The 273,029-nt window shown below is 47.5% G+C and overlaps 11 protein-coding genes, 3 long non-coding RNA genes and 4 pseudogenes across 32 annotated transcripts in view, besides 44 other annotated features; 11 read left to right on the top strand and 7 right to left on the bottom strand.

Annotated features, from left to right (window-relative positions):
- The window catches only part of MLEC (malectin), a 14,711-nt gene extending 1,581 nt beyond the window's left edge, over positions 1 to 13,130 (bottom strand). The window contains exons 1-6 of one of the 4 annotated variants that reach the window (XM_011539032.2): positions 7,943 to 12,786; positions 7,151 to 7,630; positions 6,010 to 6,188; positions 5,279 to 5,455; positions 5,127 to 5,184; positions 1 to 3,963 (exon numbers count right to left, since the gene is read on the bottom strand). The exon at positions 1 to 3,963 is cut by the window's left edge and continues 1,581 nt beyond it. In XM_011539032.2, coding sequence (XP_011537334.1) covers positions 3,734 to 3,963; positions 5,127 to 5,184; positions 5,279 to 5,455; positions 6,010 to 6,174 — 630 coding nt within the window. In that variant the 5' untranslated portion in view covers positions 6,175 to 6,188; positions 7,151 to 7,630; positions 7,943 to 12,786 and the 3' untranslated portion in view covers positions 1 to 3,733. Of the gene's footprint in view, positions 3,964 to 5,126; positions 5,185 to 5,278; positions 5,456 to 6,009; positions 6,189 to 7,150; positions 7,631 to 7,942 lie in introns of all 4 variants that reach the window. The other 3 variants (NM_014730.4, NM_001303627.2, NM_001303628.2) reach the window with 3 other exon arrangements.
- Positions 12,772 to 13,071: a silencer, noted in NCBI's record as "silent region_4963". NCBI's record gives its function as "represses an Ori minimal core promoter by ATAC-STARR-seq in GM12878 lymphoblastoid cells {active_cell/tissue: GM12878}" and the evidence as "EXISTENCE:reporter gene assay evidence [ECO:0000049][PMID:35858748]".
- Positions 12,772 to 13,327: a biological region, named in NCBI's record as "H3K27ac hESC enhancer GRCh37_chr12:121124755-121125256".
- Positions 12,826 to 13,327: an enhancer, noted in NCBI's record as "H3K27ac hESC enhancer chr12:121124755-121125256 (GRCh37/hg19 assembly coordinates)". NCBI's record gives its function as "activates a minimal SCP1, AML or CMV promoter by ChIP-STARR-seq in naive H9 embryonic stem cells {active_cell/tissue: H9 hESC(naive)}" and the evidence as "EXISTENCE:reporter gene assay evidence [ECO:0000049][PMID:30033119]".
- LOC105370029 (uncharacterized) lies at positions 13,130 to 24,103 on the top strand. 2 transcript variants are annotated; one of them, XR_945449.3, is made up of 3 exons: positions 13,130 to 13,425; positions 17,274 to 17,383; positions 23,885 to 24,103. It is a non-coding gene; the product is annotated as an uncharacterized LOC105370029 (long non-coding RNA). The 2 variants fall into 2 exon arrangements; XR_007063490.1 differs by having other exon boundaries at positions 13,253 to 13,338.
- Positions 13,422 to 13,551: an enhancer, noted in NCBI's record as "active region_7149". NCBI's record gives its function as "activates an Ori minimal core promoter by ATAC-STARR-seq in GM12878 lymphoblastoid cells {active_cell/tissue: GM12878}" and the evidence as "EXISTENCE:reporter gene assay evidence [ECO:0000049][PMID:35858748]".
- Positions 13,642 to 13,751: an enhancer, noted in NCBI's record as "active region_7148". NCBI's record gives its function as "activates an Ori minimal core promoter by ATAC-STARR-seq in GM12878 lymphoblastoid cells {active_cell/tissue: GM12878}" and the evidence as "EXISTENCE:reporter gene assay evidence [ECO:0000049][PMID:35858748]".
- Positions 13,912 to 14,011: a silencer, noted in NCBI's record as "silent region_4962". NCBI's record gives its function as "represses an Ori minimal core promoter by ATAC-STARR-seq in GM12878 lymphoblastoid cells {active_cell/tissue: GM12878}" and the evidence as "EXISTENCE:reporter gene assay evidence [ECO:0000049][PMID:35858748]".
- Positions 15,126 to 15,215: a silencer, noted in NCBI's record as "silent region_4961". NCBI's record gives its function as "represses an Ori minimal core promoter by ATAC-STARR-seq in GM12878 lymphoblastoid cells {active_cell/tissue: GM12878}" and the evidence as "EXISTENCE:reporter gene assay evidence [ECO:0000049][PMID:35858748]".
- On the bottom strand, positions 19,413 to 59,653 carry CABP1 (calcium binding protein 1). 8 transcript variants are annotated; one of them, XM_017020238.3, is made up of 7 exons: positions 49,597 to 50,002; positions 44,007 to 44,186; positions 40,371 to 40,401; positions 39,940 to 40,083; positions 39,439 to 39,548; positions 39,061 to 39,208; positions 19,421 to 19,971 (listed from the first exon to the last, which is right to left on the bottom strand). In XM_017020238.3, exons 1-7 carry the CDS (start codon positions 49,639 to 49,641, stop codon positions 19,841 to 19,843), a joined length of 789 nt encoding a protein of 262 aa, XP_016875727.1. In that variant the 5' UTR covers positions 49,642 to 50,002; the 3' UTR covers positions 19,421 to 19,840. The 8 variants fall into 8 exon arrangements, with proteins under 8 accessions (XP_016875724.1, XP_016875727.1, XP_024305048.1 ...); NM_031205.4 differs by lacking the exon at positions 19,421 to 19,971 and adding an exon at positions 32,955 to 33,404; XM_017020235.2 differs by lacking the exons at positions 44,007 to 44,186; positions 49,597 to 50,002 and adding an exon at positions 58,940 to 59,653 and having other exon boundaries at positions 19,413 to 19,971.
- Positions 19,935 to 20,044: an enhancer, noted in NCBI's record as "active region_7147". NCBI's record gives its function as "activates an Ori minimal core promoter by ATAC-STARR-seq in GM12878 lymphoblastoid cells {active_cell/tissue: GM12878}" and the evidence as "EXISTENCE:reporter gene assay evidence [ECO:0000049][PMID:35858748]".
- Positions 25,966 to 26,065: an enhancer, noted in NCBI's record as "active region_7146". NCBI's record gives its function as "activates an Ori minimal core promoter by ATAC-STARR-seq in GM12878 lymphoblastoid cells {active_cell/tissue: GM12878}" and the evidence as "EXISTENCE:reporter gene assay evidence [ECO:0000049][PMID:35858748]".
- Positions 32,528 to 33,048: an enhancer, noted in NCBI's record as "H3K4me1 hESC enhancer chr12:121105034-121105554 (GRCh37/hg19 assembly coordinates)". NCBI's record gives its function as "activates a minimal SCP1, AML or CMV promoter by ChIP-STARR-seq in primed H9 embryonic stem cells {active_cell/tissue: H9 hESC(primed)}" and the evidence as "EXISTENCE:reporter gene assay evidence [ECO:0000049][PMID:30033119]".
- Positions 33,049 to 33,570: an enhancer, noted in NCBI's record as "H3K4me1 hESC enhancer chr12:121104512-121105033 (GRCh37/hg19 assembly coordinates)". NCBI's record gives its function as "activates a minimal SCP1, AML or CMV promoter by ChIP-STARR-seq in primed H9 embryonic stem cells {active_cell/tissue: H9 hESC(primed)}" and the evidence as "EXISTENCE:reporter gene assay evidence [ECO:0000049][PMID:30033119]".
- Positions 40,926 to 41,425: an enhancer, noted in NCBI's record as "H3K4me1 hESC enhancer chr12:121096657-121097156 (GRCh37/hg19 assembly coordinates)". NCBI's record gives its function as "activates a minimal SCP1, AML or CMV promoter by ChIP-STARR-seq in primed H9 embryonic stem cells {active_cell/tissue: H9 hESC(primed)}" and the evidence as "EXISTENCE:reporter gene assay evidence [ECO:0000049][PMID:30033119]".
- Positions 41,426 to 41,927: an enhancer, noted in NCBI's record as "H3K4me1 hESC enhancer chr12:121096155-121096656 (GRCh37/hg19 assembly coordinates)". NCBI's record gives its function as "activates a minimal SCP1, AML or CMV promoter by ChIP-STARR-seq in primed H9 embryonic stem cells {active_cell/tissue: H9 hESC(primed)}" and the evidence as "EXISTENCE:reporter gene assay evidence [ECO:0000049][PMID:30033119]".
- Positions 58,674 to 58,773: a silencer, noted in NCBI's record as "silent region_4960". NCBI's record gives its function as "represses an Ori minimal core promoter by ATAC-STARR-seq in GM12878 lymphoblastoid cells {active_cell/tissue: GM12878}" and the evidence as "EXISTENCE:reporter gene assay evidence [ECO:0000049][PMID:35858748]".
- Positions 58,994 to 59,163: a silencer, noted in NCBI's record as "silent region_4959". NCBI's record gives its function as "represses an Ori minimal core promoter by ATAC-STARR-seq in GM12878 lymphoblastoid cells {active_cell/tissue: GM12878}" and the evidence as "EXISTENCE:reporter gene assay evidence [ECO:0000049][PMID:35858748]".
- Positions 59,174 to 59,273: a silencer, noted in NCBI's record as "silent region_4958". NCBI's record gives its function as "represses an Ori minimal core promoter by ATAC-STARR-seq in GM12878 lymphoblastoid cells {active_cell/tissue: GM12878}" and the evidence as "EXISTENCE:reporter gene assay evidence [ECO:0000049][PMID:35858748]".
- Positions 59,494 to 59,793: a silencer, noted in NCBI's record as "silent region_4957". NCBI's record gives its function as "represses an Ori minimal core promoter by ATAC-STARR-seq in GM12878 lymphoblastoid cells {active_cell/tissue: GM12878}" and the evidence as "EXISTENCE:reporter gene assay evidence [ECO:0000049][PMID:35858748]".
- CABP1-DT (CABP1 divergent transcript) lies at positions 59,757 to 70,668 on the top strand. Its single transcript, NR_183426.1, has 2 exons — positions 59,757 to 60,229; positions 69,783 to 70,668. It is a non-coding gene; the product is annotated as a CABP1 divergent transcript (long non-coding RNA).
- Positions 61,265 to 61,766: an enhancer, noted in NCBI's record as "NANOG hESC enhancer chr12:121076316-121076817 (GRCh37/hg19 assembly coordinates)". NCBI's record gives its function as "activates a minimal SCP1, AML or CMV promoter by ChIP-STARR-seq in naive H9 embryonic stem cells {active_cell/tissue: H9 hESC(naive)}" and the evidence as "EXISTENCE:reporter gene assay evidence [ECO:0000049][PMID:30033119]".
- Positions 102,724 to 103,224: an enhancer, noted in NCBI's record as "H3K4me1 hESC enhancer chr12:121034858-121035358 (GRCh37/hg19 assembly coordinates)". NCBI's record gives its function as "activates a minimal SCP1, AML or CMV promoter by ChIP-STARR-seq in primed H9 embryonic stem cells {active_cell/tissue: H9 hESC(primed)}" and the evidence as "EXISTENCE:reporter gene assay evidence [ECO:0000049][PMID:30033119]".
- Positions 105,713 to 106,315, top strand: RPL11P5 (ribosomal protein L11 pseudogene 5; annotated as a pseudogene).
- Positions 107,809 to 108,707: an enhancer, noted in NCBI's record as "H3K27ac hESC enhancer chr12:121029375-121030273 (GRCh37/hg19 assembly coordinates)". NCBI's record gives its function as "activates a minimal SCP1, AML or CMV promoter by ChIP-STARR-seq in naive H9 embryonic stem cells {active_cell/tissue: H9 hESC(naive)}" and the evidence as "EXISTENCE:reporter gene assay evidence [ECO:0000049][PMID:30033119]".
- Positions 108,708 to 109,607: an enhancer, noted in NCBI's record as "H3K27ac hESC enhancer chr12:121028475-121029374 (GRCh37/hg19 assembly coordinates)". NCBI's record gives its function as "activates a minimal SCP1, AML or CMV promoter by ChIP-STARR-seq in primed H9 embryonic stem cells {active_cell/tissue: H9 hESC(primed)}" and the evidence as "EXISTENCE:reporter gene assay evidence [ECO:0000049][PMID:30033119]".
- Positions 115,345 to 115,414: a silencer, noted in NCBI's record as "silent region_4956". NCBI's record gives its function as "represses an Ori minimal core promoter by ATAC-STARR-seq in GM12878 lymphoblastoid cells {active_cell/tissue: GM12878}" and the evidence as "EXISTENCE:reporter gene assay evidence [ECO:0000049][PMID:35858748]".
- Positions 115,445 to 115,814: a silencer, noted in NCBI's record as "silent region_4955". NCBI's record gives its function as "represses an Ori minimal core promoter by ATAC-STARR-seq in GM12878 lymphoblastoid cells {active_cell/tissue: GM12878}" and the evidence as "EXISTENCE:reporter gene assay evidence [ECO:0000049][PMID:35858748]".
- POP5 (POP5 ribonuclease P/MRP subunit) lies at positions 118,877 to 121,515 on the top strand. 3 transcript variants are annotated; one of them, NM_015918.4, is made up of 5 exons: positions 118,877 to 118,936; positions 119,022 to 119,164; positions 120,356 to 120,505; positions 120,682 to 120,765; positions 120,867 to 121,515. In NM_015918.4, exons 1-5 carry the CDS (start codon positions 118,917 to 118,919, stop codon positions 120,959 to 120,961), a joined length of 492 nt encoding a protein of 163 aa, NP_057002.2. In that variant the 5' UTR covers positions 118,877 to 118,916; the 3' UTR covers positions 120,962 to 121,515. The 3 variants fall into 3 exon arrangements, with proteins under 3 accessions (NP_057002.2, XP_011536743.1, NP_937845.1); XM_011538441.2 differs by having other exon boundaries at positions 120,628 to 120,765; NM_198202.2 differs by lacking the exon at positions 120,356 to 120,505.
- Positions 121,516 to 122,690: 1,175 nt separating this feature from the next.
- Positions 122,691 to 165,923, bottom strand: RNF10 (ring finger protein 10). 2 transcript variants are annotated; one of them, NM_001330474.2, is made up of 17 exons: positions 165,311 to 165,923; positions 153,678 to 153,874; positions 147,581 to 147,780; positions 145,471 to 145,561; positions 142,813 to 142,997; positions 142,597 to 142,733; positions 139,393 to 139,553; positions 137,209 to 137,334; positions 136,656 to 136,947; positions 136,336 to 136,469; positions 135,090 to 135,207; positions 134,750 to 134,851; positions 133,299 to 133,454; positions 128,988 to 129,088; positions 124,591 to 124,648; positions 124,329 to 124,487; positions 122,691 to 123,689 (listed from the first exon to the last, which is right to left on the bottom strand). In NM_001330474.2, the coding sequence occupies exons 1-17, from the start codon at positions 165,465 to 165,467 to the stop codon at positions 123,613 to 123,615; spliced, it is 2,451 nt and encodes an 816-aa protein (NP_001317403.1). In that variant the 5' UTR covers positions 165,468 to 165,923; the 3' UTR covers positions 122,691 to 123,612. The 2 variants fall into 2 exon arrangements, with proteins under 2 accessions (NP_001317403.1, NP_055683.3); NM_014868.5 differs by having other exon boundaries at positions 136,656 to 136,932.
- LOC128071547 (uncharacterized) lies at positions 165,322 to 165,582 on the bottom strand. Its single transcript, NM_001414895.1, has one exon. It carries the CDS (start codon positions 165,580 to 165,582, stop codon positions 165,322 to 165,324), a length of 261 nt encoding a protein of 86 aa, NP_001401824.1.
- Positions 165,704 to 165,773: a silencer, noted in NCBI's record as "silent region_4954". NCBI's record gives its function as "represses an Ori minimal core promoter by ATAC-STARR-seq in GM12878 lymphoblastoid cells {active_cell/tissue: GM12878}" and the evidence as "EXISTENCE:reporter gene assay evidence [ECO:0000049][PMID:35858748]".
- Positions 165,872 to 166,025: a silencer, noted in NCBI's record as "fragment chr12:120972057-120972210 (GRCh37/hg19 assembly coordinates)". NCBI's record gives its function as "represses an EF-1alpha promoter that drives an FKBP-Casp9 reporter gene in an ReSE screen in K562 erythroleukemia cells {active_cell/tissue: K562}" and the evidence as "EXISTENCE:reporter gene assay evidence [ECO:0000049][PMID:32094911]".
- Positions 170,591 to 171,360: an enhancer, noted in NCBI's record as "H3K27ac hESC enhancer chr12:120966722-120967491 (GRCh37/hg19 assembly coordinates)". NCBI's record gives its function as "activates a minimal SCP1, AML or CMV promoter by ChIP-STARR-seq in primed H9 embryonic stem cells {active_cell/tissue: H9 hESC(primed)}" and the evidence as "EXISTENCE:reporter gene assay evidence [ECO:0000049][PMID:30033119]".
- Positions 170,785 to 171,244: an enhancer, noted in NCBI's record as "active region_7145". NCBI's record gives its function as "activates an Ori minimal core promoter by ATAC-STARR-seq in GM12878 lymphoblastoid cells {active_cell/tissue: GM12878}" and the evidence as "EXISTENCE:reporter gene assay evidence [ECO:0000049][PMID:35858748]".
- Positions 171,121 to 197,000, top strand: COQ5 (coenzyme Q5, methyltransferase). Of its 2 annotated transcripts, XM_006719639.3 has the most exons (8): positions 171,121 to 171,339; positions 173,733 to 173,822; positions 177,916 to 178,065; positions 183,491 to 183,712; positions 190,156 to 190,262; positions 195,296 to 195,384; positions 196,198 to 196,309; positions 196,394 to 197,000. In XM_006719639.3, exons 3-8 carry the CDS (start codon positions 177,957 to 177,959, stop codon positions 196,493 to 196,495), a joined length of 741 nt encoding a protein of 246 aa, XP_006719702.1. In that variant the 5' UTR covers positions 171,121 to 171,339; positions 173,733 to 173,822; positions 177,916 to 177,956; the 3' UTR covers positions 196,496 to 197,000. The 2 variants fall into 2 exon arrangements, with proteins under 2 accessions (XP_006719702.1, NP_115690.3); NM_032314.4 differs by lacking the exon at positions 173,733 to 173,822.
- Positions 171,361 to 172,131: an enhancer, noted in NCBI's record as "H3K27ac hESC enhancer chr12:120965951-120966721 (GRCh37/hg19 assembly coordinates)". NCBI's record gives its function as "activates a minimal SCP1, AML or CMV promoter by ChIP-STARR-seq in naive H9 embryonic stem cells {active_cell/tissue: H9 hESC(naive)}" and the evidence as "EXISTENCE:reporter gene assay evidence [ECO:0000049][PMID:30033119]".
- RPL29P24 (ribosomal protein L29 pseudogene 24) lies at positions 176,828 to 177,732 on the top strand (annotated as a pseudogene).
- A 4,785-nt stretch (positions 197,001 to 201,785) lies between the features above and the next one.
- Positions 201,786 to 230,437, bottom strand: DYNLL1 (dynein light chain LC8-type 1). Of its 3 annotated transcripts, none has more exons than NM_001037494.2 (3): positions 230,175 to 230,437; positions 203,726 to 203,863; positions 201,786 to 202,206 (listed from the first exon to the last, which is right to left on the bottom strand). In NM_001037494.2, the coding sequence occupies exons 2-3, from the start codon at positions 203,855 to 203,857 to the stop codon at positions 202,069 to 202,071; spliced, it is 270 nt and encodes an 89-aa protein (NP_001032583.1). In that variant the 5' UTR covers positions 203,858 to 203,863; positions 230,175 to 230,437; the 3' UTR covers positions 201,786 to 202,068. The 3 variants fall into 3 exon arrangements, with proteins under 3 accessions (NP_001032583.1, NP_001032584.1, NP_003737.1); NM_001037495.2 differs by lacking the exon at positions 230,175 to 230,437 and adding an exon at positions 204,063 to 204,166 and having other exon boundaries at positions 203,726 to 203,877; NM_003746.3 differs by lacking the exon at positions 230,175 to 230,437 and adding an exon at positions 204,063 to 204,166.
- Positions 203,763 to 204,282: a silencer, noted in NCBI's record as "silent region_4953". NCBI's record gives its function as "represses an Ori minimal core promoter by ATAC-STARR-seq in GM12878 lymphoblastoid cells {active_cell/tissue: GM12878}" and the evidence as "EXISTENCE:reporter gene assay evidence [ECO:0000049][PMID:35858748]".
- Positions 203,763 to 204,508: a biological region, named in NCBI's record as "H3K27ac hESC enhancer GRCh37_chr12:120933574-120934240".
- Positions 203,842 to 204,508: an enhancer, noted in NCBI's record as "H3K27ac hESC enhancer chr12:120933574-120934240 (GRCh37/hg19 assembly coordinates)". NCBI's record gives its function as "activates a minimal SCP1, AML or CMV promoter by ChIP-STARR-seq in primed H9 embryonic stem cells {active_cell/tissue: H9 hESC(primed)}" and the evidence as "EXISTENCE:reporter gene assay evidence [ECO:0000049][PMID:30033119]".
- Positions 204,333 to 209,941, top strand: NRAV (negative regulator of antiviral response). Its single transcript, NR_038854.1, has 2 exons — positions 204,333 to 204,456; positions 208,169 to 209,941. It is a non-coding gene; the product is annotated as a negative regulator of antiviral response (long non-coding RNA).
- Positions 204,573 to 204,622: a silencer, noted in NCBI's record as "silent region_4952". NCBI's record gives its function as "represses an Ori minimal core promoter by ATAC-STARR-seq in GM12878 lymphoblastoid cells {active_cell/tissue: GM12878}" and the evidence as "EXISTENCE:reporter gene assay evidence [ECO:0000049][PMID:35858748]".
- On the top strand, positions 230,531 to 238,607 carry SRSF9 (serine and arginine rich splicing factor 9). The gene is made up of 4 exons (NM_003769.3): positions 230,531 to 230,857; positions 234,492 to 234,652; positions 236,157 to 236,329; positions 238,117 to 238,607. The coding sequence occupies exons 1-4, from the start codon at positions 230,670 to 230,672 to the stop codon at positions 238,258 to 238,260; spliced, it is 666 nt and encodes a 221-aa protein (NP_003760.1). The 5' UTR covers positions 230,531 to 230,669; the 3' UTR covers positions 238,261 to 238,607.
- Positions 230,573 to 230,872: a silencer, noted in NCBI's record as "silent region_4951". NCBI's record gives its function as "represses an Ori minimal core promoter by ATAC-STARR-seq in GM12878 lymphoblastoid cells {active_cell/tissue: GM12878}" and the evidence as "EXISTENCE:reporter gene assay evidence [ECO:0000049][PMID:35858748]".
- Positions 231,123 to 231,292: a silencer, noted in NCBI's record as "silent region_4950". NCBI's record gives its function as "represses an Ori minimal core promoter by ATAC-STARR-seq in GM12878 lymphoblastoid cells {active_cell/tissue: GM12878}" and the evidence as "EXISTENCE:reporter gene assay evidence [ECO:0000049][PMID:35858748]".
- GATC (glutamyl-tRNA amidotransferase subunit C) lies at positions 236,530 to 253,835 on the bottom strand. 2 transcript variants are annotated; one of them, NR_033684.2, is made up of 5 exons: positions 253,718 to 253,835; positions 253,450 to 253,622; positions 245,249 to 245,346; positions 243,100 to 243,203; positions 236,530 to 240,372 (listed from the first exon to the last, which is right to left on the bottom strand). NR_033684.2 is itself a non-coding variant. In NM_176818.3 (4 exons), the coding sequence occupies exons 1-4, from the start codon at positions 253,796 to 253,798 to the stop codon at positions 240,320 to 240,322; spliced, it is 411 nt and encodes a 136-aa protein (NP_789788.1). In that variant the 5' UTR covers positions 253,799 to 253,835; the 3' UTR covers positions 236,530 to 240,319. The 2 variants fall into 2 exon arrangements, 1 of the variants encoding a protein (NP_789788.1); NM_176818.3 differs by lacking the exon at positions 245,249 to 245,346.
- RPL31P52 (ribosomal protein L31 pseudogene 52) lies at positions 249,477 to 249,814 on the top strand (annotated as a pseudogene).
- Positions 253,020 to 253,865: an enhancer, noted in NCBI's record as "H3K27ac hESC enhancer chr12:120884217-120885062 (GRCh37/hg19 assembly coordinates)". NCBI's record gives its function as "activates a minimal SCP1, AML or CMV promoter by ChIP-STARR-seq in naive H9 embryonic stem cells {active_cell/tissue: H9 hESC(naive)}" and the evidence as "EXISTENCE:reporter gene assay evidence [ECO:0000049][PMID:30033119]".
- Positions 253,020 to 254,713: a biological region, named in NCBI's record as "BRD4-independent group 4 enhancer GRCh37_chr12:120883528-120884727".
- Positions 253,355 to 254,554: an enhancer, noted in NCBI's record as "BRD4-independent group 4 enhancer chr12:120883528-120884727 (GRCh37/hg19 assembly coordinates)". NCBI's record gives its function as "activates an origin of replication core promoter dependent on BRD2, P300/CBP, MED14 and CDK7 cofactors, and independent of BRD4, by STARR-seq in HCT116 cells {active_cell/tissue: HCT116}" and the evidence as "EXISTENCE:reporter gene assay evidence [ECO:0000049][PMID:35650434]".
- Positions 253,591 to 254,140: an enhancer, noted in NCBI's record as "active region_7144". NCBI's record gives its function as "activates an Ori minimal core promoter by ATAC-STARR-seq in GM12878 lymphoblastoid cells {active_cell/tissue: GM12878}" and the evidence as "EXISTENCE:reporter gene assay evidence [ECO:0000049][PMID:35858748]".
- Positions 253,699 to 253,993: an enhancer, noted in NCBI's record as "tiled region #3971; HepG2 Activating DNase unmatched - State 1:Tss, and K562 Activating DNase matched - State 1:Tss". NCBI's record gives its function as "activates a minimal TATA promoter and a strong SV40 promoter by Sharpr-MPRA in HepG2 and K562 cells {active_cell/tissue: HepG2 | K562}" and the evidence as "EXISTENCE:reporter gene assay evidence [ECO:0000049][PMID:27701403]".
- Positions 253,866 to 254,713: an enhancer, noted in NCBI's record as "H3K27ac hESC enhancer chr12:120883369-120884216 (GRCh37/hg19 assembly coordinates)". NCBI's record gives its function as "activates a minimal SCP1, AML or CMV promoter by ChIP-STARR-seq in naive and primed H9 embryonic stem cells {active_cell/tissue: H9 hESC(naive and primed)}" and the evidence as "EXISTENCE:reporter gene assay evidence [ECO:0000049][PMID:30033119]".
- TRIAP1 (TP53 regulated inhibitor of apoptosis 1) lies at positions 253,895 to 256,315 on the top strand. Its single transcript, NM_016399.3, has 2 exons — positions 253,895 to 254,053; positions 255,324 to 256,315. Exons 1-2 carry the CDS (start codon positions 253,907 to 253,909, stop codon positions 255,405 to 255,407), a joined length of 231 nt encoding a protein of 76 aa, NP_057483.1. The 5' UTR covers positions 253,895 to 253,906; the 3' UTR covers positions 255,408 to 256,315.
- Positions 259,549 to 262,166, bottom strand: COX6A1 (cytochrome c oxidase subunit 6A1). The gene is made up of 3 exons (NM_004373.4): positions 262,050 to 262,166; positions 261,758 to 261,900; positions 259,549 to 259,825 (listed from the first exon to the last, which is right to left on the bottom strand). The coding sequence occupies exons 1-3, from the start codon at positions 262,150 to 262,152 to the stop codon at positions 259,742 to 259,744; spliced, it is 330 nt and encodes a 109-aa protein (NP_004364.2). The 5' UTR covers positions 262,153 to 262,166; the 3' UTR covers positions 259,549 to 259,741.
- On the top strand, positions 260,694 to 260,836 carry LOC124903126 (uncharacterized; annotated as a pseudogene).
- Positions 261,472 to 261,993: an enhancer, noted in NCBI's record as "H3K27ac-H3K4me1 hESC enhancer chr12:120876089-120876610 (GRCh37/hg19 assembly coordinates)". NCBI's record gives its function as "activates a minimal SCP1, AML or CMV promoter by ChIP-STARR-seq in naive H9 embryonic stem cells {active_cell/tissue: H9 hESC(naive)}" and the evidence as "EXISTENCE:reporter gene assay evidence [ECO:0000049][PMID:30033119]".
- Positions 261,472 to 262,129: a biological region, named in NCBI's record as "H3K27ac-H3K4me1 hESC enhancer GRCh37_chr12:120876089-120876610".
- Positions 261,920 to 262,129: an enhancer, noted in NCBI's record as "active region_7143". NCBI's record gives its function as "activates an Ori minimal core promoter by ATAC-STARR-seq in GM12878 lymphoblastoid cells {active_cell/tissue: GM12878}" and the evidence as "EXISTENCE:reporter gene assay evidence [ECO:0000049][PMID:35858748]".
- Positions 266,587 to 266,787: a silencer, noted in NCBI's record as "peak2007 fragment used in MPRA reporter construct". NCBI's record gives its function as "represses an SCP1 promoter by STARR-seq MPRAs in K562 erythroleukemia cells {active_cell/tissue: K562}" and the evidence as "EXISTENCE:reporter gene assay evidence [ECO:0000049][PMID:32103011]".

Below are 273,029 nucleotides of genomic sequence, written 5' to 3'. Positions count from 1 at the left end.
AGGGAAGCAGCCCCATGGCAGGGACTATAGGACCCCTGCCCAAACCTGAATCTAGAGGGAATGCCCCACCCTGGCTCAGAGCAGGAGAGGAAAAGGCACTGTGCTGACCGGGGTGGGTCCTTCCCCAACCCCTAGGGAGGGCAGAGAACCTGCTGATTCTTTCCCTGGGTTTCCCAAGGTGAGCCAATTTCTAGGGAAAGGGATTTTAGCACTAGGAAAAGGAAAATACTGCTGCTGTTTTCTGAAGTTCTCAGCTGAGATTTTAGAAACCATATCCAGGCCTTTCCAGGAGAGGCTAGAGGCAGGAGAAGAAGGAAGAGAAATTCCTTAAAACAGAAGCTTCTCCCAAGAGATAAGGAAGTCAAAACCACAGTTCTAAAGCTGGACCAAACAGTTCCCAGGCACAGAAAGGGGGAGGTAAACCTAACTCAAACTGTGCCCTCTCATCAAAGCCTAAATGCCCGCTAACGTGATCCCAGTAGCTCTTAGGCAGGGAGGGCAAGAGAACACGAACACGCTCTCAAACCAACAGGTGGCCCTGTGGGCAGGGCTAGTCTTCCTGGGAGTCTAACGCCATTGACACCTGAAGAAAACTATCTTCCCAGTCATGAGAACTCGGGGTGTCGATTGAGCAGCCTCTCCTCAACAATGGAGATTTTTCAGAAAAGTGAGTCTGGTTTAAGGGACACAAATCCCACAGAGTTTCTTGGCACAATGTTTCAGTAAGCATGAGTGAGACCCAAAAACGTCCAATGAGAGACCAACAGGCCCCTGACCTAAGTCAGAGCTAGACTGCAGAACTCTCAGCCCAGCTCTGCAGCAGACATCTGCGTCATCCTCCCAGAAATTCAACTCAGGCCACACTTCTGGCAAAAGAAGTTTCACCCTGACTGTCCTTGTTTTCAGTCAGCTGGGCTCAGTGGGATCTAAAAACCTGGGACAGAGTGTAGATCCAGTAGAGGAGCCCAGGCCTCTCCTCCACGCACCCCTCACTGGCACCCCTCACCATCTCCCATACATTCCCTATGGTGCAGCCTCTCAGTCCTAGCACTAAGCTCAAAATACAGATAAGAGAACAAACAGTGCAAAAAGCAAAAGGTGAACAACAGAGTAATTCTTGACACATACAATACAAAAATAAAAATAAAGAATCCCACCCCTTTAACCTAAACTTCATGTACCTATATCTTGGAGGAGCCACAAAACAAAAACAAAAACAAAAAAACTTTCAAGTTCAGCATCATGAGCCAGCTGTGACCAGCCCCAGGGAGCTCTTGTTAGCTGGATAGGCTTGGCTCCAGGGGAGTCTACCCCAGCCCCCACCATACTTCTTCCTGTTTCCTCACTTCCCCTTTAGTTTTTGTTAGCCATAGAAAGATGTTCCTTCCTTTCGTTCACAACCAGAGAGGAAAGCGCCCATCCCTAACCCTGAGCTCAGGGGAAAAGGGTGGGCTTGGAAACAGAGGCAGAAGCAAAGCTGCTTGGCTTACAGTACCATTAGGAAATGGCCCCAGGAGTCAGGGTTTCCTTCTGAGACTCTGAGTCACTGAAGGGATGTGTTGAGGTGGAAGGCGGGACCCCCTCCTTCCTCAGACAGACCCAGGCAAACTAACAAACAAGGCAAAATGGAGGCAGCCAGTCCTCCTCCTTCATCTTGACTAACCCAATGGCAGTGGCCCAGGGCTTTGGGGAATTTCGATGGGATAGGAACCAAAGCTACTGCCAGAAGCCTGTTTAGTTAGGATGTCCACTGCCCCAGGCAGGTGGTCCCCAGGACCAAGGCTACAGTACCTTATCCTTTAGAAGCAGGGGAGCTGTGTGAAGCACTATGGGAAGTATACCTCTGACTGCAGCCTCGGGCCACAACCCTCCAGCTGCCTGACTCAATACCCTAGCACTGAGACCCAAGTCACAGCGAAAACAACAGGCTACAATTCTCAAACGACTAAATGCTGGCCTGGAGTAATCATTAAAGAGCCAAAACCCAGGACATGAGCCCAAGAGCTACCTATTTTGTCACATAAGGAGCAGTTCAAATATACAGAGCTCTTAAAAAACATATCTAATAAAGCAAACTCAAAATTAAACACATTCTAGAAAAGCGGGCCTGGCCTGAGATCCTATATTGACTGCTCCAGCCCAAGCTGAAGCTAATCCTGCTGTCTCCCATCCACAAAATTCCTTCTAGCTTGGCTGGGTCCTCCTTCATTGTTGCCCTAACTGGGAAATGGATGACAATGGCCAGAAAGGAGGGGACCAGGGAAGCTTCATTTCCTATAGAAATTTTTTCAGGGAATTCAAGATCGACACTTAGATGCTAAGGTTAGCTTCAGAGCTGCCAAGGCTCTGGCTGACTGGAATTCTTTCAGTCCCATCACACCAAGAACCTGACTGCTACTTGGATAGAGAAATGAAAGGACAGGGGAAGGAGGGGCATACTATTAAGATCAATAAGAAGCATCGCTGGGCCTATATAGCTAATTAGTCTAGTTCCTTGAAGTAGCTCTAGGCATAAACCAAAACTGGCTGAACTGTGACACACAAGAACATGGGAATAAATGAACATCAGATACCAGACACTCTAAACAGTGGTCAGTCACTTAGTAGGGCTCAAATCTCTGAGGTTGCTCTTAAGCTATGCTAACATAAGCCTTTTCTAATCCAAAGACCAGAAGAGACTTTTAAGGTCAAGTGTTCTGTTGCTGCAGGCTGGAAAGCATCCCTGCCCCCTGGCAGCAAGGCCCTACAAAGGGGCCAGTAAAGAACTGCTGGGTCAGGTCCTCCTGGCTGCTGGCTCAGAGATCCAGGGAGGGAGGTACCAACAAGGTGAGGTGGTAAAGGAGAAGACATTCAAGCAGAGAACCCCAAATCCCCGTGTCTCCTTCCCTTCTTGGCTATAACTTAGTGGGATGGTTGAGAGGGAGAAGAAATTTCAAATGAGCCAGATTAAGGAAACAAACAAACAAACAAAACTGAGAAGAAATCAAGTCCCCAACAGGCACTGAAATCAAAATGATTTGTTGTGGTAACAAGTCAGAGGCGATCTGAGGACCCGACATAACCGAAACGTCTTGGATGCTGGACAGTCTATAACTGGCACATGCCAGGGAGACAAGCAATGACAAAGCTCAAACACTAAAGGTGGGACCATCACTGGATTAATCCAGAAAGGCTTCCAGATAAGGAAGCATTTTCTTTCTTTTTTTTTAATCTCCCTACTTTTTTTTTTAAGTCTTTACCGCACAAATTCTACCCCTTCACACACATTCTTTCAATCCCAGGACGTCTGAAGTCTTATCTAGACATAACTTCAGACCGTACCTAACTCCCAGTGCTGGTCGTCTCAGGTAATAAGATGGCATTTCCCTGCTGTTAATTTCTAACCTAAAAAAAGGAACAGTGACTCCTCTGAGTTCAGAGTCCTTTCCACTAGGTATACAAATGAGGATCCTTGAGCAGGAAGGATCCAGTTTACCCTAAGTATCCTCAAGAGGAAAGAGAAGGCTGGGAGCCAGCCACAAAGAGAGGACGAGGACTGAAGCACGTCTGGGACCAGGTGGTGAATGAGGGCTGCTCTCTACTCGCTCTGCCTCTTTTTGTCTCCTTTAATTGATGTGTGTTTTTTTCTCTTTGTTTTTGTTCATTAATCATTGTGAAAAATACAGAAACCAAAACCAATATGGCTGGTTTCTTTCCCACACCCCTCCACCCTGTTCAGGATAGTCATTTGTTCTCACAACCGGCAGAGGCAGAAGAGGGTTGGAATGAAGACTCCGAAGGCCACCAGGATGGGAAACATGAGGCTGCTGTTGTCCGAGGCATAGGGGTTGGGTGTGCGGGGGCCTGACTGCACCCGGTTCTTATTGGTCTGTTTTTTGAGATTAGACCCTTCATCATATTCTTCTTCTTCTTCTTCCTCTTCTTTCTTCTCCAATCCCGGATGAGGCTGAAGCTTTGGTACATCTAACACAAGGAAGAAAACACTGTTAAGACCCACAGCATTTAAGTAAGAGAGACCCTTAAAAGCAGCAAATAAGCCACAATAAAGAGATTGCTGTGATTGAACCCGGGTCCAGAGAAAAGACCAGAAGTAGCAGAAATAGCCTCTGGTCTACAGAACAGCAGAGTGCTGCAAAAGCTTTAGATTTAACTAGAAAGTAGAAAAAGCCGTGCTCATAGGGAGGTTCACTATCTTACCTTCCTGTTCTACTTTTACAGAGCCCCAAGATAACCAGACTGGACAGGGACAATGATCCAATGCCTAAACTTTAGCCTTTTCAAATCCCTCCTCCTCCCACAAGCCCACATTCCCTTTTGATTCACACAACAACTGAAGAAACGTTGACCCAGAGAGTTCTGGGTTCCCAGCACACACTATCCCTCTGTCCTGCCTCCTCCTCAGGGACTTGAACACAGGTCTGTTTGGTGGTAAGACATTCATCCTCCTAGATGTCATAATATCAGCATTTGGGGGACATCAAGACAACAGGATGAAATCCTCAGTGCATTCAAGATTGAGTTGGGGAAAGGTACAGAGGTGGAATGGGGGAGAAATGTCACAAAGACGCAGCTTTCTCTGCAAAAATCAGCCTGAGATGCTGGCAGCCAGGAGAATCTAAACCCTGAGAAAGAAATATACTCTAAGACTTGATCCCAAGGATAAGGAGACATAAATAAGTGAAGTTTTGTCCCAGTGCAGTCCAGCAATGCTGGAATCTTTCAGAGCATACCAAAAGCCTACAGGACTCCTCCTTTTACCTTTTTTTCCCCTAGGAAAGAGATGTCAAACAAACAGAATAAGGACAAGTTTTAGGTGATCCCAAATGACTACAAAGGTCAGGGTACACCAATAGGTACCATTATTAATCCCAATTTATAGGGAAATTAAAAGCATCCATCCAAGACAAACATCTGATTAAATGGCAGCAACAAGATATACATAGACCTGACTCCAAAGCTTGTGGCTAGTACCATGTTATGCTTCATCCTTATCCAACTGATTCTGAATCCCCTACAATTTAGCTTTAAGTGTTTCCAAAATAGTCATCAGCTCAATTACCTCCCAAGGGCTTCCTCAACCATATCCCTCCACTCAAGTCAAAAAAGCAGGTCAGAACACAACCTACCATCCACTGTCCCAGCCATGATGTAGAGTGCACAGACCTTGGGATTGTCATAGTACCCCTAGGAAAAGGGAAACAGTGGTCAACCCCACACAGCAGCAAACAACTTCCCCTGTACCCACTCTCTTCAGCAATGGGCAGAATAGGGGAATTACCTTGACAAACTCAATGTAGAGTTTCCCTGTGAAGGTGGACACCTCCCCCTGGACACTCAGCTTCCCCTTTCTGATGCTCATAGGTATAATTTCATCGTGAGCTGTGCTATGCCCAACACGATCAAAGATATCCAAGTCCTTCACCACGACGTGGCCATTCAATCGTACATCAAATACCTTCCAGGATAAGAAAAGAAAACAATGTCAAAACCATCAGCTTTACATCCTTTCAAGCAGTTGGACATCATGCACGTGTTTGGGCTTGAAGTTCAAAAATAATTTAAGAAATGATGGGTCTGGATATCCAGGGTGGTTAGCATCCTTAACCCGGGTCAAATCAAAGCCGTGTTCCTTCACTGCCCAGGAGTTCTTATATTGGCTTTAAGGAACAAAGAATACAAACAAAAAGCTTAGCATAGGAAGAAGGAAATTCACAGGAAGGGACAGAGGAAAAATAAGGCTAAAAACAAGAAGGTGCGGCAAACCATGGAGGGAAGTAGCCAGGAGGGCCTTAACAGGATCAGTTAGTTGGCAAAACAAGGATTCTGGCATTGCTTTCTGTCACTCACCCCCAAGGCAAGTGCAGCCTTGTGCACTATGGAACATGCTTCTCTAGAGCTCATCTGTTCTGCCTTTCTGGAGAGACTCTCACACTCTCTAGCCCCATAATCGTGGATTGTCCAAGAGCAGCAATGTCCTACTGGTCAAGCAGCAGCCTGACTAGGCCTCACCTTTTGCTGGGACTGTGCAAAGTAGACCTCTGCAAATTTCAAGACCAGCACGTAGTCCCCCTCCTCTTTGATGGGCACTTCGTAGCCAAAGGTCTCCTCATTGTACCGCTCAGTTTGATACAGGATCTGGTCCTCAGGGTTGGAACGCAGGATTGGCAGTTTCATGCCATAGTCTGAGGCTGAGGACAAAAGACAAAGAGAAAGCACATCAGAGGCAAGACACAAAAGAAAAGCAAAGACCCCAGAACAGCCAGAGGCATTTCCAGGGCAATGCTAATAACCCTCTCCATAAAAGGGGCCACCCACTCTGCACCTGGCTCCAAACAGAGCTCCAACAAAGGCAGGAATCATACAGCCATTACTATGGAAGAGTAAAATGAAAGAAACTAAACACTAATCAGGCCAACAGCCCCTGTAAACCTCAGAGCGGAACTTTCTAAAAGCACATTAAAATGACTTTTTCCCCCTGACTGTACGGAGAACAAGTCTAACTCATTACCAGAAGAAAGTGCTGTGTTGCAGCTGCCTGGTTCCCCAAGAGGGAGGGCTTCAGAGAAACCTCCTAAAACAAGGGGGATGGCCAGGAACTCCATACAAGATGAAGTTCAAAGAATGTTTTCTCTCATTCAGAAAAGCCCAGAGTCTAAAACAAACAGGATATCTGCTTTGGAAAGTCATTCTTCATTGTCCTTACGAATAAAATTCCAGCTTTAGTTGTTGTGTGTTTTTTTTATAATTTTCATTCAAAAAGTTCCAAAGCTGTAAACAAAAACAGGCTCATAAAAGAAAGGTGTGATGCTAATTTCCTTCCTTCCCACAGACTCACAAAACTCCACCTCACCTACTTACTTGAACATTCACTCAGATAAACCAACAGCAGAAAAAAAAAGTCACCACTGCACCTCCAGTGCCTAGCACGGGACCTGGCACATAGTCGCCACTCATACAGTTTGCTGAATGAATAAATGACAATGAAGGAGGTGCCTGCAAAGCAGTGAAGCCATGCCACTCTGTCCACAAGGCTGGAGCATCCTGCAGGGCAAGGCAATCTGCCTAAGATGTCCAAGTCCTAGGGGAATCACCTTTCACATTTCACAAACTGACAAGGAATGAGAGAGGATAAAAGTAAAAAGTTACTTACCTCGGGTCAGTATCAGAAGAGCAGAAAACCTCTCTTGGCCCTGGCCCTCTCCCAACCTTGGTGTAAGACAGTTGTATATATGTTTTTTTCTTCCTCTCGCACAACACACTAAACTCCTGACCGCAGGTGATCCACCCGCATCGGCCTCCCAAAGTGCTAGGATTACAGGCGTGAGCCACCGCGCCAGGCCGAATCTTTTTTGTGCAAATATAAGATATCACATTTCAGTCTCAGAGGTAAATAGTTCTGCTTCCTCCAGAGAGTAGCCTGACTCCTTTATCCTATAAACACAGTAAGGCTTTCCAGTGCTCCATAAATATACTGTTCCAACTACAGATGTAGCCGTCATGTAGTCTCTCCTCCCGCATGAAATTAAGATTTCAAGACTGCCTTCCAATCTCACGTGGTGACCCTGAAGACATCTGGCAACTAGATCCTTTGGGAGAAGGCCAGGGGCTGTCATCCCCAGAGCTTTATCTTCTGAATCATCAACAAGGGAGAAGACATGGCAAAAGGTAAAAGATTAACAAAAAGACCCAGTGGTTGAGGTCAAGACCTCAAAAAAATAAACATAACTGTTAACAGTTCCTGTAAGTGACATTAGCCACGAGATCAGAGGGACTGATGAGACAATGGAAGAGGAAACTCATTGCACTTTTGTCTTCAGACTTTTTTCTTTCTATTTCTCCTCAAGAAATCAAAGAGTAGCTGAGCAATGCATACAAAGGATGTACTGCTAACATGCTCCCCCTCCTTTCCAGCCTCAAAAAACCATTGCCCCGGGATACAAACCTATGAAGACTGAAAGACTGCTGTTTCTCTTCCAACTGAGCTCTAAGAATTTCCTTCTTCCATGAGGACTGTGATCATTACAAATCTGGAACATCGACTACATTTGATTTACGGATACACAGAAAATTTTGTGCATGGGTGGGGAATTGTTTTTTTGTTTTTGTTTTTGTTTTTTGGAGACGGAGTTTCGCTCTTGTTGCCCAAGCTGGAGTGCAATGGCGCAATCTCAGCTCACTGCAACCTCCACCTCCCAGGGTCAAGCGATTCTCCTGCCTCAGCCTCCCAAGTAGCTGGGATTACAGGCACGCATCACCACGCCCGGCTAATTTTTTGTATTTTTAGTAGAAACGGGCTTTCACTATGTTAGCCAAGCTGGTCTCCAACTCCAACCTCAGGTGATCTGCCCGCATCGGCCTCCCAAAGTGCTAGGATTATAGGCGTGAGCCACCACACCAGGCCGAATCTTTTTTTTTTTCTTGCCAAGTGGAAAAAGTGAGGAACTGACAGTAACGTAATCTGCGGCAGTCTCAGTCCCACAGTGAAGAAAACTCAACCATGTGAACAAAAATTACTTAACAACCTTGGAATTACCTTTAAAATATTTCCCTTTAAAACCCAAGTGGCTTTCCCAAGAGATCTGCCACGTGCAAAGTTGAATTTGCCCAAGTCCCAAGAGATGCAGCAGCAAACAAGGGTTGTTCCTCCCTCCTTAGCCTTTATGCATTCACAGCGAAACAGATTTCTCTAAAATACAATGAAGTGTACAGTCAGCATACTGCTGAAATTGGCATAACTCAGTTAACCAAAAAGGAAGGGGGCCGAAGGGCCTACATTATGTCTGCTCTTTCTTAGTTTTAGACAATGTAGTAACTAGGCTCCTTGGAAAATTCAGCACAGGGTTCAGGAAAAGACATACACGAAGTGTCACTGAACAAGTTGTTTTCTCTAGGTCTGTTTTCTCACCTATAAAATGGGGACACCACCTATCCCACAGCATTGTGGTAAGGATAAAACAATCTGTATAAATAGCTCAATACAATGCCTCACACGGAGAGAGACACAGAAACATGGGTATGCTAGCCAGGCAAGGATATGCACACGATAAGCACTAAACAAATGCCTCCACTCAAGGCAGTTTAGGGAATGGATCAAAAGAAAAGGAAGTAATAAAACTAACTGGAAAACTGCAACTGGGAACCACAAGAGTGGGAAAGCCAGAATGAGCAGAAGCCTGTCCTCCATGAGAACACAGCTGTAAAGCCCCCCTTGGTGCTCTAGCGTCACTCCCACCCTACCCTCAGATCTCCTGGTCACTAGACTGTTCTTCTGGATCACTTCTTTCTCCAGTGAGGCCAGTACCTAAAGAATTGTTCTGAATGGGCTGAGACAGCGAACCCACGGATTCAGGGACCTAAATTTTCTACCTGTGAACTTCCACTATTTGGAAGGCCTGCAGATGAAGCCTGCCTGTTAGGTGACAGTAGAGGTAGAGAATTCTAAACAACTGCCATGGCTTTGAGCAAATCAGAGGTAGCAGTGACTCCTCTCTCATCCCATGTTTCAAGCTCTTACCTCCCCAAAGCCAAATCCTTCCCCAGGTGAAAGGAAGGCAGCCCAGGAAAGGGTATTCCTTAAGGTTACAGCATTAGCAACCTGATAGGCTCTGGTCCCCAACCAACTTTTTTCCCCTCTGGAGCTATGTTCTGCCCTATTTTTAATTCCATGTAAAAGGTCATCAAGGAAAAAAAAAGTGACAGAGACACTTCAAGCTACTCTGGACAGGAGAGTTTACAGTCTTATCAGAAATTTCTAAAGCATGAGAGATTTTTTGAAAAGGAAAACAAGGCTCAGAGACGTAAAGCAAGTTTCTCGAGGACCTGCGACTTTAGCAGGTATCTTTCTCTGAAGAGGAAATAGCCTTCCCTAAACTCAAGCAAAATTCTGTGCCCTCAGGTCAAATAACCAGGTCTTTTCCTAGTCAGAGTGAAGAGGAACTCAAAATGACCAAGTTACAAATCTGGAACATGGTCAGGCGTGATGGTTCATGCCTGTAATCCCAGCAGTTTGGGAGGCCAAGGTGGGAAGATCACTTGAGGACAGAAGTTCAAGACCAGCCTGGGCAACATAGTGAGACCCCTGTGTCTACAATAAAAAAAAAATTAAAAATTTTCAATAAATAAATAAAAACCCTGGAATGTGCCTCATACCAAAACCCCAAGGTGAACGCTTCTAAACCACTTTCTGTAGTGGTGCTCCCATCTGTGGAAGCACACAGGCTGAAAAAGCCTTTCCCAGGCTGTAAGCACTAGCTATCCTCAAGGCAGAAATGAAATTCAATAAATATTCTGAACTGCTTTTGAAAGCATAAACCACTAGGTGCCCTGGGCCACTCACAATTACAAGAATGTTGAACTACAAAGAAACTACACAGAAACAGCAAGTTCAAAAGAAGGCCAAACCCTTATCTGGACTAACTTGGTAACAAATACCTGAATTCATTCAACATAAAATCAACTTTTCTCAGCATGCTGGAAACAATATCACAGGCAGGCGGGAAAAGAAATAAGGCATACAGTTCCTACTGCAATCAGTGTAAATAGCTGCACGAGGCAAGGGTCTTCAAATACCTGGCACACCCTTATCCAAACAGGCCCAGAAGAAAGGCAGTGTGAACAGCTGGACTTCCCTTGGTAGGACTGACTCCTTAGTAGAGAGCTGCCTCCTGAGAGTGCAAGCTTATGCGCATCTCAGCCCGACCTAAAGCCAGCAAAATGCCTTTCTCAGGAACCTGGTAAGCGCAATGTTGCAACAAGCTGGTCCAAACTGCAGCTGACAAGCGCCACCTCCCACTCCCCATCCATGCCTTAATACTGCTCCAATTCTTACCCAGATTGGTAGAATGGAGAGGGGAACCTTAGCAGGGAACCTTCATTTATACAATGCCCCAAGGGCCAGTGTCCGAAATAGGACTCCAGTACACACAAGCTTTGGTAGGTCTCATGTAATTTTACCTGCTACAATAAACTCCTTCCAAGGAACTGCAACCATGAGCCAATAACCCAAGGACACAGATCTTGGCTGACTGCTGACCAAGCCAAAGAAACACACACACACACACACACACACACACACCACCTGCATCAGCAAATTAAAACCAGAATTTCTGAATAAGGGCAGTATCTGGGAACTAAACCTGTGTGGTCTTACTCGGCTTTATTCTCTGCACAACAGACTGAATAGGACGATGTAACCAATGTAAGGCCTGGTATCTGCTAAGTGAAAGAAACCATCCGCTCAGCACCCTCACCACCGCTATCTCAAGAGGCAAAGTCCACAAACTGTCTAGTTTCCTCAAGGGCTCTTTCCTCCCTGCCCACACTCGTGAAGAAAGAGGAAGGGTCCAGGATAGAGATAGTAATGACCTCCTGCTATAAAGTCTGGCTTTGGCTGCTGTTACCGCTGCTAAAGACTGGAGCCCTGAGTCAGCTGAACCCAGGCTACTGTGATCTACATGCCAGGGCTCAACAAACTCCAAGACAAACATAGAACTTCACAAAACAGCCCTGTGTCCCAAGACCCTCACATGTGTGAAAGGCAATAAACTCCTTAATATAACAAACTCCAGGACACTGCAATCGACTTGGGAAGAACTAACTATTTTAGTAAAAGCAAGAGCCAAATCTGGGCATCGCAGAAAAAGAATGAGAGAAAGTGAAGAGTGAGTCTGTCTCCTGGTTGTCTGGAGGTGGCATACTGCCAATTTGGTAGCCTCTGAACCCAGCATACAGTATCAATCTCCTAGCAAAGAACTTCCTTCTGAAACCTGTTTTCCAATCCCTCCAACAGAAGAAACAAAGATTATAAAGCTGATCTTCCAAAACGGTGGTCTCGGGGCAACCTACATCACAAGCCCCTGGTGCAGAAACCTGGATCCCAGCAAAAAAGCTCAATCTACTATAATCAATTTCGAGTGGGGACTAGGAATCTGCATTTTTAACCAGCTGCCCTGGCAATTCTGACACACACTAACTTTGGGAAGGGAGCAGCTCCGTTAAAAACCACTGTTGCCCAGCAAGTTAAGTCACAATCATTTTCCCCCTAAGCTGGAATTAGAACTCTCAGGATCACCTAGGGGAGGTTGTAAGCATTCTCTGATAGACCATTCGGATTCTTACACTGGTTGACCCAGTTCACACACAGCCACCAGCCTCACGTGCAGGATGGCTTCGATAGAACCACCCTCTGGGGGCGGCCTGCCGATTCTACTTTTAAGCACACATATTCTTCGCTCGAAAAGAGGGCGGGGGAGGAGGCTACAATCAAACTTTCCTGGCCCATTCTCTTCGAAGATTCCTTCCTATTCTGGCTAAGAATCAAGCCCCGCTCCTGCAGAAGGGGCAAGGAAAGCGGCCGATTCCTGGGTCGACGAGAATCTCCCAAGAACTGTCTCGACAGGAGAAGCAGGGGCACCCATGACCTACAACCCGCGAGGCCTGGAGGTAGCAAAAGGCCGCCTTCGTCATTTCTCTCCCAGCTTGGATGGGAGTGAGGGGTTGAGAAAATGCAGGATGAGAAATCCAAATATAACTAACTTCTGGCCAACTCTCTGCCTGTATGACTCTAGGTACCTTGGAGCCAGTGCCAGGCCCTGAGCTCAGAGCGGGCCCCCGAAGAAGCTGCAGAGAGAAACTTCGCTCCAGAGACGCGGCCCCAGGGTCGAAAGGGGCTCGGGGCCCGCAGCCCCCGGCCGGCTGCGCCCAGCACAGCAGGCCCTGGATCCCGCGGCTCGGCAGGGGGACTCTCACCTCGGCCCACCCGGCCTTCCAAAGGGTCCTTGCGGAAGTGGATCCCGTGCACGTCCACATGCGCCTCTCCACCCGCGTTGACCGCCCAAATGACGCTCTCGGGCAGCCCGGCCCCCGCCGCGCCGGCCACGCCGGCCACGCCGAGCCCGGGTCCCCGGATCGCCGGCGGCAGCAGCAGCAGCAGCAGTCGCAGGAGCGCCACAGCGGTTCCCTCAACCGCCCAGGCTCCCAGCATGGCGGCCACCACCACGGGGGCAGCCCCCGCCGACCCTCGTCCTCGGCCGGCTGCCAGGCCACCCCGGACTCAGAAAAACAGCGCCACGGGCCGCTCCGCCTGAGCCGCCGGGGACATGTCGCTCTCAGGCCTCCTTCTTCTCAGCCACGGGTACCGCCTCCCACCTCAGGAACAACCTACCCCGCCGCCCTGCCCCCGGCCACGACGCTGCAGCCAATCAGCGCCCGGCCCTCATTAATTACCCACCACCCCGCCGGGAGGCGCCCGCTCATTGGCTGTCAGGCGCGGGAAAGGGCGTGGCTTCTCCCAGGCGCCGGCCCAGCAGTCGGGCACCAGATGGAGCGCGCGCAGAGGGAGTGAGTTCGGTTGAAGCGGCGGTTCGATGCGGAAGTGGCGGGTGCAGCGCCCAGGCGGCCCCGGAATCCCACAGCTGAATGGGAAAGGTGGCCTGGGGGGGGAAGGTTTAGGGTAGGGCGCACTGACATGTCGCCAGCACTTCCGGTGCTCTAGCTCCTGAGACCAAATAGGCTCTGGAGGGGGCGTGGCCGACTTTCCCGCCCCCTCTTCTTTTCTCAGGGAGCAGCATGAGCATAAATTCTAGTAGGAGAAGCAATGGACACTCTCCAGACCTAAGAGACGCAGTCCTTTTCCCCGCGTGAGGGAGAGGACCCATGCTTTCCCAGAGAGGCCGCGGACACAGGTCTCCAGGGAACGAATCCCATGAGAATAAGGCCCCGCCCCCTCCCCTTAGCGGGCTCGGGGCGGGTGGTAGCGTCCAGACGGCCGTCCAATGAGAAGGCTCCAACGCAGCGGAAACGCGTGGCTTTGAGAGCGAGTGGGTGCCAGGCTGCTCGCGTCTCCATGGCGACGGCCTCTGGCCGGCCTCCGCTGCGTAGGGGCGGGACCGAGGCACCCTAGGCGCTGGCGGGAGTCGCCGCCGGCGGTGCCCAGAGTGGATACCGGGGTTGTCCCGCACGGGCACGGCCCGAACTCCCTCCCTGCTCCTTCACAGTTCACCTGGCGCTCTCCCACACTGGCGATCCCTGCGCTTCGGTCGCTGTTCAAACTCCCATTTTTCCGATGGGGAAACTGAGGCATAGAAAGGGACTGAATTTTGCCAAAGGGTCGCACCGCAAGTGTAGGGCAGAGTCAAGGCAAAAACAAAAAAAACAAAAAAACGCTTATGCATTTTCCATAAATACTGGTCGATTTAGAAATTCTCCCTAAAAGGAAAAAAATGTATCAAGTCCCTGCTACCAGGGTTGTCAGATTTGGCAGATAAAATAGGAGAAGCCCAGTTATATTTGAATTTCAGATAAGCAAATGGGACCCACTTATACTAAAAAAAAAAATGCATTGTTTATTAAAATTTAAACAACTGGACTTCTTGTATTTTATCTACCAATCCTACCTACTACTTAGGCAATGAGCTTTGTGCTACATGAACAAAAAACACACCTGGGGTCCCGCATGAGAATCATAGACTTTGCACAACCCATAATGAAATTAATTGTTTAGTTAGAACAGTGGTAAGTGCTATACGGGAACAAAACAGGGTGCCAAAATAGAGACTATCAGTGGTGGATCTAAATGCACCCAAATTCCTTCCCAGGCCCCAAATTCAGACCCCATGGGGGTAACTTTTGGAAGTGTTCCCTCCCGGTCTCACTTTCCCCCCTATTTTGCAAGCATCTGGCCTTACTTCCTCCCATAGACATGTTTCCTGTCCAAGGTGTTTCTTTTTTTTTTTTTTTCTGTCTTTTTTGGAGACAGAGTCTTGCTCTGTCGCCAGGCTGGAGTGCAGTGGTGCAATCTCGGCTCATGGCAACCTCCACCTCCCGGGTTTAGGCGATTCTGCTGCCTCAGCCTCCTGAGTAGCTGGGACTACAGGCGCGCGCCACCACACCCAACTAGTTTTTTTTATTTTTATTAGAGACCGAGTTTCACCATGTTGGCCAGGATGATCTCGATCTCCTGACCTCGGGGTCCGCGGCCTCCCAAAGTGCTGGGATTACAGGTGTGAGCCACCACACCTGGCCTCTTGGGGTTTCTAATTCTACTATTCTCTCTCTCAAACTGTCATCTTTTAAGGATCTTGACAACTCAGAGGCTTCAGTTACCCTCAAAGGAGGGGTGTGGTGCAAATGGGGAACAGAAACACAAGTAGTGGTGATGGGGCTTCCTCCCTCCAGGCAGTTGGCCTGCAGAGCCCACGTACCACTCAGGTATTGCACTGCCACCAGGCGCTCATGTTTATTTTATCCTCAAGGCAGTCTAGTCCAGGAGAAACAATCACAAAAACGGATTAAATTTTGGGGGAGGCCTCTAAAGGCTTTCTCTCAGTCCTTCGTGTCTTTGGTCACCCCAGAGGGTGAAGAAGATACCCGGCTGGCTCCTGTTATTGAGCCCTTCAGATACCATTCGTGGTTGGGCCATCTGTGTACCAAGGAGCTTGGCTCCCTTTCTGAGATCCAGCTGCTCATGAATTAGGCTGTCTTTTCAGTAAAACGTAAAGTCTGAGACCCTGGAGGCAGGGTATGGGATCCGAGCGTGGGATCTAAGACAGGCTGCCTGCATCCCATGCCTAGTCCCATTTACCCACTGTGTGGCCTTGGGCAAGTGATGTACTTCGCTGAGTTTCAGTTTCCTCAGTTGTGAAATAGAGATACAGTCATGAGTCACTTAATGACAGGGATGCGTTCTGAAAAATGCATCATTAAGCGATTTTGTCATTGTGCAGAGATCACAGAGTGTACTTACACAAACCTAGATGGGGATAGCCTGCTATACACCTAGGCTATATGGTATAGCTGATAGCTCCTACACTACAAACCTCTACAGCATGTTACCTTACTGAATACTGTAGACAGTTGAACACAATGGTAAGTATTTGCGTATCTAAACACAGATACAGTATAAACACAGTATTGGCCAGCCTAGTGGCCCATGCCTGTAATTCCAGCACTTTGGGAGGCTGAGGTGGGTGGATCACTTGAGGCCAGGAGTTCGAGACCAGCCTGACCAACATGGAAAAACCCTGTCTCTACTAAAAATACAAAAATTAGCTGGGCATGGTGGGGCGCACCTGTAATCCCAGCTATTCGGAAGGCCGAGGCAGGAGACTCGCTTGAACCCGGGAGGCAGAGGTTACAGTGAGCCGAGATCGCACCACTGCACTCTAGCCTGGGTGACAGAGTGAGATCCAGTCTCAAAAAAAAAATATATATATATATACACACACACACACACACACACACACACACAAAATTTTATTTATTTATTTATTTATTTATTTATTGTGGAGACAGATTCTCACTATGTTGTCCAGGCTGGCCTCTAACTTGTGGCCTCAAGCGGTCCTCCCGCCTTGACCTTCCAAAGTCCTGGGATTACAGGCCTAAGCCCCTGCACCCAGCCAATATTATAATCTCACGGGACCATCATCGTGTATGTGGTTCGTCATTGGCTGAAATGTTATGTAGCACATGACTGGAATACTTTATTTTACTTATTTATTTTTTGAGACAGAGTCTCACTCTTGCCCAGGCTGGAGTGCAGTGGCATGATCTCGGCTCACTTCAGCCTCTGCCTCCTGGGTTCAAGCAATTCTCGTGTCTCAGCCTCCCAGATAGCTGGGATTATAGGCATGCACCACCATGCCTGGCTAATTTTTGTATTTTTAGTAGAGACAGGGTTTCTCCATGTTGGCCAGCCTGGTCTTGAACTTCTGGCCTCAAGTGATCCACCTGCCTTGGCCTCCCAAAGTGCTGGGATTACAGGTGTGAACAACCGCACCTGGCCTGGAATAGTTTCTATTTCAGAGGGCAGACGTGAGGATTAAAGAAGGTAATAAAACCGCATGAAGAAGAGGAGGAGAAGGTGGTAATGCATATAATAAAGTCATTAGAATTGATAAAGAGCTGAAACAATTGTTTAGATACTCCGAGACCAACCACCATAGCCACATAACCAAAATTTTAGCACCTGATTTTCCAAAATGCTAACTCTAAACATAAACAAAGCACAAGAATAAGTTTTCTTCCCTTATTAGCATGATTCCACAGAATTAAACCAATCAGCCATAGACAAACCAGCTTAAGCAGCTCTATTTGCCTTTGAAAAAATATATATCAGCCAATCATGTAAAGGGTCAAAATACTTCCTCTTGTGCTACAACTGCTGTCAATTCAGACTTCTTGCCAATCTTGTAATCTCCCGATTCACAGACTCTTCCTTTGTATGCACAATCAACTCCTGAAATTTTAACTTGATCTGATTTTATTTTTGACAGATTCATGCCTGGCACAAGCCAAGGCACTCAACCGATTGCTACTCTGAAATGAAAGTCTCGGCCGGGCACGGTGGCTCACGCCTGTAATCCTAGCACTTTGGAAGGCCGAGGTGAGTGGATCACCTGAGGTTGGGAGTTCAAGACCAGCCTGACCAACATGGAGAAACCGCATCTCTACTAAAAATACAAAATTAGCCGGGCATGGTGGTGCATGCCTGTAATCCCAGCTATTCAGGAAGGTGAGGCAGGAGAATCGCTTGAACCCGGGAGGCGTAAGTTGTGGTGAGCCGATATTGTGCCATTGCACTCCAGCCTGGGCAACAAAAGCGAAACTCCGTCTCAAAAAAAAAAAAAAAAAAGAAAGAAAGAAAGTCTCTTGAGTTCTTGCCTTCTGAACTTGTACCCCCCACCTTGTACTGTAAGAAGCTGCTAGATCTATGTTTTTTTTTTGGTTTTTTTTTTTTTTTATGAGACAGGGTCTCGTTCCATTGCCCAGTCTGGAGTACAGTGGCACAATCATGGGTCACTGCAGCCTCGATCTCCCAGGCTCAAGGGATACTCCTACCTCAGCCACCCAAGTAACTGGAACTAGAGGCATGTGCCACCATGCCCCACTAATTTTTTTATTTTTTTGTAGAGATGGGGTCTTTTGCGATGTTGCCCAAGCTGGTTCGAACTCCTGGGCTCAAGCAGTCCTCACACCTCGGCCTCCCAGAGTGCTGGTATTACAGGCATAAGCCACTGCACCTGGTCCCAGATATACGCTTTTAGGAACTCTTGATAAAATTGTTTGTAGCCACAAATCTGTACGAGTCTACAGCACCTCAATTCTTGGCTGGGCGTGGTGGCTCACGCCTGTAATCCCAGCACTTTGGGGGGCCAAGGCAGGTGAATCACCTGAGGTCAGGAGTTCAAGACTAGCCTGGCCAACATGTCGAGACCCCACCTCTACAAAAATATAAAAATTAGCCAGGCGTGGTAGCATGCGTTTGTAGTCCCAGCTACTTGGGAGGCTGAGGCAGGAGAATCGCTTGAACCCAGGAGGTGGAGGTTGCAGTGAGCCAAGATCATGCCACTGCACTCCAGCCTGGGTGACAGAGTGAGACTCTGTCTCAAAAATATATATATATATATATTGACTCCTCAGAAGAATTCAACTAAGGGGCAAAAGGCAGAGAGAGAGAGACAGAGACAAGTTTTAGAGCAGGAATAAAAGGAAGTAAAAGGCCAGGCACAGTGGCTCATGCCTGTAATCCCAGCACTTTGGGAGGCCAAAGCAGACGGATCACCCTGAGGTCAGGAGTTTGAGACCAGCCTGGCCAACATGGAGAAACCCCGTCTCTACTAAAAATACAAAAATTAGCCAGGCGTGGTGGTGTGCGCCTGTAGTCTCAGCTACTAGGGAGGCTGAGGCAGGAGAAGCGCTTGAACTCGGGAGGCAGAGGTTGCAGTGAGCTGAGATTGCACCACTGTACTCCAGCCTGGGTGACAGAGCAAGAACCCGTCTCAAAAAAAAAAAAAATTGCGCACCTGAGGTGGTATCAGGAGTAGGACCCCCATCTTGTACTATAGAAGGCTACTAGATCTATGCCTTTTTTTTTTTTTTGAGGCAAAGTCTGTCTCTGTTGCCCAGGCTGGAGTGCAGTGGCGCAAACTCGGCTCACTGCAACCTCTCCCTCCTGGGTTCAAGCAATTCTCCAGCCTCAGCATCCCGAGTAGCTGGGACTACAGGCATGCTACCACATCCAGCTAATTTTGGAATTTTTAGTAGAGACAGGGTTTCACCATGTTGGCCAGGCTGGTCTCAAACTCTTGCCCTCAGGTGATCCACCCACTTTGGCCTCCCAAAGTGCTGGGATTACAGGCGTGAGCCACTGCGCCCGGTCCTTTTTTTTTTTTTTTTTTTTTTTTTTTTGAGACAGGGTTTCCTTCTGTTGCCCAGGCTGGAGTACAGTGACATAATCCTGGGTCACTGCAGCCTCTACCTCCCGGGCTCAAGGGATCCTCCCACCTTAGTCTCCCTAGTAACTGGGACTAGATGCATGTGCCACCATGCCCCACTGAATTTTTTTTTCTTTTTTTTTGTAGAGATGAGGTCTTTTGCTATATTGCCCAGGCTGGTCTCAAACTCCTGGGTTCTCCTCCTGCCTCGGCCTCCCAAAGTGCTGGGATTACAGGCATGAGCCTTGATAGGGTTGGGGGCAGAAGACAAAAAGGCCAGAGTCAGGCTAGAGGGCCTGAACCCAGGGCAGGATTATATCCAAAAGCACTGACCCAGAGGGGTCCCCAGATAACCCCAGGTTTGCTCTCAGGATAGACCATGCAGAAGGCATGGAGTCTGAGCCCTGGGAAAGCTGAGAAGAGTGTCAGTCCCCAGGTGGCCCTGGACCCAGGCCATTTCTCTGTAGACAATGAGGAATTTGGGCTCCAGTCTCCCATTTCCCCTCCCTGCTGTGGAAGGTCATCCCCATCTGAGAGCCCAGAAACACTTGGGGCGGCTGCATTCCCACCTCTTTCAGCTGGGGCTGGTTTGCTGCAAACATTTCTGCAAATCCTCCAGCACTCTCTCAGGATGGAGGACTTGCCCTCGTTAGAGTAACAGGAACCAAGATTTGGGGGTCAGACAGAGCTGGGTTCAGTTCCTTCCTCAGCGGCTTCCCAGTCACATCACTTCCTTTCTTGCTGAGTCTCCTTTCTCCTGAAACGCACACCACATTGATGTAAGGACTAAATAGGTAGTTCTTAAATGGGCAGCAGTTATTTTTCTCTGTGGAAGAAAGATACACTTTTTGTAGAAAATGCAGACGACATGGAAGAGAATTTTTCTTTTTCCCATACAGAGTCTTACTCTGTTGCCCAGGTTGGAGTGCAGTGGTGTGATTTCTGCTCACTGCAGCCTCTGCCTCCCGGATTCAAGCAATTCTCCTGCCCCAGCCTCCTTGAGTAGCTGGGATTACAGGTATGTGCCACCACATCTGGCTAATTTTTGTACTTCTAGTAGAGATGGGGTTTCACCATGTTGGCCAGGCTGGTCTCAAACTCCAGACCTCAAGTGATCCGCCCACCTCAGTCTCCCCAAGTATTGGGATTTCAGGCATGAGCTACCATGCTGGCCAGAAGAGACTTTTTTAAAGATAAAATTTGCCATAATTTCTTTTTTCTTTTTTTTTCTTGCTTTGAGACAGAGTTTCGCTCTTGTTGCCCAGGCTGGAGTGCAATGGCGCGATCTCAACTCACCGCAACCTCCACCTCCCGGGTTCAAGTGATTCTCCTGCCTCAGCGTCCCTAGTAGCTGGGATTACAGGCATGCGCCACCATGCCCAGGTAATTTTGTATTTTTAGTAGAGACGGGGTTTCTCCATGTTGGTCTTACTGGTCTTGAACTCCCGACCTCAGGTGATCCGCCCACCTCGGCTTCTCAAAGTGCTGAGATTACAGGCATGAGCCACTGCGCCCAGCCCAAAATTCACCAAAATTTCATCCAAAACTGATATAAGGCATATAAACCCAGGTCCTGACAGAGCAGCTTCTCAATAATCATTGGTTCCTACTTATCCGATGCTCTTAATGACCTCAAAACGTTGGAAAACTAGGTCATGTTCCCTTTTTTGCAGATGAGAAGCTAAAGCTCAGAGAGTTGAGGGATTTGTCCAAAGTCACACAATGAACAGCCAGAATCCAATGTTTTGGCATCTAATATACTTCTTTTCCTTTGAGCCTGGCTATGTAGCAAACATAGTTTGGTGCAAATCACAGCTCTGCCATTAGTCACTGTGTGACTTTGGGTAAATGAATTCACCTCTTTGATCCTTAGTTTCTTCATTTGTGGGATGGAGAGAATAATTGTGCCCACCTTGTAGGACTGTTAAAAATAAGAAAACATATTTTAAATAAACAAAAAATTAAAGTTGGTTTTTTTTTTTTTTTTTTTTGGAGATGGTGTCTCACTCTGTCACCCAGGCTGGAGTGCAGTGGCGTGATCTCATCTCACTGCAACCTTGGCCTCCTCAGTTCAAGTGATTCTCCTGTCTCAGCCTCCCAAGTAGCTGCGACTACAGGCATACACCACCACGCCTGGCTACTTTTTGTATTTTAGTAGAGACAAGGTTTCACCATGTTGGCCAGGCTGGTCTCGAACCCCTGACCTCAAGTGATCTGCCCCCCCCTCAGCATCCCAAAGTACTGGGATTACAGGCATGTGTCACCACGCCCGTCCAGGATGTGGTTTTTAAAATTAGCATTGTGGGACCATTGAGCACGTAGCTAAGTGATCAGTAAATCATAGTCGTGGGTGTTTGGGGCATAGAGACCTGGATTTAAAGCCTAGCTCCACTTCTTAGAGCTGTGTGGCCCTTGGAAAGTCGTTTCTCCTCTCTGGGCCTCAGTTGTCTCACTTGTACAATGGATATAATTAGAAGACCTACCATGTGGGGCTGTTAGGAGCCATTCACAGCGTGCCTGGCCCATAGAAGTCCTCAGTGCACAGAAGCTATTAATTATGTATGAAGAAATAATTATAACAGGTACCGCTGGCAATCTGATAAATAGAAAAGACCTTGATGAAGTGCTGAGGCTAAGGAGTGGGAAATACCCTTCTCCCCAAGGGAGAAAAAACCAAAGGGAACCAGAGTTCAAAAGGGGAAGGTGCAGCAGCTGTGTTTGAGCCCCGAGAGGCAATTTCACCTTGACCCATAAAACTGAAAAGGGTTGTGTCTTCCTGTCCAGATAAGGATCAGAAGAACAAAGCGTACTATTAATTAAGTCCTGCCTATTTTTAAGTTTATGGGATATTTTTCCCCCTTAAAGATAAACTCACAACAAAAGTTCAAAAGGCAAACACAAGGCAGGGGTGGGAGCCAGTCCTGCCAGCCCTGAAACTCTGAGGTGGGTGGTTTGGTCCCAAGACCAAGTTTGCTCACCTTGGGCCTCTGGGAGTTAGACCACAGAGGGACCAGAGCCATCCAGAGAGGTGGGGAGCCAGCCCACCGTGTCTGCTGGTCCTGGCCCCCAGGGTGCAACTCGAACTGAGAAACCTGGCCGGGTCCCCAACTTCGCAGGAGGGAGAATGGACTTGGTGTGTCTTCATGTCCCCCAAGAGGATATGAGTCACAGCGAAGAAGCCAGCCAGGCCCAGTGTGCTCATTGTCTAGGCAGAGAACAGAAAAAACAAGTGCCTTCCCTTCTGGGTGGCCTTGGACAAATCATTTCCCTTCTGCACCTTGGTTTCCTCATCTGTGAATGAGATGGTGATAACTTTCAGCCTCCTAGAGTTGCAATGAGTACGATAGAAAGCAACTTCAGCTGGGCGCTGTGGCTCACGCCTATAATTCCAACACTTCAGGAGGCTGAGGCAGGTGGATCGCTTGAGCCCAGGAGTTCAATACTAGCCTGGGCAACATCGTGAGACACCCCCCACTCCCATCTCTACAAAAAATAAAAACAATAGCTGAGCATTGTGGCGCATGCCAGTAGTCCCAACTACTTGGGAGGCTGAGGTGGGAGGATCACTTGAGCCCAGGAGGCAGAGGCTTCAGTGAGCCAAGATCGTACCACTGTACTCCAGCCTGGGCAACAGAGTGAGACTCTGTCTCAAAAAAAAAAAAAAAAAAAAAAAAGAAGGCTGGGCATAGTGGCTCATGCCTGTAATCCCAGCACTTTAGGAGGCCAAGGCAGGCAGATCACTTGAGGTCAGGAGTTCAAGACCAGCCTGGTCAACATGGTGAAACTTTGTCTCTACCAAAAATACGAAAATTAGCCAGGCATGGTGGCAGGCGCCTGTGGTCCCAGCTACTTGGGAGGCTGAGGCAGGAGAGTCGCTTGAGCCCGGGAGGCGGAGGTTGCAGTGAGCTGAGATCATGCCACTGCACTCCAGCCTGGGCAACAGAGTGAGACTCTATCTCAGGAAAAAAAAAAAAAAAAAACCACAAACTTCAAGAGAATGCCTTACAGACTTACAGAGTCTCACTATGTTGCCCAGGCTGCACTCAAACTCCTGGCCTTAACTGATCCCAAGTAGCTAGGATTACAGACGTGTACCACTGCACTCGGCTTGTTAGCTGCCTATATCATCATCTCCCAGACTTTTTACATTGTGTTAAGGACACAATTGTTGAGTCAGGAATGCCAGGAGGGTCTTTACTATCCACTGTCAGTGTAAGCTTGGCAAGTCACATTCCTTCTCTGAACCTAAGTTTCCTCACCTGGAAATGAGGTGTAAAGACAGAGTGAGATGGTGAATAAAAAGGACTAAAGTACACATACTCAGAAATAAATAAAGCTGACCGGGTGCGGTGGCTGATGCCTGTAATCCCAACACTTTGGGAGGCTGAGGCAGGCGGATCACCTGAAGTCGGGAGTTCAAGGCCAGCCTGACCAACATGGAGAGACCCCATCTTTACTAAAAATACAAAATTAGCCGGGTGTGGTGGCGCATGCCTGTAATCCCAGCTACTCAGGAGGCTGAGGCAAGAGAATCGCTTCAACCCGGGAGGCGGAGGTTGTGATGAGCCGAGATCACATCATCATGCTCCAGCCTGGGCAACAAGAGCAAAACTCTGTCTCAAAAAAAAAAAGAAGAAGAAGAAAGAAAGCAGCTGTTTTATTCTTTTCAGTTTCTTTCCTAGATCCAGACACATTGGGGAGGTAACGAGTCCTATAGCCACACCTGCACGTTGGATTATAAATGGCCAGGTTACTTGTCAGCTGCCCCTCCAGACAAGAGCATTCTGCCATGATGGGAAGGTAGTCTATCCACACCACATGTGCCTATTGAACAGGTGATATGTGACTGGTATGTCTGGGGAACTAATTCTTTGTTTAATTTTAATTCATTTAAATAGTCACATATGGCTAGTGGCTACCATATTGGACAGCAGAGTCTAGACTATTATCTCCATGAGACTAGGAATCAAGGCTGTTTTTTATTTTTTGAGATGGAGTCTCCCTCTCATCATGCAGGCTGGAGTGCAGTGGTTCGATCTCAGTTCACTGCAACCTCCACCTCCCAGGTTCAAGCGATTCCCCTGCCTCAGCCTCCCAAGTAGCTGGAATTACAGGTGCCCACCACCACGCCCAGCTAAATTTTGTATTTTTAGTAGAGATGGGGTTTCGTCATTTTGGCCAGGCTGGTCTCGAACTCCTGACCTCAGGTGATCAGCCTGCCTTGGTCTCCCAAAGTGCCGGGATTACAGGTGTGAGCCACTGTGCCTGCCTGATACAATAAATCATTGCTAAGTGCCTACTAGACACTGAAGACACTATGCTGGACAAGGTAGAAATGGTCTCTACCAACATGGAGCTTACATTCTAGTGAGGGGGAGGGAGCCTCAAACAATAAGCAGATACAAACATATTGTCGTACAATAAATATGTCAGGCCAGAGATTTCATGTGTGCTCTGAAGAATACAAATGAGCTGTGGTGGTGACTTCTGTCCTTCCTTCAAAAGATAAGTCAAGAAAAAGACATTTAAGTTCAACTCCAGAAATGAGAAGGATCTAGCTATTCAAAGAGTACAAGGAAAAGCACTCCAGGCAGAGGGAACAGCATGTGTGAGGGCCCTGAGCCAGGCCCTCCACTAAGCATTATGCAAGGGTTAATTTCTTCACATCCACCCCACAGGGTAGATAATTTATTATCATTAATAACAGATAATGGCCGGGGGCAGTGGCATACGCCTGTAATCCCACCACTTTGGGAGGTCGAGGCGGGTGGATCAATTGAGGTCAGGAGTTTGAGTCCAGCCTGGCTAATAGGGTAAAACCTCATCTCTACTAAAAATACAGAATTTAGCTGGGCGTGGCGGTGCACACCTGTAATCCCAGCTACTTGGGAGGCTGAGGTGGGAGAATCACTTGAACCCAGGAAGCAGAGGCTGCAGTGAGCCGAGATCACACCACTGCACTCCAGCAGGAGTGACAGAGTGAGATTTTGCCTCAAAAAACAAAAAACTAATGTTTAAAAAAACTAAAAATAAAAATAAACAGTGAGGGACTCCCTTCACACATACATCCTATACATGTACATCCCTTAACTCCCTTAAGTGGCAGAGCTGGGGTCAGAAACCAGATGCTTGGTATTTTTGGTGTTTTTTTTTTTTGGCGGAGGTGGGTGTTGGCAGAGAGAGTCTCTCTCTGTTGTCCAGGCTGGAGCACAGTGGCGGGATCTTGGCTCACTGCAACCTCTGCCTCCCGGGTTCAAGCGATTCTCCTGCCTCAGCCTCCCCAGTAGCTGGGACTGCAGGTGCGCACCACCATGCCCAGCTAATTTTTGTTGTATTTTTAGTAGAGACGGGGTTTCACCATGTTGGCCAGGCTGGTCTGAACTCCTGACCTCAGGTGATCCACCCGCCTTGGCCTCCCAAAGTGCTGAGATTACAGGCATGGCTACCCCGCCCTGCCAAAAAACATGTGCTTGTTAACACCAGAGCTCATCCCTCAATCATGATACTCAGACCCCTGTCCCCTCTGTAGGAAAGACAACCATTAGCTGGAGTGCAGAAGCAAGCAGCAGGCACCTCCAGGGAGATGAAAGGATACTCCAGCCCTGCAGTTCCTGCTACAGGCACAGCAGGATCAGGGCTGCCTTGCAGACAGCCCCTCCCTGGTCTAGGGCCAGATCCCAGATTTAAGCTGTGATTATCTTGTCACTGTCAATAAGAGGTTCTGCCATAGCCATTCAAGAATGCCATGCCCAACTTTCTCTTCTCCTTTTCTTGAGAAGGAATCGCTGAGGCGTGATGACACATGGGAGAGAGTGGTAGGCAACTGGAGAATAACAACCGACAAGAATGATAGTGAATACTTCTATTTAATTTTTTGTTTTGAGATATGGCCTCGTTCCATCATCCAGGTTGGAGTGCAGTGGCACGAACATGGTTCACTGCAGCCTCAACTTCTTGGGCTCAAGTGATCCCTGTGCCTCAGCCTCCTGAGTAGCTGGGACCACAGATTCCCACCACCATCCCTGGCTAATTTTTAATTTTTTAAAATAGAGATGGGGTCTTGCTGTGTTGCCCAGGCTGGTCTCAAACTCCTGGGCTCAAACGATCCTCTCACTTTGGCCTTCCAAAGTGCTGGAATTACAGGCATGAGCCACCACACCAGGCAGCAAAAACATTTACGATGCTTACTGCGTGCCAGGCACTATTCCAAAGGCTTCACATAGAATAATTTGTTTCATCTTCAGAACAACCCTATCACATCATCCCCCTGGTCAGGAAGCACTGGTGGTTTAGTAGTAGAATTCCTGCCTCCCTATAACATCATCTCCATTTTACAGATGAGGAAGCTGAGACCTCAAGAGTCTTATAACCTACCCAAGATGACGCGGCTGATAAGTAGTAGAGCTCAGATTGGAAACCAGATAGCTGGCTCCTGAACCTGCACTTGGTTTTTTTTAGACTTTTTTTTCTTTTTTTTGAGATGGAGTCTCGCCCTGTCACCCAGGCTGGAGTGCAGTGAGTGGCACGATCTCGGCTCACTGTAAACTCCGCCTCCCGGGTTCAAGCGATTCTCCTGCCTCAGCCTCCCACGTAGCTAGGACTGCAGGTGCCTGCCACCATGCCCGGCTAATTTTTTGTATTTTTAGTAGAGACGGGGTTTCACCATGTTAGCCAGGATGGTCTCGATCTCCTGACCTCGTGATCTTCCCACCTCAGCCTCCCAAAGCGCTGGGATTACAGGTGTGAGCCACCACGCCAGGCCTTTTTAGATATTTTTTTTATTGTAAAATAAGACACAGAAAACCACACAGAACAATTGTACAACTTGGTGAATTATCATGAAGCAAGCACTCTTGTAATCACCTTACTTGTTAAGAAATAGAACTTTGTCAGACACCCCAGAAGCTCCTCTCTGTGCCCCTTTGCAATCATAGCTTTTTCCCTCCTTCTCTCTAAAAGCAACCACTTTCCTGACTTTTATAGTAATAATTCCCTTGGGTTTCTTTTTAAAAATCTTTTTCTTTTTTTCTTTTTTGCAATGGAATCTTGCTGTATCGCCCAGGCTGGAGTGCAGTGGCACGATCTCGGATCACTGTAACTTCTGCCTCCGAGGTTCAAGCTATTCTCGTTCCTCAGCCTCCTGAGTAGCTGAGATTGCAGGCGCACACCACCATGCCTGGCTAGTTTTTGTGTTTTTAGTAGAGACGGGTTTTCGCCATGTTGGCCAGGCTGGTCTTGAACTCATGACCTCAAGTGATCCACCCACCTCAGCCTCCCAAAGTACTGGGATGACAGACGTGAGCCACTGCGCCCAGCCTCCCTTGGGTTTCTTTGTGGTTTTTTTTTTTTTTTTCACCCAAGTGCACATCCCTACATACTATCATTTAGTCAGGCCCACTTTTTAAAACACGATACTTTTTAGTCTCTTTTGATCTATAAGTTCACTTTTTTTTTTTTTTTTTTGGAGTGCAATGGCGCTATCTTGACTCACTGCAGCCTCCGCCTCCTGGGTTCAAGCAATTCTCCTGCCTCAGCCTTCCAAGTAGCTGGGATTACAGGCCTGTGCTACCACGCCTGGCTAATTTTGTATTTTTAGTAGAGACAGGGTTTCTCCATGTTGGTCAGGCTGGTCCCGAACTCCCGACCTCAGGTGATCCGCCCACTTCGGCCTCCCAAAGTGCTAGGATTACAGGCGTGAGCCACCATGCCCGGCCCATCTCTTTCTTTTTCTTGTAATTTGCTTTGAAGAATATGAGCCATTTGACCTGTATTGTTTTTCCCAGTTTGGAGTTTGTGGATGTCAAAAACTGATGTCCTCCTCATGGTACAGCTCAACATGTTTCTCTGCCCCTGGATTTTTTGCAAATTGCTGGCTGGATCTCAAGGCATGATCAGATTCAGATTTGATCCCTTCAGCAACCCCAGGGGCTGGTGTTGTGTTCTCTCATCAGTGGTATCTAATGTCTGGCTTTCTGGTATTTTTGTTTGTCTGTCTTTGAGATGGGGTCTCGCTCGGTTGTCCAGGCTGGAATACAATGGCGTGATCATAGCTCACTGCAGACTCGAACTCCTGGGCTCAAGCAATTCTCCCACCTCAGCATCCCAAGTAGCTGGGACTACAGGTACATGCAACCACATCTGGCTAATTTTTAAAATTTTTTGTGGAGATGAGGTCTCACTATGTTGCCCAACCTGGTCTTGAACCCCTGGCTTCAAGTGATCCTCCCACCTCAGCCTCCCAAAGCACTGGGATTACAGGTGCAATCCACTGCACCCAGCCTAGCTCTCTGCTTTTTGATCAGAACTCATGCTTTTAACCACACTGCTATGGGGACGCCTCCTGGCTACCCTCAGCTGCCTGGGTTTTCTTCTATCTTCTGGACAGATTTGTCCCCAAAGGTGAGCCCTTCATAGCACCAGCGTTTCTGTGGCCGTGGGCCTGGCTAATGCCAGAAGGCAGCCCCTCAGAGTTCCCATCTGAGCCTCTCCACACTCCAAGGTCTGCGGAGGGATGGGGTCCTGCCTCCCTGTTGAGCGTCACCTCTCTCTGCTCCTCTCTCCAGCCCAGTACATCAGTTAGACAAAATTCCACTTAGTTTCCCAAAAGGGCCACACTCTCCCTTACCTCGGGGCCTTTGCATATGCTATTCCCAGACCAGAAATAGTGGTTGCTATTTCTTGCTCTGTTGCCCAGGCTGGAGTGCAGTGGCGCAATCTCGGCTCACTGCAGCCTCTGCCTCCCAAGTGATTCTCCTGCTCAGCCTCCCGAGTAGCTGGGATTGCAGGCGCGCACCACCATGCCTGGCTAATTTTTGTATTTTTAGTAGAGACGGTGTTTCACCATTTGGCCAGGCTGGTCTCGAACTCCTGACCTCAAGTGATCCGCCAGCCTTGGCCTCCCGAAGTGCTGGGATTGCAGGCATGAGCCACCATGCCCACCTCTCCTAACTAAGCACTGCTGATCCTTGAGGTCCTAGTAGATCTGTCCATTCCTCCCCACACCCACCCACCAGATTGAATCGGGTGCCTTTTATGTACCTCCAGGGCTCTAGGCTAACCTAGTGGGTACTACTAATATGTAGCACTTAGGCCACTAGATTACATTTCTCTGGTTTCTGATCTGTTTGCCCTGCTAGAGTCTGAACTCCTTGAGGACAGGAAGTCTTGCATGGGGCCTGGCACATAGTAGGAGCTCAATAAACATCAAGTGCATGTGTGCATGAATGAGCAGACAAATTGGCCTTTATGAGTCAGCAGGAGGCAAATCCAGGTGCAATAAAAGAGCTTTCAGACAAAGAGCTTTTCTTTTTGGTTTTCGAGACAAAAGTCTCACTCTGTCACCCAGGCTGAGTGCAGCGGTGCAATCTCCGCTCACTGCAACCTCTGCCTCCCGGGTTCAAGTGATTCTCGTCCTTCAGCCTCCCGTATAGCTGGGATTACAGGCATGAACTGCCACATCTGGCTAATTTTTGTATTTTTAGTAGAGACGGAGTTTCACCATGTTGGTCAGGCTGGTCTCAGACTCCTGACCTCAAGCGATCCACCCATCTCGGCCTCCCAAAGTGCTGGGATTACAGGTATGAGCCACCTCGCTCGGCCTTAGACAAAGAGCTTTTCTAAGATGACACACCCAGAGCTCCCCAGCAGGGAAGGTAGTGGTGCAGGTTGCAGAAAGAACTCTTGGCTAGGAAAGTGCATCTCAGTCCTTGAAAAGTCTCAGACCCCTTTCTTCAAACAGTCATACTAGGAACCCCAAAATATAAGACAAGTTGCTGGGCACTGTGGCTCACGCCTGTAATCCCAGCACTTTGGGAAGCTGAGGTGGAAGGATCCCTTGAGGCCAGGAGTTCAAGACAGCCTGGACAACAGATTGAGACCCTGTCTCTACAAAAAAAATTTAAAAATCAGCTGGTGTGCATCTGTAGTCCTAGTTATGCAGGAGGCTGAGGCAGGAGGATCGCTTGAGCCCAAGAGTTCAAGACTGCAGTGAGCTATGATCCCACCACTGCACTCCAGCCTGGGTGCCAGAGTGAGACCCTGTCTCTAAAACAAAGAAAGAAAGAAAAAAAAACGTTTCCTGGCGGGAGCCAAAACAAAAAACAAAAGCAAATAAAAATAATTTTAAAATGAACAAACCAACAAAAAGACAAATTACTGGGGAGGAGTCCTAGCTTCAGCAGGGGAGGAGGCAGGAGGACTGCCCTGGGCCTCCCCTTACCCTGAGCATTAAGGGGCCTCTGAACAGTAGCCTGACTACATTCTCCATTTCCTTTATCACAACTGGCATATCTATGATTCTTTTTTTTTTTTTCAGACAGAGTCTCACTGTGTCACCCAGGCTGGGGTGAAGTGGCGTGATCTCGGCTCACTGCAACCTCCGCCTCTCGTGTTCAAGCAATTCTCTTGCCTCAGACTCCCTAATAGCTGAGATTACAGTCATGCCCCACTACGCCTGGCTAATTTTTGTATTTTTAGTACAGACGGGGTTTCACCATGTTGGCCAGGCTTGCCACTTCTTTGATTTTAGGCAGCCACACACTGGGGACAAAGAAGTCCTAGTTTATCCCTAAGTCTATCCTGAGTGGTGTTCCTGGGGGCTCACCCTGCCAGCCGATAGAGATGTCTACAGAAGCCCTCTTCCCGCAGGTTGCCCTCCAAGGCCACTGTGTTTCTGAAACAGTGAAACTCTGGAGTCTCTGGGCGGAGCCAAGCTAGTACAGAGGCAGGCAGGGCTGCAGGCTTGCCTAGCAGGGCACAGAGCCAAGGGCTTAGTCTCAGAATTGGATTATTAGAGTGAATTTGGAGCTCCCAGCCCCACTGACCTCGGGAACGTGAGGATTACCCGGGCCTCTGGCTGGGGCCCACGATCCTGCACATTCCCTGCCAGGTCTGAGAATAAGGATCCTCCCTCTGCGGCAGCACAGCGGGCAGCGGATGCTCTGCCCACCTCCCACCCCCAGCCATCAACCCCGCAGCCTCCCCTGGCTGCCTGGAGGCACACCAGCCTCCCTTGTGTCTGGGGTTTACAGCAGTGCTATTCAGGTTGTTGTCCATGGACTGGCAGCATCAGCATCCTCTGGGAACTTGTAAGAGATGCAAATTCATGGACTGCGCCCCAGACATGGGATCAGAATCACTGCGGGGGTGGCCCAGATCTGGGCTTCACAAATGCTCCAGGCAATTCTGCTGTATGCTAAGATTTGGGAACCAATGGCTTGAGGTACACCGGCCACCCCACACACCTGCCCAAGTACGCTCCAAGCCTGTCTAAGACTCGACAACTTCTACCCACAGATTTCTCCTTTGGGCTGCTTTAAGACTTCACTTATAGAAACGAATTACAATGGGTCTTTTCAATTGCATGATTCCACTGCAGTCTGAATAGCAGTCCCTGGGGTGTGCCGTGTGGTGCAATGCCCTGAGGGCACTTGCTATGCACTGACCCCATCCTTTATCATCCCCACATTACACAGGAAGAAACTGAGCTTCAGAAAGGGGACGCGACTGGCCCTAAGTCACACAGCAAGCAAACCCTGGGCCTATTGGCTACACATCTTCCTCCCACTCAGCAGAGAGGATGGCAGCTATTTCTTTCTTTTTTTAGACGGAGTCTCGCTCCGTCACCCAGTGGCATGATCTCGGCCCACTGCAGCCTCCACCTCCTGGGTTCAAGCGATTCTCCTGAAGCTGGGACTCTAGGTGCATGCCACCACGCCCGGCTAATTTTTCTATTTTTGTAGAGACAGGCCACGTTGGTCAGGTTAGTCTTGAACTCCTGAACTCAGGTGATCCTCCCGCCTCAGCCTCCCCAGAGTGCTGGGATTACAGGCATGAGCCACGGCGCGCAGCCAGTGGCAGCTGTGTCTATATCTGTCTGTCCGCACACACTGGGACTTCCTCCAGAGCAAAACCCTTGACATCACTTCACTGGGCAAGCCTTTTCTGACCTCCCTACAGGAGGCCAGGCCTCCTTAGTATATCCTGCCGAAGGTCCCTATATTTTTCCTCAATAGCAGTATCACAATTTGTAATCCTATATGATGTGTTTCTCTCATGCCTGTCTCTCCAACCAGTATAAAAGTTCCAGAAAGTCAGAAGTGATACAGACTCTGCTGGATGCTTCTCTTCTTATAGAACCTGATTTTGTTTGGGGAAGCTGAGTACCCAGCTAAATAACTAACTACATTCTTCAGTCTCCCTTAGCAGTCCCAGGTTCTGGCCCACGGATGAGAATGGAAGTCACTGAGTACATAATAGGTACTCAATAAATGCATGTTGGCCAGGCATGGAGACTCACGCCTGGAATCCCAGCCCTTTGGGAGGCCAAGGCAGGCAGATCCCTTGAGATCAGGAGTTTGAGACCAGCCTGCCCAACATGTGAAACCCCATCTCTACTAAAAATACAAAAATTAGCCAGGCGTGGTGGCGGGCGCCTGTAATCCCAGCTACTCGGGAGGCTGAGGCAGGAGAATCGCTTGAACCTGGGAAGCAGAGGTTACAGTGAGCTGAGATCACGCCACTGCACTCCAGCCTGGGTGACGGAGCTAGACCCTGTCTCAAAACAGAAAACACAGGAAGGTCAAAAGAACCCTCATTTGACTTCTTCTCGAAATAAATAAATAAACAAACAAAAAATGCTGAATGCAAAAATGATCAGCAGGTTCTGGGCATGCAGTTGGTACTCAGGAAATGTGAGGGTCATCTAACCAGGCCCAAGGAGGAAAGACCATCACGGCTGTCTTGCTCTTGGAAATATTTTTATTGGTTCTGAGATAACAGGGCTGAGGCGAGCTGGGACGGGCGCAGAGCGAAGGTGGGAGGCTTTGCCCTGGGGCGGACATGCTGTGTGGGGTCTGCTGGCGGGCTCCCTGGCCCACCCAGCCAGCAGCAGCTGGGCACATGGCCCTTGGCGCCTGGCATGACCTCTGCCGGCTTGGCACGGTGGCCTCCTCGTCGGCGGGCGCCCCCGCTTTCCAGTTGCAGGAGTTAGTCTTTCACAGTGCGGAGGGGTGGGGGTCCGGGGTGGGCGCCTCCCCGGGGTGCAGGCAGGCCCCATCCGCCAGTACATCCTGGGCTCTCGGCGGCTACAGCGGGTGAGGCAAGCTCTAGCTCCTCTTAGCCCCGCCTTTGGGAGCTTGGCAGTCCTGGAGGGGCCCTCGCGGCCTCAGCGGGACATCATCCGGACAAACTCTAGAAGGGTAGAGGAGCAGCTGGGGAGCAAGCAGCAGCCAGAGGCCTCCCCAGGTTGCTGCCTTCAGACCCCACCCTGTTGCCACTGCCCCAACTCTGTGCTGGTCCCCCATCCATTCCGCCCTCTCCAATCCATGGACACAGCAGCCAGCGAGAGTGTTCTAATCTGCGGATCTGACCGCTGCGTAAACCTCCCACAGCTCTCCACTGGAAAAATCTCCAATATCCTGACACAGCCTCATGGCCCTCCCTGATCTGGCGCCAGCTGACATCTCCAGCCATATCTCTCAGGCTAACTCCCAACCTCTGTGCTCCAACTACACAGATCTTTTCAGCCCCTCAAGTGCAGCTGGCGCACTCTCTCTCTCACCTCTCAGCATTTTTTTTTTTTTTTTTTTTTTGAGATGGAGTCTTGCTCTGTCACCCAGGCTGGAGTGCGGTGATGCGATCTCAGCTCACTGAAGCCTCCACCTCCTGGGTTCAAGCGATTCTCCTGCCTCAGCCTCCCTAGTAGCTGGGATTACAGGTGTGCACTACCACGCTTGGCTAATTTTTGTACTTTTAGTAGAGATGGGGTTTCACCATGTTGGCCAGGCTGGTCTCCTCTCAGCTTTTCTGAAAGCAACCTGTACCCCCTCCCTTCTTCTTCTTCCTTTTTTTTTTTTTTTTTTAATGTAGAGACAGAGTCTCCCTCTGTCGCCCACGCTGAAGTGCAGTGGCATGATTATAGCTCACTGTAAGGTCAAACTCCTGGGCTCTAGCAATCCTCCTGCCTTGGCCTCCCAAAGTGCTGGGATTACAGGTGTGGCCACCGTGCCCAGCCCCTTCTCTCTCTCTCTTTTCTTTTTTTTTTTTTTGAGACAGAGTCTCGCTCTGTCACCTAGGCTGGAGTGCAGTGGCGTGATCTTGGCTCACTGCAAGCTCTGCCTCCCGGGTTCACGCCATTCTCCTGCCTCAGCCTCCCAAGTAGCTGGGACCAGGAGCCCGCCACGACGTCCAGCTAATTTTTTGTATTTTTATAGAGATGGGGTTTCACCATGTTAGCCAGGATGGTCTCGATCTCCTGACCTCGTGATCCGCCCACCTCGGCTTCCCAAAGTGCTGGGATTACAGGCGTGAGCCACCGCGCCGGGCCTCTCTCTCTCTTTTTTTAAGGGCAATTTTAGGTTTATGGCAAAACGGATTAGAAAGTACGGAGATTTTTTTCTGCAACCCCTGTCCCCGCATACGCATAGCCTCCCACACCAACCACATCCCACACAGAGTGGTGCATTTGTTGTAAGTGAGAAACCGACACCGACACATCGTTATCACCTGGAGACCACAGTTTACATCAGGGTTCATTGTTGGCGATGTACATTCTATGGGTTCAGACAAATGTATAATGACATGCATCCTCTGCTGTTGTATCATACAGAATCGTTTATTTTTATTTATTTATTTATTTTTGAGACAGGGTCTCACTTTGTCACCCAGGCTGGAGTACAGTGGCACAATCTCGGCTCACTGCAGCCTTGACCTCCCGGGCTCAAGCGATCCTCCCACCTCAGCTCTCCAGGTAGCTGGGACTACAGGCATGCGCCACCAAGCCTGGCTAATTTTTTTTGTATTTTTAGTAGAGACGGGGTTTCACCATGTTGCCCAGGCTGGTCTCGAACTCCTGACCTCAAGTGATCCTCCTGCCTCAGCCTCCCAAAATACTAGGATTACAGGCATGTGCCACTGTACCTGGCCTCATACAGAATAGTTTCACTGCCCTAAAAATCTTCTCTTCTCTGCCTATTCATCCCTCCCTCCCCCCAACCCCTTGCACCCACTGATCTTTTTACTGTCTCCATAGTTTTGCCTTTTCCAGAATGTCATATAGATGAAATCATAGGGTATGCAGTGTTTTCAGATTGGCTTTTCACTTAGTAATATGCATGTGTGTCCCCTCTTCACCATGTCTTTTCATGACTAGATAGCTCATCTCTCTCTCTCTCTTTTTTTTTTTTCTTTTTGAGACAGAGTCTTGCTCTGTTGCCCAGGCTGGAGTGCAGCAGTACCATCTCAGCTCACTACAACCTCCGCCTCCCGGGTTCAAGCGATTCTGTGTCTCAGCCTCCCAAGTGCTGGGATTACAGGTGTGCGCCACCACACCCAGCTAATTTTTTTTGTATTTTTAATAGAGACAGGGTTTCACCATGTTGATCAGGCTGGTCTCAAACTCCTGACATCAAGTGATCTGCCCACCTCGGCCTACCATAGTGCTGGGATTACAGGCATGAGCCACAGCGCCTGGCCTAGCTCATCTCTTTTTAGCACTGAGCAATATCCCATTGTCTGGATGTGCCCCCGTTTATTTATCCATCACTTACTGAAAGGACACCTTGGTTGTTTCCAAGTTTGGACAATTATGAATAAAGCTGCTATAAGCATCTATGTACAGATTTGTGTGGACATAGGTTTTCAACTCATTTGGGTAAATACCTGCCCTTCCCTCTCACCTGGTGGCTCTTCCCATTTTGGGGGGCTCTAATTATTTATAACCTCCTCCAGGAAGTCTTCCCTAATCCCTCCCTGCAACTTGGCACAGGCGCCCCCTCTATAGCAGCCCCCTGTGCTTCCCCCAGCACACATGGATTATGCTATTGTTTTCTCTGGTTTTCTTGCTGGTTTTGAGCTCTTCGAGGCAGAGACCAGATCTTAGCACACAGCAGATGTACAATGCATCCTCGTAGGATGAATGGGGGATGCCAGGCTTTCAAGAGCAAGGCTGTCATCTGTGGTGGGCGCTACCTGGATACAGGGAGACCTGAGATTTCCAGATCTGGTGATAACAAAGCCTTCTCTCCAACTATCCACGCTCCCTGGCCTTGAAGGCCAACTGCTCCTGAGAGAAAACCTCCCAGCCTTTGTGTTCTGGACACTCACGGTCTCTGGCACATGCTTATCTTGTCTTTCTGCTCAGAATGCAAGTTCCTGGTGTGCAGAGTCAACATTTTACCCTTTCCCTGTATCCCGTAGTGCCTCACATGGCGTCATGCACAAGACTGCATTCTGCTGTGATTTCAGGCCTGGGGCTGTGCCCCAGCTCTGCCTCTTAGTAGGCAGGCAATCTTGAGCTAGTTATATTACTTCTCTGAGCCTCAGTTTCCTCATCTGTAACATGAGGTTATAATAATGCAATCCATAGAGTCATTCTGAGAATTAAATGTAAGAATATGTGTAAAGCTACTTAGTACAATGACTGCACATAAGTGTACAGTAAATTATAACTATTATGATTACTATTGATTCTTTAAAAAGAAAGTCTTTGAGGCTGGGCGCGGTGGCTCACGACTGTAATCCCAGCACTTTGGGAGGCTAAGGCGGGTGGATCACTTGAGGCCAGGAGTTCGAGACCAGCCTGGCCAACATGGTGAAACCCTGTCTCTACTAAAAATACAAAAAATTAGCCAGGCATGGTGGTGCACCCCTATAGTCCCAGCTACTCGGGAGGCTGAGCCACAAGAATCACTTGAACCCGGGAGGCGGAGGTTGCAGTGAGCCGAGATTACGCCACTGCACTCCAGCCTGGGCGACAGAGCAAGACCCTGTCTTAAAATAAATAAATAAATAAATAAATAAATAACCTTTCACTGAGCACTAGCTGTGTTATGCAAGAAATGCAGTGATTAAGAAAATAGGGTTCTTCTTTCAAAGTTCAGAGTCAACTGGGAAGACAACTCTAACCAGCAGTTAGGGGACAGTGTGAAGAACAGGTGAGCCTGACGTGCTGTGAAAACCCAGAAAAGAGGAAGTTCAGTTTGAGGAACCAGGGAAGGGTGCTAGAAGAAGGAGTCCCACTGTCGAGTCATGAAGAATGTCCCTTGGGCTAACAGAACTTAGCCCAAGTAAAAAACAGGATAGGCCAGATGCAGTGGCTCACACCTATAATCCCAGCACTTTGGGAGGCCAAGGCGGGTGGATCACCTGAGTTCAGGAGTTCCAGACCAGCCTGGCCAACATAGTGAAACCCCATCTCTACTGAAAATACAAAAACTAGCTGGACGTGGTGGTAGGCGCCTGTAATCCCAGCTATTCGGGAGGCTGAGGCAGGAGAATCGCTTGAATCCAGGAGGCAGAGGTTGCAGTGAGCTGAGATCGTGCCATTGCACTCCAGCCTGGAGTACAAGAGCGAGACTTTGTCTCAAAAAAAAAAAAAAAAAGAACAGGATAAAAGCCCTCCTGGTGGCCAGGCACAGTGGCTCACGCCTGTAATCCCAGCACTTTGGGAGGCCGAGGCGGGTGGATCACTTGAGGTCAGGAGTTCAAGACTAGCCTGGTCAACATGGTGAAACCCCGTCTCAACTGAAAATACAAAAATTAGCCGGGCATGGTGGTGGGCGCCTGTAATCCCAGCTACTTGGGAAGCTGAGGCAGGAGAATCACTTGAATCTGGGAGGCGCAGTTTGCAGTGAGCCAAGATCCTGCCACCACACTCCAGCCTGGGCAACAGAGTGAGACTCTGTCTCAAACAAACAAACAAACAAACAACAACAAAAAAGCCCTCCTGGCAAAAAGATCAGTGTATTCAAGAGGGACCCTAGCAGCTTCACTGATCACAAGTATTTTGGTGGAGTGTGAATGAAGGACTGTTGAGTTGTGGCTGGGGAGGTGAGCTGTGGTCAGATCTTAGGGAGCCTGAGTGTCCAGTTGAGGAATGTAATGTTCAGAAAACACCTACCGTGGATGGATGCATGCGTGGGTAGACAGATAAATGGATAGAGAAGGATGGGTGCAGATGGACACAGGGATGGGTGAATGGATGAGTAGATGGATATAGATGAGGAAATGACTGAACAGATAGATGGATAGATCAATGCAAGTATGGGTAGAAGTATATGCAGACGAAGAGACATGAATGTGTGAATGGAAGTATAGAAGTGTGAACACATAGAGAGATCTATATGAGTAGATGAATACATAGATAGATTCATGGGTGAATGTAGAGAAGAATGAATAGATGCACGAATGGACAGATAAATGCATGGATAAATTGCTATAGGAATGATTGCTTAGAGATGGAGGAATGGATAAATAGGCATCTGGACAGATAAGGAGATAAACAGATGAAAAATGGAGAGATAGATATGGAAAGATGGACAGATAGATGAATAGGTAGATGAATGGATGGACAGATGGATGGATAGGTGGATGGATGGATGGATGGATGGATAGATATGTAGACGAATGGATGGACGGATGGATGGATGGATAAATGGATGGATGGATGATGGACAGATAGATAGATAGGTAGATGAATGGATGAATGGATAAATGGACAGATGGATGGATAGGTAGAGGATGGATGGATGGATAGATGGGTAGATAAATGGATGGATGGATGGATGGTGGACAGATGGATAGATAGGTAGATGAATGGATGGATAAATGGACAGATGAATGGAAAGGTAGAGGATGGATAGATGGATGGACAGATGCATGAATAGATGCATGGGGAAGGGATGGGAGATGGATTAGACGGGGGCATGGACGGAGGGATAAGAGGATGAAAGGGCTGGGGGTTGGAAAATTAGGGCGGATTGATGGTTGCATGATGGATACACAATTGGAGGGCTCCATGGATGGCCACTGCTGGCTTGCTTCTCTCCCACTTTCAAGCCCCACCTACCTTCAAAGTCCACTCGTCCATCCCCATTGAGGTCCACATCTCGGATAATTTCCTCTATGTCTCGGTGTCCCACCTGATGACCCAGGAGCTTCCTCATAGCCTCTCGCAGCTCACTGGTGCTTATTTCCCCATCACCATTGGTGTCAAACTAGAGAAGGCAGGAAGGAAGGAGAGGTCGCCCCAGCATGGCGATTGGCAGCAGCAGATCCCAAAGTTGAGCTCCTTCTCCAGTGTCATTGCCCCCCTTTACCAGAGACCTTTCTCTGTCCAAGCTCCCTCCCCTGATCTGGGACTTGAGGCTCAGGCTTCTTTTGAAGTATTTATACTGCAGATAGGATTCCAATAGCCGCCCCATGCCTGCCTGCCTCTGTCCGTTACCTCTCGGAAAGCATCTCGCAGTTCCTTTACACCAATCATATCTGCTGTCTCTGCCAGGAGTTTAGGCCCCATTAGCTCCACGAAGTCATCAAAATCTACATGGCCACCCACTGGAAAAGGAGGAAAGGGCTAGGTCATCCCCGACATACCCATTCCCTGTCTCCAACTAGACAACTGACAGAATGGACAACCCCTCCTTGACCTGCTCATCAGATAGAGACAAACTTAATAATAACAAGAGCCCTCTGTTCAGTTCTTCCTGTGAGCCAGTTATTGGGCTGTTTTACAGATATTCCCTAATCTACTTTCTGGGCTCCACTCCTCCAATTCGGCCCTCATTTTACAGGTGAGGAAACTGAGGCTCAGAGAGGGTAAGTGGTTGGCCCCAGATCACAGAGCTGGTAAGAGGTGGATGCAGAATTTGAAGCCAGTCCTGTCTGACTGCAGAGGACGGCAAGGGTGAGGACCGAAGGGACGCAGATGCCTGGTAGAGGGACTCACGGTTCATGTTGATCTGCTGGGACAGTTCGATGAGCTCCATCTCGGTGGGCATGTAGCCCATGGTGCGCATGCAGTTGCCCAGATCCCGGCAGTTGATGTAGCCATCCTTGTCCTTGTCGAATTCTCTGAAGGCCTCTCGGAGCTCTGGGGAAGTGAGCAAAGGTGGATGTGGTCAGGGGTAGGACCCGCAGAGCCTCTGTGGGCAAAGGCAGCCCAAAGGCCCACCGGCATGGAAAGAGAGGCCCAGGAGCTTCCCAGGATGCTGGGGCATTTCTCTTGCCTCCTGTGCACACCTTCAGCAGCTGGTTTCACAGAAGATACCCCGCGTTGCACCAGGCCCCATTTCCAGGGGCCTCTCTTCCCATCAACCTCCCTTCCCACACCTTCCTAGAGGGCTAGGCAGTCCTTTCCCCCAAGGGGCCAAGTTTTACCTTCAATTTCCTCTGGTCGCAGTGATCTATCCTGAAACAAAAGAACATGTCCTATTAGCCGCGACAAGGGACCTGGAAGTCACAAAATACCTAACCTGGGGGCCATCCACGTGGCAGCAGGCACTGGGTAGGAGGTGACGAGGATGCAGCACAGGTGTGCCTGGATCAGGTCCTTGAGGGGAGAAGAAAGCCCCACATCTCCCTTAGACATAGAAGCTCCTGGGCCCCTAACAGGAGATGCCCAAGAAGCCACCAGCCCCACCAGCCTGGGCACAGAACCTCTGTGCCTCCAGCCCCTTGTTCCAGATACAAGAATGGGTCAGCAGGAGTTTGAGGCTGTAGTGAGCTATGATGGTGCCATTGCACTCTGTCACCCTGGACAACAGAGTGAGACCCTGTCTCAAAAAAAAAAAACAAAAAAAGAATGAGTCAGAGAACAGAGCTTGCCTGGTGGCAAAAACCTGCAAATAAAACAGAGTCCAGGGAGGTCACAACAGGGAAAAGAGAGCACCACCCAATGAAACAGGAAGAGCAGGGCGACAGAGGCTGCAAGACAACAGAAGAGGCGCAGGAGGGGAGGGAAGGCAGGGCCATCCTGAAGCGAGGGTAGGAGGACAGGGAGGAGTCAGGAGGAGACGTGGCAACAGAATGGGGCTGTGACTGCTTCGCGGGCACTGCCCCACCTTCTCCAATTTGACCCCCATCCCTGTACGTTCCCCTGTCATGGGATCACAGGACACCACATAGGACCCCGGGGGCCACCAGTGCTTCTGGCTGGAGCCAGGGTCCAAAAAGCACATGTCTCCAGCCTCAAGCAGTGCCCAGGTCTCCTGGGCAATCAAGGCAACCCTGAATCTAGGCGTCAGAACAGATGGCAGAGACATCTCCAAGGAGCAGGCCTGGAGGAAGCTCAGGTTGGTGAGCTGCCAGTTGCCCTGGGCCTGCCCAGGAGGGAGATAGACTGGCATGAAATGGATACAGGTGCCCAGCTGGACCTGGTTAGTAGACTCCAAAAGTGGCCTTCAGCGTCCAGCCTCCCGCATGTTGCAGCTCTTTGCCTTTGGGCAGGGAGGACACCAGGCAGGTGTGCCCGTCCTGAAGAGGCTCACACAGGTATGGCCATACCTCCCACGAACACAGACACGCAGGCATGCCACAGTGAGCGTGTGGCACCTCCACTGTGCATGCAGGCCGTTCCAGCCAACGGGGCCAGGATGAGTAGAGACAGCCACTCCAAACTGGCCCCAGGACAAAAGACGACAACACCAGAAAATCTGCAGATCATCTAGAAAGGGAAGGGCTGCTGAGTCACATCTCATGGGACAACCAGGTGCATAGGACCAAGAGCTCAGAGGTAGCTCTGTGTGGCAGGACAGCGTTGAGAGTGTGTGTGAGCTTGGAGGGAGCAGGCTGCAAGCTCCCAGCTCCGCCAGGCTGGGGGTAGGAGTCACCCATAGGGAGGCGTGTCTCTGAGATGACTGCATGGACGTTCACCTAAAAAGCTCGCTATGGGCCAGGCACGGTGGTCCACGCCTGTAATCCTAGCACTTTACGAGGCCAAGGCGAGGGGATCACTTGAAGCCAGGAGTTCGAGACCAGCCTGGGCGATATAGTGAGACCTCGTCTCTACCAAAAAACCTTGTTTTAGTTAGCCAAGCATGGTGGTTCACGCCTGTAGTCCCAGCTACTCGGGAGGCTGAGGCAGGAGAATCACTTGAGCCTGGGAGGCAGAGATTGCAGTGATCCAAGATTGCACCACTGCACTTCCACCTGGACAAGAGAGTGAGACTCTGTCTCAAAAAAAAAAAAAAAAAAAAAAAGCTGGTGATGGTGCCTGGCTTAAGGGTAGGTCACAGCCATTCCAACACAAACCCATATGTTCGTAGATGTTTTTGGGTGACCAAAAAGGATGTTTTGTGCAATGGGTCATACCAGCAGTCTGTGAAAGCGAGTGAGTAAGCACACGTGTGTACACATACATGCAGAGCACACGCCCTAGGACCAGCTACTGAGACCCAATAAATCCTTTCCCACGCATCAGGCCTTAAGCAGCCTCCCACTTCTCCAAGGCCCAGTTCTGCAGGACTCGGGAGGAACAGGCATTGCTGACCCCATGGCAGCCCCTTCCGTTCCTCCTGTACACCCAAAGCCCCGGGGGCAGCAAAGCCAGGTGCCCCTTCACGGAGTGTGCCCGCCACCAGAGCTGGTCTGCTGAGCACTGATGGCTGGTCCTTGGATCACACACCCCATGCACAGCAGTAGCTATGTGTGTTCTCTGCCCTGGAGTAGAGCCAGGGATGCCCACTAATGTGCCAGGAAGATCACGTGCAGCAACTCAGGGTCAGGTGGAATGGGGTGCAGGAACACGCCTTTCTCCCCAGTACATGTGGCTGGGGAGACGCACTTGGACTCTAGAGGCAGACAGACCTGAGTATGAAGCTCAGATCTACTTCCTCAGGCAGGTCACTCTGCTGTTTGAGCCACAGTCTCCTCATCTGTAAAATGGGTTAATACCAGTACCCACCTCACAGGGCCTTAGTGTGCATTCAGTGAGACAAGATATTAAAGTGTTTAGCATGTGGCATTCAATAAATGCAACCTACAAATGTTTACCTCTATAACATCCTCATTAGTCCTCTCCTCTCTTTGAACTATTTAGCTACTTGTAGAAAGCTGGCCAATTCACTAGCCGCTAGCCACATGTGGCTATGTAAATTTGAGTAAGAATAACATAAAATCCATAATTCAGTTCCTTAGTTGCACTAGCCACATTTCAAGTGGTCAATAGCCACATGTGGCTAGTGGCTACTGTATCGGACAGCACGGAATTTAGAATATTTCCATCACTGTAGAAAGTTCTACCGGACAGTGCCACGTATACAGAGTTGTCATTAGGAGCACAAGAGGCTCTTGAGTCAGGCTATCCAAGTGTGAATCCTACCTCTACCACCAACAAGCTGTTACCTCGAGCATGTGACCTCTGCACTCCAGTTTTCTTTCTTTCTTTCTTTTTTGAGTTGGAGTCTTACTCTGTCACCCAGGCTGGAGTGCCATGGCGCGACCTTGGCTCACTGCAACCTCTGCCTCCTGGGTTCAAGCGATTCTCCTGCCTCAGCCTCTTGAGTAGCTGGGATTACAGGCACCCGCCACCATGCCTAGCTAATTTTTGTATTTTAGTAGAGATGGGGTTTCACCATGTTGGCCAGGGTGGTCTCAAACTCCTGACCTCAAGTGATCCACCTACCTCGGCCTCCCAAAGTGCTGGGATTACAGGCGTGAGCCGCTGCGCCCAGCCCAAGTCAGTTTTCTCATCTGTAAAATGGGGATGATAAAAGCACCTACCTCTTAGAGCTGCTCTGAGGCTTAAATGAGGCAATCCGCCAACACACTAGGCACAGTGCTCACCTAGTAAGTGCTCAAAACAATGTATCTGATATTATTATTATTATTATCATCATCATTATTTTGCTCGTGGATATGGACTCACCAGCACTTTGTAGCCATGAGTGGAAAACTTTGGGGATCAGATTCATAAGTTGGGGGTGTGAGCTCTGTATAGACCCCTTCTTCATCCCAGCACCTCCTCACGCCCTGTGAAGCCAAGTTCAGCGGGCTCCACTGGGCCAACTTACGTACAGGCTGCCTGTTCTCAGCGAAGCCCTTGCGCAGGAAAATGCAGGCAGGGCCCAGCAGGTTGTGCATGACTGCGCAGTTCTGGGCCAGCATCAGGAGCGGTCCCGGGAGCTCGGCGTCAGCCGCCAGCCCCTCCTCGCTCGTCTGCACCACCATGTAGCTGGTCTGTTCCTCCTGGCACATCTTCAGCCAGCACCAAGCAAATGCAAAAGAGAGGCAGGGTGTCACCTCCCTGCCCAGCCTGGCTCCTGGTCCCGGGAGGGGCTTTCCGCAAGAGGGGACCCTGAGAGTCAAGGAGCGGGGTTCAGAGAGCCCTGAGCGTGCACAGGCATCAAATTGGTCCAACAGACAGAGTCTCCAATCCTTGACGGAAATGGTGGTTCCGGGGAGAGCTGAATGTGATGCCCTCTGTGTGGCACATGCGCACACACACACACACACACACGCACGCACGCACTGGCACATACATATGCACAGAATCACACACCCAAGTGCATGAAGAGACAGGGGCAGCGGGGGGCTTCTATTCTCACCAATGGGAAGTGTTCACTCAGAGCCTAATGAGACAACATCCTTTCCCAAAATGCTCCCAACCTCCCAATTCAGTCAATCTCCAGGGCTAAGTCATTCCTCCCAGCTCCCAAACAGACTTGTCCTACTCCAGCCAGATCCCCGCTGGAAGGCAGTGAGGGCAATCGGAGCTGGCAGCATGGAGACCAGGCTTGGCTGGTCTGCCAGACCAGAGGTTGCACATGCAGGTGCCATTGCTGACATAAATGAAGCAGGCAGGGTGTGAGAGGTGGGGACTGGGGCAAAGTGGAAACATGCCCCCTCCTTTTTCGTGTGTGGCTAGTGCACTCTGTCGCCCAGGCTGGAGTGCAGTGGCGTGATCTTGGCTCACTGCAACCTCTGACTCCCGGATTCAAGTGATTCTCCTGCCTCAGCCTCCTGAGTAGCTTGGTTTACAGGCACCCACCACCACACTGGCTAATTTTTTTTTCCGTATTTTCAGCAGAGATGGGGTTTCACCATGTTGGCCAGGGTGGTCTCGAACTCCTGATCTCAGGTGATCCTCCTGCCTCAGCCTCCCAAAGTGCTGGGATTACAGGCGTGAGCCACCGCACCTAGCCTGAGATGGTGACCCCTCTGAAGAGGTAGCACTACTTAACTCCAGCCCAGTGTAACCAGATCTGATTTAAAGCACCGGGTGGGCCACACAAGGCACATCTGTAGGTAGGATTCCACCCAGTTTGTGATTTCAAGACTAGACACTCTCTGCCATCCACCAGTTCTCCTTTTCCTCCCTCCCGCCTTCCCTGGCTCCCTGCCTGGCCCAGAGTGCCGGACCTCTAGAGGCTAAGGCAGGGCCCTTCTCTGCTTACCTAATATAGCTGTGCTCCCAGGCCCTGACCAGCCGATCCTCCGCCCTGAAGGTTCCCATGCGGCTATAAAAAGTCCGCACTGCCCACAGACCTTCCCCTTAGGACAACAGCAGCTTCCAGACACAACATTCAGTTCTCCCCAGCCTCCCGGGATGCCCAGTGCCTCTACAGAATCCAGCTCCTGCACTCTGCCTTCGGCCTGCACTCTGCCTTCGGCCTGCACTCTGCCTTCGGCCTGCACTCTGCCTTCGGCCTGGAGCTTACATACCTTCCTTCAATGTGGGGGGATTTAGCTAGAGTAGGACCTTCCCAAGGAGCGACAGGAGCTGAAACCCTGAGGGCTCTTTGTCTGAGAAGTGCAGGTCTGCGCACCCTATCCTTCCATCCTACTGCATTCTACTTGCAGTCAGATTCCTCCAGGGCAAAGAAGGCCCTGCTTAGGAGAACATCCCAAGACCCAGGGGCAGCCTGTCCTTCCAGGTTGAGACTCAGAACAACCCCCTGCCCACCGTGTCCTCTCCTGCTTCCTCTCCCCAAAGCCCTGTGGGACTACAGACCGAGACTCCCTTCCAACTTCCTAAGCCCCTTCCAGGCCTAGAGAGGGTGGTGCAGTATTCCGGTTCCTCAAAGAGGAAGCAGCTACTCAGGCTGGAGGTGAAGGAACTCAGTCCCAGGGTCAAGTTTGATGAGTGCAATAAATGTCTGTTTTAGGTGATCCCAAAACTTGAGGGATGTCAGACAGGCCAAGAGCCCCTCCTGGTTTGATATCCCAAAGAGTTGTGATTCAGAGCCTCGGCTTCACTCACTCAGACTTCTGGGACCTAGACTAGAGCGAGGCAAGACTAGAGCGAGGCAGAACAAGAGAGACCTTCCCATCTGGGAGAGTGGATCAAAGCATGCCTGAGATAACAGTGACTGGCCGAACCCCAGGAACCAGTCTCAGGAGATGTCTGCAGAGAGTCAGCATTTTTGTTTCTGGCTGAATCTTCTGCACTTGGCTCAGAGATAGCATAACCCAGGAAGGCAGGGAGGTAGCAGGTGGCACAGAACTCCAAGAGGCGGGCCGGGCGTGGTGGCTCATGCCTGTCATCCCAGCACTTTGGGAGGCCGAGGCGGGTGGATGACCTGAAGTTGGGAGTTCAAGACCAGCCTGCCAACATGGCGAAACCCCGTCTGTACTAAAAATACAAAAATTAGCCGCGTGTGGTGGCGGGCACCCATAATCCCAGCTACTTGGGAAGCTGAGGCAGGAAAATCACTGAACCCAGGAGGCAGAGGCTTCAGTGAGCCGAGATGCGCCACTGCACTCCAGCTTGGGTAACAGAGCGAGACTCCATCTCAAAACCACAAAAAAACAAAAAACAAAACAAAACAAAACAAAACTTTAAAAGGCAGTTTAGCCTGCTGGCTTTGGGCTCAAACAGTCTTAGGGACAAATTCTGGCTCTGCCACTTGCTTGCTGTGTGACCTTGGGCAGGTCATTTCACCTCTCTGTGCTCCAGCTTCCTTCTCCATACTGTGGGAGATGCTCATGACTAGTCACAGGATTCCTGCGACAAGTAATGAGTTATACACATAAAGTGCTCTGCATGGTGGCTAGGGCATGGCAAGAGGAGGTGAATAAATAGAGTTGCCATAGTGATGGCAATGATGGCGATGATGATGGTGGTGGCAGTGATGTAATTTAAGAGATGCTGGGTGCCAGAAGGCATTTACTTCTGGCTGCAGAGGAAGTGGGGGAGCATCTGCCAATCAGGAAAGAAATGAGAAGGATGGAGAGGAATTTGCTCCCATGAAGAATGGAGAGTGGTAGCTGGGGAATTTCCACTGCATCTCTTGATCATAATACTGCCTAACACCAAGTTGCCCCAGAGGCTGCAATTCTTTTCTGGCCAATGATGGCACCTGACAGCCTGGTCCTGCCCAGCTCTGAGCCTGGTGCAGGCTGCCTCTCACCATTTCCAGTTCCCCAGATACCGCTCAGGAAGCCAAGTGGGCAGCAACCCATGGACCGACAATTTCTCCTGGCACCAAGGCAACGTCTCCTAAGTGTGGCATGGCAACAGGAGGGGCAAGTGTGCCTCATGACCTAACAGCTTTCTAATAATACAAGCTGGCCAAGAGTATGCACATCAAAGCTCCCTCTTGCCGAATGAATGTCTTCAAGGAGAAGCCGAATGAGGGAGTGCCTGGTGAGCGGGGAGGGGACTGATGCGCTGAGCGGGAATTTGGACTAGACGACTTCTAAGGTCAGATCCAGAAATCTATGAATAACATTTCTGACAGCAGGGGAAAGAGAGAGGCAGCCTCTCGTAGAGGAAAAAATAAAAATAAAATGCCAGCTCTGATTTTACACAGACCAGGGTTTAAATCCCAGCTCTGCTTCCTATCGACTGTGTAACCTTAGGAAGGCTCTATCTCTGAGTCCAGCTTCTTTCTCTATAAAACAGCCAAAAGAACTATGTAGCGGAAAAGAGAAAATGAGATAACAGACATTAGGTATGTTGCAGATATTTAGAAAAAAAAAAAAGCAATTATTAATACTATGATAGAAACACGAAATTGACTGCAGTAAGTTTTTTTATCTTTTACTCTGTGGACTGAAAATCTCTCCTATTTCCTGTTTCTCCTCCATCCCGCTTCTCTAAAACCCAGAGTGGAACAATTATGGTTATGATGACAAGAATACTAACATTTATTGACTACTATAGGCCAGGCACTGTGCACAGCACTTTATTTCATTCCCAGAATCACCTTAAGAGGTGGATATTAGTATGCCCAATTGATGGATGGACAAGGGAATCGAGGAACAGAGAGGTTAAGTAATCTGTCTAAGGTCACATGGCCAGAAAGAGGAGGCCTGTGTAATCTGACTCTTAAGCATGCTGTTGTGTAAGGGAAGATGGGTGGGACAGAAGGATAATCCTTGTTCTTAAGTTCACTTCCTCAAGCTCTGGATGGAACCTATTACAAGGGCTAATTCAGATCACTTTCTGCTTCTCTGGGACAGCGCGGAGGGCACTTCCGATGCAGAAGACTCCCCTAAGAAGATACCAGATTATGGGGGAGGCGTGCATGGAAGAAACAACAAGCCCTTGGAAGGATCTAAGGAACAGCAAAGATTAGAAGGAATTTGATGTGAGCAGCTTAGCCAAATGAGGAAGACGACAGGCAGAAAAGCCCAAAGTGTCCTAAATTGAGAGGCTGGTAAACTGACCAAGATAGGATGGGGTTGGGGATACAGACGCCAATAGCTCACCCGAGGCCATAGGTAAGTCACTTAACCCCTCCCTCTGAATGTCAATCAAGTTCCTTGTCTGGAAAATGGAAGAATTGGAGGAAAACAACGCCATCATTCCCTCTTCCTTTAAATAATACCTGAGTCTCTTCTATGGCCTGGCAACAGAGGGCTAGAAAAATACGCAGAGCCCACCTAACCCAAAACCCTATAGGTGCAAACCCAGCCTTGCATGAAAGATGCTTTAGAGATGATCATGTTCTTTCTAAAAGGAATTTTTGCAAAAACAAAAACAAATCCAAGTGTATGGCGATAAAGCCACCACAGAAAGTGACTTACATGCAACCCCTGCTCAACACATCACCCGGGCAGCCTACTTCTTAATGGAAAAACTCCTGGGCCCTAAAACCACTCGGGTCCTATTTGAGATACTCTGACTTAACTCAAGAATTATTGGGGAAGAATTATTGTTGTTTGGTTCCTTTCAGTAGCAATGGGATCTACTTCAAAATCCACAATTCTGAAGGCTTAGAGGCCATCAGAGAGGCTCACAGACCCTCAAAGGATATGAACGAGTCCCTGCCCTTGCTGCTGGGAAGGGTCTTCAGATTCTGCCGGTTTTAAGGGACTTGGCCAGTCCCTTGAATGACTGAGGTGCCAGTCAAGTTCACTGACATCTTAAGGATCCACCCTTTTCATTTTACATCCTAGAAACCCCAAAGCTACACAGTTTCTTTCCTAAGCCTTGTGCAAATTCCCAAACACAGTTTCACCCCGACCGCCATGCCCAAAGCCTGGGACACAGAAAACGGCAATAGGAGGGTGTTTGGGGTAGAAGCAGGGAGGCAGCCCTGGACAGAACCCCTGGGAAGGATAGCAAGCTCCAGCCACCCTTTCTGTGCCCAACCTCTGAGACAGATGGTGAGATACCCCCAATCCCCAGCCCCAGATCTTGGAAACTCCAAAAACATACCTTCCTTGAGAGATTTCTCAGTGGATACTTGACACAGTTGCCCATCCTAAGTTGAGGCAGCCCCTCTTGGGATCCCCGGGTCCATGAAGGAGGCTCCTGGGGGACTGAGGGACTTCCGTCCCAGTCTCTGCCAACCCCAGCCTCCCTCCGTCTGTGCCGTTCTTCCTCCAGGACGGATGTGAGCCCTCTCTTGCGCGCGTGCTCTCTTACTCGTCTGCCTGCTCCTGCTCTCCGATTTTTTTTTTTTTTGGGTGGATTGTGTGTGTGTTTGTGTGTGGGTTTAACTTTCTGGGCACTTTCTTAAGGAGATGAAAGCAGAAGGGGAGAGTGCAGGGCACAGGGAAAGTCACCTGGAGAGCTGATGGCAGAGGGGAACCAAGCTGGAGAAGGCTGCCGGATCATCTACATCAGATTAGCGCTCAGTCCTGTCTCTGGTTCTCTCCCCTTCTCTCGGCCCCTCCTTTCCCCGCTGCCAAATCTGCAGGGAGATGGCCTCAGGGAGGGGGGCCCAGAATGGCAGCTGCGGCTGGGAATTAGGCCAGCAGGCCCAGAAAGGGAAGCTGGCTAGTTTGGGTTCCCGAAGCCAGGGTGCCTGCCGCACAGCTCCCAGCCTTGTGTGTGTGCGCGCGCGCACACACACACACACAAACGTGCATGCACACACACACGCGCGCACAAACACACACACACATGCATGCACACACAAGCGCTCAGGGAGATGAATGCCCCTTCCAAAGAGCAGTGAGCTGGACAAGCACTCACTGCCCCTGGCAATTCCAGCTGCATTGAGAGCTGCGGCTCCAGTCGAGAGCCTGGGAGGTCTGGTGACGCCTCCATCATGCTCCATTTTTCACACTTGCCTTGTCACTGAAATGGGACGAGGCTCGGGGGCCGGCAGTGCAGATGAGCCAACAGTCAGATCAGATCCTTCTGCTCTGTGTGCAATTTCTCTGACCCGAAGGAAACCAGGAGATGGCCCCGAGGGGAGCATGACGGAGGCAGCGCAGGCAGAGAGGGCATGAGCAAAAGGTCTCTGAACCTCCTCCTCCTCGCCCCCTGCCTCATCCACAGCAAAGACCTCTCCCCAGCTTCCTTGGGGTGCCGGGCAGAGAAGAAGCCCTTTACGAAGCGCTCTTCGAGGTCCCACAGCTGGAGCTTTTTAGATGACTGGCTCTTCCTCGTCCCTCCAGGGTCGGCTTTGATATGAATTCATCTCACGCCTCAGATGTCCGGTTTGAGACCTACAGCCCCAGCCAGATTCCCCGCGTGCAAGTGTCCCTGTTTCCTGCACCCAGCTTTTTCCAGCAGGGGGCACCAGAGATAGACTGGAAGCAGAACTCCTCCCAAGCCCATTCTTGCACGCTAGCTCAGTTTTCAGCCCGGAGAGCCTCCTTTCCCAGGAACTTTTCTCCCGTGTGGGGGGGCTGCTCAGAACTCCTGTTAGGAAGATGGGTGGGGGCGCTGCCCAGAGGGTGCTCACTCCTAGGGAGCTGGGAAGGAGGTCCCTGGATAACTCCTGGACCTCCCCGGTGCTGCTGCTGACAACCACGCAATGGTTTAATCAGGGGAGTTACTCAGCAGCCTTGTTTGGGCCAAACCTCTGGAGGGGGAGATGGAGGAGGAGGAGCCTGGGGGGCGGGTATTGATGACTAAAGAACAGAAAAGAGGGTGATGATGCGTGTCTCCTGGAAACAGCATGAAGGAAGCAGGCCCAGGCAGGGGTCAGTGGACTCCAATGAATGGGAAGGACGGGGAGGTCTGGGGTTGAGTCTAGCTCTGCCAGCTTCTTTTTTTTTTTTTTTTAGACAGTGTCTTGCTCTGTTGCCCAGGCTGGAGTGCAGTGCCGCAATCTCAGCTCACTGCAACCTCTGCCTCCTGGGTTGAAGCGATTCTCCTGGCTCAGCCTCCCGAGTAGCTAGGATTACAGACGCACAACTTCATGCCTGGCTAATTTTTGTATTTTTAGTAGAGATGGGGTTTCACCATGTTGAACAGGCTACTCTTGAACTCCTGACCTCAGGTGATCCACCTGCCTTGGCCTCCCGAAGTGCTGGGATTACAGACATGAGACACCATGCCCAGCGCTGCCAGCTTCTGACTGGGTGGCTGCCTCCCATTCCTGAACTTCAGTTTCCGCCACTGGAAAAATGGGGCTTTTCCTAGCTTGCTTATATAGCATACATGAGAAAGTGTAAGACACCGAATAGCTACTGGATCAGTAATTATTTAAATGGAAGAAAGAAGTATCACTTGTCCAGTGGAGAAATGTCAGGCACCGTGCTTGGCTCTGGGAACGTTGTTGGGGGATAAGAGAAACACAGTTCCTGATTTCAGGACGCTTACATTCTAGCAGGTGGGCAGGAGATATTAGAGCTGGGACACAGTTATCTGATTACATTTCAGATAAATGCTATGAAGGGAAAACACAAAAACTCTGGGAATGTGAGTGAGGGGAATCTGTCTGAGTCTAGGGGATCAGGAAAGACTTGCAGGCAAAATCTAGAAAATAGACCATATGTAGGTTCCTTTGAAACAATAGTGCTCACTAGGGACCCCAGAGGGAAGCTCAGGTTAAGGTCCAGGTATGAATGGGTGGATATATGTAAAGGCCAAAACAGCACAGCATAAAGCAGAGATTCTCAATGCTGGCTGTAGACTGGCATAACTGGGGAGCTTCCCCAGAAATTCTAACTTAATTCTGTCTCCAATGGGCACTGGGCATTGGTGTTGCTTAGTACTCCCAGGTAATTCTAACCTGCAGCCAGTGTTGGGAAGCACTGATGTAGAGGCTAAGAGCTTGGGGCGGGGCGTGGTGGCTCACACCTGTAATCCCAGCACTTTGGGAGGCATAGGCAGGTGGATCACCTGAGGTCAGGAGTTCGAGGCCAGCCTGGCCAACGTGGTGAAACGCTGTCTCTACTAAAAAAAAAAAAAAAAAAATACAAAAGTTAGCTGGGCGTGGTGGCAGGTGCCTGCAGTCGCCGCTACTCGAGAGGCTGAGGCAAGAGAATCCCTTGAACCCGGGAGGCGGAGATTGCAGTGAGTCGAGATCGCGTCATTGCACTCCAGGCTGAGCGACAGAGTGAGACTTCATCTCAAAAAAAAAAAAAAAAAAAAAAAAAGGCTTGGACTGAGGAGTCACGCTGACTTGGATTCAAATCATATCCTGGGCCGGGCATGGTGGCTCACACCTGTAATCCTTGGAGGCCAAGGCAGGAGGATCATTGAGCCCAGGAGTTCGAGACCAGCCTGGACAACATAGTGAGACCTCATCTCTATTTAAAAAAAAAAAAAAAATCTTGTCTGCTGCTCAGTAACCATGTGGCCTAGAGGACATGTTGATCTTTCTCGGCTTCAGTTTCTTCATTTATAAAATAGGGATTCTAATAGCACCTCCCACAGGGCTCTTGTGAGGAGCTAATGAGATAATACATGCAAAGGGCTTGGCACTGTGCCAAGCATCTAGAAAGCGCCGTCTTCCCCTGCCCAGCATTGGTATTAAAGGGCCAAGCGTGGCATCCATTTATTCAGCAGGGCATCAACTCAGTCAAATCTGGTGGTTCCTGCCCCCTGCAGGCCAGTCCGGGCATAGCACCCACTTGTCGACCTTGGGATATGCCTCTGTCGTTGGAAACAGGAGACAGGAGCCGGCAAAACCTGGTCCCTATGGAAAAATCACACACTTTGAAGAAATCCCATCCTGCTTTGGGGGCAGGTGCAGGAGCTGATACTACCTTGAGGTTTGAGGATAGCAAGGGATCCAGGGATTTCGACGTGCTTTAAAGCTTACTTAAGCTAACTTGAGCCGGGCAGATAGGCAGGAGGGACAGAGGGCTCAGCCTTCAGTAGGAAATTTTAAAAGGGCTGAACAGCTGGGTATGGCGGCTTATGCCTGTAATCCCAGCACTTCAAGAGGCTGAGGTGGGAGGATCAGTTGAGGCCAGGAGTTCAAGACCAGCCTGGGCAACATAGCAAGACCCCATCTCTATTAAAAATTTTAAAATTAGCCAGGCATGGCAGCTGTGCCCCTGGTCATAGATACTCAGGAGGCTAGGGCAGGAGGATCACTTGAGCCCAGGAGTTTGAGGCTGCAGTGAGCTATGATTGTACCCTGCACTCCAGCCTGGGTGACAGAGCAAGACCTTGTCTCTTCAAAACAAAACAAAAAACAAAAAAGGCTGAACGGTGGGGGCTTCCTGTAAGGAGTGAAGCATGTTGTATGCCCTCACCTCCCATCTCTATCCACTGTGGCAGCAGCCCTTGGGCCTCCGGAAGCCCTACTTTGAGTGCTGGAATGGAATGATAGGATCAGAGGGATGAGAAGGATAAACTCATTGCTGATTATTCCTGATTAGAAGGGAGGCTGGCCTTTGGCGCTGGTCAGTTCTATCACCAGCATTTGAACTATCACCAGCCTTTGAACTTGGATGACAGCCCGGTACTAAGACACTCAGGGAAAGCTGGACTGTAACGTGAGAGGTGCTTTGCAGATGCTTCTGACGAACAGGGAACACACTTATGTGACCTCCCACCAAAGCAGCATGGCACACACAGAACAGGCAGGTATTTTCGGAGGCAGGCAGACCACAATTCTCAGCACAGTCCTGCCACCTACTTATTTACTTATTTTTAGAGACAGGGTCTCACTCTGTCACTGTGGCTAGAGTACAGTGGTGCAATCATAGTTCACTGCAGCCTCAAACTCTTGGGCTCAAGCAATCCTCCTGACTTGGCCTCCCAAAGTGCTGCAATTACAGATGTGAACCACTACACCTGGCCCTGCCATGTACTTACTATATGACCTTTGGACAAGTCATTTCCTCTCTCTTGAGCCTTCCTCATTTCTTTTTTTTCCAGACAGAGTCTTCCTCCGTCACCCAGGCTGGAGTGCAGAGGCACAATCTCAGCTCACTGCAACCTCCACCTCCTGGGTTCAAGCAATTCTCATGCCTCAGCCTCCCGAGTAGCTGGGGTTACAGGCGCCCACCACCACACCCAGCTAATTTTTGTATTTTTAGTAGAGATGGGTCTCACTGTGTTGGCCTGGCTGGTCTCAAACTCCTGACCTCAAGTGATCCACCCACCTTGGCTTCCCAAAGTGCTGGGATTACATGTGTGAGCCACTGTGCCTGGCCAAGCCTTCCTCATTTCTAAAATTGTTGTGGTGGGGTTGGGGGGAGTTGATGATGCTAACCTTCACAGGTAGCTGTGAAGATAAGAAGACACTTTGTCCACTGTGCAGTGGGCTCTAGACTGAGGCCTCAAGTGCTATTGTTGCCTCTCAAAAACAGCTGGAGGTAAAGGCTGACCTCCTGGAGGCTCTCACTGAACTGACTCCAAGCCACTCCTATCACCTGTGGCTGATGTTAACCACAAGCTGACCCTCACTTTCCCTCTCCCCAGGCCCCAGAGAAAGCCTATAGGGGCTCCAAGCCCTCTCAGAGAGAAGGAGGGAGACACATGACTGGAGTAGGAGTGAGGAATAGACACAGCCCTATCTTAGGAACCTAGGCTTAGTGCAATTAAATCCATGACCCAAACCACCATGGCCTCTCTCCCCATCTCAACCACAGGAACTGGCCGGGCGTGGTAGCTCACTCCTGTAATCCCAGCACTTTGGGAGGTTGAGGCGGATGGATCACTTGAGGTCAGGAGTTCGAGACCAGCCTGGCCAACGTGGTGAAACTCCATCTCTACTAACAATACAAAAATTAGCCAGGTGCGGTGGCAGGCACCTGTAATTCCAGCTATTCAGGAGGCTGAAGCACGTGAATGGCTTGAATCTTGGAGGCAGAGGTTGCAGTGAGCCAAGATCATACCACTGCACTCTAGTCTGGGTGACAGAGTGACACTGTGTCTCAAAATAAACAAACAAACCACAGGAGCTAAGGAAGCCTCTGAAGTCCGGAGGCTGGTGATACCATTCATTCACTCATTCATTCATTCATTAAATACTGTGATCCTGCTATGTGCAAAGCAGTATGGGAACAGGGATAGCCTATCTGTATTAGGAGACGTGTTTCTACAGCTGGAAAAATGGGAAGGATGGGACAGAGCTGTGGGTTTTATCCACATTTGCCTCCTCCACAAGGCATGTTTCTTCTCAAGCTCAGGGTAAGGAGCAGAAAGCCTGTTTCTTAAAATAGTCTTCCAAGACCTAAAGCCCCATGTCATCATGCCTCTGCCGAGTTAATTTCTGACATCACATCTTCTCTAGACAGCTGGGTGGCATGTCCTTAGCTGGCCACAAAGAGGGAGTACGGAAGATCCTTTGACATTCAGCTCCTTCCCTTAATAGCCATCCTCACCTGGCTCAGAATCAGCTTTCAAAGTACCTTACCCAGGCCCTCATTCAATTACCCTATTAATAATAGCAATAACATTAATGAAGGCTGCCCTTTATCCAGCACTCACTATGAGCCAGGCATTTGATATCCTTAATCTTGTGTAAGCCTCCTAATAACTGCAAAGCAGTTTTTGTCAATCTCATTCCTGGATGAAGAAACCAAGACCAGAGAGAGAAAATAACATGCCCAAGGACACAGAGATCGAAAGTGACAGAGCCAGGATTAGAACTTGCATCTCTGCTGTCTCCCAAGCCACCATTCCACACCTTAGCCTCAAAACCACGCTGTCTCCATGCATATGCAATAAGGATGCTCTATGAGGTCACTGGGAGAGTTTTCATCCCTGTTTCCTTTAAGGTAGGAATTCATCTTTGTGCCTTCAGTGTGATTCTGAACACTGGCTCTCTGAGACTATTACAAATGAAAAGGAAGAAGGCCTTGGTAGTTAATCAACAATAACAACAAAGAAGAAGAATAACTAACACTGATAGAGTTAGCAAGGGCTCCGTGCCAGGCCTGGGCCAAGCTCTCTCTATCTCTCCGTATCTCATTTAATCTCCCAAGCACCCTGATGATCCCTACATTGCAGGTAAAGAAATAGACTTGGCCAAGCACGGTGGCTCATGCCTGTCATCCCAGCACTTTGGGAGGCTGAAACAGGTGGATCACTTGAGCCCAGGATTTCCAGACTGCCCGGGCAACATAGTGAGACCCTGTCTCTATTATAAAATATATTTTTTAAAAAAGAAATAGACTTAATGAGGTTAAGCAATTCACTTAAGTTAAAAACAAATGAAACTTGGGGAGTCATGAAAAATATACTTCCCCAGGGCTGTATTTTTCTCTAAGCAGATCTTAACTAAAAGTTTCTGTATTCAGAACCCCATCTGCCTTCTCTTGGTTCTGACCCTGCCTCTAAGGACAGAAATCTCAATACGGAGAAAAGGGAAGAAAAGATTAATTCCTCTCTGTCACAGGAGACTGGAGGCTCTGACACGAAAGTCCCAGCCTGGGTTTGCTGTTGTTGCTCACGTAGATGACTTCGAGGTGTCAGATGGAAGCCCAAACTGAATGTGCTGGGCTTTAAAGTAAAAGCCCGCAGCTGAGAGGCAAGAGCTTCCACAGGGAGGTAGTAAATATTTGATGGGAACTTCCAGCTCCTCCTGACTCAGGTGACCCTGGTGACATTTCAGAACATTGGGCCGGAGAATTCACTTAATGACTGAGAAATTAGAAGGAGAAACAAAAGCACGTCGCTACAATGCTCGGAGCTCAGAAAGGGCTCATGTAGGCAAATTCTGCAAGACAGGAAAGAAAGGACTCTTTTTTTTTTTTTTTTTCAGGAGCTGAGTCAGATCAGCTGCAAACTGAGTAACCAGAAAGTGTATGATTCTAGGCCAATGACCTACCCTTCCAAACTGCTAGGTACAGCCAGGGCCCTGGCTATCTGGTTCACTGTTGTCTTCCTGGTGTCTAGCAAATGTCTGAACAAACAAACCACAGGAACTAAGGAAACCCCTGAAGGTTTCCTTAATAAATGCTCAAGAAATAATTGATAAATGAATGAATTGGTATCACCCATTCAACAACCCAGCATTCCTGCTGCAACCCAGCCCCAATCCAAAGACCACTCGTGCCCTGGCAGCCTACACCTCCTCATTAACACAAAGCACTGCAGTGAACTCCCCTGACACATCGCCTCACTAACTCTCACGGCTCTGCATCCACATCTCTACTCCAGAGAACTGTTTCCAGCTAACTCGGCTAACGAGGGCTCCCTGCAGGAACAAAGCCACACACCACTGCCCTATGGCCCCACCACAGCAGCACCACGCAACCCAAATCCATGTGCGGCTGCCTTCATGTCAGACCTCCACCAGCATCAGCCACTGCCGAGTAGTATTTTGAAAAGAAATGTGCAGATCTGAAGCAAAACACACAGGGCCTCCTTGGAATTCTGATCCGGCGTGGCAAGCCAGGAGCTTGAAACAGCTTCTTTATGCTAGATCTCAGCACAGAAAGGCACAGCCCCCCCTGTTTCCCTACAAACCACGCAAACGCTCTAATCAGACCTCTGCATGACACCTCTCGGAGGCTGCCACAGAACTGTCTCAAAGCTGTGCCAATGAGTTTGACTTGATTACAGACTCCGAACTAGGGGAAACCCTGGCTTTTTTGCTCAGGAGTTCAGAGGTTTCCTTCTACTGAGCCTGTTTCCCCAGCAGCACAGCCTCAAACTGTAGACCTATATTGTGACTACGGAGCTGCTTTTAAAGGGCAGGCTCCCAGGTGCCTGGGACTCTTGAGGGAAAGGCCTGAGGGAACCACTGATGACCTCTTTGTGGCCTTTCTCACCCTTCCAATGGCATCCCTAGAGTGACAGCCTCCTTAAACCACCCCAAAGTTCCAGTTTGAGCCACAGCTCTGCATGCCCCTCCATGCCTACCCAGACACCTCTTCTCTTTCCTCATATTTTTGGATCTCCTAACTTTTCTCAGGCCTTCAGGGACATGATAGGCAGTGGCCAGTGTCCCTCGCCCTCAAGTAATTCTGTGTTCTCTGAGGTCCCCTCTCTTGACCCCCAGACTCCAAACCGCTTGCTCTCCTGAGTCCCTCCCTGGCGGTACTGGCCAGAGGCCAGAGGAGTGGGTTTGGCGCCACCTGCTCGGAGCGCCCCTCCTTGACCCCCGCAAATCTCCAGGACGGTCGTAGAGGTCGCTCTCTTCCAGGACTGGCGGGTTCTGGCGGGTATGAGGGAGGCTAGCGGGGAGGGCCTTGCCCCAAGAGGCCCGGAGCGTGGACAGCGCACGGGGTGCTGAATCAGGCACGGGGAGGAGGAGTGCCGGCAAGGGCGCCGGCCCGGGGAGGACGAGGTGAGCCGAGGCGTGATCCGTGGGGGACCACGGGCCGCGGGAGGAGGCTGTGGACGCGCAACCGCGGCCGGCAGGGTCCCGAGCGCCTTTCCCGGGAGCGCTGACGGGAGGCGCGGCCCTTACCTGGCCAAAGGCGGAGCTGAGCATGGGGCGCAGCCGGTGGAGGAACGGGTCCGCCTCGGACGCGGCGGCTGGAACGGAGTCCCCGCGGCCCCGGGCTCGCAGAGAGCCCCGGAGGCCGAGCGCCGGGGACAGTCCCCGTTCCTCCCCATCCCGCCCGCGGGCCGGCGGCAGCGGCGACGACGGCGAAGGTCGGGACGCCGCGGCCGGCAGCGCCTCCCGGGGCCTGCAGTGCGCCTGGGGGAGCACACGCTGGCTCCCCCGCGCGCCCTCCTCTCGCGGCGCCGGCCGGCACAGGGGCCTCCGCGAACTGGGGTCCCCGGACGACTGCGGCGTCGCCGGGCAGGAGCCGGGTAGCCGGCGGCTAGGCAGCCCCGGGTCCCGGGCAGGGCCGTGGCGGGGAGCCCGGCTGCCCCCGCTCGCCGCCGCCGCCGCCGCCTTCAGCAGCGACGTCTTGGACTCGCTTTTGGCGATGTGCGAGCTCATCGCGGCGGGGCCCGCGCTCGCATGGCCCGGCGGGGGCGGCGCGGTGCGGCGCGGCGCGGGGCCCCCGGCGGGCAGAGAACGGGGCTCCCGGCGGGAGCCAAGCCCGAGGACGCGCTGGAGGCGGGCGCCGTCCCCCGGCCGCTTAAATGCGGCCCCGTCGCCGCCGCCCATGTGACAGCGCAGCCTCTACGCCCGGAGCCCGGAGCTCCCGGCGGCTGGCGGTGCAGATCTGGGGGCGCTGCCGGCTGTCCCCGGAGAGCCCACCCCCGGCTCCCTGGCGGCCCAGGTACCGCCGCGCCCCGCCCCTTGCCCCGCCCCGCCCTGGGGGAGCCCCGCTTCCGGGCGGCCCCTGGCGGCGAAGGGGACGCTGCAACGCGGAGCGGGAGCACGAGGAGGGAAGGGGCTTGGCAATGGGCCCCAAAGAGGCCGAGACCCCGGGAGTGCCGGCAGCGCTCTTTATCACGCCTGGAGGCTCCTGCAGAGCCCCGGAACCGCCCGAACCTCCAGAAATGCAGGCAGGGTGCACTCCCCAGGGGGTACAACTTTGGCAATGAGGACTACAGAGGTCCGGGGAGAACCGGAGACCCGAGGAGCATGAAGGCACTCTGTGACATCACTGCCTACAAACGCAGGGGCCGGAATGCAGTGACAGGACACTGCTGGGAGGAAAGTCTCCCAGCGCCTCCGTGTGGGGCTGCCTCCACTCCCAATACCGTGCGGGGGGACTAGGACGACCCTGGTAAGTCAGCCACAGGATATCAGTTCTCAGAATAGAAGAGAAGCCAGGTCTGGCAGCACCTGATGATGGTAAGTCTCAGGTAGGACCCATTTGCTCCCCCTCCAGCTCTTGTCCCCTCTTTCACCTTCCTGCCTTTCTAGATGCTACAGAAATTCCTGCTCTCGGTGGGCAGCCAGGGAGCGTCCCAGGCCTTATCTGAATCTCAAATCCCAGCTCTGCCACCTACCATCTGGGTAACTTGGGCAGGTGTCATCAACCTCTCTGAGCCTTGTTCTCCTCTTCTGTAAAATGCAGATGATAAGCATAACTAATTTCTTGGTAACAGCAGACGATACTATGCACACAAAAGGCCTAGCCCAGTGCTCGGACAGGGGACCATCCAGTTAAGCCAGTTCCCTTCCCCCTGCACATCGTGAGGCCCCATCTACCATTCTTCTTTAGTATCCGGTGCTTGAGCTTTGCGGGGGGCTGGAGGGGTTCCTCCCAGGCTCTCCCTGTTCTGGTCCCTGGCCCCAATGCCATCCACAGTCTTGTCACCGCTCGGCCTCATTAAAAGGATACACGAGGCCGGGCACAGTGGCTCGCACCTGTAATCCCAGCACTTTGGGAGGCCAAGACCGGCGGATCACTTGAGGTCAGGAGTTCGAGACCAGCCTGGCCAACATGGTGAAACCCTGTCTCTACTAAAAATACAAAAATTAGCCAGGCGTGGTGGTGGGCGCCTGTAATCCCAGCCACTTGTAGGCATGAGAATAACTTGAACCCGGGAAGTGAAAGTTGCAGTGAGCCGAGATTGGGTCACTACACTCCAGCCTGGGCAACAGAGTGAGACCCTGTCTCAAAAAAAAAAAAAAAAAAAAAAAAAAAGAAGGGTACACAAACAGATTGCCGATATTACACTTCACTCATGCCAAGAGTTCATCCTTCTCTGCACTGTCTGCTTCTTTACAGAGTGTTGCTCTGTCACCAGGCTGGAGTGCAGTGGCACGATCTCGGCTCACTGCAACCTCTGCCCCCCAGGTTCAAGCGATTCTCCTGCCTCAGCCTCCCGAGTAGCTGGGATTACAGGCACCCGCCACCACACCCAGCTAATTTTTTGTATTTTTAGTAGAGATGGGGTCTCACCATGTTAGCCAGGATGGTCTCGATCTCCTGACCTCATGATCTGCCCGCCTTGGCCTCCCAAAATGCTGGGATTACAGGCGTGAGCCACCGCGCTGGGCCCTGTGTGCCTCTTTTACTTATCCATAGGCAAGGAATTAAGGAAAATGGATGGGCTGGGAAAGCAACTGCCCAGAGGCTAAAGTAAACTAGGAAAGTGTGGCAAATTGTTCCCCAGATCAGCTACCCTTAAGGGACTGAATTGCCATATCAAAGCCACTCAGGTTCCTAAAGCCCAAATCCTGAAGCAGCCTGGGGCGTTGCAGCCCTGAAGGCTCATTGCAGGGTCCTCTGGGATATGCAGGGTGTAATGAGTCCACCCTTTGAGTTCGAGGTCAGTCAATGTCTTACCTGCTCCAGCCCTCAGAATAATCAGTGTTTGGCAGGATTAAAAACAAAGGCACATTCAATATAAATCACAGGAGATAAAGAACCTTATCAGAAACCCTCAGGAGCCAATGAGAGGCAGAGGACTGCTGGGTATTCTAAATCCCTGCTGTGCCACTGTTGGTAACCTTTCTGAAATGCCCTAAATATTTTTGGGCAAGACCTCGGTCACCAACTAGTTTTTGAAAAACTGAAGAATCTGATTATGTTACCTATGATTACTAGAGTAAATAAATAAAAATTATGTCCATGAAGCAAATGGATGAAACACCTTCACTCATATCCCAGATAATCCTGGATGTATGCCAGGATTCCATTTCATTTGTAAAGTGTATTAATTTGGTCACTTATTTGACAAATATGTATCCAACCAGGCACTGCAGTAGTCATCTTGGATACAAAGATTGATCCATTCATTCAACAAATAATTGAGTGCCTGTTATCTGCCAGGCAGTGTTCTAGGTACCAGGGATATGATAGCAAACAAAATGGTCTCTATCCTCAGCAACAAATAAACAAATACATAAACGCATGGAAAAGTAATGGTGACAAACTGGTGGTGTTTCTGCCATGGGGAGAAATAAAGCAGGTAAGAGACTAGGGTTTAACGGGCGGTGCTATTTTATTTATTTATTTAATATTTTTACATAGAGACAGGGTCTTGCTATGTTGGCCAGGTTGGTCTTAAACTCCTGACATCAAGCAATCTTCCCACCTCGGCCTCCTAAAATGCTGGGATTACAGGCATGAACCACTGTGCCCAACTTAGGGTGCTCTTTTAGAGAGCGATTAGGGAAGGCCTCTCTGCAGAGGGAATATCTGAGTAGAAACTCAAATGAAGTAAAGGAGGAAGTCATGTATATATCTGGGAGAAGAGCTTCCCTGGCAGAGGGAGGCTGTTCAAAAGCCCTGAGGAGGGAATAGCTTGGCATGTTCCAGGAGAAGCGGAGATAAAGGAGGCTGGAGTGAGCGAGGGGGAAAGTAGGAGAGATGAAACTGGAGAGGAGGCCGGGCATGGTGGCTCAAGCCTGTAATCCCAGCACTTTGGGAGGCCTAGGCGGGTGGATCACGAGGTCAGGAGATCGAGACCATCCCGGCTAACACGGTGAAACCCCGTCTCCACTAAATATACAAAAAAAAAAAAAAATTAGCCGGGCGTTGTGGCGGGCACCTGTAGTCCCAGATACTCGGGAGGCTGAGGCAGGAGAATGGCGTGAACCCAGGGGGCAGAGCTTGCAGTGAGCCGAGATCGCGCCACTGCACTCCAGCAGCCTGGGTGACAGAGCGAAACTCCGTCTCAAAAAAAAAAAAAAAAAAAAAAACAGAAACTGGAGAGGAAAGCAGGAAAGCAGGGGCCAAAAATGTCAAGGCTTTGGGTTTCCTCTAAGTGTGAAGGGAAGCCACTGGTGGGTTTGCAGCAGTGGGTGGCATATGATAGTTGACATTATTAAAGCACCACTGGGGCCAGGTACAATGGCTCATGCCTGTAACCCCAGCACTTTGGGAGGCCAAGGCAGGAGGAATCGCCTGATGTTAAGAGTTCAAGACTAGCCTAGGCAACATGGTGCAACCTCATCTCTACCAAAGAAATATATACAAAAATTAGCCGGGCTTGCTGGCATGAACCTGTAGTCCCAGCTACTTGGGAGTCTCAGGTGGGAAGATGGCTTGGGCCCTGGAGCCAGAGACTGCAGTGAGCTAAGATCCCACCACTGCACTCCAGCCTGGGCAAAAGAGCCAAACCCTGTCTCAAAAAAAAAAAAAGGCAGAGGGTCAGGGGAGAAAACCAACTAAACTATAATGGGAAACGTGTAATAAGGGGATTATGAGCTAAGTTATATGGGAGAACCCTAAGGGGAGCTAGAGAAAGCATTAGAGGATGTCACATTTGAGCTGCTTTTTGAAGAATAAGTGAAATTCCATCAGATGAATAAGGAGGGCCAAAGGAAGGTCATGCCAGGCAGGGGACATAGATTAAGTCAGGGTTGGGAGTGTGAACCTGCATGGCGTGCTTGGGAATCATTTGGCGATTGAAGGGGGAGGGAAAATGAGGGCTGGGAAATGGGCCTAGAAGGGTGGTTTGGAACTAGACCATGAAAGATCTTGAGTGTGACATTCAGCAGTTTGTACTTTATTTTATTGGCAATGGAGAATGCTTGAAGGTTTTGTGAGCTTGTGTAGGATGCAAGCAGAACTGTGTTTTTGAAATGATGCTTCAAAATGCAATGCAAAATGCAAGCAGAACTGTGGTTTTTTTTGGTTTTTGCTTTTTGTTTTTGAGATGGAGTCTCACTCTGTCACCTAGGCTGGAGTGAAGTGGTCCAACCTCCGCCTCCCAGGTTCAAGCAATTCTCCTGCCTCAGCCTCCCGAGTAGCTGGGATTATAGGTGCCCGCCACCATGCCCAGCTAATTTTTCTTTTGTATTTTTAGTAGAGACAGTTTTTCACCAGGTTGGCCAGGCTGGTCTCAAAACTCCTGACCTCAAGTGATCCACCCACCTTGGCCTCCCAAAGTGCTGGGATGACAGGCGTGAGCCACCGCGCCCGGCCCAGAACTGTGTTTTTGAAATGATGCTTCAAAAATGCAATGCAAAAAATACATTGTCAGGTGGGCTGGAAGGAGACTGAAGGCAAGACCAATGAGGTTCATTCGCTTAACAGACATTACTGAATGCCCACCAAGGACTAGGCCTCAGGAATAGAATAGTTAACAAGTGAATATTATACCTTTCTTCATGGACTTTAAGTCTGGTGGGGAGAACATGAGGACTAATTTCAGAGGCTGGGTCAGATCCAGGAATATTCCAGAAATGCCATCACTAAGACATGGAAAATCCTGAATGTGGAAAATGAGAATGGCTTGCCTCACTGATTGTGAGATACAGCGGAAATCCAGTTGCTTCAAAGTATCCTGCCATGTAAAAACGATTTTAAAAGAATCTTTTTGGATTGTATATACCTTTACAGCTTTAAAAGCACTTTCACGGCCAGGCACGGTGGCTCGAGCCTGTAATCCCAGCACTTTAGGATGCCAAGGCGGGAGGATCACCTGAGGTCAGGAGTTCGGGACCAGCCTGGCAAACATGGTGAAATCCTGTCTCTACTAAAACTACAAAAATTAGCCGGGTGTGGTGGCGGGTGCCTGTAATCCCAGCTACTCCGGAGGCTGAGGCAGGAAAATCGCTTGAACCTGGGAGGCGGAGGTTGCAGTGAGCCAAAATCGTGCCATTGCACTCCAGCCAGGGCGACAGTGTGAAACTCCAGCTCAAAAAAAAAAAAAAAAAAGCTCTTTCACATAAAGCCTCTCATTTGCCTTTAGGTGTTACACAAATTGTAATTATTAAATAATTACCTGTTGTTATATTATTTGACTGTATAATCATTGGTGAAAACTAGGCAGAAAAAGAGCTGTTTTGCAGCACTGGAAAGGCATCTCAGCATACAAGGGCAGTGAAACAGAAAAGGTGGGTTTGGGAGGACTGCATCAGTGCAGAGAGAACAGTGTGTTTAGCTGTCTTTATGCCTCATTTCTAAGAGAATCCATCCAGAAAGAGTAAGAGCAAAACTCCTAAAGTGTACCTGGATCTCTCATTTAACAGATCGCAGTTTGATGATGCCATGTCCCTGTAGCAAACTCCTTTAAACATTGTTGTTTCCTCACCAAGACTGTATGTCATGTTTAGAGTCTTGAAAAAGGTTGTGGAGCATTTACACGGTGGTGCTTGAATTCATTCTCTGTGACGTTCTTTGTCTAACTTGTTCCTTTCTGCTATTGTCAGAATCAAATTTTGCACTTAATCTCCCCTTGTTTTCAGATGACAATATCTCTGTTATGTTTCAGAAAGCTGGGATTACAAAATGTTCTTAGAGTTTTAAGTCCTCTGTGTGATTGGGAAACTCAGGAAAGGATTGGATGAGATTTTAGAGGGTGGGGGTAATGGGTCAGTGGACTACATAGAGGATTCTTTTCCAGTAATCTGCCCTTGGACCCAAATGTTCATCACTTGAGAGGATGTCAAGATTTTTATTTTTCAAGACAAAGTCTCACTCAGTTGCCCAGGCTGGAGTTCAGTGGTGCCATCATAGCTCACTGGAGACTTGACCTCCCAGGCTCAAGCATTCCTCCCACCTCAGCCTCCCAAGCAGCTGGGACTATAGGTACATGCCAGCATGCCCACCTAATTTTTTTATTTGTAGTAGAGATGAAGTCTCACTCAGTTGCCCAGGTTGGTCTCAAACTCCTCAGCTCAAGCAGTCCTCCCACCTCAGCCTCCCAAAGTGCTGGGATAACAGGTGTGAGCCACCACGTCCAGCCTCCAAGATTTTTAAAATAAAAATGAAAAGGGTTTTTATGGGTTACAAGAATTTATGCCTGGGACTAGGCGCAGCAGCCCATGCCTGTAATCCCAGCACTTTGGGAGGCCAAGGCGGGTGGATCACTTGAGTCAGGAGTTCGAGACCAGCCTGGCCAACATGGTGAAATCCTGGCTCTACTAAAAATACAAAAATTAGCTGGGTGTGGTGGCACATGCCTATAGTCCCAGCTACTTGGGAGGCTGAGTCAGGAGAATCACTTGAACCCAGGAGGCAGAGGTTGCAGTGAGTGGAGATTGTGTCATTGCACTCCAGTCTGGGTGACACAGCAAGACTCAGTCTCAAAAAAAAAAAAAAAAAGCCTGGATCAAAACTGAACTGTACACTTAAGACTGTACATCTTACTGTGTATAAATAATAATTCAATAAAAAGAAAAATCAAACCATCAGGACAGATAGAGCAAAAATAATTAATACTGACAAGTACAACGGTTGACTGGACCTAATTTTTTTTTTTTTTTTTTTTTTTGAGACAGAGTCTCACTCTGTTGCCAGGCTGGAATGTGGTGGCTCGATCTCGGCTCACTGCAACCTCTGCCTCCTGGGTTCAAGCGATTCTCCTGCCTCAGCCTCCCAAGTAGCTGGGACTACAGGCACATGCCACCATGCCCAACTAATTTTTGTATTTTTAGTAGAGACAGGGTTTCACCATGTTGGCCAGGATGGTCTGGATCTCTTGACCTCATTATCTGCCTGTCTTGGCCTCCCAAAGTGCTGGGATTACAGGCATGAGCCACCGCGCCTGGCCTAATTTTTTTTTTTATTTGTGGTAGAGATGAGGTCTCGCTCAGTTGCCCAGGCTGGTCTCAAATTCCTTAGCTTAAAAGATCCTCCTACCTCGGCCTCCCAAAGTGCAGGGATTACAGTCATGAGCTACTGTACCCGGCCTCCATTTTTAACATAAAAATGAAAAGGTGTATGGGTTGCAAGAATACATGTATGGGTCAAAACTGAACTATACACTCAAGACTGTACATCTCACTGCATATAAATAATAACTCAATAAAAAGAAAAATCAAACCATCGGGACAGATAGAGCAAAAATAATTAATACTGACAAGTACAATGGTCGACTGGACCTTCTTAGGGGCATGAATTATGATTTTGGTGACTGAACTCACTTGGTTACTGAGGCAAAGGAGGGAATAAGCATTGATGAAGGAAATCCTGTCCCTTACAGATGACTGATGGGTCAGAAGTTACCGTCTTTTAAAAACAGTACACTTGGGGCCGGGCATGGAGGCTCACGCCTGTAATCCCAGCACTTTGGGATGCTGAGGCGGGCGGATCACCTGAGATCGGGAGTTCGGGACCAGCCTGACCAACATGGAGAAACCCCATCTCTGCTAAAAATACAAAATTAGCCGGGCATGGTGGCGCATGCCTGTAATCCCAGCTACTCAGGAAGCTGAGGGAGGAGAATTGTTTGAACCCAGGAGGTGGAGGTTGCTAAGAGCCAAGATCACGCCATTGCACTCCAGCAGCACACTTGGCCAGGCACAGTGGCTCATGCCTGTAATCCCAGCACTTTGGGAGGCCAAGGTGGGTGGATCACTTGAGGTCAGGAGTTTGAGACCAGCCTGACCAACATGGTGAAACCTATGTCTACTAAAAATACAAAAATTTGCCACACGTGGTGGCAGGAGCCTCTAATCCCAGCTACTCGGGAGGCTGAGGCACAAGAACCGCTTGAACCCGGGAGGCAGAGGTTGCAGTGAGCTGATATCCTGTCACGGCATTCCAGCCTCGGCGATAGAGCGTGACTCTGTCATAAATAAATAAATAAATACATAAATACATAAATAAATAGCACGCCTGACCTCCAAATGTTAGAACCTATCATCTCCATCATTCCTCATTCAGAATATTCCCCCCTATCTTTGCCTAATCCAGAGCAGTTCCCAACCTCTCGGAGATCCTCAATGGATGCAGGAAGTGGTCACCCCCTATGCTTTGCACCTTTAATACTGGTGCCATGCACCCCAGTGCTCTAACAGGGTAGATACATTCGATAAGTTGACCACACACCAGAAGCCACCCATGACATCTATGCAGTTTCCATGAGGCGAAATGCAACCCATGTTCAGGTGACCCCACCACATTCCAGCCACCGTGGCCTCCTTTATGGTCTGTCTTCCCACATCCCATTAAACTATATGTTCCATGAACGCAGAGACAAGCTCGATTTATACACATCCTGCACTTAGCACAGTGACCAAAACATAATAGCATGATAGGTGCTCACATGATATTATTTAGTGAATGAATAACAAATTTTTAAAAAGAAAACCATTATTGCTTTTTGTTTGTTTGTTTGTTTTGTGATGGAGTCTTGCTCTGTCACCCAGGCTGGAGTGCAGTGGTACAATCTCGGCTGACTGCAACCTCTGCCTCCCAGGTTCAAGCAATTCTCCTGCCTCAGCCTCCCAAGTAGCTGGGATCACAGGCGTGCACCACCACAGCTGGCTAATTTTTATATTTATAGTAGAGACGGGGTTTTGCCATGTTGACCAGGCTGGTCTCGAACTCCTGACCTCAGGTGATCCACCCACCTAGGCCTCCCAAAGTGCTGGGATTACAGGTGTGAGCCACCACACCTGCCCATTATTGCTTTTATAGAAATGAGTCCTCTATGCCTGGACCTAGTGCATGGGGGAGGGTGGCCATAAAAGAAGATGCTGCAGGGGCTCTGGTTCTCCTTCAGACAGCTCATTTCTGCTGCGTGCAAATACAACCTGGATCCTGAGTGACAGCAAGCATAAAGGTGTATGTGACCTTTAAGGACCAGGCATGTTTTTGCCACATGCAGGAGGGTTCTATGTTTTAATTGCCTGGAGGTTCCATCCAAAAGCAGTCAGCCAACAGTGCAGTCCGTGAGCAGTGCGGTTACATCTGTGGCACTGGGAGTGGTGCCTGGCCCTGCACCAAGAAGACCTACTGGTACTGCACGGTGAAAGCAAACTGGGTTCAGCAAAGGAAGCTCCCATTGCTGCATGGACAGGTAGAGCTCCTCATGAAATTGAATAAAATAAGACCCTCTCAACAGACTTTAAGTATTAGCAGAGGGACGGGAGCATGGGGAATTCAAAGATCCAACTCTTTACCCAGTAGTATGGAAGTATTTCAATATTTTAACAATTGAAAAGCAATACCAGAGCACATCAGCCACTTTCCAGTCCTAAATATTAGAACTCTGCCCACCACTCCTTTCCTTTGGATGCTGCCACTTCCAGATTTTTAAACAAGATGTATAGGCAGTACCTTTACTAGGACATCTCAGCATTGTGGTTCTGGCTGACAGGGCCTCCTTGCCAGGAGGCTCCTCACCTTACAGAGTTCTGAGATAATTTTCCCTTCGTAAGTGACATCACCGACCTGAAGGTGGACTCCAGGTAACTGCCCTATCTGGGGAACAATCATTTCTGAAGATATGTGACTCGCTGTTGGAGAAATTCAGAGACCTTATCAAGCAGATCTCTACTCTCCCAGCTCTGACACAGCCAGCCCTGTCCCTATGCTGTGTGTAACCCAGCAACAAAGATGTACACAGGGACCAGGCTGAAGGAGGGAGTCACCATTCTGAAGCTAAAAATCTCCAAAGATGCTCGGCCTTTAACGGAGGAGGGCTTTTAGAAAAAAATCCAGAAAATTCTCTGCCCTTTCAACTTCACTTTCTGTTCTCTTTTTATCTGCTTTCAGCATTTCCAATTAATCTTGGAATGAGAGCCGAGGGCAAGAAGCCAGCGGTGCCTGAGGGATGCTAAAGAGCCAACCGATCCAGGGAAACAAATGCCAGCGAGGGACCCCACAGCAAAGAGACAGACACTGTGAGCAACTCTCCTGTTACCATGAGGCTTGCGAGGCGTGTGTGCGGGTCTCCGCATTGGCACCATCTGCCAATTCCTCAGGAGGACAGAACAAACCAGTGAGGCATGAAGATTAGATTATGTAACGCTCGAGGATTGCTGTTTTCAAAGAGGAAACAAATGGAATGAATTGATTTGCTTGTCAAAGTCATGTCACTAAAGGAGATCTATTCCCTCCCCTTCTAAGAGGACCTCATTAAAGAGTGGAATGATTTCACAGATTCAGAAAATGTGAGACCACAATCCACTCCATTCATAAGAGCAAGTCCACTTTCCAGAGTCACACTCACACATTCTATTCTGGTCCCCGGGCCTGAAAAAATGTCCATCCAGCTACAACCTAAAGGGTACTGACCTGGTGAGGAACATAATTGTCAGCTGCTAGCCATAAGATTCAGAGCCGGAGGCCAGGCGTCATGGCTTATGCTGGTAATCCCAGCACTTTGGGAGGCCGAGGTGGGTGGATCATGTGAGGTCGGAAGTTCAAGACAGCCTGGCCAACACGGTGAAACCTCGTCTCTACTAAAAATACAAAAATTACCTGGGCGTGGTGGCACACACCTGTAACCCCAGCTACTTGGGAGGCCAACGCCTGAGAATCACTTGAGCCCAAGAGGCAGAGGTTGCAGTGAGCCAAGATCACACCACCGCACTCCAGCCTGGGGGACAGAGTGAGACGCTGTCTCAAAAAAATAAAAATAAAAAATCAGAACCTGTGAGTTTTGCCTGAACTTTCTTGCTTCTGGGGAAGCAGTGTCTCGTTCTGAGACCAGTGGGATTGTATTCACTATTCAGAGCTCTAAACAAGTGCTCTTGATAGAGGAGGGGTGTGTTCTTAAAAATATAGCATCAGAAAAAAAAAATATATATATATATGCATCAGGAAGGAAAATGCATTGATTTCTCAGAGTGCTTTGCCATTGCTGGGCTTCTCTCAAATGCCCAGCACAATACTTTTTCTAGTATCCTCAGGAGATCTGAGGAATGAACAAATGAGAACCCTGAACCTGCTGCCATAGTTCCATCCCTTAAGGTTTCACAGCCTCCCTAAGATACCAGGATTTAAATATCAAGTCTTTATCCAGGATGCAAATGAAGTCTCCTGTACCAGATAGTTTCCATTTGCCCTCCAGATCCACTCTTCCACCCTTCTCCGTGCTGCCCTTGGCCCTGGCGGGCTGACCTACATGGACTGCAGCAGCTCACTCTCCTGCCCTCTAGCTTCCAGGCGGGTACAGCCAATGGGAGCGGCAGCAGGAGATGGGAGGGCAGGAGGACAGCATGGGTGAAGTGTTTCTTTCCCCACTTCCCTCCTGCCAGATGGCCTTAGGTTGGTTGTGCCTTTTGATAAAAGGTCACCCCTCTTTCTCAAGGCAGCCTGCTCTACACAACTCTCTCTGGGTTCTGTCATTTCTCCCTCCCCTCAACCTTCAGATCTAAGAGTGGTAAAGGCCCCATGGCTACTGCACTATCCCTTATAGCTTCCCCACTTTCTGCTTCAACCTTGTAAATAGCCCATTTATTAAATATTCTTCTAATGATCTAATTTGAATGCGCCATCTGTTTCTTATACAGACCCTGCCTGACATACCTTTCACACGTGACAGTCTATTCTAGGCCCTACACCACGTTAAAAAGAAAAAGTAGGGCTGGGTGCAGTGGCTCATGTCTGTAATCCCAGCACTTTGGGAAGCCGAGGCAGGCGGATCACGAGGTCAGGAACTCGAGACCAGCCTGGCCAACATGGCGAAACCCCGTCTCTACTAAAAATACAAACATTAGCTGGGCATGGTAGCGGGTGTCTGTAATCCCAGCTACTCGGGAGGCTGAGGCAAGAGAACTGTTTGAACCCAGGAGGCGGAGGTTGCAGTGAGCCAAGATTGCGCCATTGTACTCCAGCTTGGGCAACAGGGGAGTCTCTGTCTCAAAAAAAAAAAAAGAAAAAGAAAAGTAGCAAAATTAACAATACAATATGCTACCACTTCATGTAGTTATTCTCAATGTTCACCTTTTCCCAAGGCTATAATAACAACTTAAAGATAAAACTTAATTCCCCTTTACAACATAATTGTGCAGTAGAGTTTGTATGAGCTACATATAATTCAGAGAACAAGCATTCTCATGCCATCAAAATTCATGTTAACAACTATAAAGAGAAAACCCTAGAATTGAGGCCCCTGACTTTCAATGTAGCAGAAAATATATTTCAGTATTTAAATCTATCTAACAGATATTTGAAAGTCTACTATATGTCCAGCAAGGTGGTGATCTTACAGTGGGGGAAAAACATGGACGTGGCCCCTGCCTTTTTGAAACTTAGTCTTGTTTTCTAAAATAAATATGCTTCTAGGCCGAGCTCAGTGGCTCACACCTATAATCCTAGCACTTTGGGGGTGCTGAGGTGGGAGGATTGCTCAGGCCCGGAGTTTGAGATCAGCTCAGGCAACATAATGAGACCTCATCTCTACTAAAAATAAAAAATCATCCAGGCACGGTAGCGCATGCCTATGGTCCCAGCTACTAGGGAGGCCGAGGTGGGAGGATTGCTTGAGCCTGGGAGATCAAAGCTGCGTGAGCTATGATCATGTCACTACACTCCAGCCTGAATGAAAGAGCAAGACTCTGTCGCAAAACGATTTTTTTTAAGTAAATAAATAAATGTGCTCCTAAAAAGTTGAATGTAAATTGCAATTCCATAAATCAAATAATATGTTGTATGCTCATGGGGAGCATACTATTTGAATAATAATTTGTAAAATAATTACCCTTTAATCTTTTGAACTAATCAAATTTTTCATCCACCCAGGTACTTCAAATGAAATTTATCTTTAGTCTGTAGGGAGGATTGATCTCCTCCAATGCTCCTGGAATGGTGCAAATTGTGGAATGGAATTTAGAGGAGAGATAGGGAATTACCATTTATAGACCACATATAGAATGCTAGGCAATTTGCGTCTTTTAGCATATTTAACCCTGAGAAGAAACACATAGTCCATTGTTCTCTTCTTTTCTATTTCTGAAAATAAAGTTTTAAAAATTAGTATGGCAGGTGTGGAATTCAAAATCCATTTTTCTGAATGAGAAAGAAAAGCAAAATGATTCAGTGCAGGACTCTAAAAATTACATTATCCCCCAATTTCAGTGGCTTCCTGCTGCTCTTAGGATCAAGTCCAAAATTCTTCCCAAGGCCACTGTTCCCACGCCCATCAGTTCTCGAGACCATCCAGGCTCATTCCCCCTTGAAAGCTTTTACCCTCCTCAATGTCCCTGGTCCGTCTGCAACCTCTTTCTCTCCCAGCTCCCCCAGATTAACTCGGATGCATCCCTTCAGTTTCCACTCAGTTTCCACTTCCCAGGGAAAGTCTATCTCCCCAGCTGGGTCCTTGTCACTGTATCTTTAGTGCTGAACACCAGGGAAGGGCTCATTTGTTACCTGGGTGAACGGATGAGGAAGGGCTGCCCAGAAGGGCTGACCTGCCTCAGGCCAGCCATTTCCCTGGTTGGTTTCCTTTGGTCCCAGGGGCCTGGGAAAGCCTCCCTCAAACATGGAAAGGGTGACTGGGAGCACCTCCTGTAATCCCAACACTTTGGGTGACCAAAGCGGGCAGGTCGCTTGAAGCCAGGATTCCAGACCAGCTTGGGCAACAAAGTGAGACCCCCTCTCTACAAAAAAATTTTAAAAATAACTTGGGTGGGCCGGGCGCGTTGGCTCATGCCTGTAATCCCAGCACTTTGGGAGGCCGAGGCAGGCGCATTGCCCGAGCTCAGGAGTTCCCGAGACCAGCCTGGGCAACACGGTGAAACCCCGTCTCTACCAAAATACAAAAATTAGCCAGGCGTGGTGGCAGCCGCCTGTAATCCCAGCTACTAGGGAGGCTGAGGCAAGAGAATCGCTTGAACCCGGAGGGTGGAGGTTGCAGTGAGACAGGATCGCGTCACTGCACTCCAGTCTGGGAGACAAAATGAGACTAGGTCTCAAAAAAAAAAAAAAAAAAAAAAAAAATAGCTTGGGTGATTGTGCGAACCTGTGGTCCCAGCTACTCAGGAGGCTGAAGCAAGAGGATCCCTTGACCTGGGAGGCAGAGGTTGCAGTGAGCTGTGATTGCACCACTGCACTCCAGCCTGGGCAACAGAGCTAGACCCTGACTCAAAACAGAAAACATACGAAGGTCAAAAGAACCCTCATTTGAGGTTCTGGAAGGTCTTTGCCTTCTCTCTCAGCCCTTCAAGTGCACACTCGGGTGTTCCAAGGACCCCAAGCTCCAGCCGAGGTGAGAAGAAAGCTGTCCCAAGGGTCCCCACTGACGACAGAAAGTTCCTGAGGCCTCGCCCTTGAGGACTTGGGTGGCGTCAGGCCACGTGACTCATGGCGGCTGCGCATGCGCAGGGCGATTATTCAGCAGGCTCTCTCCAGTCCCGCCCCAAAATTGCGAGGGCAGGCAACGGTGCAGCAGTGGGGCTGGTCGGCGGTGAGAGGGGGTGGGGGGTTCCAGATATCACCTGAAAGGTCAATGTGGGGTGGGAGTGTATTGAGCACCACCCGGTGGCAGGCATTGAACTGCATTTTCTCACTGTAACTCCCACAGGCTCTGTGTAAGAGGGACGCACACATTGGTGTGTCCATTTTACAGATAGAAAAACTGAGGCCCCATTTTTTTTTGTTTGTTTGTTTGAGACAGAGTTGTGCTCTTATCGCCCAGGCTGGAGTGCAATGGCGCGATGTCGGGTCACTGCAACCTCCGCCTCCCAGTTTCAAGCTATTCTCCTGCCTCAGCCTCCCAAGTAGATGGAATTACAGGCACGTGCCACCACGCCCAGCTAATTTTTGTGTATTTTTAGTACAGATGATGTTTCACCATTTTGGCCAGGCTGGTCTCGAACTCCTGACCTCAGGTGATCCACCCGCCTTGGCCTCCCAAAGTGTTGGGATTGCAGGCATGAGCCACCGCGCCTGGCCCCTGTTGTCTTTAGAACTTGTCCAAGTGCACAAGTGCAGTACTGGGATTCCAAAGGCGCAAGCTCTCTTAAGTCCTCCCATATTCATAAGTAAAGTTTGTTTTCCCAAATTGTAGCCACCACTGGGACGGAGTTCCTTCTCTTCTTTTCTGGTAACCCCAAGCCAGCTGCCTGCATAGATTTATGTCCTGGCTGTGTGACCTTGGGCCAAGTCATATCATTACTGAGCCTGAGTTTCATCATCTGTAAAATGATCATGTAAGCCCGACCCGGTGGCTCACGCCTGTAAACCCAGCACTCTGGGAGGCCGAGGCGGGCGGATCACGAGGTTAGGAGATCGAGACCATCCTGGCTAACACGGTGAAACCCTGTCTCTACTAAAAAATACAAAAATTTAGCGAGGCGTGGTGGCCTGGGCCTGTAGTCCCAGCTACTCAGGAGGCTGAGGCAGGAGAATCGCTTGAACCAGGGAGGCGGAGGTTGCAGTGAGCCAAGATCACGCCACTGCACTCCAGCCTGGGCAACAGAGCGAGACTCCGTCCCAAAAAAAAAATTGATGACATAGTCAAACACTGTGGCACACGCCTGTAGTCCCAGCTACTTGGAAGGCTGAGGTGGGAGATCTCTTGACCCCAGGAATTCAAGGCTGCAGTGAGCTATGATCACACCACAGCACTCCAGCCTGGGCGACAGAGTGAGGCCCCACCTCTTAAAAAAAAAATGGGCTGGGCACGGTGGCTCATGCCTGTAATCCCAGCACTTTGGGAGGCCAAGGCGGGTGGATCACAAGGTCAGGAGATCAAAACCATCCTGGCTAACATGGTGAAACCCCGTCTCTACTAAAAATACAAAAATTAGCTGGGCGTGGTTGCGTGCACCTGTGGCTCCAGCTACTCGGGAGGCTGAGGCAGGAGAATTGCTTGAACCCAGGAGGCGGAGCTTGCAGTGAGCTAAGATCGCGCTACTGCACTGCAGCCTGGCGACAGAGCGAGACTCTGTCTCAAAAGAAAAAAAAATGATGACAATATTGCCTGTCTTTCATGACTTATGAAAACTAACTCTTCCAACAAAAATCTAGTGATCCCTACCAGATGCTAGGTATTATGCTAGTCCCAGGGAGTGCACCATAAAAAGAAGAGAAAACAAGAGATCATCTGGCAATTAAGCCAGATAGCGTGTGAACATGCTAATAAACTCCAAAGCCCTGTCAGGGATTGTTCTAGAAACCTGGGCAAGGTTGGACCCATTTCTCATTAAGAACAGATGAGATCTAAAAATGGGCTTGGCATCCCCATTGAAGCCTGCAGTTCTCCTGCAGGCTTCCCTTGTTGGAAGGTGGGCAGTTCTGCTGTGGGTTTCTCACAGCTGGCTCCTGAGGAAGTGGAAACAGCCTGTTACAGGTGTGGGGAATCACAGCCAGCAGGCTCGTCCCTTACATCTCCAGATCAGTGGGCGTTTCCATTGATTCATTAGAGAAGGGTCCGCGGTGCCCTTGGAGATTTCTACTTTTTGCTCCACTGCAAACAAAAAGAAACAGAAAGACAGAATTTGGGCCTATGCTGACATTTTGCTGGAATGTCCCGTCTCACCCAGGTTCTCAAACACATTTAGAAGCTCGGTCACACAAATGCATCTTGTCAAAGCCCCTTATTCAGATACAAGAGTGCTGGCATGTGCCTGGCTCAAAGTCTAGCCTAGGAGAAAAATATCAAGCCAGGCCTTGGCCAGTTCTCCTTTTAGCAGATATTGTGGGGAGAAACAAAACAAAACAAAACAAAACAAAAGAAATAAACAAAAACCCTTAAGTGCCAGGATGAAGGGACAGAGCCCCAGGATGTCTAAACTGGAAGGCCAGTGAGTTCAACAGACTGAGGCCCAGAGAGGTGAGATTCACTACCCAGGGCCACACAGCAAGGCCGTGAAAATCCCAGCGAATTCATGGAGCCAACACCTATTTTTTTGAGTGCCAGCTATGCACCAGGCACTATTCTAGACCTTATGGAGAGAGCAGAGTCAAAACAGACAAAAACTCCTATCGTCTTGGAGCTCACGTTCTGGTAGAAGGAACCAGACAATAAAAAGATGAGTTAGTAAGATACATAGTATGCTGGATGACAATAAATGCGACGGAGAAAAATGAAGCTGGGAAAGGGAATAAGGAGTGTATATTGCATGGATGTGATTTTAAGTAGGGTGGTCAGGGAAGGCCTCCCTGAGAAGTTAGCATTTGAGCAAAGACCTGAAGGGGGTGAGGGACGAAAACATGCCAGTATTTGGGGGAAGAGTGTCCCAGGAGAAGAAAGCAGAGCAGAGCCACAAGGCAGGAATGGACCCAGTGCGTTCCCAGGGGCAGCAAGGAGACTGCGGGAGTGAAGTGGGTGAGCAGGAAGATAGGACGAAGAAAGGGGCAGGGACCAGGCACAGTGGCTCACGCCTGTTATCCCAAGCACTTTAGGAGGCCGAGGTGGGCGGATCACCTGAGGTCAGGAGTTCAAGACCAGCCTGGCCAACATGGTGAAACCCTGTCTCTACTAAAAATACAAAAAGTAGCCGGTGTGGTGGCGCACACATATAATGCCAACTTCTTGGGATTCTGAGGCAGGAGAATCGCTTGAACCTGGGAAGTGAGGATTGCAGTGAGCCGAGATCGTGCCACTGCACTCCAGCCTGGGTGATAGAGTGAGACTGTCTCACACACACAAAAAAGGATCAACAGGAACCAGGTCATATAGGAGCCTCGTAGGTCACTGTAAGAGCTTTGACTTTTACTCCAAATGAGATGGGGAGATGGGGAAGCATTGAAGAGCTTGGGGCAGAGACATGACGTGATCTGACCAGATAAAGCTACTTCTATTCATTCATTCATTCATTCATTCCTCTTAGGTGCCAGACACTCTGCTGATGACAAGCTAGACAGCCCCAGAATGACCCACAGGGCCCTTGATGTGCATTTTGTGCTCACTGGAGAGTCCACAGCAAAGAGAAAGGAGGGTCAGCCACGGCCTTCTCCTTGGCCGCCAGACACCCTCCACCCCGACATCCTGCTCCTTACTCCCCTCGCCCTACAGTCCAGGAAGAAGGGCCCCAGGTAGCTGCAGGGCTGTGTGCTCAACAGGATGCTAGAACCTGCAGGTTATAAATAGCCTCTCCTGCCGCAGGGAATCAAGCTGCTCTGTCCGAATGAGTCAGAGGCGCAGAGCCACAGCCCCCCGAATTGCAGCATCCGTCCCCCACCCCACCTGGGGCTCCCTCTTTGTCCTCTTCACCAAGGCCAGGCCTCCACTTCTCTTCTCACCATGACCCTTTCTGACCTCTTTACTCCCCGCTTATGCCAGGCTCTAACTCCTGAAGCACCAGACAGCTCCACTACTTCCTTAGTTCTGAGACACAGGATTGGATTATATATATATATTCTGAGATGGAGTCTCACTCTGTCGCCTAGGCTGGAGTGCAGTGGCGTGATCTCAGCTCACTGCAGCCTCTGTCTCCTGAGTTCAAGCGATTCTCCTGCCTCAGTCTCCCAAGTAGCTGGAACTACAGGCGTGTGCCACCATGCCTGGCTTTTTTGTATTTTTGGTAGAGACGGGGTTTCACCATGTTGGCCAGGCTGGTCTGGAACTCCTGACCTCAAGTGATCCGTCCACCTAGGCCTCCCAAAGTGCTGGGATTACAGGCATGAGCCACTGCACCCAGCCAGGATTGGATAATATTTGAAAGCCCAGGATCTGCAGTTGGGTTTGCATGGATTTCAGGCCCAGTTCTGTTGCATCTTGGCTGTGTGACCTTGGGCCAGACACTTCACCCCTGAGAGCTCAATTTTCCTCATTCATAAAATGGGGATAACAATAATAATAGTACCTACTTCATGGAATTAGTATGAGGATTCAATGAGATAACTCACATAAAATGCATAGCCTAGAGCTTGGCGTACAGTAGCTGCTCAGTTAATGGAGTGATGGTCCCTGTGCTCAATTAATTATAATCCAAAGAGAGGTGATAATAAGTAAGAGAAGAACAGTTTCCATCTGTTCTGCTGAGCATCTACCATGTCATGTGCTTGGAAGTTTTTTTGAGTTCCCAATTTTTTTTTTTTTTTGAGACTAAGTCTCACTCCATCACCCAGGCTGGAATGCAATAGTGTAATCGTAACTCACTGCCGCCTCAAACCCCTGGGCTCAAGCGATCCTCCTGCCTCAGCCTCCCAAGTAGATGGAACTACAGGCACGCACTACCATGCATGGCTAATTTTTAAAAAATTTTTGTAGAGACAGGGTCTCACTGTGATACCCAGACTGGGTCTCAAACCCCTGGCCTTGAGCAGTCCTCCCAAAGTGCTGGGATTACAGGTGTGAGCCACTGTGCCTGGCCTAATACAGCATTTCTAATCTTCATAGCCAAGCAAGCTTCAACAGCCCTGTCTTACACAGGAAGACAATGAGACACCGAGGGAGCCACATGACTTGTCCAAGGTTATGCCTTGGATATCCCTGGTGAGGCAGCACCTGGTGTCAGCAGGAAGACATACTCACATCACTGGGTGCCCCAGAGACCTGTGCAGCCACTTAGCCCAACACACTCCTGACTCACCACTATGTGCAGAGGTAAAAGAGTAAAGATTCAAGGAGTGGCAAGGCGGGGCAGGTAGAGGTGTACAATATGTGCTTCCTCCAGCCATCTCTTCCAGTTCCTAAGGTGAGAAGCCCTCTGCCACCTCCCCAAAACCTAGACTAGCTCTCCCTTGGGTAGCACTGGGTAAAACTCTCACTATGGAATAGCCCCCACAAAGGAGATCTGTCTGTGGAACCATTTTTATATGATACACACATTGCTTAAGGATGAGGGTGATGGTAACATTTGGCTTCACTGACCCACTACCGGGGTTGTGCCTGATCATCCCCCAAAATTCCAAGATTCAATAGTGATCCCCTTCAATCCTCTCCTCCATCATGCTGGAAGCCTTACAAAACAGAAAAAAAAAAAAAAGCATGCATTTGGAGATCAGACAAATTTGGGCTTCCTCCTGAATTCTGTCATTTCCTAGTTATGTGACCTTAGGCAAGTCCCTTCACCTCTCTGAGCTTCATTCACTTATCCATTCGTCTAGCAAATACATACTAAGCAGTATCTACCATGTGCCAGGTACTGGTCTAGGTCCTGGCCTTACCGCAGTGAAGGAGAGAGACAAAGTCTCTGGGTTTGTTTGTTTGTTTTTTGAGACAACGTCTTGCTCTGTCACCCAGGCTGGAGTACAGTGGTGTGATCACAGCTCACTGCAGCCTCAACCTCCTGGGCTCAAGCGATCCTAAGGAGCTGGGACCACAGGCATGAGCCGCCACATCCAGCCGAAGTCTCTGCTTTCATAGGGCTTTCATTTTGGCAGGGGAAGCGGGGAGACATAACAAAGCAAGCGAATAGTTTTGGAAATGATATCTTAATGAAGAAAATGAAACAAGGGAATGTAATCCTGACTGGCCTGGGTGTGGGCTCTCTTTTCCATAAGGTGGTCAGGAAGGAAGTGACATTTATTCTGAGACCTGAATGATGACAAAGAGCTGACTGTGAGACCTAGGAGGTACACAGACCTTGAGGAAGGGATGAGTTTGGTGTGTGGAGCCTCAGTAGTGGGAGTAGAGTGAGCTAGGGAGAGAGAGGGAGGAGATGAGGTCAGAGAGGTAGGCAGGTGCTAGATCACAGAGCTCCAAGTGACGAGAATCCTGACCGCATTTGGTGAGATGATGCAGTAATCTGGCATAAAACTTGGCATACAGTAAGTGCTCAATATGCAGGAACTATTCTATAATGCGCAGTAACTATTATGATGACAAGCCTTCCCTGTCCTCCTCCTCTTCCTCCCAGGGACACTCATGCCCCTCCCCGTTCTCCTCCAACCCTCTCTGCACCACCTTCTCTCCCTGGTCCAAGGAAAAGAATCCCTGCAGAAAGAAGGAAGCATCCCCCACTCTCCCTCCTCCCCCTCCCCTTCCTCCTGCAAACCCTCCCACCGCAGCCCAGTGATTTTCCTGCCTCTCCCAAGGCGATTTTATTAAACATCTAGAAAAAATATTCTCTCACTCCCTCTCTCTTTATTTATAAAAATCAACTTAACACCCTGCTCCTTTGTTCTATTTGGAAACTGGAACAGCCTGGTTTATATTTAGCTGAAATCCTGCTCCTTTCCCCACAGATTCCGGCACAGCCCGATGAACTAGAGGGGCTAAGGAAGGAGGAGGGGGAAGAGAGGGCTGAAGGAGGAAAGGAGGATTCGAAGCACAGGGAGAAAGGCACTGTCCCCCAGAGTCTGAAGCACCTGGCAGGGGAGGCAGTGAAAAGTCTTTCCCAAGACATCAAGGTGTCCCAAGTCCGGGCTTTGCTACATTGACCATCATTTTGTCACTCTCTAGTCCCATCCAAATGTCCCTAGCAAAAGAGAAACAGGGGATTAAGAATACAGAGTAGCAAGACCCAACCCCTAATTTGGAACCAGGCTTGGAGGGGTAGTATAAGGTAGTCATTAGGGCTGTGGATCTGGGTTCAAATTCAGGTTGTCCTCTGCCCCTCACTGGCTGGACGCCCCTGGGAGGTTAACATGCTCATCGTACCGTGTGGCACAGGAAGGTGCTTGATATACGGTGGCTGTTGTTAGTAATCACTGTGGGCTGAAGGAAACTGCTCAACTCCTCTAGCTCTGAGCAAAGCTGCTTCCTCCATGAAGCCTTCTCAGATTAAACTCATCTATTCAGCTAACAGCACTGGGCTAGACACTGGAGCTATGGAGATGAATGAGCAGGACCTCACAAGACCCCGTGTGATCTGAGGTGGACATACGTAATCACCACAGAGAGTACTAAGTTCCAGAAGAGACTTGGGTTCAGTTTGAGCAAAACCAGTTCTCTGTTCTTCTCCACTGTATGTGCAGAACTAAACACAGCACCTGGCATATAGGGAGACAGCACAGAATAGTGGTTAAGAATATACCTAGGGCCGAGCGAGGGGGCTCACGCCTGTAATCCCAATACTTTGAGAGGCTGAGGCAAGAGGATCATTTGAGCCCAGAAGTTCAAGACCAACCTAGGCAACATAGTGAAACACCATCTGTACAAAAAAATTAAAACAAATTAGCTGGGCATGGTGGCATTTGCTTGTAGTCCCAGCTACTCAGGAGGCTGAGGCAGGAGGATCGCTTGAGCCCAGGAGGTCAAGGCTGCAGTGAACTGTGTCTATGCCACTGCACTCTAGCCTGGTGTATTAATCTGTTCTTGCACTGCTATAAAGATACTACCTGGGACTGGGTAATTTATAAAGAAAAGAGGTTTCATTGACTCACAGTTCCACTATGGCTGGGGAGGCCTCAGGAAACTTGCAATCATGGCGGGAGGTGAAGTGGAAGCAAGGCATGTCTTACATGGCGGCAGGCTAGAGACGGCAAGAAGAGGGAAGCACCAGACACTTATCAAACAACCAGATCTCCGCCAGGCATGGTGGCTTGTGCCTGTAATCCCAGCACTTTGGGAGGCTGAGGGCAGGGTGAGAGGATTGCTTGAGCCCATGAGTTTGAGACCAGCCTGGGCAACATGGCAAGACCCTGTCTCTTCAAAAAATACAAAAAAATTACCGGGCGTGGTGGTGTGTGCCTGTAGTCCCAGCTACTTGTGAGGCTGAAGCAGGAGGATTGCTTGAGCCCAGCAGGTTGAGGCTGCAGTGAGCTGAGATCACACCACTGTCCTCCAACCTGGATGACAAAGCGAGACCTTGCCTCAAAAATTAAAAAAAATAAAATAAAATAAAACAGATCGCATGAGAATTCACCCACTATCACAAGAACAGCATGAGGGGAACCATCCCCGTGATCCAATCACCTCCTGCCAGGACCCTCCCTCTACATGTGGGGATTACACTTCGAGATGAGATTTGGGTGGGGACACAGCCAAACCATATCACCTGGTATACCCCTACAGTGATGGAATAGTATTCAGCCATGAAAATGAACTAAGTAGCCCAGGCACAGTGGCTCACACCCATAATCCCAGCACTTTGGGAGGCCAAGGTGGGTAGATCACTTGAGGTCAGGAGTTCAAGACCAGCCTAGCCAACATGGTGAAACCCTGTCTTTACTAAAAACACAAAAATTAGCCAGACATGGTGACACACACCTGTAATCCCAGCTACTCAGGAGGCTGAGGCAGGAGAATCTCTTGAACCCAGGAGGCAGAGGTTGCAGTGAGCTGAGATCGCACCACTGCACTCCAGCATGGGTGCCAGAGTAAGACTCCATCTCAAAAAAAAAAAAAGAAGAAAGAAAGAAAATGAACTAAGTGTTGACACATGCTACAACACAGATGAACCTCAAAAACATGATGCTAAATGAAAGAAGCCAGACATGAAAGGCCACATATGAAATTATCCCATTTATATGAGGAGTCCAGAATAGGCAAATCCATAGAGACAGAATGCAGATTAGAGGTTGCCAGAGGCTGGGAGGAGAGAGAAATTGGGATTGACTGTTTAATGTGTGTGCGGTTTCCTTTGGGGTGATAAAGGTGTTTTCGAACTAGGTAGAGGTGGTGTTTGCTGAATCATTCACTTTTATTTTATTTATATACTTATTTATTTAGAGACGGAGTCTTGCCCCATTGCCCAGACTGGAGTGCAGTGGTACAATCTCAGCTCACTGCAACCCCCACCTCCCAGGTTCAAACGATCTTCCTGCCTCAGCCTCCCGAGTAGCTGAGACTACAGGTGAACACCACCACTCTTGGCTAATTTTTGTATTTTTAGTGGAGATGGGGTTTCACCATGTTGGTCAGGCTGGTCTCGAACTCCTGACCTCAAGTGATCCCCCTGCCTCAGCCTCCCAAAGTGCTGGGATTAGATTACAGGCGTGAGCCACCACGCCTGGCTGTTCATTTTTAAATAATTGTATGTTATGTGAATCTTGTCTCAGGTTTCTTTTTTTAAAAAAGAATACATCTGGGTTAACTGAGTAAACATAGGCACAGAAAAAAAAAAAGAATATATATCTGGGTTCACTCCATGGTCATGTCAATCAATGAGAAAAAACACTTGTAAAATTAACACCTTCTCTCGAGGCGCGGTGGCTCACACCTGTAATCCCAGCACTTTGGGAGGCCAAGGCGGGTGGATCACGAGGTCAGGAGTTCGAGACCAGCCTGGCCGATATGGTGAAACCCTATCCCACTAAAAATACAAAATTAGATATGGTGGTGTGCATCTGTAATCTCAGCTACTCAGGAGGCTGAGGCAGGAGAATCGCTTGAACCCGAGAGGCGGAGGTTGCAGTAAGCTGAGATTGCGCCATTGCACTCCAGCCTGGGCGACAGAGCGAGAGTCCATCTCAAAACAAAAAATTAAAATTAACACCTATTCGTGGGTTAAAAACAAAAACAAACTCTAACAAGAGTTTAGAATAGAAGGAAACTTCCTCAACTTGTTAAAGGCTGCTTCAAAATATTAATAGTTTGTTTGCATTTTCATATACAATTTAGAATCTATTTGATAATTTCTACAAAAAAAAAGCCTATTGGTATTTTTTTTTATTTTAGAGATGGGGTCTCACTATGCTGCCCAAGCTGGTCTTGAACCCCTGGGCTCAAGCGATCCTCCCACCTCAACCTCCCAAAGTGTTGGGATTACAGGCGTGAGCCACTGTACCTGGTCATATCCCTAAGAATTTCACATTTTTTGAGGCTATCATAAACGTTTCTATACATTTAATTTCCCAATTGTTCATTGCTAGTGTAGAGAAATACATTTTTATATATTGACCTTGTATCCTTTGACCTTGCTAAATAAAATTATTGGTTTTAATAGTTTTGCTGTATTGTAAATGCCTTAGGATTTTCTACATGTATAATCATGTCATTTGCAAATAAAGACAATTTAACTTTGCCTTTTCCCACTCTTTTTCTTGCCTTATTGTCCTGGCTAGGACCTCCAGTACAATGTTATTAATGTATAGAAGTAGTGAGAGCATATATTCTTGCCTTGTTCCCAACCTTAGGGAGAAAAGTGTTTAAGTGTTTAGACTTTCAGCATTAAATATATTAGCTGTAGGTATTATAGAGTAGCCAAAACAATTTTGAAAAACAGAACAAAGTTGGAGCAACTTGATTTCAAGAAGAATTGTAAATCTGCATTCATCAGGACAGTGTGGGAAGTAGCATAATGATGCTGTATATCATTAAACAGAATAGAGAGCTCAAAAATAGATCCACATACATACCATCAATTAATTTTTGACAAAGGTGCCAGGGTGATTCAATGAGGAAAGGAAGCTGGGACTGAAACATATCTGTATGGAAGGAACAAATGAATCATGACCCCTACCTCACATCATAAGCAAAAATTTAACTTAAAATGAATCAGAGACCTAAATGGAAAAACTAAACCTACAAAACTTCTAGAAGACCAGGCTCAGTGGCTCATGCCTGTAATTCCATTGCTTTGGGAGGCTGAGGCAGGAGGATCACTTGAACCCAGGAGTTCAAGACCAGCCTGAGCAACATAGTGAAACCTTGTCTCTACCAAAAAAAAAAAAAAAAAGAATTTAATTAGCCAGATATGGTGGTGTGCACCTATAGTCCCAGTTACTTAGGAGACTAAAGCAGGAAGATTGCTTGAGCCCAGGAGTTCAAGACTGCAGTGAGTTATGGTTGCACCACTGTACTCCAGCCTAGGTGACAAAGTGAGACTCTATCTCTAAAACAAACAAACTTCTAGAAGAAAGCGAGAAAAAACCTTGGTAGTCTAGGAGTAGGCAGAGATTTCTTAGGACACAAAAAAAGCACAAGTAATAAAAAGAATTGCCAGATAGTGCTTCATTAAAATCTTAATTTCTTCTCCCAAAGACATTGTTTTAAAAATGAAACTGTAAGCCACAGATCAAAAGAAAATATGCATTATATAAATATGACAAAAGACTGAATATATAAATACTCAGTATCCAGAATATATAAATAATTCTTACAACTAAATAAGGAGAAGGCAGATAATCCAGTGTATTAGTCAGGGTTCTCTAGAGGGAGAGGACTAATAGGATAGATGTATATATGAAGGGGAGTTTATTAAGGAGTATTGATTCACACGATCACAAAGTGAAGTCCCACAATAGGCCGTCTGCAAGCCGAGGAGCAAGGAAGCCAGTCCGAGTCCCAAATCTTCAAAAGTAGGGAAGCCCACAGTGCAGCCTTCAGTCTGTGGCCAAAGGCCCAAGAGCCCCCGGCAAATCACTGGTGTAAGTCCAAGAGTCCAAAAGCTGAAGAACTTGGAGTCTGATGTTCGAGGGCAGGAAGCATCCAGCATGGGAGAAAGATGAAGGCTGGAAGACTCAGCAAGTGGGCTCCTTCCACCTTCTTCTGCCTGCTTTATTCTAGCCAGACTGGCAGCTGATTAGATGGCACCCACCCGGATTGAGGGTGGGTCTGCCTCTGGCAGTCCACTGACTCAAATGTTAATCTCCTTTGGCAACAAACTCTCAGACACACCCAGGAACAAAACTTTGCATACTTCAATCCAATCAAGTTGACACTCAATATTAACCAACACAAGTCCACTCCTTGTCAACTTGAACCCATACACATCTCCTGAAATCATACATAACCTTCAAATAAAGACAATAATAAGGTCATAATTACACCCAACATAATATGGCTATCCTTTGTACAACCGGAAGCACGCTAATCCTTACCCTAAATGCTATCACATAAAGTTAACAACACTTAAATGCTGATATGAAGTCAGTAAATCTTACGTCACATGATAAAGGAAAAAGAAAGGAAATAAAATGAAGACATTTTCTTAGTACAAGTGTATACAGGCACAAACATATTCTTAACAAAATAAGGAGGATATTCAATATTCAATGCAATTACAGTTCTTGTTTCTGCCACCAGTCACGTGGTGGTAGTTGTATTATGACTACCTTCTTCTACTACCCAAACTGTATTCCCTTTGCCTTCAGCAAGCACCTCAGTGGGTTGTGGTTTTTTTTACCTGGTGGAGTGACCCAAACCTTCATTCCTGTAGGGTCTGGGCCATTTGCAGTCCTGCCTGGATTGGGTTGTTGTAGTTTCCCATTGACCTTAATCACAGGGCACGGGAATACTAAGAGATGCCCTCTGGGATCTCCTGTATTTCACGCATACTCTTCCTTACCTCCATTGTGGAGCAGTAGACTGATTTCATCTTGATAGTCTGAGTCAGTCGCCCCAGCCAATACTGTAACTTTCTTCTTAGCCCGTTGACTTAGAGGCAGGAGGAGCCCAAAGTATCCAGGTGACAATCTTAACTTCCACTTTAATGGAATCATTGTTGTGTCTCCTGGTGGCAGTGTTCCTCCCTCTGGAACTAAGACCTCTAGGCTAGCAGAACATAATGTTGCGGGAACAAGAAGCAAAAATTTTGCTAGTGGGTCACTAGGGGTGTCGGTGATTGGTGCCACTTCCACTTCCACCCCTGGACCCATTAATCCTGGCTATGAGGGAAACAGTACCATATATTGGACACTGATTCAGAGCATACGTGGTCTTCTGGAGAACTTTGCCCCAGGCCTGCAAACTATTGTCACCTAGTTGGCACTGTAATTGTGACTTCAAAAGGCCATTCCACTGTTCTATCAATCCAGCTGCTTCGGGATAATGAGGAACATGGTAAGACCAGTGAATTCCATGAGCATGAGCCCACTACCACACTTCTTTAGCTGCAAAGTGAGTGCCGTGGTCAGAGGTAATGCTGTGTGGAATACCATGACGGTGGATAAGGCACTCTGTGAGTCCATGGATGGTAGTCTTGGCGGAAGCATTGCATGCAGGATAGGCAAAACCGTATCCAGAGTGTCTATTCCGGTGAGGACAAACCACTGCCCTTTCCATGATAGAAGAGGTTCAATATAGTCAACCTGCCTCCAGGTAGCTGGCTGATCACCCTGAGGAATGCTGCCATATCGAGGGCTCAGTATTGGTCTCTGCTGCTGGCAAATTGGGCACTCAGCAGTAGCTGTAGCCAGGTCAGCTTGGTAAGTGGAAGTCCATGTTGCTGAGCCCATGCATAACCTCCATTCCTGCCACCATGGCCAATTTTTTCATGGGCCCATTAGGTGATGAAAGGGGTGGCTGGGGAAAGAAGCTGAGTGGTGTCCACAAAATGAGTCATCCTATCTACTTGATTATTAAAGTCCTACTCTGCTGAGGTCACCCTTTGGTGAGCATTCACCTGGGATACAAATATCTTCACAGTTTTTGACCACTCAGAGAGGTCCATCTACATACTTCTTCCCCAAATTTCTTTGTCACCAATTTTTGAATCATGCTTTTTCCAAGTCCCTGACCATCCAGCCAAACCATTGGCCACAGCCCATGAATCAGTATATAATCACACATCTGGCCATTTCTCCTTCCAGGCAAAGTGCACTACCAGGTACACCACTTGAAGTTCTGCCCACTGGGAAGATTTCCCTTCACCACTGTCCTTCAGGGATGTCCTAGAAAGGGGCTATAGTGCTGCAGCTGTCCACTTTGGGGTGGTGCCCGCATATCATGCAGAACCATCTGTAAACCAGGCCCTAGTGTTCTCTTCCTCTGTCAACAGATCATAGGGAACTCCCCATGAGGCCATCAGTGCAGGCTGGGGAAGAGAAGGCAGGGTGGCAGGAGTGGAGATCATGGGCATTTGAGCCACTTCCTCATGTAACTTACTTGTGCCTTCAGGACCTGCTCAAGCCCCATCATGTACATACTACTTCCATTTGATGATGGAATGCTGCTGTGCATGCCCAACTTTATGGCTAGATGGGTCAGAGAGCACCCAGTTCTTGACAGGCAGTTCAGGTCACTTGGTGACTTGATAACCCATCGTCAAATGTTCAGTTTCTACCACAGCCCAGTAACAGGTCAAGAGCTGTCTCTCAAAAGGAAAGTAGTTACCTGCAGAACATGTCAGGACCTTGCTCCAAAATCCTAGAGGCCTCCACTGTGATTCTTCTATGGGAGCCTGCCAAAGGCTCCAAACAGCATCCGTGTCTGCCACTGACACCTCAAGTGCCACGGGATCTGCTGGGTCATATGGCCCAAGTGGCAGAGCAGCTTGCACAGAAGCCTGGACCTGTTGCAGAGCCTTCTCCTGTACTGAACCCCACTCAAAACTGGCAGCCTTTCGGCTCACTCAATAAATGGGCCAGAATAACAAACCCGAGTGAAGAATGTATTGTCTCCAAAATCCAAATAGCCACGGGGCGTTGTGCCTCTTTCTTGGTTGTAAGAGGGTCCAAATGCAGCAACTTATCCTTCACCTTAGAAGAGATATCTCAATGGGCCCCACACCACTGGACCCCTAGAAATTTTACTGAGGTAGAAGGTCCCTGAATTTTAGTTGGATTTATTTCCCATCCCTTGGCATGCAAATGTCTCATCAAGTTGTGTGTGTTTGCTATTTCTCGCTCACTGGATCCAATCAGCATAATGTCATCAATGTAATGGACCAGTATGATATCTTGTGGAAGGGAAAAACGATCAAGATCTCTGCCAACCAAATAATGACACAAAGCCAGAGAGTTGATATACCCCTGAGGCAGGACAGTGAAGGTATATTGCTGGCCTTGCCAGCTGAAGGCAAATTGCTTCTCGTGGGCCTTATGGACAGGAATGGAGACAAAGGCACTTGCCAAATCAATGGCTGCATACCAGGTACCAAGAGACGTGTTAATTTGTTCAAGCAATGGAACCACATCTGGTACAGGTACAGCAGCTGTAACTGGAGTCATCACTTAGTTAAGCTTACAGTAATCCACTGTCATTCTCCAAGATCCATCTGTCTTCTGCATAGGCCAAATAGGAGAGTTAAATGGGGATGTGGTGGGAATCACCACCCCCGCATCTTTCAAGTCCTTGTTGGTGGCACTAATCTCTGCAGTCCCTCCAGGGATGCAATGTTGTATTTGATTTACCATTTTTCTAGGTAGAGGCAGCTCTAACGACTTCCATTTGGCCTTTCCCACTATAATAGTCCTCATCCTACCAGTCAGGAAGCCAACGTGGGGGTTCTGCCTGCTGCTAAGTATGTCTATGCCAATCATGCATTCTGGTTGGGGAAATGACCACAGGATGAGTCCGGGGACCCACTGGACCCACTGTAAGTTGGACCTGAGCTAAAACTCCGTGAATTACCTGACCTCCATAAGCCTCTACTTTAACTGGAAGACCACAGTGTTTTGAGTTCCCTGGAATCAGTCAGCTCAGAGCCAGTGTCCCATAGTCCCCCAAAAATCTGATCATTCCCCTTTCCCCAGTGCACAGTTACCGTGGGGAGGTCTGCCTGGGGAAGGATGGAAGAAAGATTAATGGTATAGATTGTCAGAAAGGTAGTGGGGTTCTTCCTCAAAGGGACTTGGCCTCCCCTATATTCAAGGGGTTCTGGGTCTGTAAACTGGTTCAAGTCTGGAAATTGATTGAGGGGCCATGATTCTCTGTTTTTATAATTCAAATTAGTCTTTTGTCCACTTGACCTGGAAGTTTTCTGCTTATACAAATTGAGTAAGAATGCAGTAGGCTTCCTCTCAATTTCATTTCTAGGAATACCGTGATTAATTAGCCAATGCCAGAGCTCTACATAAGTCAGACTATTCTGATTGCTGCTTTGCCTCTGCTGTCCATTATGGTAACTATACCCACCTTGCCTCTGACAGTTGAGTGCCGCCACTTGGCCCCTGACACCTCAGGATCCAATTATTCCTGTTGCATTTAAATTTTCTAATTGAGTGACTGCAGTTCCCACTGTAAGATCTGGCATACAGAGAAGAGCAATCACAGGGCTCCTCAGGGATGCAGGTGCTCCCCTCTCAAATCTATTTCACAAAGTATTGGTAGAGGGTATGTCTTCTGGACACTCCCAGCTGGAATGAGTAGGTCTAAAGTGACTAATCCACTCCAGCATCCCAATCTCCCTAAGCCTTTGGATCCCTTCCTCTATATTAAACCAAGGGAGATCAGGCATTTCCAACTCGCTCACAGTGGGCCATCTTTTGATTCCTATTTCAGCTAACCAAGCAAATAAACAGAACACTTTTTTAACTCCCCAAGCTGCAACATTAAATGCAGGACCCCTGCTTAGTGGGCCCATATCAATAAATTCAGCCGGATCCAACTCTGTGTTCCTTCCACCATTATCCCACACCCTTAAAATCCATTCCCATGCCTGTTCTCCAGATTTTTGCTTATATAAGTTAGAAAACTCAACCAGTTCTTTTGCAGTGCAGCACACCTCCTTGAGGGTCACACTCTGAACCTCACTTCTACAGGCCTGCCGGGAGTTGAGTCTAGTTACAGGTCTAGAAGCAAACAGGGGTGTTGGTGGTGGGTCCTGAGGAGAATCAGCATTGTCTTGCCTGGCAACTGCCTCAGGGGAGGCCACCACTGTTGCCTCAGACAGTGCATGGTTAATCTCCTTAGACGAAGGTGGAAAGGCTGATGATAGCATAGGTGGGGAGGGGATGTTGTCACCACTAAGGGTGGGGAGACTGTTTCCTCTGGCAAAAAAGGCTCATCAGCGTTTACATGCTCAGTGTCCCTGGCTTCATCAGGTTCCTCCCAAACGTCCCCATTCCAAGTTGCAGACCCCATTCCTTTCCGATCAATGCCCTAACTTTAACAGTAGATACCTGGCGAGACTGAGCGTGCACCTTTCCTTGCAGGTCAGCCACTCTCATGATAAGGGTGTGTGTCTGATTTTCCACAATTTCAGCCCTTTGTCTACAGGAGATAAGACTCTCACTCAGGGCAATCTTAGAAGACTTGAGGCTCAGTATGTGCTTCTGGAGCTGGGAGCTAGAACCCCTGAGCTCATCCTTTTCTTTCGTCACTTTGTCCAGCAAACTTAGGAGCAATCAACCAACTTCATTATATTCCCTGGTTCTCCACAAATGGCCAAAGGTATTATGTATAGAGTCACTAAACTCCTTGCCTCTCGCCTCTCATGAGTGGTGGATCAGGCGTATCAAAAGCATTTATCTTGCATAACTTTTTTTTTTTGAGACAGAGTCTCGCTCTATCACCAGGCTGGAGTGCAATGACGGGATCTCTGCTCACTGCACCTCTGTCTCCCGGGTTCAAGCGATTCTCCTGCCTCAGCCTCCCATGTAGCTGGGACTACAGGCAAGCGCCACCACACCCAGCTAATTTCTGTATTTTTATTAGAGACGGGGTTTCACCATGTTGGCCAGGATGGTCTCGATCTCTTGACCTCATAATCCGCCCGCCTCGGCCTCCCAAAGTACTGGGATTACAGGCCACCGCGCCTGGCCCTATTTTGCATAACTTTCTAAACAGTTCACGCCAAGGACTATCAGTCTTCTCCATACTATTAGAAGTAGAGTCCTTAGCATTTTGGGGTCTAATCAAATTAAGCAGCCAACTCCAGAGACCCCAAAACCAACTAAAAAAATCCATCCTTAAAATTCTGTTCCTCGGCTGGGCGCAGTGGCTCATGTGTGTAATCCCAGCACTTTGGGAGGCAGAGGCGCGTGGATCACCTGGGGTCAGGAGTTCGAGATCAGCCTGGCCAACATGGTGAAACCCCATCTCTACTAAAAATACCAAAAAAAAAAAAATAGCTGGGCATGGTGACAGGAGCCTGTAATTCCAGCTACTCAGGAGGCTGAGGCAGGAGAATCACTTGAACCCGGGAGGCGGAGGCTGCAGTGAGCCAAGATTGTGCCATTGCACTCCAGCCTGGGCAACACGAGCAAAACTCTGTCTCAAAAAAAAAAAAAAAAAAAGAAATTCTGTTCCTCTAGAACCACCCCATTTTCAGTACCAAAATCTGTATTAGTCAGGGTTCTCTAGAGGGACAGAACTAACAGGATAGATGTATATATGAAGGGGAGTTTATTAAGGAGTTTTGACTCACACGATCACAAAGTGAAGTCCCACAATAGGCCATCTGCAAGTTGAGGACCAAGGAAGCCAGTCTGAGTCCCAAAACCTCAAAAGTAGGGAAGCTCCCAGTGGCAGCCTTCAGTCTGTGGCCAAAGGCCCAAGAGCCCCCGGCAAATCACTGGTGTAAGTCCAAGAGTCCAAAAGCTGAAGAACTTGGAGTCTGATGTTCGAGGGCAGGAAGCATCCAGCATGGGAGAAAGATGAAAGCCGGAAGACTCAGGGAGTCTGCTCATTCTACTTTCTTCTGCCTGCTTTATCCTAGCCGCTCTGGCATCTGATTAGATAATGCCCACCCAGATTGAGGGTGAGTCTGTCTCTCTCAGTCCACTGACTCAAATGTTAATCTCCTTCAGCAACACCCTCACAGAAACACCCAGGAACAATAATTTGCATCCTTCAATCCAATGAAGTCGACACTCAGTATTAACCGTCACACCCAGTAAAAAAAAATAGGCTAAATAATTGAACAAATACTTTACAGAAGAAGACATACAAATGGCAAATAAGCATGATGAAAAGATGCTCAATATCTTCAGTTGGCAGGGGAGTACAAATTAAAACCATAATAAGTCACCACTACACACAGACTAGAATGGCTAAAATTAACAAGACTGATGATACAAAGTGTTGGTGAGGACATGGAGCAACTGGAGCTCTCATAAGCTGCTGGTGGGAGTGTAAAATGGCACAATTACATTGGAAAAGTTTGGCAGTTTCTTATAAAGTTAAATATACACTTCCCATATGATCTAGTAATTCTCCTAGCTATTTGCCTGAGACAAATGAAACTATCTGTCCACACAAAAGGCATACATGAACTTCATAGCAGCTTTAGTCAGAAGAGCCCCAAACCAGAGACAACCCAAATGTTGCTCAACAAGAGAACTGAATAAATGACTTGTGTTATATTGATATGGTGGAATAGTATTGAGCAATAAAAAATAAGTAATTATCAGGCCAGGCACAGTGGCTCACACCTGTAATCCCAGCACTTTGGGAGGCCAAGACAGGAGAATTGCTTGAGGCCAGGAGTTTGAGGCCAGCCTGGGCAACATAGTGAGACCCCCATCTCTACAAAAAAAAAAAAGGAAAAGGAAATTAGCTGGGCATGGTGGCACGCACCTGTAGTCCCAGCTACTCAGGAGGCTAAGGCAAGAGGATCGTTTGAACCAGGCTGGTCTCAAACTTCTGACCTCAGGTTATCTGCCCGTCTCAGCCTCCCAAAGTGCTGAGATTACAGGTGTGAGCCACCGTGCTGGCAGTAACTGTTCTTATCAGTTGAATGTAATGACAGATAGCAGATGGGTGATTACCTAGAACAGGGCCAGGAGGATGGACTGCAAAGACGCCTGTAATCCCAGCACTTTGGGAGGCTGAGGTAGGTGGATCACCTGAGGTCAGGAGTTCGAGACCAGCCTGGCCAACATGGTGAAAACCCCGTCTCTACTAAAAATACAAAAATTAGCTGGGGGTGGTGGCGCGTGCCTGTAATCCCAGCTATTTGGGAGGATGAGGCCAAAGAATCGCCTGAACCTGGGAGTTGGAGGTTGCAGAGAGCTGAGATCGCGCCACTGTGCTCCAGCCTGGGCAATGGAATGAGACTCCATCTCAAAAAAAAAAAACTTCACGGCCAGGCACGGTGGCTCACGCCTGTAATCTCAGCAGTTTGGGAGGCCAAGGCAGGCAGATCACGAGATCGAGATCAAGACCATCCTGACCAACATGGCGAAACCCCATCTCTACTAAAAATACAAAAATTGCTGGGTGTGGTGGCGCATGCCTATAATCCCAGCTACTCGGAAGGCTGAGGCAGGAGAATCACTTGAACCAGGGAGGTGGAGGTTGCAGTGAGCCGAGATCTCACCACTGCACTCCAGCCTGGCGACAGAGTGAGACTCTGTCTCAAAAAAAAAAGAAAGAAAGAAAGAAAGGAAGATCTTCACCTGGGTTCAATTCTTGGCTCTGCCACTTCCTAGTTTACAATCTTGGGCAAGCTATTTCACTTTTCTGTGACTCTATTTTCTCATCTGAAAAGAGAATAATACTTTCTTTCATGGTAAAGTAATAATAATAATCATTCTCTTATAGGATCTTTGTTTTTGTTTTTTTAGATAGCCCCATAGGGTTTTGAGACTTAAATGGAATTTTTTTGTTTTGTTTTGTTTCGTTTTGTTTTGAGATGGAGTCTCACTCTGTCGCCCAGGCTGGAGTGCAGTGGTGCAATCTCGGTTTGTTGCAACCTCTGCCTCCCTGGTTCAAGTGATTCTCCTGCCTCAGCCTCCTGAGTAGCTGGGATTACAGGTACCTGCCACCACACCCAGCTAATTTTTGTATTTTTAGTAGAGATGGGGTTTCATCACGTTGGCCAGACTGGTCTTGAACTCCTGACCTCAAGTGATCCTCCCACCTCAGCCTCCCAAAGTGCTGGTATTACAGGCATGAGCCACCGCACCCAGCTTAAATGGAATTTAAATTAGCTAATTTATTGAGAACCATGGCAGCCAACCTCCACGAAGGCCTCCAGTGGTTCTGCTTCTCGGGATTCAAGCACCTCCACATTAAATAGGGCTGACCACTATCACCAATAGGAGATAGTGGAAATGACAGCCTGTGGTTTTTGAGATGAGGGAGGCCATAAAACACATTGACCACTCTTTTTTTTTTCTTTTTGTTTTTGTTTTTTTTTCTTTTTGAGACAGAGTCTCACTCTGTCACCAGTCTGGAGTGCAGTGAGCCAAGATTGGGCCACTCTGCCTTCCGGGTTCAAGTAATTCTCCTTCCTCAGCCTCCCGAGTAGCTGGGATTACAGGCACGTGCCACCACGCCCAGCTAATTTTTGTATTTTTAGTAGAGACGGGGTTTCATCATGTTGGCCAGGATGGTCTCAATCTGTTGACCTCGTGATCTGCCCGCCTCGACCTCCCAAAGTGCTGGGATTACAAGTGTGAGCCACCATGCCTGGCCTTTTTTTTGTTTGTTTTTTTTTTAAGACAGAGTCTTGCTCTGTCGCCCAGCCTGGAGTGCAGTGGCATGATCTTGACTCTCTGCAACCTCTTCCTCCCAGGTTCAAGAGATGCTCTCCAGCCTCAACCTCCCAAGTAGCTGGGATTACAGGCACCCGCCACCACACCTGGCTAATTTTTGTATTTTTAGTAGAGACGGGGTCTCACCATGTTGGCCAGGCTGTTCTCAAACTCCTGACCTCAAGTGATCCGCCCGCCTCAGCCTCCCAAAGTGTTGGGATGACAGGCACGAGCCACCGCGCCTGGCCTGATCACTCTTTCATGGGGAAGCCAACCACCATGTCATGAGGACATTCAAGCAGCCCTGTGGAAGGGTCTGGATGGCAAGTAACTAAATCCTCCTGCCAGAAGCCAGCACCAGCCTGCCAGCCATGTGGGTGAGCCAAGTAGGTCCTTCAATCCCAGGCAAGCCTTTGGGTGACTGGCTGACATTTTTTTTAACCTAAGTATTTTATTTAATTTTTTAATTTTTATGGATACATCATAGGTACATATACTTATGGGGTACGTGAGATGTCTGGATGCAGGCTTGCAATGTGAAATAATCACATCATGGAAAATGGGGTACCCATCCCTTCAAGCATTTATCCTTGGTGTTGCAAACAATCCAATTACACTCTCGAGTTATTTTAAAATGTACAATTAAATTATTAGGCCGGGCACGGTGGCTCACGCCTGTAATCTCAGCACTTTGGGAGCCTGAGGCGGGCCAATCATCTGAGGTCAGGAGTTTGAGACCAGCCTAGACAACATGGTAAAACCCCATCTCTACTAAAAATACAAAAAATTAGCCAGGCTTGGTGGTAGGCACCTGTAGTGCCAGCTACTTGGGAGGCTGAGGCAGGAGAATCACTTGAACCCGGGAGGTGGAGGTTGCAGGTGAGATCGCACCACTGCACTCCAGCCTGGGTGACATAGCAAGACTCCAACTCAAAAAAAAAACAAAATTTAATTTAATTTAATTTAATTTAAAAAATAAATTAAAAAGCTAAAATGCAACAACAATTTTTTATATATATACATATAATTGACCATAGCCGCACCCTGCTGTGCCATCAAATACTAGGGCTCATTCATTTATTCATTCACTTTTTTTTTTTTTTTTTTGAGACAGGGTCTCACTCTGTCACCCGGGCTGGAATGCAGTGGCACGATCTCAGCTCACTGCAGCCTTGATCTCCAGGCTCAAGCCATCCTCCCACCTCAACCTCCCAAGTAGCTGGGACTACAGACATGCACCACCATACCTGGCTAATTTTTGTGCGTGGTTGCGGGGGTAGAGACGGGATTTTGCCATGTTGCCCAGGCTGTTATTCTTTCTTTCTAGCTTTTTTTTTTTTTTTTTTGTACCCACGACCACAACTTCATGAGCCAGAACCGCTCAGTTAAGCTGTTCCCAATTCCTGGCCCACAGAAACCATGTAGGGTAATAAATATTATTGTTTAAAGCCATTAAGTTTTGGGGTAATTTGTTACACAGGAGTCAATAAACTAATATGAACACTACCAGTATAATAGCTAATATTTATTAAGTATATATTCTATCACTTACTATTCCTACCCCCATTACTACTAGCAGGGAAGAGGTCCGATATCCTCCATTTGCCCATCTGGGGCACTTCCCCAGCCTGCCGTGTGCCCAAGGAGACTCAGCTGTTCAGACTCAACAGCCTTCCATATCCCCTGGCTTCTAATCTGGTTTGGGCAAGGAGGAGCCCCCGGGAGGAGACTGAAGGGAGAAGGTGGAGTGACTCAGGGTATTTATGCAACTGCTTCCTCCTGAAGGGCACCTCAGGCTGGTTAACAGAAGGTCACAGCTTCTCTTTTTTTTTTCTTTCTTTTTTTTTTTTTTTTTTAGACAGAGTCTTGCTCTGTCACCCAGGCTGGAGGGCAGTGGCGCAACCTTGGCTCATTGCAACCTCCACCTCCTAGGTTCAAGCGATTCTCCTGCCTCAGCCTCCTGAATAGCTGGGACTACAGGCACGTGCCACCACGCCTGGCTAATTTTGTATTTTCAGTAGAGACAGGGTTTCACCATGTTGGCCAGGCTGGTCTCGAACTCCTGATGTCGAGTGATCCACCTACCTCGGCCTCCCAGATTACAGGCATGAGCCACCTCATCTGGCCAACAGCTTCTCTTAAAGTGACCCTCTCCACATAACTTTCTGGCTAGTGGGAACTGCTCCTGCCATGCCTAAGGAGGTAACAGCCCTCCCATTGTAACCAGTCTCGGCACTGCACTGTCTCCTGCGATTTCTGTACACCCTGTCCACATCTAAATGATCCCTTTAGTCAGCCTTCCTTAAGTCACCCAGTTTGAGCTTGCCATCTGTTTCCCACTGGGACTGATGGCCACCCCAATTTAGGAGCCCCTATTTGGCCAGGCGTGGTGGCTCATGCCTGTAATCCCAGCACTTTTGAGAGGCTGAAGCAGGAGGATCCCTTGAGCCCAGGGGTTTGAGACCAGCCTGGGCAATAGAGCGAGACCTCATCTCTTTTTTTTTTTTTTTTTTTTTTTGAGACGGAGTTTCGTTCTTGTTGCCCAGGCTGGAGTGCAATGGCGCGATCTCAGCTCACTGCAACCTCCGCCTCCTGGGTTCAAGCAATTCTCCTGCCTCAGCCTCCCAAGTAGCTGGGATTACAGGCATGCGCCACCACGCCCAGCTAATTTTGTATTTTTTAGTAGCAACGGGGTTTCTCCATGTTGGTCAGGCTGGTCTCAAACTCCCGACCTCAAGTGATCCGCCCGCCTCGGCCTCCCAAAGTGCTGGGATTACAGGCGTGAGCCACCGCGCCCGGCCTTGAGACCTCATCTCTACAAAACATAAACAAAATTAGTTGGGCGTGGTGGCAACTGCCTGTAGTCTCATCTACTCTGGAGGCTGAAGTAAGAGGATCGATGGAGCCCAGGAGGTAGAGGCTGCAGTGAGCTAACAAAAAAAAAAAAAGGAGAACCCCTACTTTAGAGAAGGAAATGGAAATTCAAAGAGGAGCAAATGGGAAACCAACAGGGGCCACCTGGGGGTGTGCTCAGCAGCCAATAGGCACTAGTGGATGCTTGATAAATATCTGAATTAATGAGTGAATGAATGACTTGCTGTCACTGGGAAGGACCCACCTGCCCTTACCATAGGTGCTGGAACAGCAGGTCAGTATCTGAGCTACTTCAGCCCGACACTGGTGACCAGTTCCCTCGCCCAGCCCAGAGTCTTAAGCTTCAGGAAGTTTTGCATTGGAAGGATTAACACACAGCCCGGGACACCCAGGAAGCAGCCCCCAAGCTCAGTGAGAGACTCAAGAGTTATTTTTGAAAAGCAAGCAAGGCCTGCAGGCGGCCCTGGCAGAGGCAGAACGCAGAGCTGGAAAGAAGAGCCAGGAGCAGAGAGAGAACAGACAGCTACCACAGAACCCACGCCCCACGCCTGTGACGTGGGCCCCACGCACGGCGACATAACATGGTGGCAGAGGCGGGGAGGCGTCCTGTGACCCCTTGGGAATTTTATTTTAATTGTGGTAAAATATACATCACATAAAATGCATCCTTGGGAGTTTTTACTGCTCCCGCCCCAGGCTGAATGACATTGAGGACTGGGTTCCCACAGGAACAGGGAGTGGGAACACCAGCCAAACCCATTTGCATCCAAATGGTGTGTGAGCTTTTGCTCAAGTCTGGGAAAATCCTGGAACTGGAGGGAGGGTCATTGCTCTGAGGCAAAGTTGGGGTCTGAGGATTAGGACACAGGTGACAAAATTAACATTAGCGGTGCATGGTGGCACATGCCTATAGTCCCAGCTACTCGGGAGGCTGAGGCAGGAGAATCGCTTGAACCTGGGGGGTGGCAGTTGCAGTGAGCAGAGATCGCGCCACTGCACTCCAGCCTGAGCAACAGAGCGAGACTCCGTCTCAAAAAATAAAAAATTAAAATGGTAATTAAAAAAAGAAACAGTTAACAGCCTCTATCCCTGCAAAATAGTGGGGTGGCAGGAGTGGCTGTGGGGTCCGGGAGGAGGGGAGCAGGTGCTGGCCCTCGAGGTAGGGCGGGGAACTGCGGGCACGGAAAGCAGCAGCCGAGCAGCAGAATGCGGCTAATGAGCCGTGCAGGTGAAGGGAGAGGTGTCTGCAACGGGGTGGAGGTCACAGGCAGCCAGAGGGAGCCATCAAGGCCCCAAAATAACTCCTGCTTCTGCAGGAGAAACTGGAACTAATCAAGGTGGGAATAATCCGAAAATCCCTCAGAGAGGGACTGCTAAGAGGCCTTGTGTTTCCAAGCAGGGATTAGAGGGGAAGAAAATAAACAAAAGATGGAGTTTGTCCTGGAAAACGGTGCCAACATGAAAGCAAGTTCTTCCTAGGGCCTTGGTCAGAGGGCCACCAGTAGCTAATATCCATTGAGCGCCTACTATTGTATGCCTGATGCATTCATATGGCTAAGCATGTGAGCTCTGAAGTCGGCCTGCCTGGATTGGAATTCCTGCTCTACTTCCTGCTAGCTGTGTGACCTCCGAAGAGTTATTTCCCCATTCTGAGCCTCAGTTTCCTTATCTGGAAAATGGGGATAAAATTCATACCTGCCCCGCAGGGTAGTTGAGGATAAGTGCTCGATACATGTGAACTTTTATTATAATAGAAATATTTCCAGGGGCTCATTTCCTGGGATTGCCGGTGGCTCATACCTGTAATCCCGGCACTTTGGGAGGCCGAGGTGAGTGGATCACCTGAGATCAGGAGTTGGAGACCAGCCTGGCCAACATGGCAAAACCCCATCTCTACTAAAAATACAAAAATCAGCCAGGTGTGGTCTCAGGTGCCGGTAGTCCCAGCTACTTGGGAGGCTGAGACATAAGAATTGCTTGTACCCGGGAGACGGAGGTTGCAGTGAGCTGAGATTCACTGTGACTCCAGCCTGGGTGACAGAGACTGTCTCAAGAAACAAAACAAAACAAAACAAAACAAATCTTTCCAGCAATGCTGGAGGAAGAGGGTTAGGTTTTGTCTCCTCTTTCTGCAGGGTAGTGAACCAAGGCTCAGAGAGCCCAAGGTCACATGGCTAATAAGTGAAAGTGTCAGGATGGTGACTCATGTGAGTCTAAGTCAGGAGCATGTGAATTCACTAGCCCGGGCCACCCTGCTCGCTCCTCAGTGGGCAGGGAGGAGGGCAGTGGCCCACAGGCAGGGCGCAGCCCCTCACCCACCGCCTCTCTCTGGGCCCCATGCTGGGAGCAGATACAGCATGCACGTGGGAAACAGTCTCCGGGTGAGACATGTACAGTGGAGAGGGACGAGCACTGCCCTTGAGCATGGAAACTTGGCTGAGTTCTTTCCTCTCTCTGGGCCTCAGTTTCCCCAGTTGCAGAACAAGTGGTGGTAACAGGTGACTCGAGTCCTGGAGAGTCTAGATTCTTGCTCCCTGGTTCTCTGGTGAGTATCCGGTGCAGGCAGCAGTGAAACGAGGACAAGAGAGGAACCTGGGCCACTGCCAGGTGATCTCCCCTTTGTCACTTCCCTCCCTTCTCCTGGTGAATAGTTCCAGGCAGAGGGAACAGCAAAAGCAAAGGTCGGGAAATGAGAGTGAGCATGGCACGTTTGGGGAGCTACAAGTAGAAGAATCCAGTCACCCGGTTTATTCATTTATTCAATTAGTTAATCAACATTTAGTAACCTGGTTTACTCATTTGATTATTCAACCAGCATTTATCACTGTGTGCCAGGCAGTGTTGGAGTACTGGGGATACAGCGGTGAACAAAACAGAAAAAACCACCATCTTCACGAGGCTCATTCTTTTTTCTTTCTTTTTCTTTTTTTTTTTTTTTTTGAGATGGGATCTCGCTGTCGCCCAGGCTGGAATGCAATGGTGCGATCTCGGCTCACTGCAGCCTCCACCTCCTGGGTTCAAGTGATTCTCCTGCATCAGCCTCCTGAGTAGCTGGATTCAGGTGTCTGCCACCATGCCCGGATAATTTTTTGTATTTTTAGTAGAGACAGCGTTTCACCGTGTTGACCAGGCTGGTCTCAAACTTCTGACCTCAAGTGATCCAACCACCTTGGCCTCCCAAAGTACTGGGATTACAAGCGTGAGCCACCCCACTCAGCCTCATGGGGCTCATTTTAATTGGGGGAGATGGAAAAACGAAGTAAACAAATCAATACCCAGAATCATTTCAGCATGGGATAAGCATTTACATGAATAAAAGCTAATACGTGTAAAGCATCTGCTATGGGTCAGGCATTGCCAACAGATGTTAAATAATTTGATCCTTGCTACCACACGATGAGGCTGTAATCACCACTCCCACCTTACAGCTGAGGAAATTGTGGCTTAACAGAGAAGTTAAGTAACCTGCCCAGTGCCACACAGCATTGGAGCAGGTGGAGCTGTGATTCAAATCCAGGCCATCTGGCACCACTGTGCTGGCTGGTGAGGAGAGCACTAAATAGGGCAACTTGTCCAGGGAATAGCCCTCTAAAGAGGTGACATTTGAGCCAGGACGCATGAGAAGGCTGAGGCTGCCATGCAAAATCCAGGAAGCAGAAGGTTCCAGATGGAGGGAACATTGAGTGCAAAGGCCCTGAGGCAAGTAGGGGCTTCACAGGTTGGGAGAAGAGCGAGGAGGTCAGTTTTAACTTGAGGAGAGGATAGAAGAGGTCAGAGCGTTGCGCGGGGCAGACACGTGGGGTTGGGGGGGAGCCTCCTCTGTCCTCCTGAAGGAGGCCCAGGAGACGTTCCCAGGAGCCTCCCGGCAGGTCTGAGGGATGCTTGGGAAGCAGGGCCTGAAGTCGTTCTGACAGGTGTGGCTCCCCTCCTCTCCCCTATCAAGTCGATGAGGCGTGGTCAAAGCTGATCTTCCCCGGGGCCCATTGCTGGGAAATGAGTGCAGCTGCAACCTGCCGTGTAGCCTCGGCCAGCACCACCCACAGGTGGCCCCCTCCCTGACTGATGGGGACATGGAAGGGCCCGTCTCATTCTTCCCTCTTCACCCTAAATCCACATCCTCCCTGGCCCTGTACCTCCCACAGAGCCACAAATGAGGGGCTCCCATTCTCCAGTGGAGGCTGGACCACCTAGCTCCTGCCCTCAGGGTGCCCCCCAGAGGTCTGAGTCCAGTCCCAGCTCAGTGAGGGAATGGGGTGTTCCCCAGCTTGGTCTCAGAGGGTCTGAGAGTCAAGAGTCTGGCCTTAGGGAGAAATCTTGGTGGGCTGGAAAGGGATCCACGTTCCTAGTCATATAGACCTAAATTAGAGTCCAGACTCTATCCCCATGTGGTTTTGGGAAAGTCGCTTCACCTAAGTCTCAGTTTCATCATCTGAAAAATGGGAATAATCACACTACCTACCTCATAGGGTCAATGTGAAAATTAAATATAACATGGCTGAGAGGGGGCTTTCTGGGGCTGGAAATGTTCTATATCTTTACCTGCAAGGTGATATATAAAATTCAATGAAATGTACATTGTAGGGTGGCTCATGCCTATAATCCCAGCACTTTGGGAGGCTGAGGCGGGTGGATGACTTGAGCACAGGAGTTCGAGACCAGCCTGGGCAACATGGCAAAACCCCATCTCTACTAAAAATACAAAAATTAGCCAGGCGTGGTGGCAGGTGCCTGTAATCCCAGCTACTCGGGAGGCTGAGGCAGGAGAATCGCTTGAGCCTGGGAGGCAGAGATTGCGGTGAGCCGAGATCATGCCACTGCCCTCCAGCCTGGGCAACTCTGTTGGAATCTCATTCTTGAGATTCCATCTCAAAAATAACACCACCACCACGGTAGATTTATGCATTTTACTGTATGTATGTTACAACTCAATTTTTTTTTTTTTTTGAGAACAGAGTCTTGCTCTTTCGCCCAGGCCAGACTGCAGTGGCACTATCTCGGCTCACTGCAAGCTCCGCCTCCCGGGTTCACACCATTCTTCTGCCTCAGCCTCCGGAGTAGCTGGGACTACAGGCACCCGCCACCGCACCCAGCTAATTTTTTGTATTTTTAGTAGAGACGGGGTTTCACTGTGTTAGCCAAGATGGTCTCGATCTCCTGACCTCGTGATCCGCCCGCCTCGGCCTCCCCAAATGCTGGGATTACAGGTGTGAGCCACTGCACCCGGCCATAACTCAATTTTTTTTTAAATGCAAAGTACCTGACCCATGGCTAGCATCACATAAATGTTAGGTAGTATTAGCATAAAGTGTTCCATAAATATTTATTGAATATATTTGTTAAATAAGCCCTTGTAAGTACCCTTCCATGTTTTGTTTATCATTTATTTGATTCCCAGGGCTCCTGGGGCCTGGATGCCTACAGGAGCTCAAACTCAATATGTCCGTGACTGATTTCCTTCACCTCATTCTTGCTTCTCCCCAGGCTTCTCTAACTGCCCAATGGCTCAACCCAGAAATGTGGATGATACCCTGCCTGCCTTTTTCTGTTCTTCTTCTCTCCAACCTCTTACAGCCAACTGATTACTAAAACTTCCTGTAGTAGACTCTCTCCAAAGACGGCCCCCAACCATTCCCCCGCCACCCTATAAGGGCATGCTGACCTCCCATCAAGAGGTAGAGATTGAGGCTGGGCACAGTGGTTCACGCCTGTAATCCCAGCACTTTGGGAGGCCAAGACGGGCAGATCACCTGAGGTTAGGAATTTGAGACCAGCCTGGCCAACATGGTGAAACCCCGTCTCTAGTAAAAGTACAAAAACTGCCCAGGCATGGTGGCACACACCTGTGGTCCCAGCTACTTGGGGGACTGAGGCACAAGAGTCACTTGTACCGGGAGGTGGAGACTGCAGTGAGTCAAGATTGTACCACTGCACTCCAGCCTGGGCGACAGAGTGAGACCCTGTCTCAAAAACAAACACACAACAACAAAAAATAGATCAATGACATAAAGGTAGGAGCTAATACCATAGAACAATTAAAAGAAACCATAAGGCCAGGTGTGGTGGCTCACGCCTGTAGTCCCAGCTACTCGGGAGGCTGAGGCAGGAGAATCACTTGAACCTGGGAAGTGGAGGTTGCCGTGAGCCGAGATCGTGTTATTGCACTTCAGCTTGGGCAATAAGAGTGAACTCCATCTCAGAAAAAATAAAATAAATAAAATAAAATAAACCACAGGGATAAATCTTCATGATCTAGGATTTAGCAACAGATTCTTCAATTTGACACTGAAATCACAAGAAACAAAAGAAAAAAGAGACAAACTGGATTTCATGAAAAGTAAAAACTTTTCTGCATCAAAGAACATTATCAAGAAAGTAAACAGGCAACCTGCAGAATGGGAGGCAATATTTGCACATCGTATATCTGATAAGAATTTAGTATCCAGAATATATAAAGAACTCAACAACAAAAAGACAAACAACCCTTCTAAAAAATGGGCCAAGTGAGCCAGATGCGGTGGCTCACGCCTGTAACCCCAGCACTTTGGGAGGCCGAGGTGGGCAGATCACGAGGTCAGGCGTTTGAGACCAGCCTGGCCAACATGGCGAAACCCTGTCTCTACTAAAAATACAAAAATTAGCCAGGCGTAGTGGTGGGTGCCTGTAATCCAAGCTACTCAGGAGACTGAGGCAGGAGAATCGCTTGAACCTGGGAGGCAGAGGATGCAATGAGCTGAGATCGTGCCACTGCACTCCAGCCTGGACAACAAGGACAAGACTCTGTCTCAACAACAACAAAAAAAAAATGAGCCAAGTAAGCGAACAGACATTTCTCCAAAGAAGATAAACAAATGGCCAGAAAGCATATGAAAAAGATGTTCAACATCATTGGCCATTAAGTAAATGTAAATCAAAACCACAATAAGATATCACCCACTAGGATGGCCTTAATTTTTAAAAAGGGGGCAGAGCTCTTCCTGTTCTCCATCATGGCACAGGATGAAGGTGAAAAGGAGAACCCCACGTGGGAACTTTGCATTCACAAGCTCTGCCTCGACATCTGTGTTGGGGAGAGTAGAGACTGATCCCTGCAGCCAAAGCATTGGAGCAGCTTGCAGCCCGGACCCTGTGTTTTCCAAAGCCAGATACACTGTCATATTGTTTGACATCCGGAAAAATGAAAAGCCGAAAATGCTGTCCGCTGCATAGTTCAAGAGGCCAAAGCAGAAGAAATCCTGGAGAAGGGTCTAGAGGTATGGGAGTATGAGTTGAGAAAAAATAACTTCTCAGATACTGGAAACTTTGATTTTGGGATCCAGGAACACATCAATCTGGGTATCAAATATGACCCAAGTGTGGGTGTCTATGGCCTGGACTTCTCTGCGGTGCTGAGTAGGCCGGGTTTCGGCATCACAGACAAGAAGCACAGGACAGGCTGCACTGGGGCCAAACACAGAATCAGCAAAGAGGAGACCATGCACTGGCTCCAACAGAAGTGTGATGGGATCATGCTTCCTTGCAAATAAATTCCCGTTTCTATCCAAAAAGCCAATAAACAGTTTTCAGGGAAATGTAAAACAAAATAAAATAAGAAGTGGGGAGAGAAATAACAAGTGCTGGCTGGGTGCGGTGGCTCGTGCCTGTAATCCCAGCACTTTGGGAGGCCGAGGCCGGCTAATCGCCTAAGGTCAGGAGTTCGAGACCATCCTGGCCAACATGGTGAAACCCCGTCTCTACTAAAAATATAAAAATTAGCCAGGCGTAGTGGCGCACGCCTGTAGTCTCAGCTACTGGGGAGGCTGAGGCTGGAGAATCGCTTGAACCTGGGAGGTGAAGGTTGCAGTGAACCAAGATCGTGCCACTGCACTCCAGCCTGGGCAACAGAGCAAGACTCCATCTCAAACAAACAGAAATAACGAGTGTTGGTAAGGATGTGGAAAAATAGACACTTCTGTTGTGTTAGTCCATCCAGGCAGCTATAACAAAGTACTGTAGACCGGATGGCTCATAAACAACAGAAATTCAGCCAGGCGCGGGGGCTAATGCCTGTAATCCCAGCACTTTGGGAGGCTGAGGAGGGTGGATCTTTTGAGGACAGGAGTTTGATACCAGCCTAGCCAACATGGGAAAACCCCATCTCTACTAAAAATACAAAAAGTAGCCGGGCATGGTGGCAGGGGCCTGTAATCCCAGCTCCTCAGAAGACTGAGGAAGGAGAATCGCTTGAACCCAGGAGACAGAGGTTGCAGTGAGCCGAGACTCTGCCACTGCACTCCAGCCTGGGCAACAGAGTGAGACCCCGTTTCAAAAAGAAACAACAACAACAAAAACCAGAAATGTATTTCTCGTAGTTTTGGACCCTGGAAGTGTGAGGTCACGGTGGCCAGCATGGCCGGGTTCTGGTGAGGGCCTTCCTCTGGGTTGAAGACTGTGGACTTCTCATTGTCCCCTCACATGGTGGAGAGAAGGCAACAGTGTTCTCCGGGGTCCCTTTTCTAAGCACATTCATCCCACTGATGAGGGCTCCACTCTCATGGCCTGTTTACTTCCCGAAGGCCCCACCTCCTAATGCCATCACTTCATGGGTGAGGATCTCAATATATGATTTTGGGGAGGACATGAACATTCAGTCCATTGCACTCATCCATTGCGGCTGGGAGTGGAAAATGGTGCAGCTGCTGTGGGAAACAGTTTGGCAGTTCCTCAAAAAGTTAAACATAGAGTTACCATATGACAGAAATTCCATTCCTAAAGAACTGAAAGCAGAGACTCAAACAGATCCTTGTTCACCAATGCTCATAGCAGCATTATTCCCAAGAGCCAAAAGGTGGAAACAAGCCAAATATCCATCAACAGATTAATGGATAAACAAATTGTGGTCTAGCCATACAATGGAATATTATTCAGCCATAAAAAGGAATGAAGTGCTGGCGCATGCTACAACATGGGTGAACCCTGACAACATCATGCTAACTGAAAGCAGCCAGACACCAGAGGTCACATATTGTATGATTCCATGGATCTGAAATGTCTGGAATAGGTACACCCATAGAGACAGAAAGCAGATTCATGGTTGTCAGCGGCTGGGGGGAGGGAGGATGGGGAGAGATTGCCATATGGGTATGGAGTGATAGGAAAGTGTGAAACTAGGAAGAGGTGGTGGTTGCTCAACATTGTGAATGCACTAAGCTGAGGCTCCCCCCAACCAACAGCCCTAACTGAGCACCCAGCCGGCAGCCAACAATGACTGCCAGCCACGTGGGTGAGGCCACTTGGGACCTTCCTGCCATCCCAGCAACCCCACGTGATGCAGAACTGCCCTCTCACCCTACAGAATCATGAGAAAAAAACAGTGTTGTTGTTTTAAGGCACACAGTTTTGGGGTGATTTATCGTGCAGCAAGAGGTAACCAGTTCTACCTGTAAACACTTTACAAAGCCACCCGTTTCTCTCTATCCCCACCACCCTCATCCAAGTCTCTCGTCTCCCTCCAGGCAGCAGCTTCCTCCCCAGGGTCCCTACCTCCAGTCCAGCCGCCTGAGGTCTATTCTTCCCTGCAGCCAAAGGGAAGCTTCCAGCTCCCGATCTCATTCTCTCAGCCGTCCACTCAGTATCCAAGCATTCAGTGTGCCCAACAAGGCCCTGAGGGACCTGTCCCTGCCCATCTCTGCAGTCCCAGTCCCCCTCACCCACACCTCTATCCCCTACAACTCACAGTTCCCGGAACTCAGCACGTCGCTTCCTTAGCACAAGCAGTTCCCTCTTCCTACAGCACTCTTTCCTACCTCCTCTCTCTTCCCCTAGCTCTTTTTCTCCTTCAGGCCTCAGCTCAGACACCACCGGCTCCAGGAAGCCTTCCCTGACCACCTGGGCTGAGTTAAGTGCCTCCTCCAGGCACCTGTTTACCCCCATTCTTACAAGAGCAGTAGCTGCTCTTGCCTTTTGTTGTTGTTGTTGTTGTTGTTGAGACGGAGTTTCACTCTTGTTGCCCAGGCTGGAGTGCAGTGGCGCGATCTCAGCTCACTGCAACCTCTGCCTCCCGGGTTCCAGTGATTCTCCTGCCTCGGCCTCCTGAGTAGCTGGGATTACAGGTGCCCGCCACCACGCCTGACTGATTTTTTGTATTTAGTAGAGACAGGGTTTCACCATGTTGGTAGGTCTGGTCTTGAACTCCTGACCTCAGGTGATCCACCCACTTCTGCCTCCCAAAGTGTTGGGATTACAGGCGTGAGCCACCGCGCCCAGCCTACCTTTTTAACAACCTGTCTCACCACCTAGTGAGCAATATCAGGGCAGGGACAAAGTCCTCTTTTGTTCTCAGAGCCTAGTGCAGGCCTGGCACAGTAAGTACTCAGGGAAACCCAGTGGAAGGGAGGTAGGAATTCTGTAATGCAGGCTGGGGACCTCACATCTCACATGAGACTGGTACATGAGTGAGGTTGGGCTGTGGGCTTCCCCGAGCCTCCCTTCTCCCAAGAAGGCCCTGGCCACTTGGAGAGGCCTGGAGCAGAGGTCAGGGAGGGACCACTGGGGGCTGAGGTCATAAATGTCCAGGCCGAGGGAGTGGAGTCCTCCTCCAAGTGCCAAACACCTGGGCAGTAACAAGTGAACGACATGTCTGTCTCCCCTATAAAGAATGTCCCAGGCCAGGCACAGTGGCTCATGCCTGTAATTCCAGCACTTTGGGAGGCTGAGGAGGCAGATCACCCAAGCTCAGAAGTTTGAAATCAGCCTGGGAAACATGGAAAAACCCCATCTCTACACAAAATACAAAAAAAAAAAAAAATTAGCCAGGCATGGTGGTGCATGCCTGTAGTCCCAGCTACTTGGGAGGCTGAGGTGGGAGGATCACCTGAGCCCAGGGAAGTGAAGGCTGCAGTGAGCCATGATTGCACCACCGCACTCCATCCTGGGTGACAGAGTGAGATTCTGACTCACAAAAAAAAAAAAAAGTATCCCGGCCAGGCGCGGTGGCTGACACCTGTAATCCCAACACTTTGGGAGGCCGAGGTGGGCAGATCATGAGGTCAGGAGTTCAAGACCAGCCTGACCAACATGGTGAAACGCCATCTCTACTAAAAATACAAAAAAATTAGCCGGGTATGGTGGCATGTGCCTGTAATCCCAGCTACTTGAGAGGCAGAGGCAGGAGAATCGCTTGAACACGGGAGGCGGAGGTTGCAGTGAGCAGGGATCGCCTCACTCCACTCCAGCCTGGGCGACAGTGTGAGACTCCGTCTAAAAAAGTGTCCCGATAAAGAATGTCATGCAGTGGTTACTTCCATGGGCTATGCAGGCAGGCAGACTGGGTTTCAAATCCTAGCTCTGTTACCTCCCAGTTATGTGACCCTGGAGGAGTGACTTCACCTCTCTGATGTTCGCTCTGCTCATCTATAAAACTGAGCATAATACGGCCGGGCACCGTGGCTCACGCCTGTAATCCCAACACTTTGGGAGGCTGAGGCAGGAAGATCACTTGAGGACAGGAGTTCAAGACCAGCCTGGGCAACATAGTGAGACCTCATCTCTACTAAAAGTAGAAATAAAAATTAGCCAGTCATGGTGGCATGCACCTATAGTCCCAGCTACATGGGAGGCCAAGATGGGAGGATCGCTTGAGCCCCAGGAGTTCAAGGTTGCAGTGAGCTATGATCATGCCACTGCACCAAAGCCTGCAAGACAGAGCAAGACCCTGTCTCAACAAAAAAAGGAATCTGGGGAAAACACAATAACAACAGTACAAAGAATAATTCACTCAGTCTTTACAACCATTAAAGGAGGTGGGTACTCTCCTTGTGCCCATTTTATAGATGATGAAATTGAGGCCTGAGGGCATGCAGGACATAGGTAGCTGAGGCTGGATTTAAACCAGGCAGTCTGAGTCCTCCAACCCTTTAACCACCGCCCTACGCTGCTCTCAAAGCCCCAAGGCCTACCTTTCCTGTCAGTCTGGCTGCTGCTCACCAAACAGATCAGCTGCATGATCTCAGGCATGTGAACCTTTCTCTGGGCCTTAGTTTTCCCACCTTCCCAGAGAGGATCACAGGAGCCAGTGCTGAAGGACACTCCCTTTTGGTTTAACAATCCAGCCCATGGCCAGTGTCTGGTTACAGCTGGTGACCCACTGACCAGCTAGCCCCAGCTGGGGCAACACACTCCATGGGCTGGACTGTCACAGGCGGGTCACCGCACATAGACAGCTGTACCATCCCCTCCACATTGGTGGGGTTCTGGCCTCTGCCTATTTCCAGCCCCCCAGGGTCCTTGAGGGAGGCTGCAGCGGCCACCCCCAGATGTCTATTCCTGTCCCTGGCCTAGCGCCGTGCTGGGGAAGCAGCAGCTATTTTGAGGTCCTTCTCCCTCCAAGTGTGAGCGGTGGGAACGCGCTGGGAACATCCCGAACTGGGAGGCCGCCCGCCCGCCACAGCCTTGCCTTGGCTCCGGGCCACACCAGTCCTGTGGCTCTGCCTCTTCTCCTAAGATCAGCTCTGGCAATGTGATCAGCTCTGATCACAGCCACCGCCCTGGGATAACCCAGGAGAACTGATTGCAAGGGGCTTCTGCTGGAGATGGGAGCACAGGGTGGCTGGGCTTTGCCCCTGGGGGGAGGACTGGACCCACTAGCTGGGAGAAGGAACCACTCTGAGCTTGAAATTGGGGACAATATTGAAAACAGTACTATAAAAATACCTGGCCAGCCGCAGTGGCTCATGCCTGTAATCCCAGCACTTTGGGAAGCCAAGGTGGCAGGATTGCTTGAGCCCAGGCCTTTGAGACCAGCCTGGGCAACATAGCGAGACCCTGTCTCTATTACATTTTAATGTATATTTTTAAAAAATACCTGACATTTCTTGAGTGCTCATGATTAAACAGGCCTTGTTCTAAGCATGTGACATGAATGTAAACTGTTTAATCCTCACAGAAAGGAAACAGGTTCAGAGAGGGAAAGTGACTTGCCCAAGGTCACACAGCCAGTAATGGCTGAATGAAGACTTGAACCCAGGTCAGCTGGCTCCAGTTCATGCTTTTAATCACTTTTCTCCCCTCTGAACCCTCCAAGCCCAGGGGCTAATATGAATTAGGAGAAAAACCACTAGCTTGAAGAGTCCATCCCTCTTTGTAATTGGGCCAGGCAGACTACCTCTGTGAGCTCAGCTCTCTCATCTCTGAGATGGGAATAATGATAGTACCCACTTCCACAGCTAAGGTAAGGACTGGTGTTAACATACCTTGGGGACTGGGGCTCAGTAACTTTTTTTACTTTTTTTTTTTTTTTTGAGACAAAGCCTCGCTCTGTCACCCAGGCTGGAGTGCAGTGGTGCACTCATGGCTCACTGCAGCCTCAACCTCCTGGGCTCAAGCAATCCTCCCACCTCACACTCCCAAGTAGCTGGGACTACAGCCAAGTGCCACCATGCCTGGCTAATTTGTACTTTTTTGTAGAGACGGGGTCTCACTTTGTTGCCCAGGCTGGTCTTGAACTCCTGGGCTCAAGCAATCCTCCTGCCTCAGCCTCTCAAAGTGCTGGGATTATAGGCATGAGCCACCATGCGTGGCCAGTAACTTCTTTAAATTATGAAACTAACATATGCACATCTCCATTTGTCTTTTCAGGATGCTACAGTAAAAATACCACAGACTGGTTGGCTTAAACAACAAATATTTATTGCTTTTATTGCTCACAGTTCTGGAGGCTGGGAAGTCCAAGATTAAGGTGCCAGGAGATTCTGTGTCCTCATGTGGTAGGAGAGGGAGAGAGCACTCTCTGGGGTCCCTCTTTTTTTTTTTTTTTGGAGACAGGACCTTGTTCTGTCACCCAGGCTGGAGTGCAGCGGTGTGATCTCAGCTCACTGCAACCTCTGCCTCCCAGGCTCAAGCTCAAGTGATTCTCCTGCCTCAGCCTCCTGAGTAGCTGGGATTACAGGCATGCACCACCATACCCAGCTAATTTTTGTATTTTTAGGAGAGGCGGGGTTTCACCATGTTGCCCAGGCTGGTCTTAAACTCCTAGAATCAAGTGATCCACCCACCTCAGCCTCCTGAAGTACTGGGATTACAGGCATGGGCCACAGTCCCCAGCCTGGGGTCCCTTTTATAAGGGCACTAATACTATTCATGAGGGTTCAACTCTTATGACCTAATCACCTCCCAAAGGCCCCACCTCCTAATACCATCATCTTAAAGGTTAGGATTTCCGTATATTAATTTGAGGGAACATAAACATTCAGCACACAAACATATGGCAAAATAAAATGGAAAAACAGAGGACATGGTAGAAACTAAGGCCTTCCTACTTCACACCTGAATTCCTCTCCCCAGAGGTAACCACCATCAACAGCTTCTTGGGTCACCCTTTGGAAATTTTCGATGCAAATAAAGGCAGAGAAGCCATATAGAACAGTGGTTAAGAACATGGACTGCCTGATCCAAATTCTGGCCCTGCTGTGGACAAGCTACGTGAAGCTTAGGCCAACAGTTTGTTCTCCCTGAGCCTCAGTTTCCTCATCTGTAAAATGGGGTTAATAAAACCAAGTACCTACTTTATAGGGTAGTTGTCAGGATTAAATGAGTCAGTCTAGGCAGTGTTTATTTGTTTATTTATTTATTTATTTTTTGAGACAGAGTTTTGCTCTGTTGCCCAGGCTGGAGTGCAGTGGCACAGTCTCAGCTCACTGCAACCTCTGCCTCCTGGGTTCAAGCGATCCTCCTGCCTCAGCCTCCCGAGTAGCTGGGATTTACAGGCAACTACCACCATGCCCAGCTAGTTTTTTGTATTTTTAGTAGAGATGGGGTTTCACCATATTGGCCAGGCTGGTCTCGAACTCCTGACCTCAAGTGATCCGCCCACCTCGGCCTCCCAAAGTGCTGGGATTGCAGACGTGAGCCACCGCGCCCAGCCTAGGCAGTGTTTAGAATGAACATTCCCTGGCCCATAGTTGTCCGATAAATACACACATACAGTGGACCCCTTCTGGTAAACACTGAGGTGGCCTTTTGCTATAACCAACGATGCTGCAAGCAAGACACATCCTCATTCACCTGTCATTTGGCACAAATGCGACAATCTCTGTGGGAGAAATTGCTGGTGGAGAAATTGCTGGGTCAAACAGTAGAGCCCTTGTAATTTCAATTAATTTTTGGATGAGCGAATTCTCACAGCAGGCGGGGACAGGGAAAGAGGTTCACAGGGCAGCGAGGACAAAGGAGGAGCAAGATGCAATGTTTTGACTGAAGTCCAGGGAGGGCTGCATCTGTCCCAGCAACCTGGAGGATGTGGCGGCTCCCCAAGCCCCTGGCTAAGCAGATGGAGGGTTTAATTTCATCTAGATTGTCCCCATAAGGGTTTTACAGAAAATTGGTTAAGATTCGAGGAGTAGGAGCCTCTTACGAGCAGTGGCTGCTTAATAAAATGCTGGAGCAGATACAGTTTCCCTTTGCCACCATCCACAACAGCAGCATCTGGGCTCTGACAGAAACCCCTCGGATGCCAAAGTCACCTCAGAATGGTACCCCAGTTGCGCTCTCCTTCCTCAGCATCTTTCTAGGTCCCCGAATACAGAGTAGAGAGCAAGGGGTTAAGAGCACAGGTTTTAGGGTAAGACAGATGTCCACCCAAATTTACTGTGTCAACTTGGGCAAGCCATTTTCCTCCCTGTGTCTCAGAGGATAATGGGTCCTAACTTCATGAGGCTGATGTGAGGACTCAATCAATCAAACCCAGAAAAGACAGTGGCCAGCACACTGGGAGAGCCCAATTAATGATCACCCAGGAGACACGGATGAAGAATAAAGACAGTGATCCCGGCTGGACACGGTGGCTCACACCTGTAATCCCAGCACTTTGGGAGGCCCAGACAGGCAGATCACATGAGGCCAGGAGTTCGAGACCAGCCCGGCCAACATGGCAAAACCCCATCTCTGCTAAAAATACAAAAAATAGCCAGGTATAGTGGTGGGCACCTGTAGTCCCAGCTACTCAGGAGGCTGAGGCAGGAGAATCGCTTGAACCTAGGAGGCAGAGGTTGCGGTGAGCCAAGATGGAGCTACTGCCCTCAAGCCTGTGGGACAGAGTGAGATCCTGTCTCAGAAAAAAAAAAAAAAAAGGCCGGTCGCGGTGGCTCACGCCTGTAATCCTAGCACTTTGGGAGGCCAAGGTGGGTGGATCACGAGGTCAGGAGATGGAGAGCATCCTGGCTAACACGGTAAAACCCTGTCTCTACTAAAAATATAAAAAATTAGCCAGGCGAGGTGGCACGTGCCCGTAGTCCCAGCTACTGGGGAGGCTGAGCCAGAAGAATCGCTTGAACCCGGGAGGCAGAGGTTGCAGTGAGCTGAGATCGCGCCACTGCACTCCAGCCTAGGCGGCAGAGGGAGACTCCATCTCAAAAAAAAAAAAAAAAAAAAAAAAAGGAATCTGAGAAGTCCCAGGACGACTGTAATAATGCTAACAGTAATGACAACAGTGACCACCCCATTGATCCAGGGGATACCTGACTCGGCTAAGGGCACAGGCTGGGGTCAGACAGACGTGGATTGGGCTCTATTGTGCACCTGGGTGAGTTGTGATGTCGCACCTGGGTGAGCTCACCTCTCAGAGCCTCATCGGCTTCCTCACCTGGGGAGGATAATGGCTCTGCGGCCCGGCTGGGGAGAGAACCGAGGAGGGGTTGGGGTGTGAGCCCCCGCCGCTGCCCCTTCGCGGCCGGCATTCCGGCGGCGGGCACGGCCGGGGCACACCCCGTCGCCGTCCAGCGGATCTCCGGGCCCCGGGGAAGACGGCCGCTCCTCCTCCATGCCTCCGCGGGCGGATTCCCCCGCAGCCTCCCGCGCCGCGCAGCGGGGACCCGGGTGATTGCAAACAGCCGCCGGCCTCATTAGGAGACTTATAATTAGCGGCTGGCGCAGCCCGAGCCGGCGCGCGCTAATTACCGCGGGGAGCCCGCCCGCCCGGCCACCGCCGGCGTCTGCACCCTCCTGGGCCAGAAGGGGCCGGGCCTGGTCCAAGACTGGGAGGCCGCGGGCCGTGCCAATGTGCTTCCTCCCGGGGCTGTGCCTGTGGGGGAAAAGTAAATCATTTGTTCAGAACAGCGTTTACTTGCCGAGGGCGGTGGCACACGCCTGTAATCCCAACACTTTGGGAGGCCGAGGCGGGCGGATCACTTGAAGTCAGGAGTTTGAGACCAGCCTGTCCAACATGGTGAAATCTCTACTAAAAATACAAAATTAGCCGGGCGTCGTGGCAGGCGCCTTAATCCCAGCTACTCTGGAGGCTGAGGCAGGAGAATTGCTTGAACCCGGGAGGCAGAGGCTGCAGTGAGCCGACATGGCGTCACTGCACTCCAGCCTGGGCGACAGAGCAAAAAACTGTCTCAAAAAATTCCTGTTGTTTGGCTATATTTTCTTTTTTCTTTTCTTGTTTTTAAGACAGTCTTAAAAATCAGTCTCAAAAAACAAACAAAACAAAAAAAACAAAAACAAAAAAAGGGCTTACTATGCACTCGCTGTGCCAGGCATTTTGTCCACATGACCCCGCTTAAACTTCATATCCACCCACGAGGGAGGAACCATTGTTATCCCATTGCACAGATGAGGAAACTAAGATCTGAGACATGAATTAACCCTCCTGACAGCACCTGGCCGGGCCAGTAAATGACGGAGTAGCGAATCGAACCTCCATCTGTCGTCTCTCCATCTTATTACACTAAATGGACGAGTGAAATCCTGCACGGGAGAGCACCAACCGTGTTGACCAGAACAAGGAGTCAGCTGGCTTTGGGTTCGAATTCTGATCCTGCTCCTAACTGGATACGAGGCTTTGGTCTGAGCCCCAACTGCATCTATAAAATGGGCGAAGCATTGCTGTTGAAATGAAGGCTGGGAGGAGTGAAATTTCTATGAGGGGTGGAGCGCTCAGGAGTTGGGGGTGTCTTGCTCTCTCCGCGCACTGCGGACCTCTGGCGCCCCCTGTTGGCCAAAGGAGGATGTCGCAGACACTTTCTGGTGAAAAGTTGTTCTTGGGTGGGGAGTGCCGTCACTGTCACTGGTCCCTTGGCAGGGCCACGGCGTTCCCTCTTCCTATTCTTTTCTTCCCTACCTTCCCCCACATCCCTCCTTTAAGGTGGCCAAGAAGAGTGGGAGATGGGAAAATTCAGAACTCATTCCAGATCTTGCAAAAATAGGTTGTGAAAGCTGCCCCCATTACGGACCTCACAGGACCAGCCAAGGCCAAGACACTTCTACAAATAATCAGGGATGGGCATAAAGACTAAGCTACAAAGCCATGCATCAAAGTATTGGGTATAACAAGAAAATCTAGAAATAATGTAAACGTCTACCAAAGGGATACTGACCAACTTCACAATGGTACGTCCAAACAATGCAATACTGCACAGCTAAAAAACAGTATTGTCGCTGAAGAGCTGACATGAAAATATAGCCAAATGGCCAGGCGTGGTAGCTCACGCCTGTAATCCCAGCACTTTGGGAGGCCGAGGTGGGTGGATCACCTGAGGTCAGGAGTTCAAGACCAGCCTGGCCAACATGGGGAAACCCTGTCCCTACTAAAAATACAAAAATTAGCCAGTTGTGGTGGCACACACCTGTAGTCCCAGCTACTTGGGAGGCTGAGGCAGGAGAATCGCCTGAATCCAGGAGGCAGAGGTTGCAGTGAGCTGAGATCGTGCTCCAGCTTGGGCAACAGAGTGAGACTCCGTCTCAAAAAACTAAATAAATAAATACAAAAATTAGCTGGTCGTGGTGGCAGGTGCCTGTAATCCCAGCTACTCGGGAGGCTGAGGCAGGAGAATCGCTTGAACTCAGGAGGCAGAGGTTGCAGCCAGCCTCCTGGCTGCATTTATATAAAGTTTAAGAACAGGCAAAATTAATCTAGCAGGGTAGAAGTGGTAATAGTGGCTGATAGCAGTAAGCAATTTGACTGGAAGAGGGCTCAGGGAACCTTCTGGGATACTGGAAATGCTCTTTATTTTAATCTTGGAGGTGGTTATAGAAGTCTATCCATATGTAAAAATTCATTGAGATGAATACACTTAAGAATATGTACTTTATGTAATACCCCATAAGACATTTTTTTTAAAATACTTAAAAATAAAAGAAAAAACATAATTTAACAGAGGGCATAGTTCTCAAGCTGTTTTCTCTGTCTCAGGACCCCTTTACACACGTTACTGAGGGTGCCCAAGAGCTTTTAGTTTTGTGGGTTATATTTACTATGGACATTAAAGTTGAGAAACGTTTAAAAAACAATACACAATTCCTAGAGCAGTGACGTCATCACGTCAAGCAGCCTCTGGAAAACTTGACTGTTCACTCAGAGAGAATGAAAAAGACAAGTAACATCTTAGCATTATTATGAAAGTAATTTTGACTTCGGGGACTCCCAAATCGAGTGAATTTAGGAAATCTCAGTGGTCCCCAGACGGCACTTTGAGAACCACTGGCGCAGGGAGAAAATGACAGAAGAAAACACACTACACGACAACAGTTATTCTCTCTCAGTGCTGGGATTATAATTTATTTGCTTCTTTGTGCTTTTCTGTCAAAAAAAAAAGGTAAACGGAAATGGAAAATACAATGACCACGTATTGTTTCTGCGAGCAAAAAACGAGACGGCACACTCGCCTCCCTAAGATTGCTGAAAGGCCCAAACAGCAATAGCATATTTAGCTGTATGGAAGAATTAAACTGAGCTCAAACCTGAAAATAAAAGTCCGATTTCCCGTTTGTCAATGCCTGGGCTGTGAGGTGCAGGGTCTTGCCCTCAAAAGCTCCACCGTTCACCTTGGGGAGAGAATATACTCGCATACATAACTGTGGTGCAAGGTTCCCAGGGCCCCAAGGGTAGCGGCTACATCCTACACACTATTGTAAACTTCAGTGTGCAACAGAACCATCCATTACAGCTGCAAGGCGCTCCATCCCGGGGTTCAGCCCTCAAACTAGTCAGTGACCCTCCGCAGGACGCATGCGCGCTTACAAACGCAGTTGGGCGGGGCTTGAGAGAGCTGACAGACTTCGGCCTCTCAACTTTCTAGCTCCGCCCTAATATCCTGTCTCCTTCTCTGAATGGCTGAAAGGCTGCGGAAGCAAGCTTCCCATTGGCAGCGGACAGAATTCACATCCGGTTTGCACGCCGGACCGGAGAGCGCGGAGGCAGCCATGGTGCGGTTCAAGCACAGGTAAGCATTCCCTTCCAGACCCTCCCAGTGCCTTGCTGGGTCCTCGCGGCCCCGCTAGTGTCCACCTTCCTCTCGCCTGCCGCAGGTACCTGCTCTGCGAACTGGTGTCTGACGACCCCCGCTGCCGCCTAAGCCTCGATGACCGAGTTCTGAGCAGCCTCGTACGGGACACGATCGCCAGGGTGCACGGAACTTTCGGCGCAGCCGCCTGCTCCATCGGCTTCGCGGGTGCAAGGGCGCTGGGGGAAGAGGGGAACCCGGGAGGATGGCGGGATGTGGAGGGGGCAGGCGCCGGAGGAAGAAAGAAGGGGCACGAGTGGCCAAGCCCGTGCACCGTTTTTTGTAAGGTATCTCTTTAAGCGCCTGGGACCCCAAGCGAGAGTCCGAAATTAGCAGAGCGCTAAAAGGAGGGGCCCGAAGGCAGTGGGGCTTTGAGCTAGAAGCCTCTTTTTACCTGCTTGACAGGTAATTTCTGTAATTGGTTGTGATTGAATTTGATAGGGTAGAGAATTAAATGAGGGAAGCTGTGTATACTTCCTAGTAAGAGCTATTATATGACCGATTACATTAACATCATATGGAAAAAAATTGTCAAAAGTACTCCGGGAAAGCCCTTAAATAGTTGGTAAAGTACAGAACACATGATTGTCAATATATGTAAATACAGGATGAGCTAGGACAGAGGGGCCCTTCTTTCACACCACTTAAATTAGTTCCCACTTTAACCTTGTTTGAGATTGACTTCTGGAGAGTTAAATGCAGATAGACTTAACTCTCCTAAGTCAGGTGAGACTGAGAGCTGACTGCTACAATAATTACGGAGCCCAAATGCAGTAAAACAGCCTGTTTTTCAGGCAAGGGTTTTGTGGGGGTTTTTCCTAAATTAAAACGGATCGCCTCCTACCTGCTCCTATTTATTGAATTAACTAGTGAATTAGAAAGCATTTTCAATTCTAAATTCATTCACCAGTTCTGAGTGGTGTGCAACACAGTGGGTGTTTTGGCTTTTCTCTTTTACTCGCTGATAGATCTACGTGCCACTTGCCTACAACATACTTTTGGCACATAGTAGGCTCTGTTACTCCAAAGTTTTCCTTTTTTCGAGACAGTCTGGCTGTTGCCCAGGCTGCTGGAGTGCAGCAGCGAGATCGGGGGTCATTGCTGCCTCTGCCTCCTGGGTTCAGGCGATTCTCATGCCTCAGCCTCCTGAGTGGCTGGAATTACAGGTGCGCACCACCACACCCAGCTAATTTTTGTATTTTTAGTAGAGACGGGGTTTCATCATGTTGGCCAGGCTGGCCTCGAACTCCTGACTTAAAGTGATCTGCCCGCCTCAGCCTCCCAAAGTGCTGGGATTACAGGCGTGAGCCACCACACAGAGCAAAAGTTTTCCAAAATGATTTTTCTTTCCTGTTGTAGTTCGATATCTCAATGCCTATACTGGAATAGTGCTACTTCGATGCAGAAAAGAATTCTATCAGCTTGTGTGGTCAGCTCTTCCCTTCATCACATACTTGGAGAACAAAGGACACCGTTACCCATGCTTTTTCAACACATTACATGTGGGAGGTAGGAGTGAGGTGGTATGGCTACTGATTTTCAATTGGTGACACGTTCACAGTTCAGTCTAAACTGGTGGGTGGGTCTTGCTGCTGTCCCGCTAACAAGACACTTCCCCCTACCTCTGAAAGTCTGTAAGGTCGAGATCTTTCACAAGCTGTTGACCACAGTAACTCATATGCCAGGTACAATAAGAACATGTCAGAAGTTCCTAATTCAGTACAACAGGAGACAGCTGTTGATCTTGTTGCAGAACTGCACTGATGAAGGTAAGCAACACTAGCCCAGTGCCCACTGAGCAGTGACTGACCTTAAGCTGAAGAAATCACTCCCAAAGATATCTTTCATCCCTGTTATCTGCCTTCTCCAGGAGAGCGGGAAGCTATCCAGAAGTCTGTGACAAGAAGCTGCTTATTAGAGGAGGAGGAGGAGTCAGGTGAGGAGGCTGCAGAAGCAATGGAGTGAACCTCTGCTCCCCACACAGCTGGCTACACTGCTCAGGCTTCAGGCCCACTTGTTGAACAGAACAATCTGGGTAGCAACAGCATCTTCCACAGTTTTCCAAACTGGATAGCTGCCAACCAGCAGACATTACCCACTTGAAATGGAGTACTCAGTTAAACTGAAGTTGCCTTTACCTAGCATTCCCTGGTGAAGTGTTGCAGGTTGTGAACTCTGTAGACATCTTTATTGCTTGGCTAAGAGTAGATTTAATAAATGTATCTGGTTTCCGTGGCATTTAGCATACTTATATTACAGAAAGGGCTTATGGAGTCCATGCTTGGCCAAGTCTCTGTTCTCTCTCTATCCCTAGCCTTGGTGGGAAGACTGACTCCCTATGTGGTACTAGTTAAACTTTTTTTTTTGAGACAGTCTCAGTCTATCACCCAGGCTGGAGTGTAGTGGCCCAGTATCGGCTCACTGCAACCTCCGCCTCCTGGGTTCAAGCAATTCTCCCACCTCAGCCTTCCAAGTAACTGGGATTACAGACGTGCACCACCACGTCTGGCTAATTTTTGTATTTTTAGTAGAGACGGGGTTTTGCCATGTTGGCCAGGCTGCTGTTGAACTCCTGGCCTCAAGTGATCGGCCTACCTTGGCCTCCAAAAGTGCTGGGATTAAAGGGTGAGCCACTGTGCCTGGCCTAAATTTTCAATACTTAGCCTTCTACCTGAAGCTTTGTACCCCCGGCCCCATGATGGGCCCTAAGCAAGCCAAGTCATTTGGAATAGAAATATTAGTTGAGACACAGCAACTGAACTGGCAGAGATCTACAGCCCATCTCAGTACTGAACCACAGGGTCTTACAGATACCAGATTCCTTGCCAATAGTTAATCAGGTAACTTAAAAAATACAACTTTGGGCCGGGCGCAGTGGCTCACACCTGTAATCCCAGCACTTTGGGAGGCTGAGGCGGCCAGATCACAAGGTCAGGAGATCAAGACCATCCCGTCTAACGCAGTGAAACCCTGTCTCCACTAAAAATACAAAAAATTAGCTGGGCATGGTGGTGGGTGCCTGTAATCTCAGGTACTCAGGAGGCTGAGGCAGGAGAATGGCGTGAACCCGGGAGGCAGAGCTTGCAGTGAGCTGAGATCCCACTACTGTACTGCAGCCTGGGCTAGAGCGAGACTCTGTCTCAAACAAAAAATGCAACCTTTGCAGTTGGGGGGGGCGCGGGTGCTGGCCTCATCTGACATCATTACTGCATGGTCATGTAGCAGCTGTCCACTTAAGGAACTTAAGGTAGTTTTTGTAGTTCCGCTCTTATTGCGCCTGAATACAAGGCGCCCTGAAGACAAGTCAGACTGCCATACTCACAGGAAGTAGGAATGGCGGGAGACTTGTGATCCAGGTTTGATCTGCTACCTACTGACATTTCTGGGATCTGTTTTCTCCATAATACAATGGATGAGACTGAAAGTACCATACACATTTAACAGAAACACTGGTGATTCTGGCTTCAACATGCCCCCTCATCTGGAGGCCAGAACACCCTCATCCATCCAGGAAATTTCCTGATAGGATTTCTTTTAAAATGGCAGGTTAAAGCTAAGCCCAGCTCTAGAACCATTTAAACCTGACACCAGAAAAGACAGCCTACAATATCATAGTAGCTGTCACGTTAACCTATTCAAGAAATAACTTGTCTAGCTTACCTGTAATGAACTTAAAAAAACAAAAAGCTCACAATGCTTGTGCAGGTGATTTATTGCAACTATTTGCCTTCGCATTCTAATGCACCTAGAGGTCACTTTATTAAGCAGCAAAAGAATTCACATCAAATTCAGCTCAAACCAAGGCATAAGAAAACTGCTCTAGATGAGAGGGAGATGGTGGCAATGCTACCGCTTCAGATGGCCCTGCTCTCCTGCAGCTGTACCAGACTCCTCCTCCTATGACTCAAGCCAGTCACTGAAAACAAGCTCGATCTTAGGGGTAGCAGGTCTCAGGGCTTCGTGAGTTACAGCTTTCCTTACCAACTCAAGCCATGCTCAAGAAGAGGCAAAACCCTCCTTTCACACATGCAAGTGCCAAGGACAGCCTACTCCATTAAGCTGGCACCACAGCCTGGCCATGTGTCAGAAAAAAAAAAACTGCAATTCAAACTGGGTGTCCTAAATCCATTTTATTCCCACCCCTGTTTCTTTAACAAGGAGAACTAAATAGGTAGTAAAGATTCAGCTGTTTTTTAAAAGACAAACTGAGAGGTGTACTGAGTCCAGGAAGCCCTGACATGATGCTACAGCAGAGCAGTGTGTGCCATTCTGGGTTGGACTGCTCTAATGCATCTCAAAGGGGACTCAATCTTACTTTGGGTTGAGAAAAATTAATTACACATGGGTCAAAAAGACTAAACTGGCAATGAACTAAAAACCTTGGCAGGAAGAGATCTCTTGTGTCAATACTTTATTTTGGTGTAAAGACAGGAAGCTGGAAAATACACTGTATTTAAAATTTTCTTGGTTCCCCCTCACATTGTGGAAACCCCCTCCCCCCAGAGCTAATCTGTTCAAACTCAAATACTTAAAAATTACAGCAGCCAAACAAAAGCATGGGGGAAAAAAAAACAAAAACAAAAACCAGATGGAGAAGGTAGCCTGGGCCAGTAGTGTCACTTGGTGTGGACGACTGAGGTGCTGAACAGGAGCTTCTGTTTCTGTTTTTTTCTTTTCTTTCCTCCTTTCTCTTCTAAAGGGAGACACAGAAAGACAGCTTAACTTAAAATGCCATCCCTTGTCCCCTGGCCAGTTTTCATTACTGAGAGTCACAGAGTGGGAGCTAAGAGTGGAGGCTCTGGAATTAGACTGCCTAGATGCCAATACCAGTCTTGGTATACACCAAGTGGGTGTCTTTGGGCAAATCACTTTTACCTCCCTGGACCTCAGTTTCCCCATCTGTAACGTGAGGTACACCCATTTAACGTGGTTGTTGGGAGAATTAGCACAGTGCTAGGCACATAGCACGCCATACATATGTGATTCTTGTCTAGTCATGAACAGAGTGCAACAGGCTTCGAGACTGACTTCTCCATCTAATTAGCCACCCTGTACCAACTCAAGATTCTAAAGGATACAGGTTGTACACCCCACTGTATCTTGGAAGAGTTCCTCAGAATTTCACTTTCAGGCGTCATCAATTTCTCTGGGGTGGCAAATAGGTCCTATCTGACATACCAAATGGAGTATTATTTAAATGACACTAGAGTGTGCTGAAGGGTTCAGAAGGGAAAGAGCCTAATTAGTGATGTCTGCCACTGAATCCAGGCGGGAATGGCAGTACATGTGTAGTATGTTTGACAACCCTGGGCACTCCAGCCTCTGCCCTTACCAGAGAGGGGATCTGAAGTAGCTGGTGTGTCCAGTTTCATGAAGGCTGCTTCAATAGCTTGGCTGAAGGAATTTTGAAAACTGGGCACAGGAACACGGTCTGAATTATCACTCTCCCCGTCGCTGTCCACAGGGGCAGGAGGAACTAAGCTGTTCTCATCTAAAAAATACCAGTGTTAAAACTATAGAAACAACTCTTTTTCTAGAAACAGCCTTTTATGGAAAGAAGCCAAACTCCCCCTTCACCAGTGGACCATCCTCACCTTTCTTTGGAGCAGTTTTGGGCCACACATCTGCTTTTGCTTTTCCAACCCTCAGCATCTGCCAAAGTGGGAAAGAAGTGGGGGAGAGAATTTAAGTAGCTGGTCCAACTTCTTTTTCAGACCTACCTTGACTAACTGGAGAGGCACAGAACCAACTATCACCTTTGAAAAGATTTTCCAGGTACTTCTCTCCTTAACACACTGTTCTAGTCATGTCCTCTATATCCTGGCTAATGGAAATGGCAATGAAACCCACAAGGTAGTAAACCATAAGCTGTTTGTTCCTTAGGAAATGGGTAAAGAACACTGCACAGAAGGCACAAGAGATTCTTACTGAGACCCTCAAATTGGGAATTCCGACTTTCTGGTTAAGTTTTTCTGCCCTTCCTGGGACCCCTAAAAACATCGAGCTGTCGGAGGAAGCAGTGAGTAGTACCCTCCAGTTTTTGTTTTTTAGACAGTTTAGCTCTTGTTGCCCAGGCTGGCGTGCAATGGCACAATATTGGCTCACTGTGACCTGTGCCTCCCAGGTTCAAGCAATTCTGTCTCAGCCTCCCAAGTAGCTGGGATTACAGGCACCCGCCTGGCTAATTTTTGGATTTTTTTTTTTTTAGTAGAGACGGGGTTTCACCATGTTGGCCAGGCTGGTCCTGAACTCTTGACCTCAGTTAATCCCTCACCTTGGCCTCCCAAAGTGCTGGGATTATAGGCGTGAGCCACTGTGCCCGGCCTAGTACCCTCCAGTTTTTTTTGTTTTGTTCGAGATGGAGTTTCGCTCTTGTTGCCCAGGCTGGAGTGCAATGGCGCAAATCTTGGCTTACCGCAACCTCTGCCTCCCAGCTTCAAGTGATTCTCCTGCCTCATCCTCCTGAGTAGCTGGGATTATAGGCATGCACCACCACGCCCGGCTAATTTTTGTATTTTTAGTAAAGACGGGGTTTCTCCATGTTGGTCAGGCTGGTCTCGAACTCCTGACCTCAGGTGATCTGCCCGCCTTGGCCTCCCAAAGTGCTGGGATTACAGGCATGAGACACCGTGCCCAGCCAAGTACCCTCCAGTTTTAAACCACATGGCTACTAAACTTCAGTTACCTAAAGCCATGAAAACTAACTAAACTCTCTCCTGACACCGCTTCAACAGCCCCTCACTACCTTTTAGTCTGCTTTTCCAATAGCTCCTTCATCATTAACTTTCAGATCCAACCACAGGCCAGTAAAATTCCTGCAAGGACAATAAAATCAGAACAATCCTCATGCCCCTGAGGAATTTTCATTCCACTTGGCCAAGGCCAGCTTTGTAACTGCTGAAGGCCACTATGAGCCCCAACTGCAAATATGCCACTTAAAAGGCAGAGAACATTTTATTCCTGGAAAAATATCAAGAGACAAACCCCATGGGGTTCAAGCAGGGATGCCTTGTCCTTAAATCATATATTCCAAAGTGAGGAATGCCTATTACTCAAGATGAGTTTGTGTTGGCAGATGCCGATTTCATTAAATAACCTTTCTTCATTATGTTCCACTTTGGTGAACTTCTCCCTTTGTCTCTAGGAGTTTGGGTCTCCTACGGTTTAGACATTTGACCCTCCCAAGCCTCATGTTAAAATCTGATCCCCAATGCTGGAAGTGGGGACCTAATGGGAGATGTATGGGTCATGGGGGTGGACCCCTCATGAACAGATTAATGCCCTCCCTGGGGGATGGGAGACCTATTCTCGCATTCATTCCTGAAAGAGCTGATGAGTGATGTCTGCCACTGGATCCCAGTGGGAATGGCAGTACATGTGTGTTTGACAACCCTGGGCACTCCAGCCTCTGCCCTTACCACAGAAGGGATCTGAAGTAGCTGGTGTGTCCAGTTTCACAAAGGCTGCTTCAATAGCTTGGCTGAAGGCTATTTTGAAACTGGGCACAGGAACACGGTTGTTTAAAACGGCCTGGCACCTCCTCCCCTCCTTGCTTCCTCTTTAGCCATGTGATCTCTTCACAAGCAGGGACCCCTTCACTTCGTGTACCATGAGTGGAAGCAGCCTGAGGCACTCACCAGATGCCCAGTCCTCCAGCCAGCAGAGTCATGAGCCAAATAAACTTTTTTTTTTTTTTTGATAAATGACTCGGCGTCGGGTAATCTTTTATACCCACACAAATGGACTGAGACAGTATCCAAATAGTTTGACATGTGAATTGTTTTACTCTTAAAAGGTAATCAAAATGTCACCTATGTCTTATTCTTACCAAAATGTTTAAATGTAACCTGAATCCATTCATGAGAAATCAAACAAGTCCAAACTGTAGGATATTCTATAAAACAACTGGCCATGGAAGGGAAAAAAAAGGGGATATGGGCAAAGGAACGGTTATAGATCAAAGGAGACTAAAGAGACTTGACAACTAAATGCAGGGAGTAACAGGATTCTGCCCTGAGTTGAAAATGAAGGACGCTGAGACAAATGTGGAGATATAAATATGCACCATATTAGATATTACTGTGGCAGTGGAATTTCTCTAATGTGATCACTGTGGTTCTATAGGCGAATATCCCACTTTCTTTGGCATGTATCTCCTAAGTACTTAGCGGTAAAGTATCATTCAGGATATCTGCAACTTCTTTTCAACACAGAAAAAAGAGAAAGCAAATATATAACAGCAAAATAGTAACAATTAGTGAATCTAGGTCAAAAGTTTAAGTGTTCATAATACTATTCTTTCAACTCTGTATTTCAAAATAAAGTTCAAAGGAAAAAAGCAATAGCAATAAAGCCTAGTTTAAAAAAAAAAAAAAAAAAAAAGGCCAGGCGCAGTGGTTCATGTCTGTAATCCCAGCACTTTGGGAGGCTGAGGCAGGTGGATCGCCTGAGGTCAAGAGTTCTAGACCAGCCTGGCCAACATGGTAAAACCCTGTCTCTACTAAAAATACAAAAATTAGCCGGGCATGGTGGTAGGCGCCTGTAACCCAACCCCAGCTACCCGGGAGGCTGAGGCAGGAGAATTGCTTGAACCCGGGAGGCGGTGGTTGCAGTGAGCCGAGATCACGCCATTGCACTCCAGCCTTGGGGACAGGAGCAAGACTTCAACTCAAAACAAAACAAAACAAAACAAAACAAGTATTTGGCATAACTCCTGGGAGCCACTTGTTAATCATCTCTAAGTCCAGCAGTTAATTTTCAGGATCCCCCTCTCTTCTCACCTCACCTCCACAATTATTTCATGTTCCTTGACTTCGGAACCCTCCTTACCAAAGCTCAATTCTTGCTTATTTCTCAGTACAAACTGCTGTAATTACATAAGAAAGATCCGTATCAACTGCTCTAAAGAACTGTCAATGGCCGGGCATGGTGGCTCATGCCTGTAATCCCAGCTCTTTGGGAGGCTGAGGCAGGCGGATCACGAGGTCAGGAGATTGAGACCCTACTGGCTAATACGGTGAAACCCTGTCTCTACTAAAAATACAAAAAATTAGCCGGGCGTGGTGGCAGGCGCCTATAGTCCCAGCTACTCGGGAGGCTGAGGCAGGAGAATGGCGTGAACCCGGGAGGCGGAGCTTACAGCAAGCCAAGATCGCGCCACGGAACTCCAGCCTGGGGGACAGGGAGACTCCGTCTTGGAGAAGAGGAAAAAAAAAAAAAAACTGTCAAGATAATGATTCTGCACTAGCCTCAAAGAAGTTTATACGGACTTCTTACAAGGGCACATGTCAAGCTGTCCATCCATCTTCCTCACTTATCTGAATGCAGGAATGCTGAGTATTAGCTTGTTATCTTAGAGATTAACAAAGTGGTTTCACAGCAAGCCTCACTAGCCTATCGTTCCCCCACCCAGCTCCAAGGAAGCTGCTTTGGCTAGGTGCAGTATAACCAAGACAATCTTCCCCTCTCAAAGTGAAGAGAAATGGCTCATTTTATGTAACAGATAAATACCACCTGAATCAGAGGTCCTAGAACCAGAGACCAGTTAAAACTGATGCTGTATCCCCAGCCCCTACAATAGTATCCAGTACACAAGTTATCAAATGATTTTTAAAATATTCTAAACTCTGATTCTGCCTCAGCTATTCTTGGCCTCTTTCCTGGGTACGTCTACAGTAACATCTGAGGACTAAATCCATGAGCTTTCCTCTTAAGAATGCCTCCCATGATTATTAGAGTCAGTGCAACATTAGCCTGTTAAGTCTCTCCTTTTCCAACAGAGCGGACGTCCATGACATAATCTGCCCTCAACCAACTCCATGCTGCATAAAGCTCCGACAGGCAGTTAACTTCCCTCCTACCCATCAGATGACTCAATTTGTCCAGCCGTATTAGAATGAGAGGTAACAATCCCTGGAGGAGGTTCCCATAATAATGAGCAGCAGAGTTCATGTTAAATACCCCTGGGCTGCTTCACAAGCAAAGGATTTACCTGGGCAAAGGAAGGGAAGGGAGAGTCTTCTTCCAGACTCCCAACGCAGAATGAGGGACTGCCCTGACTGGCAGTGGGTGACAGAGGGGTCAGCAGAAAGTCTGAAAGGGAACCAGAGACCTGATTATATTCGTCACGTTCCAAGGGGTGTCCTTAACAAGAGAGATGAGTGAGCCCTGAGTCAGGTCTGGAAAATTACAAATCATCCCCTCAAAAAAAAAAAAGCAAACATTGATCCAACTTTCAACTCTTCCATGTTCTTAAAAAGCCAACAATATCACCAGTGAAATCAGCGACCGGTACAGGAAGAGGGAAGAGCTTCATCGTTACAGTAACTCTAGAAGTCATGGTAGAATCTACTCCAACTGTAAGAAAAGTCTTTGCTTTTGAAATGCTATACTTTCCACAAAGGCTGGCTCTCAAGGATAGGTACTGTCAGGGACTGGTTTTACAAGGATGAAATAGCTCCAAGAAAAAGATAAAATTTAATCAGCTCAGCTTTTACATTCCCGATAGTAGACACTATGACCTGGGAGTATCCAATTAGAATCCAAGACACATCAACAAGATCCAGCACAAGGATGCAAACTTTTCCCCAATACTCCCTAGGTAATACACTTCTCTATCCATTCTGACTAGAGCTGAACACTTCCCACAGATGAGTCTATCCACTGCCCTGAACAGTGTTGGACGAGAGGGGCCCTATTCTCTCCCCCAGCAGCAGGCCCTCACATGGTCAGTACTCTTATTACTAGGACCAACCAATTGCTCTTGCTTAAATACATTAAAAGCTTAAACTTTCAGAAAAGCCGGGTGCGGTGGCTCCCGCTGTAATCCCAGCACTTTGGGAGGCTGAGGTGGGTGGATCACCTGAGGTCAGGAGTTCAAGACCAGGCTGGCCAACATGGCAAAACCCCATCCCTACTAAAAATACAAAATTAGCTGGGCATGGTGGCGGGCACCTGTAATCCCAGCTACTTGGGAGGCTGAGGCAGGACAATCACTTGAACCTGGGAAGTGGAGGCTGCAGTGAACCGAGATCGTGCCATTGTGCTCCAGCCTGGGTGATAGAGCAAAACTCCATCTTAAAAAAAAAAAAAAAAAAAAGGCTGGGTGTGGTGGCTCACGCCTGTAATCCCAGCACTTTGGGAGGCTGAGGCAGGCAGATCACAAGCTCAGGAGATCGAGACCATCCTGGCTAACACGGTGAAACCCCATCTCTACTAAAAATACAAAAAATTAGCCAGGCATGGTGGCACGCTACACAGCTACTCAGGAGGCTGGGGCAGGAGAATCGCTTGAACCCGCGAGGGGGAAGTTGCAGTGAGCCAAAATCGCACCACTGCACTCCAGCCCGGGCGACAGAGAGACAGACTCCATCCAAAACAAAACAAAACAAAAAGCAGCTTTCAGAAAAGACAGTATGTGAAAACACAATCTCGGTATCACAGATAGGCTGGGCACAGTGGCTCAGGCCTATAATCCCAGCACACTGGGAGGCCGAGGCAGGCGGATCACTTGAAGCCATGAGTTTGAGACCAACCTGGCCAACATGGCGAAACCCCATCTCTACTAAAAATACAAAAATTAGCAGGGTATGGTGGTGCTGCCTGTAATCCCAGCTACTCGGGAGGCTGAGGCACAAGAATTGCTTCAACCTGGGACGCAGAGGTTGCAGTGAGCCGAGATTGTGCCTTGTGCCACTGCACTCCAGTTTGGGCGACAGAGCGAGACCCTGTCTCAAAAAAAAAAAGATGCATATCACAAATAATGTATTTAATGATCTGCCACAGTCCTTCGTATGCTCCTTTTTCAGTTAAGCAGAAGAGCGTCACAGTAGTGCAGTCCTCAAGAACCAGGTTCTAATCCCAGTTCTTGCCACTAAGTACCTGCCTCAGCCACAGGTTCCTAATCTGCAAAATGATATGCATATGAACAAAATGGTCACCACAAGTTTTAAATATTCCAATGATGGACACTTTGTTAAGAATGCCCGACAGAGGCCAGGCACAGTGGCTCATGCCTGTAATCCCAGGACTTTGGGAGGCCAAGGCAGGTGGATTACCTGAGGTCAGCTGGCGGATCACCTGAGGTCAGGAGTTTGAGACTAGCCTGACCAACATGGAGAAACCCTGTCTCTACTAAAAATACAAAATTAGCCAGGCATGGTGGCATATGCCTGTAATCCAAACTACTTGGAGGCTGAGGCAGGAGAATCGCTTGAACCCAGGAGGCAGAGGTTGCAGTAAGCTGAGATTGCACTATTGCACTCCAGCCTGGGCAACAAGAGCGAAACTCCATCTAAAACAAAACAAAACAAAACAAGAATGCCTGAGAAATCAGACGTAAGCATCAAAAAGTATCTTTCTTGGCCAGGTACAGTGGCTCACACCTGGAATCCCAGCACTCTGGGAGGCTCAGGCAGGAGGATCACTTGAGCCCAGGAGTTCAAGACTGCAGTGAGCTAATGAATGCATCACAGCACTGAGCAAGACCCTATCTCTTAAAAACAAACAGGCTGGGCACAGTAGCTCCCACCTGCAATCCCAGCACTTTGGGAGGTTGAGGCAGACAGAACACTTGAGGCCAGGAGTTCGAGACCAGCCTGGCCAACATGGAGAGACCCTGTCTCTATTAAAAATACAAAAATTAGCCAGGCATGGTGACGCACACCTGTAATCCCAGCTACTCATGAGGCTGAGGCAGAAGAATCGCTTGAACCCGGGAGGCAGAGGTTGCAGTTAGCTGAGATTGCACCAGTGCACTCCAGCCTGGGTGACAGAGCTAGACTCCATCTCAAAAAAAAAAAAAAGAAATTAATAAACCATGTGCCAGGCAGATGAAGATCACAAAAGATAGTTCTCTGAAATTATAGTAACTCTTTAATAAATGTTTAATTTCATAACACTTTAAACATTCTTTATATATAAGACAAACTTTTTGAAGGCTAAAGGCCCATTTGAACATTTCAATCCAGTCTCATTCCTTAGAATGTAACACTACTACCAATTTGGAACACATCTGTCTCAGTATTTTTCTTTTTTTTTTTGAGAGGGTCTGGCTGTGTTGCCCAGGCTAGAGTGCAGTGGCCCAATCTGGGCTCACTGCAACCTTTGCCTCCTAGGCTCAAGCCATCTCCCCACCTCAGCCTCCCAAGTAGCTGGGACTACAGGTACACACTACCACACCTGGCTAAATTTCGTATTTTTTGTAGAGACAAAATTTGGTTGGTCTTGAACTCCTGAGCTCAAGGGAATCTGCCCACCTTGGCCTCCCAAAGTGCTGAGATTACAGGTGTGAGCCACCGTGCCTGGCCTTCAATTCTTTTCTATACATTTAATATTTTTTTATTTCCTCCCCTGCCTTCTAACAGAAGTTTTTCTATACATTTACATATATATATATACATACACACACACACACACACACACCCATAATGAAATGCTTTAGTTTTGTGGTGGTGGTGGTGTTTTTTTAAAACCCACGAACATTTATTCTTGTTCTACAAATTACTTTTATCTTCCCATTAGTACGTGAATAGAAGAATTACATTCCCTTCTTTAACAGGTGTGATTTTTTTTTTTTTTTTTTGAGACAAAGTCTCGCTCTGTCGCCCAGGCTGGAATGCAGTGACGCAACCTTGTCTCACTGAGACCTCCGCCTCCCAGGTTCAAGCAATTCTGTTGCCTCAGCCTCCCAAGTAGCTGGGACTACAGGCGCCTGCCACCATGCCCTGCTAATTTTTGTATTTTCAGTAGAGATAGGGTTTCACTGTGTTGGTCAGGCTGGTCTTGAATTCCTGACCTCGTGATCCACCCGCCTTGGCCTCCCAAAGTGCTGGGATTACAGGCATAAGCCACCACGCCCGGCCTTCTGGTGTGAAACATTTTACAGTATAAATACTATAATTTAGTCATTTTCTTATTGGTAGGCTTTCTAAACTGTTTTTTTTTTTTGAGCTATTAAAACGATGCTACAATAAAGAGACATGTACAAAGATGTTTAGGCATACAGGGGAGTATCTCAAACAAAAACTAGAAACAAAAATAGGTGGGTCAAAGGGAAGACTCCATTTTCAACTATCCTGCCTAAAGAGCTCCTTGAGGTGCTTAGAAGCTGGCAGGGTAAAGCAGTCAGTATAGCAAGTGGGAAAGATGAATAAAAGAATTTGATGTACCTCAGGACTACCAAAGTAAGGTTATGCCCCTGAAGTCCACACCATGCTGAGTGGGCCGGGGTTGTAAACTCAGACACCAAAGCTTTGCATAAGGTCTAACTGATGGGTGAATTCATTAAATTTCACCTGTTTACCTGCATGGGAACCTGGACTTCTGCTGAGAGGAGAAATGGAGAGGGCCCCATGGCCCTCGGTGCTGGTGGGACCCAAAGCAGAATCAGAGGAGCAGGTATAAGAATTGAAGGCAGGAAACTGCTGTAGATTCTCGAGGGGAATGTGGACTTCTGGGTCTGCAAAGGAAAGATAACCCTTGTAAACCCATTTACAGAATTCAATTTTTTTTTTTTTTTTTTGAGATGGGGTCTCACTCTGTCACCCAGGCTGGAGTGTAGTGGTACGATCTCTGTTCACTGCATCCTCTGCCTCCCAGGCTCAAGCGATCCTCCCACCTCAGCCTCCCGAGTAGCCGGGACCACAGGCACGTGCCACCACACCTAGCTAATTTTTTGAATTTTTAAAGAGATGAGGTTTCACCATGTTGTCCAGCCTGGTCTTGAACTCCTGAGCTCAAGTGATCTGCCCACCTTGGCCTCCCAAAGTGTTGGGATTATAGACGTGAGCCACCACACCTGGCCTGAATTTTTCAAATAGTTTCCAACAGTTGAGGACATCACACATGCGTACCCCCAAAGGTCTAGAGGATGCAGACAAAAGCTAAAACCCAAATTTACAATAACTGTCCTTCTATAATGTCTTTAATATAGTTAACCTTGTTCTAACTATTCATAATTGAGGCTGGGTAACAAACATGCAGGTTAATTACATTGTTCTACTTGTCTTGATATTTCCATAATAAAAAGGTGAAAACAAAAAATCCTATTCCTGAAATATCAGTTTTCTCAAAGTTCAGGACATGTGCCAAACACCTACACGGTGTTGGGACCCCAAGTATACACTTGTCCCACTTGAGATATAAAATGTATGTTTCCATGCCATATGGAGTCAAAACACCGAAGTCCTTTTCTGGGCCAAGGACTCAGTTCCTTGTGTTCTAGTGGATAATGGGACCTCAGGTCACACTAATCCCCTGGATTCAATGAAACTTATTTTGGAGAACCAGATCAAAAGGCTGTGCTTACTGCTACGAAAGATCTCTTAAATCCAACTTCCTGCATTTCCTAGTCTATCAAAATTTCCATCTTATCAGACCCACCTGGCAGACTTGCTGTGTATAGCTGGTCCCTTTAATAAAGAGTCAGAGGTAAGGTCAGTGATCCAGAGAGCATGGGGAACGATGGCCCCCAGCATTCTTAGCGAAGCCCCAATTCCCATCTCTGGAACAGGTGTATATCACCCACTATTACCAAGGCTGAATTTCCTCTTAATCCTTACTATGTGCTAGGCACTTTGACCCATATTAACTCATTATATTTGCAAGCAAGCCTATTAAGGAGGTGCTCTCATGATTCACATTTAAAAGTTGAAGAAAACAAGTGGCTAAGGTCTGGCTCCCAGGTCCCAGACACAGAGTTCTATACAACGACGTACAGCAGTGCTAGTCAAAGATGAAAGTTCCTGAACTTACACTTGCCCTGTTTCTTGTTCTCCTCTATCTCAATCCTGCGCTCTCGGCGGCGTTCCTCCCGAGCCTTCTTTTGGCGCTGACGTTTCCTCTTCTCAATGTCATCTGCAGATTGGTCAGGTTGTAAAGAGGTAGACCCAGGACAACATGGTCATTACCTCCTCCCAGTATTAGCAGCTAAACCCACAACAGTAGGCCCAGCTGGACTAGATGAACAGATGAAGTGTTTAGGAGGTACTAAGACTCATGATACAGTTCCATAAGTTTCCTCCCCCACTGGGTGTCTAGCCACAAGAATCCCTGAACCCTACTATAAAGAGAAGCAGAGCAGGGGCATTCTCACCTGAGAACATCTCTAGGGTTTCCTTAGAGACCACAGGAGGTTGCAAAGCCAGTTCACAGATGCTGAACTCACAGGTGAGTGGCAAGTGAGAGAGATATCTGTGACGCTGTCGAACATCCTACATTGGAAAAAGGACCAATACTCAACAAAAGCAAGCCTAACTCTGAAAGCAGGGGGTCCTAACCCCGATATCCAACAATATATACATAACACAGCCAGCACTGGGGCTGGAAACAGTAGTGCTCAATTATCCTCATTTTGAAAAGCCAAAGAGAAACTGTCAACCTACAGCAAGGTGGAATAAGCAACCAAATCCAGTTATTTTTGGTTTGTACTGCAAAGGAGTGAACTGAGTCCAGCAACAAATAATCTAAAGCCCATCAGCTGTTTCTGATTTTTTCAAGGCCCCACAGCTGAGGGGGACGAACAGAGAAGATAAAGTTATTTGTTGGCAGAAAAACAGAACAGAAAAAAACCTGGGAACCACTGACAGAATAAATAACTGGGAAGGAAGATAAAGCAGATCTCCCTATTGAAAGACACTTGGCCTGAAATAGTAGAAAATGAAGCCCAATTTTTTTTTTCTGAGACATGGTCTTGCTCTGCCGCCCAGGCCAGCTCACTGCAGACTTGATCTCCCCAGCTCAGGTGATCCTTCTGCCTCAGCCTCCTGAGGAGCTGGGACAACAGGTGCACATCATCATACCCAGCTAATTTTTTTTTGTATTTTTTGTAGAAATGCCCTGGCTGGTCTGAAACTCCTAGCCTCAAGCAATCTGCCTGAGTAGGCCTCCCAAAAGTGCTGGGATTACAGGTGTGAGCTACCACATCCAGCCCATTTATTTTCATTTCTATTCTTTTTCTGCATATGTTTGATGAAAAATTTATAGTACTCAAAGAGTCTAATTTTAAATCTTACAACAAATTTGTGACATTTCTCCCAAGCAATAAGGAGGATAAGAAACAAAAATAAACTCCATCTTAAATAAAAGAAATATCTATATCCCCAAACTACAATCAATGAACCAGAGAAGCAGGGAACAGCATTAACTGATTTAACAGAACCCTGGCATGCTGAGGGGACACTTCACTTACAAAGAATTCACAGCACCATCACTGACAGAAAGACTAAAAATACAAAAACTAAAGGCCTTGAAGGTTTGTGAACTTAGGATGGCTAGGCCTACCTCAAAGAGATTAGGTTAATACTGCTGCCTGACCCTCCATTTCTACAGGAAGGCCTCACCTCAGACATGGAGTAGCCAGCAATCTCCACCACAGTTGCTGAGATCTTCTCGGGGCTCCTCTCCAGGCTGCCGTACTCCCGCACGAGGCAGCGCACATTCACAGGGTGCAGGAACATATGCTGTCCATCTTCCGCTGAGGACAAGGGGCTCTATCACACACCAGTCTTGGCCAGTCCCCAGGAGGCTCCCCACCCCTCCCCATGCCCAAGGGCTCAAGCCACCCAAGCCACAGGATCTAGTGGCGCTCCTCTGCTTAGAGCACCGGGTCACCTCTGAAACACCTCTGCGGCAACCCAGCCCTCTCTTCCGGCACCCTCACCTTGGTAAAAGTAGTAACAAGGAGAGCTGCTGAGGCGTGTGAAGCCTGACTTGGTGATGGGTTCCTGCTGGCTGGACTCAGTGCAAATGGTCCCCTCTTTAAGATTGTCATCTGCTAACTCCAAGTCATCACAGGCCTCTGGCAACCCCTCAGGCTCTGGTTCAGACACTGCTTCCTCCTCTTCTACCAGAGGGAGAGCAAGAGGTCTAGAAGGAGTGTCCAGAGAACAAACTTCCGTGGTTTCTTCATCGAAGGCAGACAGATACTCCAGCACACCCTGTTGCAGCAAACTCTAAGTCAACAGAAAGGATATCTCCTGCTTTCCGAAAGCAATGTGGCAAATGCAGACCTAAGAGCCAAGCTCCCTAGATGTTTATCTTAGCTGTCGTGTTCACTGATTTAACACCCCTGGGGAAAGAACTAATAACAAGCATACAGAAAATACTCATTGTCCCCTCTTCTCTTGAGAAGGTTTAGATCTCACAGTAATGCCTACCAGCTCAATGACAGCATTTGAGGAACGGCAGCCACTTAGTAACAGGAACACACTAACCTTCCTGGGTTGAAAAACAGACTCCTTCGCCAAGGGAGCCATCAGCACCAGTTGTTCCAGAGCAGCCACAACACCAGTGACCTCCCTTCTGCTTCCGGCCAATCCCGACAGAGCCTCTTCCCGAGTCTAACGTGGCCAGAGAGAACACCAGAGAAGGTTAAGTTTCCAGACACACACTTAGCTTGAAGGGCAAGGGCTTAGAATGGCCTCTCAACAGGACCAAAAGTTAAAAGGCAATGAGACCCAATGGGAAGGAATTAGGTGCTTAAATATCTCAACTTTGAGGGAAACAGGAAGCAAAAAGCATGCAATACCCACTAAGGATTGGAATCTGCTTAGAATCTGACACTGGGGAGTGTAAATTAGTTCAATCATTGTGGAAGACAGTGTGGTGATTCCTCAAAGACCTAAAGACAGAAATAAAATTTCACCCAGCAATCCCATTACTGGGTATATAGCCAAAGGAATATAAATCATTCTACTGTAAAGACACATACGGCCAGGTGTGGTGGCTCATGCCTGTAATCCCAGCACTTTGGGAGACTGAGGTGGGCGGATCACCTGAGGTTGGAAGTTCAAGACCACCCTGACCAACATGGAGAAACCCCATCTCTACTAAAAATACAAAATAACCCAGGCATGGTGGGGCATGCCTGTAATTCCTGCTACTCAGGAGGCTGAGGCAGGAGAATCACTTGAACCTTGGAGGCAGAGGTTGTGATGAGCCGAGATCACGCCACTGCACTCCAGCCTGGGCAACGAGAGCAAAACTCTGTCTCAAAAAAAAAAAAAAAAAAAAGAAAGAAAGAAAAAGAAAAACCAAATATCGCACACATGTTCTCACTTCTAAGTGGGAGCTAAATGATGAAACATGGACACATAGAGGGGAACACACACTGAGGCCTATCAGAGGGTGGAGAGTGGGAGGAGGGAGGGGATCAGGAAAAATAACCAATGGGTACTAAGCTTAATACCTGGGTGAAAATCTGTATAACAAACCCCCATGACACAGGTTTACCATGTAACAACCTGCATTTGTACCCCTGAACTTAAAAGTTAAAAAAAATAAAAGAGAATCTGACACAAACAACACTATACAAAAAACTTCCAGAACAGAAATCTAAGAACATGAAACTAACCTAGTTTTTACAAACTATGCTCAGACAGAGGTCCAGAGTAGTAGGAAGGATTTAGCTAACTCCACCTCAGCCTGGACAGCTCTAATTCTATGTAGCCTTTCTTATGCCTGTAATGGCATTTGAACAAATACGGCTGCAACGTATTATAGAAAGAAAGCAAAAGTTAAATACACAGGACTCTACCCAAGGAGCCCTTGGGAGTCAGGGAGAAGGGAATTCAAATACCAGCTGCATCCCTTACTAGCAAATTACCCAACCCAGGATTCAGTTTCCTCATCCATGAAAGGGGATAGTTCTATCTACCACACTAGAAGCTTAAGTGAGATAAATGTGTATAGCACAAGTCCTATCAAATGCTGATCACTCAATAAATATGGGCTTCTATTGCTCTAAGCTAGATCAGTGGTTCCAGGAGTGTGGTCTGGGGATGAGCAGCCATCAGAATCACCCTAGAACTTGTTATATGCAAATTACTGAGCCTACTGAGCTTAACCTATGCAATCAATATCTCAAAGTGGGACCTAACAACCAGTGGTTGTGATGCTTCAAGAATCTCTGTTGTGGAAGATAAAAGACCCAGGGAATTCTGTTCTTGTGTAATTCTTGCCGTTTCAGGTACTCCTAAGGCATACTGGGCAGGCCATAATACTTTCTCCACAATGTCTTTCAAAACACCTCTAGAATAGAATCTTAAGTATTTTCCCAGAAAACAAAGAACTCTAACTTGCTTTAAGAACATAGCTAATCTAAAAAACTCCACTGTCACAATTAGTTATAAAATCATTTTGACTTGCTCCTTTCAGCTCTAGAAAGAGCTTTAAAAGCCCTAGGTTAAACCTTCTCTACTGTCATCAAACAAAGCCCAAAACAAATTGGCTTTTTTAGCCATTCTCTGCTTATTGTCTTAAATGTGGAATGGAACTAACTTAATCCCCAGCGTCCATCATCTCACCCCCGACAGAGTGAAAAGGTTTAGCATTTCTGGTTTTCACCACAGAACGCCGAGAAAGTGAAAAGGTTTAGCATCTCCAATGCATCCTCTCACCTTGAGCTCCTGGATAGCTGCCTCAATAAAGCAGGACTCGGGAGTGTGCTTCTCCTCTGCCAGCTGCTGCTCTAGTGCTACTTTCTCCTCCAGAACTACCCGGTGCAGCACCTGCTCCTTAGAGGCCAGCAGCAACTTGGAGTACTGGCTGTGCTGTTCATCTATAAGAATGCCAGCAAGATCAAAGAAATGCAACATTCAAAGCTCACGATGGTGTAGCTAAATAGGAATTTTCAAATACAGCCTTTTCTCTGGGGTGAAAATGGGGTAATTTAGCATGATTTCCTAGAAAATAATTTAACAATGGTCTTAAAATAAGGTCTGTAGCTCTGCTCTTGATATAAGAAATCTAAGAAACCCAGAGATGTAGTCAAAACTTTAGTCACGCGTTTATTGTTACAGCATTGTATGTAATATCAGAAAAGCTCAAACCAGCCAGGCACCATGGCTCACACCTGTAATCCCAGCACTTTGGGAGGTCAAGGCGGGTGGATCACTTGAGATCAAGAGTTCGAGACCAGCCTGACCAACATGGTGAAACCCCGTCTCTACTAAAGATACAAAAAAGTTAGTCGGGCCTGGTAGGGCATGCCTGTAATCCCAGCTACTTGGGAGGCTGAGGCAGGAGAATCGCTTGAACCCAGGAGGCAGAGGTCGCAGTGAGCCAAGATCATGCCACTGCATTCCAGCTTGGGCAACAAAAGCGAAACTCTGTCTCAAAAAAAAAAAAAACAAAAAAAACCACACACAGAAAAAGAAAAGCTCAAACCAACCAGTAAAACCAACAATAAAGAATAAAGAAATGGTGGACCAGCGCAGTGGCTCACACCTATAATCCCAGTACTTTGAGAGGCCAAGACAGGAAGATTGCTTGAGTTTAGAAGTTTAAGACCAAGCCAGCTGGGTGTGGTGGCTCACGTTCAGCACTTTGGGAGGCTGAGGCAGGTGGATCACCTGAAGTTAGGAGTTCGAAACCAGCCTGGCCAACATAGAGATACCCTGTTTCTATTAAAAATACAAAAAATTAGCTGGGCGTGGTGACGGGCGCCTATAATCCCAGCTACTAGGGAGGCTGGAGTAAGAAAATCGCTTGAACCCAGGAGGCAGAGGTTTCAGTGAGCCAAGATCGCACCATTGCACTCCAGCCTGGGCAACAAGTGCAAAACTCTGCCTCAAAAAATAAAATTAAAAAAAAATAACACCAGGCGGAGTACGGTGGCTCACACCTGTAATCCCAGCACTTTGGGAGGCTGAGGTAGGCGGATCACAAGATCAAGAGATTGAGACCATGCTGGCCAACATGGTGAAACCCCGTCTCTACTAAAAATACAAAAACTAGCCAGGTGTGGTGGTGCGTGCCTGTAATCTCAGCTACTCAGGACGCTGAGGCAGGAGAATCTCTTGAACCTGGGAGGCGGAGATTGCAGTGAGCCGGGATTGCACCACTGCATTCCAGCCTGGCAACAGAGTGAGACTCCATCTCAAAACAAAAACAAAAACAAAAAAAGCACAACACACACACACAAAAAAAACAAAAATTAGCCGGGCGTGGTGGCAGGTGCCTGAAATGCCAGCTACTCAGGAAGCTGAGGAAGGAAAATCGTTTGAACCGAGGAGGTGGAGGTTGCAGTGAGCCGAGATCACACCATTGCACTCCAGCCTGGGAAACACAGCAAGACTCCGTCTCAAAAAAAAAAAAAAAAAAAAAAAGAGTAGTTCAAGACCAGCCTATCAACATAGCAAGACCTCATCTCTGCTAAAAATAAAAATAAAAAATTAACTATACCTGCATGCCCAGTTAATTTTTTAAAATAAAAAAAATAATTTAAAATTAAAAGTTAATTTAATTAATTAAATTAATTTTAATTATTTTAATGAATTTAATTAATTAAAAGTAATTATTGCCACTGCACTCCAGCCCAGGCGACAAAGTGAGATTCCATCTCAAATAAAGGGTTAATGACATGATGGTATGTTCATTAACGAAAATTCTGTGGACACTAAAAGTGGTTTTCTTGGCCGGTCACAGTGGCTCACGCCTGTAATCCCAGCACTTTGGGAGGTAAGGCGGGCAGATCACTTGAGCTCGGGAGTTCGAGACTAGCCTGCCAACATGGTGAAACCCCGTCTCTACTAAAAATACAAAAAAAATCAGCCAGGCATGGTGGCGGGCGCCTGTAGTCCCAGCTACTCGGGAGGCTGAGGCACGAGAATCGCTCAAACCCGGGAGGCAGAGGTTGCAGTGAGCCAAGATCATGCCACTGCACTCCAGCCTGGGTGACAGAGCCAGACTCTGTCTCAAAAAAAAATATATATATACATATTATATTATATATCTATAAATAAAATAAAAATAAAATTTATCAGTCTTTTACAGCATCTATCATTTCAGCCTGGTTCAAAAATCCACCCATATCTGAGGATTTTTTTTTAATTAATACACATTTTTAATGTTTTAAGTTGCTAAACATTTAAACAGTCAAAATCACTAGGAAAAAAATATTACACACACACATTTACCACCCAAATGAGAACACACAATCCTTCAGACAGATGCACATCTGAGGATTTATAAAGAAATTGTCCTATATTTTCTTTTAAATAAAAAGGTTAAAACTTTTGGATTTTTTACATTTACTTCTTCAATCTATCTGGAATTAATTTCATGAATGGTATGAAATAGGAATCTAATTTTATTTTTTCCTTAGGGAGAATCAATTGTTTCAATACCATTTATTGAGAAATCTATCTTTTCCCCAGAGACTGAAATGCTATTTTAATCAAATGCTCATTTCTGCATGAAACACAGGGAATACATCTCTGGCATTCATTGTGAGCACTTATCACACTCTTTATCCTAATGGCCAGTCTACCAGTCTGTCTCTTCTATCGGACTACTGAGTTTCTTGACGACAGGCACCAAGACTGGCTGACCACAGAACCTCTAAGATTGGGCACAGTGAAAGACACTATGTAATAAAACCTTGTAAAATGAAAAATTAGGATGTATAGATTAAACAAACTTGAAACCAATAATTAATCTACTCTCTACAAACCCCACCCTAACCTACTGGAATCCTATGACTAATATGAACATGCCAGATGTGCCCTGCCCAAAGGCTTCACTTTCTGATGCTTAGATATATTCAATCACCTTAAAGAATGTACCCAGGATTATTTGTCCCCAAAATTTAAAGAACTCACCTCCTAGATGAATGGGATGGTCTACATTCATCCATTTGGATTTGGGCAAAGCCACCAACACCCCTTTCTCCCTCTTCATCAGCTGCATCGTAATGGTATCACCAACAACATACTGATGTGACTCTGTGGCAACAACACTGAAACATGGACACTCATATGTAGCAGGGCAAGGAGTGAAGAGATTGGGATCTAACTGAGTAAATGTCTCAATCTCACCTCTTGAGATCCTTCTTATGCACAGAACTGTAACAGATGGGACATTTACTCCACGTCTTCTCACTCAGTGAAAGATAGTGCAGGATGCATGCCCAGCAGAAGATGTGTCCACAACGGGTTATCTTGGCTGCAGTAGGTGGATAGAGGCATATTGGGCAAGATGGCACTTCATGGCTACAAATGCGCTGAAACAAAATGCCACCAGAAGGTTCACTGCTTGAAGAACTGATTAGGGACTGTCAAAGTTTTAGGCCTCTCTACTCTCTCATCCGCATCTCTCTCATCTCTATCCCCGTACATCCTTATACTCAACATATCTTTCTAAAATTGTTTACAACGTAGGTACATGTATGATCATTTTTTTCTTTTTTTTTTTTTTTTGAGACGGTCCATCTCCTTGGTTCACGCCATTCTCCTGCCTCAGCCTCTGGAGTAGCTGGGACTACAGGCGCCTGCCACCACGCTCAGCTAATTTTTTAGTAGAGACGGGGTTTCACTGTGTTAGCCAGGATGGTCTTGATCTCCTGACCTTGTGATCCGCCCGCCTCGGCCTCCCAAAGTCCTGGAATTACCGGCGTGAGCCACCGCGCCTGGCTTTGTATGATAGCTCTTTAAGCAAAGCATCAAGGAAACCATAATAACCGTTAAATATAATAAAACTAATACACAACAGGTATGTTGGGGGTTCTACATTAAATAGAAAAAAGTGACAAATCACTATATTCCCATTTATAAAAAAACTTAATATGTATGCATAAAGGCCTAAAAAGGGTCTAGAAGTAATCTACCAGTAACTTCCAACAAAGAACGCATTAAAAAGACTTCATTTTTTTTTAATAAAACTTAAGTTTTTATGCTATGTCATTCTCAGATGATTTTATACATTTTCACAGTAGTGAGAGTTCAAGCTTTTTTTTTTTTTTTTTTTTTTTTTTTGAGACGGAGTCTCACTCTGTCACCCAGGCTGGAGTGCAGTGGCGCCATCTCGGCTCACTGCAAGCTCCATCTCCCGGGTTCACGCCATTCTCCTGCCTCAGCCTCCCAAGTAGCTGTGACTACAGGTACCCGCCACTGCGCCGGGCTAATTTTTTTTTTTAGTAGAGACGGGGTTTCACCGTGTTAGCCAGGATGGTCTCGATCTCCTGACCCCGTGATCCGCCCGCCTCAGCCTCCCAAAGTGCTGGGATTATAGGCGTGAGCCACCGCGCCCGGCGAGAGTTCAAGCTTTAAGGTCAAAAGCCCCTGCTCATAAAGAAAAAGTGCCCATCATTTTGAAATTATTATTCTTCAACAGATACCCTACTAGGACCAACAAGGGGATACCTAGAGTTTATAACTTCAGTAGAAAACACATCAGTGGCTTTGAAAGTGCAACTGAAGCTGGGCGTGGTGGCTCACGCCTGTAATCCCAACACTTTGGGAGGCCGAGACAGGTTGATCACTTGAAGCTGGGAGTTTGAGACAAGCCTGGACAACACGGTGGAACCCCGTCTCTAATGAAAATACAAAAATTAGCCAGGCATAGTGGTGCACGCCTGTAATCCCAGCTACTCAGGAGGCTGAGGCATGAGAATTGCTTGAACCCAAGAGGTGGAGGTTACAGTGAGCCAACATCGCGCCACTGCACTCCAGCTGGGGCGACAGAGCAAGACTGTCTCAAAAAAAAAAAGAGGCCAGGTACGATGGCTCATGCCTGTAATCCCACCACTTTGGGAGGCCAAGTCGGGAGGATCACCTGAGGTCAGGAATTCAAGACCAGCCTGACCAACATGGAGAAACCCCATCTCTACTAAAAAAAAATACAAAAAAAAATTAGCTGGGAGTGGTGGTGCGTGCCTGTAGTCCCAGTTACTCGGGAGGCTGAGGCAGGAGAATCGCTTGAACCTGGCAGGCAGAGGTTGCAGTGAGCCAAGATTGCACCACTGTACTCCAGCCTGGGCAACAAGAGCGAAACTCCGTCTCAAAAAAAAAAAAAAGTACAACTGGGCCAGATAGAGTGGCTCACGCCTGTAACCCCAACACTTTGGGAGGCCAAGGTGGGTGGATCACTTGCAGTCAGGAGTTCAAAAACAGCCTGGCCAACAAGGTGAAACCCCGTCTCTACTAAAAATACAAAAATTAGCCAGGCGTGGTGGCGGGTGCCTGTAATCCCAGCTACTCAGGAGGCTGAGGCATGAGAATTGCTTGAACCCTGGAGGCAGAGGTTGCAGTGAGCCAAGATCACACCACTGTACTCCAGCCTGGGCAACAGAGTGAGACTCTTTCTCAAAAAAGAAAAGTACAACTGTGTGGCTCATTCATGTGCCTCCCTGCCACAAGGCTGAGGCCTACTTTGATAGTGATTGCTACGAATGGCTGCCAATGAAGCAATGGCCCTGTAATGAGCCCAACCCAGATCAGGAGGGTAAGGGGTTACTACTTCCCAGCTTACACATCTTCAGATCAGAGCCTTTCATACACCATCCCTACAGGCCAGAGCCAATTAGTCACAAAATGGACTCCAGGAAGAACCAGGAACTGACCTCTGGGAAACATCTATAGAAAGGCCAGGCAGAAAAGGGTATCAAGCAGTGCACACAGCCAACAGCTGCTGCGTCACCACAGTGCCTTTATTTAGTGCTCCCATTCATAGCTTATGGGCTTGGCTGAGCTACTCACCACTTGTTCCACAAAGTCCCAGTTAACTAATGTATCAGGATCAGCAAAATGAGCTGTGTAGTCTTGGTCTTCAGACACCACAAATTGGCAGCTAGAAATAGGAAAGACAGGAAAAAGCTAGACTGTCAGGATCTACCAATAAACCCTCAGCAGAAATTGTCATCTATTCACTTAGAAATCAAATGCAGGCCATTAGCAGCCCTGGTTCATGAGGCACTGCACTAGGACCTCAGCCTCAGTTCTGAGCTCCAGCTCTGGAAAGAACCCAAAGACTCAGCAGGCAGAAGTCTAAATCCATGAACTGTTTTCTTCTGCTTCAAGTCCAGCCAAATTCCCCAAAGGCATCCCTTGAACTAAAATTAACCTAGACCGTGACTCCATCAAACAGCAGTAAGCCAGATTTCCTCTCTCACCCCTTAGAACCCCAGAAAATGGCTAGTCTTCAAGGCAGTTGAAAAGACTGTTCTCGGCCAGGCACAGTGGCTCACACTTGTAATCCCAGCACTTGGGGAGGCCAAGGTGGGTGGATCACTTGAGGTCAGGAGTTAGAGACCAGCCTGGCCAACAGGGTGAAACCCCATCTCTACTAAAAATAGAAAAATTAGGCCAGGCATGGTGGCTCACACCTGTAATCCCAGCACTTTGGGAGGCCGAGGCAGGTGAATCACGAGGTCAGGAGATCAAGACCATCCTGGCTAACACGGTGAAACCCCGTTCTACTAAAAATACAAAAAAAATTAGCCGGGCATGGTGACACGCGCCTGTAGTCCCAGCTACTTAGGAGGCTAAGGCAGGAGAATCACTTGAACCTGAGAGGCAGAAGCTGCAGGGAGCCGAGATCACGCCACTACACTCCAGCCTGGGCGACAGAGGGAGACTCTGTCACCAAAAAAAAAAAAAAAACAGAAGACTGTCATTAGTATTTGAAACCAGTTCATCAGTTCATATAAAGTACAAAACGGTTACTTCAGTCTAGATCCAAAGTCAAATCTTCAATTATGACTAGGGCCACACAAAAGGAAACAAAAGGGGATCATATTTGAGCAAATGTATGCCAAGCACTTCAACTTGTCATTCAATTGTCTCTTAAGAAATTTTCTCTTCCTGGTTGGGTGCCGTGGCTCACGCCTGTAATCCCAGCACTTTGGGAGGCCGAGGCGGGTGGATCATGAAGTCAGGAGATCAAGACCATCCTGGCTAATACGGTGCAACACCATCTCTACTAAAAATACAAAAACAAAATTAGCCAGGGGGTGGGCGCCTGTAGTCCCAGCTACTCGGGAGGCTGAGGCAGGAGAATGGCATGAAGCTCCGGGAGGTGGAGCTTGCAGCGAGCTGAGATCGTGCCACTGCACTCCAGCCTGGGTGACAGAGCAAGACTTTGTCTCAAAAAAAAAAAAAAAAAAAGAATTCCTCTTCCTGGCTGGGCATGGTGGCTCATGCTTGTAATCCCAGCACTTTGGGAGGCCGAGGCAGGTGGATCACGAGGTCAGGAGTTTGAGACCAGCCTGGCCAATATGGTGAAACCCCGTCTCTATCAAAAATAAAAATAAAAAAATTAGACGGGGGTGGTGGTATGCACCTGTAGTCCCAGCTATTCGGGAGGCTGAGGCAAAAAAATCACTTAAACCCGGGAGGCAGAGGTTGCAGTGAGCCGAGATCACGCCACCGCACTCTAGCCTGGGTGGCAGAGCGAGACTACATCTCAAAAAAAAAAAAAAAAAAAAAAAAAAAAAAAAAAAAAAAAAAAAAAAAAAAAAAAAAAAAAAACCTTTCCTCTTCCTTATAAAGGAGAGGCTAAATCTCAAAGCTGTTAAGTTACTTAAGGTCAAAGGCCGAAACAAGATTCAAATCTAGGTCCAATTCCAAACATGTTTTCTACCTTATCATGATACTAAGTTATTTAAGCATTATATTAAGTACCAAAAACATCCACCTGGAAAGTGGGTAAAAGAAAGGAAGGGCGGGGCAGTGGTGAACAGAAAAAGAACGAGACCAATTCCCTTTCTGCTTCTTTCCCACAATAGCTTAAAAAAAGCCTCTCACAGAGGCACCACAGCTATCCGGAGAGTCCTACTTTCCCTTTCCTCTGAGGGGTAGCAATACTCACTTGGCCTGTAAAAAGAGTTCCTTGTTAAAAGGCTTATGTCCCCACTTGTTCCTCTTTCCCCAGCTACCATGTCCACTGCCTTCAAAGTGACCCGTCTGGCCACGGGGTTCAAAAGTGAAATTCAACAAGTGGTTCAGGTTGATCTTCTTAGGACCAGAGAACTGGGCAGGGCTAAACTCTGCCCGTTGAGCCTCTGCTACCTAGAGAGAATGAGAATGAATCAGTATTTCAGATTAGGATGACACTGATTTATAGCAGAAACCCAAAAAAAACCCTCCTTTTACACAGCTTTTTTTTTTGAGACGGAGTCTTACTCTGTCATCCAGGCTGGAGTGCAATGGCACGATCTTGGCTCACTGCAACCTCTGCCTCCCAGGTTCAAGTGACTCTCCTGCCTCAGCCTCCTGAGTAGCTGGGATTACAGGCGTGTGGGATTAAACCACACCCAGCTGATTTTTGTATTTTTAGTAGAGACAGGGTTTCGCCATGTTGACCATGCTGGTCTCCAACTCTTGACCTCAGGTGATCCACTCACCTCAGCCTCCCAAAGTGCTGGGATTACAGGCATGAGCCACCTCGCCCGGCCAGGAAGAGGAATTTTTTTTTTTTTTTTTTGAGACAGAGTCTCACTCTGTCACCCAGGCTGGAGTGCAGTGGCGCGACCTCAGCTCAAAAAAAAAAAAAAGTATGTAGCATTTCCTCTTATGCAGTCTTCCTCCTAAGATGTGCCTGCTTCCCGTTCTCCCGCTGTAAGTTCCCTGAGGGCTCCCCAGCCATGTTTCCTGTACAGCCTGCAGAACTGTGAGTCAATTAAGCCACTCTTTTTCATAAATTACCCAGTCTCAGGTAGTTCTTAATAGCAATGAGAGAATGGAGTAATACAGTCTTTAAAAATAAATACAAAGCTAGGCAACGGTAATGCACACCTGCACTCTCAGCCACTCAGGAGGCTGAAGAGGGGCACTTGAGCCCAGGAATTCAAGGTTGCAGTGCACTATGATACACCTGCAAATAGCCACTGCACTCCAGCCTGGGCAACAGGGTGAGATTCTGTGTCTAAAAAATAAAATCTAAAATTTAAAAATAAAATCAGGATGGGTGACCAGGAATAGTAGCTCATGCCTGTAATCCCAGCTCTTTGGGAGGCTGAGGTAGGCGGATCACCTGAGGTCAGGAGTTCAAGACCAGCCTGGGCAATATGGTGAAACCCCATCTCTACTGAAAATAAAAAAAAAAACTAGCCGGGTGCAGTGGCAGGTGCCTGAAATACCAGCTACTCGGGAGGCTGAGGCAGGAGAATCGCTTGAACCCGAGAGGCAGAGGTTGCAGTGAGCCAAGATCACACCATTGCACTCCAGCCTGGCATCAAGAGCAAAACTCCATTTCAAAAAAAAAAAAAAAAAAAAAACACTAGGATGGGCGCAGTGGCTCACATCTATAATCCCAGTGCTTTAGGAGGCCAAGGAGGGAGGATCATTTGAGGCCAGGAGTTTGAGACCAGTCTAGACAACACAGGGATCCCATGTCTCTACAAAAAATTTAAAAATTAGCCAGGCTTAGTGATGCATGCCTGTGGTCCCATCTACTTGGAAGGCTGAGGTGGGAGGATAATTTGAGCCCAGTAGGTCAAGGCTGCAGTGGGCCACAATCATGCCACTGCACTCCAGCCTGGGCGACACCACAAGACCCTGTCTCAAAAATAATAAATTAAAAATAATTAAATACAACTGGTGGTATACCATCCAGTCAGATAACTTCCTTTTTTATATTAACAACCAAGCTTAAAAATAACGCCGCATTCTGGGCCGGGTGTGGTGGCTCATGCCTGTAATCCCAGCACTTTGGGAGGCTGAGGCGGGCGGATCACGAGGTCAGGAGATCGAGACCACCCTGGCTAACACAGTGAAACCCTGTCTCTACTAAAAATACAAAAAATTAGCTGGGCATGGTGGCGGGCACCTATAGTCCCAGCTACTCGGGAGGCTGAGGCAGGAGAATGCCGTGAATCCAGGAGGCAGAGCTGGCAGTGAGCCGAGATCACGCCACTGCACTCTAGCCTGGACGACAGAGCGAGACTTCGTCCAAAAAAAAAAAAGCAAACAAAAAACAAAAAAACGCCACATTCTCCACATTCTGTTTGCTTGTGCAACACAGGAAGCCCAAGACTTCCAGGTCATCCCTTATTTTTCATCTCCACATGGCTCTGATCTCTTTAATCAAACGGTCTTCCACCCTTAATGCCCCAAACTTAGATCTAAGAGCTTGTGCTCAGTCAACAAAATCCTCCACATTCTCAACCTTTTATCATCTTCAGCTTGTCCTAGCTGGCCCACTGTCACTTTCTCTGACGCCACTCATACTTCCTGATTATCCTCGCAATACCCTGAACTCCAGGTCCTTGACCTCCTCTCTTCCAATTAGCTTGCCCCTCCCATCTCAGCCAACCACACCTACAGGTTTCCGTTCTACAGCTGTAATGTCCAACACAGCAGCCAGTAGCTACATGTAGCTACTAAGCACTTGAAATGTGGCTGTACCACGTGGTAAACTTTTAGATTTTAGATATATTGAATTTAATATATTAAACATATTAAAATGGACTTTTTACTTCTCTAGCGCAGGCAGCTAGAAAATGTATGATTACACACATGGCTTGATCTATTAGACAGGAGTGTTCTATAGTCTAGACCAACAACCACAACCTCTTCCACTATCTTAACTTTGAGCATTCTGTTGTCCAGACCGGAATACACTCCTTCCCCAGGTTTAGTCCTGACTCCAACAATTCTTTACCCCCACTAGGACCTCCAAATCAATGATCCAACCCCTCAGATTTGGCTTAGATCCTGTGGTCCACTGCCCACTTCCTTTTTTAAATTTTTATTTATTATTTATTTATTCACTTATTTATTTGGAGATGGAGTCTTGCTCTGTCGCCCAAGCTGGAGTGCAGTGGTGCGATCTCAGGTCACTGCACCTTTCACCTTCTGGGTTCAAGCAATTCTCCTGCCTCAGCCTCCCAAGTAACTGGAATTACAGGCACCTGCCATCACGCCCGGTTAATTTTTGTATTTTTAGTAGAGACAGAGTTTTGCCACATTAGCCAGGCCCGTCTCAAACTCCTGGCCTCAGGAGATCCACCCTCCTTGGCCTCCCAAAGTGCTGGGATTACAGCTGTGAGCCACTGCGCCCGGCCCCATCACCCACTTCTTCATATATCTGCTGTATTCACCTGGCAAAACCTTCCCCTGATTAATTCAACTCTTTTCCTATTCCACATCAGCCCTGCAGCAGACAAACAGGGCTAACAAATACAACCACAGCAACCAGCCTCACCACAGTAGACCCTCATGTGCCTGGAAGTACTACAATCCTAGTACGCTTCTGCAGTCCATTCATTCCCTCACTTTCCCAGACAACTCCTTCACTCCTCAGGCTTCCAAATCTCCTCTTGGCTCACCTTAGATATTCCACTGAGAAAATTAGAACAATCAGAAAAGAATTCCAACTACCTCCGAACCCACCTCCATCACCAGGCCTTCCTTTTGTTACTGGGGATGAACTGGTAGAGTTCCTATCTAAGACAACTGCTCCACTTCTCACTAGATCTCAAGGACTCAAGGACATTGCTCAGCAATTCTCTCCCTTTTCCCCACATCACTTTGCCTCTCACCAGGACCATCCCATGAGCACAGACATGTTATCATTTCCCTAATCTTAAAATCCCTCAGCCGGGCGCGGTGGCTCATGCCTGTAATCCCAGCACTTTGGGAGGCCGAAGCGGGCGGATCACAAGGTCAGAAGATCGAGACCACCGTGGCTAACACGGTGAAACCCCGTCTCTACTAAAAATACAAAAAAAATTAGCCGGGCGTGGTGGTGGGCTAATAGTCCCAGCTGTAGTCCCAGCTACTCGGGAGACTGAGGCAGGAGAATGGCGTGAACCCAAGAGCGGAGGTTGCAGTGAGCCGAGATTGCGCCACTGCTCTCCAGCCTGGGGGGACAGAGCGAGACTCCATCTCAAAAAAAAAAAAAAAAGAAAGAAAAAAAATCCCTCAAGCTCATATTCCCTTCAAGCACCGCCTCACATCTCTGCTCCCCTTTAGAGCAAAGCCACTGAAAAGTACTGTGTAAATTTGCTGTTTCTTCTTCCCATCCTCCTATTCTCTCCAATCTACATGCCATTTTCAAATCGAATGGTCAACTTTCAGTCCTATTCTTAACCTATCAGCAACACTTGACAAAACTGATCACCTTCTGCAACACCTTTCAGCAATTTTCCTCCCGCCCTGACTGTGCTCTCTTCTGCTGGTTTCTTATCCAGACTCAGAGGTTCAGTTCTTGAACCTAATCCGTTTTTGGAACACTCACTCCTTAATCTATCTCACTTAGTTCCACAGCTTTAAGCACCAACTGTATGCTGACAGCTCTCTAACCTGGGTCTCTTCCTTGACTGCTGATTCACAGTTAACTACCTACCTCTACTTATATTCTGCTTATATTTATCAAATAGGAATTTCAATGTACATATAACATTTCCAAACTGAAGTTCTTTATCTCAACCCTATTCCCCTCTCCCAAAAAAACTTTGTGCTCTTCTTGAAAGAATGTTCTCCATTCCAGCAAAAGGTACCTGAATTGGGCTTATGCCAAAAACATTACTCATCCTTTTCTCTGCTCAGACCCCACATCTAACAAAAAGTCTTGGCTCTATATGGAAGTAATATCTCAAATCTTAACGTCTCTCACCACCTCCATCACTCACCCTCTTTCAAAGCTTCCATCACTCTCACCAAGAATATCTTTGTAGTCTCTTAGTCTTCCTGCTTCCACTCTTCCCCTTTAAAACTCCGCATCAGGTTACCTTACTTTTCTCCTTAAACCTTTCAATGGCTTCTCATCTCTCTGAACAAAAGCCAAAGTCCTTCAAAGCCCCACATGATCTGATCCCTTTCCTAGTCTTTGGGTACATTTCCTACCTCTCCTCCTCCACTTACGGTAGCCTACTTGCTTTACCTCAAACCAATAAACGCACTACCACCTCCCGTCCCTTGCATGTGCTATTCCTTCAGGCTAAGACACTCTTCCTCAAAACCATGTAACATGGCCAGGTGTGGTGGCTCATGCCTGTAATCCCAGCACTTTGGGAGGCCAAGATGAGAGGATTGCTTAAGGCCAGGAGTTCAAGAGCAGCCTAGACAACATAGTAAGATCCACTCTCTAAAAAAGAAAAAGAAAAAAATTAGCCAGGCATGGTGGCATGCACCTGTATTTCCAGCTACTCAAAGCTGAGGTGGGAGGATCACTTGAGCCCAGGAGGTCAAGGCTGCAGTGAGCCATGATCATGCCAATGTACTACAGAGCAAGACCATCTTAAAACAGAGCAAGACCATCTTAAAACAACCATATAGTGTGCTCCCTTGCTTCTTTTAGGTCTCTCTCAAAATCCACCTCCTCAGAGAAGGTGTCTTTAAAGCACCTTCTAAAACTGTTTTCCTTGTTACTCTCTATCCCTTTACTTCCCTCAGTCTATATTTTTTTTATCTGTCTTATTCTATCATAATTGCATGGTATGAAACGTAATTTACTCTATCAGTCTCTTGTAGATAGGCATTTAGGTTATTTCCCAATTTCGCAACTACAAACAAAGCAGTGAATACCCTTGTACATAAATGTCTTTATGCACTTACAGAAGCATAGCTAAGAAACTCCTAAAAAAAATTTGAGACTATAGATATATGCATTTTACATTTTGCTAGATTACAAAGGCAAATGTCATTAATGTCATTTTATTACCTAAATATTCCAAAAAGTACCTCTAATTCAAGAGTGATAACAGAAAGACCATACAAATTAAGGAACCCCAAATTTGTCATAAAGGAAATTTTCCTTCCTCCAAAGAAATTTTCATAACCTTCAGGGGAAAAAAGGAGGCAAGGTTTCAAACCTGGTTAACCCTCTCGCCTACTCAAGACTGCTTTGATTATCTATTCCTCTACCTCTTGTTCCCCTTCTCAACTACTGATAAACTGGGGGACGGGGGATGGGATCAGATCTCATGCTTATGCTCTAGAAAGGACATTCTCAAATTCCATACCTCATCTCGTCTTCCACCATTAAAAGAAGAGCTAAAGAGTTTGCTGCTGCCGCCGCCCCTTTGAGGAGGCATCTTGTTAAAAGTCTTGCTTTTCTGTGAACTGGAGCGACGGGACTGGTTGTTAAAACTTTCATTTTTGGGGTAGGAAAGTTCACGTTTGCGATTATAACGCTTGGATCCACTGGAGTTCTTTCCATCTGAAAGCAAGAAACACAAAAGAACGTCTTAAGAAGCTGATACATTCACTTAGCCAACTGCCCTCCACCTCCCAGCAAAAAATAAGGGTGAATAGGCCCTTTGACCACCTTCAGGAATCTGGGTTTGGGCCAGAGCATGAGTGCTTTGAGCAAGACAACACATAGTAGAGTGTTTTTTTCTTGCAATAATGAAGCCTAACGGGTCCCCTCCCTCAAAACAAACACAGCGTAGATCAAACCACATGGATTCTCAATCCATAATGTCTTTACTTTACACAGCTTAACCACTGTCCTTGTAAAAGTTCAGTCAGATAAAGTTACAGGAAATGAAACAGGCATTCTGTATTAAGGAAAAGTATTTTACCTGGTAACAGGACAGAAGAGATTCCTTTTTAAATTACTATAACATAACCAGATTCTATACTACAAGGGGTTGTCCTAGGCCTTAGCAAATATATTCAAAAGGCATTAACAGCAAAACTGTGTTTACAGAAGCTCTAGAGGTCAAATTCAGAAGCTGTTAAATTGACAGAACAAAAGAAGTTGAGCTCTAAAAGCATACTGGGGGCTGGGCGCAATGGCTCACGCCTGTAATCCCAGCACTTTGGAAGGCCGAGGCAGGTGGATCACCTGAGGTCAGGAGTTTGAGACCAGCCTGGCCAACATGGTGAAACCCCATGTCTATTAAAAATACAAAAAATTAGCCGCGCATGGTGGCGGGCACCTATAATCCCAGATACTTGGGAGGCTGAGGCAGGAGAACTGCTTGAACCTGGGAGGCAGAGGTTGCAGTGAGCCGAGATCGTGCCACAGCACTCTAGCCTGGGCAAAGAGCAAGATTATCTCAAAAAAAAATTTAATTAAATAAATAAAAGCATATTGGATCAGATTGAGTCATATCCTTTTTAAAAATGGCCAGGCGCGGTGGCTCATGCCTGTAATCCTAGCACTTTGGGAGGCCGAGGTGGGCGGATCACGAGGTCAGGAGATTGAGACCATCCTGGCTAACACAGTGAAATCCTGTCTCTACTAAAAATCCAAAAAAAAAAAAAAAAATTAGCCGGGCATGGTGGCGGGCACCTGTAGTCCCAGCTACTCGGGAGGCTGAGGCAGGAGAACGGCGTGAACCCCAGGAGGCAGAGCTTGCAGTGAGCTGAGATCGTGCCACTGCACTCCAGCCTGGGTGACAGGGCGAGACTCCGTCTCAAAAAATAAAAAATAAAAATGTTTCTTGTTTTTCTCTTCAATTATAATATGTGTTCAATTCTGAAAATAGTGTAGAATAATTTAAAGTTGCCAGTACCCACAGAGCACTAACTCATTAACAGTGTTTTCCTTTTAATCTCCATTTTACATACGTGTCACAAATCTTATATAAAATGACAAGCATAGAAGATATATTGTTTTCTGCTTACTACTCTGTGAGCATTTTTATGCATCCCTAGTCTTCAGAAGCATGATTAATTGCTGTACCCTTCTTGGCCACATACTTACAGAATAATGTAACCAATCCCCCATTGTTGTATATTTAGGTGGCTTCTAATTTTTTGTTAGTTTAATATAATACCATTGGGAGTCTCTTTACACAGAGGCTTAGGTGATTATGTCAAATTCTCAAAAAGTGGAACTGACAGATAAAATATGGTCATTAAAGCCATTTACACATCCCTAGGTTGCTTTCTAGAACCGTTACACCGATTTATTTATACTCTAACAACATAATAATTACTTATGCACTTTATTTATTTAGAGACAAGGTTTTGCTCTGTCACCCAGGCTAGAGTGCAGTGGCACAATCTCGTTCACTACAACCTCCACCTCTCAGGCTCAAGCCACCCTCCCACTTCAGCCTCCTGAGCAGCTGAGACTACAGGCACTCACCACCATGTCCAGCTGATTTTTGTGTTTTTTGTAGAGACGAGGTTTGCCTTTGTTGCCCAGGCTGGTCTTAAACTCCAGAGCTCAAGTGATCCATCTGCTCGGCCTCCCAAAGTGCTGGTATTATAGGCATGAGCCAACACTCCCAGCCAATTTTTTTTTTTTTTTTTGTAGAGTTGGGGTCTCACTTTGTTACCCTGATTGGTTTCCAACTCCTGGACTCAAGCAATCCTGCCTCGGCCTTCCAAACTGTTAGGATTAAAGGCATGAACCACCATGCCTGGTTTATCTTTTTTTTGTTTTTAACAGTCTCACTCTATTGCCCAGGCTGGAGTGCAGTGGCGCAATCTCGGCTCACTGCAACCTCTACCTCCCGGGTTCCAGCAATTCTCCTGCCTTGGCCTCCCAAGTAGCTAGGATTACAGGCATGAGCCACCACGCCTGGCTAATTCTGTATTTTTAGTAGAGATGGAGTTTCGCCACATTGGCCAGGCTGGTCTCGACCTCCTGACCTCAAGTGATCCACTCACCTCGGCCTCCCAAAGTACTGGGATTACAGGCATGAGCCACCATGCCCAGCATGTTTTATTCCCCCAGGGTGGAAAGCAGTGGTGCCATCATAGCACACTGCAGCCTCAACCTCAGCTTAGCATCTTTCCAACTCAGCCTCCCAGCTAGGACTGCAGGTGTGCACCACCACACCCAGCTAATTTTTAAATTTATTTTGAGACAGGATCTTACTTTTGTCACCCAGGCTGGAGTGCAGTGGCATGATCTCGGCTTACTGCAGCCTCCAACTCCTGGGTTCAAGCAATCCTCCTGCCTCAGCCCCCCAAGTAGCTGGGACTCCAGGCATATACACCATTCTTGGCTTAATTTATATTTTTGATATAGACGGGGTTTTGCCATGTTGCCCAGATGGGTCTCAAACTCCTGAGCTCAAGCGATCCACCAGCCTCAGCCTCCCAAAGTGCTGGGATTACAGGCGTGAGCCATCAGGCCCGACCTAATTTTTAAATTTTTTTGTGCAGACGGGGGTCTCACTATGTTGCCCAGGCTGGTCTCAAACTCCTGGGCTCAGGCGATCCTCCAGGCTCAGGTGATCTTCCCACCTCAGCCTCCCAAAGTGCTGGGATTATAAGCATGAGCCATGGGGTCTGGCCCCACTTTTATCTTATTACAATGATTCTCAATCTTGCCAGTTCATAGGAATCACACAGATGAGCTTTTACGGAATTCCTATGCTCAGGCCTCACCCTCTAAGATTCTGATATAACTATACTAAAGTACCTGTCTGCAGACCTGTAATATTATCTGAGTAATTTTTTTTAAACTTAGAAAAAATTATTTCTTGGTAAGTACAATCACCAGCTTTTTATAGCAGGCTAAATAAATTCAAGGTTAAACAATGCCTCAGAAAGAAGAAAATGTAAGTTAATAAATCAGAGACCAAATTTTGAAAGCAACCACTTCACGCCCATAGTCTGTCAACCTCACTGTATAAATGAGATGTCATTCTCTCCAAACCTGACCACCTAAAACCTGGGAGTCAATCTAAACCATGTGAAATGGCAGCAATGTAAACAGAACAGTCACAGAAACAGGCTAGGTTCACTCCTACCAGTTACCCTTAAATCCTGCTTACGGACAGTGACCCTTACCTTAGTTACAATTTAAGGCCAGGCATGGTGGCTCCCTGTAATCCCAGCACTTTGGGAGGCCAAGGCAGGCAGATCACATGAGGCCAGAAGTTCGAGACCAGCCTGGCCAACATGGTGAAGCCCCATCTTTACTAGAAATACAAACATTAGCCAGGTGTGGTGCCACACGCCTGTAATCCCAGCTACTTGGGAGGCTAAGGCATGAGAATCATTTGAACCCGGGAGGCAGAGGTTGCAGTGAGCTGAAATCACGCCACTGCACTCCAGCCTGGGCAGCAGAGTGAGACTCTGTCTCAAAAAACAAATAAATAAAGTTAGAACTTAAAAACTAAACTTTTACCTATTACTTCAGTTAGCAACAGTTAGTGTCAAACATGGCACTAGTAGTAACAATTAGAAAGCAAAGTTTCAGCGCTGGACTTGGTGGCTCATGCCGGTTGTCTCAACACTTTGGGAAGCCAAAGCAAGAGGATCACTTGAGTCCACGAGTTTGCGACCAGCCTGGGCAACATAGCAAGACCCCATCTCTACAAAAAATTTAAAAATTAGCCCAATGTGGTGGCACACACCTGCAGTCCTAGCTGAGAGGCTGAGTTGGAAGGATTGCTTAAGCCAAGGTTGAGGCTGCGGTGTGCTATGATGGCACCACTGCTCTCCACCCTGGGCTACAGAGTGAGCCTCTGTCTCAAAAAAAGAAAAAGGCCAGGCACGGTGGCTCACGCCTGTAATCCCAGCACTTTGGGATGCTGAGGCGGGTGGATCACGAGGTCAGGAGATCAAGACCATCCTGGCTAACATGGTGAAACCCTGTCTCTACTAAAAATACAAAAAATTAACCAGGCGTGGTGGCGGGAGCCTGTAGTCCCAGCTACTCAGGAGGCTGAGGCAGGAGAACGGTGTGAACCTGGGAGGCGGGGCTTGCAGTGAGCCAAGATTGCACCACTGCACTCCAGCCTGGGAGACACAGTGAGACTCCATCTCAAAAAAAAAAAGAAAAAGATAAACCAGGCACAGTGGTTCAAGAGTTCAAGGATCTCTTAAGCCAAGGAGTTCAAGGTTTCAGTCAGTTATGTTTGCACCACTGCATGCCAGCCTAAGTGACAGAGCGAGAGCTTGTCTCTAAAAAAAAAAAAGCCAGGCACGATGGCTCATGCTTGTAATCCCAGCACTTTGGGAGGCCAAGGCAGGTGGATCACGAAGTCAGGAGATAGAGACCATCCTGGCTAACATGGTGAAACCCCATCTCTACTAAAAATACAAAAAATTAGCCAGGCTTGGTGGCGGGCGCCTGTAGTCCCAGCTGCTCGGGAGGCTGAGGCAGGAGAATGGCGTGAACCCGGGAGGCGGGGCTAGCAGTGAGCGGAGATCGTGCCACTGCATTCCAGTCTGGGCGACAGAGTGAGACTCCGTCTCAAAAAAAAAAAAAAAGGAAAACTCAGGGGATGCAGAACCCCAGCTAACTCAGCCACATTCTCTTGCTTTGCTTTCCTTAACTCCATTTCACATCACCTCAAGCAAAGGAGATTCTACGAGGATAGGTATATAAAGAAAACACATATCCTCCAACCTCATTATCCAAGACTGTTTCAGATGATCCTGGACCCTACCTGTTTGACCCTAACTGCTGCTTTCAAGATGCACCTCACGGTTTGCATAGATTTAGGTAAAGCCAGATTCTACATGGCAAGGGCTTATTAAGAAAGTAAAATGGCCAGACACGGTGGCTCATGCCTATAATCCCAATGCTTTGGGAGGCCGAGGCGGGCGGATCACCTGAGGTCGGGAGTTCGAGACCAGCCTGACCAACATGGAGAAACCCCGTCTCTACTAAAAATACAAAAAATTAGCTGGGCATGGTGGCGCATGCCTGTAATCCCAGCTACTCCGGGGGCTGAGGCAGGAGAATAGCTTGAACCCGGGAGGTGGAGGTTGCGGCAAGGCCGAGACTGCACCACTACACTCCAGCCTGGGCAACAAGAGCAAAACTCTGTCTCAAAAAAAAAAAAAAAAAGAAAGTAAACTGGCACTCAGCAAGAAGGCTGTCTTCATTTCTTCACTTATTACCACACTGGCAAGGAAACAGTTTCATAATGCTTACAGAAATGCTCACTGATAAGACAGTAAACTGCTCATTTCCAAAACACATAACAACTGACCACATCATGATTAGTGATTTTAGTTGCCAAAATCAACTCGTTTCTCGTCTTCCAGTTACCTAAGGGTATGAAGACAGATATGTCAAGTGAGAGACTGGCTCTTATCTCTAGACCCAGGCAAAAGGCAGCTAAAGGTTGAAGGTACCATCAGGCCTGGGACCCAGAGATAAAATTCAGAGTATTATTTTTGAAATGTTTTGTGGACAACTTGCCAGGATATACATGGGAAAAACTCGAGGGTAGAACAGGAGTGATAAGATGATCCACTTTAGATTTTGGAAAACAAAAAATATCAAGTTCCTGGGAGAAGGAACTATGGGTGAAGTTTTAAATCTCAGAGTGGTGGTTCTCAATCCTGGCTGCACACCAGAATCACTTGCACAGACTTTTTAAATTATGAATGCCCAGGACCCACGGGTTCAATCTAGGCTTAAAGAATCAGAAAAAGGCCAGGCACAGTGGCTTATGCCTGTAACCCCAGCACTTTGGGAGGCTAAGGTGGGAGGATCATTTGAAGCCAGGAATTTGAGACCAGCCTGGGCAACATGGTGAGACCCCCATCTCTACAAAAAAAAAAAAGATAATAAATTCCTAGGAAGGGGCCCCACACACCCCTATTTTTTTTTTTTTTAAGTTCCTCATGAGGTCAGGAGTTTGAGACCAGCCTGGCCAACATGGCGAAACCCATCTCTACTAAAAATACAAAAATTAGGCCGGTGTGGTGGTGGACACCTGCAATCCAGCTACTCAGGAGGCTGAGGCAGAAGAATTGCTTAAACCGGGAAGGCAGAGGTTAAAGTGAGCTGAGATCGCGCCACTGAACTCCAGCCTGGGTGACAGAGCAAGACTGTCTTGAGGGAAAAAAAAAAGTTCCTGAGGAGATTCTGATGCACAGCCACCACTGAGAACAACTGCCAAGAACTACTGTCAAGACACATTCCAAAATGGACAAGACCACTAAACTCAGGCTCCAGAGTCGACAAATAAATGACTTAAAAACTTAACCCAGCTTCTCAGTTGTTCCACATTTCCCTAATGGAAAGGTCTCCACCAAGTAGCAGTAGGTATATCTCAGCCTCCCCCCATTACCAAATTAAGGGCCACAAGTTTTTCACAGTTAAATTACTTGGCATCTTCATTTCTAGCTCTAGTTCTAACAGGTGGCTCGGCCTAGAGGTCAGAATACCAGTCAGCAAGTTTCTGCTGCTGATTCATGCTGTAATCACAAGCAAGTTGCTTACCCATCATCCAGAGTAGTTGACAAGCACCTCCAGAGGGGCAACATATGGCCTTACTACAGAATCAACTGACAACAAATTGAATCCAGCTGAAATTAGTAATTCTGAATGAAAGGAAGAGAGAGGTGGTATCAGGAATGATGCACATGCCAGTAAGTTATCTGCTTGCTAAGTGTGATTATACAAAGCTTATTGAAAAATACCGCCTAGGACTTCATAAAAATTTACTTGGACAAATCACTCTTAACACTGCTAAGCCTCTATTTTCTTTTCTGTGAAACAGGACTAATATTCTACCATACTTCCTCATAGAATCATGAGGATTAAGAAAGAAAACTTCTGTAAAATGCCTACCATAGTGGCTGACACACAGTTTTACTATGATTTGAAAGCCTATCATTAATAAATCCAAAGCGTTCCTGTCAAGAGCACCCACTAGACTTCCAATGAAGCCATATAAACCAAGGAATCCAGCCAACGGGCCCTGAAATTCTTTTAATTTCTCTAAGTGGTTTTACTGAAGGCTTCAAATCACCTCAATTTTCAAAGCCATTAAAATCTCCAGGTCCATTTACAGCTCAGAGGCATTCTTCAAGGCAGATTACCACTAGTAACCTGGTTTCTGGTACCAGAATAACAGGAAGAATGCCAGGGCAGTGCTTCATACCACCAACCTCAAAATAACTGCCTCATAATACCTGACCTTCCCTTAACCTCCCTGGCAGTTCTATCGGCCCAGGGGGATGGGACAAGAGCCTGGTTCCTGGCCAGAGTCCACTGCCTGCCCATAAACGGCCTACCTTCTCTCTTGCCTCTCTTTCTTTGCTCCCTCTAAATGACTTTCCCCACTTTCTAACCCACCTTCTCTCCTCTGAGCTATATTCACAGGATATTTACTGCTGCATGTTCTCAGAAATACCTATTAACACTACTGGAATGAAGCTGTAGGAATATAATCAAGAAAAGGAATGTTATATAAATGTTCAGGCAATTAGCCCAGGCAAAGAAACTGTGGTATGCGACTCTAGCCGGAAAGATCAAGAAAATCCTGGTAGCCAAATTTACATATTTCCTGTGTACAAATGAAGGGCAAATTTAAGCCAGCCACTGGAACAAAATCTCAAAGAAATTAATCATGTAGCTAGGAAGCAAATGGCCATTAATGACAGTTTACAGAATAGAAACCAAAGGGCTTTCTTCCACGAGGTAGAAAAGGGGGAGAAAAAAAGTGACTTAAATATTTGAATACTGAAAACTCTTGCTCTTTTCACCTTGACAAAAGATAAACTATCTTTTCACCTTACGCTTGTTTTCCCCTCAACTCAGTACTCTGTAATTCAAGAGGTCCTTTCAATGATTCCCAGCAGAATCAAGTATATGAAGTGTTCAGCTTATGAGATACTGCAGAAATCTTTTTATGGGATTATGCGGAGCTTGAGTGTACCCTTTTGTTAGAGCAACCATCTCATCGTGAAGTCACTGCATCAGAGCTCCTGAGTATCTGCTGTAGTAGCACTGGTCTTAGCTGTTACGTTCCTAAGGCAGCTTAGTTTCAACTTTAAAAATCAGCCAATATCCAGTTTCCTAACCTTTTAATCTCCACATATCCTGCCTTTTAATTTGTTCCTAAATGCAAGCAGTGGATTATGGCTAGTGAAGAAGCATGGATTTGGCTACAAAGCCCATCCTTCCTTGCTAAACGAACACGCACAGCAGAAGCCAGAAAAGCAGACACTGGCGGTGGCAAACATGGTCAAGCTTTCTAACACACACATTAAACAAAAAAAAAAGAATGCTGCCTCAAGGCACATATGTGTTATTTGTAAAATCTAACAAAGGGCCTTTACATGAGTTTTTGTTTTTTTAGACGGGCTGGAGTGCAATGGTGCAATCTTGGCTTACTGCAACCTCCGCCTCCCGGTTTCAAGGGATTCTCCTGCCTCAGCCCCCCGAGTAGCTGGGATTACAGGTGCGCACCACCACGCCGGACTAATTTTTTGTACTTTTAGTAGAGACGGGGCTTCACCATGTTGGCCAGGCTGGTCTCAAACTCCTGAACTCAGATGATCCACCTGCCTCGGCCTCCCAAAGTGCTGGGATTACAGGCGTGAGCCACCGCACCCGGCCTACATGAGTTTTTACAGAAGTTTTCTTGTTTTGAGACGGGGTCTCACTCTGCCACCCAGGCTAGAGTGCAGTGGAGTGATCGTGGCTCACTGCAACCTCGAACTTCTGGGTTTAAGTGCTCTTCCTCCTCCCCTGCCTCAGCCTCTTCACAGCTGGGACTACAGGTGCGTGCCACCACGCCCGGCTCATTTATTTTTTTGTAGGACAGGGTCTCGAACTCCTGGGCTCAAGTAATCGGCCTGCCTCAGCCTCCCAAAGTGCTGGGATTATAGCCACCCAGCCCATTTGAAATGTTAACAATGACAAATACTTGCTTTGGTCAAACTACTATAGAATTCTGTATCATCTTGTTGGGTAATCAGAGTTAATTCCACTAACCAACATATTCAAAGTGAAGGACATAGCAGTAAAATTCCTTAAATACCTGTTTGTTTGTTTTATTTTAAGTTGTCACAAGCTTTCACCTACTGCTAAGAAATAAACTTAAGGCATTTATTGCAACTGACTAATGAATGTATGTTAGTGGCTTAAAGAGGAGCCCCAGAAAAATTAGTTGAGAATTCACAGTTGGAGAACCAAATCCTTAACATACATCTGGGAATAGAGTACAAAAATAAACTTACTTATCAATTGCTTTGAACAGACCACTCTAAACCAGTTCCAACACTGACCAAAAGGACTGGTTACCTTCTATCTTTTGAGGGATCTATGGCAAAGCTACGCATGTGCAGAACTGCAAAATCAGTCTGCATACATGCCATTTCCTGACACGGCCCGAGAACCCATACTCCAATGGTCTCACACCAGGTAAACAAGTTTGCCATATCCAGCAGGTGAACTCTGAGCGAGTTAGCAGACCTTACAATTTTCTGTTTTTTTTGTTTGTTTTAAGTCAGCCTTAGTTTTCTTTTTACTGTTTAGAGATGGGGGTCTCTGTTACCCAGGCTGGATGGTATGCAGTATCGTGATATAGCTCACCGCAGCCTCAACTTCCTTGAGCTTAAGCGATCCTCCCACCTTACCCTTCCAAGTAGGTAGGGTTACAGGTGTGTGCCACCACACTCGGCTAATTTTTTTTTTTTCTTATGGAGACGAGGGTCTTACTATCTTGCCCAAGCTGGTGTGAAACTCCTGGGCTCAAGCTATCCTCCCACCTCAGCCTCCCAAAGTGTTCGGATTACAGGCATGAGCCACCGCGCCCGGTCTCACTCTAAACAGTTTTTTTAATCTTGACAAGTTTTAAACTGGACCTCCACATTTAGGGACTTCAAATATTTCCCTCTCTGCCACAACATCCCCACTGTCGCTGAAAACACCTTCCTATTACTGCTAATGTGACTGAAATACAAAAGAGAGCAGAGATTAGTACAAACTTCGAAATAAAATGAAGAACACCGGGACTCTAGCCTCTGCCAACTCCTAACATCCTACCTGCTCAGTTTATTCCTTCTTTAAATATGAACAATTTCACCCTGGTAGACAAGTCAGTGACTGGCACAGTGAAAACAGAGGTAAAAACTTCACCTAGTACTTGGCACATGGTAAGCCCTCAATTAAAGGTAGCTATTATCAACATGGTCATAATATTGACAGACTTGATTACAGAAATAAAACCTTCCCTGTTAAAGGACAATCCTATAGTCCAACACACAACAATAGACATTATGTGTATTTGGCGCAAAATAGACGCCAGATATCCTAAGACCTTAGTTCATTTGTTTTGTTTTTAATTAGTTTTTTAAGTTTATTTAATTATATTACCTCCACCTACCTTTACAAGTAAGTAAACTCGGGGCACTCACTCAAGGTCTGGCAAACTGGGACCCAAAAAGACTGAATTCATAGTCTGCGCTCTTAACCCCACAATGAATAGCCACTGAAGGATGACTTCCTCTTCGACAGAGGAATGGATCTGGGACCAGGTTATTAAATAAGAGATCTGAGTTTGAAAGGTCCTTGGGCCCTCACCCACCCATCTAAACTTGAACACTATCCAATGTTAATTCAACATTAAAGGGTAGAACAACTTAGTGGTTTTAGGAGCGTGGACTGATGAGTCACACAAACCAAGTCTTAAGGCCTGCTGTGAGCCAAATACTAGCTGGGTGACCTTACCCTTTCTCATCATATGCAAAATGGCGATAAGAACAGCACCTGCTTAATCGAGCAGTTTTGAGTATTAATGTAAATGATCCACGTAAACCACGCAGCACAGCGCTCATTAATGTAACTGCAAATGAGAGCCATGGAAAAGGGCAGGTAGGAGCTATAAAAGAAAGTGGAGCCTGTCCCCGAGTAACCCAGCCGATGAGAGCAACGACTCTCCCCAGCAGCAGGGGCAGTCGCCCCCGCCCACTGCCGCAGGCCCGTCCTTACCGCTCTTGGGTTTAGACTCGCCGGCTGGCCCCGCCGAGGCGGAGCGGGGCGGCTGTTGCCCTTTGCTGCTGCCCGAAGAGGCGGAGGAGCTGTTGGAGCCGCTGTTCTTGTCCATGTCGGAGGCGGTGGCGGCGGCGTTGGGGGAGCTCAGCGGCATCAACGGGGGCCTCGGCGGCGACGGCAGTCGGAGCGGAGCGGGCGCGGCGGGGACCCAGGCTCATGGCGTTCAGGGCCGGCGGGGGTCGGCGGCGGCAGCGGTTCTCGGCCTTCATGGCGACATTTTTCCCTGTTTCCTTCCTTGGCTTCTCAAACTAGGAAGAGAAGCGGCGGACGGGGCTGTTAAGCCCGGCGGCAGCGGCGACCGAGGACGAGGAGGCCGGGGCTCGGGAGTCCGGGCCGGGCCTGGCGGGGCGGAGGCTGCGGGGGAAGGGGAGGCGAGGGAGGTTGCGCGAGCCCCGCCGGCCGGCCGGCCGGACACGCTCTCCCGCCGCGAGGCAGGGGAGAGGGCTGGCTGTCTCGGTGTCGGGGACTAGTGTCTCCGACACAGCAACGGATACTCGCCCCTGGGCCGAGGCCGACCTGCTCCGGGAATGGCGACGAGTCGCCAAACAGCATCTCAAAGAACCCGGATGGACTGTATATATAGTGGAGAGGGGGTGAGGTATTCTGGGAAATGTAGTTTTTGCCTACATCCGGGTCTCGTGGTTTGTTTTTTGGTTTTTGTTTGTTTGTTTGTTTTGGTTTTGTTTTTTTTATTTCCTCCCCCACCTCCGCCCCAACCCCACTGTGAGGGCATTCAAAATAATGGGACTTGCAGTTGCTCCAAGTCCAGGTTTTTCACTTAGTACACTAAAAATACAGTAACAATAATAATATACACTGATAATAATGTAGCCAAACATTGGAATACCTGTGGAACTCCTTTATAGACTCGTTTGATTTATGGTTCTTTTTTTTTTTTTTTGAGGCGGAGTCGCTCTGTCGCCCAGGCTAGAGTGCAGTGGCGCGATCTGGGCTGACTGCAAGCTCCGCCTCCCGGGTTCACGCCATTCTCCTGCCTCAGCCTCCCGAGTAGCTGGGACCACAGGCGCCCGCCACCACGCCCGGCTAATTTTCTGTATTTTTAGTAGAGACACGGTTTCACCGTGTTAGCCAGGATGGTCTTGATCTCCTGACCTCGTGATCTGCCCACCTCGGCCTCCCAAAGTGCTGGGATTACAGACGTGAGCCACCGCGCCCGGCCAATTTATGGTTCTTATTCTAGCGTTAATACCAATTGATTTATGGCCTTTAGTCTATCTCATATTAGGAATAATAATAATAACGTTAATAATGACAATACCTTACATTTAATATCACTTTACGGCACTTCTTCATACAGTACATCACTTTATTTCTTTAGCCTGGCGTGGCGGTGCGCACCTGTGGTCCCCATTACCCAGGAGACAGAGGCGGAAACAGGCCATAAGCAGTGTTTCATGCGTGTAATCCCAACACTTTGGGAGGCAGAGGTGGAAGGATCCTTGGAGGCCAGGAGTTCCAGACCAGCCTGGGGAATATAGCGAGACCCCTGTCTCTAAAGAATAAAAATATTTTTTAAAAAATTAGTTGGGCAGCCGGGCGTGGTGGCTCACACCTGTAATTCCAGCCCTTTGGGAGTCTGAGGAGGGGGCAGATCACTTGAGGCCAGGAGTTCAAGACCAGCCTGGCCAACATAGCAAAATCCCGACCCTATTAAAAATACAAAAATTAGCTGGGCTCTGAATAAAATAGTTTGAATAAAACTAACTTTAATTTAAAAGAGAGAAAGAAAAAAAAATTAGCCAAGCATAGTGGCTGTGGCTGCACACCTGTAGTTCTAGCTACTCAGGAAACTGAGGTGGGAGGATCACCTGAGCCCAGCAGTTGGAGGTTGCAGTGAGATACGATCGTGCCAGTGCACTCCAGTATGAGTGACAGAGAGGGAGACCCTGTCTAAACTTTTTTTTAAAAAGTAGAAACAGAGAACAAAAAGCAGATTAGTCATTTCAAAATTACTTTTCTTGTAAAGGTTTAAGCAGAATGGACTTCCTTATGTGGGGTAAAACTGACCAGTTTGGGGATTTGATGATTTCTCAGAAGGTCAGATAAACAATTTCGTTTAGGCGTGGTTGGGTAGAAATTCACCTTGAGTAACTCTGTTTTGGTTTGGTCTACTGTGCTGAAGCTCAGTGCAAAACAATGGGCTCCTATAAATTGTATTTAACAGCTGTTAACATTATCACATTTAATCTTCTCAATAACTAAATTTTAGACTAAGTGTGCCTGTAGTCCCAGCTACTCAGGAGGCTGAGGAGGGATGATCACTTGAGCCCAAGAGTATGAATCCAGCCTGGGTAACACAACAAGACTCTGTCCCTAAATAAATAAAATTTAAAGATGAGTAAATGGACTCCAAAAGTCCAGATAATTTGCCTATTATCACATAGCTAACAAGTGATGTTCTTACCTATGAGACAAGCAGTTCCTCATTTTACAGATACAGACTGAGATTTAGAAAATCATGCATATGGGGCCGGGCACGGTGGCTCACACCTGTAACCCCAGCACTTTGGGAGGCCAAGCCGGGTGGATCAACAGGTCAGGAGATCGAGACCAGCCTGACCAACATAGTGAAACCCCGTCTCTACTAAAAATACAAAAAAATTAGCCAGGCGTGGTGGTGCGCACCTGTAATCTCAGCTACTGAGGAGGCTGAGGCAGGAGAATCACTTGAACCCAGAAGGCACAGGTTGCAGTGAGCCAAGACTGCACCACTGTATTCCAGCCTGGGCAACAGAGCGAGACTCCATCTCAAAAAAAAAAAGAAGAAAGAAAATAATGTATGTGGGTCAGGTGCAATGTAATCCCAGCACTTTTTGGGAGGCCTGTAATCCCAGCACTTTTTGGGAGGCCTGTAATCCCAGCACTTTTTGGGAGTTCGAGGCGGGCAGATCACGAGGTCAGGATTTCGAGACCAGCCTGACCAATACAGTGAAACCCCGTCTCTCCTAAAAATACAACAATTAGCCGGGCGTGGTGGCGCACACCTGTAGTCCCAGCTACTTGGGAGGTTGAGGGAGGACAATCGCTTGAACCTGGGAGGCGGAGGTTGCAGTGAGCTGAGATTGGGCCACTGCACTCCAGCCTGGGTGACAGAGCGAGACTCTGTCTCAAAAAAAAAAAAAAAGAAAAAAAAAGGAAAATCATGTATGTGGCCAGGCAAGGTAGCTCAATCCCAACATTCTGGGAGGCTGAGGCAGGAAGATCACTTGATGTTAGGAGTTTGAGACCAGCCTGAACATAGTGAAACCAATTCTCTACTAAAAATTAAAAAACAAAAAACAAAAACATATGGTTTACAGATATAGACGCTAAGACTTTGGGAATCATACCACACCTATTTGTACTTTGGAAAATTACAAATGATTCCCTTCCAACCATAGTAGTTTGAGATTCAAAAGATCACATAGACATGCTATTAAGGAAATGACCAGGGCCAGGTGCGGTTGCTCACGCCTATAATCCCAGCACTTTGGGAGATTGAGGTAGGCAGATTGCCCAAGCCCAGGAGTTCAAGACCATTCAGGGCAACATGGCAAAACCCTGTCTCAACAAAAAATGCAAAAATCAGCCCAGTGTGGTGGTGCACACCTGTAGTCCCAGCTACTCAGGAGGTTGAGGTGGGAGGATGGCTTGAGCCTGGGAGGGTGAGAAGTGAGCTATGATTGTGCCACTGCACTCCACCCTGGGTGACAAAGTGAGATCCTATTTCAAAATAAAGAATGAATCAATAAATAAGTAAATAAGACCAGCCTAGCCAAAATGGTGAAACCCCATCTCTACTAAAAATACAAAAATTAGCGCCGGGAGTGGTGGCTCAGCACTTTGGGAGGCTGAGGCAGGTGGATTACCTGAAGTCAGGAGTTCAAGACCAGCCTGGCCAATATAGCGAAACCCCATCTCTACTAAAAATACAAAAATTAGCCTGGCATGGTGGCGCATGCCTGTAATCCCAGCTACTAGGGAAGCTGAGGCAGGAGGATCACTTGAACCCAGAAGACAGAGGTTGCAGTGAGCCGAAGTCATGCCACTGCACTCCAGTCTGGGCAACAGAGCAAGACGCTACCTCAAAAAAAAAATACCTTCCAACAGTCCTTGTCCTACTTCACTTTTTACAGGTTTTCCTCCACATATCATATGAAATAAGAGAACAGTGAAATACTGTTGGTCTGGATACTTAATCTGATGTGCAGAAGGAACAGCCCTAAATCCTGAGATCCATTCTTTTATATAACTAGATATGGAAGATATAAGATTCTTTGATGAGACTTTATTTATTTATTTATTTATTTATTTATTTATTTTTGAGATGGAGTCTGGCTCTGTCACCCAGGCTTGAGTGCAGTGGTGCAATCTCAGCTCACTGCAACCAGTGACTCCTGGGTTGAAGGGATTCTCCTGCTTCAACCTCCTGAATAGCTGGGACTACAGGTGTGCACCACCATGCCTGGCTGATTTTTGTATTTTAGTAGAGACGGGGTTTCACCATGTTAGCCATGCTGGTCTCGAACTCCTGACCTCATGCAATCCGCCCACCTCGGGCTCCCAAAGTGTTGGGATTACAGGCGTGAGCCACCGCACCCAGCCACTTAATTTCTTTTAACAAAGACATGAGAATTATGAATACATGGATGAATCATTTCGCCCTTGTATCCTTCCTTTTTTTTTTCTCATCACTATACCAACGAGGACCTTCTATCATTCTTAAAATAAAAGAGAAAGAAACAGAAATCCCAGCGCAGTACTTCCCAAACGAAAGCGGTTAGGTGTCCATCTGTCAGGCTATATTAAACCAGGAAGAGAATTTTCATTTCAAAACAGTTTCTTCTATTGGCGCTTTCTCCTCGTGAAATATTTACAGGAAACATACATTTAAAATGGAATGAAAGCAGAAACATACAGTAATCCAAGCAAAACTCAACAACGTCCGTTCTTTATTTTGCACAAGACGGTCTGCATTACCCTTGCCATTAAAAAAAGACTGAAAATCTGGGGCTGAAGTAAAACACCCATGACATGCCACCTGGAGCTAGGAATGTAGCTTTGTGTCAGCAGGAGACCAAGTGTGAGTGGTGGTTCTGGCTTGCTAAGTGGATACCAGAGCTTTCGTTCCCATTTATGAGCTTCCTAGGTTCATAAAACGGACAGAACAAAGAAGTCTGTCCTATGTTTATTTTTCAGAGTAGTGTAACATATGTTTCTCAAGAATGGTCTGCATCTTTAGCATCAGAATCGCCAGAGAAATTTGTTTAAATAGAGATTAAAGGGATATAGGTCAGATCAAAATCTCTGGTAGTTGGGGACCCAGGAATCTTCATTTTAAAACGTAAACCAAGTGATTCTTACGCTCAACAAAGTGTGCAGGAATTGGCCCGTGATCTTGGCTTTTTAACCACACCATGCCTCAATTTCCCCCTTCTGCACAAGACAACAAGAGTTCCTGGATATCTTGCGAGTTAGTACTTTTCTGCCTAGCCGGATTCAGAGACATGGCCGCTAAGAGGTGACCCGGGGCTCCCCTGAGATCCCCTGATTCCTGGTGAATTGTAAATTCAATTTGAGAAGAGAGAGAGGAAGGGATTTCCGATACTTAGAGACCACCCTTTGGATCCTAGAGATAATGCCGGCACAACTGTGTATCAGATTTCAGGGCGCGTTCGGCTAATAATGTTGCCGGCCAGCCGCCGTCGTTCGTGGAGTGACGCAACAAGGCGTACTCTCTGGCCGTTGTCACTCGACTACCAAGATGGCGGCCCCCGGGAGCTGTGCTCTATGGAGCTATTGCGGCCGTGGGTGGTCGCGGGCGATGCGGGGCTGCCAGCTCCTCGGGCTTCGTAGCTCTTGGCCCGGGGACCTACTAAGTGCTCGGCTCTTGTCCCAAGAGAAGCGGGCAGCGGAAACGCACTTTGGGTTTGAGACTGTGTCGGAAGAGGAGAAGGGGGGCAAAGGTGAAAGGGGCGAGAGGGCGGATGGGAGGGATCTGACCGTCCATGGTCTGGTTTCTTCTGGCCAGTTAGGGTTGATTTAACATCCAATTAGTTCCAGTGTTGTTGTCTGTGCAGTTATGATTTTTTTTTTTTTTGGAGACAGAATTTCGCTCTTGTTGCCCACACTGGAGTGCAATGGTCCGATCTTGGCTCACTGCAACCTCCGCCTCCCGGGTTCAAGCGATTCTCCTGCCTCAGCTTCCCGAGTAGCTGGGATTACAGGCGCCCGCCAGCACGCCCGGCTAACTTTTTTGTATTCTTACTAGAGATGGGGTTTCACCAGGCTGGTCTCGAACTCCTGACCTCAGGTGATTCGCCTGCCTCGGCCTCCCAAAGTGCTGGGATTACAGGCGTGAGCCACCGCGCCCAGCCAGACGCCCCCTTTTTAAAAGCAGAATACTGATGACTAAATCCCATCAACTGAGCGTTTGTGATGTGCCAGGCAACGTACAGACATTATTTTCAATTCTCATTTTCAACATTCCAGTAGTGGGTATTGTTATTACCATATTACACGTGAGGAAATTGAGACTTAAAGGTTAAGCAAGAAGTTGCCCAGTTGAACATATCAGTAAGTGGCGGAACCAGTATTCAAACCCAGTTTAATCTGAGTCTGAAGCCCCCGTTCTTTACCTCTAGAGAAAAATAGGGGTTTTTTTGGTTGTTTTTATTTATTTATTTATTTATTTATTTATTTTGAGACGGAGTTTCGCTCTTGTTGCCCAGGCTGGAGTGCAATGGCGCAATATGGGCTCACTGCAACCTCAGCCTCCTAGGTTCAAGCGATCCTCCTGCCTCAGCCTCCTGAGTAGCTGGGATTACAGGCATCTGCCACTGTGCCCTGCTAATTTTTGTATTTTCAGTAGAGACGGGGTTTCTTTTTTTTTTTTTTTTTTTTTTTTTTTTTTTTTTGAGACTGAGTCTCTCTCTGTCACCCCCAGGCTGGAAGGCAGTGGCGCGATCTCGGCTCACTGCAAGCTCCGCCTCCTGGCTTCACGCCATTCTCCTGCCTCAGCCTCCCGAGTAGCTGGGACTACAGGGGCCCGCCACCATGCCCGGCTAATTTTTTGTATTTTTTTTTTAGTACAGACAGGGTTTCACCATGTTAGCCAGGATGGTCTGGATCTCCTGACCTCGTGATCCACCTGCCTCGGCCTCCCAAAGTGCTGGGATTACAGGCATGAGCCACCACACCGGCCAATGTATAATCAACATTTTACAATGTATAATCAATGTATAATCAACATTTCACACAGTGGCAAGCAAGGAAGAAGTTAACTACTGAACTAAATATGAATTCCAGATTGGGGACTGAGATTGCAGTACAGACAGTCCTCGCTGTGCACAGTAATGCAAGACTGTGAAAATGTGCAAGCTGAAGTCATACACAATGACCTTAATCAATGGGAAAAATTAGAATTGTTTTATGACCTTTAAAAATTATCAACCATCAAAAACCCTGTCAGTTATAAATGTATAGTGAAATGAAAAAATATATACTGAAGTTGATATTTATTTACAGCCAGGTGCGATGGTTCACACCTGTAATCCCAGCACTTTGGGAGGCCGAGGTAGGCACTTGAAGTCAGGAGTTCGAGACCAGCCTGGCCAACGTGGTGAAACCTCATCTCTACTAAAAATACAAAAAAAATTAGCCAAGCATGGTGACGCACGCCTGTAATCACAGCTAATTAGGAGGCTGAGGCAGGCAAATTTCTTGAACCTGGGAGGTGGACGTTGCAGTGATCTGAGATTGTGCCACTGCACTCTAGCCTGGGCGACACAGTGAGACTGTCTCAAAAACAAAGAAAAAAAATTCTAATAAAAAATTAGAAACCTTGAGAATTAAATTCTTTTATTTCCTTGTAAAAAAATTGCCAAGAGTAGGCTGGGCGCAGTGGCTCACGCCTGTAATCCCAGCACTTTGAGAGGCCGAGGCGGGTGGATCATGAGGTCAGGAGATTGAGACCATCCTGGCTAACACGGTGAAACTCCGTCTCTACTAAAAATACAAAAAAATTAGCCGGGCATGGTGGCGGGCGCCTGTAGTCCCAGCTACTCCGGAGGCTGAGGCAGGAGAATGGCATGAACCCGGGAGGAGGAGCTTGCAGTGAGCCGAGATCCTGCCACTACACTCCAGCCTGGGCGACAGAGCAAGACTCTGTCTCAAAAAAAAAAAAAAAAAAAAAAAAAAAAAAAAAATTGCCAAGAGTAGTTTGAGCACTATTTGCCACCTTCTTGTCGTATGAAATATCTTTTCTATGCCTTGGCAAATTGCCATATTTCTTTCTAAGTTTTTATCTACTTCTGATATTTTATCCTTTGTGCTTTCAATGTTATGAAATACCTCCAAGAACTCCTTTAATGTGAAAGTTTTTGCTGGCATCACTTCTTCTGGGACATCTTCAACCTTTTTGTCACAGCTCCATTTCTTGTTCATGTTGGTAAGTTCATCTTCCTGCAGTTCCTCTGGCTGTATGTCTAGAGTCTCTCCAGTGGCAGCAGTGTCAATATTCCCACAGTCATCTATTTCTCCTATAACTCCACTGACACTCAATTTGAATTTCACTTCCAGCATTATCAGCATTTTCATTTTTGTTGCTCAATTCCCTCTTTCATTTATCCAGTTATGCCACGTGTGCTTTATCACTGAAAGATAAAGAGGCAATACAAGTACATGCTTTACTGTCTGTGAACTGAGTAACTGATGCAGTGACCAGTCACCTAAAGTCTGGGAAAGAAGTGCGTGATTGGTTGCTGAACATGTTGTGTATCTGTTATTTACATAGTGATTTGTAGGCTAAAGAATGTATTTTATGTAATTACTCATATTTAATATACCATTGTACTTGAATTGTGGTATTGGGTGACTGGTGTTGTTTAGCTAAACCACAGTAACTGAAATTCATGCATATTGGAACATGCAAAGCCAGGACTATTTGCTTATTTATTTATTTATTTATATTTATTTTTTTGGAGATGGAGTCTCGCTCTGTCGCCCAGGCTGGAGTGCGGTGGCACGATCTCAGCTCACTGTAAGCTCCGCCTCCCAGGTTCATGCCATTCTCCTGCCTCAGCCTCCCGAGTAGCTGGGACTACAGGCGCCCACCACCACGCCCAGCTAGTTTTTTTGTATTTTTAGTAGAGATGGAGTTTCACTGTGTTAGCTAGGATGGTCTCGATCTCTGGACCTCGTGATCCCCCCGCCTCAGCCTCCCAAAGTTCTGGGATTATAGGCATGAGCCACTGCGCCCAGCCTTGTTTATTTATTTTTGAGACAAGTTCTCACTATGCTGCCCAGGCTGGGGTACAATGTCTATTCACAGGCACAATCATAGCACACTGCAGCCTTGAACTCCTGGGTTCAAGCAGTCCTCTCCCATTAGCCCCCCGAGTAGCTGGCACTCCAGGTGTGTGCCACCATGCCAGCAAGGAGGACTATTTATACCGAGTGGGGTTAGCCTTAGTGTCCCCCAGACACCCCAAAAGATGCTCAAAAGAGCAGGCTGGGCGTGGTGGCTCACGCCTGTAATCCCAGTACTTTGGGAGGCTGAGGTGGGCAGATCATGAGGTCAGGAGTTTGAGACCAGCTGGCCAACATGGTGAAACCCCATCTCTACTAAAAATACAAAAATTAGCCAGGCATGGTGGCAAGTGCCTGTAATCGTAGCTATTCGGGAGGCTGAGGCAGGAGAATCACTTGAACCTAGAAGGAGGAGGTTGCAGTGAGCCGAGATTGCGCCACTGTACCCCAGCCTGGGCGACAGAGCTAGACGCCGTCTCAAAAACAAAAGTCCGGGCACGGTGGCTCACACCTGTGATCCTAACACTTTGGGAAGCCAAGGCGGGCAGATCTGAGGTTAGGAGATCGAGACTATCCTGGCTAGCAGTGAAACCCCATCTCTACTAAAAATACAACAGATTAGCTGGGCATGGTGGCACGTGCCTGTAGTCCCAGCTACTTGGGAGGCTGAGCCAGGAGAATTGCCGGGAGGCGGAGGTTACAGTGAGCCAAGATCACGCCACTGCACTCCAGCCTGGGTGACAGAGCAAGACTCCGTCCCAAAAAAAATTTAAAAAAAAAAAAGGAAAGAGCGCACTTGGAAATCCGAAGGTTGAGAATAGGCGTTGAAGTTTGAGTTAAAGGCGGGCTCTGTAGTCTGATTCAGCAGAAGAGAGTCATGTTTTCAATCTGTGTAGCACATTTCATCTGAGGAACTCAAAGCATCTCCTCTTCATTATCCAATTCAGCCTTCTGGCAGGGAGATAGGGAGCTGGCACTGATATAGCCGTCTTACGGGCAGAGAAACTGAGGTGAAAAACAGTTAAATGTAACTTTAAGGCCGGGCGTGGTGGCTCACGCCTATAATCCTAGCACTTTGGGAGGCCGAGGCGGGCGGATCACGAGGTCAGGAGATCGAGACCATCCTGGCTAGCATGGTGAAACCCCGTCTCTACTAAAAATACAAAAAATTAGCTGGGCGTGGTGGCGAGTGCCTGTAGTCCCAGCTACTTGGGAGGCTGAGGCAGGAGAATGGCGTGAACCCGGGAGGCAGAGCTTGCAGTGAGCCGAGATCGCGCCACTGCACTGCAGCCTGGGCGACAGAGCGAGACTCCGTCTCAAAAAAAAAAAAATGTAACTTTAAAGGGAAACACTTCTGAGAGTCTTGGATAGTAGACTCTTTCTCTCTTTAGCTATCCCAGATTCCACAGTCTGTGTTGATCCTATGGAGAAGACTCATGAGAGCCCTCTAAATTGTGACTTAGCCCTGATTCACAGCTTGGCATCTAGGTGCCCACCAAATTGTACCTGAGGTTCTTCTCAGTGATACAGGCAGACATGAGCCGAGGTCTTTCCTTCCATTAATCATGCATCTTTCATCTTTATTTTGAAACAGAGTCTCTCTCTGTCGCCCAGGCTGGAATGCAGTGGTCCAATTTCAGCTCACTGCAACCTCTACCTTCCAGGTTCCAGTGATTCTCCTGCCCCAACCACCCGAGTAGCTGGGATTACAGGTGTGCACAACCATGCCCAGCTAATTTTTGTGTTTTTACTAGAGACAGGGTTTTGCCATGTTGGCCAGGCTAGCCTTGAACTCCTGGCCTCGAGTGAACCACCCCCCTTGGACTCCCAAAGTGCTAGGATTACAGGCAAGAGCCACCGTGCCCTGTATGCATACTTCTAATGGATCTTGTCTTTTATTATAATAACCATGAGAAAAATTCCAATTTCCCCCACCCTATCCTTTAAGAAACAGAAACATCTATTTAGTACCAGGTATATGGATGGCATTTTTACAAAGTAGTAGTCCTAAGTAATAATAATTAAGACAGCAGAAAAGAGGTTGATTTCTTCCATGAAGTACATTTAAGCCTCTTATTAAAGAGGTAATGTGATGCCATCCACGACTTAGGAGCAGCAGCGGGGAGCAGGCTGTGGAGAGGACCAGTGCAGACATGGCCAAGTCTAAGAACCACACCACACACAGCCAGTCCCGAAATGGCACAGAAATGGTATCAAGAAACCCCGATCACAAAGATATGAATCCTATTTTTTTTTCTTTGAGACGGAGTCTCGCTCTGTGGCCCAGGCGGGAGTGCAGTGGCGCCATCTCGGCTCACTGCAAGCTCCACCTCCCAGGTTCACGCCATTCTCCTGCCTCAGCCTCCCGAGTAGCTGGGACCACAGGCGCCCACCACCATGCCGGCTAATTTTTTGTATTTTTAGTAGAGACGGGGTTTCACCATGTTAGCCAGGATGGTCTCGATCTCCTGACCTCGTGATCCGCCCGCCTCAGCCTCCCAAAGTGCTGGGATTACAGGCATGAGCCACCGCGCCTGGCCGATAAGAATCTCTTTTTTTTTTATAAGAATCTCTTAAGGGAGTGGACCCCAAGTTCCTGAGGAACATGCGCTTTGCCAAGAAGCACAACAAGAAAGGCCTAAAAAAGATGCAGGCCAACAGTGCCAGGGCCACGAGTGCACGTGCTGACGCTATCAAGGCCCTTGTAAAGCCCAAGGAGGTTAAGCCCGAGATCCCAAAGGGTGTCAGCCGCAAGCTCGATCCACTTGCCTACATTGCCCACCCCCAGGCTTGGGAAATGTGCTCATTCCTGCATTGCCAAGGGGCTCAAGCTATGTCGGTCAAAGGCCAAGGCCAAAGATCAAACCAAGGCCCAGGCTGCAGCTCCAGCTTAGGCTCCCAAAGGTGCCCGGACACCTACGAAGGCTTCAGAGTAGATATCTCTGTCTGCCAATGTGAGGACAGAAGGACTGGTGTGACCCCCCTGGACTGCCATCTGCATGGGGCTGGGGTCCTCCTGTGCTATTTGTACAAATAAATCTGAGGCAGGAAAAAAAAATAAATCAATAAAGAGGTAATGTTAAGGTGTAGATTTGGGCATCAAGCATTACGACTTAGTTTCACCTTGCAAAGCCAGGTCATTTCAGGGGAAAAAAGCTTCCTCCTTTTTTGTTTAGGATTTTTCTAAGGGAATTCTGTTAATAGCACTATTGTGTGTGTTTCTCCCATGTCAGTCTATCAGGTGTTTGAAAGTGTGGCTAAGAAGTATGATGTGATGAATGATATGATGAGTCTTGGTATCCATCGTGTTTGGAAGGATTTGCTGCTCTGGAAGATGCACCCGCTTCCTGGGACCCAGCTGCTTGATGTTGCTGGAGGCACAGGTAATGTCGAGTTTGGTATCCTTCACTACCATTGAGCATGTTTTACAGAAATTAGTCTCTCTTGTAATGAGCTAGCTCACCTAACACGAGGCGGAAGATGGTGATTGAAAATCTGCATACTTATAACTTCTGAGAAAGGCACGCACTTATCTTTTTGACTGAATATCAATCAAAAGCATAGAATAACAGTTTTGTGCCTGTCACTTTTTTTTTTTTGAGATAGGAGTCTCACTCTGTCGCCCAGGCTGGCATGCAGTGTCTCAATCTCAGCTCATTGCAACCTCTGCCTCCCAGGTTCAAGCAATTCTCCTGCCTCAGCCTCCTGAGTAGCTGGGACTACGGGCGTACTCCACCATGCCCAGCTAATATTTTGTATTTTAGTAGAGACGGGGTTTCACTGTGTTTCCCAGGCTGGTCTCGAACTCCTGAGTTCAGGCAGTCTGCCTGCCTCGGCCTCCCAAAGTGCTGGGATTACAGGCATGAACCTGGCCGGTGCCTGTCTGCCTGTCACATTTCCTTTTTTTTTTTTTTTTTGGAGATGGAGTCTTGCTCTGTCTCCCAGACTGCAGTGCAGCAGCGGTGCAATCTCGGCTCCACTGCAACCTCCACCTCCGGGGTTCAAGCAATTCTCTGCCTCAGCCTCCTGAGTAGCTGGGATTATAGGCATGCACCACCACGCCTGGCTAATTTTTGTATTGTTAGTAGAGACAGGGTTCCACCATCTTGGCCTGGCTGGTCTTGAACTCCTGACCTCATGATACACCCGCCTCGGCCTCCCAAGGTGCTGGGATTACAGGAGTGAGCCACTGTGCCCAGCTGCCTGTCACATTTCTAAAATACACAGATTGGCTGGCCGCAGCGGCTCACACCTGTACTCCCAGCACTTTGGGTGGCCACGGTGGGTGGATTGCCTAAGGTCAGGAGTTCAAGACCAGACTGGCCAACATGGTGAAAACCCATCTCTACTAAAAATACAAAAAAAAAGCCAGTGTGGTAGCTGGTGCCTGTAATCCCAGCTACTTGGGAGGCTGAGGCAGGAGAATTGCTTGAACTGGGGAGGTGGAGGGTTGCAGTGAGCTGAGATCGTACCATTACACTCCAGCCTGGGCAACAGAGCAAGATTCCGTCTCAAAAAAAAAAAAAAAAAAACGCAGGATTACAAAGGAAAAAGTCAAATTTTTGACCAGTGACATTTCACCATCTAAATGACTGTTTTATCTTCTGCTTAACCTTTAACCCCCTTTTCTTCTTTTTTAGGGGATGAGAGAAGCCTTTTATCACTTTATATAAGTTTTTGAGGCTGCCTTTTCTGCTTGATTTGCTATCACATCAAATATCAAAAGTTTGTGCACAGTCCTTTGTTACTTCTTGTACACTGAGCATTTGGAGAGAAAAATGTCATGATTTTACACAATGCGTCTTGGTGATGTCATCGTACATGTTAAATTACATTAGAGGCTGGGCGTGGTGGCTCACGCCTATAATCGTAGCACTTTGGGAGGATCACCTGAGGTTAGGAGTTCAAGACCAGTCTGGCCAACATGGTGAAACCCCGTCTCTACTAAAAATACAAAAATTCAGCTGGGCGATGGCGGGGTGTGGTGGCTCATGCCTGTAATCCCAGCACTTTGGGAGCCCGAGGCGGTCGGATCATGAGGTCAAGAGATCGAAACCATCCTGGCCAACATGGTGAAACCCTGTCTCTACTAAAAATACAAAAATTGGTCGGTTGTGGTGGCATGCGCCTGTAATCACAGCTACTCAGGAGGCTGAGGCAAGAGAATTGCTTGAACCCAGGAGGCCGAGGTTGCAGTGAGCCGAGATCAAGCCACCACACTCCAGCCTGGGCAACAGAGCGAGACTCTGTCTCAAAAAAAAAAAATTAAAAATAAAATAAAATAAAAATAGCCGGCAAGGTGGCGGGCGTCTGTAATTCCAGCTACTCAGGAGGCTGAGGCAGGAGAATCACTGGAACCCAGGAGGCAGAGGTTGCAGTGAGCCGAGATTGTGCCATTGCTCTCCAGCCTGGGCTGCAGAGCAAGACTCTGTCTCAAAAAATAATAATAATAATAAATAAATACATAAAATTACATTAGAATAATATATAATGTAATAATTTGATAATTAGTAACGATAGAGTAATGTATAATGATAAATTACAATAGAATAATCTCTATACTTGAAACATATTTATCTGTAGCTATGTTGGTGTGATCCTCTCCCCAAATGGAAGCTCAGAGGGCAAGAAGACACCTTGCTCTGTAGAGGGTAATTTAGCAGAATCTACCAAAATCTAAAATGCATATAAGCCTAGGATCCCACTTTTTTTTTTTTTTTTTTTTTGAGTCCAAGTCTCGTTCTTGTTGCCCAGGCTGAAGTGCAATGGCACAATTTCGGCTCACCGCAACCTCTGCCTCCTAGGTTCAAGCGATTTTCCTGCCTCGGCCTCCTAAGTAGCTGGGACTACAGGCATGTGCCACCACACCCAGCTAATTTTGTATTTTTAGTAGAGACGGAGTTTCTCCATGTTGGTCAGGCTGGTCTTGAACTCCCAGCCTCAGGTGATACACCCACCTCAGCCTCCCAAAGTGCTGGGATTATAGGCATGAGCCATCACGCCTGGCGGATCCCACATTTTCAATTCTTTTTTTTTTGAGATGGAGTCTTGCTCTGTTGCCCCGGCTGGAGTGCAATGGCATGATCTCGGCACACTGCAACCTCCGCCTCCTGGGTTAAAGTGATTCTCATGCCTTGGCCTCCCAAGTAGCTGGGATTACAGGCGCCCATCATCATGCCTGGCTGATTTTGTGTATTTTTAGTATAGGCAAGGTTTTACTATATTGGCCAGGCTGGCCTCAAATTCCTGACCTAAGGTGATCCGCCCACCTTGGCCTCCCAAAGTGTTGAGATTACAGGCCTGACCCACTCCGCCTGGCCTCACATTTTCAATTCTATGTCGCCTAAAGAAAAACTTCCACAAAGATTTAGTCACATATACGCTCATTGCATCACATTTAATAGTAATTAAAAATTGGAAATAACCTATTTCTTCCCAATAAGGACATGGCTTTAAATTAAGGCATATCCAGTCTATGAAATATTGTTTATCTATTTAAAACAATAAGGAAAACTTACAAGTAATGATGGAAAGGTTGCAAGGACATATTAAGTGGGAAGAATAAGAAAACACGTGGTATAACAATGTATACAATATCCCTGTTTATGTTTTTAAATGTTGTTATATGCATACCTATAAATATATTGAAATATCGTGCTCACTTCAGTAGCGCATATACTAAATTTGGAATGATACAGAGAAGATGCACAAAATAATTAATATATTGAAATATATGGCCGAGCACGTTGGCTCACGCCTGTAATCCCAGCATTTGGGAGGCTGAGGCGTGTGGATCACGAGGTCAGGAGTCTGAGACCAGCCTGACCAATGTGGTGAAACCCTGTCTCTACTAAAAATACAAAAATTAGCTGGGCGTGGTAGCACACGCCTGTAATCCCAGCTACTCAGGAGGCTGAGGCAGGAGAATTGCTTTAACCTGGGAAGCGGAGGTTGCAGTGAGCTGAGATCGTGCTACTGCACTCTAGCCTGGGAATAGAGCGAGCCTCCGTCTCAGGGAAAAAAAAAAAAAGATATAAAATAAAAAATGACTGGAGAATGACTGGAGAATACCTAATTGGTTGGACATATGGGAGAAACAAGGATATATTTCTTGGAAATAGTGTAGGAAAAACAAAGACAAGGAAACAGCTTTTTTTTTTTTTTTTTTTTGGAAACGGTCTTGCACTTTCGCCAGGCTGGAGTGTAGTGGCGTCATCTCGGCTTACTGCAACCTCCACCCCCCAGGCCTCAAGTAATCTTCCCATCTCAGCCTCCCAAATAGCTAGGAATACAGGCATGTGCCCCACACCTGGCTAATTTTTGTAATTTTTTTCGTAGAGACTGAGTTTCACCATGTTACCCAGGCTGGTCTCAAACCTCTGGGCTCAAGCAATCTGCCTACCTCAGCCTCCTGAAGCCTGAAGTGCTGGGATCACAGGCGTGAGCCACCGAGCCCAGCCGGAAACAGCATTATAAGAAAGGAAATATAGGGCCAGGCGCAATGGCTCATGCCTGTAATCCCAGCACTTTGGGAGGCCGAGGCGAGTGGATCACCTGAGGTCAAGAGTTCGAGACCAGCCTGACCAACATGATGAAACCCTATCTCTACTAAAAATACAAAATTAGCCAGGTTTGGTGGCACATGCCTGTGATCCCAGCCACTTGGGAGGCTGAGGCAGGAGAATCACTTGAACCTGGGAGGCAGAGGTTGCAGTGAGCTCAGATCGCGCCATTGCACTCCAGCCTGGGCAACAAGAGCAGAAACTCCATCTCAAAAAAAAAGAAAGAAAGAAAAGGAAATATAGAAAAGAGAGGAAAAAAGAAAGGAAATAGGATTCTACAAAGCACTGGATTTGTCCTGAACAATATTTACCAGGTCACAGTATTATAAACACTTGATTTGGTTTTTTTTTTTGAGATGTAGTCTTGCTCTGTCGCCCAGGCTGGAGTGCAGTGGCGCGATCTTGGCTCACTGCAAGCTCTGCCTCCTGGGTTCATGCCATTCTCCTGCCTCAGCCTCCTGAGTAGCTGGGACTACAGGCACCCACCACCACGCCTGGCTAATTTTTTTTTTTTTTTTGTATTTTTTTAGTAGAGACGGGGTTTCATCATGTTAGCCAAGATGGTCTCGATCTCCTGACCTCGTGATCCAACCGCCTCGGCCTCCCGAAGTGCTGGGATTACAGGCATGAGCCACCGCGCCCGGCCTCAGTTTTTATTTTATTTATTTATTTATTTATTTTTGAGACGGAGTTTCGCTTTTGTCACTCAGGCTGGAGTGCAATGGCGCTATCTCGGCCCACTGCAACATCTGTTTCCCAGGTTTAAGCTATTCTCCTGCCGCAGGCTCCCAAGTAGCTGGGATAACAGGCGCCTGCCACCACACCTGGCTAATTTTTGTATTTTTAAAAATGTAGAGACGGGGTTTCACCATGTTGGCCAGGCTGGTCTCAGACTCCTGACCTCAGGTGATCCCCCAGTCTCAGCCTCCCAAAGTGCTGAGATTGCAGGCATGAGCCCAGCCCAATTTCTTTAATTAAAAAAAAAAGTTAGTGTTGAAATGAGTAGAAACTTCCACGTTCACACACTCAGCTATGATTGTGCCTCTGCACTCCAGCTAGGGTGATGGAGTGAGTCCCTGTCTCTAACAAAAAGAAGAAAGGACTTGGCTTTCAGCCACACTGCATCCAGTTAGCTAACACAGGTACTCCTGTGCCTCTGTTACCCCTTTGGGTTTTAGGAAATGCTGTTTCTTCCTTTTTTATTTTTGTTTTAGTCTGCATCTTTCCTCATGTTGGCTTCCCACAGGTGACATTGCATTCCGGTTCCTTAATTATGTTCAGTCCCAGCATCAGAGAAAACAGAAGAGGCAGTTAAGGGCCCAACAAAATTTATCCTGGGAAGAAATTGCCAAAGAGTACCAGAATGAAGAAGATTCCTTGGGCGGGTCTCGTGTCGTGGTGTGTGACATCAACAAGGAGATGCTAAAGGTTGGAAAGCAGAAAGCCTTGGCTCAAGGATACAGAGCTGGTGAGTCCTGCAGAAGGCAGACACAGGGGAAGTATTTGTATCTTTATAGAATAAGGTGGAATATGTAAAATATTGAAATGCTTTATCTTTTGGCTTTCAGAAACTTATAGATGGGCAGGTTGAAGATGATTTGCATGGCTGAATCTAGTTTGTGTGCTGTTATATGCATTATGTATGCATAGCAGCCCATTGAGTGAGCTTACCCAGCCCTATGTGACTGGGATCACTAGATCCCAAGTAAGTCAAGAATCTTACCCAAGTCACACAACTTCTCAGTGGCAGATCCCAAATTGGAGTTGAATCTTCAGATCTCAGCTCTGAGACCCTGAGACAGAAGTTTTGCTGTCATTTCCCAGCAGCTTCAGGGTGACTTCGGTGTATCATTCCCATTCTTGAACCATTCCATTCTCCTGTCCATACTAGGATAGTTTGATTGCTGTGCAACTGGACCTCTCATCTCCTGTAAAGAAAGAACTTCTGGCTGAGCCCATGGCTCACACCTATAATCTCAGAACTTTGGGAGGCCACAATAGGAGGATTACTTGAGCCCAAGAGTTCCAGGCTGCAGTGAGCTATGATTGCACCTCTGCACTCCAGCCTGAGTGACAGAGTGAGACCCTGTCTCTAAAGAAACTTAAACAATAAAAAAAGAAATAACTTGCCCTTCAGCCACAAGGAGTGCAGTTAGCTAGCAGCCTCCACCTATTAGCACATCAGCCTCTGCCTCAGTTTCCAAGGGAGGCCAGGCTCTTTTGTGGCAGCTCGTAGCCAATGGCTGAACACTGTGGGACTACTAGGGCCTGGATATTTTCCAAGCAAGACTCTTTAACAGCCAGCCTTTGTTCTGGAGGTCCCTATTGGGTAGGCTGAGCCTTTGTCAGATCTGCATTAAGGTCTAAAGGCTTTTCTTGCTCAGTCTTTCTTCCTCTCCCTTTGTCTACTCTGTGTTTCCCCTGCCACACACACAAAAAATTATTATACTCCTTGGTCCATCTCAGCATGTTTCTCAGAGGACCCATCTGATACACTCAAAGAAACACTCGTGAACAGTACTCCTCACACTTCCCCACTGTGGTAAATACGAACAGCAGATAGGCAGATGACTGCATGCCTATCTCTGTGAGATTACTGCAAGCTCAAAATGGATGATTTGTGTGCTAGCTTAAAAATGTAAATTGTGGCAGCGAGGTGGCTCATGCCTGTAATCCCAGCACTTTGGAACGCTGAGGGTGAAGGATCGCTTGAAGCCAGGAGTTCAAGACCAGCCTAGGCAACATAGTGAGACTCTGTCTCTACAAAAAATTTAAGTTAGCCAAGTGTGGTGGTACACACCTGTAGTAACAGCTACTTGGGAGGCTGAAGCAGGAGGATCACTTGAATCCAGGAGGTCGAGACTGCAGTGAGCCATGATCATGCCACTGCACTCCAGCCTGGGCAACAGAGTAAGACCCTGTCTCAAAAAAAAAGCAAATTTGGCCAGGCGTGGTGGCTCACGCCTGTAATCTCAGCACTTTGGGAGGCCGAGGGGGGGTGGATCCCCTGAGGTCTGGAGTTCGAGACCAGCCTGACCAATATGGAGAAACCCTGTCTCTACTAAAAATACAAAATTAGCTGGGTGTGGTGACACATGCCTGTAATCCCAGCTATTTGAAGGCTGAGGCAGGAGAATTGCTTGAACCTGGAAGGTGGAGGTTGTGGTGAACCAAGATGGTGCCATTGCACTCCAGCCTAGGCAACAAGAGAGAAACTCCGTCCTGGCAACTGCACCCTGTTGGCCCAGTTTTTGTTGTTGTTGTTGTTGTTGTTGTTGTTGTTGTTGTTTCTGAGACAGAGTCTTGCCCTGTTGCCCAGGATGGAGTACAGTGGAGCGATCTCGGGTCACTACAACCTCTGCCTCCCGGGTTCAAGCAATTCTTGTGCCTCAGCCTCCCGAGTAGCTGGGATTACAGCTGCGCAGCACCATACCCGGCTAATTTTTTTGTATTTTTAGTAGAGACGGGGTTTCACTATGTTGGCCAGGCTGGTCTCGAACTCCTGGTCTCATGTGATCTGTCCACCCATTCCTCCCAAAGTGTTGGGATTATAGGTGTGAGCCACTGCGCCCAGCCCAGCTTTTCAGAGCCGCTATTCTGCCCTCTTCCATGCTGGCCAGGGACCACAGATGGCCACTGTGAGGGGCAGTGGTATATAACAAAGAACGTCCCTCAGGTCAACATCAGCATTTCTCTCCTTCTCCTCCCCCACCATGAGTGTCTATGGTTATTTTAGCTCAAATCTTCCTCCTCTTCCTCCTCCCACCCCCAGAAGGAGCTGCCTAGACGAGCTGCAGCCCACTTGGCCCCCAAGCTGAAGGGCTCCTTTGTTAACCATCAATACTGGTCAGAAGGCGGACAGTCGCTAGTGTTTTTAGACAAAGGCACTATGTTTCCTTACTCCTACTGACAAACATGTTTCCCTTCTCTCTGGTACTCAGCCATAAAGAACGGAAAACAAAGATATTGAAATGATAAGCAGTGTTCCATTTCTGGAATCATCTCTTCCATTGCATAGCCTGCCCGTCGAGCTCTCCTAAGCACCAAGACAAATGCATCTGTGTAGGAATTATTAAGTGCCCCATAGTACAGATTTATCTTTCCTCCTTGTTTTATCAATCTCCAATAATCATACCTTTGCAAAAACATCATGAAAAGTAGAAACTAAGTAGGAGGACCCTAGAAATTATTTAATAAATATAAAAGTTAATGTGTGGTCGGGCGCAGTAGCTTATACCTGTAATCCCAGCACTTTGGGAGGCTGAGGCAGGCAGATCACCTGAGGTCAAAAGTTTGAGACCAGCCTGGTCAACATGGTGAAACCCTGTCTCTACTAAAAATACAAAAATTAGCCAGGCGTGGTGGTGCGCGCCTGTAATCCCAGCTACTCAGGAGGCTGAGGCACGAGAATCTCTTGAACCCAGGAGGTGGACGTCGCACCACTACACTACAGACTGGGTGACAGAGCAAGGCTCTGTCTCAAAAAAAAAAAAAAAGTTAATGTGTAACTTAACTACTTTTTTTTTTTTTTTTGAGACGGAGTCTCGCTCTGTCGCCCAGGCTGGAGTGCAGTGGCGCAATCTCGGCTCACTGCAAGCTCCGCCTCCCGGGTTCACGCCATTCTCTTGCCTCAGCCTCCGCAGCAGCTGGGACTACAGGCACATGCCGCCACGCCCGGCTAATTTTTGTATTTTTAGTAGAGATGGGGTTTCTCTGTGTTAGCCAGGATGGTCTCGATCTCCTGACCTTGTGATCCGCCCGCCTCGGCCTCCCAAAGTGCTGGGATTACAGGTGTGAGCCACTGCACCTGGCCCTTAACTACTTTTTTTTTTAATGTATAGCATGGTTATGTGTTTTATTTATATTTTTTATGTAGCACTTTCCTTCCCAAATGGAAGATCTTAGGGGCAGGAGCTTTAAAATATATACATATTTGGCTGGGTGCTGTGGCTCACACCTGTAATCCCAGCACTTTGGGAGGCCGAGGCAGGTGGATCACCTCAGGTCAGGAGTTCGAGAATAGCCTGGCCAACATGGCGAAACCCTGTCTCTACTAAAAATACAAAAAAAAAAATCAGGCAGGTGAGTAGCTAGGATTATAGGTGTATGCCACCATGCCTGGCTAATTTTTGTATTTTTATTAGAGATAGGGTTTTGCCATGTTGGCCAGGCTACTCTCAAACTCTTGGCCTCAAGTGGTCTGCCCTCTTCAGCCTCCCAAAGTGCTGGGATTGCAGGTGTGGGCTATCGCACCTGGCCTGGAAAAGTATTAAGAAGAAAGTAAATGTTAACCATAATTCCAACATTCAGAGTTGCCCCTCAATATGGTAATGTTTCCTTCCTTTTTCCTAATTATTCCCTTTTTATAAAGTTGAGAACATCCTATATATACAATTTATTTATTTATTTGTTTGTTTATTTATGTATTTATTTTTGAGACAGAGTCCTGCTTTGTCACCCAGGCTGGAGTGCAGTGGTACGATCTCAGCTCACTGCAACCTCCGCCTCCCGGTTCAAGCGATTCCCCTGCCTCAGCCTCCCAAGTAGCTGGGATTACAGGCACCCTCCACCAAGCCCAGCTAATTTTTATATTTTTAGTAGAGAGGGGGTTTCACCATCTTGGCCAGGCTGGTCTCGAACTCTTGACCTCGTGATCCACCTGCCTCAGCCTTCCAAAGTGCTGGGGTTACAGGCATGAGCCACCGCGCCCGTCCTACAATTTAGTAATCCTGCTTTAATTTACTATGGTATCAAAAGATTTCTCCAAGTCATTAGAAATTCCTTGAAATCATTATTTTTATTTTATTTTATTTTATTTTATTTTTGAGACGGAGTCTCGTTCTGTCACCCAGGCTGGAGTGCGGTGGCATGATCTCGGCTCACTGCAAGCTCCACCTCCCAGGTTCACACCATTCTCCTGCCTCAGCCTCCTGATTAGCTGGAACTACAGGCACCCACCACCACGTCTGGCTAATTTTTGTATTTTTAGTAGAGATGGGGTTTCACCGTGTTAGCCCGGATGGTCTTGAACTCCTGACCTCATGATCTGCCCGCCTCGGCCTCCCAAAGTGCTGGGATTACAGGCGTGAGCCACCACACCCGGCCAAAATCATTATTTTTTATGCTATTCTTCCATATGGATGTTTCATGATTCATATAACCAATAACCAATTGAGAATTCTTTTTTTCCCCAATGTTTTGCATGTAGCACAACTTTGTGACATTCTTATTTGTAATTTTTGCATGGATTCATTCGTTTACTGACTGTATAACCTTAGTCAAGTGTTTAAACTCTAATAACTACTTCGTACTAGGAGGTGATATGCCATAGCTGTTGAAAACATAGGCTCTGGGTTCCAGTCCATCTGTGTGACCTTGGGCAAGCAACCTTTCTCTTTTTGCTTTTTATTTTTTCGAGATATGGTCTTGCTGTGTTACCCAGGCTGGTCTTGAACTCCTGGGCTCAAGCTCTCCTCCCACCTCAGCCTCCTGAGTCTCTGGGATTACAGGTGCATGCCACCGTGCTCAGCTCAGACTTTAAACCTTTCTGATGTTCACTTTGCTGACCTGAAACATGAGGATAATGGTAGTAACTCTCTCACAGAGTTGGTATGAGGATATACTAAGATAATCTATCTAAAGATGTACATAAAATAACACAGACCCTGCCACTTGATAAGGGCCCTCTAAGCAGTAGCTGTGATGATGATGTCAATGTCCTTTCCCTAAAAATCAAATCACTGGGTCAAAAGGCATACTTTCTTTTTTTTTTTTTTTTGAGACAGAGTCTCGCTCTGTCACCCAGGCTGGAGTGCAGTGGCGCGATCTCAGCTCACTGCAACCTCCACCTCCCGAATTCAAGCAATTCTCCTGCCTCAGCCTCCCCAGTAGCTGGGACTACAGGTGCATGCCACCACGCCCGGCTAATTTTTTGTATTTTTAGTAGAGACGGGGTTTCACCATGTTTCGATCTCCTGACCTCGTGATCTGCCTCCCTCAGCTTCCCAAAATGCTGGGATTTCAGGCGTGAGCCACCGCACCTGGCCAGGTGTACTTATTTTTAAGGCCCTTGTTAGATACTGTTAATTTGCTTTCCAGAAAGGTTATTTTCATTTACCTTCCTCTATACAGTCTTCTTTTTGTATTTTACATCTAATTCGCTGTAGGTTGTATAATGTTAAAGTCTAATCAAGATCCTTGGAGGACACAGCCACCCTGATAGGGGCCTCTGGTGATCTCTGAATCTCAGACCTAGACACGCTGATGCTCTATGATTCCAATAAAACCAGTAAAACTCTGCTAAATTCTGTACTTAGAGTAACTCAGTTAATACTTTTAGTAACCCTATAGAGTAGGCACTAGTTTTTAACTCCATTTTACAGATGAGGAAACAGACAAAGTAGTTTATTCAAGAATACACAGGCCAGGCACAGTGGCTCACATCTGTAATTCCAGCACTTTGGGAGGCCGAGGCGGGAGGATTGCTTGAGCCCAGGAGTTTGAGACCAGCCTGGGCAAGATGACGAGACCTCGTCTCTACAGAAGAAATTTTTAAAAACTAGCTGGGCAGGGTGGTGTGTGCCTATAGTCCCAACTACTGGGGATACTAAGGCAGGAGGATCCTTTGAGTCCAGGAGTTTGAGGATGCAGTGAGCTGTGTGCCACTGTACTCCAGCCTGGGTGAGAAAGCAAGACCTCCCCATGTCTAAAAAAAATAATAATGATTGATTAAAAATATAAAAGGAAAAATATGTATATATAAGGAATATGGTGAAGCTGGGATTAGAATCCAGGCAGCCTAACCACCCAGGACTTGGGCTCTCCAGCTCAATGCTCTACATGAAATGAATTCACTGGGGGCAGGAAAAACAGCTACCCACACTGAGACCCGGAACTCACTTTCTCTTTCAGGACTTGCATGGGTATTAGGAGATGCTGAAGAACTGCCCTTTGATGATGACAAGTTTGATATTTACACCATTGCCTTTGGGATCCGGAATGTCACACACATTGATCAGGTATGAATGGCTGCATCCTCAGCTTGTATGACTCTCAGGAAATTACCTCTGTTGTAGAGCTACAGTGAGTGAGGAAAGAAGGAGAGTTTTGTTTTTTGAGATGGGGTCTTGGTATGTTGCCCAGGCTAGTCTCAAACTCCTGGGCTCAAGCAGTCCTTCCACATCTGCCTCCCAAGTAGCTGGGATTACAGGAACCTTACAGGAACCCACCACCACACCCAGGGAGAGAGAGAGAGAGAGAGATAGATAGATTTTTTTTTTAATCTTAAAAAAGATAATGTTTAAGGGCTTGGCGCTTGAGTGGAATGCCTGTTTGAAGTTTAGGGTCCTCCATCCTTTAAGTTGACAAATTTTCTAGTCACAAAATTGAAAAAGACTGAAACCACAGAGCTGATCTCCATAGAAGTCTGTCTTACTTGGATTGGTATTCACATCTTTGGGATTTGTCTTGCTCTGGCCTTTTGTGTATTTCCTCATACTTGTGAAGCTGCCTGACCCTGTGAATTTGCAGAAAATCAGAGACATGTCAGAGGCTGACAAAGACAAGGGCCCTCAAACACTGTTTTGACAAAAGATAGCTGGATTCATGGCTTTTCTACAGGAAAAGGGGAACGTTCAGCTCTTAATCTGATGGAGCTCTTCTTTGTTCCTACTTTATTTTTTGTAGAGATGGGGTTTTGCCATGTTGCCCAGGTTGATCTCGAACCCCTGAGCTCAAGTGATCCTCCCACCTCAGCCTCCCAAAATGCTGGGATTACAGGCCTGAGCCACCATGCCTGGCCTTTATTCCTACTTTAATATTCTGTTCAAAACACTTGAAGACCATGTGCAAGGCAAAGAGTTTCATTTCAGTAACATGGTCTCTGGTTGCCTGGGTCCTCTGGTTAAGTGGTAAGTTCTTTATGGTGTTCATCAGCTTGGTTTGCATCACCTTTCCTATGTCAGTAGCCAGTTTATTATTTTGTTGAATGAAAACTTTTTTTTTTTTTTTTTGAGACAGAGTCTCGCTCTGTTGCCAGGCTGGAGTGCAGTGGCGCGATCTTGGCTCACTACAACCTCTGTCTCCTGGGTTCAAGCAATTCTCCTGCGTCAGCCTCCGGAGTAGCTGGGACTACAGGCGTGTGCCACCACGCCCAGCTAATTTTTGTATTTATCAGTAGAGACGGCATTTCACTATGTTGGCCAGGATGGTCTCTGTCTCTTGACCTCATGATCCTCCCGCCTTGGCCTCCCAAAGTGCTGGGATTACAGTCGTGAGCCACCACGCCTGGGGAAAAAAATTTTTTAATAGGTTCAAAGTTCAAAAGGCACAAAAGGTTATATGTGACAATCTCCCTCCCATCCTTGCCTCCTCTCCCATTCAGTGCTTCTCCCTTCAGACAGTCACCAGCTTCTTGTGTATCTTTGTCAAGATGTTTTGTGAATTGGTTATGATTCACATAACTAATAACCAATTGATATTTCTTTTTTTTCCTATGTTTTGCATGTAGCACAACTTTGTGACATCCTTATTTGTAATTTTTGCATGGATTCGATCATTTGTTTACTGACTAACCTTAGACAAGTGTTTGTGATGTTTTGTGCCAAGGTGTATATACTATTTTCTTTCTTTTTCCTTTTTTTTTGTTTGGAGACGGACTCTCACTCTGTCACCCAGGCTGGAGTACAGTAACGTGATCTCAGCTCACTGCAGCCAGTTGAGAGTTCAACCTCAGCTGGTCTTGAACTCTTTGGAGGCCTCCAGGCTGGCCTCCCAACTCTTTAGGAGGCCGAGGTGGGCAGATCACGAGGTCAGGAGATCAAGACCATCCTGGCCAACATGGTGAAACCCCGTCTCTACTAAAAATACAAAAATTAGCTGGGCGTGGCGGCACGAACCTGTAGTCCCAGCTACTTGGGAGGCTGAGTTGGGAAAATCCCTTGAACCCAGGAGGCGGAGGCTGCAGTGAGCCGAGATCACACCACTGCACTCCGCCTGGGCGACAGAGTGAGACTCCACCTCAAAAATAAATAAATAGATAGATGGATAGAATAAAAGTAAACAAATATTTCTTGGAGATTTTTCCTTGTAAGTACATAAAGAGCACTGGCTCTTTTTATTTTTTTATTTTATTATTATTATTATTTTTTGAGACAGAGTCTCACTCTGTCACCCAGGCTAGAGTGCAGTGGAGAGATCTGGGCTCACTGAAACCTCCGCCTCCTGGGTTCAAGTGATTCTTCTGCCTCAGCCTCCCAAGTAGCTGGGGTTATAGGCATGCACCACCATGCCCGACTAATTTTGTATTTTTAGTAGAGACGGAGTTTCTCCATGTTGGTCAGGCTGGTCTCAAACTCCCAACCTCAGGTGATCCACCCACCTCGGCCTCCCAAAGTGCTGGGATTACAGGCGTGAGCCACTGCACCTGGCACTTTTTAAAATAGTTGAATAGAGGCCGGGCGTGGTGGCTCACACCTGTAATCCCAGCACTTTGGGAGGCCGAGGCGGGTGGATCATGAGGTCAGGAGTTCGAGACCAGCCTGACCAACATGGTGAAAACCCCGTCTCTACTAAAAATACAAAAATTAGCTGGGCGTGGTGGCGCGTGCCTATAGTCCCAGATACTTGGGAGGCTGAGGGAGAAGAATCGCTTGAACCCGGGAGGCAGAGGTTGTGGTGAGTTGAGATCACACCACTGCACTCCAGCCTGGGCGACAGAACGAGACTCCGTCTCAAAAAAAAAAAAAATAAGTTGAATAGATTCCATTTATATTTATATTTCATAATTTAGTCTCTTATTAATCGTTAAAGATGCTTCTAATCTTGTGCTATTCAAACACTTGTCTTTTGACAACTGTTTGAACAGCAAATTTTAAAATGACTTCATTTCATAAAATAGAATGTGCTGGGCACAGTAGCTCACGCCTGTAATCCCAGCACTTCGGGAGGCCGAGGCGGGCAGATCACTTGAGGTCAGGAGTTTGAGACCAGCCTGGCCAACATGGTGAAACCCTGTCTATACTAAAAATACAAAAATTAGCCAGGCATGGTGGCGGGCATCTGTAATCCCAGCTACTTGGGAGGCTGAGACAGGAGAATTGCTTGAACCCGGGAGGTGGAAGTTGCAGTGAGCCGAGATTGTGCCACTGCCCTCCAGCCTGGGCGACAGAGCAAGACTCCATCTCAAAAAAATAAAAAAATAAATAAAAATAGAATGCATCCCAATGAGTTGAGCAGAAGACATTGGCTTTATAGACACAGAAAGACTGAAGAAAGCAGAGAAGCAAAGAACAAAGAGTGTATTATTCATCCTTTCAAAACTACTTTTCTTGAAAGGCTGTGATAGGGAGGCAGAATAATAAAAAAAATAGGCTGGGCGTGGTGGCCCAAGTCTGTAATCCTAGCACTTTGGGAGGCCAAGGTGGAAGGATCACCTGAAGTCTCTAGTTCAAGACCAGCCTGGCCAACATGGCGAAACTCCATCTCTACTAAAAATGCAAAAATTAGCCGGGTGTGGTGGCATGTACCTGTAGTCCCAGCAACATGGGAGGCTGAGGCAGGAGAATCACTTGAACCTAGGAGGCAGAGGTTGCAGTGAGCTGAGATCGTGCCACTGCACTCCAGACTGGGTGACAGAGCGAGACTCTGTCTAAAAAAAAAAAAAAAATTTTAAACAGGAGTGTTGGAGAAATTGACTGTATCTCTTTCTCCTGATCTCTCTAGAAGGTCAGCTGACAACTTAGTTTCAGTTTGGTGATGTGGAACTATGGAGTCAAAAGTTGGGTGACTCCATCTTGATTCTTAGTCTGGTCTGTTGGAACCTAGTGCAGAAACAATCCAAAACAATGGCTTCCTATACTTTTTATTTAAAAGTGAATAACCGGCCAGGCATGGTGGCTCACACCTGTAATCCTAGCACCTTGTGAGGCCGAGACGAGTGGATCACTTCAGGCCAGGAGTTCAAGACTGGCCTGGCCAACATGGTGAAACCCTTTTTCTACTAAAAACACAAAATTAGTTGGGTGTGGTGGTGCATTCCTGTAATCCCAGCTACCTGGGAGTCTGAGGCAAGAGAATCACTTGAACCCGGGAGGTGGAGGTTGCAGTGAGCTGAGATCATGCCATTGCACTCTAGCCTGGGCAACAAGAGCGAAACTCTGTCTCAAAAAAACAAACAAATAGGCTGGGTGCGGTGGCTCACACCTGTAATCCCAGCACTTTGGGAGGCCGAGGCTGGCAGACCACCTGATATTGGGAGTTCGAGACAAGCCTGACCAATGTGGAGAAACCCCGTCTCTACTAAAAATACAAAATTAGCCGGGTGTGGTGGTACGTGCCTGTAATCCTAGCTACTCGGGAGGCTGAGGCAGGAAAATCGCTTCAACCTGAGAGGTGGAGGTTGTGGTGAGCCGAGATCATGCCATTGCACTCCAGCCTGGGCAACAAGAGCAAAATTCCACCTCAAAAACAAACAAACAAAAAATTAGCGGGGCGTGGTGGCAGGCACCTGTAGTTCAGCTACTCAGGAAGCTGAGGCAGGAGAATCGCTTGAACCTGGGAGGCAGCGGTTGCAGTGAGCTGAGATCACACCACTGCACTCCAGTCTGGGCGACAGAGCAAGGCTCCATTGCAAAAAATAAAAATAAAAAATAAAAAATAAAAAAAAAAGTGAATAACCCACGTACATGTCATTCCCACAGTAGAAGCATTTCTGTAAGCTAGATTCCTTGAAGTAAAATTGCTTTATCAGAGAGGATATCCATTGTGATTTTGAAAGGTAACTCTAAACTTACCCTTCATGCAATTGTACCAATCTGTAGTCAGTTTAGATTACCCCAGCTAACTTTGTCTAGTCACCGGCAGCAGAATGCCTATAGCATTTGGGATACGTAGGGTTATTGCTGCTGTTACAGCTTCCCAAGTGAGAACAAACAAGAGGTTTGTGGGCCATGATAACTTTTTTAATGCCTGCAGAAGCTAAAGCTGTCTTGGCCTCATGGAATTGAGTGAGGTCTACTGAGGAGTGTGTCCTGTTGTTCCTTGTCTTGCTCAGGCACTCCAGGAAGCTCATCGGGTGCTGAAACCAGGAGGACGGTTTCTCTGTCTGGAATTTAGCCAAGTGAACAATCCCCTCATATCCAGGTTGGCATTGTTAATAGGGCTTTATCTTCATTGTATAGCCAAGGTTTCCCACCCCGAAATGGATTGAAAATAGCCAGTAAGCTATAAGCATGAACTTTGTAGTTCAGAGTACCAGAGGTCAGCCAGTTCTGAATGACAATACCTAGGCCACAAGAGTCTCAAACCAGACCCAAGTTGGCTTACATATGTATATTAAGAAATTGACTTAGAAGCCCCTATTTAAAAATCAGGAAATGCCTGGTCCAATGGTAGTGGGTTATCAGAACTTATTAGTGGCAATAACGTTGCTACTCAACCCCCCTCTGATAAATTTGACTGGCTTAAAAAAAAAAAAATCAGGAAATTTGGGCCAAGTGCAGTGGCTCATGCTTGTAATCCCAGCACTTTGGGAGGCTGAGGCGGGAGGATCACTTGAGGCCAGGAGTTCAAGACCAGCCTGGGCAACCGTGAGACCCTATCTCTAAAAAAAAAAAAAAAAAAAAAAAATTTAAATCAGGAAATTTTCCATAAAAATCTGAATTTCCAGCTTCACTTGAGAAATCAGATACATGGCAGCCCTGGGTAGGCCTATCTCCCCACATGCCACAGGGAGGTCTGAGTAGTAACTGTCCCTTCTCCACTTCATAATACTTCCTAACTGTACCTGTCAGCACTTCTACTGGTCTTGTACCTGACCCACTTAATTCAGGTTCTTGCTTGATCCCTATAGGCATTTGAGTTTGTGACCCCAGGTTTAGTCCTTCTTTCTTCTTATCTAGGGAAGAAGTGAGGGGCATGTTCTAATCTTCATCTTTTACCTTTTTGTTTGCCTAGGCTTTATGATCTATATAGCTTCCAGGTCATCCCTGTCCTGGGAGAGGTCATCGCTGGAGACTGGAAGTCCTATCAGTACCTTGTAGAGAGTATCCGAAGGTTTCCGTCTCAGGTATGAAACTTCTATAGCTTTAAACAAAGGCCCTACAGTGATATCCAGGCTACCCTGGCTTTATCATCTTTCCTTGTGTTTCAGGAAGAGTTCAAGGACATGATAGAAGATGCAGGCTTTCACAAGGTGACTTACGAAAGTCTAACATCAGGCATTGTGGCCATTCATTCTGGCTTCAAACTTTAATTCCTTTCCTATCATGGAGCATGAACCAGTCATATCCTGTTGAAAGCCTGGAACTGAAGGATAATCTGGCAAATGAGACAGCAGCAGAGCATCTCCTCTTAAGGATACGTGCCTTGGACTCATGTTTGAATCGAACAGTCTCAAAGTGGAAGAACAAATTCTTGTCACTTTTTTACAGCTTTCTTTGGAGCTGCTTCAGTCCATCTCCCAGAGGCATTTGGTCTGTATCTTTGCTCAACTGCTAATTTCTCTTGGCTGTAGGGTGTGTGGTTAAGGTACAACCACCCCTAAAGCTCAGTTTTGAAGTGAGTGTATTTATAGCTTCTCTGCTGGTGCTGCCTTCTAGAGGGATGATAGATCATTTGAACCCAATGACAATTTTTAACCAGAAAATTTAATTGTACCTGAATCAACCTTTCAGCCTAGGACGAAGTCTAGGCCCAAGTCAGAGTATTAATGATCATGAGAATTGTGTGCTGAACCAGTAAACGAGTTTACCTTTTGATGGTACTTGTCATTTTTTCTTGAAGGGGGTAAGGAAAATATATTTTTCTTTTACTTTTTTTTTTTTTTCGAGATGGAGTTTTCCTCTGTCACCCAGGCTGGAGTGCAGTGGTGCAATCTCTGCTCACCGTAACCTCCACCTTGTGGGTTCAAGCAGTTCTCCTGCCTCAGCCTCCCAAGTAGCTGGGATTACAGGTGCGCGCCACCACGCCCGGCTAATTTTTTTGTATTTTTAGTAGATAAGGGATTTTACCATGTTGGCCGCGCCTGGCCAGAAAATATATTTTTCATCATTCTTTCAGTCCTCTTCCATAAAAAGCTACTATGTAGGTTGGGTGCAGTGGCTCACGCCTGTAATCCCAGCACTTACGTAGGCCGAGGCAGGTGGATCACGAGGTCAGGAGTTTGAGACCAGCCTGGCCAGCATGGTGAAATCCTGTCTCCACTAAAAATACAAAAAATTAGCTGGGCATGATGGTGTGCTCCTGTAATCCCAGCTACTCAGGAGGCTGAGGCAGGTGAATCACTTGAACCCAGGAGGTAGAGATTGCAGTGAGCCGAGATCGTGCCACTGCACTCCATCCTGGGTGATAGAGAGAGACTCTGTCTCAAAAAAAAAAAAAAAGAAAGAAACCTTTTCACTAAGTCCTTGTTGGAAAATAAATGTACCAGCAAAATCCTGCTTTCATGTCTTATATAGGGAGCTTTTTTGTAAGAGTACACTTGTTTTATAGCAAAAAAAAAAAAGTTTGAAAATGATGTAAGCTAACCTTCAGTACTCAGAGATGGAGCTGAGCAGACTTCTTGTCTCCTTGTTATAGTCTACTGTTGTCTTTCTTTTTCATTTTTTGTCATTTTCTTTTCTTTTTTTTTTTTTTTGAGACAGAGTCTCGCTCTGTCACCCAGGCTGGAATTCAGTGGCGCGATTTCAGCTCACTGCAAGCTCCGCCTCCCGGGTTCACGCCATTCTCCTGCCTCAGCCTCCCAAGTAGCTGGGACTACAGGCGCCCGCCACTGCGCCCAGCTAATTTTTTTGTATTTTTAGTAGAGACGGGGTTTCACCATGGTCTCGATCTCCTGACCTCGTGATCCGCCCGCCTCGGCCTCCCAAAGTGCTGGGATTACAGGCGTGAGCCACCGCGCCTGGCCTTGTCATTTTCTAAACTTCTCCCTGAATACAGTCCACTGTTTGATGTTAAAATGAGGCCATAAATTTTTTTAAGAGACAGGGTCTCGCTCTGTCACTCAAGCTGGAGTGCAGTGACCTGATCATAGCCCACTACAGCCTAAACTCCTGGGCTCAAGCAGCCCTCCCACCTCAGCCTCTTAAATAGCTGGGTCTACAGGCATACGCCATAGTGCCTGGTTAATTTTTTAATTTGTAATTTTTTTTTTTTTTGGAGACCGAGTCTCCCTCTGTCACCTAGGCTGGAGTGCAGTGGTGTGGTCTTGGCTCACTGCAACCTCCGCCTCCCAGGTTCAAGCAATTCTCCTGCCTCAGCCTTCCAAGTAGCTGGGATTACAGGTACCTACCACCATGCCCAGCTAATTTTTGTATTTGTAGTAGAAACAAGGTTTCACCATGTTGGCCAGGCTGGTCTCGATATCCTGACATCAGGTGATCTGCCCACCTCAAGCCTCCCAATGTGTTGGGATTACAGGTGTGAGCCACCATACCTGGCTGCCATAATTTTTTTTTTCTTACTAGAGACAGGGTCTCCCTGTGTTGCCCAGGCTGCTCTCGTACTCGTGGGCTCCCACCTTGGCCTCCCAAAGTGCTGGGACATGAGGCACTGCACCCAGCCATAAATATTTTGAGTGTGGATGAATCATAAGGTTTTAAAGAGGCCTTGCTAAGAAACTGCAGAAATTGGTCCGGCACAGTGGCCTATGCCTGTAATCCGAGCACTTTGGGAGGCCAAAGAGGGCAGATTGCTTGAATCCAGGAGTTCGAGACCAGCCTGGGCAACATGGCAAAATCCCATCTCTACAAAAAATAAAAAATTAGCCAGATGTGGTGGTACACACCTGTGGTCCCAGATATTTGGAAGGCTGAGGTGGGAGGATCATCTGAGCCCGGGAGGCGGAGGTTGCAGTGAGTCGAGATCACACCACTGCACTCTAGCTTTGGTGACAGAGTGAGACCCTGTCTCAAAAATGAATTGCAGAAATCAGTCTGTGACTTGGCTAACAGTTTGTGGATAACATAGTTCAAAGGTATGTGAAAGGGCTTCAGATACGCTGCTTCCTGACCCAGCACAGTAAGGATCATTTACGTGCCTTCACTTACAAGATCTTGCCCTGTCACTAAAAAGCTTCTAGATAGAGCTAGCTATATACAACTCTCTCAAAGAACAGCAGCTAAGAGCATTTGATAAATGCTTAGAAAAACTTAGCTTACATTTTCTTTTCAGCCAGCTGGAGCCTATTGGCTTTTGAAATTAACAGGAAGGAACAGGCACTGGAAGGAGCTTCATAAACCATCAACCCAGTCTTATCTCCATAGCAACATGGTTTTCTCACATCTGAATAAAAAAACAAAAAAGCTGCCAACTTGACAGTAAATATGGGACAGATCATATTCAACTAAAACTCCCAGTGTCTAGCTATCAGTCTTGAATCAGCTTTTGGGTCTGTAGCTAGAGACAGATCATCCGTTCTGAGTAGGGCTTAACTGGACAAACTAAAGCTTTGGAGGCCAAATTCCCTGTGGGCTTCAAATAGAAATATAGCCAGGTCACTAAAGAGGGAAAAGGGATAGAAAAAATATGAGTTAGGCCAGGTTCGGTGGCTCACACCTGTAATCCCAGCACTTTGGGAGGCCGAGGTGGGCAGATCACGAGGTCAGGAGATCGAGACCATCCTGGCTAACATGGTGAAACCGTCTCTACTAAAAGTACAAAAAAAATTAGCCTTGCGTGGTGGTGGGTGCCTGTAGTCCCAGCTACTCGGGAGGCTGAGGAAGGAGAATGGTGTGAACCTGGGAGGCGGAGCTTTCAGTGAGCCGAGATCGCGCCACTGTACTCCAGCCTGGGCGACAGTGAGACTCCGTCTCAAAAAAAAAAAAAAAAGAAAAAATATGAATTAAACCGGGTGTGGTGGCTCGTACCTGTAATCCCAACACCTTGGGAGGATTGCTTGAGCCCAGGAATTCAAGACCAGCCTGGGCAACACAGGGAGACTCCAGCTCTACAAAAAATTCAAAAGTTAGCTAGGCATGGTGGCATGTACTTATGGTCCCAGTTACTTTGGAGGCTGAGGTGGCAGGATCACTTGGGCCCAGGAGGTTGAAGTTGCAGTGGGCTATGATCACACCACTGCACTCCAGCCTGGGCAATAGGAGTCTCAAAAAAAATGAAAGTTAGAAAAAAGGAACATTTTCGGTCTGTTTATATAAATACAAACATAAAATTACCCCAGTTGCAGTCTCCTGTTTATTCCACAGTACCTCATCCTTTTTTGCAGACAGCAGGGAAAAAACTGGCACAATAGTCAAAATTGCCAGGTTTGGTGGCTCACGCCTGTAATCCCAGCACTTTGGGAGGCAGAAGTGGGCAGATTACCTGAGGTCAGGAGTTCGAGACTAGCCTGACCAATATGGTGAAACCCCATCTCTACTAAGAATACAAAATTAGCCGGGCATGGTGGCACATGCCTGTAATCCCAGCTACTTGGGAAGCTGAGGCAGGAGACTTGCTTGAACCCAGGAGGCAGAGGTTGCAGTGAGCTGAGATCACGCCATTGCACTCCAGCTTGGGCAACAAGAGCGAAACTCTGTCTTAAAAAAGTCAAAATCTTGCACCTCTACCCTGAAACCCTTCCAATCCTAAAGTAGCACAACTTTGCTAGGATTCTTAAAACCACACATTCTGAAGAAAAATAAACTTCCAAATATGTTACTGACCTAATTCTACTCTTACAATGGGAGTTATCACCCATCAATTCCAATCTATCGCCCTCTTCTGTGTAGCAGTCACCTAGCTGCTTAGAAATCCCAATGGCATCTTAGAGATCCATGGGAAAACATAGGCTAACTACAAGTCAGGACCCTTCTTGCAGTTTCCCAAGATGGGTGTGGGTTGTTCCAGCCTGTCTTATTTCCTTTCCACCTACAAGTCTGCCATATTTGCTTTTCTACGACTGCAGTCCTCTTAAAATTGATAGCAGGAAACCTCTGATAGCTACTTGTCCCCAGCTTTAATTGGGTCTTTTCAGGAAAAGGTATCAATTCACACTTGTTCCTGACCACAGCAAAGCACAGCACAGCAGGCTGATAAAGTCTTTGCAGGAATTTACATTATTAGAAGAGCATGAAAACTGCTGCTCAGAAACATTTACTTTCCCCTAAGGCCACCTTCTTTCTAGGCAGGGGAGGGGGCTAGACAAGGGTCCTGGAATCCATTTCATTATCCCAACTTTGTTTTGAGCTTATTTCCATTTTATAGCCATAGAAAGCTTCAAGTACTACTACATACACATCCATCACCACAACCTGAGGCCAAAGGCCCAGAACATTCTATAGCAATGTCTTAACAAATATCCTTAAACATTGATTTTTTTCAGATTAGGACTAAAGATTTAATTTAAATGTTTCTTTATCATGCACTGCATTTCTCAACATGCACAACAGTTGCAGGATGGGTGAGAGAATGTGACTAAAGAGTACTGAAATACCCCACAGAAACTTAACTTCTGTAAGGATGGACTCATCCCCACCAACCTGGGCATCTGATCAAGTGACCGTCTTCAACGCTGTTATTTGAACAAATTGTAATTCACACACATACACATCTGCATCAGATTTATTTTTTAAAGGAATGGATTTTGAGAGAAAACAACGTGGGCAGAAGTATGGAATAGAAAATAAATACAAATGTAGGCTATTCTGCTAATTGTTTTATAACCACGACAAACTAGTACAGAGAATGCCCTGTACAAAACACAACAAAGGTTCAAACATCGAGATGTTCCCTTAGCAAGGCTGAAAATTTCAGTCTCTGGTATTTGGAATTTAGGCTGCAGTCCTTGTTTTTGGATGGATCACTGGGTGTGTGGCACAGTCCATGCTTTTAACCAGATTTGAACAGAAGAATGGCCACTTGGCCCAGGTAGAAGTAGATGAAGTGTTTGGTTTCATGTGTCACATAACTACCGAAGTTCCTCCCCACGATGCAATGCCAGGTGGGATTGTACTTCTTGTCAAATTCCTGGAAAAGACAAAAGAAAAGAACTAGGATTTTAATTACCAGAGGTCAGTGTTTGCCTCTTGGATAAGCCAGAGCCTGTAGGGGCAGAAAGGAGGAACGTCAGCATCTGCAAATTCTTAGAATGAAAGAATGTTCCCCAGCTCCAAGCCGCCTACATAGTACATTAATACAAACATACTTGCAGTCTGAGCGAAGATGGGAATGGAGGCTGAGGAGGTCAAAGGACGAAAGGTCAGCCCTAAAGACAGGGTGTTTTGTTATTATGGTAATTACACCTTCATACCTTCTATAATATTCATTGACAGACGGTGACATCAACAGGTGTAGTTTATCATGTTCTGTGTAGAGAACTAAACTACCCTACTGTATTTGCCATGCCCCCAATTCCAAGAAAACGGCAAAAAATTAGCCCATCCCATTCCTCATCACAAAGATCTTAACTGCACCCCTGCAACACAAGACTTTTCCAATAGGACAAAACTTCAAACAGCATTGTATACCAAATGATTGCGGATCAAAATTAAATTTACAGGAACACAATACTGAAGCACTCCACTGTTGCTGTAAAAACTGCTGGAAACAGAATCTGTCAACTGGCCAAATTTTATCCTTAATTATTATCCAAACAGCCGTCCTCTTCACATCTATCCGGATGATGCTAATCTACTACCCTGTCCACTAGGTTAGCAAGTTGTAGGAACAACTCTTCACCATTTCTCCCACCCTAAGAGGTACTGGGGAGTAGAATGCCTGTGGGGGGCATTGGGTGGCAACGGTTATCTTTCTCTGCAAAATTCTTACAAGTGTTTGTGGAGCGTCACACAAGATTTAGCTACTCTAACTGCACGCAGTGCGAAAACCTTTTAAAGCTATGAAGGGGAGTAACGCTCTTGCAAGCTAGAGGCACGCACTGCTGCGTTTGTCAAAAAAGGCATTTATTTCTGTTCCATCTGAAGTCTTTCATCTTCCCATTCTCGACTGGAACCCTCCCACGGCTTAGGCTGCCAGCTTTCTTCCCTTCCAGCAAACACTGCTCGAGAAGTTGGCAGTCCTGCCGGCTTTCTAGACTGCCATTTACCAAGCCCCTACCCCAGCCCCCAGCCCCGCCACCACCCACCACCTTCCCTCAACTCCCCACTGGAAGGCTGGCAAGATCTCCTCCCGGCCCGGCTGGAAACACCCACGCAGCTCCCCCCTCCGGAACACCCAGATGGATCCTCGGCGCAGGAACCACACAGAAGGGGGAACCGCTGCTCCCTGATCTTAGATACCGTTGCTAGGTGGCGCTTTCCCCCCGCGGAGCTGGGTAATTAAAAAAAAAAAAAAAAAAACTTCGGACGCCGGGGGTCTGGTCTTCTCCACAGGAGCGCAAAATGCATCTGCGTCCTTTCTGGAAGCTTCTACGCCCCAAGCCGCCAGCAGTATTCCCGGGACCTGTCAGGCGCCCTTAGGAAAGCAGGATCGGGGGGAAGGAACCCCCTGCTCCCGGCTGCGTATCGGCCCCCGCGCCCATCCTCACCTTCTTGATATGAGCCGCAATGTCCTTCTCTATGTTGTATTTCTCCAGCGCCTGAGTAGCGCACTCCACCGAGTCCTGTTGCATCTCTTCCGACATGTCCGCATTTTTGATCACGGCCTTTCGGTCGCACATGGTTACCTAGTGGGCAAGGCCTGGGGTAAGGGGTTGAGTTGGGCCGCGCCCCCCAGGCACTAACTGCCCCCACCCCGGCCGGCGCCACCACGGGACGACGCCCCCCACCCCACTTCTCAGGAAGCGCGGGCTACGCGGAGGGCTAAGTCCGGAGTGGGGCGAAATAAGGCAGCGAGGACACCCCCTGGCCCCCCGAGTTTCTCACCGTGGAGAAGGGGGCTGGCCGACTGCAACGGTCTCCTGGGGGAGGTGCTAGCACAGCTCAGGCCCGGCTAGAGATACCGTCGCTACCGAAACCGTGGCGCATCTAAGCAGCCCCACGCCAGCCGCCGCCGCCTAGTGCTCAGGCCCCGCCCTGCTCCCGCCGGCCCCGCCCCTCGCCGCGCGACCCTATTGGCTTGACGCAGCCCACGGCATTCTTCCATTGGTCCATTGACTCCATGGTTCCCTCAGGATCTTTCTCCTGCATTTTGTTGCAGACCACAATGCACCGCTCACGGCGTCGGTTGCCCGGGCAATGGGCCGCACGCTACGAGGCCCACACACCCAGAAGGTGGAGCCCCGGCCGGGTTACGAGGACCACCCAGCTGTCTGGAGAGGTAGGAAGGGAGCTTCTGCCGGGGCCAAGGGAAGTGATTCCAAATTCACGGAGGTTGTCCCAGGGTGTGTTCTCGAACAACAGTCTCTAGAAGTTGGTGGCCATTCCTGCCCCCACCCCCCCGCCCCCCCACCACGACAGGTCGCATGATCTCGCACCCCAGGTTAGCAGGATTACGACAGAGGTGGCCTCTCCCTTTACTGAAAGGGTATCTCTGAAGCAGGGCCGGCTTCGTGGGTAAACCAGCAGTGCAGTCTCACAGGAGGGACCCTTACGTTTTCATTTTGCACTGGGCCCCATTTGTAGTCGGTTCTGCTCTGAAATATTTAGGGGAGGGCATCCTCAGGATTGAGGGAGGGCTTCAAGGAGGGAGGGTGTTTCCTTACGAATTAAGGGATTATCCCCAAGAGTGGGGTCTCTGCCAAGCAATGCGGACATCCTTTAAGGGGTTGGGGATGGGGATCCGGGTGGATTTGGGAGTGTTGAGCCCCGGGGTTTTTGTCCAGGGTGAAGCTTCTTGCTCAGGTGAGGCAGTCTTTCCTGTGTGGGAGAGATTCTTGGTTGGGATTTATCTCTGAGGAGGAGGTATTCTAATGGACGAAAAAGCGGCCGTTAGAGAGATGACGTCCCCTCTGGCTTAGGGAGGAGACACGAAGTGGTTAAAAAAGCAAGATCTTGGGGGAGTTGAGGGACAAGTCAGATCTGGATTTAAATCCCAGCACTGTCATTTACTAGCTATTTGAATGTCTTCTTTAAGTAAAGGAGGACTAAATGTAAAAGGAAACCAGTTCATACGCTTGTTAGCAGTATTAAACATTTGAAGTTCTCTCAGCACAATGTGAGGCACATAGTAAATGATCAATGAATCTTATCAATAATTGTCAGTTTATACAACTATCCCAAAGGCCACAGCAAGGTTTTGAACAACCAGCTCTGAAATGCCTATAATGTATTTTTCGAACCTCCATAAATAAGTTATCAGGTTAATCATGTATCTGGAAGCTTCCTATTTACATTTCTACATTTTCCTCTGACCATCTACTCTCATTACTCCTTAAAACAATTTGTGGCTGGGCATGATGGCTCACACCTGTAATCCCAGCACTTTGAGAAGCCGAGTCAAGGGGATCGCTTGAGCTCAGTAGTTGGAGACCAGCCTGGGCAATATGGCCAAACCCCATCTCAAAAAATAAAAATAAAACAATTTGAGCAGAGGCACACAACTCCAGAAAGAAAAAGATGGGAATAGGCCGGGTGCGGTGGCTCATGCCTATAATCCCAGCACTTTGGGAGGCCGAGGCGGGTGGATGACCTGAGGTAAGGAGTTTGAGACCAGCCTGATCAACATGGAGAAACCCCATCTCTACTAAAAATACAAAATTAGCTGGGCATGGTGGCACGTGCCTGTAATCCCACCTACTCAGGAGGCTGAGGCAGGAGAATCACTTGAACCCGGGACACAGAGTCTGTAGTGAGCCGAGATCGCGCCATTGCACTCCAGCCTGGGCAACTCCGTCTCAAAAAAAAAAAAAAGGAAAAAAATGGCAATAATTAGAACCTTTTCAGGTTCAACATATGCATATCAATTAAATCAACAGCTTTTTCCAGTTCCATGTTTCTAATGATGAGATTCAGGGTTTGAGGAGTTATAATATTACTATAGTACCTCTCTTGAGGAAGAAATAGGTTGACAACAAGTGAGGACCCTGGAAATGCAAATGACACTAAAGTAAAGCCACGGTGACTCCACTAAGTAGAAACCCCAGGGAAATTTCCTAAATCATCCTCATGATTTTTTTCCATATCTACACTACACTACCCCTGTTATTATTTATTTAATTTTTACTATAATAATACTATCATCATAATATAGTAATGTAATTGTTCATTAATAATACCTTATATGGCCGGGTGTGGTGGCTCACGCCTGTAATCCCAGCACTTTGGGAGGCCGAGGCAGGCGGATCACGAGGTCAGGAGATCAAGACCATCCTGGCTAACATGGTGAAACCCCATCTTTACTAAAAATACAAAAAAAAAAAAAATTAGCCGGGCGTGGTGGTGAGCGCCTGTAGTCCCAGCTAGTTGGGAGGCTGAGGCAGGAGAACGGCGTGAACCCCAGAGGCTGAGCTTGCAGTGAGCCGAGATCGCACCACTGCACTCCAGCCTGGGAGACAGAGCGAGACTCTCTCAAAAAAAATAAATAAATAAAAAATAAAAAATAATACTGTATATAATATTCTATATAATAATTTTATTTGAACTCCCTTTATTTTTTAAATAAGTATACTTTTTATTTTATTTTATTTTTTTGAGATGGAGTCTCACTCTGTCGCCCAGACTGGAGTGCAGTGGCGCGATCTGGGTTCAAGTGATTCTTCTGCCTTGGCCTCCTGAGTAGCTGGGATACAGGTGCACACCACCATGCCCGGCTAATTTTTCTATTTTTGTAGAGACAGGGTCTTGCCATGTTGGCCAGGCTGGTCTTGAACTCCTGAGCTCAAGTGATCCGCCTGCCTTGGCCTCCCTAAGTTTTGGGATTACAGGCGTGAGCCATCGCACCCGGCCTAATAAGTATGCTTTTAAAAGACAAATTTATATCATTACCATAAATGGAAAGCCAGTCTCATTGGCCATAAATAGAAGGTAACTATAAAATATAAATATTAGAATATAAAACATTTGTTTTTGCATTGTTAAACTGATCTCAGACACTATGAGTGATATGTGTCCTGCACTTGGAAAATGCTACCCTCGAGGAGGGTTCTTAAATGGGGTCCACGACCGGATTGCAAAGGTTTTCCAAGCCCTCTGGAATTATGCACAAAAATGTATGTAGTGCTTACAGGCATTTTTCCAAAGAGAGGATCCTTAGCTTCCATCAGATTCATAAAGGGATTCAGAACCTAAGGAGGATTAAAAAAAAAAACTCTTCTACAATAACCCAGACTCCTAGAATAAATGTGAGATTCCTTCACCAGGTCCCCCTGAAGTGGCCCATATGGGGTTCTGTAGCATCACACATTTTGGCAACTTACTATATCTACTCCTGCCTGATAAACTTGCTTAAAAATCCTTCTAAGCCTGAAAACCTGCATTTTTCATTCTTGCCACAGGAAATTATAACTAGGGGTTAATGTTTCTGAGAGCACGGGCTTTGGAATCAACCTAAGCTATGAGCTCCTTCAAGTTAGTTAACCTCTCCAAGGCACAGGTTCCTGATTGTTATTTTTTATTTTTATTTATTTATTTTTTTTGAGACGGACTCTTGCTCTGTCACCCAGGCTGGAGTGCAGTAGTGCGATCTCAGCTCACTGCAACTTCACCCTCCTGGGTTCAAGCGATTCTCCTGCCTCAGCCTCCCGAGTAGCTGGGATTACAGGCGTTTGCCACTACACCTGGCTAATCTTTGTATTTTAGTAGAGACAGGGTTTCACCATGTTGGCCAGGCTGGTCTCGAACTCCAGACTTCAGGTGATCCACCCACCTCGTAGGTTCCTGATTTTTAAATGGAGATCACATCTTCGTTATAGGTTGGTGGCAGGGATTATATTAAATAATGCATCTAGAGACCTAGCCACGGTATAATAAATAGTAGCTATTGCCACTGTATATTGAGACCTTACCATGTACCAGACATTTAGACACATTATCTCATTGGCTTCTCATAACAATTCTACAAGGTAAGAACTGTTCGTCTCTTTATTATACAGATGAAGAAAATGAGGTTCAAAGAGATGAAGTCTCTTGCCTAAAGTCAGTGACAGAAAGTGACAGAGCTGGGATGTGAATCCTGGTCTGACTCTACAGTCCCACATGGTAGATGGAACCTCCGAGCAACACCTAAACAAAAGGAGTTGATGCCTCCGAACAGAGTAATGTCGCTGGAGACACTAAGCATCGTCGGCCCCTGGCAGGAGCTCCCTAAATATGTGTTGGATGGATGGAAGAAAGGATGGATAGTTCAGAGTACTTCAGCCTTGATTCCTCCGCAACAGACACCTGAAACTTGACCCTACATTGGTTCTTGGCCATCGTGATCTTCCTTGGACAGAATCACCTTTCAGCTCCGGTCATCAGACTTTCCCAGGGCCCTCAGAAAGCCCTTCAGAGTTGTTACTCACAGGCAGGCTGAGGGATTCCTTACGGGGTCTGCAGCTCTCCTCACCTCATCCACAAGTAGGACCGTGGCCTGTTCCTCACTACTGCCCCAGGATCACTCTGTTCCCAGCCCAGTCCAGCAATCACTTGTCTAGCTTTCTGGAACCTTGAGTACTTTCTTGAACCATGAGTCCTGTGACCACCCTAGCAGCTCTAACCCTCCCTTATCTGAAAGGAAGTGTGAGGTGACCTTGCAGGTCCCAGAGTTGATTGAAGACCCCATCCAGAAAGAAGGCACCCTGTGGGAGAGATTGCAAGGCCTAGGTCTGAATCCGGAAGCTTCCACCCCATGGAGAAGGGCTGGCACCAGCCTGGGGCTGGCAGTGGAGCTGAGCTTTGGAGCCAAGGACTGTACTGCAGTGCAGGGAGAGTGAGGCCAGAAAGGCTGAGACAACTCAGGGAAAGAAAACCTCCCTTCTGGCTAATAGTCAAGCACCGCCTGAGTAGACCAACACTCTCCTGTCCACAGGGGCAGCAGATGAAGACACAACCAGAGAGGACTAACAGGCCCCCTCAGCTCTCAGTCAGAGGGCAGAGCAACACAGAATAGACATTAAAGGAACAGACTTTGAGGCCAGGCAGCCTTGGGTGTGCATCTGTCCCTACTAAGCCATGTGACATTAAACAAGTGAGTCCACCTCTCTGAGCCTCAGGTTCCTCATCTGTAAAATGGGGATTATAAGAGTTCTTGTTTCTCAGGGACAATGTGAGGATTAAGTGAGATGATACACATAGAGAATGTGGTGCAGTACTGGGCACATGGCAAAGATCAGTGATGCTAGCTACCACTTATCATTAGTGTTCCTGTAGACCAGGACTTCTCAACCTTGGCACTATTCACCTTTTGGGCCAGAAAGTTTTTTTTGTTGTTGTTGTGGGGAGCTGTCCTATGCATTTGAGGATGTTTAACAGCACCCCTGGCCTCTACCCACTAGATGCCAATCACACCACACCCCCAGTTTCAACAACCAAAAATGTCTGCAGATGGTGCCGAATGTCTTCTGGAGGGTGAAATCACTCCCCAGCAGTTGAAAAGCACCACCCTAAACAATCTGGACTGAATTTGAATGTCACAGATCCCAAGCTCACAGCTCCATGTAAAGGCCACAAGGCAGGCAGGCCTACTTGCAGATGAAGGAACGGAAAGAGCAACAATTACAGATCAAGCGGCTAGCTCCGGTGTAGACTAAGAGGCGGGATCTGTAGTCTGCTCTAGGAGCTAACAAGGCCTCTGTGACTCAGTAGGTGACCTCAGTGTCACTCTTTAATTATATGCAAAGTGGTCTTGTGTTAACTCTTAATTATTCTAGGGCTCCAAACAAGAAAATAGGTAGTTGGTATCTGATTTCTGGCATCAAGATCCTGATTCATTGACTGGGAGAAAATCTGACTCTCCAAAACTCTTTCAGAGTTCATTTAGCCCTTCATTTATGACTCTGGGGAGATTTCTGAGCGAGAGCTAGGTGTCAGGCCCTGTTCCAGGTGCTGGAGATGCACAAGAGAACAAAATAGGCAAAGTTTCCTTTTTATGGAACTTATAGCAGGAGAATAAAGATAAAAACAAGCAAAAATATTTATCTCTGATAAGGGCAATGGATAAAAATAAAGTAGAATAGGCCAGGCACGGTGGCTTACGCCTGTAATCCTAGCACTTTGGGAGGCCAAGGCGGGCAGATTGCCTGAGCTCAGGAGTTCGGGACCAGCCTGGGCAACACGGTGAAACCCCGTCTCTACTAAAATACAAAAAATTAGCTGGGCGTGGCAGCGTGCACCTGTAGTCCCAGCTACTTGGGAGGCTGAGGCAGGAGAATTGCTTGAACCTGGGAGGCAGAGGTTGCAGTGAGCTGAGATCGCGCCACTGCACTCCAGTCTGGGTGACAGAGAGAGACTCCACCTCAAAAAAATTTAAAAAAGTAGACTAAGAGAACCAAGCATCGCTGGGTGAGGGGTCTTGTTTTAAAGAGTTTTCTAGGAAGACCTCTCTGAGAAGGCACCATTTGAGCCAAGACTTGATGACCTGGCTACTGCATGAGGATGGAAGGTGGGGAAGCTGATGGGAGCAGCGAGAGAGGTGGGAGCAGTTAGAGGCTATTGCAGCAGTCCAGGTAAGAAGGAATGGTGGCTTGGACAAGGAGGTGGTAGCAGAGATAGGGCAGAGATGGCCAGATTCCAGATGTATTCTGAAGGTAGAGCTGACAGATTTGCTGAGCAATTGGATGCAGAATAGGAGGGAACCAGAGGCAGTCAAGGATGACTCCAGACTTGTGAGCTGAACAATGAGAAGAATAGATTGAGATGGGGAAGTCTGGCAGAGGAAACAAGAAGTTCTGCTTTGGCCATGTTAAGTTTGAGATGCCTATTAGATATTCCAAGTGGAGATGTCAAATATGCAGTTGGATATATGAGTTCTGGGAAGAGGGCCAGCCTTGAGCTATAATTTGGAGAGTCATCAGCTTATAGGTGACATTTAAAGCAATGGGACTGGATGAGATCACCACTGAGGGCGGAGTACGTGTAGATGGAAGTAATGCTTATTCAGCTAGCAATATTCTCTGAGCGTTTACTATGGGCCAGGCCCGGAGCTAGGTGCTAGGTACAGAGATGGACTTCCTTTGGCACCTGCCCCAGAGAAGCTCTATTACTTACTTAATTTTCCTGCCTAAGTGCTTTGGCCATGTAGAGGATGAGCCTTGAGTTCCTACCCTGTCTTTTAGTCACTTAGTCCTTTTTTTCTCTTTTTTCTTTTTTTGAGACAGAGTTTCGTTCTTGTTGCCCAGGCTGGAGTGCAATGGCATGATCTTGGCTCACCACAACCTCCGCCTCCTGGGTTCAAGCAATCCTCCTGTCTCAGCCTCCTCAGTAGGTGGGATTACCGGCATGCACCACCACATCGGGCTAATTTTTTGTATTTTTAGTTGACATGGGGTTTCTCCATGTTGGTCAGGCTGGCCTTGAACTCCCGACCTCAGGTGATCCACCCGCCTCGGCCTCCCAAAGTGCTGGGATTACCTGCGTGAACCACCGCACCCTGCATCATTTTTTCAGCAGACATTTGTTGAGCACCTGCTTGATACAAGGCACCCATCTAGGCACAAGGGACATGAAAGGAAGCGAGTCAGACACAGTTCCTATCCTTTTGGAGTTTAGATTTTATGTGTGGAGACAGACATTGAACAGGATGCACACAGGATCACAGGATGTGACAAATGCAGTGGAGGAGAAAGATAGGCTGGTGTGAGAGCTGTTAATGGGGGCTCTGCTCTAGCCGGAGAGGCAAGGAAGGCTTTTCCAGGAGTCACATTAGAGGAACAATCTATACAAGCAGGGAACTAGGCTGGGGGAAGTGCAGGGAGCTTTTTAGGTGGAAAGAACAGCATGTTCAAAGGCCTGAAGCTGGAAGGAGGCTGGCTGACTTGGCTCCAGAGAAGCTGTTGGGGGAGTGTGGGAGAGACAAGACAGGGAGTAGGGGTGGGGAGAAGCCAGACCTTTGGAGTCTTGTAAGTCTGGTTAAGACACGTGGACTGTCTTCTGCGGCCACCAGTGGCTCTGTTGAGGTGGGAAATTAAAGAAAAGCAAAATTAAAAAGAAAGAGAAATAAGTTTTTCTGTATGAGGGTGACTTGTCCCAGAGGCAGCAATAGGCACAGGCCAGACCCAGGAAAATTCTTCATAATATTATCTAATGTGCTCTGGAGATTCTCCCAGTACTCCCTCAACATAGGGAGAAGAAAAACAAATTTTCCTTTGTTTTATGGAATGAGTTTATAGATTCCTATTCTCTGTAACCAGTGACTTCAAGTATTGTTTTATCTAAGCAGTGGAGTGAAGGTCATGAGCCTCTGAGCTGGCCTGAGTTACGGCCACCTGGGCGCCATAGTGAAGGTTATGGGATAAGTCTGTGCCTGGGCAAACCTAGATAACGGACATCTGGGTTGCTTGGCAACGGTCACGTGCAATCCTGAGTTTGTCCTGCCTCTATATCCCTGCTTTCATGCCACTGTAAGCTTGCTTCAAGCTAGCCCACCCCCTTTTGTGAAGTGTGTATAGAAGTCAAGTGCTGTCTTTCTTCCGGGCCCAGTCTTTTGGACGTTGAGTCAGCTGGGCCTGAGTGCACTCAATAAATGATTCTCCTGTTTTAGATTGAGACCATCCTGACTAACACGGTGAAACCCCGTCTCTACTAAAAATACAAAAACAAAATTAGCCGGGTGTGGTGGTGGGCGCCTGTAGTCCCAGCTACTCGGGAGGCTGAGGCAGGAGAATGGTGTGAACCCAGTAAATACTGCACATGTGTAATGAGCCGAGATCGCGCCACTGCACTCCAGCCTGGGCAACAGAGCAAGAGTCCGTCTCAAAAAAAAAAAAAAAAAAAAAAAAAAAAAAAAAAAAAAGGCCGGGCACGGTGGCTTACGCCTGTAATCCCAGCACTTTCAGAGGCTGAGGCGGGTGGATCACGAGGTCAGAGATCGAGACCATCCTGGCTAACACAGTGAAACCCTGTCTCTACTAAAAATACAAAAAATTAGCCGGGTGTGGTGGCGGGCGCCTGTAGTCCCAGCTACTAGGGAGGCTGAAGCAGGACAATGGTGTGAACCTGGGAGGCAGAGCTTGCAGTGAGCCGAGATGGCGCCATTGCACTCCAGCCTGGGCGACAGAGCGAGACTGCATCTCAAAAAAAAAAAAAAAAAAGATTCTCCTGTTTTAACCCGAGGTCTCTCTCTCATCCTCCTGAATCCCACAACACTGAAAGGTAGTGGGTAGGGATTCATATGATCAGAGGGCCACTGAAGTGGGCAGGTTAGTAGGGCAGCCAGGACACCAGTGAGGAGGTTATTGATTGTTGCCTCTTTGCTTCAGGCTCTTGGTTTCTCCATTTTAAACATCTGTTTGCACTCCAGGTGCAGTGTCTCATGCCTATAATCCTAGCGCTTTGGGAGGCTAAGGCAGGAGGATGCCTTACCCAGGAGATGGAGACCAGCCTGGGCAATATAGCAAGACCCCATCTCTACCAAAAATAAAAATAAAAAATTAGCTAGTATAGTGGGGTGTGCCGGTAGTTCCAGCTACTCAGGAGGCTACAGCGGGGAGGATTGCTTGAGCCCAAGAGTTCAAGGCTGCAGTGAGCTATGATTGCACCACTGCACTCCAGCCTGGGCAACAGAGCGAGACCCTGACTCAAAAACAAAAACAGAAACATCTGTTTGCAAAGCCCTGGTTCTCTCAGGGGACAGAGAGGGGAATGCAAAGAAGTTGTTTTTCTCTCTCGGTAAGAGCAGAACCCTTGGTACCCCCAAACTTATCATCTTAGGATCACAAAGCCAGAGCTTAAGGCTGTACATAATAATCTGTTTCTTCCAGGAGCCACTTCCCCCAAGAAACTCCAAAGGTATTATTTCATTAGCAGGGTGCCAGGTGGTTTTGGCCAGGGCCTCTGCAACTCTTTTCTCTGTGACCATTTTCCATTTCGGCTCATATAAATCAACCTTTACTACAAAGCTATAAAGTAAAATAATGTAATGAGTGCAGCCAACTGCAGCTGTTCTCAAACTCAATGTCACAGCCATTACACATGTGAAATATTTACAGGGGTTTTAATCAATTTTCTTTCCTGACACCCGTTTTTTATTAAAAATTACAAAAATAATAAATGCACATGGTAGTAGATACAGAAGAACACAAGGAATGAATTATAAATGTTAACTGTACAGAGATAACCATTGTCAATATTTTGTCTTAAATACATCCAGTCTACAGATAAGAACATATTCATATCATATAATACCTATCACACTGTATGTATCTTTTTTTTTTTTTTTTTTTTTTTAGACAGGGACTTACTCTGTCAAATAGGCTAGGGTGTAGTGGTGCGATCGTACCTCACTACAGCCTCAAACTCCCAGGCTCAAGGGATCCGACTGCCCCTCCCTCCCAAGTAGCTGGGATCACAGGTGCACACCACCACACCTGGCTAATTTTTTTGATTTTTAATAAAAATGAGGTATCACTATGTTGCCCAGGCTGGTCTCAAACTCCTGGGCTCAAGCAATCCTCCCACCTTGGCCTCCAAAAGTGCTGGTATTATAGGCATGAGCCACTGAACCTGGCCAATGTATCATTTTTGTTACCTGCTTTTCGTAATCCCAGCACTTTGGGAGGCCGAGGCAGGTGGATCACGAGGTCGGGAGTTCAAGACCAGCCTGGCCAAGATGTTAAAACCCTGTCTCTACTAAAAATACAAAAATTGGCTGGGTGTGGTGGTGGGCGCCTGTAATCTCAGCTACTTGGGAGGGTGAGGCAGAGAATTGCTTGAACCTAGGAGGTGGAGGTTGCAGTGAGCCGAGATCGTGCCACTGCACTCCAGCCTGGGCGACAGAGCAAGACTCCATCTCAAAAAAAAAAAAAAAAAAAAAAAGCCTTCTACAACATAACTATTTACTTATGTATTTTTAAAGATGGGGTCCCACTCTCACCCAGGCTGGAGTACAGTGGTGCAATCCTAGCTCACTGCAGCCTCAAACTCCTGGGCTCAAGCAGGCATCCTGCCTTCACCTCCCAAAGTGCTGGGATTACAAGCATGAGCTACTGCACCCAGCCCAATTTTAATAGCTTCTTTATAGCCCATGCGGCCAGGGGCGGTGGCTCACGCCTGTAATCCCAGCACTTTGGGAGGCCCAGGTGGTTGGATCACTTGCGGTCAGAAGTTCGAGACCAGCCTGGCCAATATGGTGAAACCCCATCTCTACTAAAAATATAAAAAATTAGCCAGGTGTAGTGTTGCGTGCCTGTAGGCTACTTAGGAGGCTGAGGCAGGAGAATCGCTTGAACCCAGGAAGCAAAGCGGAGGTTGCAGTGATCCGAGATTGCGCTATTGCACTCCAGCCTGGGTGTCACAGTGAGACTCCGTCTCAAAAAAAAAAAAAAAAGTCCATGCATAACTTCTTGAAACAATCACTTATCAGTGGACACTTAAGTTGCTTCCAGTTTTTCAGTATTGTAACAGTGCTTTGTTCTGATGAATATCTTTCAAAGATAAAAATAATCTTTTTAATTCTACTTTCAGAAGTAATAGGTACTCATTGTATAAAAGTGAAACACTGTAGAAATTTAGAATCTGAAAAAGAAAGTTCCTTTGTAAGATCTGTAATCTTACAACTCAAAGATAATGTTAAAATTTGATTTTTTCCCGGCATATAACAGGCTTTTTTCCTTTTTACCAAAATGGGATGATTCTGAGTTCCCTGTCACGATATATAAATCTACTTTATTCCTTTCATAAACTTCCATGCATTTCCACCACCTGTCCCCACCCACCCACCCACATCTGTATACACACATTCTGCCTCCCTTGCCGTTACCCTGTATGAACTGTTCATGCTCCTATCTAAGGCCATCTCCCTGGCACTGGGTCCATCTCCTCTCATTCCTGTGATTGTCTCTTCTCCCTCTCCTGCATCATCAGTTTCCCCTGTCTACTGGATTATTCCCACCAGCGTGCAAACATGCTGTCATATTCTTTTAAAAATGCTTCCCTTGCCTACACATTCTCCTGTAGCTACCATCCCATCTCGGCTTTCCTCCAAGAGTTGTCTGTACTCCCTGTCCCCGATTCCTCACCTCCCATTCTCTCTTTAATCCACTGCACCCACACAGCTCAAATGTGGTGGTCACCGGTGACCACCATGCTGCTAAACACAGTGGCCAATTCTCAGTGCCCTTCATGGCCATACATGTCACAGTTGCTCTCTTCCTCTGGGTCCTCCCTTGGCTTCCAGGACCACACACTCTCTTAGCTGTCCTCCCATCTCACTGGCTGCTCCACCTCAGGCTCCTCTGTTTGTTTCCCCTTTTCTCCATGACATCTGAAGGAAGAAGTGAACCAGGCCTTCTCTATTGGGCTACTTCTCTATTTAAACTCTCTCTTGGGAGTCTCCATTTTCATGGCTTTAAATTTCATGGCTCACAACTCTCAAATTTGTATTTTCACCCCAAACTTTGCCCCTGAATGCCCATCCCATATCTCTAAGTCCTATTTGAAATAGCTCTAGGATGTCTAACAGGCATCTGTCTCAAACCTAACACATCCACAACAGACCTATTCTACTCCCAAACCTGCCTGCTTATCCTGCAGGCTTCCTTATCACTGTAAATAGCCACTGCATTCTTCCAGGTGCTCAGGAGAGAGATCTAGAAGTTTTCCTTGACTTGTGTATATTCCTCACACCTCACATCTAATTTAAGCACATTAATGAGCTTAAATTCTTTAAGCTCAATCTTGAAAATATATCTCACCACCTTCGCTCTTCTTCTGACCTTTTTTTTTTTTTTTGATACAGAGCTTCTCTCTGTCATCCAGGCTAGAGTACAGTAGCACAATCTCAGCTCACTGCAGCCTCCACCTCCCAAGTTCAAGCAATTCTCCTGCCTCAGCCTCCCTTGTAGCTGGGGTTACAGGTGTGCACCACCACACCCAGATAATTTTTGTATTTTTAGTAGAGACGGGGTTTCACCACATTGGTCAGGCTGGTCTCAAACTCCTGACCTTGTGATCCACCCGCCTCAGACTCCCAAAGTGCTGGGATTACAGGTGTAAGCCACCGTGCCTGGCCTTTTTTTTTCTTTAAGAGATGAGGTCTTGCTCTGTTTTCCAGGCTGGATCCTGGGCTTGAGGGATCCTCCTGCGTCAGCCTCTCGAGTAGCTGGGACCACAGGCACGAGCCACCGATGCCTGGCTAAATTTTTACTTTTTTGTAGAGATGGAGGTCTCGCCATCTTGCCCAGGCTGGTCTCGAACTCATGGACTCAAGCAATCCTCCTGCCTCAGCCTCCCAAAGCCCATGTCTGGCCTGGGCTGTCTATTCTGTCTCACTGCTCTATGTGTTTATCTTTTTGCTGATACCACCCTACTTTGAATACTGTAACTTTATAGTGAGTCTTGAAGTTGGGTAATGTGAGTATGTGAGTCCTCTGACTATTTTTTTTTTCAGAATTGTTTTGGCTAATCTAGTACCTTTGCCTTTCTCTGTAAAAAAATTGTTTTGGCTAGGCCGGGCATGGTGGCTCACGCCTGTAATCCCAGCACTTTGGGAGGCCGAGGCAGGCGGATCACAAGGTCAGGAGATTGAAACCATCTTGGCTAACACTGTGAAACCCCATCTCCACTAAAAATACAAAAAATTAGCCGGGCACGGTGGCAGGCGCCTGTAGTCCCAGCTACCTGAGAGGCTGAGGCAGGAGAATGGCGTGAACCCGGGAGGTGGAGCTTGCAGCGAGCCGAGATGGCGCCACTGCACTACAGCCTGGGCGATAGAGCGCGACTCCATCTCAAAAAAAAAAAAAATTGTTTTGGCAAATCTAGTACCTTTGCCTTTCTATGTTGCCCGGGCTGGAGTGCATTGGCTACTCACAGGCATGATCATGGTGTATTATAGCCTCAAACTCCTGGCCTCCAGCGATCTTCCTGTCTCAGCTCCCAAGTAGCTCCCAAGTGTGCAACTGAGACTACAGGTGCAAAACACAGTGCCCTGGCTTCTCTGTAAATTTTAGAATCAGTTTGTAGACAGTGTCTGGGAGGAAAAACTTTTTATCTACCCTCAGGTTTAGTCTTTGGGGACCTGTGAATTAAACAGACGAAAGATATATTAACAAGAGAAGGCCAAGCGTGGTGGCTTACACCCATAATCCCAACACTCTGGGAGGCTGAGGCGGGAGGATCACTTGAGTCCAGGAGGTCGAGGCTGCCGTGGGCTAGCATCATGCCACTGCACTGCCCCATGGGCAACAGAGCGAGACCCCTGTCTCTAAAACAAACAAAAAGAAGACAAAATTTAATCATTTATTTTATTAACATACATATGGGAGTTCACCAGAAAGACTATCCACATTACTAGAGATGGAAACTTTCAGCTCCTTCCCCCAACCTCCAGGGAGGGGAGTGGGGCTAGAGACTGGGCTCCAAACACTCTTGAACAGGAGGTTCCGAAAGTCTGGAATGATGAACGCATTGATGTGCTGGGAGGGTGGTGCACCTGGAGAGGACATGGAAGCTCTGTTCCCACCTCCTCCTGCTGTGCCCCGCCCCATGCCTTGCCCTATGCATCGCTTCCATTTGGTTGATCCTAGTTGTATCCTTTATAATAAACTGGAAAATGTAAATAAGGTGCTGTCCTGAGTTCTGTGAGTCACTCTAGTAAATTATTGAACCTGAAGGGGGTGAGTGGGAACCTCTGAATTTGTAGTAGGCCCAACAAAAATGTGGGTAGCTGGGGCACCTCATTTGTGCAGGCATCTAAAGTGGGGGCGGTCTTGTGGGACTCAGTCCTTAACTTTTGTTCAGGGTCTGTGCTAACTCTGGGTAGTTAGTGTCAGAACTGAATAGAATTTTCAGAGGTCCAGTTGATCTCAGATAATTGAACAATTGATGTGGAAAAATGACACGTATCTGGTGCCAGAGATAAAGACCGCACCACACATTTGGTGTCAGAAATAGTGTCAAAGATAAGACATCACAGGAAGTCACTGGTATTAGCACAGTGTTATACATACAGACTTCAATAAATATAAGAATCATAAACTACAAATAGGAAAAAAGAAATTAAGAAATATGTGAGCCGGGCATGGTGGCTCACGCCTGTAATCCCAGCACTTTGGGAGGCCAAGGTGGGCAGATCACGAGGTCAGGAGATCGAGACCATCCTGGCGAACATGGTGAAACCCCATGTCTACTAAAAATGCAAAAAATTAGCTGGGCATGGTGGCGGGCGCCTGTAGTCCCAGCTACTCGGGAGGCTGAGGCAGGAGAATGACGTGAACCCGGGAGGCGGAGCTTGCAGTGAGCCAAGATGGAGCCACGACTCCAGCCTGGGCAACAGAGCGAGACTCCGTCTCAAAAAAAAAAAAAAAGAAAAATGCTTTGAGGTGGAACAAAAGGCATAATGGGAGACAACAAGGCCTTTCAGAGGTATAAACTCAAAGGAAAGTTCTAGATTGGGTCACACAGGCCTGGGCCCCTTACTAAGTCAAGGACCTGAAGGCTGAGGAGGCCTTGGCCAGGCAAAGACTCGGGAGGCAGAGGTAGAGGGAGCAAAACAGTGTCCAGGGAGAGGAGCCAGCCCATGCAAAGACCTGGAGGAAGGAAAGGGACACAGGCTTCCAGACAGCAGATCCCAGAGAAGCTGCCAGGAGTAGCAGGAGTGGAGGAGAAGCTGCTTCAGGCACATCCTGAAGGCCAAGGTGAGGGTGTGGAGATGGTGTTGTCTCTAGGGAGGCAGACACTTTGTCCCCTCTGCTGTGTCCCTAGCATCTAGCACAGTACACACTGTAGATGTCAGTATCTTGGAGATCTTTTCATATCCACACATATGAATGTGGTATTTTTAATGTTTGCATAGTATTCAGAACTAGAACTGTACATTTCCTGCTTAACCAGCCCCCTCTGGATGCAGATTGAGGTCCCCTCTAATTTTGGGGGAACCATAGGTTTTAATAAACATCCTCACATTTTGAATTCCGCTCCCCCTGAGCCCCATCTTCCTCACACAAGGAGGGATGATTGGATTTTTGCTTTGTCCCCTTCTGCTGTCCTTCTGTCTTCCAAACAAGCATCCTTTTGCTATTCACAGCTCTCCTTTGGACACTGTGAGACCATACTCCCCTCAAGGCCCCTTCCCCCAGACTGATCATGCCACCCCTTTACAATCATCCTATTCAGGGATATACAATAAACATTTGTATGGTAAAGGCAACTCATACTGATTGCCAGTGAACATCTGAAATACTTAGGACTGACATGTGTAATCTAACCCAGCCAGGCTCTGATTTACATTAGGGCATCTCACTGTAAGTAGCTTGTGGCACTAGTGCAAGGAAGAACAGCCCTCACCTCCACCCCATGCTCTAACTGTGCTGAACTATTTAGCTTCCCGAAAGCCCCAAGCTTGCCTCTGTCCTCCCAGCTTTCTTTGCAGTGCTTTCTTTCTGTCTGGAATGCTTTTCTTCTCCTCTCATTTACCTGCCTAGCACCATCTGGTTCTTCAGGTCTCAGTTTAGAAGAGCCACTCCCTCCAGGAAGTCTTCCCTGAACACTCCCCTCCAGCCTGGGTTAAGAGCTGCAGGAGTGCCCTGAATTTCTTGTAGCACATATCTCATTTTGTTATAATTGCCTTTTTAAATTTTATTATTATTATTATTATTATTATTTTTTTTTTTTTTTTTTTTTGGAGACGGAGTTTCACTCTTGATGCCCAGGCTGGATGGTGTGATCTCAGCTGACCACAACCTCCGCCTCCCGGGTTCAAGTGATTCCTCTGCCTCAGCCTCCTGAGTAGCTGGGATTACAGGCATGTGCCACCATGCCCGTCTAATTTTTTGTATTTTTAGTAGAGACGGGGTTTCTCCATGTTGGTCTCGAACTCCTGACCTCAGATGATCTGCCCGCCTCAGCCTCCCAAAGTGCTGGGATTACAGGCGTGAGCCACCGCGCCTGGCCTATTACTATTATTTTTTACACGGAGACTTGCTCTGTCACCCAGGTTGCTGTGCAGTGGTGTGTTCTCGACTCGCTGCAACCTCTGCTTCCCGGGTTCAAGCGATTCTCCTGCCTCAGCCTCCCGAGTAGCTGGGATTACAGGCACCTGCCACCATGCCCAGCTAATTTTTGTATTTTTAATAGAGACAGTTTCACAGCCTGGTGCGGTGGCTCACGCCTGTAATCCCAGCACTTTGGGAGGCCGAGGCAGGTGGATCACCTGAGGTCAGGAGTTCAAGACCAGCCTGGCCAACATGGCAAAACCCTGTCTTTACTAAAAATACAAAAATTAGCTGGGCGTGGTGGCGGGCGCCTGTAATCCCATCTACTCGGGAGGCTGGGACAGGAGAATTGCTTGAACCCAGGAGGTGGAGGTTGCAGTGAGCAAGATTGTGCCATTGCACTCCAGCCTGGGTGACAGATTGAGACTCCATCTCATAAAAAAGAAAAGAAAACAGACGTGGTTTCACCATGTTGGCCAGGCTGGTCTCGAACTCCTGACCTCAAGTGATCTGCCCGCCTCAGCCTCCCTAAGTGCTAGGATTACAGGCATGAGCCACTGTGCCCAGCCTGTAATTGCCTTTTTATTTTTTAGGCCAGGCATGGTGGCTTAATGTCTGTAATACTAGCACTTTGGGAGGCTGAGGCAGGAGGATCACTTGAGCTCAGGAGTTTGAGACCAGCCTAGGTAATATAGTGAGACCCTGTCTCTATTTAAAAAAAAAAAAAATTGGGGCCAGGCATGGTGGCTCATGCCTGTAATCCCAGCACTTTGGGAGGTCGAGGCGGGCGGATCACCTGCGGTAGGGAGTTCAAGACCAGCCTGACCAACATGGAGAAACCTCGTCTCTACTAAAAATACAAAATTAGCTGGGCGTGGTGGCGCATGCCTGTAATCCCAGCTACTCAGGAAGCCGAGGCAGGAGAATCACTTGAACCTGGGGGTGGAGGTTGCAGTGAGCAAAGATTGTGCCATTGCACTCTAGCCTGGGCAACAAGAGTGAAACTCCTTCTCAAAAAAAAAAACAACAACAAAAAAAAAAACTTTTGGCCGGGTGCAGTGGCTCAAGCCTGTAATCCCAGCACTTTGGGAGGCCGACATGGGTGGATCACCTGAGGCTAAGAGTTTGAAACCAGCCTGGCCAACATGGCTTAACCCTGTCCCTACTAAAAATACAAAAAAAAATTAGCCAGGCATGGTGGCGTATGCCTGTAATCTCAGCTACTGAGGCAGGAGAATCACTTGAACCCAGGAGGCGGAGGCTGCAGTGAGCTGACATCGCACCATTGCACTCCAGCCTGGGCAACAAGAGCGAAACTCTGTCTCAGAAAAAAAAATATATATATATTTTTACTTTATTTTTCAGAGACGGGGTCTTGCTCTGTCACCCAGGCTGGAGTACAGTGGCGAGACCCTAGTTCAAAGCAGCCTCCAACTCCTGGCCTCAAGCCATCCTCCCGCTTCTACCTCCAGAGTAGCTGGGACTACAGGTGCACACCATCACACCCAGCTTTTTTTATTTATTTATTTATTTTTATTTATTTATTTTTTTTGTAGAGACGGGATCTACTAGGTTTCCTAGGCTGGTCTGGAACTCCTGGGCTCAAGCGAGTTCCCAGAGTGCTGGGATTACAGGCATGAGCCACCACGCCTGACTGTAATTGCCTTTTTAGTTGTCTGTGAATGGTGTGAGGGCAGGGTTGAGTCTTACTGTTGTATCCCGAGCACCAGTGCCCAGCACAGAGCCAGGCTCAATGTTCTATGGCTCGATAAATGTGGGTTGAATACATGAACAAATGTTGAGCAGACAAGGAGTGAAGCCACCACCAAAGTCCCAGATGCCATGTACATAACCCTGGGCTCTTAAAGCTGGGGTCCAAGCATAGCACTAGATAAAAAAAACCTGCTCTTGGCTGGGCGTGGTAACTCACACCTGTAATCCCAGGATTTTGGGAAGCCAAGACAGGTGGATCACTTGAGGTCAGGAGTTCGAGACCAGCCTGGCCAACATGGTGAAACCCAATCTCTACTAAAAATACAAAATTATCCAAGTGTGGTGGCAGGTGCCTGTAATCCCAGTTACTTGGGAAGTTGAGGCAGGAGAATCGCTTGAACCTAGGAGGCAGAGGTTGCAGTGAGCCAAGATCGTGCCACTGCACTCCAGCCTGGGCAACAGAGCGAGACTCCGTCTCAAAAAAAAAAACAAAAAAAACAAAACAAAAAACAAAGTCCGGGCGCGGTGGCTCATGCCTGTAATCCCAGCACTTTGGGAGGCCAAGGCGGGCGGACCACCTGAGGTTGGGAGTTCGAGACCAGCCTGACCAACATGGAGAAATCCCATCTCTACTAAAAAATACAGAATTAGCCAGGTGTGGTGGTGCATGCCTGTAATCCCAGCTACTCAGGAGGCTGAGGCAGGAAAATCGCTTGAACCTGGGAGGCGGAGGTTGCAGTGAGCCGAGATCGCACCACTGCACTCCAGCCTGGGTGACAAGAGCGAAACTCTGTCTCAAAAAACAAACAAAAAAACCCCCCAAACATCCGCTGTCCTTCTAGCACCTTCAAGGAGTGTGTCACAACAAGACAGACTGGCAGCCCATGAGAAGGATGGAATTACAAAAGAAACTGGTCCCCAGCTGCCTAGCAAGGAATGTCTGTCAATGTGACATTCACAGAAGCCCTGCACATGTGCTGGCTGAGGGGGAGAGCCAGCCTCAGGCAGACAGAAGGAAGTTCAGCCACTGGGCATGTGTTAGCATGGGGGATGTGTAGCCTAGAAGCTTCCTGGCTTTCAGTTATTATTATTTTTTTTTAACTTAAAAAAAAAAAACTCCAGATAATTCCCATACTTGTTTTTTACCTTTAAGGAATGTATTTGCCTTGGAGGTGCCATTACTGAATTATATTGACGCAGTTCATTAAAAATCTGCTTAGTATAAAACTGACTTGGGTCTAAAAAAATTAGGATTCTACTAAATAAATGCATCCTTTTTTGTTGCATTGAAAAACATTCTTAGTACTGTTATTAATCTTTTCACACCCCCCTACCCTTTGCTTGTGTTTCTGATTTACTCTGCTGTGAAGAAAGTTTTCAAGGTTTGTTACAGTGGAAAATGTTTTGGAAAAAGTTCTGGGTTGAGGGTAAGGAATTTAGAGCTTAGGAAATGAAATTTGGTGAACCTGATGAGCTCATTTGCCATTTTGTACCTCAGTTCCACTTTTCTGGAGCTAGAATAACTGTTCTTTATATACTAGTTAATAAAATCAACAGGTGTTTACTAAGCACTTACTATGTGCCAGTACCATAGGGCTGTAAAGGGAAGTGATTGGTCTCAGTGTTTCTTGGCCTTTTTTGGGGGAATGGGGGAGTACAGCTTATAGACCTTTGAGAATGATAAATTCCTACGCTGTCCTGTATGGTAGCCACTAGCCACATTTGGCTATTACAATTAAAGTTAATTATTGTTAAATATAATTTAAGAAGTTGGTTTCTCAGTTGCAGTAGCCACATTTTAAGTGCTCAATAGCTACATGTAACCAATGGCTACCACATAGAACTCAAATATAGAATGTTTTCATCATCCTAGAAAGTTCTGTGGGACAGTGCTACATGGAGATTCTCCCCAGAATAAAAACACTTTTCTGCCCACATACAATATTTTGCATACAACTGTTACAACTTTGCAGGATCAGGGTCAGGAGGTGGAGGTTGAGGGGGCAGGGAGGCAGGAGTTCACTGATCCCAGAAGCCCATTAATCCAAGAAAAGGAAGCCCTGATATAAAAAGCTGTTTGAAGACTCCATCACAGAATTTAACAAGTTAGTAAAAATAAAGCAACCGAGCTGCTACAAATACAGTATGTTCACTTGAAGTAACTTCATATAAAATCAAGCCCTTGTGTTCCCACCTGTTTGGGCATATTCAAAGAAAACACCAGTTCATTATCTAAAAGTTATTGAAAAATAATGTTAAAGATTTTTTGCAGTCTCTGAAAAAAACACCAGAGGGGAATTATATTCACAATATACTGCAAATCTTGAATTATCTTTCCCATTTTTCTCTTCTCATCCTCCCACACTTGACACTTGCTTTCCTAAAGCTCACCCCCAATTCCAAACTCTCTTCCAAACCTCCTAGTTCTGCTGCTGTTTCTCTTCTTCCTCCCCTGCATGGCTCAGTTCTTTATTATGTAGCTTTCCAGAATATGTTTTATTTTACTCCATCACACAAGTACAGTGGTAGAGAATGACAGAGAAAGCTCCCAGGGTGCTGTGACCAGGAACACGTTTCCCAGTGACTCATTCCATAGCTCTCCTGCCAGGCGGGACCAGTTCCTCATCTTCTCAGATGGTCTACTCCCCCATCACTTCCTCTCTGCCCACTGATACCTAGGGCCAAGGTCTGGGAGGAGCTCATGACTGAGCCTGACAGAGAGGAAAATATTTTGCTGGGATGCCAGAGGGGACTGATGTCACAGAGAAAAGGAGAAAACCAGATGGGCAGGTTTGCAGCATGTTTTATGCCTGGCGTTGTTGGTTTTTTGTTTGTTTTAAATTTTTATTTCAATAGGTTTTTGGGGAACAGGTGGTGTTTGGTTATATGGATAAGTTCTTTAAGTTATTTAGTGGTGATTTCTGAGATTTTCATGCACTCATCACCCGAGCTGTTGTTGGTTTTGGGATTTTTTTTTTTTTTTATGTTGTTTTTTTCAGTTGGGCACTGCCCTACACTCTGGTGGAGAATAAATGGCTTGCTGTGGGAACTGCATTAATTCTTAATAGTCTGCCAACATCAAAGGCTTCTTTTCAGTTTGGTGAAAAGAAGGACAAGCCCATTTCTGTAACAGGATCTCACTCTGTCGCCCAGGCTGGAGTGCAGCGGTGCAATATTGGCTCACTGCAACCTCTGCCTCCTGGGCTTAAGTGATTCTCCCCCCTCAGCCTCCCAAGTAGCTGGGACTATGGGTGTGTGCCACCATGCCCAGCTAATTTTTGTATTTTTTGTAGAGACGGGGTTTTAACATGTTGCCCAGGCTGGTGGTGCCTCAGCTCCTTCTCTCTTCTTCCCTGCTTGAACTCCTTGCCCCAGTCACACCAGTAGGGATTTTCCCTGGTCTGCTACTCTCTCTCCTATTTGGGTGATTTCTCATGGTGTCCTTTTTTATGTTTTGAGACAGAGTCTCACTCTGTTGCCCAGGCTGGAGTGCAGTGGTGCAATCATGGCTAACTACAGCTTCAACCTCCCAGGCTCAAGCAGTCCTCCCACCTCAGCCTCTTAAGTAGCTGGGACTGTCAGGTGCCGTGGCTAATGCCTGTAATCCCAGCACTTTGGGAGGCCGAGATGGGCGGATCACTTGAGCTCAAGAGTTCGAGATCAAGTAGCTGAGACCACAGGTGCACGTTACCATGCCTAGATAATTTTTTAATTTTTTTTTTTTTTTTTTTTTGAGACAGAGTCTCGGTGTTGACCAGGCTGGAGTTCAGTGGCGCAATCTCGGCTCACTGCAACCTCTGCCTCCCGGGTTCAAGCAATTCTCCTGCCTCAGCCTCCAAAGTAGCTGGGATTACAGGTGTGCGCCACCACCTCCGACTAATTTTTGTGTTTTTAGTAAAGATGAGGTTTTGCCATGTTGACCAGGCTGGTCTCGAACTCCTGACTTCAAGTGATCCACCCACCTTGACCTCCCCAAAGTGCTGGGATTACAGGCATGAGCCACTGGGCCTGGCAATTTTTAAGTTTTTTGTAGAGATAGGGGTCTCACTACATTGCCTAGCCTGGTCTCAAACTCCTGGACTCAAGCCATCCTCCTGCCTCAGCCTCCCAAAGTGCTGGGATTACTGCCACTGCACTCAGCAGTCATGCCCTCATTTTTGTCTGAAATGCCCTTCCCTCTTCCCCCTGGTTAACTCCTACTGGTTCTTCAAGACTCTAAACATCTCCTCCCAGAAGCCTTCCTTAGAATCTCTAAGACTGTGGTAGGTGACCCTCCGATGTAGTCTCAAGCAGCTTATCCTTATCACAACTGTACTCTACATGACCGAATAGCAACCTATATACACAACTCAAGGACAGAGCTGTATTATTGCATGCCCTGGGCCTCATACAGGACCTAAATCATAAATAATGTTGAATATCTAGATGAACAAAAAGTTTAAAAGGTGTCCCTGCCTAGAGTCTCTGGCCTTAGCAGAGAATGGAACCTATGAACCCTTTGAACATGAAGTCATAATTGTGGTCTCATTTGTGTTCTAACTGCAAAGGTCAGTACAGGAATAAAGGGGGTTTCATGGATGATCATAAATGCCTCCTAAGGATTTAGCTGTGCTCTATCTAATCCAAGAAGCCTGTACTAACCACATCCCTACATTTTCTGCTGGGTAACTGAACTCCTTTGGAGATTGTATGCTGCAGGACATTGCACAATTAAAGCTGAATTATTATTATTTGCAAGCAGTTTTCCACCTACAGTCCTATTGAGTCACTTAGCTGACTCTATTTCTCTCTCCCTAGGAGACTGCCCAATTGTCTCCAACAGCACTTTTTTTTCCTTTTTTGTCTTTCCAGGCAACAATCACATAGGAGTGGTAGGACTCAGAGAATGGTATTAATACACCTAAGCACACCACCCAAAATGAGAAGGCATCTGGACTTTCGGATGCCTATAGGATATGTAAGCTCCTATAAGGCTGCACACTTAGACTCGAGATCATATTTGGCCAGGGCTCTTTCCTGCTTGTCTAGAGAACAGCTAGATGCTTTACATAATCCAGAATACAACAGATAGTTATAATGGTTTTATTTTAGGAATCATTTATTATGTTTTATTCCAATTATAAAAGTAGTGCATGCTAATTACAATTTGAGAAATACAGAAAAGCATAAATAAAAACATAGAAATCACTGCCATCAAGAGATATCTCCACAACCACAACATTTGGAAAGCTTTTTCTATTTTTTTTTTGTTACAAGCAGCAAATACACTATATATGTGTATACATTAAACACCACTTTCAATTCACTTTAACTGTAAATTACTGTGACTTTAATATCTCTGTCATATTAAAAACATGACTTAATAATTGTGTAACATTCAAAGTTAATGTGTTGAGCCACTCCCTTATTATCAAGTTTAATTTTTTTAATTGCACAGAATGCAATGATAAATATACACATGTAATTTATTATGAGAATCTCTTGCTTATTTCCGTCTGATAAAAATCCTACAAGCAGCTGGGCGCGGTGGCTCACGCCTGTATTCCCAGCACTTTGGGAGGCTGAGGCAGGCGGATCACGAGGTCAGGAGATTGAGATCATCCTGGCTAACACGGTGAAACCCTGTCTCTACTAAAAATATAAAAAAATCAGCCGGGCGTGGTGGCAGGCACCTGTAGTCCCAGCTACTCAGGAGGCTGAGGCGGGAGAATGGCATGAACCTGGGAGGCGGAGCTTGCAGTGAGCCGAGATCACGCCACTGCACTGCAGCCTGGGTGACAGTGTAAGACTCCGTCTCAAAACAAACAAACAAAAAATCCTACAAGCAGAATTACAAGATCGAAGGGTATATGTATATTATGAAAGCCTGATGTATACTATCAACTTGTATTCCAAAAAAGATATACACTCAGTAGTATATGTGGGTGTCTAGTCTTTGGTTTGTTTTGATTTTAAAATGCTCAGATGGTATAATGAGAAATCAACTACCTTCTGATTAAATGTGTGGTTTTAGTCCCTTTTTTTGTTTGTTTTTGTTTTGTCTTGTTTTTGAGACAGAGTCTCCCTCTGTCACCCAGGCTGGAGGAGTGCAGTGGCACAATCTCGGCTCACTGCAACCTCTGCCTCCCAGATTCAAGCGATTCTCGTGCCTCATCCTCCCAAGCAGCTGGGACTACAGGCGTGCCACCAAGCTTGGCTAATTTTTTTTTTTTTTTGTATTTTTAGTAGGGGGGCGGGTCTTGCCATGTTGGCCAGGCTGGTCTTGAACTCCTGGCCTCAAGTGATCCACCCACCTCAGCCTCCTAAAGTGCTGGGATTACAGGCATGAGCCACCACGCCCAGCCAGGTTTCATTTTTAATATGAAAAATCTTTATTTATTTTTGAGACAGTCTCACTCTGTCACCCAGGCTGAAGTGCAGTGGCATGATCTCGGCTCACTGCAACCTTCGCCTCCCGGGCTCAAGCAATTCTCCTGCCTCAGCCTCCCGCGTAACTGGGATTATAGGAACACGCCACCACGCCCAGCTAATTTTTGTATTTTTAGTAGAAACGGGGTTTCCCCATGTTGCCCAGGCTAGTCTCGAACTACTGACCTCAAGTGATCCTCCCGCCTTGGCCTCTCAAAGTGTTGGGATTACAGGCGTGAGCCACCGCACCCAGCCTGAACAATCTTTAGGTTAGGAGTATTCCAGCCGGGCGCCGGGCTCAAGCCGGTAATCCAACACTTTGGGAGGCCAAGGCTGGAGGATCGGTTGAGCCCAGGAGTTCGAGACCAGCCTCTCTACAAAAAAAATAGAAAATAAACTAGCTGGACGCAGCGCAGACCCCTCACGGCGCCCCGAGGTGGGAGGATCACCTGAGTCCAGCGAGATCGAGACTGCAGTGAGCCGTGTTCGCGCCATTGCACTCCAGCCTGAGCAACAGAATAAGACCCTGTATCAAAAACAAACAAAAAGTCTTCTGGTGCAAGGCCTCACTGTAAGGTCCCTGGGTTCAATGCTCCGCGTTCTGGGATGTGAATGTGGAAAAGTAAGTGCCAAGGTGGGTGTCTACCTGAGCTCCATAAGGACTCAGTACTTAGGATGGGAGCATGGCTCTGGGTTCCATTCCTGACCCCTCTGTGGCCTCAGACTCTGCCCGGGAGAGGATGAAAAGCACAAGTCGGATGCACTCTATAGTGATCGCTGTGATACTCATTAAGAGTCTTACTCCCTCGACTCCGACAAACTCAAGGCCAAGCTATGGAGTCCATCTCATGCTGACACCGTCAGTTCTGAGCAACTGTAAAATGGGGACAGGGTGGCCCGGGGGCCTACTGACCTGAGGTGGGGGCCGCGACAGCCCGGCCGCTGCGGGGTCAGCCTGCGGTCTCCGCCTGACTCCAGCTCTCCTGCGCCCCGCAGGCCCTGGGCGCTACCCACGTCAGTGAGTGCTCACAAGTCTGTGAGGTAGGCGGCGCCACAGAGAGAAACTGAGGCGCGGGAGCCCAAGCCACTTGTCCAGCGCCTCAGCCGAGCGCGAACCGCGCTCGGGGATGGCATCCACACGGCCCGGCCCCAGGCTCTCCCTGTCAGCGCCCGAAGGCCCTTCGCACCTCCAGGGGGCGCCGGCCTGCGCGCACGCGCAATGGTCGCAGCCGCGTTCTCTTTAAGAGGACTCCTTTTGCCTCCGCCGACCCCTTCGCTTCCGCTCCGCGTTCCCACAATGCAGTGCGGCTGAGCGCCTCGGAGCCCGCGGGGACGCTGCGGGGGGACCCGTGCTGAGGCGGCGGCGGCGACGTGGGCTGCGGCGGGCCCGCGGCGTCGGGCGGTGCGGATGTCGGGCTGGGCGGACGAGCGCGGCGGCGAGGGCGACGGGCGCATCTACGTGGGGAACCTTCCGACCGACGTGCGCGAGAAGGACTTGGAGGACCTGTTCTACAAGTACGGCCGCATCCGCGAGATCGAGCTCAAGAACCGGCACGGCCTCGTGCCCTTCGCCTTCGTGCGCTTCGAGGACCCCCGGTGAGGCCCCCGCGCCCCTGCCCTCTCCTCCTCGGTGCCTGAGGCCCCCGCCTTCCCTGCTGTCCCCTCCCCCAGGGCTCCCCTCCCCCCGGCCTCCCCTCCCCCCGCCTCCGCGCAGACCCCTCACGGCGCCCCCTCACGGGTGGAGGATGAGGCAGCCTCTCCTCGCAGGCCCGGGCCGTCCTTCGCGCCGTCGTCACTTCCTTTATTTTTATTATTCCAATATTTTACTTAGAAACCCAAAAGCTGAGCCTTTGGAGGGCCCAAGCCCGCCTGCACCGGCCTCGGGGGGTCCAAATGAGCCTTGTCCGCCTCCTGCCTGGGGCAGCACCGTAGGGGGAAGCGGCCGCGGGGCAGCGCGGGGGTCGCCGTTCGCCCTTCCCGCTCGCCTCTCCCCCGGCCCGTGCTCGCCGTGGCTGGAGAGCAAGCTGCAGGGTCGCGGATGCCGCTGGAGGTCGTGGAGGGATCTCTGGTGGAATAGCTCGCCGTTCGCGCGCCCCGCCCCGCAGGCCAGGGCCCGGGCTTTGTAAAGGGATCACGGATTCGGGAAAACTTCTAAAACAGCCGGAGTGGGGCTCTGATTTCACTTCCCTCCTTTGATGAGGGAGGCTTGGCGAGATGCTAAAGGTTCCAGGGATTTGGAAACTCTAGATTCCTAACCCCGCTCTAAGGAGTGCTTGTGATTTTGCAAACAGCGTCGGCCCTCAGGCCGGAAAAAGCCCAGGAACTTTCAAAACTGTGGTTGGTGGTGGTTAGCAGCTGCGGCGCTGACCTGGTCACTCCACTCCGGCCAAATAAGAGCCCGCACCCTGTTTTCCTAGCATCATTTGCTCCCGGGGAACGCGGAATGTTCGTAGGGTGTCCGACCTACCTGGGGTGGACGTATTGATAGGGCAAGGGGAGCATCTGAGGAAGGGCAGGCAGGAAGCACCGCGAGGCGTTGATGGCTGAAGAGTCGACTCTGACAGCTCATCCCTAGTATCTCCTCATTTGCCTCAAAACCGGAACTGGGCATTTTTACCCCTAAGCCGGAGAAGGCTATGCCTCGCTTATTTAGTAACCGTGCCATTGTGGTTTTTCAACAGTTGCTATGGGTCAAGTGCCATGGTGTGTATTTAGCTTTTTTTCTTTCCTTCTTATTTTTTTAGATTGATAAATTAGGGGTTTCACCATGTTGCTCAGGCTGGTCTGGAACTCCTGAGCTCAGGTGATTCTCCCGTCTCAGCGGATCAAATTGTTAGGATTACAGGCGTGAGCAACCCGCCCAGCCTGTATTTAGTATTTTTAACAATTTATGAGGTGTAGGTACTATTTTTTTTTTTTTTTTGAGACAGGTCTTCACTCTTGTTGCCCAGGCTGGAGTGCTGTGGTGCGATCCCGGCCCACCGCAACCTCCGCCACCTGAGTTCAAGCGATTCTCCCGCTTCAGCTTCCCAGTAGCTGGGATTACAGGCGCCCGCCATCATGCCTGGCTGATTTTTCTATGTTCAGCAGATACGGGGTTTCTCCATGTTGGCCAGGTTTGTCTTGAACTCCTAACCTCAAGTGATCCACCCACCTCAGCCTCCCAAAATGCTGAGGTTACAGGCCTGAGCCACCACGCCAGGCCGGGATCAATGGATTTGAACTCCCTCTTCTGTTTTTCGAATGCAAACTTACTATATGATACGCTACATTGTCATCTTCCCTCATTCCTTTCATAATAGAAAAACTATCTTTTGGTGTCACTAGATGTGAAGATTCAAGCAAAGCATTTCATGTAGTATCTTATTTAACCATTACAATAACCCTGTGAGATAGGCATACTGTTCACATTAGAGATGTAAAAACTTGATTAAACACTTACCCAGAGATGACTACTAGTAATTTGCAGAATAGTGATTTGAATGCAGGCTAATTTTATTTATTTATTGTATTTATTGAGATGGAGTCTGGCTCTGTCGTGCAGGCTGGAGTGTAGCGGCACAGTCTCAGCTCACTGCAACCTTCGCCTCCTGGGTTCAAGAGATTCTCGTGCCTCAGCCTCCTGAGTAGCTGGGATTACAGCTGCGCGATGCCATGCCCAGCTAATTTTTATCTTTTTAGTAGAGACGAGGGGTTTCACCAGGTTGCCCAGACTGGTCTCAAGCTGCTAACCTCAAGTGATCCACCTCCCAAAGTGCTGGGATTACAGGCATGTGCCACAGCGCCTGGCCTGAATGCTGGCCAGTTTTTATTCAGAGTTGTTCTGACCTCCTAGCAGTTCTGCCTCTCCCAGTCTGCATTTTACGTAGTCAAGGTTGCACTGGATATGGTCATTGTTGCTTTTAGTTCTAAAATCTTACAAGTGATTATGTGCCTGTGACACTGAACAATGCCTTCATTAGCACATTCAGCTCCTCTTGTCCACCCAAGCTCCAAGGTCACACTTTCTACCATCCAATACTGGAGAATCAACGTGGCATTCCTGACTCTCCTAGAGTCCTAGGAAAGACTTAAAGTAATTTTATTGAATATTTATCTCTTTTGGCAAAATTGTATCCAAAGAATGTTTTTTGACAAAAATAGTTCTCCAAACCATGCTGAAAAGGTACACTTAGAGTTCCAAGGCCAGGCGCAGTGGCTTATGCCTGTAATCCTAGCACTTTGGGAGACTGAGGGGAAGGATCGCCTGAGCCCAGGAGTTCAAGACCAGGCTGGCCAGCAGAGGGAGACCTGTCTCTACAAAAAATCCAAAAATTAGCTGGGTGCAGTGGTACACGCCTGTGGCCCTAGCTATTCAGGAGGCTGAGGTGGGAGGATTGCTTGCGCCCAAGAGTTAGAAGCTGCTGTGAGTTATGCTCCAGCCACTGCACTCAGCCTTGGTGACAGAGCAAGACCCCGTTTCAAAAAAAAAAAAAGTTCCACATTCATCACAAAACACTCATTTGCATTTTTCTTTTGTCCTTTGAGCCTTATTTATTTATTTTTTTAAAAGACCGGGTCTCACTATATTACCCAGGCTGGCCTGACCTGGGCTCAAACATCATGCCCAGCTACTTTATTTACCCTCAAATACTCTCCTATCTAACTGGCTACTTTTTTTTTCCTGTTTTTTGGGACAGGGTCTCTGTCACCCAGGCTGGAGTACAGTAGTGTGATCTTGGCTCTGCACTCCCATCTCAGCCTCTCAAGTAGCTGGGACTACAGGCGTGCAACACCATGCCTGGCTAACCGCCTACTTTTTATTTCCATAGACTTTATGGCACTAGGCTTTGTAGAAAAATATTAAGGGGTTAGTGTGTGGTGTGCTTTTCGAGAAAATGCTCACGAAGATTAGAAAAACACTGATGGTTTATTGGCAAAATCAATAATCTGTCAGCAGTTGATTCTTTTTTTTCTCTGAATTAGCCCTCTTATGAGTAATCTGTTTGCTCATTCATTATAATTTCATACCTCTAAAACTGCGTGTGACAGCTGTAAAGGTTAATTCCAGTATCATGAAACGTCTCCAAACCAAAGCAGAAGTGCTTCAGGATCCTGATTTGTGTGTTTTTTTCTTCACTCTAGGTTTCCCTTTTATGCTTACTACTCATGCCCCTCACTTGGAAAGTCACTTGGCCTCCTGAACAGCACTAACTCCAAACGTTTTTTTTGTTGTTGTTGTTTTTTTTAGAGATGCAGAGGATGCTATTTATGGAAGAAATGGTTATGATTATGGCCAGTGTCGGCTTCGTGTGGAGTTCCCCAGGACTTATGGAGGTCGGGGTGGGTGGCCCCGTGGTGGGAGGAATGGGCCTCCTACAAGAAGATCTGATTTCCGAGTTCTTGTTTCAGGTATGTTCCTTTCAAACAGAATGAGATGATACATGTAAAATACTTAACACAGAGTCTGTCTTCCAAGAAATGATAGCTGTTATTCTTCAGTGCATGGGACACGGGGGCTTTCTTTTCAATAGCCTGTGTGAAGCCTTGCCCTGGATTGCCAATGAGGAAAGTATCCTGCAAATGAAATTGCGCTGGGAGTGCAGCCTTGGAAGAACATAACCATATTTCTTGTAAAGGAGTTTTCTAGTGGTGAGAAGGAAAGATGATGGGAAAACTTGAGCTACAATTCTAAAGATGCTTCTTTTGGAATATACTTGGCATCAGACATGGTAGAAAGGCATTCAAGGAGCCAGATTTGAACAACTTACCCAGCCTTGGATCCTGAAGAAGATCAGATTTTGTGGTGGTTTTAGAATTAAATATTTTTTAAAACCCCGTAACTTAAGAGTCTTAGAGATTTTATTGGAAAGTATAGACTATTTCTGTCTAGTGTTTATAAGTGATGAAATGCTAAACTGGGAGGTTTATCTATCTTCAAAATATTAACACACTGGAAAGACCTGGGGCCTTCTGCATATTGCATGGGAGTTTTAGGGCCCTGGTGGAATGAAATAAATCGAGGAGCCTGGCACCTTTTTAAGATGTGAATGTCACACAATCACAGCATACTCCCATGTGCTTAAGAGTGATACTCTCAGTATCTGCCTATCTTGTGTCCCTTTGTAATTTTTTAACCCCAGAACTCTATTCCCTCCTTCAGGATGTCATACATTATCTTTTTTTCTCTCCATGCTGCTCTGAAATCCTGCTTAGAAAACTATTAGGAAATGGCTGCAGTCCTGAGCTGTGAGCGGTAAACACAGCCTTTGAGAGCAGGAGCACATTTCCCTTTCATGACATCAGGTAGGGTTGTATGACTCCCGACTAGTTTTAGCATCTGAGTCTTACCTTCCCCCCCACTGTATTGAAGAATGTTGGTGATCTTTTAAGAGGTACTCTGTATAGTTTGTCATTCATACCTACAAGAAAACAAACTTTAGATTTTTTGTTGTTGTGTTGTTACCTTCAGCTACTCTTTGGTTATTTCATGTCTGGTTTCAAAATTCCCATGTCCTGTGAAACCCTGTCAAGCAATAAATAATTGGTACTGTTAAATTTCATAATGGAAAAAATTGGAACTCAAAGTATTAGGAGTTTGGCATTGATTTTAAAGGACAAAGAAAGAGGCTATGAATTCTCAAAGATACTAAACCTGTAATGGGATGGACTTCTTGCTCTGTTGAAAAGGCCTGGTCTCTGGAAGATGAACTTAAAACCAGCTTCTCAAGGTGGTTCATTTACCACACATACTTCAGTGCTCTTTTCTGATTTCATGTCCCTTATCAAGGTTTATGATTTGGGGACCCTCAGGATTTAAGTGATCATGGAGAAAGGACCATAGGTATTGCTGGCTCTTAACAGGGCAGTTAACATAGCTGAAGGATGTGGGCTTTCTTATGTTCTCCATGCCTAGGACTTCCTCCGTCAGGCAGCTGGCAGGACCTGAAGGATCACATGCGAGAAGCTGGGGATGTCTGTTATGCTGATGTGCAGAAGGATGGAGTGGGGATGGTCGAGTATCTCAGAAAAGAAGACATGGAATATGCCCTGCGTAAACTGGATGACACCAAATTCCGCTCTCATGAGGTGGGTCCTTGCCTTCTGTTGAGGAGCTTGTACTCAAATCACTCCACTTGAACCTGACCTAGCAGAGGTAGCAAGAGGCCATGCCATTTGGTAACCTCACAGTACCATAAGAGATCTATCTTAGGTGGACAAAGCCATGGAATTTGCTATGCCTAAGTCCTTCAGGGTCATAGCTGAAAGAAGTATGCATTCATGGTACGTTTGTTTTTTAATATGCTTTATTCTGCATATTAGTATCACATTACACAGTTTGGTCATGGTATTTGTAACCTGGAGAGAATACTAGTGCAGTCGGTCTTCATACCACCCCATTCACAACCAGCTTAAATGGCAGTATCCCTCTGTGAACTCAACTACCCCTCCTGTGGGTCCAGGCTGAGCTCTACAGGTCAGCCTCTTCATCTCAGCCCTTCTAGGTCCTGCTGTCAGGGCTGAGCTGTCACTTCACTTTTTTCCCAGAGTAGTGCAGCATCCTCTCTGAAACCTGAGCTATCATGACATTTTCTTTTTTAATTTTATAATTTTTATATTTCTCTAATTTTTGATTTTAGAGACAGTCTCATTATATTGCCGAGGCTGACCTTGAACTCCTGGGCCCAAGCAGTCCTCCCACCTCAGCCTCTCCAGTAGTTGGGACTGCAGGCATGCACCACTGTGCCAGGCTAAACCGTAACATTTTCTTGTGGTTGATTATGTCACCCTTCAGACTCAGTAGTTCTTGATGTCTTTCCTTGTAGGAAAGCAGCTGCTGTTTTGGATCTCAGTTTGATTGAGGTGGTGACTATCCCTTTGGTACCATTGAGACCAGAAACCAGACCAGTTGGACATTGTTTTTTTCTGGTTATCCTGTCCTGCCTTACTATGAGATTTACGGATGTTTGGGGACACAGGTCTCTGGGCTCATTTCTTTTTCTGAGGATTCATATAATTGCCTAGTTTTTGGCTTAGAGGTTGGTCCTTCCCTGGTTTAATGATGCTTTTGTTCAGACTGTCCTCTAGGACTTGAATTTGAAGCAGAAACAGAACAGCACCTGATCCTCAGTTATACTGCAAAGCAGGGCCTCAGAAAGGGTAACTCCAATTACTGACTTTCACCTAAGGTGAAAAAGCATCCGGCTTCTTTCCCCTTGGCATCTTTGGATCTTCTGAGAATGGTGGCTGAAGGCAGAGGGCCTGGGGACAAGCCAGCCTGGACATGACTCCTCTGCTGCTTATTAATTCCTTACCTGAACTACTCTTGGGACCTCGATTCCTTCATGGGCAAAATGGTCACATAATAGCACCATCACAAGACTTGCCAGGAATCTAGAGCAAGAGGATAACGTCTAAAGCATCTAGCTCAGGTCCTCACATCTGGAAGGTATTAAATACAGGCTAGCTCCTTCCATAGATGCCCATCCAAAGATGCATACATGAGGTGGCAGGGGATTAAACTATATGACCCCTGAGATCCTTTCCAGTTCTTAGCTTTGAGGGGGGTCAATGGCAGTAATTCAGATATATTGTTTATCATAGTTAATTGAGTATCAACATGTCAAATTGGCATTTATTGTGTTACCTTGGGCAAATGATATAACTTAAGTCTTAATTTTCTTCATTCTTGAAATGGGATAGTAAGAGTACCTACCTCATAATGTTATGAAGGTTTAATGAGATAGCCTCATGCCAGGCACAGAGTACACAGTAAGTGCTCAATACTTAACTATTATTGTTAGATGTTGGTTTGCTTATTCTTCTGGCTCTGATTTTTTTCCCCTTTACTCTTTTTGTTTTTGTTTGCATTTCAGGGTGAAACTTCCTACATCCGAGTTTATCCTGAGAGAAGCACCAGCTATGGCTACTCACGGTCTCGGTCTGGGTCAAGGGGCCGTGACTCTCCATACCAAAGCAGGGGTTCCCCACACTACTTCTCTCCTTTCAGGCCCTACTGAGACAGGTGATGGGAATTTTTTCTTTATTTTTTAGGTTAACTGAGCTGCTTTGTGCTCAGAATCTACATTCCAGATTGAGGATTTAGTGTCTTAGGAAATTTTTTTAATTTTTTTTTTTTAAAGAAGAAAAAAAACTACATAATTTCTACCAGGGCCATATTAGCAGTGAAACATTTTAAACTGCAGAAATTGTGGTTTTGGTTCAGAAACAAGTTGTATATTTTTCACCCCTGATTATGGGAAAAAAATCAGTTCTGTCTTTGTGGGTTGCTCTACTATGGAGATCAACAGTTACTGTGACTGAGTCGGCCCATTCTGTTTAGAAATATATTTTAAATGTTTAGTAATTGACATGTGTGGTTGTCCTTGATTAAGTTCACAGATTTCACCAAATAGGCACACTAATTTAAAAAATCACTGAGTTGTAGTCATAACTTGTACCCAGTTAGGAGCAGGGGTAGATAACTTTATTTATATGGGGATAGACAGTTGCTCTGATGTTGGTTTGAGAACGTAAACTCCAAGAGCGGGTTCTGGGTTCTCTTTTAATTCAAGGCCAAGCTTGTAAATTAGGCTGCCTTAAAGAAAAAAGCATTGCAGATAAAGGAAGGGAATGGGAAAAATAAACACACGGTGGCTTTTGCCTGTGATCCTAGCCCTTTGGGAGGCCAAGGCATGCCAGAGGATCCCTTGAGGCCAGGAGTTCACGACCAGATAGGCAACATAGCAAAACCCCCACCTCTACTTAAAAAAAAATTAACTGGACGTGGTGATGCACATATGTAGTCCCAGTTACTTAGGAGGCTGAGGTGGGAGGATCACTTGAGCCCAGGAGTTGGAGGCTGCAGTGATCTGTCACCACTGCACTCCAGCCTGGGTGACAGAGGGAGACCCCTGTCTCAGAAAACTAAAAAAATGAGCAGCAGCATAAATATTATTGGGAAATTCTTAGCCAAAACCAACTTTGGCAGTTTGGTTAGAGGAAAAACTCTCTGATTCTATCACTTTTTTTTTTTTTTTGAGACTTGCTCTGTCGCCCAGGCTGGAGTGCAGTGGTGCGATCTCGGCTTACTGCAAGCTCCGTCTCCCGGGTTCACGCCATTCTCCTGCCTCAGCCTCCCGAGTAGCTGGGACTACAGGCACCTGTCATCACACCCAGCTAATTTTTTGTATTTTTAGTAGAGATGAGGTTTCACCGCATTAGCCAGGATGGTCTTGATCTCCTGACCTTGTGATCCGCCCGTCTCAGCCTCCCAAAGTGCTGGGATTACAGGAGTGAGCCACTGCGCCCAGCCCACTTTTATCCCTAAATAAGTTTCATTTATCCTTGGTATCTGAGTTTTATCCTGGACTCATCTCAATTTAATAATCATTTTGGGGGCGGAGAGGGCTCCTTTGTCCCAGGCCCAGGGCTAATTTTAGGATAAGTTCTCTTTTCAGAAAGAGAAACACTAGGTATGACTAGTATCCCTTTGGCATATAATCACTTTGTGGGATGGCAGATAGTTCTAGGTTAGGAGTTCCCAAGCTCTAGTCTACTTTCAACACTCTTCAGACCTTAGTAGGAAGTTAGCCCTCTTCTGGGAAGAAAGTGGGAGCCCAGGAACAAATTCAGGTATGTTCGGTAAAGATAGGGCTGCTCAAATCAATGCAAATGGCAACTAAAAATGACAGCCAAGGTTGTCACATAGTGATCAAGATGCTCCGTCTACCAGTTACGTAGATAGAAAAGTTCACTTTCATGCAGTTGGTATGGTCCTTTGGGGGGAGTTAAAGGCAGATAAATAATGTCTTCCATACTGAACAGGCCTGTTAAGTGAATTCCTTGGAAGCTGACTTTTGCTTTTCTTTCACCTCAGTTAGCATCAGGAACTCACTGCCTTGTTGGGGCCAGATCTTTCCCAATTCTGTCTTCAGAAGAATCTGTTATTAAGAAATGCTTGAGCATCCATTTTTTCAGGGGACTGAAAAAAGCAGGAACATTAGTATTCACAGTAAAAAAATACTGTCATTATGCTTCCACATGTTCACAGAGTACCCCCTTTCCAGAATGAGCTACTCAGCTGTGTGGGAATGGCTCTTGTTCATCCAGCTTTGGCAAAGAGATATTACCTGTTTGAAAATAACAAAAGAGAATTTTTGTTTGTTTGTTTGTTTTTGTTTTGAGACAGAGTCTCGCTGTTGCCCAGGCTGGAGTGCAGTGGCGCAATCTCAGCTCACTGCAGGCTCCGCCCCCTGGGGTTCACGCCATTCTCCTGCCTCGGCCTCCAGAGTAGCTGGGACTACAGGCGCCCGCCACCTCTCCCGGCTAATTTTTTGTATTTTTAATAGAGACGGGGTTTCACCGTGTTAGCCAGGATGGTCTCGATCTCCTGACCTCGTGATCCGCCCTCCTCGGCCTCCCAAAGTGCTAGGATTACAGGCATGAGCCACCGCGCCCGGCCACAACAGAGAATGTTATAGCTGAGCCTGCCGCCCAGCTGGCTCTACTGAGCTAACTGATCACTACTTTCTCATGGAAAATATGGAAGTAATGTAGCTACTGTCCTGTTTTCCTAACTGGGAGTATCTGAAAGAATCAGTTCTAAGTGTAGCCAAATTCACCTTTTTCAGTAAGGAGTATACAGGTTGATTAGCCACTAATATGCAGATAGGACTAGAAGGAAACACTGACCATGAACTCAGGTGGTCCCAAAAAGCAAAGTCTGAAGTAAGGTTCTGTGTGGGAGATAGCATGTCTGATCAAAAGATATTTCTGCTGGAGCCACAACTATCAGGCTCTGAGATGGAGAGTCTCCTTTCTCTCCACAGTTAACAGGTGGTTTAGTGGATTGGAGGCATGATTAAGAGTTTAGCTCACGGCCGGGTGCGGTGGCTCACACCTGTAATCCCAGCACTCTGGGAGGCCGAAGCGGACGATCACGAGGTCAGGAGAGAGAGACCATCCTGGCTAACACGGTGAAACCCCGTCTCTACTAAAAATACAAAAAATTAGCCAGGCGTTGTGGTGGGCGCCTGTAGTCCTAGCTACTTGGGAGGCTAAGGCAGGAGAATGGCATGAACGTGGAAGGTGGAGCTTGCAGTGAGCCGAGATCGCGCCACTGCACTCCAGCTTGGGCAACAGAGCAAGACTCCGTCTCAAAACAAACAAAAAGTTTAGCTCACAAAATTTCTAGCTTTCTTTCCCATCCTTGCATCAACCAGAGCCTGCCTTTAACTGGCACCTTAAGCTGACCAGGGCCAATGTCTTCTGTGGAGTCTGCTCAGAATGATTCTCCCTCAGGATATCCTGAACTGGAAGTTGGCACTTAGCAGGCTACCTGATTGCTTTTGGCTAGTCCCACTCCCAGATGCCCAGAGGGGTAGTACAACAGCTCCAAGTATTCACCTACCTGCAGAGGAGATAAAAACAGTCAACCTATCCAAGGTTCTGGATTTTACTGTCAGCCCAGAGTAATTTTAAAGCTTCTATTTAAAATATTTACAGTAGGTAGATGATGCAAATCTCTATACCAGCTGTTGTAAACTGATGGCTCACAGACTGCACCTGGCTTGCAGATGTGTTTTATTTGGCTTGGATGGTATTTTGTTTTTTAAATTTTGAATTGGTTGCTAGCACTTAAAATTTAAGAAATATCGGCGGGGTGCAGTGGCTCACCCCTGTAATCCCAGCACTTTGGGAGGCTGAGGCGGGTAGATCACCAGTTCAAGACTAGCCTGGCCAAGATGGTGAAATCCTGCCTCTACTAAAAATACAAAAATATTAGCCAGGCATGGTGGCAGGCACCTGTAATCCCAGCTACTCGGCAGGCTGAGGCAGAGAATTGCTTGAACCCGGGAGGCAGAGGTTGCAGTGAGTCAAGATTGCACTCCAGCCTGGGTGACCGAGCGAGACTCCATCTCAAAAAAAAAAAAAAAAATTTAAGAAATATCACACAAAATGTCAGGTATCCAGGTTCTCTGGAGAAATGGGTTTACATTCCTGCCTGGCAACACTGATAGGGTAGCAGCCATGCTCCTCCTGCTTTGAATGGGCACAGACTGAGGGCAGACCCTAATGGCGTTTGAATCATGTCATAGGCAAAGATGTGACAGAAACATCTGGGCTAAGGCCACACATGATAACTAAGTTGTCACAATAAGATTCGTTTTGGGAGGCCGAGGTGGGTGGATCACCTGAGGTCGGGAGATCGAGACCATCCTGGCTAACACAGTGAAACCCTGTCTCTACTAAAAATACAAAAAATTAGCCAGGCGTGCTGGTGCATGCCTGTAATCCCAGCTACTGGGGAGCCTGAGCAGGAGAATCGCTTGAACCCGGGAGGTGGAGGTTGCGGTGAGCCGAGATTGCACCATTGCACTCCAGCCTGGGCAACAAGAGCGAAACTCCGTCTCAAAAAAAAAAAAAAAAAAAAAGGATTCTTTTAGGAAAGGACTGGTTTTTTTGTGGTACCCAGCCCAAAGCTAGACCTAACAAATATTTATTCATGGTATGAATACTAGAAAGTTGGAGTCGATTACAGGATCTGGCAGGGTCTTAACTGTGGCTTTGAGAAACACTGAATGCCAGCTGCCCCTTTAGGGAGATCTTGAGCTCCAGATTTCCACCTACTTTAAACCTCCCGCATGCCCCCAATCCTGTTTTGCTTGTTCCTGTTACTAACTGCCCCCTAGAGGTGAGTATGACCCTGGACCCTACTGCCACCTTAATGCCACCATCTGTATGCACTTCATCCTTTTCAAAGTGCCTTCACATAGCATCTTTGGTCCTCATGCTTCCTGCTTCATTCCTAAGGTTACTGTGAGACTATCTGTTAAACCATTCTGGGCAGCACGTACCTGGGGGGGCCACAAAGTACTCCTCCACGACGCGATGGGAGTTTTGTAGTAATTCATCAGCACAGTTGCCTTCTACCACATTGTCGGATCTCAGGTATAGACATCTACAAAACCCAGAAGCTCAAGGTTACCCTCTCAGAGAAGGGGGCTTTTAGGGGATGATGGAGAGGGGCAAGAAGGAGAGAACAAGGAAGCAGTATATTCTTGAGTTAATGGGCACTGTTCAAAGATAGAGAAGCTGGGATCAACAGTAGACCAAATAACAGCCTACAGTTTATAGATTGACCGAACAACCCTGAGAAGTAAGTGCTAATTACTTCTCTGGATTGATTTAACAAATAGTTTTTGATGATTATATGGGCAACTGTCTTTTGGTGGGGACAGGTAAAAGCAATTACAAAAACAATATTTTAAATCTAACAGAGGTTAGTACAGCCTGCCAAAGGATAGAAAGGGTACCTAGTCCAGCCTGCGTGAGTAGCACATCCTCAGAATAGCTGATGTCACTGTTCAAGGATGGGCAAGAAATAGCTGGATTGGGGGATGAAGGTATGAGAAATGGACTTCCTGGCACGTATAGCAGCATGAATCCCAAAGCAATAGAGCCGAGAGCTCAGAGATTCAGAGAAGGACAGGGAGTTTAGCAGGCTGGGGTGTGGTCTGCCGGGGTGGAAGATGAAGCTGGAAAGCTAAGCAGAGATGGGGAAGCAAACTTGCCACAAGAGTAACTTAAGGATGTTGGCTGCTAAGTAACAACTGGGATCTCAGCCCAATCTGATACACCTAAAATGAATGCTTTTTCCACCACAGCCACTTTGGTGGATGTGCCTGCCCTTGAGCAAGATGTGCCACCAACAGCTCAAGAATCTCCCAGTGTTCTGTGGGACCTAGTGACTTTACTAAAGCCTTCAGATGGCAAACCGGTAAAAAACACACAAGAGCTTGAACATTTGCATGAGGCTTCACTATTGTTTCAAGGTGTAAAAGTGTGTAAGCCTGCTTCCAGATACTTAGATTAAAAAAATAAGCAGTCTGTTAAATCACTGATATGGTATTCGGTAGTAGCCACGCTCCTCCTGCTTTGAGTGGGCACAGACTGAGGGCAGACCCTAATGGCGTTTGAGTCATGTCAGAGAGGGACAAAGATGTGACAGGTACATCTGGGCTAAGGCTGCACATAAGAACTAAGTTGTCAGCCGGGCGCGGTGGCTCACGCCTGTAATCCCAGCACTTTGGGAGGCCGAGGTGGGCGGATCACGAGGTCAGGAGATCGAGACCATCCTGGCTAACACGGTGAAACCCCATCTCTACTAAAAATACAAAAAAATTAGCCGGGCGTGGTGGTGGGCGCCTGTAGACCCAGCTACTTGGGAGGCTGAGGCAGGAGAATGGCGTGAACCCGGGAGGCGGAGCTTGCAGTGAGCCGAGATCGCGCCACTGCACTCCAGCCTGGGCGACAGAGCGATACTCTGCCTCAAAAAAAAAGAGAACTAAGTTGTCACAATAAGATTATTTTAGGAAAGGACTAGTTCTTTTTTTGTGGCACCCAGCCCAAAGCTAGACACAACAAATATTTACTCATGGTATGAATATTAGAAAGTTGAAGTCTGTTACAGGACCTGGCACATTCTTAACTGTGTGGCCTTGAACAAGTATGATCTTTTCAGACATTAAATTTCTTGGAGGGGGGCGGCGGGGTGTGGGGGAGAAAGGCCAGGTGTGGTGGCTCTTGCATGTAATCCCAGCACTTTGGAAGGCTAAGGCGGGTGGATCACCTGAATTCAGGAGTTCAAGACCAGCCTGGGCAACGTGGGGAAACCACATCTCTACTAAAAATACAAAAACTAGCCAAGCGTGGTGGCACGCACGTGTGATCCCAACTACTCGGGAGGCTGAGGCGGGAGAATCGCCTGAACCCAGGAGGCGGAGGTTGCAGTGAGCTGAGATGGCACCACTGCACTCAAGCCTGGGCGACAGAGCAAGAAGAAAAAAAAAAAGGCCAGGCACAGTGGCTCAAGCCTGTAATCCCAGCACTTTGGGAGGCCAAAGCAGGTGGATCACCTGAGGTCAGGAGTTCGAGACCATCCAATATGGTGAAACCCTGTCTCTACTAAAAATATAAAAGTTAGCCGGGCATGGTGGTACATACCTGTAATCCCAGCTACCTGGGAGGCTGAGGCACAAGAATCACTTGAATGTAGGAAGCAGAGTTTGTAGTGAGCGGAGATCACACCACTGCACTCCAACCTGGGTGACAGAGTGAGACAGTGTCTCACACACACACACACAAAAGAGAGTTGTACTAGATTTTTTTTTTTTTTTGAATAACACAAGGACTGTATTCATTTAAGAAAACTTGGGAGAACAAAAGTAAAATAAAAATCATAATTATACTATTCAAAGGTAACCCTTGGACTTTCTGGAGTTTATAGTTTCTGTTGGACAGTATTAAAAAATGGCTAAGAGGCCGGGCGCGGTGCCTCATGCCTGTGATCCCAGCACTTTGGGAGACTGAGGCGGGCAGATCACGAGGTCAGGAGATCAAGACCATCCTGGCTGACAGGGTGAAACCCCGTCTCTACTAAAAATACAAAAAAAAAAAAATTAGCCAGGCGTGGTGGCGGGGGCCTGTAGCGAGAGGCTGAGGAGGGGAACGGCGTGAACCCTGGAGGTGGAGCTTGCAGTGAGCGGATATCATGCTACTGCACTCCAGCCTGGGCGACAGAGCAAGACTCCGTCTCAAAAAGGCTAAGAGCTTAGGCTCTCAAGTCACAGCTGAATTCAGATCCCATTGCTACACATTACTTATCCTCTCTATATTTCAGTTTCCTTGTTTGTTGAATGCTTCATAGGATTTCTGGGAAGATTAAATGAAATGTTAAAAAAACAAGATCTGATAATGCTGAGCCAGCATTCACGGCAGTAAGAGGGCTCTGAGTAGCACCTGCTCCTTTCAGAAAGCCTTAGTGCACCCCAGTACATCTCAGTCCCTACCACTCATTCAAAGTCTGTGCACTCCTGATGAGGCACAACCTGCCTAGCATCTGAAGGTTTGGGAAGACTCTCTACTACCGCCAATAGGCGGTTAAATGCTACTGCTTCCCCAAGAGTAGATCTAATAGCAACTAATCTATTTACTCATCAAGTAATCAAGTTTCATAATTAAGTTTCCTGCGTAAGTGAAATTTCCAGGAAAACAAAATTCACCCCTTTACATACCTTTCTATTTATGTATGTATGTACATACATACATACATTTCTATTTAGTTATTGGTTATGATGGAGTTGTTCCTAAAATAGACACATTTTCTGGGGTTGGTTTTTTGTTGTTGTTGTTGTTGTTGTTGTTTTACTTTTTTTTTTTGAGACAGGGTCTTGCTGTGTTGCCTAGGCTGGTCTCAAACTTCTGGGCTCAAGTGATCCTCCCACCTTAGCTTCCCAAGCAGCTGGGATTACAGGTGTGCACCACCATACCTAGCTTTATTAATTACAGGCTCCTGAACCCACGGTCTCTGTGACAGTGGTACAGCAAGCATACCTCTCACTTGGTGAGTTGCTTCACTTTCTTGGACCTCAGAATTATATAAAACACTGAACAGGACCAGATGAGCTTTTCAGATCAATTAATGATTGACTAAACTTCTACCTCACCACCTGTCTTTCCCAATCAGGGTTCTGTAAGATAAGTTAGCCTACATACCCCAAGACACCCATTCTGATGATAAGTTAACTTATCTCCTGTGTGTTTAAGCTAACATTTGTCATATACTGTCCTTGGGAGAACTGAAAAAAAGTCACTTGAATCTTTCTGTGTTCTGGTTTGGCTGAGGAACCCTGGTTGAGAAAGACTTCAGTTGTAAACTAGAAGTCCCTGCTGGTTAAAACTCAGGAACAATAACTTAAGTAACTGTGAGAAATGCTGCTACGGTGGCATTGGAAAGTGCTGTGGCAACAGGGAGGACAAAGTGGCTCCATTTGTGATTCTGTCAGCCCTTGGACTCACTGATGGGACCGTTCTCCCACTGCTTTTCTTTCTTTGAGCTTCTTTTCTGCTATCTGGCTGGAAGGAATAGCTTCTTGTGGACCCCTCTACTTCCATCTAAAAGCCTTCTCCCTTCCTCCTACTTTATTTCTAGTTTGATGCAGACTGGAATGGGGGCTAATTAACTTGGTTAAAAGTTCTGAGCCAGGCAAGGTGGCTCACATCTATATTCCCAACACTTCAGGAGGCCGAAGGGGGTGAATTGTTTGAGCCCAGGAGTTCAAGACCAGCCTGGGAAACATGGTGAGACCCCATCTCCCCTAAAAAATACAAAAGTTAGCCAGGGGTGGTGGCGTGTGCCTATAGTCTCAGCTACTCGGGAGGCTGAGGTGGGAGGATCACTTGAGTTCAGGAGGTGGAGTCTGCAGTGAGCCAAGATTGCGCCACTGCACTGCAGCCTGGGCAACAGAATGAGAAAAAAAAAGTTCTGGATTCAGGCCAGGCATGATGGCTCATGCCTATAATGCCAGCACTTTGGGAGGCCGAGGCAGGAGGATCACTTGAGCCCAGGAGTTCGAGACCAGCTTGGGCAACACAGCAAGATCCTGTCTCCACCAAAAAAAAAGTAACAAAGAAAAAAATTAGCTGGCCATAGGGGTACACACCTGTAGTCCCAGCTACTTGAGAGGCTGAGACAGGAGGATGGCTTGAGCCTAAGAGTTTGAAGTTTTTGGTTCATAAGACTATGAGGGACATTTAAGTATTTGGCTGCAGAGTTGCTGTCAACTCATTCTCTGGATTTCAGATGAAAGAGAGTAAAGTTCCTAGGAATCGACTTTAGCTGGCATATCTTAGAACAGTATTTGGCAGCAGAAGCTCTGAGTTCCAAATTCTCTGCTTATTACCTGTGAAACTTTGGGCACATTATATAACCTTTCTGAACCTCAGTTTTTTCCATCTATATAAAATAGATAACTTGTATTGACCTTCCAGGACTGCATGTGAAAATTGAAATAATTTAGGCCGGGCACGGTGGCTCATGCCTGCAATCCCAGCACTTTGGGAGGCCAGGGCAGGCGGATGACCTGAGGTCAGGAGTTCAAGAGCAGCCTGACCAATATGGTGAAACCCCGTCTCTACTAAAAATACAAAAATTAGCTGGGCATGGTGCCGGGCACCTGTAGTCCCAGCTACTTGGGAGGCTGAGACAGGAGAATTGCTTCAACCTGGGAGGCAGAGGTTGCAGTGAGCTGAGATCGTGCCACTGCATCCAGCCTGGACGACAGAGTGAGACTCCAGCTCAAAAAAAAAAAAAAAAAAAAGAATTTATATAATTTATTAGCCCCTGGCATGTAAGCATACTGTTTTTACCTCAAACCAAATGACATGTTATTAGTGTGCAAAGGGGTTTCTATTAGCCAGTCAAGGCGTTTTTTGTTTGTTTGTTTGTTTTTTTGAGATGGAGTCTTGCTCTGTTGCCCAGGCTGGAGTGCAGTGACGTGATCTCGGCTCACTGCAACCTCTGCTCCCCAGGTTCAAGCAATTCTTCTGTCTCAGCCTCCCGAACAGCTAGGACTACAGGAGTGCGCCACCATGCCCGGCTAATTTTTGTATTTTTAGTAGAGAAGGAGTTTCACCATATTGGTCAGGCTGGTCTCGAACTCCTGGCCTCAGGTGATCCACCTGCCTCAGCCTCCCAAAGTGCTGGGATTACAGGCGTGAAACACCACGCCCAGCCTTGTTTTGTATTTTTTAAGACGGAGTCTCACTCTGTCGCCCAGGCTGGAGTGCAGTGGCTCCATCTTGGCTGACTGCAACCTCTGCCGTCCTGGTTCAACCGATTCTCCTGCTTCAGCCTCCCGAGTAGCTGGGATTACAGGCGCCTGCCACCTTGCCTGGCTAATTTTGTATTTTTAGTACAGATGGGGTTTCACCATCTTGGCCAGGCTGGTCTTCAACTCCTGACCCCATGATCCACCCACCTCAGCTTCCCAAAGTGCTGGAATTACAGGTGTGAGCCACCGCGCCCAGTCTACCTTTTTTTTTTTTTTTTTGAGATGGAGTCTTGCTCTGTCGCCCAGGCTGGAGTGCAGTGGCGTGATCTCAGCTCACTGCAACCTCCGCCTCCTGATTTCAAGCAATTCTCCTGCCTCAGCCTTCAGAGTAGCCGGGATTACAGGCATGCACCACCATGCCCGGCAAATTTTTGTATTTTTTAAGTAGAAACAGGGTTTCGCCATGTTGGCCAGGCTGGTCTCGAACTCCTGACCTAAAGTGATCTGCCTGCCTCGGCCTCCCAAAATGCTGGGATTACAGGAGTGAGCCATTATGCCCGGCCAAGTCAGGGCTTTTATAGCTAAGATGCCTACTACCTAAAACATTTAAGCAACTTGGCCTCCTGCAAAGAAGGATGGTGAGAAGAATGGCCATTATGCCATCAACTAGGTGGTGACCCAAGAGTACACCATTAATATTCACAAGTGTATCCATGGAGTGGGCTTCAAGAAGTGTGCCCCTCAGGCTCTTAAAGAGACCGGAAATTTGCAATGAAGGAGATAGAAAACTCCAGATATGTGTATTGATACCAGGCTCAACAAAGCTGTCTGGGCCAAAGTAGTAAGGAATGTCCATACTGTGTCCATGTGCAGTGGATGGTCCAGAAAACATAATGAGGTTAGAAATTCACCAAATAAGCTCTATACTTTGGTTATATACTTGTTACCACTTTCACAAATCTACAGTCAGTGTGGATGGGAACTAACTGCTGATCATCAAATACATCAAATGAAGTTATAAAAACTACAAAAAAATAAAAAATAAAAGGTTTAATACTTGTCTTCACTTTACATTCTGTGTGTTCAAAGCATTAAAGTCCTACAGATGTCACATTAAAATGATTAATGGGAATTATTAACCCAAACTGGTTTCCAAATTTATGAAAAACAGTACAGATCACTGAATACGAGGTTGAGATGCTAGCTACTGGATCCAAATTCCTCATCTTTTTTCACGACCTTTTCCCTTATTAATGATGGTTATATTTCTTTGTATTTACCCTCTAGATAACTTGGGGAAATTCTGATGACTCTGTGCTTCTAGTCCCTCCTTTCCTAGAGATATTAATAAAGAACACTGGGACCGGGCATGGTGGCTCATGCCTGTAATCCCAGCACTTTGGGAGGCCAAGGTGGGCAGATCACCTGAGGTCGGGAGTTTGAGACCAGCCTGACCAACATGGAGAAACCCTGTCTCTACTAAAAATACAAAATTAGCTGGGCGTGGTGGCGTGCACCTGTAATCCCAGCTACTTGGGAGGCTGAGGCAGGAGAATCGCTTGAACCTGGGAGGCAGAGGTTGTGGTGAGCTGAGATCGCGCCATTGCACTCCAGCCTGGGCAACGTGAGCAAAACTCTGTCTCTAAAAAAAAAAAAATTCATTAAACATTTACTGTGGCCGGGCACGGCAGCTCAAGGCTGTATTCCCAGCACTTTGGGAGGCTGAGGCAGGCAGATCACCTGAGGTCAGGAGTTCAAGACGAGCCTTGCCAACATGGTGAAACCCCTCTCTACTAAAAATACAAAAATTAACCAGGCATGGTGGTGCATGCCTGTAATCCCGGGTGCTCGGGAAGCTGAGGCAAGAGAATCTCAAACCCAGGAGGCAGAGGTTGCAGTGAGCCGAGATCACGCCACTGCCTCCAGCGTGGGCAACAGAGTGAGACTCCATCTCAAAAAAACAAAACAAAACAAAACAAAACACATTTACTGAATACTCAGTGCCAACCACTGAGAACATGATAAGGAAAAACAGACATGCTGTGGAAGGTGGGTGAGCAGGAGAGGGGCAGAGACTCAACACATCCCTTAAATAGATGTATAAACGCATGTATAAATCAGCCCTTTTGGATATCACGAGAGCCACAGGTAGAGAACCTAAGTATAGCCAGGCACAGTGGCTCACGCCTGTAATCAGCACCTTTGGGAGGCTGAGGTGGGCAGATCACGAGGTCAGGAGATCGAGACCATCTTGGCTACGGTGAAACCTCATCTCTACTAAAAATACAAAAAATTAGCCAGGCGTGGTAGTGGGCACTTGTAGACCCAGCTACTTGGGAGGCTGAGGCAGGAGAATGGCATGAACCCAGGAGGCGGAACTTGCAGTGAGCCAAGATCACGCCACTGCACTCCAGCCTCAGCGACAGAGCGAGACTCTTGTCTCAATTAAAAAAAAAAAAAAAGAACCTAAGTATAAAAGAATGAAGACTTGTGGCTCACGCCTATAATCCCAGCACTTTGGGAGGCCGAGGCGGGTGGACTGTGAGGTCATGAGTTCGAGACCAGCCTGGCCAACATGGTGAAACCCCGTCTCTATTAAAAATACAAAAATTAGCTGGGCGTGGTGGCGGGCGCCTGTAGTCCCAGCTACTCGGGAGGCTGAGGCAAGAGAATCACTTGAAACCGGAAGGTGGAGGTTGCAGTGAGCTGAGATTGCACCACTGTACTCCAGCCTGGGTGGAAGAGTGAAACTCCGTCTCAAAAAAAAAAAAAAAAAAAAAGGAATGGACTTTTTTGGCCAGTGCAGTGACTCATACCTGTAATCCCAGCACTTTGGGAGGCGAAGATGGGCGGATCACTTGAGGCCAGGGGTTCGAGACCAGCCTGGTCAACATGGTGAAACCCTGTCTCTACTAAAAATGCAAAAACTAGCTGAGTGTGGTGGCGGGTGCCTGTAATCCCAGCTACTCCGGAGGCTGAGGCACAAAAATCACTTGAACCTGGAGGGTGGAGGTTGCAGTGAGCCAAGATCATGCCACTGCACTCCAGCCTGGGTGATGGGGCAGGACTCCACCTCAAAAAAAAAAAAAAACTTTCTTGAGGAAGTGGGAGGCTGAGGCAGGAGGATTGCTTGAGACCAGGAGTTTGAGACCATATGGGGCAACATGGCAAGACCCCGTTTCTACAAAAATTTTAAGTATTAGCCAGGTGTGGTGGTGCACACCTATAGTCCCAGCTATTTGGGAGGCTGAGGCAGGAGGATCTCTTGAGTCTAGAAGTTTGCGACCAGCCTGGGCAACATAGTGAGACCCCGTCCCAAAGGAAAAAGAAAATTGCAAAGTAGAGAAGACATTTGAAAGAATCAAACACGGCCAGGTGCTGTGGCTCATGCCTGTAATCCCAGTACTTTAGGAGGCTGAGATGGGTGGATCACCTTTGCTCAGGAGTCCAGACAAGCCTGGGGAACATGGCAAAATCCCGTCTCTATCAAAAATACAAAAAATTAGCCAGGCCAAGTGGCACGCGCCTGTGGTCCTGTACTTGGGAGGCTGAGATGGGAGGCTCTCTTGAGTCTGGGAGGTGGACATTACAATGAGCTGAGATCATGCCACTGCACTCTAACCTGGGTGATAGAGTGAGACTCCATCTCAAAAACAAATAAAATAAAAATTCAAGGCAGGAATAAAACAGTAACTACATAATGAGCTCACATTTTAATAAAAGAGATATAACAAATGAACAAAAGTCCATTAAAATGTTAGGGAAAAAACCCAATAGGATGAGTTACTAACTAGAAGGGGAGAAGGGATTTGGAGTGGTTAGGAGAGCCCTTTCTGAGAAGATAAGCTGAGACCTGTGCCAAGAGGGAGGCAGCCATGCAAATACTGAGAGGAAGGAAAAAAACGAAGGGCCAGTGCAGAGATCTAGAGAGGAAAAGAACTTGTCTTGCTGGAGAAGCAGTCAAGGTAGCCAAGGAGAGTACTGAGAAGAGTACGTTGGAGTGAGTAGGTAGGGACTCTATGGAGTAGGGCCTTAAAGGCGATGATTAGGCCAGGCGCGGTGGCTCACACCTGTAATCCCAGCACTTTGGGAGGCCGAGGCGGGTGGATCACGGTCAGGAGTTCAAGACCAACCTGGCCAAGATGGTGAAACCACGTCTCTACTAAAAATACAAAAAAAATAAGCCGGGCCTGGTGGCAGTCGCCTGTAATCCCAGCTACTCGGGAGGCTGAGGCAGAGAATTGCTTGAACACGGGAGGCGGAGGTTGCAGTGAGCCGAGATCGAGCCACTGCACTCCAGCCTAGGCAACACAGCGAGACTCCGTCTCAAAAAAAAAAAAACAAAACAAACAAACAAAAAAAAAAACAAAGGCAGTGATTAGCAGTTCGGGTTTTGTTTCCACTTACACTAGCGAGAGCATCAGTAATGAACAAGGGGAAGAGTGAAGCCACTGACTCGCGAGGTGACTGTGGGCAAGTTCCTGAATCTTGCTAACACTCTTTAACCCCCTGGAAAACTGTTCGCTAATCGTCACATTAAACGGCTGCGAACGGGCCACGGTCAAGGCTTCGGGGCTGCAGCCGCGAGTTTACCTGTCCTCCAGGACCGATTCCATGGGCTCCACCCCGTCTGTGTCCACGGCGCGTAGCCGGTCGGCGAAGGCGATAGCTTTCTCCAGTCGCGCCACTGCCTCGCGGCTGCCGAAGTCCACAAGCGCTAGACGCTCCAGGTGCTCGATCACCGCAGCCGTGATCCGGCCACTGCCCTGGAGGAGGGATGAGGCGGGGAGTGTGGGTCACCGGCGCTCCGAAGTGCCTCCCGGCTTGCTCCGCCACCCGCCTAGATGGCCCTGGCCTTTACCTGAGGATCCGCCTTGGAGGTGAAGCCCTGGCGCCCGCCCAGAGGGGCCCGAAGGCCCAGCCACACCAACCGCGACCACATTTCTTCCTTCCTTGGCCCCCGCAGTGCGCCCGCGCGTAACGCCGAGCGACGCGCCTGAGAGTGATGACATCAGAGTGCGCCGTCGTCGCCGCCGCCACCACTGTCGCCATGAACAGTGTGGGGGAGGCATGCACGGACATGAAGCGCGAGTACGACCAGTGCTTCAATCGCTGGTTCGCCGAGAAATTTCTCAAGGGGGACAGCTCCGGGGACCCGTGCACCGACCTCTTCAAGCGCTACCAGCAGTGTGTTCAGGTGAGCCCTCCCGCCTCTGTTCCCAGGCCCTGCATTCTCGGCGCTGTGTCCCACCACACTCATCGTATTTTACGGGGATTGGGACTGGACTGGAAGGGTGGAGAAAAGTCGCAGTGAGGCCAGTGGCAGGAGCTCGCTCCCCTACCATCACCACCGAGGCCACTTGGGTGTCTCTCCGAATGACAAATATTGGGGCAGTGCTTTTCAAGAAGCACAGTCACATCCTTTGGTTCATTTGGTGTTCACCCTAAACTCGCAAGGTGGGCATAGTTACTCATATTTTATACATAAAAAACTAACACCCAGAAATAGGAAGTGATTAATCCGAGTTCACTAGCATCAGGTTTCCTTGGTTCTTTCGCAGGTGGTGCACTTTTCCACTATTACTGCTGGGGTCTGGGCGGGATTATACTTCAGAATTCAGACTGGAGGGTCACATTTTTTTGTTGTTATAAACCCTTCGTTAGCCTGTTTCTCTCTCTTGACCAGTCCCCGCAACTGCAGCCAGGAAATGTTTATTCTGGCCCAATGGATGTGGAACTGCTTTGAATTGTTAAGAACAGCACCGGGCAAAGCACTTCCAATAAGTTAACCCAACACATCCTCACAGCAATTCCCCGAGGTAGTTGCTGTCTTCATCCCATTTACAGTTAGTCACATAGCCAGTAAGTCCTGGAACCCAGATTTGAACCTAAGTCTTTCACTAACACAAAGTGATGATTATTTTTCAAATTTCACTTAATTTTAACGGTTCCCTCACAACTCCTTTTCCAGTCTCCCTCAGGTCTTACACTTGATTTATTCATTATGGTACTTCTGGTTTTTATTTATTTTTGAGGCAGAGTCTCACTCTGTCTCCCAGCCTGGAGTGCAATGGCACAATCTCAGCTCACTGCAACCTCCGCCTCCCAGGTTCAAGCTATTCTCATGCCTCAGCCACCCGAGTAGCTGGGCTTACAGGCATGCGCCACCATGCCCAGCTAATTTTTGTATTTTTAGTATAAACAGGGTCTCGCCATGTTGGCCAGGTTGGTCTCTAACTTCTGGCCTCAAGTGATCCACCTGCCTTGGTCTCCCAAAATGCTGCGATTATAGGCGTGAGCCACCACACCTGACCGGTACTTGTTTTTTAAAAAGTATGTGGTTTGAATCATGGTTATAAGTCTTTATAATCAGCTTGATTTTACTTTTGTACTGTCATATTTTATTTACAAAGCTTGCAACTTAAGCTTCATGTAGGTCTTTATAATGTGTTTTCTCCTCCTACCAGAAAGCAATAAAGGAGAAAGAGATTCCTATTGAAGGACTGGAGTTCATGGGCCATGGCAAAGAAAAGCCTGAAAATTCTTCTTGACCTTGACAGTCACCTTGAAGGATTTCGCAAGTCCAGAAATTGAGGACTCTGGATTTTTGTCAACTAACTCTGTGAACATAGCCATCAGATTTGATGAGGAACTTAGGAGAGAGGAGTTTTATTTCCTCCTTCGATGTTTTCCTCTCAGTTGTAAAAGATGAACTCTTTGAGATGATTTCTCACCTGCTGTGGTATCTTGCAGGAACTGTGTGCTAAAATTGAACAATTTTTTTGAGATTATGGTTGCAATACTTGGCGTGGAATCAGCTTTACATAAATATACCTTGTATGCAAACGATGATAAACTAGTCAGGATGAGCAGAGCTGCCTGACCTCTTGATTTCTGCTGCAAAAGACATATACACTGTACTGGGGTCACTATTTATGAAAGCAATTGGTTAGGACCTCTTTTTTTCCTCTCAGGGAACTAATGCTCTGAAAAGGGATCTGGGCACAACAGTTTCAGTGAGTGCTTTTGAGCACACTTTTATTTTTATATAGTAACTAATGGTTAAGATTGATGGTGGCCTGGATTAGCAAAGAGGAAGACAGCTTTTAACACAGTTCCCTGCCTTCACAAGAGGTGTCAGATTAAGATGTGAAAGCTGCAAGAATGTTGCAGTGAACACCATTTCAGAGCTCTCAGTGTGCAGTTCAGGAATTAAGATACTTGGAATAGCTGTGGAGGAAGAACCTAAATTGCAAAGATCTGCTATTGCCAGCTCTCAACCCAAGTCAGTGAATTGTCAACCTGCATATCCTAAAAATGTCAAAATGCTGCATCTGGTTAAATGTCGGGGTAGGGGGGAAGCTGAAGGTGCTCGCTTCATTTGCCTTGTTTACTCATCCTGCCCTGTAATGTCTGTAATCCTGAAGATGGAATAAATTGTAACATTTAGTTTCTATCATTATTTGCCTCTGGAACTCAGTGCATTTTATGGAACTATTACCCTGTTACCCTACAAACCTCATATATACAGTGGGGAGAGTTTTGTGTTTTGTAACTTAAAGGTGAAGAAAAAGTGACTTGTCTTAAGCTAGGTGGTACAGTATGGCAATCAGAAACCTCACATTTTTTTTTTTTGAGACAGTCTGGTTCTGTCACCCAGGCTGGAGTGCAGTGGCGCAATCTTGTCTTACTGCAAACTCCACCTCCTGGGTTCCAATGATTCTCCTGCCTCAGTCTCCCAAGTAGCTGGGATTACAGGCATGCATCACCATGCCCAGCTAGTTTTTGTATTTTTAGTAGAGATGGGGTTTCACCATGTTGGCTGGTCTTGAACTCTTGACCTCCCGAAGTGCTGGGATTACAGGCATGAGCCACCGCACCCAGCCAAAACCTCACTGATTTCTAAAATTTCCACAATAGGCTATACAAATACACTACGGTACCAAAAAAGGATCAGGAGAGCACTTACTTACCTCAGAATGTCACGTAATCCCCACAATTAATTGAGTAATTTGGTTTTATTAGATACCCAAAGTAGTATGAAACTTGAATTACAGGCCGGGTATGGTGGCTCATGCCTGTAGTCTTAACACTTTGGGAAGCTGGGATGGGCGGATCACTTGAGCTCAGGAATTTGAGACCAGCCTGGGCAACATAGCGAAACCCTGTCTCTACAAAAAAATTAGCTGGGTATGGTGGTGTGTGCCTGTAGTCCCAGCTACTCTAAAGGCTGAGGTGGGAGAATTACCTGAGCCTGAGAGGTGGAGACTGCAGTGAGCTGTGATTGTACCACTGCACTCCAGGCTGGGTGACACAGCAAGACCCTGTCTGAAAAATAAACCAAGAAACTTGATTTATAGAAGGCCCTAATTCTATTGTCTTTTCTCCACTTTACCAATTGCTACATCATATTTAATGTGACTTGTCCTTAATGTCATTTCAAAACATTCTTCATTTATATTTTATGACTGGCTAGGGTCCATTATCCAAGGATTATAAAAGATGTTTGGAACCCAGCCAAGGGAGGCCAGGCAGCAAGCTGAAGTATAATGCATCTGTCCTAAACTCAGACTGGCCACAACCAAAACAGCTCTATAGGGACTCAGAAGTGCAGGCTGTAATATTACAAAATGGCAAAGACAATGAGATTCTCTATTCCGTTAATTATTACAAAATGGCAAAGACAATGAGATTCTCTATTCCGTACTGTATATGCCTTACTTTTGCGTTACCAGTTTAATGTAATATAATATGAAATACCTTGTTGCCTCTTGAACCTTACCACGAAAGTGTTCCTTTGAGCCTTAAGAATAAACCAGCTGGCTGGGCGCGGTGGCTCACGCCAGTAATCCCAGCACTTTGGGAGACTGAGGTGGGCAGATCACCTGAGGTTGGGAGTTTGAGACTAGCCTGACCAACATGGAGAAACCCCATCTCTACTTAAAATACAAAAAATTAGCCAGGTGTGGTGGCACATGCCTGTAATCACAGCTACTCAGGAGGGTGAGGCAGGAGAATTGCTTGAACCTGGGAGGTGGAGGTTGTGGTGAGCCAAGATCATGCCATTGCACTCCAGCCTGGGCAACAAAAGCGAAACTCTGTCTCAAAAAATAAAATAAAATAAAATAAACCAGCTCTGGCCAGGCACAGTGGCTCAGACCTGTAATCCTAGCACTTTGGGAGGCTGAGGTGGGCAGATCACCTGAGGTTAGGAGTTCAAGACCAGCCTGGCCAACATGTGAAACCTTGTCTCTACTAAAAATACAAAAAAGTAGCCGGGCGTAGTGGCGGGCGCCTGTAGTCCCAGCTACTTGGGAGGCTGAGGCAGGAGAATGGCGTGAACCCGGGAGGTGGAGCTTGCAGTGAGCCGAGGTCCCGCCACTGCACTCCAGCCTGGGCGACAGAGCGAGACTCCATCTCAAAAAAAAAAAAAAAAAAAAAAAAATAATAATAATAATAATAATAATAATTGCCCTCTCAGAGTGGTTTTGTAACTACTACTACTACCATTTACTATCCATTAAAGCAGGATAGTTTTAATTCCACAGAAAAGCCAATAAGCAGAAATGTGTCACGCTCCCTTTGTTTCTCTTAAGATTTCTGACCCTACCAGCCCTGAAGGAGATTACCTCAAAGTAAGAACTTGACACATTCGAGGCCAGGCACGGTGGCTCACGCCTGTAATCCCAGCACTTTGGGAGGCTGAGGCGGGTGGATCACGAGGTCAGGAGATCGAGACCATCCTGGCTAACATGGTGAAACCCTGTGTCTACTGAAAATACAAAAAATTAGCTGGGTGTGGTGGCGGGTGCCTATAGTCCCAGCTACTCGGGAGGCTGAGGCAGGAGAATGGCTTGAACCTGGGAGGCAGAGCTTGCAGTGAGTGGAGATCGTGCCACTGCACTCTAGCCTGGGCAACAGAGAGAGACTCCGTCTCAAAAAAAAAGAAAAAAAAGAACTTGACATGTTCAAGAAAATTATGACTACAGGGAAGATTCTGCAGTAAATGCTAGTGGAATGGGACAGGAAAAAGATGAGACCCAGATCAAGCACTTCCTCTTGAGAAATACAGATACCTCTTTCAGGTGTAAATTGCAGGCATTCTGCTAGCCATTCAATGTCTTTGATATCTCAGGCCCGTCAAGGACCAATCTTTTGTTTTTTGAGACAGAGTCTCACTCTGTTGCCCAGGCTGGAGTGCAGTGGCACGATCTTGGCTCACTGCAACCTCCACCTCCCGGGTTCAAGCCTCTACACCCAGCTATAGGAGTGCGCCACCACACCCAACTAATTTTTGTATTTTTAGTAGAGACAGGATTTCATCATGTTGGCCCGGCTGATCTCCAACTCCTGACCTCAGGTGATCTGCCAGCCTCAGCCTCCCAAAGTGCTGGGATTACAGGCATGAGCCACCGCACCTGACCAAGGACTAATCTTGATGCTTAATTAGCACCACTCCACTTGGTCCCTTTATCCACATCAGGCACAATAAACCAAGAGGGGCTGTTATAAACACTTATTCAATGGGCTGAATTGGACCTGTAACACTAAACAGCAGCCTAGACCTTCACTGTGGAAACAGAAATAACTAATGCCAATTTCTTTTCAACTTGGACACTGACTTGAAGCTCAAATGCTAATTTCTGCGAAAAAACACAACCAAAGAAAGTAACTCTCAGCTCATGACCAATCTAAATTTAAGTTATTTATTTAAGCCATCTCCTGCCACAAGCAAAGGGATGGGAGACCAGTATACCAGTCATCATTTGATACAAGTAAAGAAGGTGAGCTTAAGGTCCCATATACTTTTTCTGGTCCATGTGCAGAGTAACGGTCCAAACCAGTGCTGTGGTCCCTGGTGCCCGGGTAGTGGTCCAGATTCTCTTTATTCATCTTCGTAGCCAGTTGGAAGTGGATTCACATGAGGGTTATGGAATAGAGTATGGTTACCATCTCCCCAGGGAAACGGCTGTGGAGTGAAGATGTCAGTTAGATAATTCCAGAAAATAATTTAGAAAGAACACCGTCATGAACTGCTTATAACGGGGTGACAGATCATATATAAAAACAAAATGGAAATTAGTCCTTTATCTACTGGTGTAGTTCAACCTTCCCATTATTTAAGGAGCTCTTATAACTACCAGGGGAGCCCTTAAAGTTATCCTGGCTACAGGACAGTTTTAATTCCAGAAACAAATATGGATGGCAGAAAATGCAAGCTCAAGTTAGTTACTCATCATCCTCTCCCTAGTAACTAGTATATCCAGTGCTGTGTTTATGAAAGTGTAATCCTCAAATCACCTATATCAAAATGGTGGCAGTATTAGGGGAGGGAGATGCTTAATTAAATGCAGATTTCTGGCACCATCCCAGACTTCAAACAATATCTGGGCTGGGAAACTGCAGCCCACCCTGAATTATCTTGCCTATTACCTTTGAAAAGCATTACTTTAGGGCAACGGTCTCCAACCCAGGGTGATTTTGCCCCTTCAGGGCACACTGGGTAGTATCGGGAGACACTGTGATGGGGGCGGGGGAGGGGGAAGCGGGAGTGGGGTTGCGCAGGTACTACTGCCACCTAGTGGGTACAGGCCAAGGATATGGCTAAACATTTCACAATGCACAAGATAGCCCCCCAACAAGAATTACCCAGCCCCAAATGTCAACAGTGCTGAGGCTGAGAAACCTTTACTGTTTGGCTTCTAATTGCATTGTACAAGGATGGGAGTGCCGCTCAAAGACTCAACAAATTCAAGAGTCTAGGTTAAGTTTCTACAAGGCCAGTCCTATATGGGCTAGGTGATGTAATAATAATAATAATAATAATAACTTTTTTCATCACTTCTCGGCCTTTTGGCTAAGATCAAGTATATTATTACTATTTTTTTTTGAGACGGAGTTTCACTCCTGTTGCCCAGGCTGCAGTGCAATGGCTGGATCTTGGCTCACTGCAACCTCCTCCTCCTGGGTTCAACCTCCTAGATTCTCCCACCGCAGCCTCCCGAGTAGCTGGGATTACAGGCGCCCGCCACCACGCCCGGCTACTTTTTGTACTTTTAGTAGAGATAGTGTTTCGCCATGTTGACGAGGCTGGTCTTGAACTCCTGACCTCCGGCGATCCACCCACCTTGGCCTCCCAAAGTGCTGGGATTACAGGCGTGAGCCACCGCGCATGGCCAGTATTGAAGAATCAGAATAAGCCCTTGTTAAAGATACAGCAAACAACAGAGGACACAACATTGTAATATATCTACATCAACAACCAATGATAAAACAGTCGAGAAAAGGTATTGGTGGGGAATAGAGAAAGCTGTCAGTCTCTTCATTATGCAACTAGTAGCTGCCAGATGCCCATGTTTTGTTGTTGCTGTTTTGTTTTGTTTTGAGACCAGAGTCTCGCTCTGTTGCCCAGGCCGGAGTGCAGTGGCACGATCTCAGCTCCCTGCAAACTCCGCCTCCTAGGTTCAAGGGATTCTCCTGCTTCAGCCTCCCATGTAGCTGCTGGGTTCGCTTACGCGAACCACCTTCAGACTTTGCCACTCTAATTGGATTTCCCAAACCTCCAGGCTTTACACAACGGACACCTGTTTCAGAACTGTCTCAGAAGTAAAAAAAAAAAAAAAAAAAAAAAAAAGAACTGTCTCAGAAGGCAGGAGGTAGGATGAATCGGAGAAAAGGGAAACTGAAGAGCACTTATTGTATGACCTTGAAGAAGAGAATTGAGACGTAATCCCAAGTGTCAGCTGTCCATCCACAAAATGGAAGAAAATACATTTTCTGTTTGTGAGGATAAACAAGCTGTACACGCCTGGCACCCATGCCTTCAGAGAATGAAGAACTTGCACTAAGGCACACATAACGAAAAGAGAACGGACGCTTGAAGAGATGTACAAGGGCGTACCTTGGTCCTGATGCGGAGATGGGGGTAGGCGATGAACTCGGGTCTCTCGTGCTCTCCGTGGTGCGACTTCAGGTACACATTCAGCATGCTGACTGCCACCCCGGGGAGCGCGACGAAGAAGGTGAGAGTCTTCCACATGCGAGCTGCGGAGAAGCCACAAACGTTCAGCGCCGGTATGGGGCGGGCCCGGGTCTCACTTTCCCTCCCGCAAGGCCTCGGGCCAAGGTCACAGTCCCTCCCTGTCTCGCCCGAGTGGGGCTGAGGCTCGACCCGTCGACCCCGGCCCCAGTACCTGAGCCCTCTTCGCCATGGGCGCCACTCGACATAGGCCGCCCCAGCTGTGGGCGGGACCGACCCAGCAGCCGAGAAACCGAGGACACACCAACTACCGCCATTTTTGATCTGGACTGCCGCAGCGCCGGAAGCGGAAGTGGAAAATTGGCTCTGGGGGCGGTACTACAACCTCCAAAGGAAGTTACTATTGGGCGCCGCCCTCCCACTGGCATTAACCTGAGCACTATCATCCGGGACGACGGAGTCCTTGTCAAAATCCTCGGCATCTCGGGCAAGAGAGAGCATGCGCTCTGCACCTCCCTTCAGGCTTTACCGTTTCCTTCGTGCGCATGCGTGTGCCCTCCGGTCTCCCTACCGTCCCCACCTGGGCGAGGCGGAAGCTCAAGAGAGGTTTGTGCAGGGTGCCCTGGTACCTGGAATCGCTCCCTTCGTTGGAGTCCATGGACGGGCATCTGGAGGTTCTGATCCCAGACCGCCCTATCTAAAATTCCGTTCCCCTTCCTCGCCATCCTCCGACTGCGTTTTCTCATAGCACATAACATTGCACCTTCGTCGTTATATTATTATTTTGTCTGTCTCCCCCACTAGAATATAAAGTCTGTGATACCAAGAGTTTGGCACTGCAGCATTCTCAGAATAATCTGGGAATGGTGTAATTTGGAATCATACCTGGCACATACCAGATACTTGATATAAATTTGCTGAATGAATGGATGAATGAATGAATAGCAACAGAAAGTATAAAGAGCACTGAAATTGGTGCCAGCAGACCTGGATCCTAATCCTGACTCAACAGTCTCATCTTTTTTTTTTTTTTTTTTTTTTTTTTTTTTGAGACGGAGTTTGACTCTTGTTGCTTAGGCTGGAGTGCAGCGGTGCAATCTTGGCTCACTGCAACCTCTGCATCCCAGGTTCAAGCAGTTCTACTGCCTCAGCCTCCTGAATAGCTGGGATTACAGGCACGCACCACCATGCCTGGCTAATTTTTTTTTTTGTACTTTGGTAGAGACAGGGTTTCACCATATTGGCCAGGATGGTCTCCATCTCCTGACCTTGTGATCCGCCTTCCTCGGCCTCCCAAAGTGCTGGGATTACAGGCGTGAGCCACTGTGCCCGGCCTTTTTTTTTTTTTTTTTTTTTTTTTTCAATAGGCCCCTTTGAGAATGTAATGAGGACCAGCGTGGTGGCTCATGGCTGTAATCCCAACACTTTGAGAGGCCGAGGCGGACAGATTGCTTGAGCTTGAGAGTTTGAGACCAGCCTGGGCAACAAAGCTTTTTTCTTTATTAGAAAAAAAAAGAATCTAATGAAAGCTTTGAACCCTTTCCTCTAAAGACACACCTATGTGTAAACACACAGTATAGCACACATTGTTGGGAGAATAGGTGACCATAAAATATATTTGGAAACCCTCTAAGCATCTTTATGCCTCAGATCAAGAGCTCCTGGGGGCTGCATGTAGTGGCTCATGCCTGTAATCCTAGCACTTTGGGAGTCCGAGGTGAGTGGATCACCTGAGTTCAGGAGTTCGAGACCAGCCTGACCAACATAGTGAAACCCCATCTCTACTAAAAATACAAAATGAGCCGGGCATGGTGGTACATGCCTGTAATCCCAGCTACTTGGGAGGCTGAGGCAGGAGAATCGCTTGAACCCAGGAGGCAGAGGTTGCAGTGAGCTGAGATTGCACCATTGCACTCCAATCTGGGCAACAAGAGTTGAACTCCCATCTCAAAACAAAACAAAAAAAAGGCCGGCACTGTGGCTCACGCCTGTAATCCCAGCACTTTGGGAGGCGGAGACAGGTGGGTCACTTGAGGTCAGGAGTTCGAGACCAGCCTGGCCAACATGGTGAAACGCCGTCTCCACTAAAAATACAAAAATTATTCGGCGTCGTGGCGCAAGCCTGTAGTCCCAGCTACATGGGAGGCTGAAGCAAGAGAATCTCTTGAACCTAGGAGGTGGAGTTTGCAGTGAACTGAGATCATGCCACTGCACTCCAGCCTGGGCGACACAGCGAGACTCTGGTCTCAAAACAACAACAGCAACAAAAAAGTCCGGGTAGGAGAACAAACAGGGACTCTAGTGTGAGAAGGCTGGGCTCACATCTTGTTCCCTTACAGCCTGTGTGGCCTTGGGCAGGTTAGCTGAAACCGATGCCTTAAGGTCATGCAGTTTCATGAAGACAAAACCTTAGGATCATATTACTAGAGCTTTACTACCTGATTTAGCATGAAATCTTTCTCGAGTAGCCTAAGTTTTTATACTTCAGGGTGCAATCAAGATCATCAAATCTGTCAAACACGTCCTCAAACACAGCCAAAGGGTATATGAGGCCCCACACTGGGGCCATACAAAGGGTCTAAGCTAGCCGGGCTTGCTTGTAGTCCTAGCTACTTGAGAGGCTGAGGCCAGAGGATCCGTTAAGCCCAGGAGTTCAAGTCCAGCTTGGGCAACATAGCAAGACACCATCTCTAAAAAAAAAAGAAAAAGAAAGTGTTCAAGACAGGGATCAGGAACTCCTGGGTTCAAATCTCTGGTTTGCCACCAGCTATGCTTCCTCTTCTCTACAATAGGAATGTAATAATGTAATATGCATTTATTCATTCCTTTGTATAACAAATTTTTTTTTTGAGATGGAGTCTTGCTCTGTCACCCAAGCTGGAGTGTGGTGGCACAATCTTGGCTCACTGCAACCTCCACCTCCTGGGTTCAAGCAATTCTCCTGCCTCAGCCTCCCGAGTAGCTGGGATTACAGGCGTGCGCCACCACACGCGGCTAATTTGTGAATTTTTTAGTAGAGATGGGGCTTCACCACGTTGGCCAGGCTGGTCTCAAACTCCTGACCTCAAGTGATTCACCTGCCTCGGCCTCCCAAAGTGCTGGGATTACAAGCATGAGCCACTGCACCTAACAAGCATCCTGAGTAGTTAGGACTACAAGTGCACACCACCTCATCCAGCTAATTTTTTTTTTTTTAGAGACGGGGTCTTACTATGTTGCTCAGGCTGATCTCAAACTCCTGAGTTTAAGCGATCCTCCCACCTCAGCCTCTCAAAGTTCTGGAATTACAGGTGTCGGCCACTGTTCCTGACCCAGAGCCAGAATTTAAATCTAGAAGTCTGGCCCCAAAGCCTCCATGTTTAACCACTCTGAGATACTGCACTCTTAGCACAGTGCCTGGCACAAAATGAGTGCTCAATAATTGTTAACTGTTAGAATTGTCTTGATCTAGTCCAGGTGCGATGGCTCATGCCTGTAATCCCAGCACTTTGGGAGGCCGAGGCAGGTGGATCACCTGAGGTCAGGAGTTCGAGACCAGCCTGGCCAATATGGTGAAACCCTGTCTCTACTAAAAATACAAAAATTAGCCGGGCGTGATGGTGGGCACCTGTAATCCCAGCTACTTGGAAGGCTGAGGCAGGAGAATCGCTTGAACCTGGGAGGTGGAGGTTGCAGTGAGCAGAGATCGTGCCATTGCACTCCAGCCTGGGTGACAAGAGTGAAACTCTGTCTCAAAAAAAAAAAAAACAAGGAATTATCTTGATCTGTTGAAACAAAACTACTTCAAGTTGGAACTAGTCTTAAATTTTTTGACCATAAAAGAAAAAAAAACAAAGAATTGTCTTGATCGAGGTGGTACAGGGTCAATAGAAGAGGATCAAAATGGCATTTGGCTTTGGAGGGGCAGTCAGTCTGCCCTCCTGTAGGATATGACATCTAAGTCACCTACCCTCAAATAAATGAGTGAGTCAGAGACAAGTTTGGGCTGGGATGGAAAGAGTTTTCCAGAAAGATATCTTTCCAAAAGATACCACCAGAGAGGCTGGGTGCAGTGGCTCATGACTGTAATCCCAGCACTTCGGGAGGCCAAGGCAGGCGGATCACCTGAGGTCAGGAGTTTCAGACCAGCCTGGCCAACATGACAAAACCCCGTCTCTACTAAAAATACAAAAATTAGCTGGGTGTGCTGACACACACCTGTAATCCCAGCTACTTGGGAAGCTGAGGCATGAGAATCGCTTGAACCCAGGAGGCAGAGCTTGCAGTGAGACATGATTGCACTACTGCACTCCAGCCTGGGCAACAGAGGAGACTCTGTCAAAAAAAAAAAAAAAAAAAAAAAGGCCAGGCGCTGTGACTCACACCTGTAATCCCAGCACTTTGGGAGGCTGAGGCGGGTGGATCACCTGAGGTCAGGAGTTCTAGACCAGCCTGGCCAACATGGTAAAACCCCGTCTCTACTAAAAATACAAAAAAAAAAAAAAATTAGCCAGACGTGGTGGCAGACATCTGTAATCCCAACTGCTTGGGAGGCTGAGGCAGGAGAATCTCTTGACCTGGGAGGCAGAGGTTGCAGTGAGCCAAGATCACGCCATTGCACTCCAGCCTGGACGACAAGAGTGAAACACCGTCTTAAAAAAAAATTAGCCAGGTGTGGTGGCGGGCACCTATAATCCCAGCTACCTGGGAGGCTGAAGCACAAGAATCACTTGAACCTGGGAGGTGGAGGTTGCAGTGAGCCAAGATCCAGCCTGGGCGACAGAGCCAGACTCCGTCTCAAAAAAAAAAAAAAAGATTTCTGACTGAAGTGCACCTAGAGGTTTGCATAGAAGGCATAGAAGGCTGGGTGTCAGGGTTGGTTTCCTTGCAGTGGGAGGGGGCGGTCCAGCTGGGGTAGGCTGAATAGCGTAGCTGTGCAGGTTAGAACACTGGATTTAGACCTTGAGCCACCCAGGTTTGAGCCTTGGCCCTAGCCCTTCCTGCTAGGAAGACCTAGAGCAATCTGCTTTACTCTGAGCCTTTCTTTCTTCATTCATAAATGGGGCTAATAACTGGATCTTCCAGAGATGTTGTGAGCTTAAATGTGTCAATGTAGGTAGAAAGCCTGACACGTGGGGGCGGGTGTGCACAGTGATAGCTATTACTTATTTCTGTGTTCCTACCCCCACCTCTCAACCTTCTGCCGAGCTAGATTGTCAGCTTTAGAGGGCAGACCCCCAGTATCATCTATCTCTGTGACCCCATAGAATTTGGTGCTCAGTTATTTTTCCTTACTGGTCCCTGTTGATGCTCATACACTCGTCTACACCCGAGGTTCTGCTTAGGCCAGCCCCACGTGGTTCCCCACCTCTGTCTGCACACATCACACTCGGTTCTCACCTCTTCCAGGAAGCCTTTCCTGGTTACATCCTGACCCTGGCCTCTGGTCCCCCAGTGATGTTCAGCCCACTGTACCTCTTATGATGACTATTCCACTTCCTCATTCCACTTCAGGCCCCAGGAGACCCCCTAACCTTTTTTTTTTTTTTTTAAGACAGAGTCTTGCTCTGTCACCCAGGCTGTAGTGTAGTGACACGATCTCGACTCACTACAACCTCCGCCTCCTGGGTTCAAGCAATTCTCCTGCCTCAGCCTTCTGAGTAGCTGGAATTACAGGCATCTGCCACCACACCCGGCTAATTTTTGTATTTTTAGTAGAGATGGGGTTTCACCACGTTGGCCAGGCTGGTCTCGAACTCCTGACCTCAGGTGATCTGCCCACCTCGGCCTCCCAAAGTGCTGGGATTACAGGCGTGAGCCACTGCGCCCGGCCAGGAGACCCCTTTTTTTTTCGGATTCCTCTAAATTCTCTCAATGCCTGGCACAGGCCAGGCATAACAAAATGGTTAAGAACTCAGGTTCTCAGACAAAGCTGGATTTAAGTCCACCTCTGGCTGGGTGAGGTGGCTCACACCTATAGTCTCAGCACTTTGGGAGGCTGAGATAGGAGGATCACTTGAACCCTGGAGTTCAAGACCAACCTAGGCAACATGGCGAACCCCTATCTCTACAAAAAATACAGAAATTAGCTGGGCATGGTGATGCCTGCCTGTAATCTCAGCTACTTGCGAGGCTGAGGTGGAGGATTGCTTGAGTCCAGGAAGTAGAGGTTGCAGTGAGCCAAGGTCATGCCACTGCACTCCATCCTGGGCAACAGAGTGAGACCCTATCTTTTTTTTTTTTTTTGAGACGGAGTCTCACTCTGTCACCCAGGCTGGAGTGCAGTGGCACAATCTCAGCTCACTGCAACCTCTGCCTCCCTGGTTCACGCGATTCTCCTGCCTCAGCCTCCCGAGTGGCTGGGATTACAGGCACCCGCCAACTTGCCTGGCTAATTTTTGTATTTTTAGTAGAGACGGGGTTTCACCATCTTGGCCAGGCTGGTCTCGAACTCCTGACCTCGTGATCCACCTGCCTCGGCCTCCCAAAATGCTGGGATTACAGGCGTGAGCCACCACACCCAGCCAAAACCCTATCTTAAAATATAAAAATAAATCCAGGTTCTGCTGCTATTGCTGGACAAGTAATTTTATGCTTCAGTTTCTTCATCTGCAGAATGAGGAAAATAATAGTACCTACTGTTAGGGTTTTTGGGAGAACTGAACATGATGATGTGTGTAAAGCACTTAGCACTTTCCTCAACCTATAGCAGTGATTTGTGTTATATTATTATTAATAAACCACTATTACATTAAGTTTAAAACAAAGCAGATATATTGTATGTGAAAAGGTGGTATATTGGAATGTATTGATATCGGTCCCTCTTACATTATATCTCAATAAAGCTGTTAAAAACAAGAAAGCAGGCTACAAAATATTAAATGTATACTTCTATTTTTGTAAAACACACGACAATTCCGTAAGGGCTACACTCACATGTTGACAGAAGTTATGTCTGGGCTTTAAATTTTCTTTTTAAATTTTCTACCATGAACGTATAGTACTTGTATTATAAGAACAAAAGCTTTCATCAAAAAGCAGATTATAAAGTTGCTATAGGCTAGGCGTGGTGGCTCATGCCTGTAATCAGAACATTTTGGGAGGCTGAGGCAGGAGGATTGCTTGATTCCAGGACTTTAAGACCAGCCTGGGCAACATAGGGAGATCCCATCTCTATTAAAAAAAAAAAAAGTTTTTTCTTGCATTGCTGTAAAGAAATTTTAAAAAGGTCAGGCATGGTGACTCACACCTGGAATCCCAGCACTTTAGGAGGCCGAGGTGGGTGGATCACCTGAGGTCAGGAGCTCGATACCAGCCTGTGACTAATATGATGAAACCCTGTCTCTACTAAAAACACAAAAATTGGCCTGGCGCCGTGGTTCACGCCTCTCATCCCAGCACTTTGGGAGGCCGAGTCGGGTGGATCACGAGGTCAGGAGATGAGACCATCCTGGCTAACACGGTGAAACCCCGTCTCTACTAAAAATACAAAAAAACTATCCCGGCGTGGTGGCGGGCGCCTGTAGTCCCAGCTACTCAGTAGGCTGAGAAGAATCGCTTGAGCCCGGGAGGCGGAGGTTGCAGTGAGCCGAGATTGCGCCATTGTACTCCAGCCTGGGCAGCAAGAGCGAAACTCCGTCTCAAAAAAAAAAAAAAAAGTTTTAATCAAGTCGCTAGCGGCACTTCCGTTGCTGGTATTAGTTCCATTAGATTGTAAGCCACATGAGGGCAGGGACCCCTTCTGCCTGGAACAGAAAAGGCGCTCAGTGAACATTTACAGCAAAGCCACCGGGTGGGGCGACTCTTGACACCCGCGTCTGCAGTACCGCTCTCGCCCAGTGGGTGGCAGGCTCCGCATGTGCGGGCGCCGCCCACGAGCCTGGCCAGAGGAGTCACGCCCGCCACCTTATACGTGGCTGTCTGGTCTCAGGATCCTTGGAGGAGGAGGGGAGGTGGAGCTTGTGCGAGGGCTGGAGAGGACCCTTCCTGGGCCTCAAGGACTCCTTTTTTTTTTTTTTTTTTTTTTTTAATAATTTCTTTAGAGACAGGGTCTCTGTCGCCCAGGCTGGAGTTCAGTGGCGCCAGGTTAGTGATCGCTTTGAGAGAAAGACCTCGGCCAGGCGCAGAGTGGCTCACGCCTGTAATCCCAGCACTTTGGGAGGCCGAGGCGGGCGGATCACCTGACGTCAGGAGTTCAAGACCAGCCTGGCCCACATGGCGAAACCCTGTCTCTACTAAAAATACAAAAATTAAACGGGCTTGGTGGCACATGCCTGTAATCCCAGCTACTCGGGAGGCTGAGGCAGGAGAATCGCTTGAACCTGGGAGGCAGTTCTGCTCAGTCTCTTGAGTAGCTGGGGTTACAGGCATCCGCCACCATGCCCAGCTAATTTTGGTATTTTTAGTAGAGACCGGGTTTCACCATGTTGGCCAGGCTTGTCTGGAATTCCTGACCTCAGGTGATCCGCCTGCCTCGGCCTCCCAAAGTGCTAGGATTACAGGTGTGAGCCACCACGCCCGGCCAAGTTTTGTATTTTTTGTAGAGATGGGGTTTCACCATGTTGCCCAGGCTGGTCTCAAACTCCTGAATTCAAGTGATCCTCCTGCCTCAGCTTCCCAAAGTGTTGGGATTACAAGTGTGAGCCAGGTTGCCTGGCCAGGAGATCCTTCTAAAGTATAATCTGCCTATCCCACCATCCCTGTTTGAAACCCTGTTGCCCCCAGGATAGAACTCAAACTACTTACTCTGACCTCCAAGGTGCTAAGGAATACCATCGCTGCCTATCTCCACCATTATCCCTAGGGACACCACATCCATCCTCCGAGCTAGGCTTCCTTCTGTTTCTGAAATGTGCCAAGCCCCTTCCAACCTCAGGACCTTCGCTCGGGCGGTTCCCTGTCCCAGGACTGCTCTTCCCCCTCCCCCATTAACTTCTAAGTCGCCTGGGAAAAGCTTCACGAGAGCAGGGAGCTTGTCTGTCTTGCTGACTCCTATATCCCAACACCAAACACAGTACCTGACACAAACAAAGTGCTTACTTTTTTTTTTTTTCCTGAGATAGAGTCTCAGTCTGTCACCCAGGCTGGAGTGCAGTGGCCCAATCTTGGCTCACTGCAATCTCTGTCTCCTGAGTTCAAGCAATTCTCCTGCCTCAGCCTCCCTAGTAGCTGGGATTACAGGCATGTGCCACTACACCCAGCTTTATACATATATATATGTATCATCAAAAAAATATATATATATACACACACACATACATATACACACAAGTCAATTCTGCTTCTTTAAATTTTGACACAATGTCTGGACTCTTACAGTGCAATATAACAGGTCATGAATTATGAATTCTGTTTTTATCTAGCAGATTCATGTGCTCCACAGCTATTTTCTAAACTCCACCCAGGCAATCACCACAGTCCTGTCTGCATTTCCCACGACAGTCTGCAGAGTAATAACAAACACTAATTGTTCTTAACTTTTTTTTAAAGCCAGGCGTGGTGGCTCACGCCTGTAATTCCAGCACTTTCAGAGGCTGAGGTGAAAGGATTGCTTGAACCCAGGTGTTCAAGACCAGCCTGGGCAACAAAGTGAGACTCCCATCTCTACAAAAAACAAAAAAATTAGCAGGGCGTGGTGGTGAGTGCCTATAAACTCAGCTACTCAGTGGGAGGTTGAGGTGGGAGGATAATTTGAGCCCAGGAGGTCAAAGCTGCAGTGAGCACCACTGCACTCCACCATGGGGGACAGAGTGAGACCCTGTCTCAAAAAATCATTTTGGCGGGGTGCAGTGGCTCACGCCTGTAATCCCAGCATTTTGGGAGGCTGAGGCAGGTGGATCACCTGAGGTCGGGAGTTCGAGACCAGCCTGACCAGTGTGGAAAAACCCTGTCTCTACTAAAAATACAAAATTAGCTGGGTGTGGTGGCACATGCCTGTAATCCCAGCTACTAGGGAGGCTGAGGCAGAAGAATTGCTTGAACCTGGGAGGCGGAGGTTGCGGTAAGCTGAGATCATGCCATTGCACTCCAGCCTGGGCAACAAAAGCGAAACTCCATCTCAAATAATAATAATAATAATAATTTATTATTTTTAAAAATTCTTTTTATTTATTATTTTTTTGAGATGGAGTCTTACTCTGTCACCCAGGCTGGAGTGCACTGGTGTGATCTCTACTAAAAATACAAAAATTAGCTGGGTGTGCCGGGCATGGTGGCTCACGCCTGTAATCCCAGCACTTTGGGAGGCTGAGGTGGGCGGATCACGAGGTCAGGAGATCGAGACCATTCTGGCTAACATGGTGAAACCCCGTCTCTACTAAAACTACAAATAATTAGATGGGTGTGGTGGCATGCGCCTGTAGTCCCAGCTACTCGGGAGGCTGAGGCAGGAGAATTGCTTGAACCCGGGAGGTGGAGGTTGCAGTGAGCCGAGATCACGCTGTACCACTGCACTCCAGCCTGGGAGACAGAGTGAGACTGTTTCAAAAACAAACAAAAAATAGATTATAAATTCCACGAGAGCATTTAGCTTATTTAGCTTGTCTTTGTTGTTGTTGTATCCCCAACACTTTGCACAGTTTTTGGGACATAACTGATAAAATGACAATACTTAACATTTTCTGAGGTCTCACTGTGCATCAGGTGCTCTTCCAAAGATTTCATAAAAGGCTGGGGGCAGTGGCTCACACCCGTAATTCCAGCATTTTGGGAGGCTGAGGCGGGTGGATCACTTGAGCCCAGGAGTTCAAGATCAGCCTGGGCAATGTGGCAAAACCTCCTATCAAAAAAATTAGCACGGAATGGTGGTGTGAGCCTGTAGTTCCGGCTACTTGGGAGGCTGAGGCAGGCAGGAGGGTCACTTGAGCCCAGCAGGCAGAGGCTGCAGTGATCTTAGATCCTAAGAAGATTTCATAAGAAAATTCAAGGGTGGGAGTTGAGAGGAGGATAAGCAATTAGTTAATGGGTACAATGTATGGTACTTGGGCCATGGATACCCTAAATGCCCTGCCTTGAGCACTAGGCAACCTATGGAAGTAACAAAATTACACATGCGCCCCATAAACTTCTACAAATAAAAAACATGGGTGAAGCCAGGTGGCTCACACCTGTAATCCCAACACTTTGACAGGCCAAAGTGGGAGGATTGCTTGAGGCCAGGAGTTCGAGACCAGCCTCGGTGACACAGATCAAGCCCCTATCTCTACAAAAATAAAAG

This window comes from Homo sapiens, chromosome 12, assembly GCF_000001405.40.
Source record: "Homo sapiens chromosome 12, GRCh38.p14 Primary Assembly".
Classification (NCBI taxonomy): Eukaryota; Metazoa; Chordata; class Mammalia; order Primates; family Hominidae; genus Homo; species Homo sapiens.
This window is presented reverse-complemented; position numbering and strand designations above follow the sequence as displayed.

What these genes read in the sequence shown, in the direction of transcription:
- CABP1 (XM_017020235.2), bottom strand. Translation starts at nt 59,593, where the DNA reads ATGGGCGGCGGCGACGGGGCCGCATTTAAGCGGCCGGGGGACGGCGCC. An exon ending in CCAGCAGATCAACATGAACC is followed by an intron (nt 39,549 to 39,939) that starts GTGAGTCCCTCT and finishes CTCCTTTTCCAG; the next exon opens with TGGGTGGCCATGTAGATTTT. An exon ending in TGGACGAGTGGACTTTGAAG is followed by an intron (nt 19,972 to 39,060) that starts GTAGGTGGGGCT and finishes TGTGCGTTTCAG; the next exon opens with GAGAAAGGAGACTCAGCAAG.
- POP5 (XM_011538441.2), top strand. Translation starts at nt 118,917, where the DNA reads ATGGTGCGGTTCAAGCACAG. An exon ending in ATGGTGCGGTTCAAGCACAG is followed by an intron (nt 118,937 to 119,021) that starts GTAAGCATTCCC and finishes CGCCTGCCGCAG; the next exon opens with GTACCTGCTCTGCGAACTGG. An exon ending in GCAGAACTGCACTGATGAAG is followed by an intron (nt 120,766 to 120,866) that starts GTAAGCAACACT and finishes TGCCTTCTCCAG; the next exon opens with GAGAGCGGGAAGCTATCCAG.
- RNF10 (NM_001330474.2), bottom strand. Translation starts at nt 165,467, where the DNA reads ATGCCGCTGAGCTCCCCCAACGCCGCCGCCACCGCCTCCGACATGGAC. An exon ending in TTGTTACTACTTTTACCAAG is followed by an intron (nt 136,470 to 136,655) that starts GTGAGGGTGCCG and finishes CCTTGTCCTCAG; the next exon opens with CGGAAGATGGACAGCATATG. An exon ending in AACCCTAGAGATGTTCTCAG is followed by an intron (nt 134,852 to 135,089) that starts GTGAGAATGCCC and finishes ACCAATCTGCAG; the next exon opens with ATGACATTGAGAAGAGGAAA.
- LOC128071547 (NM_001414895.1), bottom strand. Translation starts at nt 165,582, where the DNA reads ATGAAGGCCGAGAACCGCTGCCGCCGCCGACCCCCGCCGGCCCTGAAC.
- COQ5 (NM_032314.4), top strand. Translation starts at nt 171,138, where the DNA reads ATGGCGGCCCCCGGGAGCTGTGCTCTATGGAGCTATTGCGGCCGTGGG. An exon ending in AGAGGAGAAGGGGGGCAAAG is followed by an intron (nt 171,340 to 177,915) that starts GTGAAAGGGGCG and finishes CTCCCATGTCAG; the next exon opens with TCTATCAGGTGTTTGAAAGT. An exon ending in ATGTCACACACATTGATCAG is followed by an intron (nt 190,263 to 195,295) that starts GTATGAATGGCT and finishes TGTCTTGCTCAG; the next exon opens with GCACTCCAGGAAGCTCATCG.
- DYNLL1 (NM_001037494.2), bottom strand. Translation starts at nt 203,857, where the DNA reads ATGTGCGACCGAAAGGCCGTGATCAAAAATGCGGACATGTCGGAAGAG. An exon ending in TTGCGGCTCATATCAAGAAG is followed by an intron (nt 202,207 to 203,725) that starts GTGAGGATGGGC and finishes TGTCTTTTCCAG; the next exon opens with GAATTTGACAAGAAGTACAA.
- SRSF9 (NM_003769.3), top strand. Translation starts at nt 230,670, where the DNA reads ATGTCGGGCTGGGCGGACGAGCGCGGCGGCGAGGGCGACGGGCGCATC. An exon ending in GTGCGCTTCGAGGACCCCCG is followed by an intron (nt 230,858 to 234,491) that starts GTGAGGCCCCCG and finishes TGTTTTTTTTAG; the next exon opens with AGATGCAGAGGATGCTATTT. An exon ending in CCAAATTCCGCTCTCATGAG is followed by an intron (nt 236,330 to 238,116) that starts GTGGGTCCTTGC and finishes TTTGCATTTCAG; the next exon opens with GGTGAAACTTCCTACATCCG.
- GATC (NM_176818.3), bottom strand. Translation starts at nt 253,798, where the DNA reads ATGTGGTCGCGGTTGGTGTGGCTGGGCCTTCGGGCCCCTCTGGGCGGG. An exon ending in CCTCCAAGGCGGATCCTCAG is followed by an intron (nt 253,623 to 253,717) that starts GTAAAGGCCAGG and finishes TCCCTCCTCCAG; the next exon opens with GGCAGTGGCCGGATCACGGC. An exon ending in GTACTTTGTGGCCCCCCCAG is followed by an intron (nt 240,373 to 243,099) that starts GTACGTGCTGCC and finishes ATTTTCAAACAG; the next exon opens with GTAATATCTCTTTGCCAAAG.
- TRIAP1 (NM_016399.3), top strand. Translation starts at nt 253,907, where the DNA reads ATGAACAGTGTGGGGGAGGCATGCACGGACATGAAGCGCGAGTACGAC. An exon ending in GCTACCAGCAGTGTGTTCAG is followed by an intron (nt 254,054 to 255,323) that starts GTGAGCCCTCCC and finishes TCCTCCTACCAG; the next exon opens with AAAGCAATAAAGGAGAAAGA.
- COX6A1 (NM_004373.4), bottom strand. Translation starts at nt 262,152, where the DNA reads ATGGCGGTAGTTGGTGTGTCCTCGGTTTCTCGGCTGCTGGGTCGGTCC. An exon ending in CCATGGCGAAGAGGGCTCAG is followed by an intron (nt 261,901 to 262,049) that starts GTACTGGGGCCG and finishes GCTTCTCCGCAG; the next exon opens with CTCGCATGTGGAAGACTCTC. An exon ending in ATCTCCGCATCAGGACCAAG is followed by an intron (nt 259,826 to 261,757) that starts GTACGCCCTTGT and finishes TTCACTCCACAG; the next exon opens with CCGTTTCCCTGGGGAGATGG.